Source organism: Apus apus, chromosome 19 (assembly GCF_020740795.1).
Source record: "Apus apus isolate bApuApu2 chromosome 19, bApuApu2.pri.cur, whole genome shotgun sequence".
NCBI classification, from domain to species: Eukaryota; Metazoa; Chordata; class Aves; order Apodiformes; family Apodidae; genus Apus; species Apus apus.
The window spans coordinates 6,729,628-6,972,781 of NC_067300.1; the positions used below are offsets into that span (position 1 = coordinate 6,729,628).

Below are 243,154 nucleotides of genomic sequence, written 5' to 3' on the forward strand. Positions count from 1 at the left end.
GGATACCTCCTGATCCCTTTTAGTACAATAGTACTAAATAGTACTTAAGTACAATAGCCTTTTAGTGCAGCAGCCTGAAAACTTGGTATCTGACCTTAAGGAAGATGCAGATGCAACTGGCATGTATCTCATAGCAGTTGTTGCTGTGTCTAGTGCCCCTGAACTTTGTGCAGAATGATAGAGGAAGGGATGAGTTTTGTGATGTTTCTCTCTCCCCAAAGACTTTCTAATTTTTCTGCATTTTCCTTTACTGGTGGATCTGCCAGTCTGTCCTCTGACTGAAAGCTCTTGTTTTTCTGTTGAAGGCTGCAGGTGACAGGTACAAGTCTTTAGAGGGCAGGAGTGTCCACACCCTTACTAACTGCATTTTGGGTCTGGCTGTTCATGGCTTCTGTGACTCCAGGGGATGAGTTTGGATGTGGACATGCTGTGGCTGGCCACATGAGCCAGGGGCCATGGGTGAGCAGTGCCTTCTCAGTCTGTGTGCATCCTGCTGGTCCTTTTTTAACACCTGATGTGGTGAGCTCCTCCTCTGGGGAGGCTCCAGGATTGTTTTCTATTAAATATTTTACATTTCAATAAATTTTTCAAAACTGATCAGTCATTCAGGAGTGTGTGCATTAGCTTGTCTTTCTCCAGAATCAATTTGGTATAGCTTGAGAGCTGTAGTTGGCTGAAGTTTTCTCGTGTCAGGACACCTGAAATTGTTGCAATGTCCTGTTTTCTCCTCTTCATCCATTGCTCCTCAGCCCATTCAAGCAGGACTTGACCTTCCTCTTCAGCATGTCCTCTGTGCAGAGTTCCTCTATAAGGTCTCCTGGCATTGTTCACAGTGGTGCTCTCAACGTTGCTTCCCTGCAGAATCCCGTGGAGAGGTGAGTCATGCAGTAGCAGTGTCTGGGCGATGATGGGGAGCCCAGCAGGACACTGGTGAAGATCCTCTGGCCAGTTAGAGCCCCAGGCAAAAGGAAAAATTCTTTGCTGTCTTTTCCTGGGAATGAGATCGTTGCTTCTTCGTTCTTCGTTGCTTCTCATCCAGTTCAGCCCGCTGTCCCTGCCGCCTGGAGTAAGCACTAGGTGGCAGCTTCGGATCGTGTTTGTGGCGTTTACCTTCCCCAGCAGCTCCCAGAGCCAAGGCTGGATGCTTGCCACCAGTGCTGCTACCTAAAGACTCGAACATTATGGAGCTCCGTGGCTAAGGACAAGCAAGGACATGGGTAATCAGTTCTGCTGCTGCACAACTCAAACTTCTGCCTGTGCTGCCTCTGTAAAATAGTACTTAACTTCTCGAGGATACTGCTGGAATGCTCCACATGAGACCCAGGAATGGTTATTTTAGAGTTTTATGAGGATTACCTAGAAAGTGCTGCAACAATCTCATCCTCAAGATGACTTTGGGAGATCTGAAAACTAAAGCTGGATGGTGAGATTGATGGTGACACTTTCAGGCCTGTGCCTGAGGCTGGTAGCAGCATTATCCACATCTGCATGGAAGGAATAGTGCAAAAAGGCTAAAAGCTTTAGCAGCCTCTGTGTCTTTTAATTAGAAAAGTACCTCTTTTCCCCCCCACCTCTACCCAATGGCTGTGGCTCATCAGCTGTTTATCCTATTACCATGTGGGGGGATTCAAGGATTTGTGGTGTGAGGCTTCTAGTTATAAGCAGATTGGGGATACACAACCCATGAGATAAAGTAGCTGATGTGTCCCCTTTTGTAAAGCATTTTTGAAGGCTGATGAAGAGGTCTGTATTTAATCCAGTAGATCTCTTTGAATCTCTGTCACTTCAATGTAAATAACTCTGTGTCAGTTAAAGGACAAAGGGGTGAAGAGGCTGTGCTTCACTGCCACCAGAGATATTTGGTATCTGGAAATGGTTCTGCTGAACAAATGCAAAATAATTCTCTGTCTTCAAGCAACCTCTCTGCAGCTGTCCAACAGGTCAGAAAGGGGCTGAGGGGGGGGGGATGTGAGGCTCTTGAAAGTGCTGTTGGTAATGTGGAAATGTGTTGAGGAGAGTTGTGCTCTGGAGGTGGCCAATTTAGAATTGGAACATGGTCATGGGTACCAAGCATGAGCTGTCAGACCTGCAAGGTGAGGCAGTGCCAGGTTCTCATAACACAGATCTTAGGAAGAGGGAGCTGGTGTCTCTGCAGCAGGCTGTGTGGGCTGCACAGCTTAGTTGTTAGATATGGATTTTATTTTTTTCCTTGTTTTTTTTTTCCTTGTTTTTGTTTTTTTTGTCTTTTGTTTTTCCTCTGCATAGCAGTCTTTAAAACTGTAGTCTGTTTCCAGGCTTTTTATATGAACCCTCTCTCCATCGTGAACCTCTTTTTGTTGTTTATTTTCAATAAATGAGGATATTAACAATGAGCTTAAGATGTGGACTGCTTGAGCTTTGTGCTTTCTGGTTCCTCTGGCTCACTGCAGCATTCCTGATACTTTGGCCTTGGGGATGTATGAAATGGGGGGAGAATATGTGACCCATGCAGTTTCTGTGCTCCTGAATACCTGGTTTTAAGCCTGAGAACATGAGCACCAGCTGGTAAGGTTTGGTTGTGGATCTTTATGTGTGGGAGGAACTGTAGGTCCCGGTGTTTTCCTCCCTGGCCACGAGGGGTCATTTATGTTCATTGCAAATTCAACCAAGCCCAGACCTAAATTTTGTAACAAGGCTCAAGCGAGGACATTGCTGGCAGTTCCTGCAATCCCATCAAGCACAGCTTTGGAAGGCAGCAGGTAAGAAGATCCGAGAGTGAGAAGCTTCCTGAGATGTTTCAAAGGTGTCTTAAGAAAGGTACCAGGCCAGCCACTACTTCCTCTTCATCTGGCTGAATCTCTATGACTTTGGGCTCTCACAATAAATGTCAAGAGCTGCCAGTGCTCACCCATCTCAAAAGCAACTGGATGTGCTGCTGGGGCTCATGGTGCCCATATGGAGAGGCTTCAAGCACCACTGTTCAGTCATGACCCACAATATGGCAGGTGACTTTTCCCCATTGCCCAGCAGAGATGAGTGAGGAGTCAAATGGGTTCTGGGGGAGGCTCTGGCATCTCAGGGAGGCTGGGGAGACAGGGCCTCTTTTTCCATAGGCAGCTCTGCATGGGAGTATGGGCAGGCTATATTAAAAATGCCTTTGAAACAAGAAGCGCTCAAGAGGTAAAGGAGGACTCCAACAAAAGCAGAATCCTCTTAAATTATTGAAATATTCTGTGGGATTTTGCTAGGCAACCTCTAAGCAGGAAGGGTGAAAAGGAAGAAACTATGGCTTCTCTGGTTCAAGAACAAAATCATAGTTGAAAGTGGAGTTGGTGAAACCTAATAAGTGTTCATTTTTGTATGGGGAACTAAAATGCCCATGCAGGCATTAAAACAGCTTAGACAGCTCTGATTCCTTTGGTCACCAGTGTCTGGTGATATGGAACCTGTTTACCAGCCAGCTGTTAACACCTGCCTGTGCTGCTTACTCCAGGGTCAATACGTGGCACAGACGTGCTTGAAAGTGGAGCTGGTAAATAGTTCCCTTGGTGGTGAGTGCTGCCTGCAGGAATGAGAACATCACTTGTCTGTAGAAATGATTTTTCTGTTTCTTTGTGGCAGTGTTTGATTTGTGTACTAATATGAAGAACGGCAACTTCTCTCTTTACTCTGAGTAATAACCACTGGGATTTTAAATTTGTACTAATGGGTTATTAATCCAATTACTGCTGCTTATTATGTTACTTCTGTATCATCTGCATGCAGTTTTGCTGTTCAGTTGAGGTGAATGGTTTGAATACAAAGCTTTGAGGAGACCCTGGAAGATACTGAAATCCCACTGAGATTACAGGCAGTCTTGAAATGGTTGTTTCAGGTTCCTGAGGACTGCTGATTAATATGCTAAAGTTTATTGTTTGGTAAGGAGATTGAAGCTTTATGATATTGTTATGGAGGAATCATCACTGCAGCTGTTGGATGGAACAGCCCACGCTTAATTGAAGGTAAACAGAAACATTGTTAACATTTCTATTATGAAATGTATGGGATGTACACAAGCCACATGCAAGGCTCAATTGAAAGAAATACTCTGTATATTTTAAAAATTTATTCTGCATTCACACGATCTCTCTGTCTCTGTCTTCTCTAATAATTTCTGAACCTGTTGGGCGACTTCAAGTGTGTTGTTACCATGAGACAATCACGATCACACAGCACGGCAGGGGAGAGAACATGCAATACCCTTCAGAAAGGAAAAGAAGGGCAGATGTCTTGCTGTGATATTGGGGTGTCACCAGCTGGCCCATCCTGCCTGTGTGTAGCCCCAAATTAACTACAGCACTGCTTTGGGAAACAGGGAGTGCTCTTGGAGCGACTGCTGAGTAGAAAGAGGTGGGGGACCTCCCCAACTTTGCTGCTCTTGATTGCAAAGCATCAGAAGGAATACCTGGCTGTTGAACTGAATGATAAATTCATCTAGTCTGTTAAATAAAAATTAAGTGCATTCCTCTGCATAGATCTCAGGTGAAGCAGGGAGAAGCATATATACAGCCTGTGTTGTCCAGAACACAAGTCCTGGTTCCTTGCAATAACCTTTGTGTATTTTAGTCACGGTCTTCTGAGTATCACAGACCTATGGTAGTCTCCTGGAGTTCACTTCTTCAGCCCTGCCATGGTAGGAGAGATTATCCAGGGTGCTTCAATCAGACCCAGAAGGGAGTAACTTTCAGTAAAAGGTGGTTGGTATTGTGTTTTGTAACAGAATTCTCTCAGGTTGCATAGACAGCTTTGTTTCCTCAGTTTCCTTGGATCTATGGAAGCTGAGCAGGGGGTTCAATCACCACAGTGAAAAGCTGATCTCCATTACTGAGGTAAACCTGGGAAACACTGTTCAGTTCATGGGATGTGACCCTGGCTTTGTCTCAGCAGCATGTACCAGAATTTATCTCTCCTGTGTGTGTGGCACAAGCAGCCTCAGTAGATGCAATTTGAGTCGTTGATGGAGAAATGCCATAGAAATGGTTTGGGATTATTCTCCTGGCTAAGAATTAGGGATGTAGTAGCAGGCTGGCAAAGCAGAGATGGAGGATCCCATAGGGCTGTACAAAGTGCTACATTTCAGATGCTATTGTTGGAAGATGAGAAATACATGTCTGCCAGGGACCTTGAATATGGCATAGGAGGCATGGAGTGTGTTTGGATTTGTCACAAGGGAGAAGTCAGTATAAACAAGCCACTCTGTGTCCAGATGGTTACCCTGAGCAGGAGCCTGCTGCACAAAATTGCATTTGTGTGTTCTCCTGTTGTTCAGTGAGAGCAACCACAGACCTTTGACCAAAACATTCTGACCTCAAGCTGTTGCCTCAGCCCTCTTGTATTCCCAGGTGAACTGGAGAATGTATGAGAAACTAAAGATCTTCTCTAGGTTGGGGAACGTTTGTGCTGCACATCAAAGGGCCTTGCAGCGCGGGCTGAAGAATTTGGGGGTTTAACTTCAAACACCCTTTGTACCAAAGGGTGCACGAAAGTAGATCAATAAAATACTTCTTGTTACATTCACTGGCCTCTGTGGCTGTGTTTGATACCAAGTTCTGCATACGTTCTGACAGCATGAGTAAGAAAGTGAGGTCCTGTGTGCAAACAGGGTGACTGGTCTCTGGGTACTTGAAAGCTGATGTATGTGACACGGTTGAGTCAGAAGGATCTCCTCTTTGCTGTCCATCTCTGCAAGAGATCCAGAGTCCTGAGCCGGCCAAAGGCCTTGAGACACTTGTGCAGGAGGGGCTCTCAGCTGGCTTGAGGTCCAACAAGCTCTCATTGTAAAATCTAGAGGAAAACAGCTTGTGTGGCCCTTGTGAAGGGGTAAGGGAGTTGACAGGAGCTTTCTGGCTCCTTGGCTAGCATTTGCTAGTGATGCTACGCTAGAAAGTCCCTCTTCCCCCGCCACTTCCCCCGTCTTCCCCTTCACCTCGCTCCTCTCGTGGCTCCTCTTGGACTTCTTTCATGGCCCGTCCGTCCGCCTCACCCTCCCCCCAGCCCCCTTCCTGGTGCCCCTGTTTCCCTCACGGCTTCACCCCGGGGACGCCTTTGTGTCCCCCCGCTCTCCCTCCCACCCCCCTTCACCCCCCGCTCTCCTCACGCCTCTCCCACCCCCCGCTCTCCTCCTCGTTCCCCTCACAAGTTTCCCCACCTCCTCAGGGGCTCCGCTCCTGACGGCTCCCGCGGGCAGTGTCCGGGCCGGGCCGGGCGGAGGAGGAGGGGCCGGAAGGGGCTGTGACTGCCCGCCCCGCCGGCCGCGGTTCCGGGATCTCCCTCGCCGCCCGCAGCCGCCCCCCGCCAGGCTGGCTCCGCAGCGCGGGTGCCCCCGCCGGCAGCTCCCGGGGTCCCCTCCGGCCCTTCCTCCCCCCTCCTCCTGCTGCCAGGCCTGGCCAGGCTCTCCCCGGGAGCGCGGCCTCCCGGCCCCGCCGCCCCCCGCCCGGCCCCTTCCGCGGTCGGGCCGGGCTCGACCCCGCTGCCCGCCCGGGCCTTTCCCCGCCGCCGGCCTCTCCCGCGGGGATGCAGCCGGTCCGGTCCTCCCCGCTTGACCTCTTCTGGTTGCTGTTCAGGAACCGACCTCCCGGAGCTCGTCCCCGGCCTCACAGCCCGTCCTCGGCGCCCGGCTCCGTCTGAGGCGGGCAGCAGGCCGGGAGGGCGGCCACCTGCTCCGGCCCGCCGGGCCCAGCGCTCCTTCGACGCCCCCATGGCCTCCCTGGCTCTCTCGGCCTCCGCCGGCGTGAGGGAGAGGTAGCAGCGGGGCGGGCGGCCCCAGGCTGGCGATGGAAGAGGGCGAGGCGTGAGGCTGGAGCGCAGGGACCCCCCGTGGAACCTGCCAGGCCCGGAGCTGCCCCTGCTCGGCCTTGCCAGCTGACATGGTTTCAGCCTACTTGATCCTGCTCGATTTCGGCGATACTTGAAGCCAAATACCTGGCTCTTTGGCCTTTGCTAACTCAATGCTATGCAAAAGAAAAGGAGGAGGAAAAAAAAGAAACCTTGACACTGGTTGCGGTGGGAATGGCTGTTTCTTGCCCTGGGTGAGCCTACATGTGGTTTCTGGCTTGTGAGATGAACTAATTCTCCTTTACCTGGTGGAAGACACACTGCATATGGCAACCTGAAACTTTGGTAATGCTTGGTCGTTACTAAGCAGTTGGAACTTTTACTCAGTGTTTTGTTTTTTTTTTTTGCACCTAAAGGAGCCTTGTTGCTGTCTTCAGAAGCATTGGAGGAATCTGCTCTTGTCTTAATTTTTTGCCTCAAGTGACTTGATCACACAGTGAGTACAACCAACGCACCTACCTAAAATAACATTCTCCTTCAGAGCTCCTTCCTGGCCTGGAAGATCTGGGATCACAGACTTCAAAAACTTCTCATCCTGGGAAAGGCTGCCCATAGTTACTTTATGGGGCAGCAGCCTGGAAAAGTTCTTGGGGACCAAAGGAGGCCAAGTCTGCCTGCCCTGCACTTTATCAAAGGAGCAGGGAAGAAGGAGTCATCACGGCATGGGGGCCCACCCTGTAATGTCTTTGTTGAGCATGGTAAGAGGTTTCTGATGGTATTTATTTTAATTTTTATTTGCCAAGCTAAATGCAATATGAGTTTATTCAAGGGCACGGTGCAGATACAAACTTATTGTACTTCATGGAAGTATTTTCTCTCACTTCTTAGTGTGAATCTTCTTGTTTATGAAGAAAACTTCTTATTTATAATTATTGTGCTTGTTTATTAAGCAAATGCTTGGGTCAGGTTGCTTCCAACCTGGGGAGAGTTTATTGTATGGTTAAGTGTGAAAGACAAGGAAGTAAGTTTTTTGCATTGTACAGGTTTCAATTTTTTGCCTTAGGTGTGTTATGGTTTCCAGTCTGGGAAAGTTTCACATCCATTTCAAGTTGTTTTGTAGCTATAGATCAATCACAGCTGATGGTGATGCTATGGTCAGGGACAAGCATTTGTTAATTATCTTCACAAAGGGGACTCCACTGCTTGAGAAAAAAAACCCCAAACTACTTCTTTTGGAAAGTTTGTGGATACTGCTGTTGTGAAAACTGGTTGGAATGAACCAGTTTCTTGTTAATTTGCTTAGTGCATTTACAGCACTTTTGGGTAGTGGTTTCTCATAGCTGGTTGAGCCTTCATCTCTTGCTGTGATGGATTTAAGTGCTGGAGGCTAGAAGTGACCAAGTTAAGGGTACAACAGCCCTGTCACTTGCTGGTTTTCTGCAGATTAAGAGGGGACTGAGAAACGCAGGGAAGAAGCCAGATGAAAAGCTCAGTAGGACTCAGAGGTAGATTTAGTGAGTATTTCAAATGTTGCTTTTTTTCTTTAAAAATAATAAAAAAAAATGACTGAAGAAGTTGTAAACTGAAGGCATCTCTCTAACAGTGAGACACATCATTGCATCGTTTCACTGAAACGTTTTGGAGTAATCCTTGCTTTTGCACAATGCTTTTAAAATTCTAATATTCTCTGGGAAGACACACTACTGGCTGCTATCTTCAGCTGAAGAGTGGGATTTTGTCAAAGCTTCATCAACAGTGTTGTCGTCTTGAGAAAGTTTTATCTGTGAACAAAACAAAACTGCATCTGTAATCTTCATATCATGAAAATTTGAAATATTTGCTGTGTCTGAGAACACAATCTAGTTACTGGAAAAGTTGTCGTTCAGTTTTGGTTTAGCTGTGCTTTGCTTTCAAGCTTTCTGTGATTCTAGAAGGGCCCAAGAAATCCTGTGCAGTGTTCAGCAAAGACACAGCCAGAGATCCCAGGTGTGTACTGCTGTGTTGAAATACTCTTGTGAATATTTCCCCTACAGTGTTTGTGCACTGAGGAAGTTAAAGGTAGTTAAGGAAAGGTTAGAGAACATAAGAGCTAACCTGGCCCTCTGATGATAAACCTGCTGCTGGGTTTTTCCAAGCCAGCTTTCAGGCTTGTGATAAACCCCCTCTCTCTCCCCTAGTTTGGTTGCTGCTTTTACCACTTTGGACAGAGTTTCAAGGTCAGGTGGGATACAGTGAGAGCACTCACAGCAAGCAGTACAATATTCTAACTACCTTTGGTGTTTTGCTGTAGCAGGAGAACCAGAAACACTCCTTTTTGATCATCTAACAGGAATAGGCAGATGGTAACTTCTTGCCAGTATGACCTGAGGTCAGAAGATCCTAGCACATTTGCAAAGAAAAATAGCATCTATAATGTCCATACACCATATGTCCACAAGAGACCTCAGTGTCTTGATTTCGAAAAGAATAAACTTGAAAGGGGACATCAAGGTCAGGACATCTGTTAAGAGAGCTGCAAACGATCAGCCTCGCTCATCCACATGAGGAATAGTTTCTTTCTTTGAGTGTATGAAATGGTTCCTCAAAGTTCAGACAGTAGAGGCTGTACCACCATTCTCTGTTGTTCAGCTCAGTTGTGAGTTTGGGCTGCTCCTATCCTGAAAAAAAAAAAAAGCCATTTTAAAATATCTGGCAAAATACAGAGGGTACCAAGTTAATTTGAGAAAGTTCTTAATTTCCCTCCAATTTTTTAAAAATGTTTAATTTGTCTTTCAAATATATAGTCTGACATACTTAGTAATTAATGGACAGAACAGCATTTAATGTTTTCAGTCTTTGAATAAGACTGAAATGAGATGGTGCCACAGGCTGTCGTTCATAAAAATAGATGGGCATTTTTTCAGAGCTTACATTTTTGCATGTCTGTCTTTCAGTACTTTAATTACACAGATTTTTTTTGAAATGCCAAACCCTGTATCTGGTTTCTCTGTCACACTGTGGGCACTAGTTTGTCCCAGGAAAATCATGTTTCTTGCTGTTCATAACTAAGAAATGATTAAGGAGAAATTCCAGGGCAGGCTGCTTAAAGCAAACTCCTAGAGATAGTTGAACTCTAAAAGGTACTTGTTTGAGGTTCTTGTATATTAAACCCCATGATAAAACAACAGTGAAGAGAAGCTGGCAGTAGCAGGGCTCTCCTGCTATGAGTGTGTTTCTGTAAAGCTGTTTCATGACCCTGTTTCAGTGGGATCACTACCTGCTAAGTTCTGCTGAGGTTCCTTCAGCATACACGTGGCAGTGATTTTCAGATTGCTCCAGTGGTACTGAGTCTTAGCTGAAAAAGTTGGTGAATATTATCAGACCTTAACAATCTAAGGCTAAATAACTTTCAGGGAAGTGATTCCATTCCTCAGTTGTAACACTCAAAGCAAAGCATGGAGACACTGCTGAAAAGCAAGGAGGCAACTGGCCAGAAACCAGCTCTGCTGGTGGTCAGTGTTCTGTGAGAATAATGCAGAAAGGCTCTAAATTTTGTCATGAGTTGACAATTGAGGAGTGCATTAAGGGGGGAAAAATAATCTATGGGCAAGTTTTGGGCTGCTTTCTTTGTATTGCTGCTTTCTTCACTAAGGGTGTTCTACAAGTTGGGAGTTCATGCTGGTGTGGTTACCCTGGGCAGCTGAGTAGCCCTCAAAGGGATTTTGCAGATTTCATTTTGACACAGATCACTCCATCTCTTAGATTGTTTTTAAGCTTGAAATAGAGAGAAAGTATAAAGGCAGTGTTTGCCTCTTCCCCTGTGCTTTTAGTCAGCTGAGAAATGAGCCTATATCCAACCCGTGGGCAGCAGACTGATAATGGGAAGGACTTGGTCAATGCATTTCAGAGATTCTGTGCTAGTGTGTCTTGTGCCTTTCCAGAACATTCATCTCAGCAAAACTCCAGCTTCTGAAAAGAAAGGCATATTCCCACAGGGCTCAACTCTGATCCAGAGTTGGCCATAGTTAACTGGAGTGATTGGCACACACTACACCTCCTTCTCTGTCTTTTGGGTACGAGTTGCTGTGCTGAATGATGAGCAGGTTCTCGGTAGAATAGTAGCTCCAAGCAAAAACAACACCTGAAGGCTTAACAAATAAATTCTAACCCTTACACCTATGTTGCTGAAGTGAAGGAGCAACGCTGGGGTGACACTTTAGCAAGGTGGTGGATTTGTTCCACAGCTTTGAATTCCATTTACTGCACAATTGCCTGTCATGATGCTTCTTGGTCAGCAGCAGAGCAGTGTTCCATGTAAAAACCTGAGCAGTGGCTTCACTTGTGTGAGCCCAAAGGTTTGAGTTATAGATGCACTCTTTGCTCTGGAAATTGTGATAATGACAAGGGATGAGGACCATCTTCCACAGGCATATTGGTGGGAACCTGAGTGTATTTTTTGCATTAAAAATGCAAATTTATGGTAAATAATATATTGAAATATAGATCTTTCAGCTGATGCTACGGTTTGTGGTATGTATTTGCTGTCATTGGTGCCAGTTTTGCTGTGACAGTCAGAAATAATTGGTTTGGGAGGAAGAAGAAACCTTATGAAGAGGTTTTGAGTATGAGACTTGTTGCTTCTCATTACATATAATGTAACGAGAATACCACTGACAGGTATCAGCCTGGTCTTAGAATTTTTTCAGTGCTTTGTGTTTGAGGCATTCTGCAATGGTAATACAAATGGGGCAAACTGTAAAAGTTGGTAGAAACAGGTATTTTTGTATCTGTGCTACACCTTTGTACTACCAGGGAGTGATAGTTGCTCAGCTTAAAGCTTTAAGTATCTTTAGAATATAGTTAAAAAAGCACTCACACAAGGATGTTCTTTTCATAATCCCTTTGTGGTGGTAAAATGGGGTCTTTCTGATAGCTTCTCTTCCAGCAGATAAGATATAATGAAGCTTAAATGAGCTGTTTACCCTACTATAGAGAGAGATGAACTCCAGGAACTGGATCCATTTTTCCTATATCTTTAGTGCTAAATACAGTTGAAGTCAGCCCTGCTACAGTCTCTTTTGGATCTGAACTTTTTTTCTTACAAGGGTGCTGAAAGTTTTAGTGCTTTAATTAGGAAGTAACTGTACAAAACAGATCCATAGCATAAGTTTGCCGCAGCTGCCAGTTGGAGATATGCCCTGTGAAATTCACTATTAGAAAAAACCCCCAACAAGTACTTTTCCTATATTGTTGATTAAAAATGGATATTTAAGAGTCTTAAGGTTTATTAAAATATCTCGGTTTATGCTGTTAAATTTCATGTTTCAACTGTTTGGATTGTGAAAATGAGTGAGTTACTTTATGATTGATTCCTTCCTCAGGATTTAGTTATTGGCCAGTGTATGTGAGTATATATTACAATATATACTGTTATATAGGTGTTTATTTTGTTATGAAATGCAGAGGATTTTCGTGCCATGTAGGAAAGTGCACCATTCCAAGGAATTTTATTTATGTTTTTGTTGGGTGTAAAATGTTACTAAGAACTTTTTGGCTTTGGAATATGCTTTTATCAACTGGGTTGTCCAGAGCAGATTGTGATCAAGCAGTAATATATGATTTTGCATGCATTGTCCTTTACCCTACAGGTGAGCTCAATATATCTTCTTTATATGCAATATACATTTATTAGATAGTAAATTGCCCATACATGGAAGTCATTTAAATGAAATTCCTCCCATAGTAGACCTCTGTTTCTTTAAACCCAGGTAGTTACAAACCTCACATTTATCTCTTTCCATTGTTCCTCTGGGCATTTTTGTAGTCCCTCCCTGCTTCACCAACTCCAAAACCTGAGACATGGAAGAAATGGCTTTACTCCTGGTTCTGGTTTAGACCATTCACCTGAAATTGTATAATTAGCATGGCCCTGATAAGAGTCCATCATTTAGAGCCTGCTTTCAGTGTCTCAGCTCTATGTTCTAAAATTACAAAACTTTCCTTGTCTTTAGGCTGGAGATTTGGCAGCTCCCAAACTTTAATTTCCATCTCTAATAGAAGAGACTTAACCCCAGCTTTTGAGATGGTTACTTAAGTATCCAGCTTCAATGTGCTGGTTAGTTCTGGTATCTACTGCACACCAAATGCAGATTTGTTTACTGCCTCTGACTATATATCCCTTTTCATCATACAAAGCTCTTGCTAGATTTGTTTCCTGCTCCAATTGTCAAATACAGTAGGTTTTGCTAAGAAGCTCCTCCACAAAACTTGGTCTAGGGTCAAAACACATTAGGAAAGAGACCTAAGACTTGCTAAACTGCTTTTCCACACACTGAGGTGGAAGATGGTGATGATGATGGGAAAAGGCTAATCCTTTTCCTGGGCAAAATCCATTCTGTTTTGTACACTGGCTAATCTTTGATAACTTGCCATGTTTAAGCATTTCATCTCCTTCATGACAAATAGGTAGTGGTTGCTCATATGCCAGACTTTCATTAATAGATTGTGCTTTTTCTGCATTCTTATTTACAAATTTTAATAGGAAGGCTATGTGAGAAGATCAGGACAGGGAGGCAGAAGAAAGCTGCAGTGTATTAGAATAGAGATCATTGCTTGTAAGTGATTATCTCATTGAGCACACACTGCAGCATTTACCAAAAAAACTCACAGTATTTTAAATTGAAGCATTTAAGTATTAAGCTTGAAAGTGAGGAGCTGAGACAGCCCCATTGCAGAGAGTTGGGAATCCTGAGTTTCAGCCCTGGTGCTCTCACTGATGGGCTCTGTGGCACGTGGCAAATTCGAGGGCACAGAAAGGTGAAAATGGCCTTGGAAAGTCTTGTCCTGTTGATTGTCATTTTAGGGTGGGGATGCTGTTGTGTTATGTCTTGGAACAATAGGGTTGTGCTGCCAGCTGTGCTTATAGGAAGTCTGATACAATGAGACAAGGAATAAACGGGTGAGTGTTGTCAGTCCTGGGCAGTTGTGCTGTGTTTACCATGTGGATGCAACTGTATCCAGTCTTGGCAAGGTGTTGGGTAAGGAATGCTGCTAACTGACACCAGGCAGTCAGAATTTGTGGCAGCAGTAGTTAGTCCAGCTCTTACCGTCCAGGTGCTACCAGTGGTGTGTTTAGTAAAGGTTCATACCACGCTGCCTTAAGCCTTGATCCCATTGGAGTATTTTAGCGTCCCCAGACTTCCCAGAACATCACTGCAGCTCCATCAGTGTGCTCAATCCACACTGTAAGGTTTAAAACATCTTGCCGTGGTACTGTGTGGGAGTGGGTGTTCAGCATGTTATGGGTGTCATCTCTCTCAGCTATAAGAAATACTCTGATTGACTGGCATATGTGCAGACTGAAGGAAGCGTATAAAATACTCCTGTCCTTCTGGTATTATTGTTGCAGATGGACCTTGCTTTCCTTTTTATTTTGGGCAGGGGGAGGGGGCTGCCTTCTATCTGCAGTGTCTGTTGATAGCTATATAAAGAGCCCTAGTGTCTTCATCCAGCAGTCTTTTGTCATTTCAGATGTACTGTGCCATTCTTGTGAGAAGTGCTAAGTCTCCTTATAAAAAGGTCTGTTGTGACTCCCAGAAGTCCCTTACTGTAGGAACGTGCAGAGCAGTTTCAGCAGAAGCAAGAGGGACTCTTGTTGCTTTGCTTTATTGACTGTATTATCAGTCAGCTCTTACCCTGCTCGATGCTGGTTGAAGATAAATCTAAACAACCCATAGGGGTTATTAATCTGCTTACCCAAGTGTCCATTTTATGAGTTTCAAGATGAATTTTGGACAAAAAGTGTAATGAGCATCCAGACAATTTTGGTAAGTAAAACCACCTAAGGCAATGTCTTCCTTAGTTCTTAACTTTGTTCTTGCCTTAAATTTGCACATTTAGTGCCAGTTCTGCTCTTAGTTGTTAAGCATAACTTTTTGTGAGATGGCTGAAAGTTGCAGAGCCCTAATGGCAAAATTCAATGTGAATCTGCTAAAATGGTGTGTGATGCTCTGGAAGGAGTCCCTTTCCACACATCTAGTTATGATGGAACAAGTGTGTCCTTGAATACCAGCTTGCTTTAGTTTTTGCCTGAAGTACTTTCTAAAGTTAGTGCAGAAATTAGGTTTAGAGGGTTTTTTGTTCTTTACCAGCATTTCTTCTTGCTGTTACTGGTTAGGTTGTGAAAAGCATGAGCTTGCTTTCCACCAGGTGATTGCTGCTAATTTACCCAGTACGATCATCATTCTTTCATGAGTGAGGAGACTTCCTGAGTTATGTTAGTCATCTCTGTGCACGGTTTTTACCTAATGAATAGAATTTCAGAACAGATTATTAATCATTAAGACTTTGGTTTCATTGTGTGTATTAATGAATCGATATTGCTAGACCTTATCTTCCTTGAGAAGCTTCTTATCCATTACTGCTCCTTTTATAAAGGCATTTTGGTGCATTCATCTTTTATACTGACTTCAGTTCCTCCCCTCTTCCTACCATATCAACTCAGTACTTTCTCGTGCACCTTTTTAGGGCCTGAGTTGTGTCCAATCTCCCTCCCTGTAGACTTATCCTTTCAAATGCTGTCTGATCAGCAGCAAATCCTGTTTGGTTCAGTCTTTCCTTAGAGCTTATAAAATAGTAAAATGCTGAACCTTACTCTGCTGTGGTTTGTGCTCCACATTTGCATCAAAGAGGGAATGGTGGCCTCAGAAACGGGATGGTGTGGGATGAAGACTGTATTATGCATTCTGCTGCCTGTAAGATGCCTGGGGTTTGGGATGCTGAAAGTATAGGATTCCTCCCTTTGCTGACATGCTGTTTATTCCCTGTTTATGTCTTATCACCCTTTGAAGTACAGAGTGACCTGGGCATATTCCCTGTGTTTCCTTTCACACTGACTCTGTACAGGAAGAAATTTCACTTATTCTATGCATCCAGAATCTACCAGCACATACACCAACTCCATCGGGTTTTTGCAGGGACCCCAAGGAGCTGATCAGCTGCCAATCCACAGCTGCTATAACTGATGGCTTTTTCATCACCTTTTTTGAGGGGATGTGTGTTTTCAGAATAAACAATGTTGTTTTTCCAGAGGCTGGATATGTGAATAGTAGTGGGATGAGGACATGGACACTTTACATAGGAAATTGGGCTTTCAGGAAATGTTTGCTATTTCATTTGTATTCAAACTGCCCAATTTCAAAGGCTGCTTTTTATGTGCTGCCTCATTTAGTGTCACTGGTGAAGGGCTGTTCCTGCACTCTCGGTTTTCTCAGTTTCTGGCATGACCACACTGGGTTATCAGCAGTGCTGTCATGCAATGAAATCAACTGGTTTTGCTTGGATTTTTGTGGTATCTTTATTATAACCTTGAGACAATTAAATTGTCATTTGATGTACTGGCCACCAGGTGTCTTCTCTGAAGCTTTTTAGTAACTTGCTCTGGTTAAAACAACCCCCCTGCAGTAAGAAGTGTCATGGAAATGAGCAAAAGCTAATGGCAATGACCAGGGTCAGAAGTGACAACCGTGAATTTCGGAGAGAGTGGCTGTCAAGTCTTTTCAGTTGCTTTTAGAGCCTGAAATCTTTCTGAGCTTGCTGGATGATGAAAAAGAAGTTGGTAGGTGATGTTTACTTTTGCTGTTAATGGGAAAATCTTGCTTTCTCACCCCCTCAAGCTCCATTTCAGCCCATTCTTCATTTTTTAAAAAAACAACAGACATAGTTTTCAGTGCTGTATTCCCTTTTACTTATTTATGTCCTCTGCATTTGTTCTCATTCCTCTACCCCTTATGTTAAGCCACACTGACTTCTAAAAATTATATAATTTATTAATTTTTTAAAAATATTAAACTGTGTGGTCCTCTTAGTATAGAAATTTATTCTGTCAATTCTCTGGTAGCAATGTAAGTGTGTGAGCTTTTCCTAGCAAGGATGCTCAGGGAATAACTGAAAACAATATTCAGCCTGTTACAGCTATTTACCCAGTTGCTGTTGTCTGAATGTCAGAATTTCTGTCACAAAGCTAATTGTGGAGTTAAACTTGTATGAAGTCATAACAACGCTAACAAAAGCAAAGCTGTAATCTAGTCATACTCTATTTTACTCAAATCTCTTTTGGGTGGGAGAATTTTAGAATAATGAAGAAGATTTAGTGCATCTAGCAAAATAGTTTAAGCTATAAATATGTATGCTTGAATGGGTTTTTATTATTTTTATTAGCTCTAAGCTCTCTTCATATCCTCTGTAAATCTGACAACACATAATGTTCGTTTAAAAGGTACATTCTAGTTCAGCCAGAATTACTGGAACAGCTATTAGAGCTATTGTTGTCTGGCTACACCTAATGTTTGCAAATAACTTAGGAAAGCTCAAATGAAAAAAACCCTGAATTAATGCCAAGCTGTTATTTCTTTTAAAATATATTTAACTTGATGGATAAGAAGATGCATTTAAAATTTTCTGCAGTGAAACTTTTACTTATTTTAAGACTATTGATGGATTACACTAAATGTGTTTCCAAATGTGCATCTGTTTAATACAAAATAGATGTCCTTTACTGGAAATTAACTGGAGGGAAGATGAAGCTCTTCCCATCATTTGATACTGTTGATGTTCATATAGAAGCTGTGATTTCTTTGGGTTCTGTGGATTGTCTGCTATGTCTAAACAGTGCCTCCCACACAGAGGTTTGGATGTCAAGGTGCTATCATGTTTTGGGTGTTAAGTAGTAATTATTGGTATGAGGTGATCATGTAAGACAGTGTAAGTGTTGCTCAACCCTTCAGGTTCCATTTCATTAGGAAAAAAAAAATCTGTTGGGGAAACATCAGTCTAATAAGACCTCACTGGAAGAATTCCTGGTGCTTTTTACCTTGCCTCTTGCAGGAGCGTGGGTGTGCAGCGAGGCTGTGTGTGGGGACAGGCACTCTAGTAGATGTGGGGTGTGCTTTGTGTTGCTGCCAAAGTACAACTCACAGATATATTCTAGGAGTTCATTCTGGAACTGCTGCAGCAAGGGAGCTGGAGAGGGTCAAATCCTAAAGGCTATTACTGTGCTAATAACACCTCTTAAATTAAAAGTAGGTAATATTTTGAGCCATGCAAAAGACTGAATTAGAATAATAAAGGTTGGGTCTTTGGAGGCAAATACTAGCTTTAAATGCTCATATGATCATTTTGGTGACTGCAGTTTTGCCTCTGCAAAGCCAAGGCACTGCCTGGCCTTTCAGTGAAGACCTGCTGCAGTGTTGATAAGCAAACCTCCCCTGGGAAGAATTGTGAACTTCTCTGGGCAGTAGTGTGGCTTTGTAATCATGGGTAAAAACATAGGATCTGATGAATGTTAAGTGAAAATAGCAATCAATGCTGCAGTTAGTATCAGATAAGGATGCAAAGAACCATGAAATGTTAACATGAGATGTTTGCATTCCACTCATAGGAATAAGTAGCACAAAGCCAGTGAGGTGTTTTTGTTCTAATTTGCTAATTTAGGTTACTCTCCCTAGAAAAGTGAACGTTACAGTGTATTGGCCATGTTTGCATCATTTAGTCAGGCAGTAAAAACATCAAGGTGAAAGATGCAGACACCAACAGCAGATGCTTTCCAGCTCAGACATCTCCCTCATCTGCAGCATTTCCAAATTAGGAAGTGGTGGGCTTCAGCTGGACTTCAGAACCTGATGATCTGGAGCCCCTGGTATGAGACACATTTCATGGCCACCAGATAGTCTTGAATCAGCCTGTGCTGGGGGTGCCTTATTGCCCTGGTCTTGGTGAGTCACAGCAGCCACAGTGGAGAACTGTCTGCTGGTTGATAAAGGGGGGCTGAAATGGGAAGATGGCTGGTGAGCTGCATCAGGTACCACACGGTATAGTTGTTTAAGAAGTGCTTGATTAGGCTGAAATGTTTTGGCTGTTCTGCCTTTAAATTAAATAGCTCTGTGGATGTCACCAGTTTTGAATTCCAGGATTAGAAGGATGGCAGCTCTTCTCTGGTTATGGGGCTTTCATCTGCTGAAGTCATATTTCAGAAAGTTGATGTGCTGCTTGTGAAATGCTCCCCTAAGGCAAAACAAGCCCTTTGGGGAGGGGGACTGAGGACTGGAGCAAATCAGACAGGCATTTTATGTTTCAATTATTAATATAGTACTTTTTACGATTCTCAAATTGGAATTGCTAGCAGCTGAATTTTAAAAATGCACTACTTCTAAAAATTTTAGAAGTAAAACTAACTCCATGCAAATAAAGGTGCTTTCTTGGGCCTTGGAGACCTCTTTACTAGTCTTACACAATCACACTTGGATTTAAGTTCTCTTTCTCCTTGCTTTGGTGTGTACTGTGACTGCATCCATAGCCAGCTAGCATGGGGTACCCATTTGTGCAGCTTGAGAAGGGAATGAGTTCAGGAGAGCTTTGCAGCCTCCTTTGGAGAGGAAGGTCTTTATGGGAGATGCTTTGAAAAGATAATAGTAGGGTGCATTCCTGACTCATACAGAAATTCTGATTTATTTAAAATGGATACAAATATGCAGTGCAATTAAAAGGTATTATCACAATGCTGCTTAATACAAAGCTGAAGAGATTGATTTAAAGAAGAAATTGACTACAACAAATTGGAAGAGAGTGGCTGGGGCACTTTCCCTTGCTCCCTTTTCCCTTCAAAAAAGTGTTTGTAATACTATAGGCAAAGTGGTATATAAAAAGGAGGGGAAGGAGGTCCAGGGGTGAGTTTTTGCTAAGTTCTGCCAGTGCAGCTAAACCTTGATTCTGTTGCTGTGTGGATGCAGGTCCTGCCCAAACAAAGCCCTATCAGAGCCAGGGATTTTGGTACTGGCAGCTGCCCATATTCATCCCCTTGGATGGTGCAGCACCTCCCGCTCCTCTGCAGTACAAAACTGCCCATCCTGACTCTTGATGTCAGAGGCAAACATGTCCATCTGAGCATCCTGGGTTTGCTGTTGTGGTGAGACCACTGCTTCTTGCCTGGATCACGCCTGGAATGTTGGATGCAAGGTCGGGCTTGAGGAGCTGGCTTGGCCAGGGGTTGGTCTGGGGGTGTTTTGTGAGACACACCAGAAAAAGCAGATAAGGAGGCTGGGGGAGGAGGAGGATGGCAGAAATGTGCAAGGCTTGAGCTTCTCCTGGGCTTCTCTGCCGCTTCCTGCTGTGGGTGTGGTTGTGAGCCAGCCTGAATGACAGAGCTCCTGTGATTTTGAAATGAAGTGTATCACAGATAAACCACCACAAGGACCTTCCTTCCTACTTTCCCTTATGCCACCTACACTTCTCCTCCTACATCTGGATCTTGCACAAGAGTAGAAATGAAAACTCTTGCTATCAAACCAAATAAACAAAATGAACCCAAACCCATCACATGCAGCTTTTTCTTTCTGCCTGGCATCAGCTAGTGTTACATTTGAAAGAACAATCAAGATTAATTTTGTGTTTTTCAATCCTTTCCAGTCAGTGCGAGGATGGTCCTTGGATAAGCAAAATGTATATTTTCACACTGGATAATTGAGGATTGTGTAGGTGGTGATTCCAGAGATGCACCAGCACCAAGGCAGATGAAATGCTGTGGTCTTCCTTTGTTGGAACAGCAGTGCACATCCTGAGTAGTTAACAAGTACCTGCTTGGTTTGTTTCTAAGTCAGGAACCACCTCATTTATCTTCACGTTTTTTATCATCATAAAGCTGCAACTTCTTGTTTTATAACCCCCTGTCCTTTGCAGATTTATGTAGTGGTACCCCCTGAAATGTCACATTCATCTTTGTAGCTGCTCAACTTTTGCCCTCCAGTGTGCTAAAGCTTTTGGCTTTTTTGTTTTAGTTGTTGTTGTTGTTGTTGTTTTTTGTCTTTACCAAATGGTTGCTTTTTCTCTTGGAGGAGCAACTGTCCATCCTCAAATTGGATGCTCGTGCAGGTTGGCTGATTGCTTTGTATTATTTGGACTATGAAAATCCTGCTGCTGAGCTGAAGAAACTGAAATCCTTGTTTAGAAAAGAAAATTGTGATTTCTTACTGCCTACTAGAAAAGCTTTTGGCCTGCACTTGCAGGTGACCTGCCAAGGATTTAAAAAAGAAAAATTGGATTTTATCCTCTTTTTTTCTGGTTTTAAGATGGTCAAAGCTGGCATGAAAAATGGTGGTGTTCTGAGAGGGGCTTTGTCTGCCCTAAGCAGCAAACAAGATCAAACCTAATCTTGTTTTTCTTCTTGGGTTAACTTTTAAGCTCTTTGGTATATTAGCTTGCTATTGAAAATAATATTTCTTTCTTTCTGCCCCTTTATATAAAGGGAAATGGATGCTTTGCCCACTCAGTTTGCTATTTTGACATCTTGGTGTCGTTCTGTGTAGTTGTTCCTTCCTGCTGCACTTTGGGAAGATGGTGCTTAGAGTCTGATGGTGTCCTTTTTAGGGCAGCTCTTCTTGAACTGCTGGTGGCACTTGGATAAATTGACATGTAGACATCCCTGCTCTCCTCTCCTGCCACAGCCTGTAAGTCTTGAGCTATTGCTCAAATTCAAGAATGTTGCAATCTCAGATTGCTGCTGCTTTGGTTAAACATGCAAGTTGTGTAACTTGTGAACAGTCTGATTTCAGGCAGCGCTTTGGCAGCCTCTAACATGCAAAATTCTGCCTCCAACTGTTTAGTTGAAACAAAAATTCAGACCCAGTCCTGGGGAACTTGCTTTTCAGCTTGCTTGATGAGACTGATCACACTGTCCTAGTGGTGGACAGAAGGCTGTTGTGCATGATGATAAAAAGCTTTGTTTTGAAAACCTGTATTTTTCTCTTAGATTGTTGTTACATGGGAAAGATCTTTAATTTCCACTTTGGTCTCACCAGTTGTTGAGGTCTGACCTGGAGCTTGCTGGGAGGCTGGTGGTGTGATTGCAGCACTTTGATGGAGGACAGGCACCCAACTTCCAGCTCAGACACCTTTCTTGTTCAGCCTGCTGATTTTTATTTCTTTTAAAAAGCAGGAGATGAAATTGAAGAAATAATTCACAGGTCCCACCTCTCAGCAATTTCCCTTCTTCCATCAACCCTGACCAAAACAGCAATGGGAAAGAAGAAACATAATTGTAGCAAAATGTTATGTCTCCTTCATACTGTAAACCCTGTATTTTAGGAAAGATTGTATTGCTGGACTCAATAGTCCAGAAACATTGTCCTTCCTTTTTTTCCATGTTGTCCCTTTCCTGCAAATAATATTTTCCTAAGATGCTGTCTGAATTAATGCTTTTTTTTTTTATAAGAATGCTTGTCTTTCTAGTGTTGTAAAATAATCCTTCCAGCTGAGATTGAGTTCATTGTTGAGCATCCACGTTCAAAGAGAACTCCAAGGATTAAGCTCAAAGGCGTGAGGAGACCATCTTGCTTCTGCAGCCCTTTGGGCTTTGAGATTTTTGTTCACAGCACTTGGTATTTTTTATTTTTACTTATGTCTAGGGACATTTTATCATCCTCCTCTTTCCTGTTCCAAGCAATTACCATTTATTTTATCTTCAAGCAGCAGCCTGTGGCAATAAATTTTAGGAAATTCCTTCCCGCCCTTTATTAAGCCCTCCATAATAGCTTCCGCTACTCACTCATACATTCATTAAGAAGAATTAAATGAGTGCTGGCGGCCATTAGCAGAGCATTTAATAACCTCTCCAAGGGAAGGTGCAGCAGATTGGAATAAATGAACAGGACCAAAAACAAATGAAGTAACTTCACAGAATATGCTCAAGTAATTTGTTCTTAAAAACCCGACTTATTTACATGAATGTAGCGCTTTAAAAGGTGCCGGTTTGATACCCCTGGCAGAAGAGTCCCCAGTTGAGAAGATCCTCAGGCAGTGACAGCGAGCACTCGGCTGTGGTGCCTGGTGGAAAGGCTGTGGGCTCTTCAGAGAGAGTAAGGGCATTTTAGCATGTTCTGCCTGCTTCCCCAGCTGCCAGCAGGGCTGGTGGCTGTGCTCGCAGGTCGCGGGGAGGACATCTGTCTTGTAGGAACTGGGCCATAACTAACAGCTCAGCTCATCTGGTATCAGGCACGCAGCAGCTTTGGGATGCTGGAGATGGCTGATCCCTGCCAGGCTGCCTTGTGGGAGAAACTGAGACCTGTTACCTGTAAGCACGTTTCCCCTTCCTCCATCAGCTTTTAACTTCTGTTTTAAAGAATAGTCACTCTCGGCTGACATTTGGTCTATGAAGCCCCCTAAACCGCTTTTCTGAAATACACATATTTAGCAGGTATCATTGCAAGCCATTTGCTGTGGAGATCTCAACCTGTAAAGCACCAGGACTATGGACAGACCTGGAGCTGCACGTTCCAACATGTGGAATGGCTGAAGGGTTTTGCCACTAGTTCTTGTTCTTTCCACTGTGTTCTGTGTGTTAACGTATACGTGCATAGCCTGAGCAACCTGGTCTAGTGGGAGGTGTCCCTGTCCATGGCAGGGGTGTGGGATCTAGATGATCTTTAAGATCTAGTCCAGCCCAAACCATTTGATGATTCTATGATCTGTGCAGACAAAGGAAAGTTGCTGGGACTCACATGGATTAAAGTGCTCTTTAAATAGTTTGTGAGGTTGCTTAGCTGGATCTTGGCTTCCTCATGTCTTGGAAAACAGAGCTTGAAGATGACACCAGCTACTGTTTGACCAGTCTACTCCTGTGCGTAAATTACGATAGCTGGGCACACCAGCTTGGAACAAACACTGTGTATGTTTCAGAATCATAGTGTGTCTCAGCCTTGCTTAGTAGTGCTCAAAGATCTCATCCTGCTATGTTGTTTCATCAGACTTCAAAGCTTCAGACTGTCTTTTACTTGAAAAATAGAAAAAATCAAGTGAATAAACAATGTGAAGATTGTAGAGGAGAAGTTTTGATGGTTGGCAGTTTGTAACGGAAATGATGACAACCTGAATTTCATTTCACCGTTAGCTGTTTTAGAGGTAAAAGTATCGTGATTCAAATGTCATTCAGGTATTGGGGATGACAGATTTTTGTTGAGATTTTGTGGGTTGTTTTTTGTTGTGTTGTTTGGGTTTTTTTTCTCTGTAGTAATTTCAGAGCTCATTTGAAGGGCGCAATGAGTTGAGAACAATGACACAATAATTGCTGTTACTGAACCGAAGATGCAGTTTAAGACTTTTTACCTGGATCACTACATTTGATTGATGTTTTAATTTGGATTTTTGGCAGACGAGAGATAATAAGCATCAGTTTGCAGTTGGAAATATTTGCACTGGAGAATTCATAATTGTTTAATTATGTTCCCCCTTCTTCCTAGTAGAGATACAACTTTTCTGTTTTAAATTCTTCATTAGTTTTTAAGCATCAACAATGCATGATGGAGCAAATCTGCACAAATCATTTCAATATGTGATATGCTGCTAATATACTCAGAATATCTTATTCTAGTCCCTGTGCCAGATAATAACTCAGATAATAGCTTTCAGACACGTAAATAACACTGGAGAGAGGTGGTACAGGCATTTGTTTTCCATGTACAAATGTATATATGAACCTGGTTATTTGCATTGCTTTTTAAGTGGCCTAATCACCTTTTGTCTAAGGGAAAAAGCAGCTGGCAGAAGGAAAGATTTTTGAATGAGCAGATTGGTTTTGAATCTATCTCGTGCTGTGATAAATGGACAACAAAGTGTTACTTAGAGCAGAGATGAGCCTGCAGCTTAGCAGAAGAGCAGGATGAAATCCTGGTGATGAGCTAATGTATTCTTCAGGGGTCACTCCCCTGCTAGTAAATAGCAGCGTTGGTAATTCTTGCTATTTTATTGCAAGTTTGGAGTATTTCCACAGTTGAGCCCTGGATTCTGAAGGCAGGCAGTAAAAGCATTAAACCCAACTGACAAGCAGCCCTCACTCTGTCTCTTTTTTTAATTTCTCCCCACACCACTTTCCTTGTGGTGTGAGTTGGTTGGTACTGGGGCAGATCTTTCTCCGCTTTCAATTACGCTGGAAACTTTCATCCTGGATTTGAGAAACTTAGTTCAAGGGATGATGTAAATTGCAAAATGGCTGCCCTCATGCTAATAACAGCTAAAAATGGTAATAATATCTCTATCAGTTTGAAACAATTCCCCAAGCCTTTCCTCCTCTCCAGTAATACAAGCTCTGACATTTGATCGGGAGCTCAGGCAGCCGCCGAGGCGAGCGGCAGCTTGCTAATGGGTTTCTGATTGTTCTCCTGGTCCATTCTCCTCCTGATGAATGGTGCAGGGTCAGCTCTTGCAGTCTGGGGAACTGATAAAAAACACTTTACCATCATGTCATAACATTTCTCTGGGAGGGGGGGGAAGCAGATTTCCTCTGCCATCCCCATGGCTTGCTATCCCGCTTAATTAGAGAGAGAGAGAGATACAGAGAGGAACAGCCTCCCTGTCTGAAGCTGAAATTAGTTTTACAGCTTATGTGACATCTTTCCTGGGTGGCTGGTGGAATCCCTGGTTGCTCTGGGGAGACTGGAGCAGGCTTTCCTGCTGCTGTTTGGCCCTGCAAATGCCTTAGAGCACCAATGTTACAAAGCTGTAACCCATTGAGAGTTCCCATAGGGAGGTGTGCGTTGGGGAGGACAAAACACCTTTCTATGCCAGACCTCTACATTTCAGGCAAATGTAGCCACGTCTGCCTGGGGTCAAGAATCAGAGTCCCCCTCCAGACGTGTCTTCAATAGGGCTATTATTCAGGGAGCTCTTAAATGGATTGTGACTGTTGGTTTAGTAACTGGGATGCCTATTCTAGGATTTGTGAGTGCTAATGGGGAAATTCAGGATGGTCTTTTTATTTCAGTTGTTACCGCCTTGTAAATAGAATAACATTGTAGAAAACCTCCTTATTATTAAGAATGATTCATTAAAATAGTTTTATCGACTTAAAACCAGCTTTTGCAGCCACTTTACCATCCCTACCAATTTTAACTAGCTCATTCCTTTCCCTTCAAGGGTTGATTCCCTGACCACTACTCTCGGTGAGCTGTGAAAGTGAATTTCAGGCTTTCTAATTAAGATACCTTGAGTTATTTCTGATTTGTCAACATGACTAATGAAAGGGGTTATTCGTTATAGCTCCTTTCACCACTGCGCTCTTGCGTGTGGAGGCATTTTGGGGGCTTTGTGGGTGTAAATCAGCACTGTGCCAAGCCTGCAAACTTTGCTTGCTGGAGTAATGGCACAGCTCAGCCCAGTGAGATCCCCCTCAGGCTGTGCACCCGGGTTCTTTGTTTGCTGGAAAACAATTAATTTAGGCATGGGTTTTGAGGCCGTTGGAAACGGCTGGTGATAAACTGTGTTGCAAGAGACCTACATGATCAACATTAATAATGCCTTGCAACACGTTTTATTCCATGTGCATCTGAGCAATACCTGCTGTGTGGTTTAGCTTGTATTTTAGCAGATATCTTCTTCTCCCCCTCCCAGTTTTAGAAGAAATAATTAATGAATTGTTGGCTTAGCGCTGTTTTGTGGCTTAAAAGTTCAGGCTGAGTGTTTCTTTCCATCACAATCTCATTATATTCCACAGCTACCTCTGTTGGCCTGATTCAGATAAACAGTATTAACTTGTATTAAACTCCAAACCCTTTATGCACAGACTGTGCTGCTGCCTTTCCCTTGCACAGATAGGTTGTGCCAAGGCTGAGCCCTTTCCATGCAGGCAGTTGCCTCTAGGGAGAGCTGATGTACAGTAGAGGTGCTCGGTGGGTATTCAGAAGCAGGATTTATTGGAGTCATTCTTTTCTGAGGGGACCATGGTTTGCTCAGCACATTCTGTCTTTTGGTAGGATCTTGAAATGGTAGGTCCCATAGTTGTGAGAAGTTTTTAAAGCAAGATCTTCATGCTTCTCTGGAAAGAAGGGCAGTTTATCATCTTCCCTTGCTGCTACTCACTTGTTTTGACTGGTATTCTTGCCATCCCCATTTTCCTATTTTCACAATCTTTCTGTGTCTTTGTTTAATCTCTAGTCACTTCAGAAAATGCAAGCTGGCATGATTTCTTGCAAACCTAGTAGGGCCCATGGATCAGTTTCAAAGTTACTGAATCTGGACCTACTGTGTGCTCCTCACAGGAGGGCTTATGTTCAGGTCGTAATATCTGATGGTGTCACATTGCCCAGTCCAGTCCCTGCTGAGATATGCAGCTGGAGCTCTCCTCTCTGCTCTACTGTCTGACTCCTCAATAAAAGCAAGTTGATTATTTTAACTTGAAATAGTTATACCCTTCTCTTGTGGACAGGCTAATACCAGATATCTGCACAGGCTTCCATTATCATTCGTAGTGCAGAAAATGTGAAGAAATGTGCTTGGTTTTTTCCTGTAGATCTATAATGTTTGGTTTAGTAGCTGTTTCAACTACAGCCATTTGGGTTTTTTCATGTTTTGAAAGGATACCAGCAAAATGACATACACAAATGTTTCCAAACTTTCCCCATTACATCGAAAATAGTCACTGTGCCAGAACCATCAGGAATCTTTCTTATCATACATGTTTTTTTTCTTTGATTACAGTCTTGCTGAAAGGCAACGTTTAAGCAAACATTCCTCTTTGTGTTCCTTAGCATGGGCTGTCAGTTTGTTAGACTTCCAGCAGTCCTGTTTATTCACGTGTGCCTTTGGAAGAGCTGGGGCACAGCAGGTCGTTTTCTGCCTTTGTTCACTGCTAAGCAATTAGAAAACAATTTATAGCTTTGTTTCTGCTTTTGAAACCCTTAAGAAAATGATGGCATATCTTTAACCCAAGAACTACAGCACTGAGACCTCTGCATCAGGGAGAAGCTGTTCCTCAGCTGCGTTAGCGCAGCACTGGGGCACTCTGCTGCTGATTGGGCCCTTTGGCTGTTACTTAAAATTAAATGAATAATGAATTTTTCCATTCAACCAGAACTGAGTAAGTGGTAGAAGTGATGTACGTGCTAGATCCTGCCTGGGAGCAGAAGTGTGACTGAAAATCGAATGCAATTCAGACATGCTGGCTGATGTGCTCGGGTACCTGTGAGTATGTGACATTGTTAGTACTTCAGGGTTCATCTGCCCCCCACTAGCAGGTAGTTGCTCTGTCGAACAAGCAATTGAGGTTTTATCCTAACCCAGTAAAACATTTGTGTAGCAATTATGGAATCGGTGCCTAGGTTTGCTTTATTATCTCATAGCATGGTCTTCAGCTGATGAACTTGTTGAAGGTTAATTAAAAAAAGGAACGGCCAACCTACCAACCTTATTGTTAATCTGAGTATGACTGGGCAGAAGTAAGAAGTGCTTTGTGTGCTGAAATTGGTTTATAAGCCTTTTCTAGATTGCCTTCCCTCCGCCTCCTGCTCTGTGCCTGGCATTTTTTTTCCCAGCTTGACATAAATATTTGGCTAAGGCTAAAAGGATGAACAGAATTACATCCCATCAGCAGAATTAGAGGGGGGGGGAAAAAGTTCTTCTGCCAATCACATCATGCGCTGGGTAGAGCAAAAACTTGACTTAATGCATCTTATTGTATTTGGCATATGCTAAGCAGGATGAAGGGACAGTGGGTGCAGGTCATCGCCCACTGTGCTTTTCCCAGGCTTTGGGAGAGTCCTCTCCATCCAGGAGTTCCAGCAAGCTGCGGGCTGGAACGAGCGGCATGTGTTGGTACCCGCTCTGCAATGTGACCTCTGCCACATTCCCTAGGCTCATTCTTGGCATAACTTGGCCTCTCCATCCCCACCCCCTGTCGTGGCTGGTTCATGGTCAGGCTGGAGAACCGTGGTAACCCCAGCAGCTTTGTTGTAGAACAAGACCTGAGGCACACTTCACTGTTTGCTTGAAGGCTAGAGATGGGCTCCGGGTCTGAGCCCAGCATGGCACAACAGGAATGCTGTGATAGGAGGGGCTGGCACAGAGGAGAAGTTCTTGTCCTGTCACTGGTGTGTATCGAGTGTGCTAAACCTGACAGCATTGCTGTCCCAGCAACATAGAGCTCATGGAGCAGGAGAGGTGGAGAACACCTGAAAACTGTGTGGCTGAAGCAATGACTGACATAAAATGTTATTTATGTGGAAGAAAATGGCTGTAAAATACTGTAAATACTAAACCTTCATTTGCTTACCAATCTTTAGACCTGTGCAGCCTTTCCATGTGAAGATGCTTATCCTTGTTAAGGGCAGGGAAACCTCTTCTGAAATAACTTAAACAGAAAAAGAAATCTACAAGGCTGGACTAAGTGTCAGATAATGGCTTATGCATCTTTTCTTGTGACCTTTCGATTACAGCAAAAGGTCTAACAGGCAAATCCTTTTGCTTTGGGTTTTCTTCTAAGGTGTGCTCATCAGCCTGAGAGCAGCTGTTGGGATGAGACATAATTCAGGTTTAATTGGAAATGTCTGTTGGGAGGATAGAGTGAGTTGCACTGAGAGAAAATGAAGTGAATAAACTGTGAAAGTTTAAAAGAAGAAGAAAGTTTAAAGAAGAATAAACTGGGAAATGGAAGCTGATGCAACACTGGTGCAATGGAGGAGCCAAAGGGCATTAGAAGAGCTGAGCTGGAGGATCAGATCTCAGAAGTACAATTGCCTGAATTATTCTGGGATGGAAGAGGAGCCGAGGAACATCAGGGCATGAATTTGAAGAGCTTAGAAGTGAAAAGGGGTGTTTTTTTGGATGACAGATATATAAATGGAGAAGGGCAGGGGGCCTTTTGGGGTGAAGTGACAAGTGGGAAAGTGGTTTGCTGGAGGGCCCTGCAGTTCTTGGAGGATGTACGGAAATCCTCATGCCCCGATGAATGGAAGTGGGTGTTGAATTACTTGCAAAAATGCCTTTTCTCCAAAATATCATTGTTAATCTCTCTTACTGTCAGTGCTGTGTTTAAATAGGAGTTTACAGCCCTTTTGTCATGTGGAAGTTTCAAGGGGTTTTGCTTATGTCACGTGTATTTGCAGTGGTACAAGGGAGGTAAACTGCTCTTCAAGTGGTACATGTCCCTGGTGCTGCTCTGGGAAAACAGAGCCCCACAAATCAAAAGCCCTGCAGCCCATCCAAAAGATACACTCCTGAGCCCTGCTTAGCAGACCAGTTTGTCCTAGGGGAACTGGAGGGGTGGGAAGACCTGAGTGAAACTGAGGCACTGAGGAGTGCAGTAGGTTGTCCTTGGCCGTGTGGGTAGTCCAGATTGGGATGAATTGAAGACAGAGGGCCCTTGTGGATTGTTTAGGATGTTTTGCCCTATAGATTCTAGCCAAAAGGAAAACATCTCCCTTAAGCAAAATATTTAGGCAGACTCTACTTAAACATCCCCTGGAGTTTCCTTTCTTTTCAATTGCATGCTGAAATATGTTTGAAAATGGTTGAAAATGGGAAACTGCACGTTAGCAGCTTTCATTTAGTTTTCTAATTGTGAGCATGTGCATTTGGTGCCTTCAGATTTTCATCTTGCCCTTTCACAGAGTAGCTTCAAACTCTTTATGGAGGGAGGTGCCTTTTCCTAAGAATCTGGGAACATTTGAAATGTTGAGAACAGATTTAGTATCTTTTGATGAGAAGGTTAGCCTGGTGCTCAGAGCAAAATCCTGGGAGCTGTGAAAGTGCAGGGCAATTACACTAGTGGAGCCAACGGACTATCCTCTCTCTCCGGCCTCCAGCAAGTCCTCAGACCTCTTTGCATATCATTCAGCCCAGCTGGAAAACCCAAGTAAGCAGCAGGAACCTTGCTGGAAGCCAGAAGCCTCAACTGACCAAGTTATTCTGGGAAAATAAGTAATGAATTAGAATCAGGTAAACATCATGTAGATTGTATTCTTTTAAATAGAAAATAATTCCGTAGATATCCAAAACGGCTTTCATTTGGCTTCGTTTGAGTGGCTGAAGTGATTGTTCTGTCCTACTTGACAGCAAAGGAAAAAAATTATACATGCAGTTTCCGTTTTCATCAGACTGTTTACAGAGTCTGTAGAAATCAAGTTAATCAATATTTCTATTAGACACAAGCTTGGGCCCCATGCCACAAGCACTCATTTTTAAACCCTTCAATCTTGTATCATTTATGGAGATTGTATTGTCAGAAATAGTGCTGTAAATAATTTATTTTGCTGCCAGTGCTTTTCTAAAGGTCTCTAGGCATGATGCAAGATTCCCTCCAGGAGCTGTAAAGCTTCCAGATCAGTTTGCTATGGCAAAGAGATTTTTTTTGAGAGAGAGAGACAGACAAGTAGGATAGTGGAAATGATTGGTTATTTCAGGGAGTGGCTGAGGGCTGTTTCTTTTGCATCATTATTGTAATCCAGAGTAGAGCAGCTAATAAGTGACATAATTGCCATCTTGTTTTTTCATGGGTTGAGTGGAATGAGTCAAGTTTCTCGGTGCACACACGGATGTCAGTGTCTGAGTTGGTGCCCCTGAGGAGGGGTCTGAGGTGTATCAGCACAGCCAGGACAGAGGGTACCCTACAGATATGCCAGCTGGCTTGGGTGCTGGAAGGGGTCATGGGCCAGCATGTGATTGGAGCTGTCACCCTGTGTTCATCCCTGCTGGGGTGAAGTTATGTTGGGGCTCTAATAGGTAACATGCTTCAGCTTAGCAGAGTGTTAATCAAATTGTGTTGTGCAGCTGCAGCAGAAGTGTGCAGACTCTGGTTTCTGTATTAGATGTTTTCCTCTCTCTCCAGTGATGCTGTTTCTAACTGGGCTGTCAGTTGCAGAAGAAACGTGGCACTGTCTTCTCTTTGTGTTGCTCAGTGCAAATCCTTGATGAGCTGCCTGGGCTCCCTCTTCATCCCCTCAGCCATCCAGACCAATTGCAGCTGGGTCTTGAAGCCTGCATCAGAAGATTGAAATCTGTCAGGTTTCTGTTACTTCTCAGAGACTAGAAACTTTGCTGATTGAATAGAAAATCCTATAGAGGGCCTAAATAAACATCAGCTGTGTACTGGGAGGCTTACAAAAAAGTCACTATTTCCAATTTACTCTTGAAAATCCCAGATCTCTAACGCCATTATATGGATTTCTGGGTGATGAGTAGAGAGTGCAAAGAAAGTTCCATCTAAACTAACTTGGTTTACTCCCCAAACAAATTAGAAGGCAAGTATCTAAAAGGAAAGCAGGATCAGGTAGCCTGAATTATCTCCACAAGCTTCATTTGCTGAAAGTTTAGACCCAGAGAGCTGATTGAGCTTTAGTGATGGTAAATCAAAGCTCTTTCTAAGGCATTGACAGCCAGTTGTCCAGAGATTACTTGGGTATCACGTGCTCTGCTGGTCTATATCCAGCAGAGACTCACAAAGATTGGTTGTTGCTGATGTAAATCTTAGTGATTCCTAGAAATGCCCTTGCCTGTCCTTACCTTTAGTGAAGTGTAGAGAAGTAAACAACTTCAAATGAATTAAGACTAAGAGAAACTCAAGATTTTTTGCTTGGAGGAATAACAAAGAGCACAGCCTGGCTACTGTGGGATTGCAGATGCTGATGTGCAGTTATTGGATGAAATAAACAGATCCTGTACTTCCAACCTGGATCGTGTTGTGCCTGATGGAGCTGAGGAGCGCCTGTCCCCGTGGGCATGATGTTAGAGCCATTTGCTAACAGCTCAGCCAGCCAGACTCCAGCTTGATTAATAGATGAATCCTCAAATGCCTATTTTGGGTAGATGTATGTATTCTTTAAAAATTGCCTTTTTTAGTGCTTTGGGAATACACGAAGTATAATAGTTAAAAATAACTGATATCACTTCATGTCAGGTGTAAAACACTGCATTTTTAGTCAAGTTGCAGATTAAAGTAGGAGGCTGTCTTTCCTCCTTTTTGTTTTAAACAAGCTGCATCCTTTATTGGCCCCTCCTGTCTGCCTCTGTTTAGCCCCCAAGGTGGCTGTTTCCTGTCGTTAGACTTTGTTGTCAGTGATTTTTGTGCTTCAAAGGAAAGGATGAAAAATTGAATTTGAGTTTTTATCCTGAAAAAAACAAACCTCACAATACGTGAAGTTTCCTTCTGAGATAATCTTTTTTTCATGGCTTATTTTGGTTTGGTTACATGATCTATCCTGACATTTGCATCAATGTCCTTAGATGCACAGGGCATCTTGGGACAGTGATCTTTTTGGTGGTGTCACTTGAGCTGATGGTGTATTTGTGGCTCTGCTTTTCCAAACTCCCCAGCGTGATCCCCTGACCCCAGCGCAGCGGTTCGTAGCTCTGCCACTTGGTGACAGTCTTTCAAAATAAAACCATCACTGGTGAAATGAGGGTTTAAATTTAGCGACTAGGGTGTGCTTATCTGCAGCTAATCTCAATATAATTAAGTGTGATGTATAATAATTTATTTGTATGTGAAGCAGAGGTGTAGATACCTAGCTCTCTGATGTCAGTTTGCTCTAAATGCCATGTTACCCATTCCCATTAAATCACACCGTGGACCGTGGTGGGAGGATTTTTTTGTGGACTAATCAAATGCAGTAAATGAGGTCTCCATTGCAGGAGCTTGCTTAGGGGTTTGTCACCAGAGATGACACATACCCACATGTTCACACCTTTATGAGAAGCTCGTTCCAGTGTTTAATTACCCTTGCACTGAAGAAGTTTCTTCTGATATCCAAACTAAACCTCCCCTGGCACAACTTGAACCCATTTCCTCTTGTCCTGTTCTTACTAGGGAGAAGAGGCCAACTCGCACCTCACTCCAGCCTCCATTCAGGTGGTGTAGAGGGTGAGAAGGTCTCCCTTACCGTCCTTGGTCAGGCTTTCTGCAAGCTTTCATCTTCCCATTCTCCTTCCAACCCCCACATTGCCCTTTCTCCCCTCTTCCAGTGGCTAGGCACACAGGTCCTTACTTAAACTTTGAAATCTTCTTTTCACAGCCTAGTTTGAATTTCCTGGTAGTGCTCAGCAGCTATATTCTCTGTACTCACTACAAAAGAATAAGAATAAAAATGATGAGGTAGGTGGTTTTTTTGTTGAAGATAATCCTTGGCCATTACCTAGGTTTCAAATACAGTTCCTAATAAAGGACAGTAGGTACAATTACTCTGTCAGAGACCGATTGCTGTCTGAGTTGTGGAAGTGCTGAGGCCCTGCTTTGTAGGTCTTTTTTGCATTTCTCTTCTGTGATCAAGAAAAGCTGGTGCAAATGTTTGAAGGAATCACTGTAAGATCACAAACGATGGCTTGTAATGTATCTTTTGCTTTGGGGGGCTTGTGTTTTGAGAAGAAAATTACCACCATTTAGTCACCAAAATTACACACATTTAGTTTCCACCTTCCTTCTGTTTACCCCCTGTTTAGCCCTTTCGTTCCACTGAATTTTATCTTCGCTCTGCACTCAACTCTGGTAAAATTCTCCCAGAATGTCAGAGCAGTAGAAAAAAAATAATAAGAAGAATAATTTAAAAAAAATAATAAGAAGAATAATTTTAAAAAAATAGCAGTTTGCTTGTTTTGTGCTTCTGTATGGCAACACTTTGGCTGTTGAAACATTCATGAACCCATGTAGTATTAAGCTGTTCTAGTGGGTTTTGTGCTGCTGTTGCCAGCAGAGCCTTTCTAGCAGATATAGTCCTGGAGCAAAACAGTAATCTCAAGAATCTGGGATCATTTTACTGGGGTTCTGAAATCTAGTGTGCTACAAAATGGGATAATTTGTCTTGTTGTGTTGGGTTCAGTACAGAATTGTGGAGCCACACACAAAAAAGGCAAAGCGCTAGTGCTTTGGTGTTTGGGGGTTTTTTGTGTTGTTTGTTTGTTTAATTTGCAGCTGTATTCCAGGATAATAAGAAAGACAGAATAACTGGTAAGGACTAGCTTTCTTGAGAATAAACCAGTTTAATCATGTTACTGAAGGAAACAGAGAGATTCTGATGTAGGGACTGCTCCTCACCTCTTGCAAGCCTTCCTTTCCAACCTAAACATTACGATGGCAGCTCCCTTGTTTGATTTTGCTAATTGCTTACATTCCCAGGGTGGGAACATTGGTGTTATAGAAAATGTTGTTCCATTTTCAGCATCATGAAACCTCAGGTTTTGATCAGTGTGAGCAGGGAGTGCAGGTACCCACGCACTGGCCGGTTGAGCTGGTTTCTCAGCTGCGTGCTGGAGGGCAGGTGACCAGGAGAAATCTAGGCTTTTGTGAACCACCAGAGCAGTCCCTTTCTGTTTCCATCTTGCTCACTTCCAAACAAAAGGCCATTCCCAACATGAACTCTGAGGGTTTCTTGTATTTTTGCAACCTGAGATGCAGCAGCCCCTCCTTGCAGTGTGCATGTCTGCTGGTCCCTGACCTTGGAGGACAGGAGTCTCTCTAAGCCCGCTTTGTGTCTCTAGCAGCAGTATATGCTCTGTCTGGGCAAAGGATACTGTCTGCACAGCTGCTTCAGCTGCTGCTTTCAGACACCATCAGCTCACAGCTTCTGATTCTTAATGGTTTGGAGAGGACAGAAGCAGGAGGAGAGGCAAAAAATCCTCCATGTTCCCAGTTTTGAATGGCACCAGTGATATAGGTTGTTTTTTATCCTATATGTTTAAGGTAGGGCATAGTTCCCTGCTGTAAATCTTCTGATGCAGAGACTAATATTGAGAAAGAAGATCTTTCTTACTGAAGGTGTAGGATGCTTTAGGGTTACTGAAGTAAGCTCAGAGTTTCCAGCACTATAAAGTGTATTTTTGAGAGCCATGGGTTAGCACTAAGAGCATACTCTGGCCTCTTTCAGTAGGCTGGTGTCTGACTTGTGGTTGTGTAACTAATTAGTTTGGGACACTTGGCACACGACCACTGTCAGAGGACAAATACATTGGATTATGGCTTGATGTGCCAGAGAGCTGAATTTTGACACCATTCCTTTCAGTCTCACTCAAGCTGGTACACTGGAGGAGCAGCCTTTTCAGCTCAAAGCTGGTCTGCGCCAGCTGACCCAACAGAGCGCTCGGTCATGTCAGCGCTGGAGACTCAACCCACTTGGAACCCAGGTCATGAAGGGTAACACCACACCACTATTTCTGTATTCTTCCTCTTTTCTGCATTTCCTGCAATGCTAATAAGCTGTTTGGAAGCAAAGGACATCGGTTTCCAATCAGCAGTGTCGGCGGAGCAGCGCTCGGTCGCTGGCCATGATGACGTTGTTTGGCACCAGCAGCTGCCAGGTGAGTGAAAGTCGATCTGGAGTTGTGGAGTGAGTGGAAATAATGTGGCCCAGGACATGTGTATGTAATTTGTTCAGATGATTCAAGTGAGAGCCATGGCAACTGAGATAAACAGAGGAAAAGATACTGGAAAACCAGCAGCGGCTTCATTTTAATAGCACAGCCTTGGTTCCAGACAGCTCAGATGTTTACTATAAGAGCTCCATCTTCCTGCGTGTCTCTTCCTCCCCGCCACCCCCATCGCTTTGCAGGCACTTAGTCATGAGATTGGATGGCTGCTTGGGTAAAACACTGCAGGCCAAATTCCACAGTTTCTACTGGAGCAAAAAGCCATCGGCTGCCTTCAAATATGGGCTGCAGAATTTCTCTCACTGTTCATACACCCGTGATTCAGAGGACCCCAATAAAAATGCATCCTAATTGAGCTTCTGTGGATAAAATAAGTTTTCAAAAGCGTTAGGGGTTATTTGGCTAAGTGTGATGTCTGAGCTTGGGATGTGCTTTTGCTAGAGATCAAACTATTGGGCAAGCCTGAAGTCTGTGCTGTCTCAAGATAATGTCTGAACTGGAAAGAGTGTGGTAAAGCACACCACTGCTGCTCCTCTGGGTGAAGTTAGAGTAAAGTTGGCTAATCTGTGGCTGTTGAATAACAAACAGCTCTTGAGAAGATTGAGCATGACTTCCATGCCAGGGCTCTATCACGTGCTTGGCAGTGGGGCTGTGCTGGTGTGTGGGCTTCTGGGCAACTGAAACCTCAAACTGCAAGTGGAAACAACCCAGCAAGAGCAGCAGGCGCCTTGTGCTGTGCCGTGGAGAGAGGATTGGGATCGAGGACCTGAGTTCTGTCTCCAAGTAAATGATGCTGATGGCTGTGCTCGCTGACCAGGGTTTTGTAATCTTGCACAGGGCCACAGTTGGGTATGCTTATCCCAAATCCCACCCCACAGGGGAGCTGCTGGTGATTCACCTCTCTGAATCATAATTCCTGACACTTTATTAATCGCTGTCCTTGGTGTGTCCTTGATTCATGGGCTGCAAATCCAGTCTGATTGGAAGAAACAACCTTTCGAGCAGTTTAAAAGCTGGCTAATTTCCTACACCAATACATGAATCCTGCATCAGTGTTCTACCTTTGTGGCTCATTTCTCTGTTACTTGAAGAGTGAACTACCAAGACATGAACATTTAGAAAAAGAAATCTAGTTAACTATAGAAATGTGATAAATATCCAGTAATTGGATTGTGAGAAAAAGCATGTCATGTGTACAGTTTTCAGTTCACAGTTTAAAACTGAGTATATTTATCTGTTTAGAAGATCTGCTCTTTTTGTTGTGAATTGGCAGGATCCTGAGTTCTGTCATTCCAAGATGCTGCAAATACCAATTAAAGAAAATCTAAGTCAAGTTGTTTAAGTATACTTACACTCTACAATACCTTTTTAACATATGGTTCAATATAAAACTCCTAATGTGCATACAGAAAACACTAAGCTGTATGTGTTTGTGCTTTCTTGGAATGACTAAAAATAAGGTTTAAAGCTAAGTTGGAAATTATCCTTTAAGTCATTGTTTTGCAGTAGGGATAGAGCCAGGGCAGTGGGTGCTGAACTCTGTTAACTAACCCTGTAAAGCCCTCCTGCCTTTCTTGGCATGTAAGTGCTCCAGTCCTCAAGCCCACTTGCTGCCTGCTCTCCTGGTGGCTCCAGGCTACCTGCCTGCTCCAGATCCTTGATCTTAGATACTGTGCTGCCTGTCCAACACTGTTACCCTGCAGCATCAGAAAATGAGTGTTCAGAGCTGCCTGTGCATTCCTGGCCTGCTGAGCAAGTCCTGTGGTGCTGCCTTCACTGTGATGCCTGCCTTCAGCCTGCAAGCCAATAGTCAGGAATGCTCTGCTAGCAAAGGATTTTCCCTGTGCTGTGTGCTGCAGAGTCTGAAGTGTGAACGCGTTTGTCTTAAACATTTATCTTACTTAACTTGGCTTGAAGAGAATAAGCAGGCTCTCCAGTAAGGATGCTTTTTTCCTTAAGAAGTGTATTATCTATGTTAGTGCAGATGATAAAACAAGACATTCTCATCTTTCTCTCTTGAATTTTTTTCTCCACTTCATTATTCAGTTTTACATGTTTACGTTGCTTCCGGTTCTCTTGTCACTGTGAAATCTTTCAGAGTGGATAAAAGCTGAAAGCTAGAAGCAGAAACCAAAATTTTTCAGCTGCCTTTGCTATCAAGCAGCAAACATAAGTCAGAAGCCCAGTGTTTGTTTTGCTTTTGTTACCATTCCTGTATGAAAAAATGTACATAAAAGGTCTGTCTGGTGACTTGCAGTGGTTGGGGCAGCGCAAATTGCTGAGTGAAGAGATTCAGAAGAAAGAGATACAAAGTTCAGTCTTGAGTCATGGAAGATGCTTTCTTCAAGTCCTGTGTTTTTACCTGCATCTGTCCTTGTGGTGGCTTCAGGTCTCTATTTCATAGGAGCCCACCCACTGGCACAAGTGCTCAGTGTGAATGTCTCTTAAACGTTCCCTCCTGGAACAGATTTTTGCTTTCTTTGCCTGCCCACCCTTGCTAGAAGGTAGAATTGAGAAACTGGGAACCAGCATGGAGAACTTGAGAGGGATTGTATATTTATGGGTGGTTTGAAAGGATGCAGTTTGAGAGTAGAGGTTTGCCTGAACACTCAGTGGCACAAAAGGAACCATGAGCTGATGGGGAGAAGGGGCTGAGCTGGATGGGTCAGAGGAAGTGGTAGGCCAGCTTTCCTAGGTGCTCAGTCAGGAGCAAAGTATTTTCCACAGGATTTCAGAGTGGAAACTTCAGCTTTTCTAGAAGTATTCCTCAGGATCAGGAGTGTCAGGGATTAATATATTTCCAATAAGGATAGGAACTGAGGCTTGTTCCCTGCAAGGGGGCAATGCCTGTTTGGGAAGAACATCCGATTTATATGGTTCTTTGGTGGCCAGTTTCTGACTGGAAATGTTTGGAGCCTGTTTTGAAGCTGTGCAGAAGAGCATGCTTGCGTCATCCAGAAAATGCAGTGAGTCAGTGGAGTCCTGAGGGAGCTGTAACGGCTCAAACAGAAACTTGGAAAATGAAATGGGGATGGATTTAAAGATACAGCATTTGTGGCTGCTGCTCTGTTCAGAGATGGTCTGTGTTTGTGGAAGGCATCGGTGATGAAGGAGTTCAGCAAGGGCTTTGCTGCTCTAAACACAAGTGGAGCTTAAGAAAAGTGATCCACCAGGGGCAGGGTGTGGAACTCGAAGAGAGTGTTAAGCTAATTCTGCTTGCCATTATACTCAGTATTTTGGTATTCAGGGAATCTCCATGAATTCTTCATTGCTATGTGTGTTTTGGTATGTTAATGAATAACTTATTGGGAGGGACAGGAAGGAAGGTGGGGGGCAGCCCCTCGGTTTGGCCCCTACTCGTCCTTTTCCTCAACGTTTTCAACCGCCTTCAGATTTGGATGGTTTCTACAGCATTACAAGCTATTCTGTTGCTGCAGTGCAGCTGCGGTAGGAGTACTCATGGGCCATCTTGTCTGCCCTGGGAAGACATGGTCCTGTTAAGGAAGCACCTTGTGGTTTGTAGGAAAAGTGCCCGGATCCCAGCTGGATCACAGGGAATGTTAATCACCAGCGCTGGCTGGTGCCACCACCATGGGGGGGTTTCCTGTTCATGGACATTGCTCTTTCTCTTCACATCCACCCACAGCTAGATAAAATGGGTATGGAATGCATCCTTCCTTCAAGCCAAATGTTGATTCACAGGAGGTGGTTTCAGGGATTAGGTTTTTGCTTCTTAAAATGCTTTTGGTTCTTACTGCAGGTGAAATAGCCAAGGTCTCTTGTGGTACTATTGGTGCATTGGTTGTTTTATTTGAAAACTTTCTGTGATGCTGTCACATGCTGTTGTGTTTGGACACCTTAAACCCACAGTTTAGTTAATCTTTATGATGTATTTCTGGGGGGGAAAAAGCATCCATACAGTGGCATTAACAATGAAGTCAAAGATAATGTCTTGTGCTTCATGTATTCCCTTTTGAATCCCTGTTGGTTTTGCTTCAGAATTGAGAGCTTGTTTCCCTTATTTACAAGGCCAACAGACTGAGGCTGTTCCTCCCAGCAGAGGTGGTAGAACACAGCAAAAAAAAAACCTTGATGAATCTCCCCTCTTGCTAGGCTTTTCCTCTGCTGGGACAGCACGTGAAACACAGCTTCAGGTGCTGAACTTGATTGATTTTTATCTGAGCAAGCTACCTGTCCCTTACAGGTAAGGTGATCCCCTGGAGTCATTTTTCTGAAATGAAAAGAACCAGTTTCTGGAGAGCCAAAAATGAAGGAAAAGGAGAAAATCTGGATTTCCCCCTTTGGGTTTTTGAGCAGGGCAGCTCAGGCTCTGGGCTCCCTCAGGAGTCCTGCCAGGGTGATCCTTACTGACCAGGGTGCATTTTGAATGGATGTTCCTGTATGTCCCACCAGCCTGGCATCATCCTGCTCTGCAGAGCTAAATTACAAAAAATCTTCTAGCTCCCATGGTTTGCTGCTGTCTCTCTATCATTAACCTCATTTCCAGCTGTGGATCATTTGAATGAGTGAAGTGGGATCCCTCACTGGGCTGTCACTTGCCCTGAGTTTGCCAATTCACTCTGAATATACCCGTGCCTTAAGTTTGCTTCCATTGGGGTGACCTATGTGTTTTTCTATGTGTATAGGCTATTCTGGCACTTCATTATCAGGAATATAAAAATGTTTTGTGACTGTAATGTGCGTGCACTTCAGTGTTACAGTTTAGCTTTAACTCTCTTGCTTTAGCTGTTATATTCAGACCATGAAAGCTTCATTAGTTAATCCTGATTGAAGAGTGATATGGTACCCAGCAATGCTGATACAAATTGATGAGTCGTTCATATTTTTAGAGTTGAATTTGAATATCTATAAAGTTTGAGTCTTGGGTGAGTAATTGCCTTACAGTTTTGCAGGTTCTGTGAAAGATCATGATTAAATTTTTTACACTTCAGGCCATATTTCAAATCCGTGACCTCATTCACATAAAGCAAAGCTAGTTCATTACATCATAGCTGTGCAATTTGACTTTTGATAGCTGACATTTGCATTTATGTTGGATCCATTAAATATTTGTCTGTTTAAAAAGCTGCCAGGCATTTACATGTTAGCATGTAATTGTTAATTAAAAAAAATAATAAGTTACACATTTGTATTCTTTTGGCCCTCTTGCTGACAGTTTTCCTGAAAACAAATGAATTGTAGTTTTCCTTTCCAGAAAAAATGATTAATGAGTTTCTTGCCTTTGCAGCTGCAATATTTGATTGCAGTCTGACTTCACTAGTGATAACATACGGAAATATTTCTGCAGTTATTTGGATGTTATCAAATCCCCAGCAGGTGACTGAGACCATACTCAGATGTAACTGTTCTCCCTCTGTTGCAGTGAGTGGGATCACTGAGGGCGGGTTCCCCTCCCTGGCACTTTCCCCCCTTTGTATAGTGATTTTAGTTCACAACTTAAGTTGTCTAAGTGTAAACACCGGAAGAGCTGAGTGTCCATGATTTTCGGCCATTCTCTTTGCTTTGAGGCACTGTGGTTCTCATGCTGCTCCCATTAAAGTTAGATTTCAGAGAAGCTGGATGAGACTTAAGAATCCTTTGAGATGCTAAAGGATCAACATACATTTGAAGCAGTACAACGTGTCAGTCCTTTGCAAAGGGCTTCTCTGCAGACTTCATATAAATGTTGAATATTTTAGCTTGTTATTTTTTATCTTTAGCAACAGCCAACCATCTTTGAATCCTACTGAATTTCAGCATTGCTTCCCCTGCTGATACAGGTTAAAACACACCTCTGATCAGTCTGTAACTTTAAATTGCCTTTTTCCCTTCCCTGAACTTCTCCTGTCACAAATCTTTTCACCAGCAAGTCTTGTGAAAGCAGCATCCCGTGTGATTCAGATCAACTGACTGCCTGGCAGCAGGGACTGACGCAGTGCTCCGGAGGACCCTCCCCCGGGGAGCCAGCCAGGAATGATTGCCTAACTCCCCCTCTCCAGGCCACACGTTGTTTGGGAGTAGGATGCTGAACGGGATTGGGAAAACCTTCCTCTGAGCACACAGGAGAGGGTAGCACCAAGATTACTATTAATGTTTTCTTGGCTCTGGAGCTGCAGAGTTAAATTCCTTGCTCAAGCTTACTCCTTTGGTAACACCTCCACGCCACTGATTATTCATACTCAAAACAAAAACAACAACAGGATAACTGCCCAAATTTTGGAAAGCGGCAGTTTTTTGCACATTCAGCCTCAGATGGCGTTTGACCCTTAATACAGATGGTTTCACTTAATGTATTTTGTTTAAACAATCCCTGTTCCTGGAAGTGGTTTCAGAATAGGCTGTTCCTCATTGCTGTTCATGTTTGCTTTTTCTTATGATGTTATAAGAAGCTGGAAGAGAGCAGATCCAGTGAAGGGCAGTAACCAGCGCTAACAGGCATTTGTGGAAGCCTTTGTATTTTCCAGTTAAGGTACCACAACTTTGTTGACTCCTCACAGCTCTGAAGACTGAAGTGATTTGGAGCACTTCTGTTGTTAGGCTGTGGAGCTTATTACATTTGTTACTCCTCTATCTGTGTTAGAGACCTCAGGGAGTCCCAGCACATTTATGTGGAACAGCTTGTATCTGCTTTCCCCTGGTTTTCCCCCATGGAATTAGGCATCTTGGTGCTCCGACCTACAAGCCCCTTCTCTTTCTCTTGGATATAAACGAAGCATTTCTGTGCGAGGAGGAATATGTTATCCTTGGATCTAGCTCCTTTTCATGTCTGTTTTAATTTCTGCATGTGCAGGCTTTTCACAGATTGTGCAGGATGTGTTGTTGATATTGAACACACCCTGGGCGAGCTGTGAAAAGCCTGCATCAAGTTCCACCTCAGGAGTCTTTATATCCTACCCTCTGCCACAGCCACACTGCTGTGAGGCAGCTCCATTGGGTGGAAAGAATGTGAGTGCCCTCGAAATAGAGGCGAAATGTGTTTTATCAACTGGGAGTTGGTGTATCGGGTGTGTCACTCAATGTTTTTCACAGTCATATAGTACCTACTAACAGTGGATCTCAAAACTGGGACCTGGTTTGTAGTTGGCTTGTCCACAAGCCAGGTGGCATGAAAAATCTTGAATATTTGCAAAAAAAGTGGAGGCACAAGTTGGGTAATTGGTTCATCCAGGATTATAGGAGAAATCTAAAGAAGAGCTGGAAATAAACTGCAGCATTTCTACTCCTAGAGCATATGATTAAGTGGAATGATTAATTTTCCCTTAATTTACTTTTTTCCTAAAATTATTTTCATCTTAAAATCCAGACCCTGTTTGAGGGGTCAGCAGTGTAAGAGAAGTGAACCAAGCTTTTATCAGCTCTTTCCAAAACAATAACCTGCTAATCCTCCCGATGGCATCGTGACATCCTTTATTTAACACTTCAGGTACAATTAAAAAATGTAAGATCACACAGTCTGTGGGTTTTTTCCTCTGTCCTTTCCCTTGAGCTTATAAATGGCATGTTGTATGGCTTAAAATCCTTTTGCATTACTTCTTTGGGATCTTTTGTTACCCATGCAATAGGGAGTGATGTGTTGGCTTTATCCCTCCCTTGACTCCAGAGCTGCTGAAGATTTCTAGTCTTGTTTTTTTTTTTCTCCAAACCTTCCTCTGCTTTGAGATTAATTTTAAAATAGGTTCTCCTGGCACCCTGAGGGCAGTGCATGTTGGAGGGAGGGATTAGGGGAACACAGCAGCTCTTTCACCCTGTGAAAATCCCCTGGCCACATTCCAGGTGCCAGACTTGCAAAGATGGGGCTGAACCAAGAGAAAGGGGACCAAGGAAATCAGGATGTGTGGCCTAACAAAAACCAATTGACTTTTGCTTTGCCTTTTCCTGTCTCTTGTAGGTTCAAGACAGTCTTCCTTCTCCTTTACTGGTATGTGTAACCTATGCTGCTGTTGTTTGTTCACTTATTTTGTAGGCTTTATTCTTGCAATAACTTGATAAAAGGTATATAACTTGGCTGGGCAGGTAGAGGAAGTTGCACAGGGAATCTTGAATACCATGGACTAGGGAAGTCTGGGCTTTCTGAACTACAATTCCAGTATCATCCAGTTAAATCCAAATTTTTATATCGGATACCATCTGGTGAAGTCAAATGAGGGAGCGTCAAACAAAATAGTATTCTATCTGGGCAATGTGTGATATTTTCCATTCCTCTTGCAACATGTTGGGAGAGAGATGCAATTTCAGGAAGTGTTGGATAATGTTTGGGGTTTTTTGTTGTTTTTCTTTTGGGGTGGGGGGGAGTGTTGCATGACTTTACCTTCATGGAGAAAGCAAGAACAAGGTAACACTGTAGGAAAGGCTCATCATCTGCAGAAATAGCAAGGAGTGTTCCTGACTTAGCTATTGCTGACATGAGACCTCAGTATGAACTGGAGTTCATTCAGAAATAGGCAAAGCTGTGAATTTAATTATGGGATGGTAGCATCTTTGCCTGGAACTTTGTGGGACACCTGGAGAATCAGGAGAGGCTTACAGAGGAGCTACAGAGGAGCTTCTCACTCCAGAAAGGGTTTCTCACAAAGCTGTGTTGCCAGAGAATGTTGTATCTATTGCAGCATGGTTGCATATCTGGGTGTCTGTCAGCTCTCTAGGAATTTCAGGCATTGCCTTCCCTAGATGCAGCCTGGGGCATGGCCAGTTCCTGGAGGCTGGCTGAAGTACTTCCATTTCAGGTGGAAGCAGGTCTCCCAGCGCCAAAAGCCTCTGTGGTCTGTCTGATAGTGTCTGAATGTTTAATGAAATGCAGCTATATCTGGTCCACTCCTACATATACATTTATTCCTTTTGGATTTGTTTGGAGGTCTCTCAGTGTGAAAGGTTGGTAAGATGAAGCTGTCTATACAACTCAGTACTTGCCAGTACAGATGAGTTTCTCAGTATTTTGAATTAAGAAACAGCTTTCCTGGCCCCTTCATGAGCCAGTACTGTTATTTGTATGAACATGTAGTGAGGAGTCTTTACATTCTTGAGCTGGGTTGCCATGTGGCTGTGTGAGCCCCAGTGCCAACAGAAGGGAGAAGATGGGAAAGGTGGGACTGAGGCACTTGAGATTACCTGACTGAGCACCCTCACTCCATGTCAGCATGATCCCTTCCCAACTAATCTCAGTGTTTGCCCACAGCACTTTCCTTCCTGCCTTCTGCTCCATTTTGCAGATTTTCAGAGCAGTGGCAGGTATTGTACTTAATTATTTTTTGTGTGTGTAATCATTTGTGCAATCTTTGAGATCTGTTTCTCTCCCTGTGAGCAGTGAAGTGACTCGGCTGAGCCTGAAGTGCAAGATGTGGCAGCTCTCAGGTCAGTGTGGAGCAGGGGGGAGCAGCTTACAGGGTACTGACTGTTGCTATTCATTTTTACTTCCACACTTTTCTTTATGTTCTGTCTGGTATGTGGGCAGACAGAATTCACAGTCCTTATTCACGCCAGCAGCTGGAACCTCAGGCCACATGGAATTTATCTGCTGTGTGAATGGTTCTGATTAATGATGGACAGGTAGGGTAAAGAGGGAATGAAGAGAAAGGAACTTTGGATTTCTCCAGATACACGGAGAGTCAGAGTTTCTTCCGATTTCTCTTTTACACTTTTCTTCTTTATCTTCTTGCCTGTTTTGCCTGGAAAGGCAGAAAATGTGGAGATATTCCAGTCTCATGCCATTTTCTAGATCTAAATGCAAATATATTGTACTCTAATCATACCAGGAAACTCATTGCAAAAGGATTTAAGAAACTTTGCCCTGATGAATATGGTATCAGGCTTTTGCTTTTTCTTAATGGTGCAACCTAGAGGGGCTGTTACCTAGCTTAAAAAAAAAAAAAGAAATCAAATTAAAACACTTATTTCAATGTGGTTTTATGTTTGGTAATTGAAAGCAGTGTTTTAAACCCTTGTAAAGGTTTAGCACTAGGTCTAGCACTTGAACTGCATCTGTCTGTGCTCAGCAGTGTGTGAGGAAAATGGAACCCTCTTTTTCTGCATCCTTGCTCCAGCTGGACCAGGATGGAGGTGGACATATACATTTTTACACTTGCCTTTTTTCACAGTGAAATAGCTCATTTCCATGTCAAGTTTGTTCCTGTTGGCCCCAGTCATCACAGGAGAAAATACTGGCCCTGCCTTTATGTTACAGTCCCAGCAGGACTCTTAAAACTTCTTGTATTGTGTCTCGACAAGAAAATAAAATGCTAAACTGCTTGGAGGGAACCATTGCTGCAGGCAGTTCTAATTAACTGGAAGCTTTTCCTTTCTGGGATTATATATTTAATTTAATATACTGGGAATATTAAGCAATTAGTGCTGTGGAGTACCAGGCACTTCACCTGCATATCCAACGGAGGCTGAGAGTAGATACTGAGGGTGGCTAAATACTTCACTGCAGGTTAAGTGATTGTAGAGTCTTTTATATCTCATCTTTTATGCTGATATAGATGCTTTTTAAATTTATATAGTTATAAAAGGCTTCTACTTTCTTAAAATAATATGTACTGTTGAAGAATTAGTGAAGTTTTGAATTCCTGATTGGAAGGTACTGGTTTTGTTTGTTGTTTTTTTTTGTAGTTATTTTGTTTATATATATATATATATACACACACACACACACACACACAGTGTCAGGCACTGTGTATGCTGCAATCCTGTAAATATCTGTGTCCATCCATATTGATAGTGTTCAAAAGCAGAGCTCTGCTGAGGATTAGATCCCTAGAGAAAAGTGATCCTTGCGATTGAATTTATCCACATCTCCTGTTGCTGACTGTGTTACTTGAAATTTTCTGCATTTCAGAAAATATTTTTGTTGAATTCAGTAAGAAACAGCTTAAGTGAACGTCGAGTGGAGCTGAAATAGCTCTGGAAAAGTTCATGGTGCTGTGAGCCCTCCTTTGCCTGACCAGCCTGAAGGCACAGAACCTGACTTCCTACTAGATTTGATGGATTATTTGTTTATTGATGGATTATTATTTGTGTCTGCTGTGCCTGAGTTGTTTTTTTTTTTTTTCCTTTGCTTTTCAAGTACTTTAGTGATTCCTCTACCTGTGGCAGCAGCAAGTGCTGGACACGTTCCTAGAGCTGTGCCCCAAGTTAAACTCCCCCACTTGGGAGCAAAAATGCAGCACAACCGCAGAGCTTGGGTGGAGAGAGCAAGTGGAAGAGCAACATTTCAGCCTTTCCAGTAATATTCAGTCAACAGCTCACGCATAAAAGGTTTTCCATATTGGTCAGAGGGAAGGTGCTCAGTACAGGTCGATGTCCCCAAAATGAGGGTGACAACCAAGGTGTGTGTTTGGAGGCACCGCAGCTGCAGTGGAGACAGCGCTGGGGAAACCTTCATGTTCTCCAGTCCCAGCTGGGTCTCATGCAGCAGTGGTTCAGTAATACTTGTTTTCTTTTCTTCTTCTCTCCTTCCACCCCCTCCTCATGTGTAATTTGATCTCTTAGGCCTGGTCTTCTGCTTTGGCAGATTTTTTCAGCTCTTGAATGCAAGAAATTAACCACTTAGTTACTGTCGAGGGTTGAAACATGTTTTATGGGTCCTGCTGGCTCTTCCTGCAGACTTGCCCAGAATTACCCAAGACAGCTCATGCAATCATCAGCTTTGGGCTCCCTTTTTTAACCTCCTGTTTTAATTTTACGTGTTCATCTGCATTTCCTTGCCTTTTCACTTAAATACGGAAATGCTCCCACTCAAGCTCTGAGTCAGTATTTGGCAAAGAAATGTCTCTAAAATTTATTTTCTGATAACTTTCCAAGTATGTATCTTTTCTGATTGTGTTCTGGCTGTCTAAGCCCTCTGTGCTCTGGCAGAAAATACTGCACTTCGGTAGGATCTAGAAACTGGTGTGATTCTACCTTTCACACAGAAACCCACAACCTTAATAAACTGCCCAGACAATGGAAGCTTAGTAAATATAGTAAATAGGAATTTGTGTGATTTTTCTATCTTTCAGGTAAGCTGCAATTTTTTTCAGATCTGGAAATTGCAAGATGCCTCTTTCCTTGCCTGCAGATGTTTCAAAAAGCTTTTAATGGAGAAGGCCCAAAACTTTTTCAGTGGATTTGTGAAGAGCTGCTTTGGACTTGAATTAAACCTTGCAGGCTTCAAATGCTCATACCCCGGGCAATTCCCTGTGGAGCTCACAAGCCTTCTTCCTTTTTTGCATGAGTATGGTGAAGGCAAACCACCAGAGCAGGAGTTTAGTAGTACCCTCTGCCTTGTTACTACCTCAAAAGGAGGGCTTCTGCCTGTTGCTTGAAAGGAATTTGAAATAGTCGAACATCCCCTTTGTGAAATCCCACCACTTCTCAGCCTGTCTCCTTCACTCATGAAAATTGCAAATAACAAACATCTGTTAAATGAAGGAGGAAAAAACAACAAATGCACATGCTGTATTGCAAAATCTTTTGGTTTTCTGTTGATGTGTACAGTGGACTTTCTGTAACCTGGGTTTGTTTTTTTTTTTAAAAAAAGTTTCTTACTGTGGGAGTGGGTCTTGCTGAGTCCAAGTGCAAGAAGTGTTAATATTTCATTGTATATGCAGATACCTCTCTGTGCTCTTGCCGGGCCATTCACGCTGTGCTGGATGGTTTCTAGAGGAAGGAAAACACTCTTTGCCCTCAGGTGTTAACTAGCCTTTGTTCAAATTCATGTGTGGGTTGTTTTGTTTTTTAATTTACAATAATGCCTATTGTGGACTGGAGATCACAGTAGCAAGAGGCTTTTGTTTTTAACACGCTATTTTAACCAGCTATTGTAAACGTGTCAGCTGAAATTTTGAAGAGTGGAAAGGTAGAAGGCTGGTCTCTAAAAAAAAGTGTTTTGTACGTGAACTGGAAAAGGAAAGGCAGAGATGTCTAAGTAAAAAGCTGGAAGAAAAGACAAAGGTGGAGTGGTTTTGGGGTAGGGCAGTGCCAGAGAAGCTGGGGTGATAGTCCTGCAAGGTCTGGGCAGAGTGGTAAAGGCACTCAAGTGCTCTGGATAAACTTTATTAGTGCCAGTGGTCTTACTGATTCCTGGTGATCACCAAAATAAATGTTAGTCAGAGACCCTTCTTGGTTGCTTTCTTCTTAGGTGTGTGAACAAACTTGGAAGGTTTTAATGGGCTCATGTAGTCATCCCATGTGCTAACAGCAACAAGAACTTTTCTCACCCTCTCGTGGTTATGTGGCAGGTATTACAAATACATCATGAAGGTATTACAAGTACACCACATACAATTACCTTTTTGTGTCATGCTGTCATTGCCAAGGAAGCAGAGAAGGTTGGGATATCCTGGAAGACTAGTTTTCACTTGTCATTTGGAGTAGTTACAAGGTGTCAAGGAACAATTATGGAGACTTAAGAGGTGACTGACTCGAGACAGTTGTTTTAAATCTGAGTTGGCTTTTAATGGGCTGGGTGTGGGATGTGGCAGCTCTAACCCTGGCAACCTGGGACTCACATTCTACCCTGCTTTCCTTGGCACACCACAGTAAAGCTCTCATGGCTTAATGTGCATGACCCACTGAAGTTGTATTCATTGCGAACACTTCAACACCAGACTGTGTGTTGAGCTGCACATGCCAACAAGGTAGAGTTTAGTAGTCCGGATTTTGAAGCTGCTCGTCCTCTCAATCTGATACACACCAGTGTCTTCCCAAAAGTTTTGACACTTTGTCTCTAAGACTGGATGGAGTCGTTTAATGGTGGGTGATCTGAAAACCCAAAGGAAAAATGGAATCTGTCAGACAAAGCTGGACCAGCCCCCAGGAAAACAGGCATTTGCTGTCAGATCAAAGCCCAGCTTTGTTATGGCTCCAAACATCCAGACAGCAGTGCTTTACAATCTGCATTGAGTTAGTCTTTTGACACCTGTGGAGAAATTCTCAGCTGCATTTACAGAAGAGCAAGATAAGGCACAGGTAACCCAAAACTGAAAGCAAGAATCTTCTCTTTTTCTTACTTCTTTGCTTTAACCACTAGTTTGAGCTGGTTCTGTTTCAAATGACATTTTCGATCCCAAAGCAGCTGAACATACCTATAAAAAAATGCCAAGTGTTGGGGCCTTCAAATTCTGTTATCGTCCCATGTTTTGGGAGAGGATTTTAAAATAAAATTGAGCTCTCCTTTTAAATGGGTGACAAGCACTCAAGCTGTTTTTAATGGTATGGCAGCAGAATTCACTCCAGCTGCTAACGTTGTGGGATCCTGCCAAAACTCACTCTCTTCTCATGGAGTCCAGTCCTTTTGCTGCCATTGTCATTTTTGTGTGTGATTGTTCTCTTTTGGAAAAATCTGCCCTCAAGTTTTAGATAGCTTTAAGAGAGTAAAGAGCTGGTCTGCTAGAAGAAGCTCAACATGAAAGCAGTTGGCTAAATAGGTTTATGTTCTTGTATGAGTATAAGCAATAAAGGCTAATGGATACTGGATTGCATTAGCAAGAGTGGAGCCAGCAGGTCGAAGGAAGTGATTATTTCCCTCTTTTTGGCACTGGTGAAGCCACATCTGGAGTAGTGTCCAGCTCCCTCCATCCCCCTGTAGCAGACAATGACAAACGAGGGAGTCTGGTGGGGGCTGGACCAGGTGGGGTGCTGCCCCTGGGGCTGAGGGAGCTGAGCTGCCTTCCCCCTGGGGCTGAGGGAGCTGCTTTCACCTCTTTGACCAAAAACTGCCTCAAGGGTTAGGGTTCAGGGAACCACAACTCCTAGAGCTCCAGGGACACTTGGGCTGGAAATGGCATGCCAAGGGGGTATGGCACTGTACCAACACTGCTCCATACACACCTTCCTTATCTGGGCCACCCATGGTGCTGGGCACCTCAGCCTCAGCTACAGGCTGCTGTTGGGGTTAGGGTTCAGTGAAGGGGTTCCAGTGCTCTGGTAACCACCTAAATGGTGGCTGGAGAGAATCTTCTCAGAGGTGCACAGCAAAAAGAGGAAAAGCAACACTTAACTTGCCTCGAGGGAAATCTGGTTAGATAAAAGAGGATAAAAGATGTTTCATGCTGCCTGGCAGACAGTTAAAATTTAGCTGCAAAGACCTGGAACAACCTGATGCAGATAGATAGATAGATGGATAGATAGATAGATGGATGGATAGATAGATAGATAGATAGATAGATAGATAGATAGATAGATAGATAGATAGATAGATAGATAGATACACACACTCTGAGCAGGAGGTTGAACTGGAGACCTTCCAAGTCTGCTCCCAACCAAAACTGTTTTGTCATTCTGCAACAGTTAAAGGTTGCATCAGTCACTCTGAAGCCCAACAGTCTACATGCTTTTCATGACTGATTTTATTCTAAGATGTCTGCATGTCAAACAAACATGAAAGGGATTAATAGCTGTCAGCCATACGAGTAGCAGAGTGTGTGACACTACCAATATGGCTTTTATTTCTGTATTGCCAGTTGATTTCATGGCATGCTGGAAAGGCAGAGGGTATTTGCTCTGAAGTATTTACAACCTAGTTTGCCATGACACAAAAGAGGAGACGTTGAAGGATGAAGTTTGTAGCAGAGGGGACCACACAAGCTTGTCTGCGTAGAGACATAAAGGGAATGGGTTTGTTTATCTACAGAGGAAGTTATAGCTCTTTGTGTTTAACTCCCCAAGTGGATGCATTTCTCCTATGGTGAAGTTCTCCTGCAAGTGGGTTAATTTAATTTGAGATGAGGCATTCTTCTGCTGGAATAAGAACCCCAGGAGTTCATCAGGAACGTAATCCGCTTTAATTCTGCTGGCGCTCATTGTATTGACCTTCATTGTAAGGGCTGGGTGGTGTTCATGGGGGGCAGCCTTTGTACTGCTGGGAATGCTGTGGGGATTCTGCATTCCTGCAGCTTAGGGAGAAGTGGGATAGGGATGCTCCTCACATGGAAAAGAAGTTGCGTGCAAGATGCCTGGTCTGCTCTGACAGTGTTACTTCATCCCAGTTCCCTAAACATGACACTGGGCCTAAACATGTGATGGCAGAGCTCCTCCTGTGATTTATGTGACCTTTCTCCTCCAAATCTGCTTTTAACTTTTTTTTACTTTTTTTTTCTTTTTTTTTTTTTTATTCCTCAGTGCAGTTCCTTACGAATTCTCTGTTGCAGTCTTGTCTGAAGTTAGCTGGGTGAGGAAAAAGCAGATAGGTGTTGGTTTCTCTTGAAACTCTCGTGCTTCCATAAAATAGAAATCCTCCTCCTGAAGCAGAGGGAAGAAGGAAGAGCATGAGGAGAACTGCATCATTGTCTTCTAATGCATGTACAGTCTGACAGAGGTGGGGGATTGGGTCTGTAGCCTCATCTCTTCTGCAGACTAGCTAGACTGAGGAAGTATTTAAATTATCTTGCTGTTTCCTGGCTTATTAAATGGGGATATATCCATGTTCATCTTTTCTGAGATAAAGTGTGAAACCGTTTTGAACATCACACTGTCCTTGCTGTGATTATTTCTCTGCTAGAAATTATGTGGCTTGTGGTATTAAAAAAAGCAGATGCTGTTGTTGCAGTTCAGTATGGGTTGAGAGACCAAGGTTTTCATTCCAAGCTGTCTTTCACCCCATGGATCAGATGTCTGAAGCAAAGTAATGCTGTAAAAGAATGTTTAAAGAGTCTGAGCAATGTTTGCTGTTTGGGAGGCATGGTCCTCAGATGCTGGAAACGTGCAAAATTTCCCCTAAAGTATTTTGGAGGGCGAAAGAGCACTAACTAGTCAGTAACCTTGCAAAAATAAACTGTTAGATGTGAAGGGAAGTTTTCAGGGGAAAAAAAAAAAATAATAATTTGCTGCTTTGTTGGTCCTGTGTGTGACACACCAAGCACTCCACACCTCGCAGTGGGTTGTGACAGGGTTGTCTCAGCCCGTGTTCCCCAGCTTCTCTGTTTTGCACCCCTGATGAACTTGGCACCCGTGAGCACCCCTTGCTCCAGGCAGCAAAAGCACCTCAAGGTTGAGGAAACAAAAGGGGATTTTTGAGTGGAAAAAAATTAAATTGAATCAACCCCCCAGTTTTCTATCTCACTTACAAAGATTATATATATATATAAATATTAGAATCGTAGAATGCCAGGTTGGAAGGGACCTCAAGGATTATCTGGTCCAACTTTTCTAGGTACTACTGTAGTTTGTATGGCATGGCTCAGCACCCTGAATGTGTATACATGTAACTATATGTAACAGAAGTGGTGGGTGTTTTAGAAAGGAGTCACAATGCTAGGAAGTAATGCATCAAAAAATTATCAAAACTGGAGAGCAGTAATTAACATGTAGCCCTGAGAGACCTGCAAGGGAAATGCCTTTTTTAAATTATTATTATTTTGGTGGAAAAGAAATGCAGGTAGTGGGAGAGTGAAAACTTTTGGCCCCTTGTGTGGGAGGAGCAGTATCCTGTGAGTGTAATTGCATCAGCTGAGATGGGAATCTGTTTGCCTGTCATTATCACAGTGATGCTACCGCCGTGTCTTCCGGGCAGGACCTCCGGCTCCCCAGCAGTTTTAGTGCTGCTTTACGAATGGGCATAGCTCTGGGTTTGCTTCCCCCTGTTATAAGGCTCAGTGTGGAAGCAGTTCCTTTCACACAGTGGGAAGTGACAATCTTTTAGGACTTTCCCTGTCGCCCGCAGCTCTCTGAGCCAACGCAGAGCTCCGCCAAAGCACCGAAGCGGCAGCGTTGTTCCTTAAATCCTGCCTTTCCTCCCTCCCGAACCAAGGGGAAAAGGGGAAACTTGTTGATTTTTCTTTTTTTCCTCCCCCTCTCTCTTTCTCGACGTTGGGAGAGGAGGCAGGCAGAAGGAGGGTTAAGGAACGAGGGCGTTTCTTGCCTGCCTGATGTCATGGAGGGAGGCAGCGGCTGAAGGGGGCCCTTTGTTGGCAGCCCGGCCCAGCCGCCCCTGCCTGCACCCAGCATGCGGGCAGCTGCCCCGAACCACAGGCAGAAGAAGTGACTCTGCCCAACTTGGTTGGCTTTGCTTTTTTACTTCTTTTCTTATTTTTTTTTTTAATTATCCCTTTCCCCCCCTTCCCTGCCTTCCTCTCTCCCGCCAAAAGAGTTGGGAAGGAGGGAAGATGGCTGGAGTTAACTCCCCGGGAGAGGAGATGCGGGGCCCCAGGATTTTCCGCCTCTCCGGCTCGCCCTTGTAATGGTTTTCAGAGTGCTGGATTTCTTTAGACTGGATATTTTGTTTTAGACTTTTCCTGGATATTCCGTTTTAGACTTTTCCTGGGTTTTTGTTTAGACTCTTCCCGGATTTTTATTTTTTTAGACTTTTTTTTTTTTTAAGACTGGATAATTCGACAAGCGCGAGAAGAAGCTGAAAGGGAAAGGGGGAAGGGAAAACAGCCTGAAGCCAAACTCTAACAAATGAAAATGTTGGAGATTTGCTTGAAATTGGTGGGTTGCAAATCGAAGAAGGGGCTTTCCTCCTCCTCCAGCTGCTACCTGGAAGGTGAGTACCCAAAAAGGAGCACGGCTCGACTTCACCACAATCCCAAACACAAATTTTATCCCTTGTTGTGAAGTTGGGACCAGGCTTGGGGAGGGCACAAGTTTAGGCTGGGTTTTTACATGTGGGGATCAGGGAACTGAGCGGTGTCCAGGGCATCCAGCCCCCAGGTGACTTTCATTAACTGCAGGATACAAAGGGAGTGCGACTCTACCATTTATGGTTGTAAAATGTCAAGTGATCTTATTGCTGAGCCCATAAACAAAACTGGGTCTTTAGGCCTTAGCTTTATTTTGTTTTATTTTCACCCAGAGTAGTATCTCCCATATTTTGGACATCAGAGAAGTACAGTAAAACCAACTCCAGGCTTAGGAAGAAAATTTAGATGAGTCCATCAGGAAAATATTTTCAGCGTGCGTTAATGCTTAATCTTAGTTCATGTTGGTTATCCCCTTGTAGGTTTGCTTTCCACAGGCATTGATTTAACTGAATTTTCTCGCATGTTTGCTTTAAAAGGTGATTTTTTGAGCCAAACGTATGGCAATTTGTAGACGTTGAAATGTTAAAACATACGGACCTGACTAGTTCAGACTGAAAGTCTCTGCAACAGAGGCACCATGTTGGGCTGGAGGACTTTGGGCTGAGGTCTTGGTTGGTGTGACCTCGAGCAAGTTCTTCACCCTGGTGTGGCTTCACACCCTACCTGCAGAGCAGCATTAAGGGTCCCCCCCCATATAGCCCTGGCCCCTTTGCTGCACTCACAGGGCTGTGTCCATCCCACTGGGGTGGTCTGGGCTTCTTCAACTTCTTTTGTGTTGCTGGTTGTTGCTTCAGTAAAAATAATCCACATGCCAGGAGGGCTGTGCTAACTCATCAAATCAGAGGCACGAAAGGCAGCAGCTGATTTCCCAGGGCCTATCGCAAGTCGCTGTTGCTCAACTCTCGAATATTCAGTGGAGAAATATGGTCCTTGGAAATTCATAGGTTAGGAATCTCAAAATCTACAAATGGCTCCCTGTGGCAAACCCATTTGAAGAAATTTCGGATTAAGAGTCTGTATTCAGCAGATGCATTTAGTGGGCCTGAGGAGTTTTCTGTTGTCTAAAATCAAAGAACAGTTTCCAGGGGACTTGAAAAAATATTTGTTTAAAGTTTCAGAAACTTAGTGGTGGGTGGATGTGTCTGAATAGTTTTGATCTCTTCTATGCAAATGAATTCTTCTGTGATCTTTTAGGTCTGTAAAACCTCTGTCTGTGTGCCCTTCCTCTGGTGTTGCTCAGGCACAGCAGAGCTCTGTGTTGGGGAGCTCAGAGCTGTGCTGGGCCTCTCCTTTCTGTGCGCTTGCATCTTTCAGCGCTGCCCTGGGAGAACAGGCAGAACATTTGGGGCCTCTTTTCCCTGCAGAAGTGAATGCTAAAGGATGATGTTACAAGGGTGTTACTGGGAATGTTTTTGCAAGTTTTCTCTTTTGTGTGCGTGCTGCAACCACCCCCCTTCCCCAGTTTGCAGTGCAGTTGCATAATGGGATTAGAGCATAGTTTGGCTTGCACCATATAGGCAATATCCAGTTAACAACATGATCGTGGACACAATATTGGAGCATTTCTCCCTTCAGCTTCCCTGAGGCTGTGGTTGTGTGTTTATTTTTTATGATGGGATGGGAAATGAGCATTGAAACAGCCTCTAAATCAACTTCTATCCAAGTAGCTCAGTCTCATTTCTCAGCTCAGCATGGGGCAAAGGCACAGCAAGCATCCAGGCAGCAGTTAAAGGTGAACAACTACAACCTTAATGCTGTGACAGTCAGTTAGGACATAGTCTGGGACCAACTGTCATCGACTGTAGGTCTCTTGGAAAGCAGGGTGAGAAGTGAGAATCTGTACTCATCTGGTGAGAGAAGGGGGGGAAGTAGAAAGAAAAAAAAAAAAAAAAAAGCAGGCTTTTGTGTTACTCCTTTCCAAGGCTGAAGGTTCCCCTGTGGTGTTCCTAGGCAGCTGTCTTATTAAAATTACTGTGATTTTGAAAGCCCTGTTGAGGACTCTTCAAAAGAGTAGTGGCAGTTTGCCCCAAACCCCTGTACTCCGAGTGGAGAAGTGAAAATAAGCTTCCATTATTAGCTTTAAGAAGAGAGTAGATTATTACATCTGGATTTCTTAATTTTGACAGCAACCACTTCAGCCTGCAGTCCTATGAAGGACAGACTGACAGATGGTGAGAAGGGGACAGGCTTGTGTCAAGGGCCACAAACTAGGAACCGTGTGTCCCAGATCCCTAGGAACAACATGTGATGGCCAGTCTGTTCCCACAGCCTCACTGAGGCTTCTGAAAGGATTAAGGAGATGTTGGTGATTTAACTCTGCTCTTGTTATCTTGGTTGTATGGGAAGCTGTTGAGGACAGAGGGGAAAGCTGGAAGTTTCTTTACTGTAGTAGACTATGAAACCTTAAACATAACAGCTTGAAGGATGGAACGTGGGTTAGTTGCAGCCAGGAGGATAGATTAAATTTTACCCAATTCAATTTCTTATTTTGGTTTTCACTGTGTTAACAAAAACATGACAGTGTTTGGTGGAGGAATAGCCTGGGACTGTAACAAAATCAGATCTGTTTGTTGTGATTTTAAACACACTTCTTGAAAATACTGTATTGAGGTTGGATTTGATTTATGACTGATTTAGATTCATGTACATGTCTTTTGACCAAATAATCAGAAATGTTTGGGTTTTTTCATGGTGGTCTTCTGGAAGGCTTTTATGCTCCTAGTTTGCAGGAACAAGGATTGTTTGTGGAGTCCTCTGTGGTGTTGTGGTGGGATGGCAGGTGGTGTATCCCATGGCCAAGCTCTGTACAGGAGGGCTTGCCTACCTGATGAAGAAGTTGAGACCTTTTCTTAAACTCGATCAAAAATAAGTTGAAACTGGTTCTAACAGTTACTGAGATTTCATCTGACCTGGCCTTTTTTTTTTTTTTGCTGTTGTTTCTATTCTTACTCGATCCCATCTTACTTTAAAATGTGAGAGATCTGAATTTCTGTCATCTGCTTTCTCCTTTTTGCCTTTGCCAAAGTGAATATTTCTTCACCCACTTCACACCAAGAAAGGGTAAAGAGTAGAAGGGAAGAGGCAGAGCACGTACTGTTGCCAATCTGATCTGGAAAACAGAACGTGTCCATGTCCCAAATAGGGGTTGAAATAGTCTTGCTGCCTTTTTGGGCTTGCTCTGCAACCAAAAGGCAGAAGCCTTGTTTAAAATCTGTCAGTGTTCTCTGTAAAGTTTAAAAAACTGTTGAGGGGGCACTAATAAAAGTCCTTTGTTTTCAAACTGAAGTGATTTCTGCCCTGCCAGCTGTCAGACTGTCTCTATTTTTTTTAATGTAAGCGTGTCCTGTTACAGTCAGAGTAGATGAGCCTGGGGAGGAGCAGCAGCCTGCAGCCATTGCCCTGTTCCCAGAGAGTTTCTTTTTTTTATGGGGATGTATTAAGCCAGACCCAAATCTGCAGTTCCAGCAACTAATCCTGCCTTGGTGTAGCTGGGGTCAGCAGCTAGGTCTTGGTCAATCTGTTAGGAAGAGCGAGCGCATGAAGATGGCGTTGCTGCCTCCCAGGGAAGAGCCTTCTGTTTGTTTCCTCTCTTCCTTTGCTATTTTCTGCTCCTCACCTCTTCACCTCTCATCTACCATCACTCAGTGGAGTTCTTGCTTTTAAATATGATTCTGGCTTCGTAATGGCTTGCTAGTTATGCGCTTGCTCCAGCTGTTCTTGCCTGTCTCATCCTTATTAAAAAAATCTGGCTGATGGTCCTTGCAACCATTTCCCGTGGGTTATGGTGAGGGAATGCTTATCATTTCATAGGAAGAGCTGCAGTTGTCGTCAGAGCTAAAACTGATCATCCACAGACGTGTTCATTCTTCCCAGAGCAGGCTGGGGCTGCTTAGTAAAATAGGGAAATACAATAGTAAATGTCCATTGTTCTCACTTGGTGCTTTCCCTCCCCAGGGCTGAGAAATGGGCAAACTTCACTACTGCTCTGTAAGTAAGGAAACCAAAACAAAAATTGTAGTTTTCAGAAATACACAAGTGTCACTGAAATTCACTTGGATCTAGATATTTTTCTCTTCCTCTTCCAGAGGTTATAACCTAAGGTCAGGCAGCAGTTTAGTGGCAGATTTAGGAATAAAATGTAGATTTCTGCCATACTCACTATTCCCCTCCATACATCTTCAGCTGTGATTAGCTGGCTGGAGAAAAGTTGTATTTACCATGTTATTAATGGATTATAAATGGAATAAACACAGTGAAGGAACTTGAGTGGAACCTGCATGCTAATACAGGGGTGAACTTTCAAAAAAAACCAACAACCAACCAACTAAACCCCGCAACCAAAAAAACTCCCAATCAAACAAAAAACAACAACAACAAAAACCCCAAGATGATGGAATCATCTCTTGGAGGAGTGGGAAAAGCCACATCATCTGGGGGCTTAGCATTATTGAAGATGAAACGCTGCAGTTGACTGTCAGGGCCTGAGTCTGAAATAAAAGGAGAAACCTTCCTTCTTGTTGGGAACATCTGATATACAGAAATAAATCTGTATTCCATCAGGGATAGGGAATCCATGAAGGCCACTAAGGAAATAGTGGGACAGAGAGGCAGCTGCTCCACCATACGTGCCCAGAGTCAGGAACGTTTGCATGTGTTAAATCTACGTAACTGTTCTGCCATGTGTCATCATTTCTTCCAGGGGAAAAGGAGAGTAGGGGGTGTGTAGGGAAGGGGGAAGCTTTTAGACAGCATGTGCTGTACCTGTGAAGAGATGACTAGATGTGCTCCCTCGCTCTACAAACCGTGTGGAAAAAGGGCCGGCACAGTTTGTGAGATCACAGGATGTTTGTTTTGTGGGGAGACAGGAGGTCTCTTCCTTCCCATCAGGACTGTCCCGCAGTCAGCTGTGGAGGAGCTGAGTGTAAATCTGTGCTTCTGGCTGTTTTCCAGCCATTCCCTGAAATTACTAAGGAAATTTCCTTTTGGTCTAGACCTGCATTGTTCATACCTGAGAACTTAACACAGTCCCTTACAATGATTCATGAGTTCGTAGAAACAGTAATTAGCAGGAGATAGTTATGCGTCTGAAACCTTTTAGTGTGAAAATATTAATATCTCCTGGTAAAAATTTAATTTAATTAAGGGGGAAATAAAGGCATTTTTATGGCTAATGCCTCAAAATAAAAGCTGCCGTTCTCTTATTTCAAAGTCTGCTCCACTTTTAATTAAGAGTCATCATTTAGTTGGTCTTAGTGGAGAACTGAATTACAGCGTTGCCTTGGGACTCCTCCCAGGAATCCAGGTGTCATCCAGAGCATGGGATGATAAAAGTAATAAATCACAGTCTTGCTGGGGTACAGCAGAAGACAAAGTGGATGCGTGGAAGGAATCACAGCACAGAGATAACAGATTGAATTACACTCACTTCCTGCCCCATCGCTGTGCCAGGATACCCTCCTGGAGGTATAGCAGCTGGGATGATTTAATGGGAGGAATGTGGCCCATTGAAGAGCTCAACAGTGCTGTAAAATTAGTTAAAACCAGCAGTATGAGGTGAAGAGACTGTGGTGTGTTGAAAAAGACCCTCTCTGTGTATGAACAGCAATGTCTAATTCCTGCTCCGAAGGACTATAATGTCTGAGCAAATTTCTCAGGGAATAACTCAAAGGGATAAATACTGCTGACAGGAGGCCGTATGTGGCTTCCAGATGGACATGTCCTGGCTTCTCTTGCTTCATGGTTTTGTGTCCTGAGCCTGCTGACAGCCTCCTCTTGACGCCCAGACCTTTAAAAGTGTGTTTTGTCACGGTCTATCAAGCTTCTTCTGCACTCGGGTCACCACAACACTTGCTCTGTACTTTACGCTCTTCGTGGTGGCTAGAGGCCTCATCCTCCTGTTTGTGCTGCCCTTCAACCTTCATTCAATCACCACCTTCTCCACTCCAGTCCTTAACTTGGGGTTCCTACCTTCTGGAAACACCAGGTCTAACCCAGCCCGAGGGCTGGGTTTTGCATCTCCCTCTTGTGCTCTCCTGAGAGGAAGTGTTCACCTCTGTCAGGATGAGCAGAGGGGATTCAACTTGAAGGATACGGGGGACACCAGCCTGTGCACAGCACCCCATATATTCCCTGGGGGGATTTATGTGGTTTTCCAGCTAAGCAAATTCTCATACATTTATCTAACAGCAGGTCCCTGGGTTTGCAGACAGTTATCACTGAGTCAGTGTTTGGAGGAATGTCATCGGGCAAAATCGGCCTTCCTTGACTTCCCCACCGCAGCTCGTGGGTGTTGTCAGTGTTTGACACAGTGTTGTCTCATGGTCTGAACCAAAGCACATACCTTGGCACCCGTGTGCAATGAGTCAGTCCCAGTGTTGCTGCAGCCTGGGCACGAGGGAGGGATTCTTGTGGAGTGCTTGGCTTTCCTCCTGCATCCCATCCGTGGCCGTGCATGAGCCGGAGTTGGAGAGGAGCCTGCCTTGGATTTCCTGCCTTCCTGTTGAATCAGTCCCCTGTGGGGAAGGCATTTTCCTTCCTAACGGAGGTTACAGTCCATCCCACCATGCAGGGTGTGCTGGTTTGTACCATATTTGGGGGAGAGCACCACGGCGTCGCTCCTCGCTGGGGTTGTGTCTCTGCTACTGGCAGCTCTCTGTCTGTTCCAGGTGTTTGCTGCTGGTGTAACTCCTTGGAGTATCTCCAGTCACTGCAGCACCCTGTGTTTGATAAGGAAGCTTAATGGGCTTGACAGGATCAAAGTATTTTCATGGTAAAATGATTCTAGCTTCATTTTCTGAAAGTGGATTTTCTGTTTCTTTTCTCATGGAAGCAAACCCAGGCTGTTGGAATGTGTCCTCCTGCAGGAAACAGGAGGGGGAAGCAAGGATGTCAAGGTGCTTTAGAAAATAACCCAACACACAACCACCTTTTCTGACTGTGGAATTGTTTAGAAAGCAGATTTTTTTAACTTCTGATTCACTATCAAAATGTATCTCCCTGCAGATATGGTTGGGCTGGGAAAACAGGCCCATTCTTGCTGTTTTGCTCTCTGCCCACATGTATGTTATTACCTTTCCCAATGAATGCACTAGTACTTGTGTTCATAAACAATCACAGGTGGGGATCTGACTGACACATGGAGGATGCCAGATTGTCTGTGGGTAAATAGTGGCACTTTCACCACAAAAGCTTAGAAAAGAATTGGATTTGTAATTGTTTGTAGGCTTGGGATTCTGGTTTTGGGTTTTTTTTTCTTAGCATTTCCCCACTGGGAAATGTATTTTGGACCTATCCCAATCCACACTTCCACCTGTTTTCTGGTGTCAATCATATCAGTTCTTCACTGGTGCAGCTTATACTGGATTTCCAGCCCAAACAAGCAATAGTGTTAAAATCATATTTTGATGGGATTTCATCCCCATGGCAGCCCCTTACTAGTGAGTGTTCATGTGGATGGTGACAACTGTGCTGCCAGGTGACCTGATAATGTAGAAAACACTTGGCCTGGGATTTCTCCCTTCAAAACCCTCTGGCATTGGCCTGTGCAGAAGAGGGATTTGGGGGGGGGGGAGTGTGGGGGAGCAGGCAGGGGCTGATGCTGAGGAAAGATCAGTTTTGTGGCACAAGGGGCCAGGTGCTGTAGTGCCGTGTTTCCTGTCCCCAGAGCTGCGGTGGCGCCGTGGGTTCTGTGTGGTGCTGTGACCTTGCTCAATGAACTTACCCAGATGGAAAAATAACCCTTCAAAAAATAACATTTTCACAACTTATTGTCCTGGGCTTGTGCCAGCAAACTGTGGGGCTGCCAGCACAGCTCTGGGGGGCATTTTAGAATGAGGGGCACAGGTACCTGGAGCATTGCTGCCCCAGACTCTTGCATCGTGGTCCAGAGGGGAGGGTTTGCAGGAGCAACTGCAATGAAATTCCCTGATTTACTTGGACTTGCCTGATACTTACTGAATATTTCATATCTAATGTGCTGCAGTGCACAAGAAACTATGACTGTTGTTTGTTTTTTTTTATTCACCTGTGGAGCTCGGGTTTTAGGAATTTATCTTTCTGGAGGTGTCTCAGGGTTCCTAAAAATGCAGAAATCTCATTGTGCAAAGTGTACTTGCTGCTGTGCTCTGGTTTCAAGAGAAGCAGGCAGGAGAGAGGGCAACAAAAAACCCACAGCCTTGTACTCAAATAAGAAGAGAAATTATTAAAAGCACTGTGAAGAACAGAAGTTTGTATCTCATTCTTAAATACCATGTCTTATAAATCTTGCCCTGCCTGGCTCTCTGTGCTGCATGTTCTGGTGATTTCATTTATAGGATAATTAAGGGATTTACCTTTTAAAGGTCTTGAGTTTGTTTTCAAATCTAACCATTCCAACAGTTAAGCATGGGCCAAAGGATTTACAAGCAGCAAACAGCCTACGTGAGCAGCATTTACTGAAGGGAGGGAGAGGGGCTTTCACTCTCCAGCTTGCTGGGAGAGGCAGGAGCTGGAGGCTTGGGGACAACTCTGGAACAAGGGTGCCCTGCCTATGTGGCAGGAGATCTGCATTAAGGAAGTGTCTGTATCTATGTGAAGAACACGTCCTCTGCATGAGGAGCACACATGTCAAGAAACAATGCAAATTAGAAAATCAGAGTGCGTGGGTTAAGCAGATGGCTTTTATCAGCAAAAATGAACCTGCTTTTTCTTTTCTCCCTCTCTCTCTCCCTCCTCCAGAAGCCCTTCAGAGACCGGTAGTGTCAGACTTTGAGCCCCAGGGTCTGAGTGAAGCAGCTCGCTGGAACTCCAAGGAAAACCTTCTGTCCTGTCCTAGTGAAAATGACCCCCATCTCTTTGTTGCACTGTATGATTTTGTGGCGAGTGGGGACAACACTCTCAGCATAACTAAAGGTAAGGTAACTGGGCAGAATGGTACTGGGAGTGTGCGAGAAGTTGTGGAAAGAAAAGTCACTGTGGAATAACTGAGTTATACACTAAACCCTATGGAATTTTTTTTACTGTGGGAATTCTTCTTAAACAAATAGAAATACTTAACAAAGTCATAACCTTTGAAAAGGTTAAAACTGTCTGAACCTTTTGCATTGGGCAAGAAATGGTTTGCAGAAACCAAAGTCTTCATTAGGAGCAAGAATTTGAACAGAGAAATTAAACTAAGCTGATTTTAGAGGCTCTGTCATTTCCATAGCTCTCCAAAACATAGTCCCTGTATGAAAAATGACTGTACAGATACAGTGCTTTCTTACTCAGTCCTTATGTGTACTCCAAGTCACTTCTGTTTACCTTGCTAATTGAAATTATTTTTTATTGTTTATGCACTCCTGTTCTTTCCTAGCCCCATCAAGCCAACTCAATTCAAATAAAATCTGCTGGATTTATTTTTTGAGCTCAAGCAGTGTCAGAGCTGGTGCAGAACTGCACGAGAGCCTAACAAACTCCTGAAGCATGCATGTGACTTTATTTGGCCTTGAGGGGTCCACTGAAGCTTAAAGAAACACACATGCTCCCTGCTCAGTCTGATATCTGTTCTTACAGTGGATTAGTTGAAGATGCTAGCCAGAAGGTGCCTGTCTTTGTCCTCAGCTCCCAGCTTTGCTATGTCTAAATATATTTTCTTCTTGTGTTAAGGTGAAAAGCTCCGTGTCCTGGGCTACAATCATAATGGGGAATGGTGCGAGGCCCAGACGAAGAACGGACAAGGCTGGGTGCCCAGCAACTACATCACCCCAGTGAATAGTTTGGAGAAGCATTCCTGGTATCACGGGCCAGTGTCACGAAACGCTGCCGAGTACCTGCTGAGTAGTGGGATCAATGGCAGCTTCCTTGTGCGAGAGAGCGAGAGCAGTCCAGGACAGAGATCCATTTCCCTGCGATACGAAGGAAGGGTGTACCACTACAGAATAAACACTGCATCCGATGGAAAGGTAAGCTGCAGGCCACCCAAACCATGGAAGAAAACCTTACTGGTCTACCTTGTCCCCTGGCTGCACATGATGAAGTTGTAGGAAGTGAATCAAGCAGTTCTGAACCCTGATCATGAGATTCAACATCTGTGGTTACAATAAACTGTGACTGTCATGGCTGTAACAAAACTGGTTTATTCCTTTAGAAACCTCTGGTGAAGTGTAATGAAGCTCAGTAGTGAAACAGTTTAAGGCAGGAGATACTAGAGTTGCATCAGAGCTGAATGTAATAGATATAATTAATAAGAGATTCTGCCAAATGAATTAATATCCCATATGTTCAAAAGATAATCTTCATGCCTGCCAAATCAGAAAAGGCAGTGCCTGTTGCTAATAATCATGTAAATATTAAGTACAGAATACTTTTTAGCTGTTCTGCAGTATTTTTAATTACTGTTTTGATTTCTCTACAGTATTTCAGCGTGATCATTGGAGACGGGTAGGCACTTTCACTTTTATAAGGGCCCAGTCTCTAGTTTCTTCATTTATTTTTTTTTTCCTAGAGCATTGTGTGCTGTAGCAGTGTTGCAATGCCATGCTTTGTGGATGCTGCAGAGAAGTGTTAGCACAAAAGTGTCATTTTCTGAAGATATTTTGTTTGCATTTCATGGAAGCATTTCTACTGGCATTGGATTTTGGAAAATCTTGTCTTTAACTAGTCTATTTTAAGCAGTGTCTCTCTACCCTGTGCAGTAGTTGAAGTGTGGGCTGGAGTGTGGTTGCTGAGGCTCCTCTTGCCAGCACCTAGTAGATGACAGATTCTGTGCCATTAAAGTACTTCAAAAGAAGAGAATAATTTAAAAAAATCAAGCATAGTACTGGCCCACTGTGGCAAATTTTCCTTTGTCCTGTGAGAGCTTTTTTATTCTTACAGCGATGTTGGCAGCAAAATCTTTAGTATCAGAACATGGAACCACAGTGTTTCTTATTCATCCTACTCATCACTCTAAAACCTCTAAGAAGATAAACAGATTTCATTCAGTAATGAAATACTTTTTGTCTGCTCTAGCATACAGATTGCAATTGAGACAATTCTGACCATATTTAAGGCAATGCATTTCCAAGTTATGGCACTTGGGTTCTTCCTTTTTCCTCCCATGTAGACACACTCTGTGGTCAGAATCAACATTGGGAAATGCTGATGTGCAGCAAACTTGGAAGACTACATGGCACTCTGGAATATTATTCCTCCTCCTGTCTCTGTAGTTGATACTCCTTCCATTCACGTTGTTGCTGGCAGATGAGCAGTGTTCACATGTGAACATTTTGAACCCCAGTCTCCTTCAGTTGATGTGCAAATAAGCATGTGTCCATGATGTGGTAGCATATGTTTGTTCTCCATTTGAGCTGCACAAGGGTTTGCCATATGAAGGCTTTCATCCTAGCAGAGCTGTTTTTTTTTTTAATCCCAAAAAAACAGATCTGCAGAGCTACAGTAATCTGTTCAGGTCTGGTTTAGCCAGGTTAACTGTCCATTTTCCATAAAGTTGCTTGAACTGGTGTTTTTGAGCAACAGTGCAGGTCAGCATGAGGTACCACAGCAGATCTGCAGCTGGTGGCGTCTGGAAATACAGACTTGAGAGACGCAGTGACCAAGGGCTGTGGCTGCAGGGCTTTGGCTGTTCATGCAGGGGCCAGTGAAGAGGTAGCCACAGTCCTCCCTGGTGCCAGTGCAGAAGGGGCAGTTTGCTATGTCCATGCATCACGTGCTGCACGTTGCAGCCTGGTGTGTTAGAACTCATCAGTTTCAATCTGTGTTCACAAGCGGGCAGGGAATTGAGACAGCTCAGTGGCAGATGTGCTGCCTGCTCTGCTGCTGGGCTGGGGGACACCGTGCTCTTCCAGCACCCCGTCCCTGGCTGTCAAAGCTGAGGAGCTAGGAAGAGAAACAGTTCATATCCCTGCTTTTCTGTCTCCAAAATGGACATTTCCTGGAGCAGGTCCCCTACTCTGAGCTGCTTGTGTCTCACTCTATGACCTGCTTCGCAGCAGAGCACAGCTCTGCCAATGGAAAGCTCTTACCTTCAACTCCCTGAGCACCTGGGGCCTTCCCAGCCTGCTGCATCATTAGTCAGCCTGTCCAGGGAATTTAGTATCTGTAAGTGCTGCAGTAAGGATGAGTGGCTTTTGTGGGGTCATATCCTGTGACCAAGAGAAGACACTGTCAGGAGAAAGAGGTATTAGAGGTGTGGAGCCACTGCTGCATGGCGTGGAGGTGTGCTGGGCATCACACAGCCCTGCCAGGCTTTTTCCTGGAGAAAAACGAAGAATCTAGGAAGAAGATCAGGGGTGTGTATGTAGCACCATTCATACTGAATGGTTCAACAATTTTAGAAGGAAAAACAAATTATCAGGGAATTTTTTCTCTATTTCCCTCTATTTAATGGATCATGTTCTTCTGGACCACCTTTGAATGTTTTTGTGTTCGAGGAAGGTATTAAAAGTGACCTTTCTTGATTTGACTGGCACCGTGTGGCTACTCATCTGGTAAACCACTTCCTTGGAACAGAAGACTTGGTTTTCCTAACTTGATAGTACTTGAGGCAAAGCCTCCTGTTGAGTAACCCAACTGAATAAACAGCTTTTTCCAGCCAGTTTGTCAAATCCTGCTATTGTCAGCATTAAGGACCCAGGACACACGTCCTGCTTGAGTCTCTCAGAGCCTCCAGTGGCTGAGCTGTATGCAGTCTCACTCCTCTGTCATGGATCGTCATGGATGTTTTTAATGGATGTTCAGTTTTGTCTTCTGACTGGGGAGGGAGCATCCCATCAGGTTGAGGATCAGTTGGAGGTTAGCATGGGCCAGTTTAACCACCCTTATAAAATATACTAGCCAGGAAAGATCTGGTGGCAGAAGCTGCAGGTGTGTGGCTGTACAAGCAGAGCCCCGTGGGACAGAACCATTGTTAGAGCTTGTCTGATGATGCACAAATATTGCCCAAATAACATCAGCAATGCAGCCAGGAGGCAAACTGTGCAGGTCCCTACATAACCTCACACACCACGGCGGTGCTGAGCCTGCTCCCTCTGGGTGAGCCCAGTTAGCCGCACCAGGCCCTTTTCTTGGGGGCAATTATCCACCAAGCAGCTTGAGCTGAGGCTTGGCATCCAAGACCAGCAGAGAAGGGAGGTTGCATTGAGCAGTCAGTGTGTGCATAACTTGCTGGGCTGCCTCGGCAGTGAGCCCATTCATGGCTGCTCCTTGCTTCATCTTCTTGTGATATATGCTTCACATTCCAGATGAAGATTTAAACACAGCATAACTCTGGTTTCTAGGGGTGCTAATGGGAAGTCAGGCCTTTAGGAGTCAGTGTTGAGATGTAATCACAGAAAGGTCACAAAAACTCTGCCTACAGAATGAGCACATTTAGTGAGTGGAGGAGGCTTTTTAATGTAAATGGAAAACTTCATGTGTGTTAAGGGATGGAATCTTGTCCTCTGGCTTGGACAGGGTGATCCTGTTCTGTTCCCCTTCCTGCTACAGATTTGAAACCTTTGGCCATTTATTTAACTTCTTTCTTCGTCTGTAATAAGATCATATAATGTCTCATGCAACATCTCTAATTTCCATGAGATTTCCAGATCATGAGATGATCATAAAATCAGGCATAATCAAATAATAAAAAGGTAGGTTCCTTCTCCATACTTCTCTAATACTTCAAAATTATCCTGGAGTTCAGCGTAATTTTCTACAGCCATACTTTTATATTTTAGTCCTCAGTGTTCCATGTCAACTGCTCATACCACTGCTAGTACTACAAATTGTTCCCAAATAAGTATGGCTTGTTGGTTGTACTGGCTGGTGACCCAAGCCATGCAGCTGCAGAAGCCTCTCTTATGTTGTCACTTAGTGTTCTCAGATCTGGTTTTAAGGTTATTTCACCTCTTTAGCCATGAAGGGAGTTTGTTTCTGTTGGGTTTTGGTTTTTAATCAGTGTTGAAATAAGATTTGGTCCAGTCACTTTACCAAAAGAATATCCAGCTCATTTTGGTAGAGGGCTGAGAACATGCTCCCCAGGAGCATCCATACAGATATTGCCAATCTTCAGTCCAAATTCTCTTGCAAATGCATCTCTCTTTTCTGTTGGATTTATTGCTGTGGCTTCACAGATGCATTATCTTTTTCCATCCAAAAATTGTCTAGGTGGAAGAAGCAGATTTTGACCTGAAGTCTGGGATTTCTGGATGCCTGGCAGCCCTGTCAGCTTCCTATCCTCCCAAATCCCAGACAGATGGTCCCTGCACAGGCACAGTCTGTTGGGAGTGTGCTCAGCGAGTCGAAAGTGTTGGGGAAGTTTGATTGTAGCTATCAGTGTGCAACATGCCCAGTAGGACCAGTGCATCACACTCATTTCATAGTGGGTGAACTGGACATAAATCTGGGGGACTTCAACACAGTGCTGCTCTTCTGCAAGATTGTCCCTTGCCAGACTTTGGTTCTTTGTGAGAAATGGGGCTCTGTCATCTTCTATGTGCTACATCCAGCACAGGCTGCTGCCCTTTGATACAAAGATTTCTCTCTCTCCTCCAGGTGTTATCAGCATAATATATTTTTTTAATTAAAAGTGTGTGTCACCCTGCCTAACAGAAAGCTGGGGCTTGAGTGTGAAAACTGGAAATACAAAGCTCTGATGGGATGGAGTCTCTTGTCCATTATCTTTGCTAGGCTTTTAGGCTTAAAATGGATCTTCAGTACAAATGCTGAAAAGGTAACGACAAATACAGGTTATTGTGCAGGTCCTCGTTCAGTGACAATGATTTTACTTCTGTGCTATTGACTGATGCCCATCACAAGAGTGGAGCAGACCAGCTGTCCAAAGTCTCTGCAGAAGCTTAGGACAAGAGCAGGGAAGCCACCAGTTTGCTCGTGACGCTTCAAAGAGAATTTAGGAAGGTGAAAATGTCGTAACCCGAACAGGAATAATGGAATCAAGACCCCAAGGCTGACAACCCGCTACTCGCCAGGAAACATCCCACAATCTTTACTGACCAGCCTTTTGAAAAAAAGGACATTTTGAGCAGCACCATGCCAGTCTAATGCTACTTGCAGTCATTCCTTCCATATTTTCAGTGAAGTGTATGGATTTTCTCCTGAATTCATGCATTTCCCATGTGAGTGTTGATTGTTCTCAGGTCTGCTCTCCTGAGAACTACTCCCAGAGCTATTGAAGCTCCTACTACTGCAGCTCAAGTCCAAGTGATGTAACACTGCTTTCACCATTTTTGTAACGTAGTTTCTGCGTGTGAATGCTCTGCTGGGAGTTACTTGAATAAGCTTTCTCTTTGGTCCCTAGCTGTATGTCTCTTCAGAGAGCCGCTTCACCACCTTGGCAGAGTTGGTCCATCACCATTCCACCGTGGCAGATGGGCTCATCACCACTTTGCACTACCCGGCGCCCAAGCGCAACAAGCCCACGATTTACGGCGTGTCTCCCAACTATGACAAGTGGGAGATAGAGAGAACTGACATCACCATGAAACACAAGCTTGGTGGAGGGCAGTATGGAGAGGTGTATGAAGGAGTCTGGAAGAAGTACAACCTCACGGTGGCTGTGAAGACTCTAAAGGTAGGTCCCCCTGAGCATTCCCATTCATCTCCATTGCCCTCAGCCCTGGTTGGACAGTTTGGGTCAGTGATGACCCTTCCTTTGTGTGCTGTAGGCTTGGAGTGGAGTAATTGTTAGGAAGAATTTCTTCATCAAAAGGGTTATCAGGCTGCCCAGGGCAGTGGTGGAGTCACCATTCCTGGAGGGATTTAAGGGTCTATGACATAGTACTGAGGGGTATGTTTAGCTTAGAACTTGTCAGTGCTGGGTTGATGGTTGGGCTCGGTGATCTTGAAGATCTTTTCTAACCAAGGTGATTCTGTGTAATTTTAAAAAGCCTGGTCTTATGGTTTTATGTGATACCTAAAACACTTGTATCTCAACAAAGGAGCACATTAACACCACATTTTTTACTTTAGAGCAGATTAAACCTTAGAAAAGTGAATAGTGCCGTGTTGTCTCACACTCAAGGTGTGGCAAAGGTGAGCTGTTCATGGATGAGTGCACTGGCACAGGCTGGTGTGGCCTCTTTCCCAAAAGACAAAGCTCCCTGTGTACCTGGAAGTCTTAAGCAATTGCTCACAGCTGCATTTTAGCAAAAGATATAAGGGGAGGAAAGTGTATCCAAGTTAAAATATATTAAAATTTGTAAGTGGCTTTAATGAGGAGCTGTATAATCAGTTCAGTTCCTGGCTCTGCTCCCTGATTTCTGTATCTTGGTTTCCTTGTCTCTTGAAATGCAAATAATGCTCTGTGAGTTCATAAGGTCATTGCTTAATTCATTTATGTTTACAAAAGTGTCTTGAGATCCTCTGGCACCATCCACACACATTGCATTTGATTGCTTAATAAGAGTTTATGCTAACTTGACACCACGTTCTCTCTCCTCGAATGGGGATGTGGTTTGGTCTTGCAGAAATAAACAGAACAGGGTTTTTGTTTGTTTATTTTTGTTTTCTGCAATGGAAATTTTGAAGTGGAGAGAACTGTGTAGATGATTTAGCATCAGGGGAAAAACGTTTCCTTGATTTTGGGGGAAATGTTTCTTCCTTACTCTCCTGAGCAGCAGCTACCTCAGTATTTCTGGGTTTCTGTGGTTGCTGAAAGTATGTTCATTTTGGCCTTTTTTGTGCTCTGGAGATTCCTTATGCTGCTCCCCAGTGGAGTAGAGTCCATTTGCACAGGGAGCTGGTGACACCTAGTGTTGTCCCTGCTCGGATCCGGCTCTGGGGACCTCAGGGCATTGCAATGCACCTGAAGGAACCCATGCCTGTTTATCATGAGCAGGAGAAACCAGTTCTTTCCCGAAACATGGTTTTCTGTAACATCTCTATGATCTCTCCTGCTTCTGGTTGCAGTGTGAGGATACTCAGCATCTACAAGTTTCCCAGTTTGCTCCAAACAGTAGTTGTTACTTTCATTCTCTTCTCTGTAAAAGGCATCAACAAAGGCAAATTGTGTGTTATCCCATAAAATCTGTTGGTGCATAAGGGGAAGTTTTAATACAAAACATGGCTGTTTCAAATATATCAAATAAATATTTGATGACATATGACTAGAAGTGATTCATAATGTAGTATGAAGCAGCATGTTCCTCTGGGAAATATAAGAATAACCAAAAAGAGAGCTGAGAAACACTTTAACCTGCAGTTATGCACACTAAACCCATCCTTAAAAGCAAGTTTATAATCCACCTTCCCTAAATCCATCAGTCTACTGCCTGACAGATGGGATTATAGCTCTCTTCAAAGTTTTGGAAAACATTTTAAAATCACATTTATATAGCAGTTCTACTGGGGAAAACAAGCCCTCTGCAGCTTCTGCTCAAACGTTCAAATGACTCACTTTATTTTCCTCTGAGAGAATATTTTTTAAAACTTTATATGACTCTTCTTGTCCCTTCCCTGTCTACTCCAGATACCTCTGTAAGAAAGATAAAGGGGAGGGAAAAGTAAAAGGGAGAGGGAGAGAAAAAAATATGAATAGTTCTGAGTTCTTTTTGAACAGCTTCTCAACACCCGTTTGTTGTTCAGTTTTGTATTGAGTGTCTAAACATAGATCATATCTGGCACAAAACACTGGACCACAAGAGAAGGCAGTGAGAGCAGCACACACTGTTCTTTGGTTGGATTTAACTGGGAACTGCTAGACAATGTCCTGCTGCTTGGATGTTTCCTTTAAAATGTATCCTTGGGAGCTCAGTGAGTTGCACAGGACACACGAGGTTTTGTAGGGGTCTGTTATCATAAGAAAATGTGCTCTGAATTTGTGTTCTTCCACCTGATGTTGATGGAGAGGGCAGGAGGTGGGCAGTGCCTGCAGGGCTGGGAGGGAGCACAGCATTGGCCAAAGCTTGTTCTCCGTGAGGGCCATTTAATGGCTGAACTATTGCAAGCTGGTCATCTCAGCACACTTCTCACTGCACCCTGAGTCTGCATCCACTAGGAATGCCTCTTCTTTTTTTTTTTTTTGTCATTTTCCTTGTTTTTATTTTTTTCCTCAGCAGAGAAGCCTGTTTTAAAGAAGGCAGCGTGCAACCCTGGTGTCCCTTTATGCCATCCTTGGGCCTGTGCTCTGCTAGGAAAATATGCTATAGCCAGAAATGTTTTATTTCCTCCATGGTTTTGTGCAGTGTATAGTGGAAGCTGATTAAGCTTGGCCCTTTGCATGAGATCAGGTTTTCAGAGAGGTCATTGTGACAGTAGTTCTCTGTAAGTGTCCTTCTTATTAATTTGATCACTGAGAGGGAAGAGACTTAAAGCAGTGGAACAGCTCTGCAGAGGAGCAACCTTCCATGCATAGGCTAAATGTATATTTAGGGTAATTTTGCAACCTGGATTATTAACCCAGTTTCCTTTGCCAAGGAAAACAGTTTAAGGTTCTGCTCACAAGGACCTTTGGGCTATTAGTTTTGACAGAATGTGTTCAGCAAATCACAGCTGCCAATCAAGCTAATTGGCAACAAATAGTAAATGATTGAATGAAATTGTTGGAGAAAGGTTCTCATTCTGAGCTGCAAAGTAGGGAGCTGGCTGGATCTTACAGTGGCAGCCCACTGTTATCATTCTCACCAGCAGCAGTAAATCCTTTCCAATCCTTCCTTAAAACACTTCATCCATGTAGCCTGTCAACATTAATCCACCAATGAAAAAGAATATGGATATAGAAAGAAACATTGCTTTGGAATAGATCTGTATTTTTGCACCACTTTGAAATGACCTTCTGGCCCTTTGGGGCATATTTGCTTCAGAAAATATGTCTTTTGAGCAAGATTGTGTCTTCCTTGGCTTTGTGTTGTGCCAAGCAACTTTAGGGCCTTCAACAAATAGGTAGTGACACGTCTGCCCAGAGCAGTTACGTCATGGGTCAGGCTCTAAATGCCAGAATTAAAATCTGTGAAACACTTCAATTATGGAGGAGCTGCCATCAGTCCTGCTTCCCTGTCTGAAAGAGGGAGCATTTCTTGCTCCTGCCAAGTGAAACTTGGGGCCCAAATTTTAGCAGCTTTTCGAGCATTTGGTTCTGGTGTATCCTTCCTTTTATGTTTGTTCTTATTTCTTTTCTGTACTTTTTTATTTCATGTCATCTATTTTTTTTTTTTTTGGGTCTTAGGAACAAGCACATTTTTCCTTTTCAACTCCTGAGTAGTCCTGTGAGAGGCCCTTCACAAAAGAGAGATGGATTTTCTTGCCCCAAAAAGCTCCCTTAGAATAAGAATGATTAAAATATATATTTTTTTAAATCCTGCAAAAAAAACCCCAACAAACCAAACGTTCCTAGCTCCCTGGCATTGTGATGTGGCTACAGGGGAAAATTACCTTGAAAGAACTGTGGCTTATGTTGTCAGTTTGCAGTTCTTTTTGTGCCCTCATACAAAGATCTGTTCCTCCTTTGTGCACGCTGTCCTTGCCAAAGCTTTGCCATTGTTCTGCAGGAGGACACCATGGAGGTGGAAGAATTCTTGAAAGAAGCTGCAGTAATGAAGGAGATCAAGCACCCAAACTTGGTGCAATTATTAGGTAAGTGATAAATACCAAGCAGAGGGATTTGGACTAAACCCTTGTGCAGTGATATGGATGTTAAGGAGCAGATAAGCTGCTTACCATACCAAGGCTTTAAATACAGGCACTTATTGTCTGGCAAAATTCACAATTTGTACCACTAATACATGATTTTTAATGATCTCGTCTCCTTAATGTTTCAGTTGCCAGAGCCTGAAGCAGGAAATTAAACCCCTTTATTAACCAATTCCAAGCAGAATTAATTCTGTCTGTGAGCCCTGTATTTCTACCTTCCGGAGGTATAAATTGCACAGGACAAAACCTGAAGATTCACTGATGTTCTCAAACATTGATTGTAAAGTTTGTTGGTCCCTAGGGGTGTGCACACGGGAACCCCCTTTCTACATCATTACGGAATTCATGACCTATGGGAACCTGTTGGATTATCTGCGCGAGTGTAACCGGCAGGAGGTGAACGCTGTGGTGCTGCTGTACATGGCAACTCAGATCTCCTCAGCCATGGAGTACCTGGAGAAGAAAAACTTCATCCACAGGTAGGAAGGACACTGGGGACCCCTGAATCTCAAGCACAAAACACCCCTTGATTTATTTTCCTGCCTTTCAGATTATCACAGCATTGACTTCGGATGCAGTTGGGATCCTATATTTAACACACTAGTGCATTGTATTTTGACACAGCACATTAACCTGTCTACAGGATGGTCTCCTAATTGCTTTTCTCTCAACGTTTCCCTCTTACCTTTGAAGTAAATGCAGCTGAAAGACATCAGTACTTTTACATTTTGGACAAGGACCTTAAATGTAAATGCTTCCCAAAGTAACAGGCTCTTAATGGACCAGATAAACTACTGCTCTTCCTTGATTCTAACAGCCACTACAAACTGCTGCAGTTGAGCTTGGTGGGTGTGTGCTGGTGCTCACAGCAAAGCCACCCTCTTGGTGCCTTCTTATCCCATGTTCTCTCCTGTTTCTTTCACTCTTTTTCCTGTACTCTGTAGGGATTGGTCCCGCTATTGTCCAGGTTGCATATTAACTTTAATAAGCGTCTCTGCAGTCTTAAAAGAACTCAGAGGCTCTGACCTTTAAGTGTGCTGCAATTATGGCTGGAGCTTTGCATTCTTCATCTGTAGAAATGGCCTCCTAGCAATATAATGACACATCCTACGTGAAGGTTTGAGAGTTGCTGAGCTTTATACAATATGTTCTCTATGCCATAGTGTGACCTTTCCTGCCCAATTAACTGGAATATGAAATTAGCACATGTTTTTTTGTAGAGACAATATGAAGATAGTGTGTAAAGTTCCAGGTGCTCCTCTAAGTCATACGTTGCCTTTGCTGCCTGAAAGGCCTGTTTAAATGCTTCTATCAGTCAATAAAGTGAACAGTGACGCTGCAAATTAAAATTTCCAGCCTTTGATTTGCTCTGTTGAAAGTGTTTCAGCCCTTCAGCCTGTAGGATGTGAACTTTAAACACTGCTTTGTGTGAATCCCATTTCTCTGTTCTCCCATTCACTTAATTTCCTCTTATTTCTGATGACCCATTTATCTAAAATAAATAGTAGCATTTTTCCTTATCAGCCACCCCCATGCCCACCTACCCAATTATTTTAAGAGTGTTGTCACAGTTCCTATCCATGGATTCAGATGCTGGGCTGTGACCTCATTTAATGAATCAGGAAGGAGGAGGAATTTGGTTATGAAGAGAAGCTTTTATTTAGACAGACATTGTAGTAATCAGCATTGATAAGAAGGTATATTCAAAAACACTGTGAAAATTTAATGGACATCTAGTCAGATGTACTTTTAAGATTTATTCTGATTGAGGAGATGCAGCAAAAGAAAAAACAGTGTCTGCCTCATATCCAAAGATCTCACTCAAGCTTTCTGATAGAATCAATTTTTAGTTCAACGTGACATAATCTGGAAAAGTGTTTATAAGAAGCCTAACATTAGGAGAAACATACTTCTGTGCTTTTTTTTTTTAATACTCATGAAGCATTTCTGAGGGTGCTAACAGCATGTACGAGCCTGTGAAGTGGCAAATGCAACGTGCACATCTCTCAGGGTGGAGGCAGCTGAAAAATGTGGAGAAAAAGCTTCATTTGGTTGTTGTCTTTTAAAAAATAAAACCAATAGCAGAGGCTATAAGAGGTTTGAAAAGCCCAAAACATAGTATGAAAAAGTTGTGTTGTAAAATGTGGGGAGGAAGAAGAGCAGAGCTGGGAGTTAAACCTGGGAAAAGGAGTTCAGGAGATCAGCTGGTGCTGGCTGGAGTGACCAAAGTGCTGGAGAGGTGGGCAAGAAGTGAGGCATTGCCACTGGTGTTACTCAGTGCTCATCCTCAGCTATTGATAACTTGAGCACTGACATTTCTTTACATTATTTTTATCCTGAGGGTGGCAGCTTTTATTGAAAGTGAGGGGGCTTCTTGAAGCTTTCACTTCACATTAAAAAAAAAAAAAAAAAAGAAGTTGGAATGACAGTCTTACAAAGCTGGAATGGAAAATCACTTTCCCTCTTACATGTATGCACATAACTACATAATATCTGTGTAATAGTCTGATCAAAATAATCACAGGCAGGCCCAGGTTTCTTTGGGAACAGCAGGTTTCCTTGGTATTGCTAAAAGAGGGAGATGGTAAAGACTTCTCATTGCCTATTTTTGTTCTTGTTTTTAGGGATCTTGCTGCCAGAAACTGCCTTGTAGGGGAGAACCACTTGGTGAAGGTGGCAGACTTTGGCCTGAGCAGGCTAATGACAGGTGACACGTACACTGCCCATGCTGGGGCAAAATTCCCCATCAAGTGGACTGCACCAGAGAGCCTGGCCTACAACAAGTTCTCCATTAAATCTGACGTCTGGGGTAAGAATTTGCATGTACAAATGAATGCAGATTATAGTCTTCCTTCCCAGGGCTGTGAAATGAGGACATTATGAAATATTTCGGGAGCGTGTTCCCTGGTTTGAGCCATATTGTTCTGGGGGTTTGCAGGGTTCAGAAACTAATCTCTGCTAAGTCAGTCTTTGAGTGGAGCACTGAGGGTGCCAACCTGACTTCATTTGAGTTGTTGGCAAGTGTGAAAATAAAGGCTACTGTAGTGTTTATGGAAATGTATAAAATGGGGCATGGAGGTAGTATCAGTACTACTGACTTGATAAGAGCTCTGACACAACTATGAAGTGATATATTGCTATATACCCAGAACTTTCTAACTACTTTGAGGAGGAGAGTGAGAATTTGGTTCATTTTATGTTAAAAAAAATAATTGTGTGTGTATCTGTCTAGTGATAGCTCCAAGCTTGTCTTTCTGCATTTTAAAAGAATAATCTTTGGAATGAGATGAGGAGAAACAGAGGGAAAATTTGATGACAAATGGTTATTGAAGAGCCCTGAGGTGTTGGTGATAAGGGTGTAGACTTAGCTAAATGAAACTACATTCTATCAAATCTGACCACAGAAAATCTAATTGTACTTCTTATCAGCCTTTCTTTGGCTTTTATATCTCTGCTGTAGCTGTTGGTCTCAAAAGTGCCCAGTGACATGAGATAGAAGTTTGTGGGATGTGGACCCAAAGGCACTTGGAAAATGTTATCCCAAGTATCTTCTATATATGCATTTAAAAAAAAAAAAAGGTAGTAGTGAAGCAGTGATGAAGTTTTCTGGAGTTTTGGAGAAACCATGGATGGCTGATGCAAAATGTTTTATAAATGGAGGAGGAAAACCAAAAACATCCTCCCAGGGAGTGGACCAAAGTGTTTCTTCTGCTACGGACTTGTCTGTGGTGGTGTTGGCTGCTGCTGAGTGGCTGCTGCTGTATTGCTGTGGTGGCTGCAGGATCCCTGTTGGATTTACATAGTAGAGTACTGGGGGAGGAAAGATCCAGAAGGAATATTGAGTGTCTTTAATTAGATTGCACATAACCTTGCATATAGTGAGAGCTGGGGCAGTGGATTTTGGATCTGATTGGAGAAAGCTGACCACCCCTCCAGGCTGTGGTTGCTGCTGGGCACACCAGAGTTCAGCTGCTTTCACCTCACTGCCTCAAGACAGCAATCAAAGAAAATTGTGCACAGAAATGTCTAATGTAAATTGCCCTTGGTGGTGTTACCATGTAATGTGATGTGATTTCCTTACTAATGCGGAATTGTAATCGCTTTCTCTTCAGGTTAAGAACAGAATAGGGTGACTGAACTAATTACATGCAGGTTGCTGAACTGGTGTTGAGTGCATTCTGCATGCCTGACTCCTGGGTTAGCTGCCTGACCCTGGTCCTGACCTGCATCCCCACCAACTTCAGGGGCTTGAATGCCTCGCCTGTTTCAAGCCACTTTTTGTACCCTCCCTTTTCCTGTTCAGCTTTCCCTGTGACCTGGATGTCTCACCCTTACCCTGTCTTGTTGGCAACAACTGCTAAAACTTTCCTCTCACAGCTGCCTCCCAGGTTTCCCCTCTGGATCATGCAGCAGCTGAACAAGGGCACCCCAAACCCACTGAGCTATTAAAATGTGCAAGTCCTCTAGGGAGAGGCTGCAGATAAGAGGAACTGTCAAATTCGGGGAGAGACTGCAGTGCAGCACTGAAACAGTTTCAGCTAATCCACTGTGAAGTCTCTTAATTGTGCCTTTAATAGGACTTGAAGGATCTCAAGGCTTTCAGGTTGGAGACAACTGATACATTGGAAATTAGTCTAATTCTACCCTGTCATATCGCAGGAGACTTGTCTGTGCTGACGAAGGGGATTGTTATGCTTCTTTAACATTTAAGCTGCTGCTGAGCATGGGATCTGAGCCACCCACAGCTGGTTTAAGGGTGCAGCACTGTTCACTGACTACTCCCACTGAACATCCTCTTGAATTTAAGATGAAAACAAAGCTTATTGATTTTTTTTTTCCCCCTTTTTCTTCTTTTTTTCTTCTCCACTGCAGCCTTTGGTGTTCTGCTGTGGGAAATTGCGACCTATGGCATGTCCCCTTACCCTGGGATTGACCTGTCTCAAGTCTATGAGCTGTTGGAGAAAGACTATCGTATGGAGCGCCCTGAAGGCTGTCCTGAGAAAGTTTATGAGCTCATGAGAGCATGTAAGTGTTCCTCAGTCCTGTAAATGCTGCTTTTTAGCTCTGCAGAGGTGTAATAAAAGTGTCAGGCTCTGGCCACATGCAGCAAACCTCCTGCCAGGTCCAGTGGAGGTGTGATGCAGGAGATGTAAAAATGTTTCGTTAAAACTGCTTTCTGCAGAGGATGGACACACTGTGAAACCAGCCCTTCTTCTCTACTGGGAGCACATGGGCTTGGGGGAGAGATTTGTTGTTCATCTCAATGTTTTCTTTGTCTCCTTTTTCCTGTCAATTTAAAGAAAGGTTGTGCTCTAAGGATGAAGCAGAAGCTTCATTAGGCTTCTTACAGGACTGACTGTTACTCTTCCACTGTGGCCTTTTGGTAGGTGACTTTGTGTGATTCATTTTTTTCCAGCAGTGCTCAGCACCTGCTGTTACATACTGATATGGAAACCTGATTTATAGGGTGCTGTGTGTCTGCAACCACTTTGGCTCAGTGATCATTGCAGACACCCAGCACCCTTCCTGTCAGGTTTCCATGTCAGTATTTTATCTCACTCATTTTAGGAAAAGGCAACTGCAATAGGTAGCTGCTCCCAGTGCAGTGTACTGAGTGACTGCTGCTGGTGGGCAGTTCTCAGTGGTGGTGTGGTTTCTTTCAGGCTGGCAGTGGAGCCCTTCTGATAGACCTTCCTTTGCTGAGATCCATCAGGCCTTTGAAACGATGTTTCAGGAATCCAGCATATCCGATGGTAGGTCTGAGTCCCTCTTGGACCACCAATTCCAGGGGTGGGGAAAAGGGCCAACCAACTGTATCCTTAACTCTGCGTGTTGCTCATAAGCTGCTTTGCAGTGGACCTCAGTCTTAAGTTATGCTGCCTGGTATAAACAGTATAGAAATCAGAGGTGTATTTACATCTGGCCTTTGTTCTGGGCAAACATCTGATTTTAAAGGGCCAAATGACTGAACAACCTCAAGGAACGTCCAGTTTATGTTGTTTGTTTTTCTTTTGTGCTATTAACTCTGAAGTGTGCAATAGGTGTGTTGTGTTTTTTTTTTTAATCTTTAGTTGATTGTAGTGATTATTTTTCTTCTGTGTGTTGCAGAGGTGGAGAAGGAATTGGGAAAGAAGGGCATGAGGAGTGTAGTGAGCAATTTCCTCCAGGCCCCAGAATTACCAACCAAAACAAGAACATCAAGGAGAGCTGCTGAAAGCAAGGATGCCAACGAGAGCTTGGAGACTGCACATGCTCGAGGTCAGGGAGAATGTGGTAAGTTTTAATTAAAGTTATTATTCCTTCAGGAAATACAGGGGAAAACAAAATGTGTGTTCAGTTCCAGATCTTCACCTAGGCAAAGCTTTTTCTGATAAGAGGTGCCATCTTTTTGTACCAGTACAGTGTTTCTGGGTGAGAGGCTGCTGGATTTGCTTTCCTGGGTTCAGAATGCCTTTTATTATTTTTTTGCAGAGGTAGGCTGTTAATCTTGGGGCCAGATACAGCAGCTGAGAGTGTGAATCCTTAACTGGCTGAGGGATTTGCTCTCTACCTGCTGTTGCTTAGAGAAGCCCTAGGAGTTCTTTGAACTTGATGGCTGCTGCCTGCAGCTCCCTGTAGACCAGAGCCTGAGCACAGAGCTCTCTGATCATATCCTCTCCCCATTCCCTGGGAGGAGCTATCAGTGGGATCTCCCTCTGCATCTGAGTGCTGGGTAATCTGCTGTGTTCAAGCCACTTTACACTACCACACTGCATAATTTAAAGCAGGACGATTGCTCGGGTTTAGCAAGCCCCATAAGGGAGGCTTCTCCACTTCCATCTTGCCAGGCTTGTGCTTGCAGAACTAAAGAGTATTACTCCTGGCAGGTACCAAATGTAATTTCAGCAAGGGACAAAGAGGTATTTACAGAATTGTCTATGAAATTAAACTCTCTTTCAGTCAGTTTCTTCAACAACTTGCCTTCCATTCTGAGGTAATAAAAGCAAGTGTATACAGTGGAGTTGTACCTAGTTCATTTGAAAAATGAAGTAAAACAAAATACTGTGTTTTCTTCCAGCTCCTGCTGAACGTGCCTTCTGTGAGTGTTCATGTGACTAAACTCCCTTGTATAATGTCAAATTCACCTAGCAGGACCTGGTTCAGTAGCAGATGTACGTACATCTGAACAAAGAGGGGGGGAAAAAGAAGGGATGTAAATTCTTCAAAAAAGAAAGTATCAGAGAGTTAGAATGGGAGATTATTTACCATATATAGGAAATAAAATTGCCTCCTACTACAAGCTTTGAAGTAAAATAACTTCATTTAAATACTTAAGGGCTTTCAGACACTCAAGTGCAGCAGGAATAATATGATCTTAACATTATGCTGGAAATTATTTCACTCTTTATTGTGAAAGAAAATATTTCATATTAAAGTTTTATTGCAGTTTCCCTTCAATTGTCAGTGTTTCCATGGCAAGTCCAGCAGTTGGAAGCTGTTCCTCAGTGCAGGCTGCTTGTATTCTCTGCATCTCCTCAGCTCTGCTATGTCTAGACACAGCAAGGCTGTGGCCTCACAAAATGCTGTGAGAGCTCTTCTGGTTGTCCAGGTCCCCATAAGTTGTTGTGTGGGGACATTTTAATTGTACATGGTCCTTTGGAAACGTGCTGTCTTCCCAAGGTGTGCAACACTTTTTCTTCACATTCTCCTTAACCAAAATCCCTTCCTCACCCAAAATGCTACCCATAGCGTGATGATCACTGATGTGTGACTAAGAAGCATCCTTCTTTTCCCCTATAACCCTGCTTCATCTCCCTTCTTTCTGCCTAGTCGAGCTGTGAATGTATCTGCTGCCCTGAGGGCATTGCTCTTTTGAATTAGGATGGCATCCAAGTGCCTGGCCTGGGAATGAGACCCCTTGTCAGTCAAATACAGAGACCTTCAGAACTCTGTATAAATTTATTATAAACCACTATTAATTTTTAAATACCTCTTGTAAGTGGAGAAAGGGTCACCCCATCATTTCCTTCTGGAGCAAAGCTGCTGAAGGAGGCTGTTCCTAGCACTTCCCTCCATTTTTGTACAAAGCTGGCCATCTCCAGGGTGATAGGACCTGAAGTGTTCAGCTGTGGAAGGGCATCTTGATTTCTGCTTGTGAAAAAAGTTATTTCCGTTCCCCACAAAGGGTGACCTCAGGAAAGAGTTTAGGAGTATCAGAATCTAAATGAGCAAGGAGTCTGGGGCTGGAGATGAGTTCCAGGGATGTCTTTCTAATTCAGAGGGTTGGCTGTTCAAAAGATGACAGCAGCACAGGGACTAAAGCAAAGGCCTCTTAATAAATAGTTAATTTCTTCACAGTGTCAAGTGTAAACAAGTCTCCAGATGTGAGAGGGGAATCTGAACATCAGCAGTTTGTGTGTTGTTGTTTAAATGAGAAGCTTACAAGGGAAGTAGTTTGTCAGCAGAGTCCTGTAGAGACCACCTCAGAAATGGATGTATGCAGGATTAGGGACCACGTTCAATCCAGGCCTGAGTGTGGCTGTACTTCTGGTGTGAAATTGTCTCTCTGTACAGAACCTGCACCTTTTGGAGGTGCTGCAGTGGTCTGATCCTGGAAGAAAACAATTATTCTGGCTGTTGAACCAATGCTCAGTAGTCTCTCTTCTTTCCCTTGCAGACCCTCTGGATCATGAACCTGCTATTTCTCCCTTGCTCCCACGAAAGGAGAGGGTGGCCCTGGAGAGCAGTTTGAATGAAGATGAGAAGCTGCTTCCGAAAGACAAAAAACACAACCTCTTCAGTGCCCTGATCAAGAAGAAGAAGAAGACAGCCCCTACCCCTCCGAAACGGAGCAGTTCCTTCAGGGAGATGGACGGCCACGCGGACCGCAGGGCGGGCGGGGAGGAGGAGTGCAGGGATGCTGGGAATGGAGCCTTCATCGCACCCCCCCCGGACACAGCTGACCCCTCCAAGTTTCAGAGCCCAAGCAATGGTGCTGGTGTCACCAACGGGGTCATTGCTGGGAACTCTGGGTTTTTATCTCCCCACTTACGGAAGAAATCCAGCACGATGAGCAGCAGTCGAGGGGTGGCTGGTGAGGAGGAGAGTAGTTCCAACTCCAGCAAGCGTTTCTTAAGGTCCTGCTCAGCTTCCTGTGTGCCCCACGGAGCAAAGGACACAGAGTGGAAATCTGTGACTCTGCCTCGGGATCTGCAGTCCACAGGACGCCAGTTTGATTCCTCTACTCTTGGGGGACACAAAAGTGAAAAGCCAGCACTGCCTCGGAAGCGGGCAAATGAGGCCAAGGCTGACATTGCTGTCAGGGGAACAGTGACCCCTCCTCCACGGCTGCTTAAGAAAAATGAAGAGACCACTGATGATGTGTTCAAAGATGCAGAGTCAAGCCCTGGCTCCAGCCCTCCCACTCTGACACCAAAACTTGGCCGTAGGCAACCTGCTGCCCTTCCTTCCAACGTGCTCCACAAAGATGATGGAGTCAAATCCAGTGCCTTAGGTACCACTGTGACGATGGACCAAGGTTCTGCTGCCAAACCCAACCCTGCTGGGTTTGTGAGTGCCAGCAAGGCAGCTTCTGAGGAGCCACGACTGAGGAGGCTCAAGCAGACCTCAGAGGCAGCAGGGAAGGACAAAGGGAAGTTATCAAAGCTGAAACCAGCCCCTCCGCTTCCGCTGTCTTCCTCCTCCGTTGGCAAGCCTGGGAAAGTGTCTCACAGTCCCAGCCATGAAGCAGCAGCAGATGTGGTGTCTGGGCCAAAATCCAAACAGTTGACTCAGGTTGGAGATGCTGCAAGCAGTGATGCTGTCAAGCCAAACCAGTCAGGGGAAGGTGTGAAAAAGCTGGGGATCCCCTCTGTACCAAAGCCACAGTCCTCTACAAAGCTGCTGCTGAGCACAGCAACCCCAGCTGCCTCCTCCTCATCTGTACCCTCTGCCCCAGGCGGGGATCAGCCATCATCTACAGCCTTCATCCCTCTCATTTCCACCAGGGTCTCTCTGCGGAAGACCAGGCAGCCCCCGGAGAGGATTGCCAGTGGCACCATCACTAAAGGGGTGGTGCTGGAAAGCACCGAGGCCCTGAGGGTTGCCATCAGCAAGAACTCTGAACAAATGGCAAGCCACAGTGCTGTCCTGGAGGCTGGCAAGAACCTCTACACCTTCTGTGTGAGCTACGTGGACTCCATTCAGCAGATGAGGAACAAATTTGCCTTTCGGGAGGCCATCAATAAGCTGGAGAATAACCTAAGGGAGCTTCAGATCTGCCCAGCAACAGCTGGCAGTGGTCCTGCAGCCACCCAGGACTTTAGCAAACTTCTCAGTTCAGTGAAAGAAATCAGTGACATTGTTCAGAGGTAGCAGAAGCCAGGTTAGAAAAAAACAAACAAACAAAACCCACCACCACCAAAAAAAAAAATCACAATGGGCCAAAGCCAACTGTGGAGGGGGTAACGTGTGTGGACTGACAAGGGAGCAGGGGCCTTGAGGTGAGGGCCATGCAAAAGACACAGACTGGGAATGGATGCCCCAGCTCCCATGGGCAGGGCTGTGTTCAAGAGGCACTTCCCAACCTCCTAACTCAGATTCCCTGTGTTCCATATACTCGCAGTCGTCCTTATCTGTGGATTTCTTGCCTTGTGGACTACAAGTCTAAATGCTGATGTCACACCATGCCTTTTTATTAATATTTTATTGTTCTGGACAGACCATTAAGTCTGAAGCCAGGCTGATGGACACTGAGATGCCATCCTCCTCAGGAGGACTTTCTACTGCGTTTTTGTCCCCTCTCTCTGCCCCCTTGTACACAAGGATGAGTGTTTGAATAGCAATATGCCCACTGCCTTCCTTGGGAGAGCTGCAGCATGTGTCCCTGGCCTGAGCCTGACATTTACCTGACATTAATGCAACAGATTTGGCACTTGGGAGGGAAGGAGGGGGGAAATTGTTAATGCAAGTTGTCTTTTTTTTAATGACAGAACACTACAAGTGATGTTACCCAAATTCTTCCTATTATTCCACCTTGCTGCTCTTCATTTCTGTGTTCTCAGCAATTTCTTAATCTTGTTGAGCCCAAATGAATTGCTTGGGTTCCAAATATTACAGACAGCACCCACTCACATGGTGGCCCAGGAGCCTGTTTGCAGATCTCCCTTGGCAGCAGCAAAGGACTGGAGAAGGTCTGAAGAAGGACTCCTGTGATATCCAACACTCATGGGGCTGGTGTTTGGGGGGGAGGGCTGCAGAGCAGGTTGGGGAGCAGTGGCTGGTGCTGAGCAAGGCATCACTCCCTGAAAGACAGGAGGGTGGTAGCAGTGGGGGGAAGCAGCTTGGGATGAGTCCAGAGATACCACTGTGCCTCCAGCAGGTGTTCCAGCTGAGCTTGCCCATCGCATATGGGTGAGAATGGCTGTTTCTGAGCTGAATTTCCAGACTTTTTTGTTCTGTGGGCAGAGATGGGGCCTGTACTCCAGAGACCTGTGTGCTGGGGGGCTGCAGTCCCTCCCTTCCCATTCCAGGGCTGACTGACTCCTCGTGAGGAGCTTGGATGCCAGTACTTTGGGGTTAAAACTATCACTACCTTCATGTGTGGTTTCATCCAGCATCAAACAAGGATCTGTGAAGACTGCAGACACTTCTCTTGGGTGCAGCTCCCAAGGAAAGTGCCACCAAACCCTGACAGCAGGAGTCCTGGGCTTCCTTTCCAAGGTCCTGTGACCTTCCCAACTAATGCAGCACAACTGGGAACTAACTGTGACTTGTGACAATAGTGAAAGAGCAAGGTTTAGGGCTATTAACAGTGCAATTTAACTCCTCTTAACAGTTCCAAACAAGAGAAAAAAGCATTTTCCATGTCCTGTCCCCCTGTAATTCTTGTGGCCCCTCTTGTGTATCTTAAACACTAATTGCCTTCAATTGTATTTTATTCTGTTCTCTTTGGAATTGTTTTTGTGTATGATTTTCTAGTAGTTCACTCGTGTGTGTTCACACCACTTCTCTCCCTCACCAACAGCTGTGACTTTTAACACATGACAAATGTTCAGAAGGAAATACACACATCTGCTTGAGACTGCCTTGAAAAATGTAAGGAAAAAAAACAAAACAAAACAAACAACCCTTGGACTGTCTCTTTCCTGGAGGTACTGTTTTTACTTTGATAACATATTGTGCCACTATATTATACATTTGTATCTTGTTATTACACACTTTTGTAGACTTGTCTTTTTTACAGTGTGTAAATAGCTCTGTCCTTCATCTCTTTGATACTTAAGGGGGTTGTTTCCCCTTTAATTTGGTCGAGTACAGATTGTTTCTGTACCTGACTTTCAATTCTTCCTCCTCTCTTTCTCTGTTTTTCAGTTTTTTGATCTATTTTTTATTCCAGTCTCTCTTGTGTAGTATATTTAAAAATAAATCAATGTTGAGGAAAACTCAGTGTCTGTCTGTTAGCAAGGCTTTTCAAGCCCAGTTACCTCCCCTTAGTCTGTGTATCCAAGAAGAGGAGTTCCCTGTTTAGGTGGTTCCCCAGGATCCTTTGGCACCTTTCCACATCCATCCTTTTGGTTTGGCTCTGAAAATTCAGGAGAGAAAAAAAGAATGAACAGAATAAAGACTGTGTCATTGCCTCTTGTGATGCAGAGACTTTTCTTCAGTGAGACTGAAATCAGAGATTTGGCTTGAAGTTTTCCTTCTTGTTAATTGTTTGCATTCTGTAATTCAGCTGCTGTTGGTTTTTCCTCCTTCTCTGCTAGGAAATGACCTGTGTGTTTCTCTCCTCGGGTGGTTCTGGCTGCTCCCTTCCTCGTTTTGAGTTGTGCCCTGGCTGAGGCACCTGGCTGTGATGCTCTGAGCACAGAGCCAAAGCAAAGAGCTTCCCACTCATCTCCCCCTTGACAGTGGCACCCACAGGGCCAGTGCTCACTTTGCAGGTTTTCTGCCTAAAAATCAGAAAGAATGTTGGGGTTTTTTTCCAAAAACCCTATCTTTATTTTCTGGTTTTGGGCTACCTTTGGCCTTGCCAGCAAACCTTGCGGGAGGAACGTATCCAGGGACTGAGCAGCCTCTAAAATAAGCCACGCCTTGATTAATGGAGATGCTAAAGAGCAAAAAAAGGATGAGAAGGAAACAAAAGCAGATGGAAATATGCCTGAGGTCTGCAGTTGCTCAGTGTTGTTTAAGGATTGTAACCCAGCTCCCCCAGTTTCTGATGGTGAAATCTCAGTCCTGGGCCGTGGGGACAAGGAAGAAGCTTTGTCTTGTGACAGTGATGGCATCAGCCTGCTTTTGAATGTGAGGAAGATGAGCAGGGGAGAGGGGAGGGTGCTATTGGCAGGTGTAAATGCAATTAATGTCTTGCACTTGGCAAGACTCAGGCTACTTTTCAGCCAAGTGGTGGTGTCTGGTGAATGTGCACGCAAAACTTCAAGAGGTTCCTGCTTGTTTTGTGATTATGACCCTTGGCAAGAATTAATGTCCAGACTGCTCTTCATGTACATCTCTAGCATAAAGACTTGCATATGGTGAACAGCTGTGGATTGGAGAAGCTAGACCTGCCCTTAAACATAATCACTCCTGGTTATCTCCATCTCTGCTTGCTTAGGGACCTGTCTGTGCTGTGGGAAGGCAGAGGCTGGTTGACCTGGCTGGGGAAAGCCCTGAGATGTGCAATGTGGGAAGTGAAAGAGAGATGATTAAAGGCTAAACTTAGCTGAGTACAGTAGGAGTTGATTTAACAGATCGATGCATTTAACAGTTTGATCGCTCCAATTTTCAAGGCTATTGAGCTTGAAAGTGAGAGTGTTCTGGGGGAAAAATAGCTGTGTTTGTGTTTTTGTTTTGGTTTTCATGTCTTTGAAATTACAATGTTCACTCTTTCAAGTTTTCCTTTAATGTCATCCTGCCTTTAGTTGAGAAGTTGCTTGTCACAGGTTGTAAAATGTGGTCAGTGGTTTATACTCACTCTGTTTCTCAAAGAAAAAAAGTTATTAAGGGTGGGCTGGAGTGACATCCTGTCTTGTGGAGATGTTGCTGGACCAGTGGCACTCTGGGGTGTGTGGCAGTGCTGCCAGTCCCCAGGGTGATCAGGGGCCAACTGGCAGCCTCTTCTTGTTGGGCATTAATCCTTTCATGATTGAAAAGAGAGGAAAATATGCCTAAGCTCTGTGTCACCTCTGAAAAGAGGGTTCCTGGCATCGTGGCTGCATCTAAAGGTGGGCTGGCTGCAGAGTGGGATGGGCTCCTGGTCCAAGGGTGAGCTCCAGCCTGGGTGGATTGCTGGGAATGATGCTCCTGGATCAACCTGTTTCTCTGGTCAGTCCTGATGCCTTGGCAGTGGAATTTGGTGCCCCTGAAGCCTTGGGGTTAGAAACAACCCTGCAAGTCACTTGACTGTTTAGGCTGGGCTCAAAACCATCCTCTTTGGGAGCTGAATGCTGCTCTGTTTTTTTGATGTTAGATCCAGCTGCTCCAGGGGTGCCTGCTCTGCCAGGACCTCTTTCCTCCCTGCAGGTGAGAAGGATGGCATCACCCCCAGGGCATGGAGCTGCCCATCAAGGAGCCACCAGGCTGAGCCCACCTCTGTCCCACCCTCTGGGTAAGCGCTGTGGGAAGCGCTGGCTTTTACTTCTAAGTAACCTACATAGAGGGTTAATGCACTTCAGTCAGTGCCTCGTTATATGTGTTCTTTTATCATGCTGCTCTGACCCTGTTCCTCTCCTCGACTTAAGAGCAGGGCCCAGGAGCAGGTTTCCTTTCCCTTCCAGCAGCAAATAGTGCCACTTTTCCCTCCATCACGACAAAGCCGGGGAATTACCTCACCCAACGTTACTCCAGAACGTTTTCCCCTTCCTCCCTCCCACCCTTCCCCCCAAATCCAGTGCAGGGTAAAATTGATCAGTGCATATTTATTGATGATTTGAACACTCAAAATAAACGAAAAGACTGGGGGGGGGGGAAGAAAAGATGTTGCCATAGAAACATCAATAAAGCTCCTGTCTGCTGCGTGAGGCGAACGCTGCACCTGCGTCCCCCAGACCGGTGTCTTTGGATGGGATGGGAGCTGAGAAGGATTGGAGCTGCGTTTGGGGTGCCTGGGGTGGAGGTGCTGGTCCCTAGCGTGGTCCCCCCCGGTGCAAGGTGGTTACCACAGCAGAGGTGCAGGGGAAGGAAAATGCCCTTCCTCTCCTTTGCCTGCGCAGCCGGCACTGTCCTTGTGCGAGGGTCAAATCCCGGCACCGTCTGTATCGCTGCAAATCCACATCCCTCCCGTTCTGCCTCCGTGGGGCTGGGACCCACACGGAGCTGCCCAGAGGAGCCTGCTCTTGCTCCTCCATGGTCCTGCCTGTCCCATGGCTGGTGTTTTCCTCCTCACCTCCAGCCTTCCTTCACACACAGCACCTGCTGCGAGAACAGCTCGCGCCAGCCCCAGTACCGCTCTATTAAGTGGTCTGTCTGCTTGATGGATATTACAATACACCTCTTGGAACCTGATTTTTTTTTTTCCTTTTTTTTTTTTCTTTTTTTCTCCTCCCCAGCCAAGTCCTGCCACGGTCTTTGATTTTGAGGTTGCAATTTAGCACTTGCAAATAATTGCCCTGCTTCATTTTTGCGCCTGCGATGAAATATTAGCAGTCGTTAGGTGTCTGACTTGCCGTTAGTGCCTGCGAGCCAGGTAGTTAGACTCTGATTACTAATATCTCTGCCTGCAGTGGCAGGCACAAAAGTGAGTGTTGTTGGCATTGGCAGAGCTAAATCTGCCCAAAGGAGGAGAAGGCAATGGCTGAAGAGGGGCTTGTCCTTCACAGCAGTGGCTGCGCTGGTTTTTGGGGCTAGCAATCAATTCCCCAAGCTGTGCTGTTTGCAGTGGAGGGGACTGGAGAGCAGGAGGACACTGAGCACTGTTAGTGGCCCCAGGTGGGTGCAGGAGTTCTTATTTCAGCCCCTCTGCACCCAAGTTTCTGCAGCTGGGAATTAGGTGGCGATGAGGCCAGGAGGGGGTTAGGAAGGACCAGGCTTTCAGGGTGATGTGACAGGGATGCTGAAGGTCAGTCATCACCATCTCACCCTTGCAAGGACTCTGGTGGCACCTGAGGATGGGTGTCAGGGCATGAGCAGGATGGAGGGACTGAAGCAGGACTGGTGATACCAGGGCTGGTTTCTGTGCTCCCACCAGGGATTTCTAAGGACGAGATTTTACTGAACCCAGCTGTTCTGGCCTGGTTTGCAGGCAGGAGCCAGCTCTTCTAAGTGGCATCTTGACACTAAGCAGAATTTACTGCCAGAAGGACTTTTCTGTAATAGGCAGGAGAGCTCTGAAGAATCTGCTCCTCCCTTACAGCCCTGCCCTGGCTGGTGGCTACAGGCAGTCCCCAGGGGACCGTCACCACCAGGACTACACAGCTGTAGCCCTTCAGCCCACCTACCTCCAGCTTTGGTGCCCATCCCTGCCTGTCCCGGGCTCCCATCCCTGCTCTGAGCCTGCACCCCAGTGCTGCAGACCCAGTGCAGGGCACTGGCACCGTGGTCCAGCAAAGGCTGTGTGTGACCAAGGAAGGGATATGGTGGCTTCTTTTTAAGGCGTCTTCCTCTTCTTCCATTGCACCGGCTGGGAGATCTGTGGCAGGGCTGCAAATGGAGCAAGCACCGTGTCCCCCCTCCCCAAGGCATTCCCAGCAACAACCCCCCTTCTGTCCGAGCAAACCCAGGTGAGATGGACGTGAAGGACGGGACGGAGCAACCCGTGGGAGGTGAGGGGGTCGAGTCCAGGCCTTCATCTCCCGAAGCGGAAGGTAAATCCCCCTTTTTTCCTGTTGTAGCCGTTGAGCTCCTCGGCCAGGTTCCCCAGGGTGCCGCTGCGCTTCTCCCCTCCCACCGGCAGCAGCTTGGAGCCCCCCCGCTGCTGCCCGCTGCCCTCCTTGCCGGAGCCCCGCAGCTCCCGGGCGATCCCCAGCAGCGTGCTCAGCTCCTGGTTCCCTCTCTGCTTGGTTCCTGCCCTCCAGCAGGGACCCGAGTCCTCAGCTGCCGCTGGCCAGCTGGCCTGGAGCAAGGTTCCTTCCCCAGGGTGTCCCACTAGCTCCTGGTGCTCGCTGGGGGGGAAGCAGGTCGCCAGGCTCAGGAGGAAGAGGCAGGACAGCGAGTAGGGTGCTCTCATCTGGGAGAAGCAGAGGAAAGGAAAGGCAGGTCGGTGAACCGCAGAGCACCCTCGGGCAGCGGCTGCAGAAGGGCTGCCCGGGGTAGGACACGTTCCCCGTCCCCGCAAACCAGCCCTGCCACCCCTCAGCCCGTGATTAACCCCCCACCAGCTCCCACTGCCCCTCCTGCACCCTCCAGCCCAGCACCTGGCTGCAGCAGGGGGGTACTGGGGGGCCGGAGCTCCCTCTGCCTCTCCCCTGCCTCCTTCAGAGCTGCTCCCCTTGCTCTTTAGCCATTCTGCACCCAGATTGCAGCCTGGCGGGTGCTCCCCTGGTTCTGCTGGGCGGGGGGTGGCTGTGGGGGCGGATTAGTCGGGAGGGCTGATGGTCTCGGGGCTGCCTGCTCTGCTCGGGCTCTGTGGGGAGGATCAAAGTGCATTCACTGGAGCCGGCCTTGTCTTCCCCGTGCCCAGGTCCTACCTGCAGTGCTGGGCTCATGGGAGTGCCGAGGAAGGTGCTGGACATCCAGCTTTATGGGGCTCAGAGGTGCCCCAGCAGCTGCAGGGTCTGCTGAGCAGGAGGGGGCATGGGCACCTGGGGTGACCTCGAGTGCAGGGAGGGCTGCTCTGCCTCCCCTTCCTCCCGCTGCAAAGGCTCCAAAGTGCAATTAATTTTTAAATTCTTAATTTTTATATATAAAAATATATTTTATTTGCTGCAGGTCTTGCTTTAAAAGCTACTCCTGGTGATGGGGGCCAAGTCGTCCACCCTGTGCACGCAGCGTGGGGTGCTGCTGAGAGTGCTCCTTGCTGCTGCACTGGACCCAGCTGAGCCCAAGCTCCTACCCACCCTCCCCAGCACCCCCCTGCCCCTCGGCTTTGCCTTGGGGTGCTCCCCACTTCATCCCCACCTCGCTGCTCTTCCATGCTCTATCCTTTTGCACCCAGTTGCCCTGCTGTGGAGCCGGGAGCGCATTCCCAGCACCAGCAATGGGTGCTGCTGCGTCCCATTCCGGGTGGGCACCCTGCCCACCGCCCACCTTCGCCTCCTCCCTGGCCGTGCCCATCGAGGCAGGGTGCAGAGCAGGCACACGGGAGAAGACGGACGGACGGAGGGAGGGATGGACAGAAGGCTGCAACTCACCTCTCCGCCTCGGGCGATGTCCCAGCGCCGCCGGCCCCGCTCTGTGCCGCCCCGTGCCCAGACTGAGCTGGCCAGCCCTCCCGCTGCCATTAAATACCCGCCGGCGCTAATTGCCGTGTCACCCCTCGAGCCTCGCAGGGCTGCGGCTGCGGAGCAGAGACTGGGATGCTGGTGGGGAGGGGGCTGGAGGGGGGGCCGGGGGCTGGCCCAGCCGCCACAATGGGAGCGCGGCACCACCGCTGATGAACACATCTCCTTCGTTTGCCACCTCATTTGGAGGAGAGGCTGGATGCCGGGCTGGAGCTGGCCTGGAGTCACCCGCAGCTGGTGGGGATGCTGGTGGGAGGGATGGTCTGGTCCAGGAGCACAAGTGTCCCCCACGCCCTTGGCTCATGGGTGGCTGTTGGGGGTCCCAGAGGTGTGTGTGAGCGTGGTGGGGGCACAGGAACCAGGAGAGACCCCTGCACCCCCAGAACTGCTCAGGGGTTGGCCTGAGGGCTTCCCCCACCGTTGGTCAGTGTATGGTGTCCAACCACTGGCACCCAGATGTTCCCTGCTCAGTCCATCCTGAGCTGGGGCAGGGGGCGGGCAGCAGGGAAGGGACCAGGGGCTCCACTCTGTGCTCTGCTCAGTAGCACAGGGTTGCCTCGGCACTGAGATCTGCCACCGTGAGGTCCCACAGTGCCTGGGTTTGGGCTGGAGCCCTGGGAAACCTCCACTGCCCTGTCCCTGCCCTGCTGGGTCCCCCCAGCCCTCCCTGACTCTTCTGCAGGGGGTTTGGGTGGCCAAATTTGGGCCACTTCCCAGGGATTCTGTGCTGTGAGCCTGGCACGGGTAAAGAGCCATCACAGCAGGAGCTGTGTTAACCCAGTGCTGTTCCTTTCACTGTCACCAGGGCAGGTTCCTTCAGTGATGTCCCCACACTGCTGGCACAGACACCAACACACCAGCTAACGATGAGTTCCTTTTATTAAGGAGTTTATAAAGTCCACATGAACAGCGCTGGACACCACGCACACACCACCTAGACTTCACGGCACTGCTACACACCACGGCCCGGCCCAGGGCTTCATCAGGAAGGTACGTGGCAGGTCCCAACTCCCCCACCAGCCAGCCCTGCCCACCCCTCTCCAGGGAGGTGTCACCACAGAGGGGTTTAGTCTAATCCAGGGCCGTGGAACCATGCGTGCTCCCACGGGAATAATCCTGGGATATCCTGCGTCTCTGCGTGGATTAAACACCATCTCGTGCAAGTCAAAACATGATTAGGGAGTCCTGGGTGACACGGGCAGTTACACAAGGGTGTGCTACCAACAAACTGCACGTACAATGTCCCCCCCCTGGCAGGGAAAAACACTGGTAGGGGGTTCCAGGGAGGGGATGAACCTTCCCACCCGGGGCACATGGTTCCTTCTGTATGCCTTTTTGTCCTGAAGGCAAGGGCTAGAAACCCAGCTACAGCTAATCCACTGGGAATAATGAACAAAAGGTAAAGACAGGCATTGTGCTCTCTGCCTGATATGGGACCCACTCCAGAGGGGTCTGATGGGGCAAAAGAAGCCCCTGGAGATCTGCCGGGGGGCTCCTGCTCTCATGCTGGCTGGGAAATGTCACCTCAAAGCTCCCTCCAATCCCATGGCTCCAGGAAGCCATCCTGGCTGGCTGCTCCAGGCAAGGTGGGTGGGGATGGAGTCGGTGCCTGCGCTAGGAGCTCATCCTCACCCAAGGGCTCCAAGGATTGTCTCTGGCAGAGGGGAAAGCTGAGGTGGTCCTCAGTGCGTCATTTGTCCCCAGTGCATCGTTTGTCCCCGTTTTCCTGGCAGGACAGACAGACAGAGACTTGCCCAGCAGGGAAAAGGGCTCATCCAGCACAGGGTTCAAGGGGGAGAAGGCTTAAAAAAAGAAGCACACAGGGAAGTACAAATCTGCTACAGCCATCAAGATGAGCCTTTGATCTCTCAGTGTCTTAAGCCCCCCTGGAAAGGGAGATGGTGGGATCGTTCCTCCCCTCCTCAGGCAGTCTGTCCATCCAACAGTGTTGCTCAGAGCCAGGGCCCTGCGTGGGGTTCTCTGCTTCCCATTGCTGCTGTAGCACAGGCAGAAAATAATGTAAAGAGTGGTTGAATCCCATCTGTCCCTGTTCCTATGCAGCCTCCTCAGTCTTGGTGTTATTTTTTTTAGACAAAATCCCCCATTTGAGTCTTTCCAGGGAGGCAGAGGAGTCCCATACCCCATGGAAGCTCCTCCTCAGGTTGGCTGGTTCAAGGCATCGCCTGCCACCAGTTATCAGGGCCCTGCAGATGCTAAGCCTCACTTGGGGCTTCTTTTTTGCAAAACCTTAATGGGATTTGAAGAAATGAAAGGCTTTGAATATCTGCAGGTGCTGAGCCAGAGTGTGGCTCATCTGGGTGGAAACGAATGCGAGTCCCTAGGCTGGGAGCGAGCGGAGGGGGCTCGCCGGGGGCACGCAGGCATGCTCTCCAGAGCCAGAGGTTTTGGGAACAGTCACAGCTTTTGGATGGCGAAAGTCTGATGTGAGTCTCTGTAGGTCTGGTGGGAAGGAGGAGCTGTGAAATGCAGGCAGAGCTGTGCTGGGAAGCAAACCTTCCTCACCTCCTCCTCCTCGCCGTGCTCCTCGTTTCCCCAGCACCACCAAAACATCTCTGTGCCATGCTCCCTTCTGGGTGTGTCCTTGCAGCACCCTGCCAGCTTGCTTTAGGATGTCCTGACCCACTGGGAGGCTCCAGAGGCCAGGACAGGGATAATGGGGATGGAGGGGGTTGTGGCTGTCCCTTTCCAGCTGCTTTGCTCTTGCAAGGGAAGAGACAAATGTTTACAGACTCGGAAGGAATAGGTCAGGCATCTGCAGGGGCTGCAACCCCACCCAGCCCTCCCCGTGCCCAGTAGCACCGTGGGGTGAGCTGGAAATGCAGAGCAGCAGCAGCCTAGTCCTGGGGGTGTCTGCAGGGCTTGGGGCACCCCACGGTAAATGTCCTCCAGTTCCTTGGCAGCTCAGCCAGCAGACGTGACCCGAGATGCCCGGGCTGCTGTATCCCTCCTTCCCTCCCTCCCATCAGCTCATTCCTTCCCATCCTGGCTGAATCCCATTGGGCACAGCTCCCCAGATCCCCGTGTCCTGCTGCCCTCTCTCCCACAGCCATGAGCACCACCCGTGGGTCCAGCTTTGGCCACGAGACCCATTTGGTCTGTCGGGGAGCCACAGCAGCAGGAGCAAAGATCTGGTGATTAACCTTCCTCCCCAGGGGTCCCTGGAAGATGGGCCAGCCCTTGGGGAAGATGGCAACTGGGGGGGCTAGGAGGGGGGGGAATGACAGAGCTGCAGGACAGTGGGGAAGGGCAGGGGCTGGGCACAGGGTAGGGGGGTCATGCCATCCAGCTAATTTTCCTCCCGGACAGGCCGGATCTTCATCTCAGTGAACTTGAGGGAGTACTGCCAGCCGGTCCAGGAAGACCACTCAATGCCATCGGCGTAGGAGCTGTGGTGGCCCTTGAGGTACTGCCCGTTGAGGTTGGAGGTGTGGCAGTTGCGGTACCACCAGGCGCCGTGGTAGAAAGCCGCGCAGTTGTTCTCCGAGTGGTCGTTGTCCAGGTCCTTGGTGGTGAACTTCATCCCATTGTGCTTCAGGAAGGAGTCACCTGCCGTGAAAGAAATGCCACGATGGGCCCTTCCTGCACCTCACCCTGCTCTTAGGCTGTCTCCCACAATGGGGGGCTCCCTTGGGCACCCCAATGGGGCTCCTTCAGTGATGTACAGGGCCCTTGGGGTCACCCACTTTCCAAATGCCCAACCTCTACCTCCCTGTGGATACAGGGACGCAGCCAGCACCTCCACCGCTGCTGGAGGAGATATCTCACACCCCACCGAGGGGATTTGGTGGCTGTGGGCTCCCCTTGCCCCCGTGGGTCCGTGTGTGTCCCCACATCCCACCACCCTACCTGCTGTCCCTGAGTAGTCGGCGATGGAGACGGGGTACCCGTCCTCCTCGGGGTCGACAGAGAAGAGCCCCACGCCGAAGCTGCCGTAGCGGGCGAAGGCGGTGCCGTTGTCGAAGTCCTCCAGGTCGATGCGGAGCTCGTAGCTGCCCTGCACTGTCAGCACGTGGATCCGCTTCAGCCCTGAGCAGAGGGAGGGGTGAGTGTGGGACCCCACGGGGAACAGGGTGGCCAGGGCTCCCTGGGGATGGGGTGCAGGGTGGGATGGGCATTGGTTCCCACCTCCGGTCCTTGCCCTGTTGTTGCGGCGTGGCTGAGGGCAGGTGCCCAGCTCGTGAGTAAACAGCCCTGTCACTTCCTTGTGTAGCCCCCTCCCCACCTGCCCAGGCTGCCACTCCTCATGGAGTTGAGGAACACTCACAGAGGTGAGTGCTGGCCAAGGGGAAGAGTCCAGTGCAGAGCCACAAAGTTGATTAAGGGAGTGGAACATCTCCCTGATGAGGAAAGGCTGAGGGAGCTGGGTCTAGATTGGAGAAGAAGACACTGAGGGGCAACCTCATCGATGTTTATAAATACGTTAGGGGTGAGTGTCAGGAGGACAGAGCCAGGCTTTTTTCAGTGATGTCCAGTGATAGGACAAGGGGCAGTGGGTGCAAACTGGAACACAGGAGGTTCCACGTAAACATCAGAAAAAAACTTAGTTCCTGTGAGAGTGACAGAGCCCTGGGCCAGGCTGCCCAGAGAGGCTGTGGAGTCTCCTTCTCTGGAGACATTCAAACCCGCCTGGACACGTTCCTGTGTGATGTGCTCTGGGTGACCCTGCTCTGGCAGGGGGGTTGGACTGGATAATCTTTTGAGGTCCCTCCCAACCCCTGAGATTCTGTGATTCTGTGATTGATTCTGTGTCTCGGGGTCTTTTCCTTTGCAAAGGAAACCCCTGAGCTCCTGAGGGGAGGCCCAGGCTTTGCCAGCCAGCCCAGGAGTGGGCACTGCCAGCCCCACGTACCCAACCAGTGCTCTCCTGTCAGCTTCCCAAAGCCATCCCGGTAGGCTTCCCAGCCGCGGAAAAAGTTCACCGAGCCATCCTCCCGCCGCTGAAACACCTGGGGAGGGACACACGGCAGTGTCAGTTGTGGGGGTACTCACAGCCCATGCTCCCCACCCTGCTGACCCCTCGTTAGACACAGACTAAGCCCTGTTTAACCCAGCAATTACACAGGGATGCTGGTGAGCTGGTCCCTTGGGAAATGCCATAGCAGATGAGTTGGTTCAGATAAAATGCATCACTGGCTTCTCCACCAGGAAAGGGGAGCAGAGCTCAGGAAACCCCCAGTAAGCTCCTGAAGGAAGGTGGCTGGTGCCATGGGAATGGTGGGCACCCTGCACCCGGCTCCAGGCTGTGAGCAGGAAACAGCCTGTGCTCTGCATGTGGGAGTGGAGGTACGGATGGACGGACGGATGGATGGCACGACTCAAGCTCTGTCCCTGCAGCACATACTGTCCAGGTCAGTCCAAACCATCCTGCAGGTTGTGGGACACTCAGTGCTGTGTAAAATCCCAGGTCCCTGTTCTCTCCTCCCGGTTATCAGGCATTCTTCCTGTGATGACCTCATTAGTCACCCCAGGGAAATTAAGTGTGGGATATTGACTGCCCTGACTCCTACTGAGTCCCTAGATCCCAGGCAGATCCCTGAGGCTCAGCACAGCTTTTCTCCTCCAAACTTTTTCCTTTTCCTCTCCCTCCTGCTCACCAGCATGGTGTGCCCTGTGCGCTTCATCCCCTTTCATCCATAGTTTCAGGTCTGACCATTTGAACTTAATTAAGCACCCCTGGATTAATTGCGTTAAACCTGGCTGAGCCAGCCTGCCAATGGCCACCAAATGCCACACTCCCATGGCCATGGTGGGTGCAGGATGGGGCACTCTGATTTAAGAAGCTCTGCCCCATGTGCTGGCAACCAAGGGGCCAGAGCACCCTGGTTTTGGGGCTGGGTTGAACCTCTAGGCCCATTCACCCTGATCTGGGTGTGCTGCTGAGCCAGGAGGCTGCCATCCTTTGCTTCACTGCAGGGATGCTCCTTCACAGCTTCCTGAACGTGCAGGGATTCATCCTGGCGTGCAGAGGAGGTGCAGTTTGTGAGCTTCAGGCTGGTTTGCCCTTCACCAGGCAGGCATTTTTGGGGCCGCGGGTTCCCGGCACAGGCTCCGGCAACGCTCCCCGGCGCGGCTCTGATCCTGCTGTACTTACCTTCTAGAATTAGAGCCTTAATTTTTATCCCAGCGTTGAGCGCTTGAGAAGCTGTGGTTAAGCCTGTTTAAGGGGGGTTTCATCAGGCTTGCAGGGAGAGGGGGATGGCGTGGCTGGACAGGGGCCCGAAGCTGGTTTTCCCCAGCTCCCGTTGGCTCCCGTGCTGCCAGGGCAGCGGAAGCGGCTCCGCTGCTCCTTCTTAATCGGCTTTGACCCGCGATTGTAAACAGGCCAATTGCCTGAGCAGCGCCCAGGGAAGCGTGTGGGACACGTCTCTGTTGGCTGAGCCTCAGCACAGCTCAGTGGTTGCTCAAGGTGCTGGAGGAGCCCTCGGTGCCTGCTGCCCACTGGGCTCAACCCCAGGGAGCTGGAAACCGGGCTGGCGGGTGCTGGAGGTTCTGTGTCCTCCCGGTTCTCCTGCTCCATCCTCATCATCTCTTGTGCACAGTCCCTCCTTGTGCTTCACTCATGCACCCACTGGGTGCAGGCAGGGATGTGGGAGCCTCCTCCTTGCCTCTTGCACTGGGATGCTGCGTGCACCTGCGACCTGCAGGCTCACAGCCCTGCCTTGCTCCTTTTCTCCTCATCAAATATGCATCACCCCCTCTTAAGCAAAAAGGATTTCCTTCCCTTCATCAAAGGCAAGGCTGAAATATTTATCTCCCCCTCTCTCTGCCTCCCCCGGACACGCTGAGCTCACAGGGCAGAGACAGGCTCCTGTGGAGGCGCCAACCCAGAAAAATGGGTTAAAACCAGAGAAAAGTGGGAGCAGCAGCCTGTGCTGCTGCAGTGAGGGAAGGTTCTGCAGGCCCAGTCTCACAGTGTCCCTCTGAGCCCCATCACAGCAAGGAGACCATCTTCAGGCTCTGCCATGGAGAAGACAAACTGGGAGCATCACAGGAATTGGTCTCTGGGAAGTGCCAATCCCATGTGGTCACCTGTGAGCACCTCAGCCAGCCCAGCAGTGCTGCCCATCCTGAGGACCCAGCAGCTCCTGCCTGTCCCCACCAGCAGAAGCATCTGGTCCCTGTTTGTGGCAACACATACATCACATCATTTGGAAACAGCACACGGTTCCTCTGGCTCATCTCACCCGCTGCCTTCAGCTTGTCCCAGCTCATGTGTAAATCCATCAGTGTCTGTTCAAAGCCCCCAGCCCTGCCAGGACCCCTCGGGTGGGTGATGAGCAGCTGGATGAAGCCATCCCTGTGAGCGTTCCCAGCACTGCAGGTGTCCATGAAGCTGGAAGCTGTCACTTAACATCACCATGGCTCTCGTCCTGCTGATGCAGCCTTTTCTTCTGCATCCTTCATCTTTCCCACCACTTCCCAAAACGCGCTGAACACGGAAAATGATGCTGGAGCTGTTGTGGCACCGTTGCTTGTGGAGATGCTGGTGCCAGGGGTGGTTGCTCCACTGGGCAGTGATGGAGGCTCAAGGGCACTGGGAGGAGCAGGGGGTGTTTGCAAAGACTTCTCAGGACCACAGGATGTGAAGAGGCAACTTTTTCAGGCCTCCTGGGAGGCCGAGCCTCCTCTGCCCTCCTTCACCCCATTATTACTCTAATAAAGAGCCAGAGGTGAGTGTAAAAGGGGGGGTGGGGGTCAGGCTGGGCAATGTCACAGCTGCAGCCCAGCAGGGCTGGAAGGCTCAGCTCAGCCCGGGGGGGTCACTGCAATTAAAGCAGGAGCTGAGCAGAGGATGTGGATGCTCCTGTCGGTACTGACCCAGACCTGTGCCACAGCCAGTGGCAAACGTGGTCCTGCAGGCAGGACTGAGCGGGGACACACAAAATGGTCCCAGGGATGTGCTGCCCCGGGCTGGATGTGGCTGCCACGGGGAGAGGTGGTGTTCTGCTGCCTTGCTCAGCCTTCCTGAGGAAGGGGATGGGGAACAACTGGGGTCCTGCCTCTGGCACGGGAACAGGGTGATGCTGCAGGTTTAGAGAGGTGCTGAGCAGCACCCGGGCAGCAATCCTGGCTGGGTTTCTCCCCGACGGGGCATCAGGGCAGCCCCGCTCCCGCGGGTCCCTAAGCCATCCGTGCAGGCTGAGGCTGAGCTCTGCAGCTCCCAGGCTTCCCAGTCAAAATTGATTCAGCTGCTGCCATCGCTTCCACCCACCCACCCACATGCAAATAAGCTCAAATGTCAGGAGCAGTCGCTCCAGAGGAGGAAGTGGGGGAGATTTCCCAACCGAGATGTTCAGCCGTGTCATGGTTGGTCTGGAGCCCAGGTGAGTCCCCACCCTGGGGACCCCATCCATGTCCCCAGCCCAATGGGAGATGGCTGAGACCATCCACCACCACCCTGGGGGGCTGGAGGAATGTTTTGGAGCCTGTGCTGCAGAGCAGCCCAAAGAAATGGGAGTGAGGGTTGAGCACCTTTGTTCTGCTCTGGCTCTGCCCATCTTGGGAATGAATGCTGGGATTTGCCTGCAGGTTTAACTCCTCTTCCCTCGTCCAGACAGGGCAGAGATGTGGTTGTCCCTGGCTGTGATGCTGCAGGCAACATCATGCTGGGCCTGCTGCTGGAGCCCACAATGCTGCTGGGTGTAAAATAATTTCCTTTACCCCCTCACCAGCCCAGCCGGGCCCTCCTGCCTGCAGCAGCTTTAAATAAGCCTCTGAGTGTCTGGCTAATCACCTTGGGCTGCTCTTCAGGCAGTGCTCAAGCAGGACTGGGGCTGGCAGAGGCTGTGCAGACTGTGCATTGGGTTTGCAAGGACCCTCCCCAACTTGGGGAAGAAGTGGGGTCCCCTCTTTTCCCTCTGTGAGCCCCCCAGGAGCTGAGGTCTCCACAGCTGCTCTGTGCCTCAGTTTCCCTGCTGGAGCTGCTGGTACCAAGCTGTGCATGACAGGTCACTCCTGCCTGGGGTGGGCTCTGGGCAGACTGAGGCTGAAGGGTCATCAGCCCCCCGAGGACAGGGGGGCTAAGCTCCCTCCTGGCACTGCTCAAAGCTGCTTAGGGGAATCAGATCATGGGGATTTGTTCTCTGGAGTGCCCAGCTGGAGGGGTGCTGGCCAGCTTGGCTCACCCAGCATGTCCTCAGGGGAGAGGCTGCCTGTCCCCCTGTCCCAGTAAGGCCCCCAGTCCCAGTGAGTCCCTTGCCCCCTCCCCAGAGCCACTTTCCCTGCACTACCAGCACCCTAAGCCATATTCTCCTTTGTAGGAGCTGCTCACACCCAAGGGGCTCCCTGGGCAAGGGGGGTCTCTGGAACTGGGGTTGCCAGCACCAGGTCCCCCCAGCTTCCCCACTCCTGCCCCATTGCTGTGGTTACAGGGCTGTTGCTGCCCCCATGGCAAAGTGAATCAGACAGGGGGGGTAGGAAGAGAGTGAATCAGAGAGGCACTGGAGGTGCCCCAGGCACCCCTGTGTAAGATGAGGTGAAATGGGCTGTGTTTGGGGTCCATCCTGAGCTCCAGCACCGGGACCATTTTCTCCATGGCACAACCACAGCTACACTGTGCCCCAGCTGGGCACCAGCCCTGCTGGGAGAGATGAACTCCAGCCATGGCATCCAACTGCCAGCCTGGAACCACCCTCCAGCTCCAGCCAAGCTCCCCATGCCCGGAGCAGGGCTGCTGGGCTCTGGCACAGGGCTCAGGCCAGAGGCATCAGGCACCTCTGCTGACATTGCCAGCATGGGTGATGGAGACAAGCCTGTTTGCTTGCCCAGGGCACCCTGTGCACAGCCAGACCCCATCAGCATTTATCCCCCCATCCCAGTGACACATCCAAGCAGCAAGGGTGATGTCTCCCGCCCCTGGCATCCTGGCATGGGGACAGCCAGTGGCTGGCAGTGGCATCACCCCGTGGCCCCAGCAGGGTGGCAGCTCACCGTCCAGCCGCCCCCGTCGGTCGTCATGTCGCAGTAGACCTGGAATCCAGAGGGATAGTGCGTGGGGAAGATGGAGTAAATCCCATCCTCTTGCTGTCCACTCACATAGATGTCAAAGCAGTCTCGGGGCCGGGAGCCTGCAGCGTGGCATTGGGATGGGGTGGGATGAGAGGGAAGCTGGTTAATTAATGATCTAATTTAATGTCTTGCCGTTTCTTTCAGGCACTTGGCCTTGCTGCCAGCTCTGGTTGGCAGCTTGGTGCTGCCTTGCTCTTTCCCTCCTCTCTCCCCCAATGCTCCGGGTAAGCAGTGCCTGAGGGGACACAGCCACCGTGGGGACCCCCCCAACAGCCAGCAGGGACAGGCCCCGTGTCCCCATGTGACAGCAAGGGCAGGCAGGGACCCAGCTGGGGAGGAGGGAGCCAGTGCCTGGAGGCAGCTGCAGGCAAAGTGTGGGCATGTGCTGGCAGCCCTGGGACAGCCTCCCTCAGCTTCATCTCACCCAAACGATGAGGAAAGTGACTGTTTATTCCGAGCCCTGTGCAGTGCTGCCCTCCACTCCCAAATGAGTGGGTCTGCAGGGCTATGAAGTGGCTTTTGTGCTGGCTTTGCGGGCTGGTTTCTGCACAACTGGGGGCCACAGGGTGAGAAACACCCCTTCTAGCACACAACTTGGCATCTCCCTTCCACTTCATCTCCTCCATCTCCTTGCCAGACCCCCTGCTGTATTAAATCTCTTCTCCAGGCTGGTTTCCCCCAGCTCAGGTAGTTTTCTCCCTCCCCTCTTTTTAGGCAGAGACCTGCTAAGAGCAGCCCCCAGGCACATCCTTCTCCCTGGGGATGGATGGGAACACGTCTCACCGTTGGAGCAGCCCCGTGGCCGTGCTCCTCTGGCCGGTGCTCGCTGCAGGTCGGCCTTGAGCCGGGGCCTGGCACCACCACGCTCCTTCTGCAGCGTGTCCAGGACGTCGCTGACGGAGCTCACCAGCCGAGCCATGTTGGTCTGGCTCTCCGAGAGCAGCTGTGGGCAGGAGACACGTGGAGGGACATGGAATTGTGGGTGAATATGGTTAAATCCCTCCCGTAACCCAGCACCTTGAGAAACCCTCCAGGAGGATGCTCTGCCTGCTCCCGTGGCTCCCTGCGTGTCTGTGGGCAGCAGCGCTCCCTGTCAGGGTACGGGCTGGTGGGGACCAGCTGGGGACATAAAAGCCACAGCAGATCCCATACAGCACCTCTGATGCTTTTTGGGTTCAGATAGCACCTATTGCCAAGGGGGCTAAGAAGTCCCCCAACTTGGGTGCGTCGGTGCCTCCTCCCCATGGGATAAAGAGCATCTCTGGGCGAGGGATGGATGGCAGAGGCGGCGGGAATAGCCGTGTCCTGAGGCAGCCACCAGCTCTCTGCCATCCCCCGAGGTGACCTGGGCTGGGTGACTGACACGGGGTGGCCACAGCAGAGCAGCAGGACAGGGACAAAAGTGAAGCAGCAGGGATCAAGCAGCTCTGGCCCGAAGGAGATAAGGACCAGGAGAGATGGGCATGGAGCTGAGAATCCAACCATGCCCTGGGTCTTGGTACAACACCCAGCAGATCCCTGGTGTGTCCAGGTAAGCATCACAACACGGCTCATCAGCTGGGAAGTTCTGGGACTGCAAATAAGGGGGGGCTGATTGCTGCATGAGCTGCTCTTGGGGTGGTCCTGTGCTGTGCTGAGCTCTGCTCAAAGCCCCCAGACTGAGCCCAAAGCCAGGAGACCCACAAGAAGGGCAGCTGCACACCCAGCTCACCAGCACCAGGGCAGTTTGGCAGCAAAACACAGGCTGGAGCTGAAGTTGTGCTTCCTAACTTGCAATCCCTAAGCAACCTCCTTAACCCTCAACTCCTTCTGCTGGAGGTTTGCCCTGGCTGCCATCAGCCATGCCCCTAGGGTGGGTTTGTCCCCAAGGAACACCGTGTGTGGCACTTCCAGCCCCAGCTCACCTGGATGAGCCTGCCCTGCTCTCCCTGCAGGGTGCTGAGCTCCTGCCCCATGGCGCTGTGCCCTTTCTTGAGGCTGTCGCAGTCAGCCCGCAGCTGCACAGCATGTGTCAGCAGCTTGGCCACCTCATCTGCCACGGTGACCAGCAGGGCCTTCTGCTGGCTCCTGGTGGCCTTGGCCTCGGCGTCGTGGTCGGTGACGGCGCGCAGCAGGGAGGTCTGCAGCCCCTCCAGGCGCCCCAGGGTCCCCGTCCCGTCGGGGCAGTTGGGGTCGATGAAGATGTTGATGCGGGAGCTGTCGGCTTTCTCGATGGTGACCAGAGCGTTGGCTTCCTCAGGGTTGGTGCTGATGACCGGGGGTGACTCGGTGACCGGCGTGTGGTAGTGGTTCATGAAGAGGATGGCCCCCGTCACCGTCACCGCCAGGAGCACGGCCACCGAGAGCAGGACGGTGCACAGGATGTACCCACAGCTCATCCTCTGCGGACAGAGAGGCAGACACTGTCGGGGACCCTTCGTCTGAGAGGTGGGTTCAAACCCTCATGGACTTTGGGGAGTCCAGCAAGGGGGGGAGGTGATGTTGGACACAAGGGTGATGGCAAAGGAGGAGACACAGGGACCCTGGGGAGCCCCTGCCAGGGACACTGGAAGCCACGAGTGAGGTCTTGGTGAGCAAAGCAGCTGAACCCGCTGGGGAGCTGGAGGTATGAAATGATCAAGAGAGGGAAGGCTGCTGGGTCCTGCCAGCATCACGGGTTTTATTGAGGGTGGGTGTACTCAGCTGGAGCAGCCCTGGCTCCCCAGGAGGTGCGTGTGGGGCTCCCTGGGCACAAATACAGGGAGAAAAAGGGAAAACACACCCCTTGTGGCCCCCCCCACCCCGAGCAGGGATGGTGGGGGAAGCAAGGAGGGAAGGCAGGGGGTGTCCCCAGCAGCAGGGAGGGAGGCTGAGGGTCAATGCTGGGGTCACACTGCCCTGAGCACCTTGAGGACTGCACCAGTTACCCTGTCCCCATCTCCTTTGCACCCTCACTGCCTGCTGGAGGGGCGTAGAGCTGCTCCCAAACCCTTGGACCTGTCCCAGAGCCTCCTAGCAAGGGGGAGTCCCTGTGAGAAAGGTCTCTGACCCCCTCCGCCCCCCTCTGAAAGCTTCACTGCTGCAGGGACCCATCGGCTCAGCCATGGGAGCTGCTCTCTGCACACCAAGAACCTTTTCTCCAAGAGCCTTTTCTGCTGGCAAAGCGTGAAGAGAGAGCGAGCTGCCACCTTGTCCCATCAGCCCCCGTCCCCCCGGGCCACCTCCTCTTCTCATTACACCTGCAGGGCAGAGGCTGTGATTTTCCCCTGACCCCAGCCACGGCTGTCACAAGGAATTGCAAGGCTGCCAGAAAACTGCAGATTCAGAGAGACAAAGACTATTTTCCCCAGAAACGAGGGGAAAATTGCTGCATCTGCAAAGATTTTCCAGGCCCTGTCCCCTCCTGTGCACATCTATCTGGAGTGACACCTTCCTTCAAGCACCCTTCGTTGCATTCATGTTCCTGCACCATTTGCATTAAGGTGACCCTGGCTGGGGTGGGACTGGCCAACCAGGGTCTAGGGGGGCTGTGGGTGCCCCATCAGCCACAGGGGATGTTCCAGGTGTCGTTGTTTCTTCCCAGCCCACAGAGTGAGGCTGGAGGAACAAATGGTGCTGGGCTGAATGAGAAGCCACCCCCCAGGGAGCTCCATCAGAGGCAGCCCCAGGCTCAGCGCCTCAGTGTGCATTAAAAGGAGATGTCAAAGGCAATAATGGGAGCTCTGGAAAGCAGAGGATCAAGGAGTTTGCCCTGTGTTTGTAGACAAGGAACCCTGCCTCCGAGGCACCTGGGAGCAGCAGGATGGTGGCAGGCAGAGGTGGGAGATGCCCATTGCTGACACCCTCACGTGGACACCCAGGACCCAGGCTCGACCTGACCCCTTGGCACCCGGTGAGCACGGAAGTGACAGGAGGGATGGCTGCCGACCAGAGGCCAAGCCCAAGTGGTTTGGGATCTGTTGGGGAGCAGGGACCTTGTCTCCGTGGCTGTCCTGGCCATTGCAGCACCTTCAGCTCCAGGGCTCTGCACCATCCCACCCCTGCATGCTGCTGCTCACCACTGTGCTGATGTCCCCAGCTTGAAATGTGCCTGCCAGGACACTCAGATGGGCTGTGACATCTGAGGGACCCGTCTGAGCGTCAAGGGTTTCAGGAGCAGAGCTGACAGCCCGTGCTCCACTCCTGCAGCCACACAAATCCCAACCAGGCTCTAAGGCACCAAAATCCTGCATCTGCAACCTGGGAGCTGCATCCAGCCCTTTTCCAGCCTTTGAGACCCTTCATTGCTCCCCTCTGGGGCAGGAACCGGGGGCAGAGCCCCCTCACAGGTGACCCCATCTGCTTGCGACCTGAGATGCCGTGGTGGCAGCTTCACGAGTCCCACGGCATTTTGCTGGCAGGTTGTGTTACCTGGCAACCTGCAGTGGGGAGAGGAGGGAAATGCTCAGCCAGCAGCACCAGCAACACTCCAAACTAGGGTGTGGGACCCCCTTAATTCCCCCAGTACAGCAGCCCTGCAGTTTCTTGCCCTGCAGACACCTCTGCCACAAGCTCCTGCCCACCATGACCATGGCCCTCATGGCTCTGTGGTTTCTGCCCTTCACTGCACAGCTTAAGGCTTCTGGATTTTCTTGCCAAGGCTTTCAGGCAGCCACAGGACATCTCCTTGCTGCCCATGTGGCAGCTGCCCTGGTTCTTAATGTTCCCCTAGGGACATCCATCAGGCTGGAGGTCCCAATGCCTCCAAATCATTCCTTCCTAGGGAGAATAGAAGCTGCAAGGCTGAGAGGTGCTTGGGATGAGCAGAGCTTCACTTGCAAACCTGCTCTGGAGCTGGATATGGAGCTTGGGAAGGAGCCCCAGGCAGGACCCATGGCACTGTTGCTTTGCCAGTGCCAAGCTGAGCTGGGCTCTCCATGCCCTGCACTGGCTCAGGAACATCTCTGTCCTTAGCCACTGTGCCCCACGGGAGCCAGGTGCTCCAGCCACACCAAGTGTCTCCCAGCTTCCTCAGCCAGACCAACAGGCACTGGGCATGGGAGACAGCAGCTCCAGCATTGCCAGGAGTGAAGAACATGAGCCAGCTCGTGCTCAGAGGTGGGCTTGGCCCCTGGGGAGCATGGATGGGGAGCAGTGGCTGAAGACGCTGAGCTCTGCTGTGGGAGATGCTCTTTGAGGGGGAGATGCCCTTTGCTCCTGCCAAAGCTGCTGCTCTTTGCCAGCTCACCAGGCAAGCTCTGGGCTATGGGGTGTAGGACAGCAGTCACTGCAGCCCTGGGTGCTCTGCCTCCAAGCCCTGCCCTCTGTCAGGCATGAACCAGGACTCTGGTTGTGCTTCTGAGGCAGGGGGACACTGTGGTTTGCTTCGCCCAGGCTCAGCTGCTGGGGCAAAACTCTAATCCAGGTAACCCCACTTTACTGCTGGGGTCCACCAGCCCTGAAGGACCCTCAGGACAGCAGGGACCAGTCCTGTCCCCCCTTCAAGCCTCATTGCTCACTCCAGAGCTGCTCAGGCAGCTCAGTTTGCATCCCAGTCGTTCTGCCTCTGTCCCTCTCCACCCTCCCTGCCTGCTCAGCTCTGCTGGGGCTCAGTGTGTGCGGGGCTGCAGCCCCTGTCCCTGCTCGCCCTGGGGCAGGGGCTGCACCCCAACCCCTCCCCTCCTGCACCCTGCTGCTGCTCCCGGAGCCTAACGCTGCACTTTGCTCGCTCCCCGCAGGCTGATGAACTGAATCCCACTCCTGTTACAGCTCTCCTCCTTCATCCAAAGCCTGCCTGAGACTGCTCCTGCAGCGCGGCTCGGGGAAAAGAAGGCTGGAGAGCGCAGCGGAGCCGGTGGGTGAGCGCACACAGGCGGGCTGGGATGGGTTTTCACTGAAGCTTACTGGGAGCCCAGCGCCGGCTGCACCGCACACTCTGTGCCTCCTTTGCAACCCCCCGCGTCAACCAGCGGCTCCAGGCTGTGTTGTCCAGCCCCATACGGGGCTGTGGGGCTGGAGCCATCCTGCCATGGGGGTGATAAAGCCAACTGGGTAGTGCAGCCCAGCTCCAGCTGGATCACGCTGCTTGGACCCCAGCGTGGAGGTGCCGGGTGCCAGCTCTGCTGGGAAGGGGAGAGGAGAGTGAGGTTCCTCTCTCGGGGTGGGGAGGAGGTATGGGGCCTCCTGTGCAATCTTGGGTTGTGCAGCCCCTCTCCAGTGAGGCAAGGAAGCTGTTCCAGCACGGATGAGCTGACCGAGGGGAAGAGGGCTGGGAGAAGGGTGTGCAGGAGGGAGAAGTCAGGCAGAAATCCCTTTCCTGCATCTCTGCAGGTGAAAGGGGGACAGGGAAGCAGCAGACCTGGGGAGATGAGTGGGACCCATGGCAAGTAGGTCTCACCACTGGGGCCGGCTGCTGCCCCCCATCCTTGCCCAGCCCTGGGGTGCAGAGGGAGAAGATGGGCACTGCCAGCTCTTGGCTCACGAGCTCCAAGGCTTTCTCCCTGCTGGCCCCAGGCACACTCGCCCATACTCCAGACCCCTTCCCACCCAGAGTGCCAGCAGGGCACCCACATGCCCTGGCCATGCAGCCATGCCTGCTCTAGCACACTTGGTGACCCGAGGCTGGGCAGGTGGCCACTGCCTGTGTGCTGGGCTGGAGGAGCTGGCACACGTGTAGCAGGTTGTGCAAACAGGCTCTGGCACGTGCTGGTCACCCGCACCTCGCTGCAGGCTCTGCCACTGTGCCCCGCCACAACGGCCCCTAAAAGCAATGGGCGGGGGGGGTTCCTGGGGGATAAGAGAGGGCCAGGCAGCCAGGAGTCCCCCAGCCAAGAGCGCTGGCTCTGGCTGCAGCAGGAGCCAAGGTACAGAATCCCCGGTACAGGGTTATTGAAGCAGTTAACGTGCAGTGGTTCCTCAGAGCCGTGTGTGGCAGCCCCGGAGCATCTCGCGCTGCCCGGCCGAGGGGCAACCCCGGCGCTGGAGGGTGAGGGGACACTGGCTGCAAGTGAATGAACTCGGTAATTGAGAGGGGGGGGGTGAGAGGAGGCAGCCCGGGGGGCTCCGCAGGGGTAGGGACCCCGGGGGTGCAGCTAACTCCGCCGGGCTGCGCTGGGAGAAAAGCTCGCCGGAGGGAGGACGCGGGGTGGGCTTCGGTGGGACCCTTGACCGGCGCCTGCCCCGCTGCTCCCCGTTGCCCCTCGGCCGCCCACCGCCCGGTACCTGCGATTTCTCCTGCTGCCCGTCCTCAAGTTGCGAGGCTCCTCCCATGGTTTTCCAGCGCTCGTTCCCCATCGCGCCGCAACTTCCAGCCCAAGTGGCCAGACCTGCCCGCCCCCAGACCCCCACCCCGGCAGCGCAGCCCCCGGCCCGCCCGACTGGCCGCGGCGGGAGAACGGGCGGCGGCGGCGGCGGAGGAGGAGGAGGAAGAGGAGGAGGGAGGAAGAGGAGGGAGGGAGGACATGGGCACGGACACGGGGGTGGATCTTCTGTCCCGCCCGCCCCGCTCCCCTCGCCCGCTTGCCCCTGACACGGGGGCTCTTCCCGCTGTCCTCCCGCCCCCGGCTGTGCCCGCCCTCCTGGGGTCTTCCCGCTCCGGGAACACTGCCCGGACATGCCCTAGGGATTCTCTCCGGCACCCCCAGCACTGCCCTGCGCCCCCCCACGGCCGCACCAGAGGCTCCGGAGTCACTCCGGATCCGAGTTGCCCCCCCTTCTGCCTCGCAGCTGCCCAGATGTGGAAGCACAGCTGGAGGAGCGGCAGCAGGTAAGGCAGGGGTTCATGCCTGCGGGTCCAGGGGTGTTACCGGGGACTGGGGGCAGCGAGGGGGATGGGGGTGCCCCGGGGACCCTCTCACCTCCTTTCCAAGGTCCAGCCCCCCATGCTGACAGGGCTCAGTCCCACCAGTGGGCAGGAATGGGCGTGTGGGGGGGGTGTCATTGCCATCACCCCCCAAACCTTTGTGCCCATGGGTAGCCAAAGTGCTGATGTCTCTCAGTAACACCCAGCACACGGTGGGGAAGCTGGTGCTGGCTGAGGGGGGGGGGAGACAGCAGCTAGACTCTCCCCTGGCACACGGGGTCGCACCGATGCCTGCTGAAGCATCATTTGCCCAAATCCCAGCGTTCCCAGCCCAAAGCAGCGCTGCGGGCCCGGGGTGCCACCAGCCGCCCCCGCACGAGTCCCTCCCCGGCCTGATTTACCGCCACCTTCCCGGGCCTGGATGTGGTTTTCTTTACTGTGGATGTGGTTTTCTTTACCGTACCTTTGCGGCACCTCCCTTAAATCTTTTATGTGCCTGTTGTCTGACCTGCGGGCAGGAGCGTTGCTAAGAGGTTCAGAGGAAAATCGTGAGAGCAGCGATGGCTCAGCACGGCCTTAATCCGGCCGGGGGGAGGCTGAGTTACCTCTCAATGCCGATAACCCCCCCCAGCAAACCCCCCCAGGGAGGTTCCTGCAGTCTCCCTGCAGACTTCTGGGGATGTCCCCTGGGCGGGCAGTGCAGCAGGGCTGGGGTTTGCTCCAACCCCTCCTGGGTGTCTGTCCTTGGGGCTCATCCCTGATTTTGGACCCCCCAGCAGGCCCCGGTGGCTTTGCTGGGGTGGGGACTGCAAACTTATAGCAGCAGCCGAGTCACAGGGATGTGCAGTGTCCAGGGGTCCAGGCAGCTCCTCCCCAGGACACAGAGGTAGGTTTGGGAAGAGTGGGGTGCATGCTGGGCTGTCAAACGGTGCCAAAGGGCTGCTGGTGATGGGGGGGGACATGCACACAGGCACCAGCTTGACTGGTTGGTACCCTGGTGTGCGTCTCTGTGTGTCTGTGTGTTGTCTCCCAGCCAGGTGCAAGCCCAGCCTTTGGCTTCAGCCATGTGTGGATTTACCAGGTGATGCTGATGGCCAGCAGCCCAGCTCCTTCCCCACTGATGGTTTTCAAGGACTTTCCTTCACAGCGGAGACCGTCCAACTCATTCCACCAGTGAGTTCCACCAGGCCCACTCAGCCCCTGTGCTGCCCAGCTGCTCAGGTAACAGGAGGCTGCAAGTGCCCGGGAGGCTGTTTGAGCTGAACTCCAAACAATAAAAACTTATCATTAAAAAGAAATGTATCTTGGCTTCCTGTGGCCTGGCAGCGCAGGGAGGAGTGATTCAGTGGCTTGTCAGCCCTGGGTGTTAGGCACGCTGAGCTGCACAACTGGACACTCTCCAAGTCCAGCAACTCATTTTCTGCAGATGGAGCCGGGACCGTGCAGCGGGCTGACGTTTAATTTGCAATCCAACATACCTTGACATAACCCACAGCTGAATCCCAGAGGCTGGTGTGGGATAGGAGGGATGCTTGGGAGCCTGCAGGGCAGGGGTGTGCAAGCAGGGCTGGGGTTACCCTGTGCCCTGACACTTGTGTGCCCTTGAGGGTACAGGGTCCCAGGGGCTTCCAGTGCTATTCCCAGTGTTCAGTCTGGTTTGTGGCTCTCTGAGCCATGGCAATTCAGTGGGGAGAGGGATGGAGGGTGCCTGCCCAGGAAGGGGACTGTGGGTTTGGGAGCCTGAGTGATGCTTATGGTGAGCCCTGCTTGTACATACCCCTCAGGTGGGCCACTGGGGACACTGACCTGGCTTGTCACTGGTGTGCACCAAACTGTGTCACCTTCTGTTACCCATCACAGGGTCTGGCTGGAGCTGGAGAACATTGGAAAGGGATGTCTCCAGCAAGCTGAGCCTCATGGTTCCAGCCCTGCCACACCTGTTGTCCCCAGAGCTGGGGATCTGGCCCCACGGGCTGTGCTGGGAGGGATGGGGTGCTCGGGGTGCACCCAAGGATGGAGCACACACTGCGGTCGGGCTCCGTTGGGCACAGGACACCCCATGGGTTGACAGCAGCTTGCCTGGGTGGGGAAGGGGGTTCTGCCAGCAGCCTGGCCCAGATCGATAGGCAGAGGGAGGGGATGATTCATGTATCAGGCTGTGGCTGGAGGGCAAAACCAGGAGAGATGTTTGATGTGAGGATGCCGGCAGATCGCTGCGGCAGCCAAGTCCTGCCGGGAGCTGCGGCTCCTGGTGGAGTTTCCCCTCCACAGGCTGGCTCTGCCGATGCTGCTCCAGGGTCTTGGCTTGGCCTGGGGGCAGAAAACAACTGAAGCAAGGTAGGATCAGATCATGCACTAAAATGAGTAATTTCTAATAGATTTCAAATACTATCTTCTATTCTGTGGTCCGTGATGGTGAGCAGATGTACAGAGGTGGTGGTGGGCAGAAGTTGGGCTTGGGCTGGCTCCATATCCCCTCTGGGGATGGGACCCTCTGGGCAGCAGGACAGCAGAAGACAGGGCTTGATGCTACTCACCCTCCTGGTTGTGTTAAGTCAGCAGGTGGTTTATGTCCCCACGATATCACAGAGCCAGAGCCAGCAAGGGGACTGATGTCCCACGGGTCCAATCCTGCAAGTTTCCAGCCCCGGGCAAAGAGGCCGTGCAGGGTGGAACCGCTCATTTACTGCCCAAGACACGGTGTGATACTGGGGATGGGGGAAACACTAAAGAGGGTGGGGAGAGTTTGATGGACTGACCTCTCCCGAAGGAGCAGCGTGTGCTTTTCTTGGCAGGGTGCCACTGGAGGCAGAGAAGCCGTGGCTGCGCACACGCGGCGTCAGACATCATCATCGTATGAATAATGAAAGGGCAGCTCCTTCAAAGCCCCGCGCCCCGCGCCGCATGCAGAGCAGCTGCGTGAGCCTCATCCCAAGCAGCTGCCGGGAGAGCGCGGCGACGTCCAGCCCGCCCTCTGCTGGGACACTGACCTGAGGTGACAAAAAAAGATGTCAGGTCACCTTCCCCCCCCCCCTCCCCGATTGTTCTCCCTGATGTAAGTTTGGCTGTGGGAGGGGTAGCAAGCCCTGCCCACCCCCCCAGCTCCTATCCCTGTCACTACCCTGGGCAGATGCTCCTGTTCCCTCATCCCAACAGGGAAGTGCTGTTCTGGATGCTGGGAAAAGAGGCTCTCTGGGAAGGGCAGAGCACTCTGTCCATCATTTAGAGACACTGCTTGCTCTGCCAGGGCCATTTCTTTCCACGGAAGGAATCGATAGCTCAGACAAGGAGACAAACTAGCAGCAAAGAGGGCTTGGGCTGCAGCCAAAAGTGGGTCCCTGGCAGCAGCTCCCGGGGAATCTCTTCTGCCCATTCCTCTGCAACAACTTTGGGCTTCCAAAAAGCCTTCTTTAACCACCCCCACTTTTGTCCAGAGCATCCCCCAGTCTGGCCACTCTTTGTGAAGATTTCAGCAGGAGCAGACCAGGGGCTGAGCACCTCCACCTCTCTTCTCTCTGCCAAACCCCCTCCTCCACCTTTTGCCCCACTCAGGTGGCCAGAGCCAGGAGGGTTTTGCAATGGATGCCCCAATACAGGGTGAAGGAGTCAAACCCCCTGTGCTGGGTGGAGGTGGAGCTCCCATGCCCACCCCATGTCGCCCCTGCACCCACCCCACCCCATTCCCATGTACTATTCCTGACACCACATGTTTCAGTGCCCCTGGGATGGGGGGATCCTGCTGTGCCCCCCTCAGCCTTTCCTTCCTAGCCCTTTCTCAGGCTTTTTTTTTTTTTCCATTCTTTTCTTTTGTTTTCTGCCTCCAAACACAACAAAACCCCCAAATCCTCCACAACTGAGAAATCTCTTTTTGTTCCTCTTTTCCCTTTGCTTTCTGCCACAGCAGAGTATCGATCGGAACTGATGCTCTGTAATCCAAGGTTTCTGTGAAAAGTTGGCATCTTGGAGTCCCTGGAGGGGACAGATCCTGCCTCCGTGTGGGTCTTGATCCTCTGACAGGCTCAGGGTGCAGTGGGAGGGTTGCATTCCCCCCATCCCATCCCATCCCACCCCATCACATCCCATCCCATCCCATCTCATCCCATCCCATCCCATCCATCCCTGCAAAGCCAGGGACTAAATGCTTGGAGGAAGGGATGATGCTGGGTGGGAAAAAGGCTCTGGTTTGGAACAGAGTCAGGTCAGATCCTGCTGGGTTGAATGCCCAGAGCACTAGGTATCTGAGGGAGAAGGAGAGAGTGGCAGAGGGGACATCAGAGCCGATGAGGGGGTCTGGCTGGGGGGCTCAGTGGGGGCTTGGCAGAGGGGAGCAATTTAGCTTCCAAGGAAGACTGCAGGGAGCTGGGACTGACCCCAGCTGCAAGGAACTCATGGAGGGGGGGGAGAGACAGGCACCTCTGCAGAGTAGGACCCTGGCTGCAGACCCCTCAGACCCCTCCCAAGCCCTGCTCAGTGCTTGCAGCCCCCCCACCCCCGACCTCCCCACCCAGCTTCACGGTGCTGCTGCTGCTCCATCTATTCTTAATGATGGCAAATGGGCCGGAGCTCCGGGAAGAGAGGGGGAAAAAAGCAAAAAAAAAAAGCCAAAAAACCCTCCAAAAAACACAGACAAGATTTTAATTTAAAAGCTTTTCCCGCATGAGGAGCAGCAGCCCGGGCCATCTGGAGGAGCATATGCAGGTGAGCAGGAGGTGGCAATGTCTCCCCCAGCTCCCTTGCTATCAGTAGCTTCTCAAAAAGGCTTTTGGCTGGTAAAAACTACCCCCCGAGGGCAGCTGGGCACCCCGATCCCGGCCCCAGCCTGGGAAAGCCCCAGCTTTCCCTCCTGAGCCACCAGGACCTCTCTGTTTAATGGATACATTTGCAGGAAAAGTGATTATGGATCCCAACGCAGACGGCAATTGCTGCCGAGTTTATTGCAAGAGATTAATCCCGGGGTTTAATTGAAACGGCAGGAGGGGAAAGCACCAGTCTGGGGCTGGGAGGAGGAGGGTCAGCCCTGCTCAGCTGTACCCGCAGCCCACCGCAAACCCCTGGCAATCAGTGAAACCCAGATGAGCAGATTTCCTCCTCAGAGGGCTCTTGCATCGGCTGAGCAGCACGCGCAGCATCCTGAAGCCCCAAGTCTCCTAGCAACTCTCTGCCCACTCATTAACCCCTTCCCCGGAGCATCCCCCCCCCCCGCCACAGCCCATCCCGGTGCTTCCGAGGCATCGCTGCTCCGCTGGGCACCAGCAGGGATTTTTATTCAGCAAATCAATCTGCAACCAGACCCGCAGGATGCTGTGGGGCTCGGCCAGGAGAGGGAGCCGAGCCGGGCTGGTGAGTCAAGACCTGGAGTTTTTTATTCCGGGTGACACCAAGAAATCCTCAGGTTTATGTCTTGATGGCAGAGGTTGGGTTTCTAAATGTCACAGTAGTTTGGAAGGTTTCACCCTCCTGACTTGCTGGGAAAAGGTCAGGGAAAGCCCAAATCAGCCTCAGGAGAGGCAGAGCACAAGCCAGACACTTCTTCCCATTTCAGTATTAAATCAATTTTACCGCTGCTTTGGGAAGTAAATGAGGCACTAAAGTCACTCTCCTACCCCCCCTGCAAATGAAAAAGTCCTTAAAAGTGTAAGATGCCAGCAGGACATGGTGTGATGCCCAGGCCTAGGTTGGAGGGTGTGGAGCTGCTCCATGATCTCTGTTACTTGGGTTCAGATTTCCACATATTTCCCTGGCTTTTGCTTTTAGAGGTCAACAGGCTTGAAACAAGGATTGGAAAAAATAGTGGTTTGTTGGTTGAAAAATAACAGTTGACATGAAACAAATAAACAAACAAACAAAAACCCATAACAAAACAAAAAACCAAAACCAAAAAACAAACCCAGTCTTTTTTTTTGTCTTTTTTTTTTTTGTCTTTTTTTTTTCCAAACTGTCTTAATATTTATGGGCTGGGAAATATGTCCAAAGATCACGTGCCACAGAGAAGGATAAATCACTTCTCTTACTTTTATATGCTTTGTTGGGCTCTATCTGAAATGTAGTCATAAAATTATCAAATTGAAATTTTAAATGGGGAGGGGAGAGGGAAAGGAGGGGGAGGGGGGCGGGTATCTGGAGGGTTTGTTGCTGCTTCTATCCTCTTATTGCCAAATAAAATACAATTAAAGCAACACTTTAGATGCCAGCCAGCATAGCTAACATTGGTTTTCTGATGGCACTTTTCCTGTCAGCCAATGAAAATAAATGATGCAGGATTACCAGCGAGCATCCAGGCTTCGTGGCTGGAGGGGGATAAGGAGCAGCAGGCATCTGAGTATGAAACAGAGGGATTTTAGTCCAGCTCTAAGTGGAATTCAGGGAAGTTACCCGCAGAGCTCTGCTGCCGCCTGGAGCCACACTTCGCCTTTGCTGCCCTCCCAGTGCTTCCAGTTCCCACCAGTCCCTGGCACAGCCCCTGTTTTTTTTGTGGGGAGGGGGTGTGTGACAAATTCTCTCCCTTTAGGGTGGCCAGAGTGGGTCTGGTCCCCCGTGGGGCTCAATTCTGTGCCAGCAGCTCAGCTCCTGACTGCACCAAAATCCCCGTGGTAATTGGATGAGGGCACCGGTTTTCCTGAGGAATATTAAATCAGACCCAGGGCGACACGCTTGGGAATATAAAGACACGGTAGATCCCATTATGAGTTGGGGTGTGTGTGCGTGGTTATTTCTCCTGCTTTAAAGTCAAAGGTATCACAACAACTTTTTGTTTGTCACAGAGCCCATTGGACCATCTCTCGATGGGAGGGAGAGGAAGGGGAGGAGGTTGTTGCTGTGGAGGGGCTGAGCACTTGCAGCTCATCACAGCCATGGGCTCTCAGGTGGCTTTAGAAAAGCAGCTTTGCTTCCAAAGCCCCCTGAGAGCCCATGGCTGTGATGAGCTGCAGCTGCTTTTCCATGCCTGTGATGAGCTGCAAGTTCTCAGCACCTCTCAGGAAAGAGCCCAGAGAGTGATTGCCACCACAGACTGTTGTGGGAGCACTGATGAAGGTGACCCAGCATTGCAAAGGTCCTGGAGGTTTTGTGGGTTGGTGTCACCATCTCCAGCTTGCTCCCATCTCCCTGTGGGACCAGTATAGGGAGTCACTTAGGAAGTGAGGGGGCTCAGAGCCTTCCCAATTATTGGTTTAGCTGGGGCTGCAGTTAGGGTGACCATCTGGTGGCATCTGCTGCTGCTCAGCTGTCACCCACCCTCCTGGGGGGATGGATGGGGTACCCAGGGCATGTGCCCAGCAGAGGGTTAGGGGCAGCCATGCCAAGCACACCCCATGGCTCTTGAACCGTGGTGGGGACAGATGGGTGGAGGGATGGACAGATGGATCAACATCTCCCCACCCACAGCAGGGAGGCAGGGGAGGACAGACAGACTGATGAGCCAATGAGGTGGCCTCAGGTGATGCTAACAAGCCCATTAAGGGGCTTTATCAAGGGGCTGGTGGGAAGGCTGCCAGTTTTCTCTGAGATGTTGCTTTTGGGCTGGGAGAGCCTAAGCTCCTGCTCATTAATTAGAAAGACTTTGAGGAGGTTTGTACTGGTTGGTCTCACTTGTGAGCAGCCCTAATATGATGAGTGATTAGGGACTCGAGTTTTTTAGCAGGTGTCATTAAGCTACTGATGAGCTCGGGCAGGGAAAGGGCCTTTTTGGCTGTGCCTGAAACCTACTGGTCCTGTGCTGACCCAGCTCTTCCTCCTATAATGGTCCTTGACCTCCTGAGCACTGAGGAGATGGGTGAAGCATGTGTCCTGGGGACAATGATGGCTCGGCTGTCACCCTGTGGCTTTGAGCTGGATGAGATCTGATGTTCTTCAGCTCATCTGTGAGGTGATGAGCTTGTGGTCATGGATGAATGAAGATAGGATGTCCCTATTTTCAGTGTCTGCCAGGTATGGAGAAAATTTGGGGATGATTAGCTCTAAAAATGTGGCTTCCAGGCTCCTTGCACACTGGGGAGAGGACAGTGATGGCTGCCCTGGATATTGCTCCAGTAGCATTTTGTCTCCAGAGTTTGTTCCCTGCTTATGAATTGTCCTCACTTGTCTGAGCACTGATGGTGAAGACCTCTTGCTCAGGGGACATCCTCTCGAGGGGCAACATCCTTGTCCCAGCCTCCTATCACCCTCCTGAAGCCCCCAAGGGCTGGGACAAGGCAGGGAGCCAAGGCTGCTGGATTTTTTTCTGCTCCCCCTCATCTTCTCCTGCCTGCCTTGGCAAAACCTCCCGCAGCTCGGCAGCATCCTGCCCCGCCGCCGTCTGCTTGGCACCACTGGTGCTGTATTTACAGCAGTGTTAATTAAATACTTTCTGCAATCAGTGCTGCACATGACCCCGCTCCCCGAGCCGGGGCTGGGCTGTAATGTGCCATCACCGAGCGAGAACATGACTGCAGCCATCCTGGGGAATCTCTAATAGAGATTTACTCATCCCACGCTTCCCATTTCTCTGTTTCGTGACATTTTGCAAAGTTCAGGTTTACAAAATAAGCCGACGTGCAGCAGAGATGCTCCAGGCGTTATTTACGCTGCACGGGTCGTGTCGCACTCCAGGGGGTCTTCACCCCGTGGTGAGGAGAACTGAGGGTTGGGGGGGGAGGTTGGAGGGGAGCAGGTGCCCTCTCCTGGGTTGGCCCCCTCTGCCCAAGGGGCTGCTGCTTTTGGGGAGGATCACCCCATGAGCCTGCCACAAAGCCCTCAGTGCTGGAGATCTCTGCGGCTGGCAGAGGGGCTGGGTGCTGTGGCTGTGCCCTTTGTCATGCTGATGGGATCGTGTGGCTGAACCTGCCTCCAGCTCCTGCTGCAGTCCCGGGGGGAGGGATGAGGCGGGGGCAGGTACAGCCCCTGCCCCTAGAGGCCGAGCAGGGCACAAAGGTGGAGCTGCTGCCATTCCAGGGCGTTAATTTGGGATGCTCAGCAGCTTTGCTTTTAAAAATAAGCCTGGACTAAAAGCTGGGGGGGGGTTGGGTGCAGAGGCAGCAGGTGCCAGCAGGATCCCCTCAGTGTGTGATAGCTTCCCAGGGCCTTGGCTACAGGGAGAAAAACCCACTTTGGCAAATCACTGGTGCCAGGAGTTGCCTGCCCCGGGAGGGTGAGGTAGTGTGTGTGCCAAAACCTGGGGAGCAGGGAGGTGGGGTCCATCCCACTGGGGTGCAGCCAGCCCAGGGGCTTTTGCCTCCTGGCAGGGACATGCTCTGGCACAACGTGGTGCCTGATTCCTCTCTGACCTGTTCCTGTTCAACCCTTTCCCAGCTTGTTGTGGGCTTTGGTGGTGGGATTGGGGGCAAGCCACCAAGCTGGGTGACCAAACCTCCCTCTTCTGCTCTTCCTCAGGATGGAGCTGTCCAGCAGAGGCTTCATCTTACCCAGTGCTACAGCAAGGGCAGCTCATCCCGTCTGGGTTCAGCTGGAAACGAAGTGTGTGCACACCTCACAGTGCTGGCCCAGGGTGCAGCCAGAGCTGGGGGCACCAACCCAACTCCCATCTTCATCCTCATGGGTGGTGGAGGCAGGTAAGTGGGTGGTAGCACCTGGTCCCATGCCCTGTCAAAACCTGGCCATGCTGCTGGTTTGGATCTGGGCTGTGGGAAATGGGGGCAGTGGGCTCTGGCACACCTCGCTCCCACCCCACGCCTGCCTTGTCAGGTCTGATCAGGAGGAGGATCAGTCGGCCCTTTCACTCTCTCTCCAGATTTAATTAACGGGCCTTTCATCTCTACCCTGAAGGAATCTGCTATCTTCTGTCTTCTTAATTAATGTTCATTAAGCAAATCAGAATAACGTTTTCTCCTCACCGCCTCCACAGCTCTTAACCCTTGTGGGGTGCCAGGTCCATACTGGGGCAAGAGAAGACTCCTGGGCTGTGATGACAGGTTGGGATGTCATCACAGCCTTGGTGACCGTGTCTCCACTGAAACCTCTCTGGGTACGGAGGACTTCAGGTGAGGCTGGGCTCTGCTATACCAAATTCCAGCTCTGATCACTTTTGTGGACACCCTTGTTCAAGCTCCTCCATGTCCCTGGAAGATCAGGGGTTTCCCATAACCATCTTGCAGCCTCAGTAGTAAAGGAAAATCAAAACACCTGGAAAAACTCCTCCCTGCAGAATGCAAATCCCCTTAAAGCTGGTGCTGGAGATGTGCAGGGCAGTTATTGAACTGAAAACCCTTCTCTTTCTCCCCGGAGGTCGACAGTGGGTTTGCCACTGGCCGCTGGCTCCCAGGCAGCTGATCACAGCTCCTTGGTGCTGGGAAATCCACCTTTCCCAGCGGAGCTGGCTCAGGCTGTCAGAGTCCGGGTCAATATATGGTAATGGGGCTTTGAAACGGCGCTGCTGCGGGAGGCGCTGCCGGGGACTCTGATTCACAGTTTCCCTCCGGTGCTTTCTCCCCGCGGCTCGTACAGGGAGGGAGAATAAAATAACTAAGAGTAGAAAGGAAGGGGAGGAAGGGATCTTAAATAATAAATGAGGGCTAAGTTTCCAGGGCTCCTGCGGGCAGCTCAGCTGAGCAGTGTGGAGGGCAGAGGCAGTGTTCCCCCCTGCACCCCCTTTTGCAAACATATGCCTGTGGAGTTGGGGGCAGGATCTGCCCAGGGGCACAGCACCAGGCCAGCCCACCATTCTGATCATTGCTGTCACCCTCCTGTCCCCATGGGTGAAAACTGGAGGGTGTCACAGTCCTGAGAGGGATCCCCTCTAGCGCAGACTATAATTAGCATCACCTGAGAAGCTGCTAATGAGGGCTGGTGATGATCTGGTTTTGCCACCCCATGGAGACACCTCCAAGGGGATGTGCCCTCAGCCTGGTCCAGGGGATGGGGCTGCCCCATGGCAGCAGTCAGGGATGGGACCCTCCAGCCATGGGAGTGCAGGTGTGGAAGCATTGGGGCCTGTCACAGACCTGTGACCCAGCCAGGTTGGCATGAGTGGGGGAGCAGTGGGATCCCCATAAATCAGTATAGGGGGAGAAGAGCATGCTGGGCTTTCTCCAAAGCCTTTCCCTCACCCCTCTCTTGATTTTGGGGCTGCAAGAAAAGTGGTGACCCCCACCAATTTAAGAGAAAATCCAGCTGTGGGGAATGTATGACCATGAGCTCATCCCCAGGGCTGAGATATGGAGGAGCTCAGCTCCATCCGTGCAGCCGAAGGTGCACCCCCCATCCCCAAAGCAACGGGACCGTGGTGCATCCCATCGGGGGAGTCTCGTCCTGCCCACCCCCTCGGCCTGGGCTCCAGGGTGGCACGGGATGAAGCCCAAACCCTGCAACCTGGTCTCAAGACACGCAGCTTTCGACATTCCCAGCAGCTTCCACAAGATGGACCTCGGAGCGAGAGGAGGTGCCGGGCAGGGGAACCCATCCCATCCCCTGTCCCATCCCATCCCGTCCCGCCTGCTCCCGCCGTGCCAGCCGGAGGAGGCTCAGAGTCCGGCCAGGCGAGCCCTGCCATGGCACGGCCCCCCGGGCTCTGCCTGCTGGCCTTGCTGGGGCTGGGGCTGGGGGCGGGGGGCTCCCCTGCCTGCTGGGACCCCCGGGGGCAGCCCCGCCGCTGCATGCCCGTCTTCGAGAACGCCGCTTTCGGCCGGGCAGCCCAGGCCACCAACACCTGCGGTTCACCCCCCGAGGACTATTGCCTGCAGATGGGTGCCCGCCACGCCAGCACCCTGTGCCACCGCTGCGATGCCACCGACCCCCGGCTCCACCACAACGCCTCCTTCCTCACCGACTTCCACAGCCAGGAGGAGAGCACCTGGTGGCAGAGCCAGTCCATGGCCTTTGGCATCCAGTACCCCAACTCTGTCAACATCACCCTCCACCTGGGTAAGTTCTGGTGAGGGGCACCGGCAGCGGGTGCATGGAGACCCGGGTGCGTGGTTTGGGGGGGGGGGGGACGCTGGGTGCTCCTTTAGCTCTTGGTTAAAGACAGGACCCTCCTCAGGGCTTTTAGGGAGTGCAAAGAGGGAGAGCCCCTCTGCAAAGTCATTGGGGAGGGTCTGCCCCATCCATCAGCCCAGAACTGGTCCCTTGTGGGGTGAGGATGCCAGTGGCAGTGCTCATCTGTGCCACTTCTGTGCCTCGGGTGCCTGCTGTTCCACTCCTCCAGGGCTGCTTTTTACCCATTATGCAAGTTTGTGGAGCAAGATGTGGTGGGGAGGGAGGCACAGGACCCCCTGGAAGAGCCTTGCTACTGGGGTGAGCACTGAGCCGTGGTGTTTCACCCCTGTGCCTGCTGAGGATGCCCATTACTTTTTGGGGGGACAGAGCCCTTCACACACCGTGCAGCCCTGGTGGGTTTCTCCAGCTGGGATCCAACCTTCTACATTTTTAATACCGTGCAAGCTGCCTGCTTGGAGAGTACTTAAACCCACGGGGCATGCCTGGCATTTTAAAAAGGTTTTTTAATTTTTTCCTGCCATCTAAACTATCCTGGCTATTGACCAGCACTGTAAAATCTTCATTCCCTGCCGTCTCCTGCCATCTGCATGCCAGGGGAGGTTAGTGGAGGGGCTGCAGCTGGAACTGGTGAGGGGACACACTGGTGTGGCACTGAGCTGGGACGGTGGAAGGTCTGTGGGTGCCCCAGCAAGGGTGTGGGGGCTGCCTGGCTTGGTGGAGGTCGCAGCTTTCCCAGCCTCCTGCAAGCAGAACATCTGGTCCTCATCCCTCCGCCAGGGTTGGGTTTCCTGCTGGGCATGAGAAGAGATGCTGGAGGAGTCTGCTAGTCCTGCTCCTGGCTCCTGCTAGTCCTGCTCCTGGCTCCTGCCAGCTCTGTGGTGGGGATCTTGCTGGCCCCTTGCCCATCTAGAGCAGGCTGTCAAACCACCCCAAATTCCTTTGTGTTTGACCTGGAGCCTAGACAACCCAAATGCAACCTCCACAGCTGAACAAGAGACCACAAGTTCCTGTGCTAGCCAGTGCCCCCTCCACTGCACGTGACTTCCAACTGGGATTTTCTTCTCAGCATCCAGCACTGGAAGCTGGTGGCCACCTCAGGGGTGGCTAAGTCAGTTTGTGGCCACCAGTCTGGACTTGGCACTTGGATATGTGTGGGCTTGCACAACCCAACCTCCCCATACCTTGGGACTTGCTTCCCAGTCTCTGCCTTTCTCCTGGCTTTTCCAGGCTCCTCTGCAGACCATGTTGCAGCTGCACTTGGGTTTCCAGTGGATTCCTGTCTAGTCTCTGTGATTGCCTTGCTGTGTCTGTCTCCTATAGTGCTACACCAAGCTCATCTTCAGTCCTAGTGCCCTTTAATGGGCTGGGCCCCATTCTTGTCCCAGCTGCAAGACCTTTCTATTGGTACCTTCATGATTTCACTTGGGTTATGAAGGAAAAGCCCAACCAGCCCCTGCAGCCCCACGGGACACGGCCCAGGATGAGTTCTTGCTTGTGAGCTCCACTGAGTAATTGGTTTTTCAAACCCACCTAGCATGTCCCTGCCAGCCTGTTAATCTTGCTCAGCCCCAAGTCAGACATCTTGTAGGTTCTGCAGCGTGGTTACCTGGGGAGCTTATTAAATAAGATATCAAATGAGTTGGACAAGACCTGTGTTTACCTGCATGCTGTTGATTGGCATTAATTAGATTATCCCCCTTTAAATCTGGTTTCTCTGTGAGGTTTCAGCTGTGCTATTACAGTGGGTTGGACTTGGAGCAGATCAATAGTCCCAAGTGCCCGTGGCCATTGCATTTACCCTGTCAGGGAGGAACCCAAAATATTCACAGCTTGCAAAGGCAGCAGGCACCTCAGGTAGCTCTCTGAATTAGGGGTATCTGACTCTGATTTTCCTGTGGGATAGAGTGAGCTCCTGGAGCTGAGGTGTCTGTAGGGGAGAGGGGGAGGCAGAGGTGGCTGGGAACATGTAGGTGACATGACTGTCCTACACGTTCCTCTCTAAACTCCTCTGCCTGGAGCCCCCAGCATGGTATGAGTTGCAGTTTGATCTCTGCAGGAGATGGGTGAACATGTTCTTTGGAGGACACCAGAGCTGGAAAAGCATTCCAGGGGTCCTGGTGCCACCACCCCCACCCTCAGCCACCTGTGCAGCCTCCTGGTGTCCCCACCTCACTGCACGCCCGGCCTGGGGACATGTCACACCTTCCTGAGCAGGAAAGAGGAGACAACCAGTCTGGGTTATTTGCTGTTTTGGTTTGGTTTTGTTTTCCTCTAAGTAGAATTTGGCTGATGAAAAATGCCTGTCTGGGAAAAGCACGTGCTCCCTCGGGATGATTCCCCAGGGCAGCAAGTCTCCTACATCCCAACTGGAGGCACCACTCAGCCCACCCCCCAGTCCAGCCCACCCTGTTTATTGACCTAGCACTGGGCTCCCTTCCTCTCCCAGAGGAAACTGTTCCAGGAGGTGATGGCCCTGACCTTGCTCTTTTGGTAGAGGTCCCTCCGGGACCCTGCTGTCTGGGAACGGGCGCCTCCAGCGTCGCCAACCCGGAGAGATCCCAGAAGGAACTTGGGGGGGTGAAGCACAGGGTAGTGCAGTGGCAGCCTGTAGAAGTGCCCTTCTTGGCCTCCATCACCTCTGTGTGGGCTGTGAGTGGGTCTGTCCCCCACCCCAGGCCCTTGGCCGGGTGCTCCCTGCATCCCTGATGGGAGACAGCTGCTGTTCCCAGCGCCGGTAGCCCGGCTGCCTCAGCTCCCCCGCAGCAGAGTCGCAGCACACATGCGACAGTATTCATATGGGCCTAATTAAAGGCTTGTTTTCCTAGTCCCGGAATAACCCCTCTAACATTCCCAACTCATTATCTTTTCAAATAAAGCCAAAACCTTGCAGCTAATTGTTTTGTGCTGTAAGGAGCGGTGCTGTTATGGAGCAATCCAGTCTTTGAGCTGGTCCTTCATCTCTGGCAATTAAGCGGTTCTGATGTTCACTTTGGTGTTTTCTTTCCCCCTTTTTTGCTAATTCTTTCAAGCACTTTCAGAGCTGTGTCAGCTGCCCGGGGGATTGGCGGCCTCTCTTTGTCTTCCTGCCAGCAGAGACGGCAGCGATGCTGGGTCCCAGCACACAGCTCCCTGGGAAGAGACTGGGCTTGGCCCTTTCTATCTGCCCATCCCTGTGGTCCTGCTGCCCCAGGGATGCTCCTCAGTGCCGTGGGCCTGACTCTTCTGCCCTGGCTGCTGGTTTGAGCTTGGTTTTGCAGCAGCTCCTTCTCCATCCAGCCCTTCCAAGTGCATCCATGGAAGGGATGGGTGGCTGTGGTGGGGTGAGAGCCCACGTGAGGCTGGACGGGGTTTGGGCTGCAGCAAGGAGGAGCTGGGTAAGGGCAGCTGGGTGGTGGTTTCTGCTTTGCACAAAGAAGCCCCTTCTTTTAGCTGTGCTGGGAGAGGTGGGATGTCAGCAGCCACGCCGGATGGGCTGCTGGGACATCAGCCCCGGCACGAGCCGTGGTGGCCATCAGGCAAGGGTGATGGTGTGGTGTGGATCCATTCCCAGGCAAAGCCTACGAGATCACCTACGTGAGGCTGAAGTTCCACACCAGCCGCCCCGAGAGCTTCGCCATCTACAAGCGCAGCTGCCCCGAGGGGCCCTGGGTGCCCTTCCAGTTCTACAGCGCGTCCTGCGAGAAGACCTACGGGCGGCGGCAGCGGCAGTACCTGCGGCCGGGGGAGGACGAGCAAGTGGCCTTCTGCACTGATGAGTTCAGCGACATCTCCCCGCTCAGCGGGGGCAACGTGGCCTTCTCCACCCTGGAGGGACGGCCCAGCGCCTACAATTTTGATGGGAGCCCCGCGCTGCAGGTGCTGTCACAGGGCAGGAGGGGGGCGGGAGGATGGTCCCTCCCAGGGTTGGGTGCATGAAGGCAGCCACCCAGGGGAATAGTGCCTGTGGTGCCCTGCACACCCATAGGAGAGGGTACAGGGTGGTGAGCTGGTGGCCCAGATCCTTCACCAAGGATCCTTCCCCTGTGTCTCCTGCAGGAGTGGGTGACTGTCACTGACCTGCTCATCTCCTTGAACCGGCTCAACACGTTTGGGGATGACATCTTCAAGGACCCCAAGGTGCTGCAGTCATACTATTATGCCATCTCTGACTTCTCTGTTGGTGGCAGGTGAGGTGCAGCCAGAATGGGGGGAGGGCACCAGGAGGGAGACATTTCCAGGGTTGGGGCAGGTACTCCCCCCATGGTCTTGTTTGAATTGTGGTTTTGGGGCAAACTGCTCAGATGTGGCTTCCTCCACCTGCAAACTGGGGCTGGCGGTGCAGAGATGGGTGATGAACCCTTTGAGCTGTGCATGAGGGAGGTCTTTTCCCCACAAGCCCCCTCTGTTTGCCACCAGCTGTATTTGTTTTGCCACCCATGGCTTTTAGTGGCAGTGGGATTCTTGTTGCTCCTCCTGTGACCCTGCTTGGGACAGTAAAAGAGGGTTCACAGGGTGCCAGCAGAGAGATGTCTGAAAGCTGGTGAAGGAGCTTGGAGTCTGCATGGTCACAGCCTGAGCAGCTGCTGGTGGGATGGAGGACTGATGTGGGACAGAGACATTGGTGGCACCTGCTCAGTGCTCCCCAAGGGTTGCACAACAGGTACCCGTGAGAAATCCTCCATCCTGGTGAGAGCTGCCTCTGCTGAGCAGCAGGGTCAGGACTGCTCCCAGCCAGCCAGCAGCCCCCATCGCTCTCACCCCACCCCTCAGGCCCTGCAGCTGCAGTTGGTTGCCACCTCACATGGGCCACCCTCAGAGTGTCACCTCCCAGCTGGCCGGGCCAGGAGCGCCTCAGGGACGTGGTGGGTGGCCTTGACACCGGCACAGCCCGAGATGCTTTCTGCCCCACAGCCACCCCAGGAGAGCTGGCTTGACAGCGGGACCACATGCTGCACAGCTCAGGATCACCTTGCTGTCAGCTGCTGGTGCTCAGGGGGCTCATCCCCGCACTGGGGGTCTCACTGCAGGTGCAAATGCAACGGTCACGCCAGCGAGTGCGCCCCGGACGAGGCCGGGCAGCTGGTCTGCGTGTGCCAGCACCACACGGCCGGCACCGACTGCCAGCATTGCCAGCCCTTCTACCAGGACCGGCCCTGGGCCCGCGGCACCGCCGAGGCTGCCAACGAGTGTCTCCGTGAGTACCCCCCGGGCTGGCTCCGTGGGTGCCCCCCGGGCTGGCTCCGTGAGTGCTCCCCGGGCTGGCTCGGTGGGTGCCCCCCGGGCTGGCTCCGTGCTCACGCTGTGCGGCCGGGGCTGCGCTGCTGCTGCATCGGCTTGTCCCTCAGCTCCTGCGGGAAGAAGGTGCCTGCTCCATTTTGCAAAGCTGCTCTGGGCAGGGAGGGAGGATTTGCACCTCAGGCCCCCCCCCCCCTTCACAGCATCACCCCAAGGACATCTCCTTACCGTGCACAGAGTTGCACCCACCTCTGCTGCCAACGACAGAGGCGTTGCTGAAACTTCACGCTGCTGAGCTAAGCAGCCCCTCTGGCCCATCCAGCTCCCCCCCCGGACATTGCGACCCTGTCGCCCCCGGGTGCCAACCACCCCCCCCGTCTCCCTCCCCTCCTCCAGCTTGCAACTGCAGCGGCCGCTCGGAGGAGTGCTTCTACGACCGGGAGCTGTACCGCCGCAGCGGGCACGGCGGCCACTGCCGCAACTGCCGGGACAACACGGCCGGGCCCCACTGCGAGCGCTGCCGGCAGAACCACTATCGCTGGGAGCCGCGGGCAGCCTGCCAGCCCTGCCACTGCCACCCCGCAGGTGCGTGGGGCTCTCCCCAGCCGGGCTCTGCTGCAAAAACCCCTGCCCTAGGCGGGCTGGGCTAGGAGGGATGGTTTTTGGTCGGTTGTCCCTTGCCTGGCGTGTCCCCGAATGGGGTTGAGCCTCAGGTCTGGCCGGGGTCCCTGCAGGCTCCCTGCAGCCCCAGTGTGACAACTCGGGGACCTGCCTCTGCAAAGCCAACGTGACGGGCTGGAAGTGTGAGCGCTGCAAGGAAGGCTACCACAGCCTCAGCGAGGGGGGCTGCAGGTGAGGAGAAGCCCAGCCCCAGGCAGGAGCAGTGGGATGGCACCAGGGCTCCTCTCACCCCCTCATCTCACCCCATCCAGACCCTGCACCTGTGACCCTGCAGGCAGCGTGGGCACCTGTGACCCCAACACGGGGCATTGCACCTGCAAGGAGAGGGTGGAGGGACACCTGTGCAACAGGTAAGCACCATGGGATGGGGCTGGAACATCCCAAACCCTCTCCAAGCTGGTGCCAATGCCAGGGCTTGGTGGCCGATGCAAGGCAGGCATCTTCCCTCCTGTGGGGCATTGCTGCTTCCCAAGCCCCTACACACCACCCATCACATGGGCTTTGCAATTCCTGGGGGATTGCTGCCTGCACAGGCCCTGGCTGGCTGGTGAGGCCACGGGGCTGCATCCCTCTGGACCGCTGAGACTGGGCTCCCTCAGACCTGCCACCAGCATCCCCCTGGGATGCTGCTGTGGCCCCCATGGCTCTGCCAGCCCCATGCCATGTACCCCTGTTTCCTCCCCATGCCCAGGTGCCAGCCAGGCTGGTTTAACCTACAGCCTCACAACCCTGCTGGCTGCACCAGCTGCTTCTGCTACGGCCACTCCACTGCCTGCACGGCTGCAGGTGGCTACGAGGTGACACACATCAGCTCTGACTTCAGTCAAGGTACCAACCTCCTAGCTCTCGGTGAAATGGAGGGCAGAGCTGTGCCAACTCCAGCCACAAAAATTCAGCAGTTTGGGAAATCTGGGACTGAGCATCCCCCTTTGGGGCTGACTGGTGGTGATGGCTGAGGGTGATTTCTCTGACTTGCTTCTGTTTTGCTGTTAAACTTCTGCTTTTGCCCCCAGCTCTGTGGGGATGAGGTCCCTCCATACCAACCTGCTTCTGGGGCTGTGCTTGGCTCAGGGAGGGCTGCAGGGCCAGGCACAGCCATCTCACCACACCAGGGACTGCAGAAGCCCTAACAAGCAGCTCAGAAAGATAAAACCAAAAAGAACAGAGGCTGGTGGGAACTTTCCCCTTTACTCTCTCCTCTCCCTTTCCTCGGCTGGAATGAGGCAGGGCAGACAGGGCCCCGGGGAGCGGGTTGGGGTGCTCCAACCCAGCTACAGTCGGGGCTGTGCTCGGCAGGGCTGGATGTGTGCGGGATGCTCGGGGAAACCCTGCCATCTGCCGCACAGCCCGACGTGTGCAGCCCCGGCTGCGGGCTCCCACCACGGTCCCCGCCCACCAGGACCCCCCGTCCGTGTCCCACCGAGGTACAGGCACCCATGGCGGGCAGCCCGGCCCCCTGCCTTGCCTCTACCCCAGCGGGGGGCACACGCCAGCCGGCAGATGGATGCTGATGTGCCTGCCGGTTTATCCTGATTGCCTTTAAACGGCGCTGCAAAGCCCCTGTGCTGCTGTTTGTCTTCCGTGGCCTTGAAACGGAGCCAGGCTTTAAAGCGAGTCTTTTCCACCCTTCACGCAGCCAGTTTGGGGCTGATCCTTTAGGAAGGGGTTTGGCAGAGCCCTGGGCTGTGTTGCAAAAGCCTCAGCACAGCCACCCACCTCCCTACAGCCCTGCTCCCCAAAAGCTCTGATCCACAGCTGAGCTGGATCAACTTGGGAGTTTCCTGTGCTGGGTGAAAGGGTCCCAGTTTGGGATCATTTGATAACCGAGCTGGGGAGGGATTTCCAAGTATTCATCCTGCAGGTGTCTGGGGCTGCAAGAAATAACTGACCCTGGGGATGGGGGCAGGGGGAGGCAGTGGAGCTTATTTCCAAAGGAAATCAATTTAATGCAATTACACCCTGTCTCTCCCTGGGCTTCCTGTGTTCTCCAGCCCATGGTAATGTTGGAACCATAGCATATACAGGGGGGCAAAAGTTTAAAGATAATAATTTCCTCCATATCTAAGAAAATAAACAGATGGGGGAGCAAGCAGGGCCTCTCTCCAGCAATGAGAGTGCAGAGCTGGAGCAGAGCAGGGTCTTAAAAAGTGCCAGCCCCTTAAAAAGACCCTGGAGAGTCTGAGGAGGAGGGACAGACCCCTCAAAAGCAGCACCCTGGTGGTGCAAGCTGGTGGGGACTCGTTGCTCCTTTCTCCTGTGCACTGCCACCGTGTGCTGTCAGCAGGGCTGGAGGGCTGGGCTGCCACAGCGCCGGGCACCGGGGACCTGCCCCTGCGCTGGGCTGGTGGGGAGATCGTCACCGAGCGGCACGGGGAGGAGCCGGTGGATTTTCTGGCACCAGGTATTGTGTGTGCCAGGTTCCTGGGGTCCTGCTCTGCCGTGGGAGGACCCCCAGTGTTCTCATGGGACATCCCATCCCTCTAAGCTGGTGCATGAGGCACTGGACTTCCATCCCGGAGCTGAATGTGTTTTGATAACACAAGGCAGTGGGGGGGACCAGGGTGGTGGGCTGGGACCCCGGGGGGGCAGGGTGGAGCTGGCCCTACTCTAGGAGAGTGACCATGGCTCCTGGTGATGCTGGTGGGAATAGGACCATGCAGAGGTACATCTATGTCCTACAGATTCAGCTTCTCTTTCCCCTCACAGAGAAGTTTCTGCAGAACCAGCGTCTCAGTTACGGGCAGCTCCTGTCCTTGCTGCTGGGAGTGGAAGGGAATGGGATGGGGAAGGAGACTGGGGTGCCCCTGCTCCATGTGCAGCTGGTGCTGGAGGGTGAGGGGATGGAGATCACCATGTCCAGCAGCGAGAGCCATCCCCAGCATGGAAAGCAGGCTGTCACCTTCAGGTACCCATCACGGCATTCTGGGGAGCCTTGGCTGGGTTTGAGACACAGCGTGTCTGACCTTCCCTGAGCTGCCAGGGTTCAGCCCCACTCGCTCCCTTCAGGGATTTAACTGTGCCCCCATAACTGCACCCAGCCAAGCTGTCCTGTGGTGGGTGACTGTTAGGCTGGCCCTGTCCTACATCCCCTGCTCCTTCTCCAACAGGCTGCACGAGGCAGAGGAGGGTGCTGAGCCTTTGTTGTCAGCCTTCAGCTTCCAGCGCCTGCTCTCCAACCTGACTGCCCTCCGCCTCCGCGTGAGCCATGGCCCTGTGCCAGGTGGGTGGCTCATGCAATGTCCCCATGGGGACCAAGCTGGGCTGGGGACATCAGGGCAGCATCAGGCTCTCAGGGATAAGAGGGTTTCCTGGGGTAGGGGCTGGCTTCTCTCTGTAAACAACCCTGGGCTCTTTTAGGAGGAATTTTCTGCAAGGGTCTCCTGTGCCTGTTTGGAGCATTTCCAGGCAAGATGGAGAGAGCAGGGCAACGCACCATCCCACCCTCACGCTGCTCTCCCCTTTTGCAGGCAGGCTGTCCCTGAGCCAGGTCCAGCTCATGTCGGCTCGCCCCGGGCTGGGCTTGCAGGCAGGCTGGGTGGAGGAGTGCACGTGTCCCCTGGGCTACACCGGGCAGTTCTGCCAGTCCTGTGCACCTGGCTTCAAGAGGGAGATCCCCTTTGGCAGCCCATTCAGCAGCTGTGTACCCTGCACCTGCAACCAGCACGGGGACTGTCACCCCCTCACAGGTGTGTACCCCCCAGGCCCTTTACTCATCCCGTCACTGCGTGCACAGGTGACAAATCTCCATCTTTGCTTGTTTCTGAGGGATGAAGGAAACCATCCGTGAGGTTGTGGTACCCAGAACTTGGAAGCTGGATTGCTTGGCTGGTCATAGGGACTGGGCTCGTAACTGCAGACACAGAGATAATTAGTGAACTGCAAGAACTGTGGTAATTTATTATATGAGGGGCATCTTTCATAGTACTTTATGACTTGAAAGGAGGAGAAAGGCAGGGTGCTGGTCCTCAGAGGAGTGGGGAGGCAGGATTGAGGCAGAGGGTTTTGCCACAATGGGTCTTGCAGGCTGCATCCCTGCCAGAGTTTTAGGGGAGGGCTGGGCACAGCCCTGGTGCCTGCAAACTGAGGTGAACCTGAGCAGAGAAACAGGTAAAAGAACAGGAAAATACAGCAGTGCCCAGCTTGTGAGAAGGCACCAGAGGATCCAGCTCTCGTGCTGCCAGCCCAAGGCCTGCTCTGCCTCCAGGTCCAGCTCAGTGGTGCATGACTACAGCAGAGACTGTGGCTTGAAGGGAAGAAAAAGCAAAACCCAAGTTTTCAGGGCAGTGTGGCTGTGTCTGGGGTGGTTCACAGGGTGTTGTCTCTCCCCTCTCCTGCCAGGCAATGTGTCTAGATGGTTTTTGTTGGGGACAGGGGGCAGGACTGCAAATCCAACCCCTGCCCTGGAGCTTGAGGCAGCTGTATGAATCCAGCAGCAGCCTGGCTGTCAGCCCGGGGAAAGGCAGGGCAGAGCCATGCGGGGCTGCTGAGCTGCTGCCTCGCTCTCCACCCGGGCCTGCAGAAAGCAGCAGCTCTGATGGGTGCTGAGAAGAGTTCGGAAATGAGATGGTGCTTTGGGTACCCAGACGGAGCCCCTGGGACTCCTTGCTGCTGGCTTCCCTCAGGGAGGAGTGACAATCGTGTACGGCAGGGATGGAAAGGGCTGGAAGTGGCATTTTGCTCAGCAAGTGCCCCTGCCCTGCCAGCGGGAGCACAGCAGCAGCCCTGCAGACTCACCCTCATCTCACGGAGCCGGGGCTGGGGCCCCCGACCACACAATCCCCAGGGCTGGGGCCAGGCTTTTGATCTACCAGTCCAAGCCAGCCCACATGTTTCCTTTCATTTATTTTTCCACTCCTTCACGCTACTCGCTTTTCCTTTCTTTTCCATCATCCGGCTTTGCCTGGATGTGGGGAAAATGGAAAAATACCCATTCCCTCCTGCACAACCTGCCTGGTATGACCCAACCCCACTAATCAAGGGGCAAAAATCCTCCTCCTCCTCCTGGCTCCTTCTTTCTCTCCAGTCAAGCAGAGCATCTGCCTGGAGGTGGGGGGGGGACTCCCTGAGCATCCTTCCTCCTCCCAGCTGATTTTGGAAGACCGTGACTCACCGGCTGGGCTCGCCAGGAGACGCTGTCTCCCCGCTGGGTGCCGGGTGGCTGTTTGTGTTTTCCATGACAAGCTAGAAACGAGGGGCCTCGTGGCTGGGCTATGTGTTGTCCATTATCGCAGGCGCCAACGGACTCGGTGCACGTCGGCGGTGCTGCCTGCCCGTGCCAGCCCTGCCTTGTCCCTGCGCCACTGGGGAGCACGGGGCTGGTACTGGGACCCCAACACCCTCTCCCAATCCTTCTCCCTTAAGCAAGGATGAAGAAGGGAGGGGAAATGTTCTGAGTCCTGGTTGGGGATGTGCAATCTCAGCCTGATCCTTGGCAGAGTTGTGCATCCCTCTCAGTACCCGCAGTGTTCCACACTTGGCTCCTCATCCCTCCTGCAGTTCCTGCTGTTACTCGGGGCTGGGTTTTTGCAGATCCTCAGCTCCACTCTCCTCCTTGCAGGGCACTGCCAGTGCTTGCACAACACAGAAGGTCCTTCCTGCGAGCGCTGCAGCCCCGGGTTTTATGGCAACCCCTTCATAGGACACTTTGATGACTGCAAGCCATGTCCCTGTCCCGACCACTCGCCCTGCACTGAGATGCCCAGCAGTGGGGAGGTGGTCTGCACCCACTGCCCCCCAGGGCAGAGAGGTGAGGCTGGGTGTGGGTGGGCGAGGGGGCTGCGGGCAGTGCCAGCACAGCCAGACCCTTCCCAACTTTTCATCTTCCCCAGGAAAACGCTGTGAGCTGTGCGACGATGGGTTTTTCGGGGACCCCCTGGGGCAGAGGGGTCCCGTGCGCCCCTGCGTCCCCTGCCAGTGTCACGGGAACGTGGATCCCAACGCCGTGGGGAACTGTGACCCCGTGTCCGGCCGATGCCTGCGCTGCCTGTACAACACCACAGGAGAGCACTGTGAGAGGTGTCAGCCGGGCTTCTATGGGGATGCCATGGCTCCTGACCTTGCTGGGAAGTGTGCAGGTAACTACAAGCCCCATGGACTGGCCCTGCTCCTCCAGTTCCCACGGTGGCCAAAGCAGTGGAGGAAGAGGATGGCAAGGGGATGCCCAGTGTGTTCAGAGGCTGAGGGATGATCTGGGTTGGCCCCAAATGCTCATAAATGGCCTTTGGTCCCTTCCTCCACTGCCATCCTTCCCTGGAGATACCTCGGTCTGCAAGGGCTCAGCCTCTCCAAGCCCTGTTTGATGGGGGGACGTGGCCCTCCATGTTGTGGAGGTGCCCCATTCCCACTGTCCCATCTGCCAGCCCCATGTTGGGATGTAAGCAGCATTTTGTCTCCTGTAGCTTGTGATTGCAACCCCGATGGCTCAGCCCCAGGGCTGGATGGCTGTGATCCCAGCACAGGCCAGTGCCACTGCCTCCCACACGTGACGGGCAGAGCCTGTGGGCTCTGCCAGCCTGGCTACTACAACCTGCGACCTGCCGTGGGGTGCAAGAGGTACACGGGGGCAGAGAGAGGGGCTGGGAGGGGACAGCGGTTGCTCTGCTCTTTGCACACACGGCTCACTCACCACCCTCTCCACCCCTTGGTGACAGCTGCCAGTGCCACCCCACGGGGTCACGGGAGAGCGTGTGTGATGCAGTGACAGGGCAGTGCTCCTGCCAGCCGGGCGTCACGGGGAAGCAATGCGACCGGTGCCAACACGGCTTCTTCGGCTTCTCTGCCCGGGGCTGCCGAGGTAACAGGGAGGGGACAGCACCTTGGTCCCAAAACCAGGGCTGGCAGCTGCCACCTGACAACTTTCTGCCTCCCTTGTAGCCTGCAACTGCTCCCCGCTGGGGTCCCTCACCCCGCAGTGCCATGAGAACAGCACCTGCCTCTGCCACCCCGGCTTCACGGGCTACAAGTGTGACCGGTGCCAAGCCAACTTCTTCCTGGACCCCCCGAGCTCCCGCTGCCAGCAGTGTCCTGCCTGCTATGGGCTGGTGAAGGATGAGGTACAGCCCATGCTCTCCAAGGTGGGTGCAGCACCTCAGCCTCTGCGCTGCCTCACTGTCCCCCTTGTGTCCCCCCACATCTTGCCTGCAGGCTGAGCAGCTGAAGAACAGGCTGCAGGAGATGGAGGAATGGCTGCAGAAACCAGGCTGTGATGCCCACCTGAGCCAGCCCACTATGCTGGGAGATGCACCCCGGGGAGATGGGCTGCCCAGCCCTCACCTCCTGCAAGGTACTGGGGACAGCCCTTCTCTCCACCATGGGGGGAGCCCCATGTCACCCCCTGGAGACCTTCTGCTCCCACAGCATGCTGTGACATGTCGAGTGGGTGCAAGGAGGTCTCAGGTCAGCACTGGGCTCAGCACAGGTGATGGGGTGACTGGGAGGGGCAGGAGAGCTGGGGGGACCATGCCTTTTTGTGTAGATTGGGGCACCATGGGGATGCTTGTGCCCATGAGGTTTTGAAGCTGATGATGGGCATTACTGGGGGCTGAGCACATGGGGAGCTCTTTGGGTGCTGCAACCCTGGGTCCCTCCTGAGCACCAAGGAGGGACTGCCTTCCTCTTTCATTAGTAGGTAGAGACTCAGTGTTTGGGCAAGGAGCAGCCCCACAGGCAAGCAGGGAGCCCTGAGCACGTCTGTGGGCAACAAGCAGCTGCTTGTGCTGCCTGCAGGTGCCCGGGCTGCCCTCTTGGTGCAGGTGGGGCAGCTGGCAGGGGCACTGGCCACTGCCCAGGGCCATCTCAGCAATGCCAGCTGGGCCACCGGCTGCTCCAGTCATGGACCCCCCAAGACCTGTGTCCTGCTGTCGGAGATCAGGGCCCTGCTGCAGTCAACACAGCAGGAGATACTGGATGCTGCAGACACTCTGACTACCATGGTGAGGGCTTCCACCAGCCCTGGGCTCCTGGTGGGGGCTGGTGGCCATGCTGGGGGGGCAGTGGGATGTCCAGGACTGGTGGGGTGGGATGTGACCAACACTGTGGATGAGTGAGAAAGCCATGTGGGTGAGGATCTATTTCCTTTGCTTGCTCCTGTTTTCCAGCCTCCTCCAGCCCCTGGGGAGGTTCTCATTGATACTGGGCTGTTGGGATCTGGGAGTCCTTGCTCCCCACCAGAATCTCACTGGTGCTGTTTGTGTTTCAAGGAGATTCCCCAGGAAATCCCTCAGCAGCCCACGAACTGGAGCCGCCGGGCGCTGGAGGCACGGGTGCTGGCTGAGAGGTGTGAATTCCAGCCTGATCCCAGCATGTTCAGGCAGAGGAGTCTGCCTGCCCAGCTAGGCTGGGAGCAGGCAGGAATCCTGCCCAGGATGGCTGCTCCTGGCCCAGGAGGCTGGTCCTAATATCATCTCTCTGAGTGTCCTTGTCCCTGCAGCCACAGAGATGCTGCAGCGCAGGTGGAGGCGGTGGTGGGGCGAGCACTGCGTGCATCCAACAGCAGCTCCCAGCTCCTGCAGAGCCTGCTGGAGGGGAATGCGACGTGGGAGGTGCAGCGTGAGCTGGAGGCTGGGTGAGGGGCTGGCAGAAACGGTGGGCTGGCAGCAAGTGGGGGCGACAGGGCACTGCAGCCCCCTGTTTCCGGCCAGGTCCCTGTCACGGGACTCAGATGTGGTGGTTTTGCCCAACAGGGACATGACCGAGTCCCGTCAAACTCCTTGGACCACAGTGTTGCAAAGCAGGGAGGCAGGGTGCCCTGTGCTGCGGGACTTTCAGTCCCTTTTCCCCAGAGCTTCCACCTACACCCGTGTCTAGGGCCAGATCCCTGGAGCTGTCATCTCCATCTTTTAAGGGTCTGGAGGTCCCCGGGTGACTGCAAGTGTCCTGTCCACGTAGGTACGAGGAAATCCAGCGGGCGCGGGAGGAGCTGGGCGCTGGCGCGGCAGAGGTGGCAGCAGAGGCCAGGAGAGCTTTCTCCGCTGTGCAGCGGGCAAACGCCGACATGGCCGAGAAACTCCTGCAGGTGGCTGCGCTGGGGCAGGTGAGCAGTGTCCGAGCTATACAGCTCCTGCTCGCACCCCCCTCTTTACCTGCCCTGCCTCCCGGGTTGGGAGATGCTCTCATGGAGCCTTTGGCATCCCCGACCCCGCAGCAGGCGCTGCCGGCACAGGCTGCAGCCCTGGCACAGGACCTGGCAGCGCTGGAGCAGGCAGCAAAGGTGCAGGAGCCATCGGCTGGTCGGGCCATCGAGGCGTCCCGCAGGCTGGCAGCAGGACTGCAGCGGCAGCTGCAGAGGACTCGCAGCTTCCAGCAGGTGATTGCTGCTCAATTGAGTGGGTGTCCCTGCAAAGTAAGTGATGGGGGGGACTCCTTGTTCTAGCTGGAGCTGTGGGCATGCTGGGAGCATCTCTCTCCTGCCTCCACCCAGGGCTCAGAGGGGTGGGTGAGCCTCATCCCAGCTGCTCCAGTGACTGGAGGGATCATGCCTGCAGCCAGAAGGTTCTGGGAGACATCTCCCCTTGGGCTCCCAGATCTCCCAAGGAGCTTGCTTGCCAAGCTGGAGTGGGCTGGGACCCAAATTTCCTATCTGGGTGCAGCTCTTCTCCCCTCACTCCTGCTTTCCTCTCCCCAGCTGCAGGACCGGGCTGGCTCTGCCCACAGCACAGCCACCTCTGCTGTCTCACATGGAAAAGCCATGCTCTCCAACACAGAGTCCCTCCTGGCCAGCTTGGAAGGTAAAATGCACCAGCATTTCTGGTCACAGCTCAGCTCTCCCCATTCTGGCTCTGGATGCCAAGGGGAGAAAGAGACAGTTTGGTGGCAGCTGGGTTGTCCCCACAGGTATGAGGAAGGTGCTGGGACATCGGAAGGGTCAGGCTGCCCTGAGCAGGAGGATGACACATGTGCGGGAGAGGGCAATGGTGGAGGCCCAGAGAAGGATTAAACAGGCGGAGAAGACGTTGGGAAACTCCTTGTCCATCTCCACCACGGCCCGGAGGATGGCTGGGGAGGCTGAGCAAGTCTCTGGGGAGAGTGCCAAGGTCTGAGCAGAGGGGCTGTGGGGCATGGCTGGGCTGGCAGCCATCAGGGGCAGAGAGCTCCCAAATACAAACTCTGCTGTAGCTCCAGCACAGCCCATCCTTGTCTGCATGCAGACCAGGGGGATGCACCTGGCCAGAGTTCCAGCCCAGGAGCCATCCGAGGTCCTCCTACATGTCCCCAGGTGACTGTCCCCATCTCTATCCCTTTGCAGAGGGCACAGACTGTGCTGCAGGAGAGCAAGAAGGCCCGCAAGCACACCAGGCAGCTCACCATGCGTGCCAATGAGACCCAGAGGGAGCTCTCCCAGCAGGAGCGTATGGCTGAGAAGCTCAGGGAGGACCTGGAGGAAGCACGTAAGGTGAGTCAGGTCCCCTAGGGCAGGTTGTGTCCTTCAAAGCCTGGAAATGGCTTCGCCCACAGCCCAAAGCATAGGGAGTAACCTGGCTTCTGGGCTCCAGTGGATGGGGAATGCCTTGGAGACTGGGATCCCTTCCCATCTCCCATCCAGTCAAGGGTCAACAGTGTCCCTGATCTGGGTGTCTGTCTGTTTTGGAAGGTGGGGACAGAAGTGAGTGAGGTGGCAAAAAGCCTCCAGGAAGCCCGGGGCTCACTGATCGCAGACATTGAGACCTTGAACGACCTGCTGAGCAGCCTAGGTGAGACCCGGGGTGGGAGTGGGGTGCAGGCCCCCAGGGAAGGGCCAGGTGCCAGGGCCCAGGGCTCTCCTTCTTGCTCGTGCTGAGTCTCCTGCTTGGTGGCCATCCGGGCTGAGCTGGGAGCCCTTTGGGTGTGATTGCTCTGGATCACAGCAAAGCTTCTTGAGGACTCAAGGAAAGCCCTTGTGCAGAATGAATTGGGGCTTGCTGAATGTGTGTGCTTATGCCTGGTGTGGGGACACTGATCTCCCTTGGCATCTCCAGGAGCAGGGCTGGGTCAAGGGCTCAGTCCCTTTGGAGCTGAGAGAGGTGCTGGGCTGGGTTTACTCCTTGCTGTGGATGGTTTTGCTCCAGCTCACCCCTGCTTTAATCATCTGGGTACATTTCTGAGCACCACAGGACTCCTGCATCTGAGAAGTCTTGCAAAGGGGTAGAAATCATCACCCACCTGTAAGAGAGAGACATGCCCAGGCTCTCCCTGCAGCCACACTCCTGTTAGCTTCTCTGTCATCAGCTGGGAAGCTGCAATGCCTCCATGCCCCGCCACACCCACGTTTGTCTGGTGCTGAGGGTCTGAGCTCCCGGAGCATGTCCAGAGCCTCTCCAGCTCGGCTCTCTGCTTCTCATCCATGTCCTCTCCCCTTGCCCAGGCAACCTGGAGCAGGTCCCGCAGGCAGAGGCGGTGCTGAGCGCCGGGCGGCTGCAGCTGGAGCGGCTGTGGCTGCGCCTGGGAGCGCCGGGAGCCCTGGCTGGGCAGCTCAGCCTGCTGCAGCAGGAGGCTGCCCGGCAACGGGAGAAGATCCAAGAGTTTGAGAGCGACTTGGCCGAGATCCGGGCTGACAAGAAAAACCTGGAGGACATTGTGCGGAGCCTCCCTGAGAGCTGCTCGAAGTGACGGTGACGGGTCCCCGGCCACTGCCCCATCAGCTGCGTGCCACCCTGCACAGGGAACAGCAGAGCGAAGGACCCCCTGCCTTCACCAGTATTGATCTCTCCTGCTGCTCTTCACACTGCCCACGATCTCACACCCCAGGTCCTTATCTGCACCAGTTCAGGCTCTGTGTCATGACTACAGCCACCAGCTCTGTCCTCAGGGCAGGGGGACTACCAGCTACCAGGGACCACCAACGCTTCTGTATGGGAGAAAAAGGCATCACAGGGCTGGTTTTTCACCACGGAGTGAATGAAGAATGGTCACAGATCTCCTTCATGCTAGACACATCCCTCCATCCTTCCTGTGCCCGGAGCACTGGGGAGGGACAGCTTATCAAGTATGTAAAGTACCAGAGCTGTAACACCCAGCAGTTCTTCCTGCCCCAGGAATTAGAGGCTTTTGGATGCACGCTGGAAGCCAGTCCTGCTGCAGAGCACCCTGAACTCACCTGCTGTGGTCACAGAGGTACAAAGATGACTTGCAGAGAGTTGCTCACCAGAGGACATGCAGCTTGCCTGCTCCCTGGGGGAATGGGGCTCACAGTAGGGAGGGCTAAATTGGGAGCAAGCAGAAGCAAAGCTGAACCCTTCACCAGCTCCTGTCAGGCAAGTGGGGCACCCTCTGCTTGCTGCAGGGTAAGAGCAGCTCTGCTCTACTCAGCCAGGGTAGCACAAGGTTGCCACTGCCCACAGCTCTAGTCTTTCTGTCCTGTCCCAGCTCTGCTTGTCTTGCTGGATGTCACTAGGTCTGGCTCTACACCAGCCCAATTGCTGGCAGTCCCAGGGGTGGCAAGTGGGAGCTGCTTCACCCCCCAGACCCACATCAGCACTCACACACCCTGCCCACTGGAGAGGAGCTGGCTGGTGGCACCCGGCTGGCTGCACAGGGAGCAGCTGGACATGGCCAGCTCCTGCCAGTGTCACTCCCACTGGGTGGCAGAGGTCGGTGGCTGTTTTGCCTTTAAAGGAAAGGCATGTGTGTTCGCCCCGTGCTCCTGGGCTGGTCCATGGGGCCACGCAGGCACCAGAGCCAGGCCCTTGTTCAGCCCACCCTGTGCTGGCTGAGCCATGGCTCCAGGGAGCAGTTGAAGTCACTCTAGTAAGACCAGGAACAAGTCCCCAGGCTGGAGCCCTCTTCACTTTTTAACCTGTTTTACCTGTGCTCTTCTGCTCACAGTCCTGGAAATCAGGTTTGCTGAAGTCTTGTGTCAGGCTAGATGTAAAACTGTTGCCACAGGCACTAGATCCCCTCACAGTTGTCTCCAGTGGGTCCAATGTTCTGGAAGGACCACAGGGTTTTCCAACCATGACCAAACCCATCTCTCCCCTTATTCTGCACAAAAGCTGCCCAAGCAGTGGGGTGTCAGAATTATGATGCTGCAGGAGGGTAATGGCAGGAGCTCCCTTCTTGCTGCCCAAGGACAGCTCTGCAAAAGCAAAACCCTGTACCAGCAAGAGCACAGTGTGATTTGGCTCAGCCGAGAGGCAGGGAGCCACAGCCACTCACTGTCTCCCTGGGAATACAATTATATGTCTCCAATCAACACACAAATTTGCTGCTGTTACTGAAATGCCAAGCCTTGTGCATGCTGCTGAAGATGTGAGCCATCTTCCCTCCTGCTCTCCCTGGAATTCTGTTTTTTTTAGCTGGTGCCACCCACCTAGAGCTGTATCCATTAAAAATTCTTAATATAACACATAGCTGCCCATCTGCCTGAGTGCACGGCAGCAGGAGGGGCACACACTGTACCTGCACTTGCTGCTTTCTCAAAGAGCAGGGTAGGTGCACCCAGGGTTGAAATGTGGTTGGGCTCTGGGGTGGTCTGGCACAACTGTTTGACACTTTTAAAAAACACTTTAGTAGAGGTCTTCAAAGAAAGGTGTCTAGCTGAGATTGCAGGGGGGGTGAGGGGGCTGAGTGCAACCACCAATGTCAGATCTGCAACAGCTCAGTCATGTCTGTCCTGAGGTAGGTGCCTTTTCCTGCTGTTTGTGCTCCAGGGCTTATCCAGCACCCACTTGCAAGTTGTGCTATATCCCCTCCAAACAGCACCTTGCAAACCTGCCACTTCCCTGGGCAGCCTATCCCAGTGCCTGACAACCCTTTCAGTAAAGATTTTTTCCTAATATCCAACCTAGACCTCCCCTGGCACAACTTAAGGCCATTTCTTCTTGTTCTGTTGCTTCTTACCTGGGAGAAGAGACCAACCTCCCCTTGCTTCAACCTCCTTTCATGTAGTTGCAGAGAGCAACAAGCTCTCTTCTCAGCCTGCTTTTCTCCAGGCTGAACACCCCCGGTTCCCTCACCCACTCGTCTTAAGACCTGTTCTCCAGCCCCTCCTTCCTTGCCCTTCTCTGCCTCTCAACATCTCTTTTTCCCACCCAAAAAAACTGAACGCAGGCTTCGAGGTGCAGCCTCACCGGTGCTGGGGACACGATCCCTGCTCTCGTCCTACCCCTATCCATCCTATTCCCCACACAAGCCGGGATGCTGCTGGAATTCCAGTTCTCCAGCGGGAGCGGCTGCATCCCGCGGCGATCCCTGCAGGAGAAGCCCGGAGCGGGGCGGGCGCTGCCGAGGGGGAGGTTCCCGGCCGGGAAGGGGTTAAGGGCGGGGGCGGAGGGTCCGTCCCGCCCGGCCCGGCCCGGCCCGGCGCTACTTAAGGCGGCGGCAGGAGCGGGGCGGGCGGCTGGGATGGCGGCTCCGCGCCGGCCGAGCGGCGGGGGGCTGCGGCGGGCCCCCCAGGACGGGCGGCTGGAGGAGATCAACAAGGTGGGGCCGAGCCCACCCCTGCGGGGAGCGGGCGGAGGGCTCGGAGGGGCGGGAGGAGGGCGGCGGGACCGGGGCTGACCCGCAGCCCGGAGGGGACGGGGGGGGAGCTGCCCCCCGCTTTGCTTTTGTCCCCCTCGGGGGGGGCAGGCGGTGGCTCGGGGGGGGTCGTTGCTCCCCGTCCATCTCCGCCCCGGGTGTTGGGGCTCTTCCCTTACCAGCCCGTGGCCGGTGGATGCTCAGGCTGCCACGAAAAGTTCCTTTGGGACCGTGCTCCAGCGGGAATAGGAGCTGTTGTTCTCCCAGAGGGTTTCAACCGCCCTTCGGCTCTATCGAGCACTTTGATTTCTCCTCCCAGGAGTGAGAAGTGTTTGCTGCTCGGACGAGTCGACTCAAGCCTTTCTAGTTTTAATCGTGCTAGATGAATGGGGAGCCCAGGGTGGTTGGATGTCCCACAAGCCTTGGGCAGGGGGAACGGCAGCTCCTGGATTAGTGCAGAGTGTGTTGGGCCACATGCCCTTTATGCCAGGGTCAGGCAAGGTCCTTTCTCCAGAGCTTTGGGCTCTTGCCCCTTTCCTTGCTTGGCATGGCCTGCAGGGCAGCTCTGCTGGCATCCTTCCCAGGCAAGAGTAGTTATGAGGGTGAAAAGAAGGTTTTAACCTTCAGACGATCAACGATGGGATTTCAGGGGTCATCTCTAGGTGGGTTTTGGTGGTCGCTTGCTGACAGAGCCAGCAGCAGCTTTGTCCTGTAGGCAGAGAAATCAAGACAAGAGCCTGGAAGTGATGGTGGGCTTGCCTTGCCCTCCTTGCATTCCCTGGGTTGTGAAGTGTACCAATACATTCTTCCAGGCAGGGGTGAGACAGTGGAGGTGAAGCTCGTGTAGGTCACTGGAGAGGGAACGATGTGATTAGAAACCAGGAGGTGCTGAGGAGGAAGAGCAGAGTAAGAGGTGCTGTGGCATAAGGGATAGAATAAAAGCACTTGGCTTGAAAAGGAGCCTTTGAAACCTGGTGTTGGAAGGCAGGCACGACGTGTCCTTTTCCAAGGGGGTTTGTAGGTGGGCCTCAAGAGGCCCCCAAAGCCAAGGCAGTGACTGACGCTTGGGCTGGGGAGGAAGGGAGCGTGTTGCACCTGCTGCTGCTGTTTCTGCTGCTGCAGAGCTGGTCTCCAGCATTGCTCAGGCACAGGGTGGGTGCAGGACCCCCCAGCTGGTAGGAGAGCTGTAGGATTGAGACTGGGGTGTCATGCTGCCACACGGGCACAGGCTCTTACCACTTCCCTAAGCAGCCATCGCTTCTGGCAGGCTTCTTCTCCGGGTGAGGTCTGGGTGACAAAAATGAAACAAGCTACATAACTTCCCACTGACGGAGCTGGGAGCTGCTTGTTTCACGTCCTTGCTGCTCCGCCTGTTGGCTCAGAGCCAGGAGAGGGGGTTTCAGCATCTAGAAACCAAGCTGCAGGTAGTGGCAGCCCCCGGATCCTGAGCAGCCCTTGCACTGTAGTGGCTCCGGGCAGCAAACCCTGCACTGCTGTGCTCTGCTGGCTCTGCCAGCTCTGCGTGGGGGCAGTGGGGGTGTTTGATGTGAGCAGGCATGCAGCGAAGCAGCTCACACCTCCCTCTGAAACTGAGCTGATGCAAAAACCTGGGCTGATATTGTGGCTGGAGCCAGGGAGGGGGTTTCCCAAGATCTGAAGAGCCCCAGGGCTGCAAAACAGCAAAGTGCTCCTGATAAAACCTATCAAGCCAAGTTCCTATCAGGCTTAATCTCATTGTCTCATCCTAACACTTAGCTCCCTCCCAGCCCTGTTTTCCTGGCTGTTTTCTACCCCAGAGCTCTCTCTGGGAGAAGGGTCTTTGGCAGGCAGTGGACTCCGTGCACGTGTGCTGCTTGACAGCCCAGTCCTATTGCTGAATTCTCTCTTCCAGCTGGAAATGCTCCTCTGGGATCCCCTCTTGGCTGTTCCCCCTCTTCCTGGGGAACGACAATCACATTGTTCAGCCTCGTGCATCCAGGTGGCAAGTCTAATCCAGCACAGATTAGTTTCAACCTAGTTTTACCCTCTAATGCGCCGCAGCGAAGGAATTCAGCGTGCTGGGGAGCAGGTGCCTGCTTCTCCCAGCCAGGGGAGGCAGGAGCATCCCTCAGCCCCTTCCCAGCCCCAGCAGGCAGGGTGGCTGGCATCAAGCACTTAAATGGCCCAGTGAGAGCTTGGCCTTCTGCTTGGAGATGCCTTTTTGGAGAGGGAGGGAGGATCTTGCTTTCCTCAGGCTGCCTTGCAGGTGGCTGGGACCTTGTGAGGATGAATTGATTGGCTTAGTAAAGTGTCTCTGCCCAAGAAAGGCTGTTCAGGGCAGGAGCTGGTGGGGAGAGGCTGGGGCTTATTTTTAAGCAGTTCCTATTCATAGAATATGCCCCTTAAAATGGGAGCTGTACCAAAGGGCTCTAAGAGGAACTTCAGCCTGAGAATGAGTCACTGGCCCTGGGGACTGAATTCCTGTGTGCTATTGTGAGTATTTGCCTTATCACAGGGGCAGCCCAGCTCGAATACAATGAGGAGGGTGGAATGCCTTTGAAATACGCTCTCCTGTTGCTTCCTCCTTTCTGGAGCAGAGCTGTGATGCCAGTGGGCTGTCCAGTTACCCTGCAGTTGAACTGCAAGGGGTCCTAGGTGTGTGCAGTGTCACATATCCTCCTCTCATCCTATGCTGCCAGGGGCTGTTGGACCCCTGGGCTCGTGTCCCTCAGCTGTCCTGGATGGATGTTGCATTCCCTTCAGCCTTCACCAGTTCTGTGCTGCTTCTTGCTCCTGGAGAAGCCCTGAGCTCTGTTCTCACAACCCCTGTCCTGGTAGGTACAAGCTGTCTGCTGCTGCTGCAGGGCAGGAATGGAGCTGTGATCTGGTGGCCAGGGGATGTTCTGGTCCTGTTTTGGTTCTCAGTGATGTTTGGCAAGCTCCTTCTGCTGAGGCTGTTCAGCAGTGGCAGTAGGTAACATGACTCTGCTCTCTGATGATTTCTGCTGCTGGCTGAGCCCAGGTCTCAAAGCTGAATTGGGCCCTTTGTGTTGGGCTGGCAAATGATACCCCTGGGTAGAAATAACTGAGATAAATGAAACTGAATTACCAAAGGAGAGTGAAAGAAGGAACTGGGAAGATTGCTTTTCACCACAGCTCTCAATTTGAGTTGGTGACCTTGGTGATAAGGGAAGTCTGTGTCACTCTGGTTTAGTGTGCATGGTCTCTGGTGTCCCATCTGAGGTGGGAAGAGGGGATGAAAGTCACTTTTGTCCTAGTGGGCTTCCTACAGAACCTCAGTTCAGCTGCACAGAAAGGTCTTCCAAAGCAGTGCTGAACTGGCAGCGAGGGATGGAGGCATTTGGACTCATTGGACAGGGCCAGGCTCCCCTGTCTCATTGAGGAAGTGACTCCAGGTGTGTGGGCTGGAGGGGCCCAGAGCACGTGCTGCAGGGTTAGGCTGGCAGGCAGTGACTGAGTGTGGAAGGCTGGTTGTGTTCCTGGCTTGGGGCTCCAATGCTTCCAGAGCTGACCCAGCAGCCAGAGTGGCACAGCTCATCCCACCTGGGGACAGCTGGGATCCATCTTCCTTCAGGAAGAAATGAGAACATGCTCTGGAGGCTGGAGAGCACTTGGGTTAGTGATGGCTGGACCTCCTGCAGACCTGATGCAGATGGGGTTTCTTTTGGGGTGGGGGAATGTCTCATAAATCACAAAGGATGCTGCCCCATGCTGGACATCCTAGCTTCTTGGGAACCCACTCCTGTCTTCCTTGTGATCACGGATAACAGGGGTGAGGAGCACATGCCCAGAGTAGGGAACAGCCTCAGCCCTCTATCCACTTGAGCCCCTGGAGGGGTTTTTATCCTGGACAGGAGGTGCATAAGCTGTGCAGATGTTAATGATTTCTGCACTGAAGAATGTGGTGTTGTTGCTGAACACAGAGTCACTGAGCTGTGCTGGGCTGGCTGGAGCAGGCGGTGTGGGAGGGCAGGGACAGGAGCAAGACCCTGCTGCTCCCAGCTGGGGGGTGTTGCTGGCAGGGCATTGTCATAGAGCTGGCTGGGCAAGCTGTGGTCTGTTCTCTCGAGTACCTGAAGGTTTCTGAGGTGAGGCTGGGGACAAGTGACCAGAACTGACCCAGGATTTCCTCTCCAGCCTGAGCAGCATAGGAGGAAAACTGGATAGGCAGTTTGAGCGAGCGAGAGCCTGCTCCTTCCCCTAAAATACCTGCTCTCTCTTGGTGCATGATGTTCTGCAAACTTTGCCTGTTCTATTTGCTAGAGCTCAAAATCTCTGAGATCAGAGTGTTTTTGCAAGGCATAAGAGCCCTTGTTGGAAACAAGTGCTTCATCCCATGCTGTGTGTGCTTAAACAGAGATGAGGGAACCTGAAACCTTGGGTGAGCAAGAAGAGGGGGTTTCATGTGGTTAATCCAAAAGCACATGGGGTCCAGTCTCCCCTCAAGCTGTTGGTGGGATGTCTGAGATACCAGAGGCTTTCCCCTTGCACTGCAGTGTTAATGACAAGGTGTGGAGGGATTCAACTGCTTTCCAAGCCTCCTTGAACTGTTGCTCAGATGTGGCTCTCTGGGAATTGCGTAGGTCTTCTGGGCAATGCTGCATTTGTGCATGCCCTCTAGGGTGTTTTCCTTTATCTCTTTTAACCTAGGGATATCCTTTTTTTTTTTTCTGTTTTAGGAATTTCTCTGTGACCCAAAGTTCAGTGATGAAGAAGATCTGGAGGAGAAGTTGGCAGTGTTCAAAGGTGAGAACTGGAGGGTTTCTGTGTCCTGTTTCAGCCTATTTGCTCTGAATAGATTTCCCTCAGCACTTGGATCTTACCAGCCTGAGATTGTCTGCCAAATGCAAGTGACTGAGCTGGGGTGGATGCCTCCCCCTTGCTTGTGAGACTTGGGGAAACTCCCTGGAGAGGTGCTTTTCCCACATGAGCCTTTGTGCTTCCCCCACTTGCAGGGCAGGGACATGTCACCATGCAGACATCCTGCCTGGCGGCTGCAAAACCTGCTGCGTGGGCAAAACCCTGGGGAGCAGCAAAGGAGGATGGTTTCTGTCTAGATACCTAGTTAAGCTAGTTGGTATCATGGATGATGCAGTAGCTGGACTCTTTTTTAGAGTGAGTAGGAGGACCTCTTCCCACAGAGCAGAGATTTCAGCTGTTTCCAAAAGGTGTTGTGGCCCTTCTCTCCCCAAAAGTTCCTTCAGTCTTATCTGGTCCTTCCTGAGTCCCTTGGTACCAGAAGCAATAGCAGCAATGTGTCTAGTTCTGGCCAAAGCCTCTCTAACTTCAGCGGGTCAGCTGAGCTTGGTCCATTGGCTGGGATAGGGGTTAGAGAAAAAAGCCTGGAGTCCTCTGGAGCTTGTCCCCAAAGTGGTTACAGTACAAGGTGTGTCTGGGCTGTTCTGGGTGCATCCACTTTCTTTCCAAGCAGTGGCTGGAGGCAGTTGAGCAAACATGCCTTCTGTGTCACAGTGTCCTCAAGGTTTGTCCTCAGCCTGGCTGTAACCAACTGAAGCCTGACTTTGCTTCCACTTCAGACATTGCTGTTTCCCTTTGAGGTTTGGCTTTGCAATCCAGCATGGAAGCATCTGGCTGGAGTTTTGTGATCCCTTCCCCTGCTGGGGACAGAGGAGCCTCCTGTGCTCCCCATCCTTCTTCTGTTGCCTTTTGTGTGGCTTTGGCTTTTGGCTGCAGACCCGCATTATTTTTCCTGTCACAATTGGGGCTCTTCAAACATTGCAACTGCAGGTCACAGGCACAGAATTCCCTGTAACAAGAGCCCTTGGCATCTCCTCCTGCTGCCTCGTGAGTTTGCCTCCGTGGCCTGTCCCACTCTCCAGTGCCTCCTCCAACAATCAACTCATTGTGTGATGGGGTGGGGGGAGTGTTTTTCCTCTACCATCCTTCCCCCTGCCCTCCCCAGCCAGGCCTGGGGAGCCCCCGTGCAGTGTTTGTGTGAGGGGAGGGACCAGGCGTGGTTTTGCCCCACCAAATCCCTGCAGCTGGGGTGGGAGGGAAAGATGAATGTGTGAGCCAAGGCTCAGAGCAGGGTGGTGTGAAGCTGCCTCTGTTCTCGGCGTGTTTGGCCAAGTGTCAGCTGAGAAGAAAAGAAAACATGTGCTGGGCACAGCCATGGAGGAGCAGGGTTTGTGTCCCTGAGCACATGCTGGGGTGTCTGACCCCTGCCCTGGGACACTGCAGTTCATTTGCACAAGGTCACTGTGGTGGGGCAGAGCGTGGGGAGAGCCAGCTCCACATCACACGTCGCTTTGGTCCCTGGGCACGTGTGACTGCCCCGATGCCATCTAGGATCGGTTGCTTAATGCTTGAAGGGAGACATTTATTCCTGCCTGAAGCATGAAGAGCTTTGTTTTGTACATGGCACTCCCTGGGGTTTGTCCTGGTCCGTTTGTGACAGTCGTAATCCACCAGCTGAGACCCAGGTGGAGATCTGCTCAGCCATTCCTCTGCCCAGAGCTGCCCATCAGGCCAGCTAACCCAGCTCTGTCCTTCAGAAACACAGGTCCTGAGAAAGCTCCAACGTGTGAAACCCCCTCTTCCCTTTGGCTCCTTAAATTAGCCTGCCACCTCATGCTCATCAGCTTGCTGGTGTCCCTGGAGCAGAGGCAAAAAGTCTTTTTCCCTTGGGGGAAAGGAGCAGCCTGGGAGCTCTCACTTAATTTGAGTCCCCCGTGGCTGTTCTGGGGAAGTGAGTGCTAACTGCAGGGATTTCTCCAGCTCAGCCTGGAGGGATGGTGGCAGCAGGCATCTTGCTCTTCTCATTTAGCAGAACTGAGATGATGGGGGAGCCCCCTGCAGTGCTTGGAGCTGTATGATCTGCGAGACAGACAAATCCTTGCCTGAAGAGCTTAAAGCCTAAATGGGGAACAGCTAGGAAGAGGAGGGGGGGGGGTAGGAAGCACAGGTGTGCCACTCCAAAAGTCAGAAGCAGCACAAAACCAAAATCAGTGCTTTTTCTCTTCTGGCATGCCAGCTTTTATCCCACAAAGCTCACCAGACCTTCTTGAGCAGGCTCTGCCTTTCTCTGAGGATGCAGGAGTTGCCCCATTCAGCAATGTTTGGCTGCAGGCTGGAAGGGCAGTCAGCCTGCTCTGGCCAGAACTGCTCCTAAGCGTGTTCTTGGCTTGGCCCTTGAGCATCTCTGCTGGCAGGTGCTGCCCTGGGAGGGCAGTGCAGCGTTGGGAGGCCTGCAGGGTTTGTCCCTTGCTATTGCAGGCAACGACGTCATTTAAATCCCCCTCCTAATCCGATCAAGCTTCATCTGGGGAGTGCTCAGGGGTTTGTTTTCCTTGCTACTCCTTCTGGGAGGCTGTTCCAGAGCTTTGTTTTTCTGGCTGGAAACCTTCTGACACACTTGATGGCTAGCTGATACCTTGTTCTCATGCCAGTGTTTTCCTTCAGCTTAAATGAAAACCACAATTAAAGAGCACTTAATTTGAGAGCTCTGGCATTGAGATGAGGGTACTGAACCCAGGTCTTGAGATGATCTCCCTCTCTGAACTGTTTGCATTCAGCAGTGTATCAATCTTTTCCCCAAATCTTCTGTTCCATGGCTCTGAACAGGCAATGCTCCAAAGCCCTGCACAGCCCCTGCTCTAGTGCCCTGCTAATTTGCTTCTGTGTCTCTTCCAGAGAAGTACATGGAGTTTGACCTGAACAACCAAGGCGAGATTGGTGAGTGTCTTGGGGATGCTGGTGCTGGGCTGGAAGAGCAGCAGCCTGCTGAAGTGGTGTCTGCTGCTTTCCTCTGCACTCCTGTTGCTGAGGAGGAAAACCTGTGGGTTTGTCCCATGTCCAGCCTTGCTTGGATCTTAATTGCCAGACAGAGGCATCCTTGGCTCTCCAGCCCCTGCTTCTCAGCTTCCCCAGTCTCTCCTTGCCTGCTTGAAGATCTACACTCTTTTCAGTCTTGTTCTCTTCCTGAGCCTCTGCTTAACTTTTCCACTTCTTTTCTTCTCTCTTTCTCCCCACTGAGGCTGCCTTCTTGATCCTCAGCATTTCCAGAGCCAGGAAGCTGCTGGGCTTGGACAATCCTGGGCTTTGCCTGGCCTGAAGTAGAAGTTGTGTCAAGCCATAGTGCAGAGGAGCTCTTTGTTTTGCTGGGAAGGGAGTGAAGTGAAGCAGAGGACTTGGGTGTGAGTCTGGCTCAGCTGAGCAGCCCTGGTTTGGGCCCAGAAAGCACTGATTATGTAAAGATCCAGCCTTCTGCAGGCCTGGAGCTGATGCTGCAGTGTAATCACTTGCATGCTGCACCCTTCCAGGAGGCTGCTGCCTTGCTCCCCTCCTCCTGGAGCTGAAGTAAAGCCTGTGGGGAGCTGGAGGAGGCCTGACTCATGCTGTGCTGCTGTTTCCTGGAGGGAGGGGGCCACAGGTCCCAGCAGGGCAGCAAAGCAACGGGAGGAAATGTCCTGTGGCGATGGGCAGAGGCACCTGCTCCCTGCAGCCTGGTTGTCTCTGGCTTTAACCCCAGCATTGTTTCCCTCCTCCTCATCCTTGTGATTCTTGGCACTATGCTTTGAGCTAAAAAACAGTGTCCCCACGTGTCTCTGGAGCACTTGGAGAGTTGTCCCTCTTCTGCATGCGTGCTGCTTTTATCTTGAGCTGCACGAATGGGCAGTGATGCTCTGTGCTGGGCAGTGCTGGAAGGCTGCTCTTGGCTTTCAGCAGTAGCTTAGTGCTTTCAGCCCCAGAGCCTGCAGCTGAGGTGATTTGAGGTGGGAACTCATGCCTGTGTCCCTGAGGGCTGGTCTGTGCTCAGTGTGGTCACTTTGACAGCACCAATTGCTTTGCTCTTGCAGATTTGATGTCAGTCAAAAGGATGATGGAGAAGATGGGTGCTCCAAAGACCCACCTAGAACTCAAGAAGATGATCTCTGAGGTGACCGGAGGGGTTAGTGAGACCATCTCTTACCAGGACTTTGTCAACGTGATGCTTGGGAAACGCTCTGCTGTGCTTAAACTGTGAGTGTCCCTGGGAGGGAGTGGGGGAGACACAGGATCTGAGCTCAGTGTTGGGGAGCTGGGAAGCAGAAGCTGCTCTGCCTGCTGGAGCTAGAGCTGTGCATGTTCAGTGCTCCTGGAGGGGAAATGAGGACCTTTGTGAAGGGGGAGTTTGCAGAGAGACAGGAGAGGTGCACGGGCTGAGCGGGGGTGAGTGCTCACAGCAGAGCTGCCTGCTGTGCCCTAGCACAGCCCTCCCTGTGCTCTGTGCAGAGCCAATCTCCCCCTTTCCCAGGGCTGTGCAGACACTCAGCACTCGCGGACTTTTCCTGTCTCTTCCCTGGGGCTCCTGCTGGATTTGGGGACACAGGCCCCTCCTGTGAGTGTGGCAGGACTTGGTGAATAACGATACTGCCAATGCCAGCAGCCTTGGCTCCTGTTTCCTGCAGGGTTGTCCCTCCCTGCCTGATTCTGGAGAGACAGGAGGTGGGAGACAGCTTGAAACAGCTGGCTTGTGCTGGGAGAGGTTTTCATGCAGTACAGGCTGCCAGCACCAGCCTCCCACGGCCCCCTCTGCCCTCTTGAAAGGGCTCTGAAAGTCCTGCTGTAACAAATGGCTTCCGAACACTTGCTTGGCTCCCTCTCCACCCTGTTGAAGCCTGGCTTGTCCTTTCAGAGCCACAGAGGCTGGCCCTGCTTTTGTCTCTGTAACCACCATGAATAGGAGCTGCTGCTCTCCATCCCCCTTGCCCCTTTCTGAAGGCAGCTTTAAAAGTGCAGTCAAGGCAGGTTGGGAGGAAGGATCTTGCTCCCACCTCTCCCAGGGTCCCTCTTAGCCTGTATGTGCTTGCTGGTGATAATTCTGTCCTCTCCCCACTGAGTGCCCTGTGTCAGTGTGTTGGAATGCTCCTTTTCCAAGCACATGCAGACTTCTGACACCCCTGCTCCTCCTTTCTTCCTCCACAGAAGCAGGCTGAGCCTGCCAGCCTGTCCCGTATCTTCCATCTTTCCTCCCAACTGCAGCAGCTCTCACAGATGGGTCCCTTCTTCTGCTCACAGACACCCCATTGTCTGTTGGGCTCTGTTTAGAGCAGGAGCAGAAATGTAAAACTCGTCCCAAGAGCAGTGCAGTCCTTTGATCCAGCGTGGCAGCTGGCATTCCCAGCCTAGCTGCAGTCCTCAGGGAGGAAGGCAGACAGTGCTAGTGGTTGCAAAATGCTTGGGATTCTTTTAGCCAGTGCCTTGCTCCTTGTCTCTGCCCTCTTTCCTGGCTGGGGATGCTGTTGCTTGCTTGGTGTTGGCTTTTGGATGCTCTGCTGTGTTAGGTACAAGGTGGGCCAGGGACAATATTTGCTTTTATGCATCAAGGGAACTTGGTGTGCAGTGTGTGACCAGGGGATTTTGGAAGTGGCTAAATAAAATGTGCTAAGCCTCTGGGCTCTGAGAGGAAAACTAGCAGAGGCTTTGGGAACCCACTCCTGGAACCTGCTGGAAAAGCAGAGTGGTGTGCCAGGCTGGCAGCACTGCCCTCTGGCTTTCCCTCCTCTGGTAATTACCAATACCCTTTGCATAGAAGGCAGATCCCGTTTTTCAGCAGATAATCCCACCCCCACTGATGAGTGAAGATGCACCTGCTTTTTTTCTTTTTTTTTTTTCATTGGTACTATCTGTTTTGTTTTGCAGGGTCATGATGTTTGAAGGAAAAGCCAATGAAAGCAATCCAAGACCTTCTGGTCCACCTCCTGAGAGAGACATAGCCAGCCTCCCTTGAAGAGGACAGGCTGAAGAATTGGCACTGTTTGCTTTGGTCTGTAACAGAGGTTACTTGTGCTTTGTTACTCTTTGCTGTGGACAGTCCTAGTTTTCAACTAACCTGCCTTAGAGGATCAGCAAGGGAAGCTGGAGACCCCCCAGCTCACGTCTTTCTGCTGCATCTCTTAGCCAACCTGATTTGTTAGAAGCTGTAGCACCAAGTGTAACGTGAGACCCCTCAAAAAGAAAAAAAAAATAATCCTGTGATCTCAGTCTTTGCCCTTCCTGCATTTCTCCAACAAGGAGCTACTTTCTTCCCTCCCCTGTAGGGGTTCAGAGCTGTGCTTGTCATGGCAGGTCCCTAAGGGGCTTTCCTGCCAGGCATCAAGTGCTTCTCTGGCAAAGCCCCCAACAGCAGCTTCATGGGTGCTAAGAAAGAAGTGCCTTCTCTGCTGCATCCTGTGCTTCCTGGCTGTGGACGAGTCCTTCCCCTCCTGACCTTAGCAAAACACAAGCTGGGCTCCCGCTGCTGCAGCCTGGGGTGAATGTGGGCAGGGGCACGGACAGAGGGGTCTGCCTGCAGGGAGGTGGGCATGGCTGCTGCCAGGAGAGCTTCTCTCTGCTCTGTGGGTCCGTCCTGCACTCGGATCCCAGTGGAGGATGATGGAAGCTACCTTTGGGGCCCCCTTCCTGGTAAATCTCTGCTTGGATCCGATCAGGAGCGCAGCCTCCGAGCAGGTGGCTGTGTGTCCTGCCCATCCAGTGCAGAAACAAGCTGCTGTTGGGCCTTTGCAGCCCCTCAGGAAGGCTTGGGGAGGGGGGAAATTAAACCCCCAGGTGAAAGGAAGCTGAGTGACTAAACCCTGGGCCCTGCCAGAGCAGCTGCAGGTGAGGATCTGTCCCCGCAGAGCAGCTGCTCCATCCCTCTGGTTTTTGCAGACCTCCCTCCCTGTGCTTCAGCTGGGTCTCCTGGGGTTCGTTTGTACCTTTTCCTGAAGGATCAGCCCTTGAGTCTGCAAAACAGGAATGGCTGCAAGCCTGGAGTGGGAGCTGGGACTGAGCTGCCCACACGCTGGTGGCTGCAGTGGCTCTGCCTCTCGACACACTTTCTGGAATTCAGGCATTTGCTCTTTTGCCCTTTCCTCACTCTTTTCTTAAATGTTTTTAACTATTTTTTTTAATCATGGTTTAATGATTTTTTTTTTAAAGAAGGAAATGCAGACGATTAACTCTTGTTAGGCTGATTGTTCCTGCCAAAGGCTGCACTTTTAAATAAATAAAACCCAACACGTTCTCACTACTGTTTGCATGAAAACCAAAACTGTAATGGAGAAGAATATTCTGAGCAAAAGCAGTACTAGTCTACTTCAAGGACTGAAAATAAATCTTCTGAAGCTACACAGTGTGTCAGTGCATTTAGTTTAGCTCCTCTGCAGCTCAGGCCATAAGATGGGTTACAGATTAAGGGAGCTGATTTTCAAGTCTGTTAATATAAACCCTTGAAGACCCTGGCGATAGGTTTGGGCTATCTTGATCTGATCTTTATCTGTAATAACTGACTGAATGCTGTGGAGTTTGTGTTAAAGAATGCAGAGGCCACCTCCTGAAAGCTGTCTGGTTTTTTTTTTTCTGCTTACTGAAAGAAAGCAGGTGGTGGTGCTTGTTTTAAGGAATAGCTTGTATATCAAGAGCAGACACTTGTAATGTTTCTCTTGAAAGAGTAATTTTTTTTTATCCTCTCTGCTCTTGAAGCAATTGCCTGAGGTTCTTGTCTGATATGAGCTCTCAAAATGAAGAACCAGGCTTCCTGGGGGAATGACAGGATACACTTTTTTTCCATGTGTTCCTCAAAAGGGCAGAATTGCCCTCAGCTGAGAGCCCTGTGTCTGCTTTCTGCTGCCTTTTAGCCTCTGGGGATGCACCTGCTGTTCTGGGCTGTGTGTGTTAAAGTTGTTGTTCAGTTAGAAAATAAAGGGAGCATATGACACGAGGGAAATGTGGCTGTGGTTTGCTGCAGTTCAGGTCACTGCCCAAAGCTATTGCTGCTTTTTGTCTCTGTGGAAATCCTCGTTCTTCTGGTCCTGGAAAAATCAAGCACAACTTGCTAGGGCTGGAAAGAAGCCTTTCTCAACATGTCCTTGTCCCCACGGGGCTAAGTGCTGAGGTGATGCACCCCCTTTGCTGGCACTGAGTGGGGGCTGAACCCCCTGAACTTGAGGCAGGAGGGAGCAAAGAAGGAAACCCAGGTTTCCAGCCCAGGACCAGCAGGGTCAGTCCCCTCAGGGGCTCCAGGGGCAGCCCCGTGATGCTGGATCATGTCATGACTGGGGCAGGTGCCACTTCAGAAGGCAATTTAAAAATCACAAAGTCGTTTTGGATGGAAAAGACCTGTAAGATCAAGTCCAGCTGTTAACCCAAGTCCATCAATAAACCATGTCCCCAAGCACCACATCTTTTAAATACCTGCAGGGATGGGGAGGGTGTGTCACTCCCTGCTGGGGCTGCCAGGTAGGAAATCCTGCACTGTTTTCTCTGACCATGCATTTGAAGGTCAAAACGTTTTAACTTTTGCAACTCTGGAGTGTTTTTCATGTAAAGGAAGATCATAATGGTGGTGTTCTCGGTGGGGGAGGCAGGCTGGTGGCGGGTTTTAAATTGCCTTCTATCTGTCTGTATGATTTTGGTGGAGGTGGGAATTGTACACAAGTGACCTGGTTTCTGTGAACACTTTCCTTTGGGGATGACTTTGAAATACGACAAGAGAGACTGTAAATCCATATTCTACAGGTGATTATGATAAAAAGACGTTTCATTTCCACAGGGAGGAGTAAGAAACAGTCAAACCCACTGCAGGCTGCAGTTCAGAGTGCCCATCCATCTTCATGGACAAACACTTCATCCCACCCTGGCTGCTTATTCTGTGCACAAGAGCTATCGAGCTTCTCTTTGATGCTATGAGAACGTGGCCAGATTGCTCCTCCACAAGGTTTATTCCCAGAGAAGCCAAAATAGAGCATTTTCAGGCTAAATTTCTTGTCACTTTTGGCAGCCAGGGAGACTTGTTCAGGACAAAACTCGGGTCTTTCCCCTGCAAACCTTTCCCTTGATTACAAAATAATATAGTTATTAAAGAAATGGCTGTGCTTCGGTTACTTTTTTCCTAAGATGAGCAATAATTTACAATTTTCTCCCACAAACACGTAAGATCTAAGCACTTTATTCTTCATTTCTTAAGGGCTTCAGAGAAACTTGGCTCGTGGAGCTGGTTGTTTGTGAAAAAAAACCCCGACACACCAGGTGTCTTGAGACGTTCTCCCTGATAGGGAGCGCACGCAATAGCGTGCCAACCGAAACCAGCTGTTAAAGACGATTTTAAACGTGTTTATTAAGCGTTTTTATCCCCGGGAGGACTCCGGCCATAAACTGCCATAGGCGCACCATAGAGAGCTGTGGCGAGAGCGGCTTAGCCGGAAGCGGAAGTGAGCGCAGTGGCGGCGGGCGCGCGAGAGCTTCCTGTCCGTGCGGAGCGCGGCGGGACCGCGGGCCTCGGGGCTGCCGGTGTCGCCATGGGGGACGATATGGACGTGATCCCGGAGCGGGAGATGAAGGTGAGGGGTGGGAGGAGAGCAGAGGGACGGCGAGGGCTCAGCTCGCCGCGCTGGGCGGTTGGTTGGGGCGGTGGGGGAGCTGGCAGGGCGGTTTGGCTCGGGCTGGCGGCGTTGGGGGGGCGGGGGGGGCTGACAGGGCCTGGTGGGTGGTGGGCTCGGGTCGTGAGGGGAACGGGGCTCGGGGAGGGCTTGGCCTGGGCTGTGGGGGGATAATAGGTGATGGGAGGGGCTTGGTTTGGGCCGTGGGGCTGACAGGCAGGTGTGGGGAGGTAATGGCCTTTGGGGGAGGCCTGGCGGGGTTTGTGAAGCGCCTGGGGGCTGCTTAGCAGGGTCTGGTGGCAGCCTGTGGGGTGAAAGAAGTAGCGGCTGCATCGCCGGTGAGGGAGGAGGGGCAGAACGTGAGAGTTGGAGGAAGCTTTTCTGGGGAAAGGAGGGGTGTGTTTCCGAGTCCTGCCAGCCCGCCTGGTGCTGGGGGTCCCCTGCTTTTGGGGACAACGAGTGTGGCTGTCTGCGGTGGGACAGCGTCAGTGGGAGCCTTGCTGTGTGGTGCCAGCCCAACACTGTGCCTCCCAGAGTGTTGCTGTGAGCCTTTATAAGCAGGGAGACGGGGGGGATGGATTCCTGAAACCCACTTGGATCTTTGTGCTTTCTGCTCAGGCACCTTCAAAGAGTTTGTTTTGTAGAAGTCCCCGAGTTCTTGCAGCCTTCTCAGGTTGCAGGAATGTACTTGCTCAGGGCTTTGGCAGTAATTTGGGAATAAAACTTAGATGCTTGGTTAAGTTACTGGTGTTAGATCTGGTGCTCCATTCCACAGCTGGCACCTTGGAAAGAGAGACTCATTCCTAAGGGGAGCCTCAGGTTTTGCATGGTGATGGTGCAGCTGCTGTTTCTTGATGCAGTTTGTGTTTCTGGAGTTTTTTATCTCTCACTTGGCTTTTCTCTTCCTCCTTTCACAAAAGGACAATGTCAATTATGAGAAAAATCAATGCAAAAAATGTCTGATTATACAAATTAATTAACGGGGGTGGCTGGAAGGAATAACTGTGTCTGTTGTGTGTGTCATAAATTACAGCAGCAAACAAAGATGCATCCAAGCAGGTGTGCACTCTGTAGCTTTGTGGCAACAAGTTCTGTTCCATCCTGCTGTGTCTCTGCTTTGTTTCCTTCTATTTCTTTTTTCTTGTGTATCCATTGGCTGGGTTTGGTATGTTCCTGTGAAGGTGAAATGTCCTGGACAGGTTCAGCTCCTGCAGGTTTTATGAACACAGGCTGGAAGAGAGATTCAGCCAATGGAAAGGATGTGGAGGGAGCTCAGTCCGTCTTAGGTGGGACAGAAATTGTGAGAGGGTGGGTGTGGACTTGGCTTTGGCAGGTGTTCTGCAGCTTTCCTGGAGAGGATTTTAAACTTCCTGTCTTAAGAGGAATGGAGATAAACTGTTCCTCTTGTCCAGCATGTGTACAGCTGCCTCCCAACTCTCTTACAACAGGATTTCCAGTTCAGAGCCCTGAAGAAGGTTCGTATCTTTGATGCTCCAGATGAGCTTCCCAAGGAGCGCTCCAGTCTCCTGGCAGTGTCCAACAAATATGGGCTGGTCTTTGCTGGGGGAGGAACCAGCCTGCAGATCTTTCACTCCAGAAATCTGCTCATGCAAAACCAACTGGGAGAAGATCCCAATAAAATTGGTAAGGCACCTTTTGCATCTCATGGTCTTTGCAGAGGCAGCTCTTAGGGGTGGTTGTGGTGTGGAGCTTCTGGTGCACTCCTTGTCGTGCTCCTTTGTGCATTTGAAATTACCACTTGGGTGGGAAGGCAGGAGCAATGCTTGCTGTGCCTCCAGCTGGAATGAGGTCCAGCTGTTGGGAACACATCACCAAGATACTCTGTGCCAGCTCCTCTCCTAGTGTCACTCAGGATGGGTCACCTGTGTTCAGTGAAGTTGCCTTTTCCTCATGGAGAATGTTCCCCTGTCCCTGCAGCCACAGTCTCAGTAGCTAGTCCTTGAGCTGTGAACCTGAGTGTTCATCAGGGATGTGTGAGGAGGGGGTCAGAGTCTCCCACTCTGAACAACTGCCCCACAAGGGAGGAAGCCATCAGTGTTCCACCACCTGAGTGCAAAATGGTTTCTGCTCCCCTGTGGTCCTTACTGACTGTACCACCTGAGGACTTTACGTGCATATGCAAGTAAAACCAAAAATCTGTCCTCTGATTTTTTTTCCCCCCAGCTTACTGAGGAAGGAAAGTGGAATTTTCACTGAACAGGAATTTGGCAGCTCGTGAGACTTTCTGGGCTGAGCTGGAGGGGTTTCCTGGCCCTTGGTTTATCTACCCATGAGCTTTGAGAGCTGCTGTCAGTAGGACTGGGTGATTCTTGCATTAACCTGTTCTCACATGGTTGCTTTGCAACTCCTTGTTATTTCAATTTGTCCCCTTCATTCTACCTTCCTTTCTTTCTGTGTTTGAAGTGGAGAATGTTCAGAGCACCTTGGTTCCCATGAAGTTTCCTGTGCAGCACCTGGCTCTGAGCTGTGATAACCTCACCCTGTCTGTCTGCATGAGCTCCAGCGAGATCGGCTCCTTCGTTGCCTTTTTTGACATCCGTACCTTCTTAAATCAGGTAAAGCCCCTGCCCAGTGGGTTGGGTTCCAAGTTACCGCAGGAAGAGAGACAAACCACTTTGGATTGTGACTTTAGGAGGACCTGGTTTTGTTCTCAGCCTCAACTGCCTCATGTATTTATCTTTCTTAAAAGGCAAAACAGCAGAAACGTGCATTTGCTTATCACAAGCTGGCCAAGGACTCTGGAAGTGCAGCGATGGTCAATGACCTGAAGTGGAACCCTGCTAGTCCTGCCATGGTGGCCATCTGCCTGTCTGATGGCAGCATCTCTGTCCTGCAGGTCACTGACTCTGTGAAGGTCTATGCTACCCTGCCTGCCTCGGTGGCTGTGACATCTGGTGAGTGCACAGAACCTCAGATACTGGAGAACAGAAGCAGATTGCTGGGTGTAAAAAGGCTGTTTGTCTGGGGAAGAGGTTTCTTTTTTAAAAAAAAAAAAGCAATCTTTGCAAAAAAGGGAAGGATTTAAACTCCCTGAGACTTGAAAATTGTGTTGCAATGGAACTGCTCTTCCCCAGCTGGCTGGGGGAGCTGCACTTGGTGAATTAGAGGCAGCTGTGCCCACTTGTGGTTTGTGCTGTCTGTTTTTTCCAAGGCACTATGCAAGTAAGAGTCATTACCTGCTGCTATTTGATCTGTGCAGTCCTGCTTTTTGTGGGACTGGATGACTCCCTGTTTGTTTCACTCAGATTCATGGCTTTTTTTTTTTTCCAGGGGAAAAAAGTTGTGGTTTTAATGTATTGGTCCTGCTTTTTTGGGGCCTTGTAACTTCAGTTTCTTAGTGCTAACAAAACTACCTTTTTTTTTTTTCCCTTAGTGTGTTGGAGCCCAAAGGGAAAACAACTGGCTGTGGGGAGGCAAAATGGCACTGTGGTGCAGTATCTGCCCGTGAGTATTGTTGCTAGGAAGGTCTCAGGTCTGATCACCAGTTTGCAATCTTTTTCTTTGCATCACAAGTGGAATTTAATCAGCTGGCACATGGGATGAGCCCTGTGAAGTTCAAGTGTATTAGACCAATACTGGGCTTAGTTGAAGCTTTGCACCTGCCACTGAAAATACCACATGATGGGTATTAAAGAGTGGGGGAGCTGCTCTAAACCAATTCTCTAGGCTTTCAGCAAAACTTGCAGTTAGCTTTGTTAGTTGGATTTTTCCTTATATTTTTCTGCTGTGTTTGCAGAATCTGCAGGAGAAGAAAGTGATCCCTTGTCCTCCCTTTTATGACTCGGACAATCCTGTTAAAGGTACATCTTTTTCTTGCTTTTTAACTTGTTTTCTCTTTTAATATGTTTTTCCTCATTCCTCCTCGTGTTGCTTTTAGTTTTAGCAGCTGTGTACTGCACTGGTTGTGTAATTACAGGGTGATTTTTATTTAGTATTTGGAAAAAAAATAATAATTACATGCTTTATTATAAAGTTGAAAAATTACCAGTTGGTCAGAGTCCTTGTCTATTTCTAGAGTGTTTTAAATATGCATTTTTAAAGCTATTTTTTCCTCACCAATGTGATAGACAGGACTGTCACAAGTAATCTTCCTTTAGCATGAAGATTCCTGAATATAAATCTCATTCTCAAATTTTTGTGAGGTTCACTTTATCATTTTGAATCTTCAGTGCAATGTCAGAGCAGTAAGTTGACAAAAACAAAAGTACTTCATTTGGATATGCCCAAACTTCATCCATATTTGGAAATGCTCCTGTTATCTGGCCTGTGATATTGACGAGCAAATCTACACTTTGTTTTGGTTTGTGTTTGAAATTTTTGGGGTCAGATTATTTTCCCCCTAATGATACTGAAGTTCTGCAGGCAGATCATTGATGATCTTTCTCTTGGTAGTTTGGAAGTTAGTCATTCCCTGTTTGCTTCTGATTTGCTTTAGTGTGCTGTGCACAGCTAAAATCAAGATACAAGGAAGCACCATTCTGAGTGTTTCTGGCTGAGGAATTTGTTCCCTTCTCTTTCAGTTTTGGATGTGCTGTGGATTGGCACATATGTCTTCACTATTGTCTATGCAGCAGCTGATGGGACACTGGAAACCCCTCCAGAGGTGGTTATTGCCATACTACCTGTAAGTGCCAGCAAGTCACAACAACAGAAGTGTTTGTTGCTTGTTTTTTTACTTACGTGTTACAATGACAAGTTGCTTTTGTTATTTGTGTTGGCATCATGTAGAATTCAGGTTTGGTACCTCTGTAAATCATGGTCTTGAGGGGAATTGAGTGAAGGAAGTAGCAGCCACTTGAAAATCAATATGTGACATGTTCTCTGCTGAGATCAAATTATGAGCTGAAGGCTTTTAGCCTCTGAAGAAAACCTTACCTGATATAGTCTTGACTTTTTGGTTTTTTTGCTTTGTTTTTTTAGGTTAGGGGGATATTTAGGCCTGATGATGTATTTATTATCAGGTTATTTGTTGTTAGGGGGCTGTGAAATCTAAACTCCTTGGTAACCTCTACTTTTGTCCCTTTATCTTTTGGAGAAGGGTTTTGGTTTGTTTGCTTTGGTTTTGGTTTCTCAGGTGGTCTCAGGATTCCTGGCAATATGTGGCAATGATTACTGTACCCTGATGCAGTCATATTTCTGGGACATGACTTGATTTGTGCATTGGAAGGTAAATTACCAATGTTGGTTTTACAGAAGAAGGAAGAGAAGCGACCAGAGAAGTTTGTGAATTTCATGGAGCCTTGCTATGGGAGCTGCACAGAGAGACAGCATCACTACTTCCTCAACTATGTTGAGGAATGGTGAGTGGCAGGAATCATGGCAAAGTTTTTCCCTTCTTGTGAAGCACTGAGTGGTCAGTGCTTCTCAGTGTGTTGAGTTCCTCACTTTTGTAAACTGGATAATACCTGGATATGGGGAAAATGGATAAAAGGCAAAGCTTGACCTTTTAACCTCTCTTAATTGTGTACCTGTGTGAAGAAGCTGCTCCTAACTGATTTGGACTGACATTATTTATGATGATATGGTGGCTGTCAGATCATTAGTTGGGAAAGGTTCTCAACCCCTGATGATTAATTTTAAAGAAAAAAAATGTTCTACAATGGTGTAGTAAATCATGTTTCCTTCATCTTGGGAAGAAAAGTCAGTTTCATGTTGTTATAAATGTATTCCTGGTCATGAATTTGTATAGATTACAATGAATTGTGGAGCTGGGGACCTTGCTGTGAATTGTCATGTTGATTTTAACCTATTTGTGTCCATGCTTACAGGGATTTAGTTCTGGCAGCTTCAGCAGCTTCCACAGAAGTCAGCATTCTTGCCAGGCAAGGGGATCAGGTAATATTTTTGTTCCTGTTGCATTTTTGCATGTGTACTTCCTCTTCCTCAAAAGATCTAAGCAAGACTAACCTATGTAAGACCTGAAATGCAGTATATTTTTAAAAAAAACACCCCAAAACCAAACAAAAAAACTTTAATTTTACATCTGAGTTGTACAGAATCAAAAGCTAACTATAATTCCTACATGAACAAAAGATATAAAGACACAAAAGAGAGAGGAGAAAGCAGTAACAAAATTCTGTGAATCAAGTACCAGAAGTCTATTTTTCATTATTCACTTGGCAGTCTCAAAATTTGGTCAGGCTCATTAAAATCAAGTGATTTATGTGAGGTCACCAGTTGAAGTTAAACATGGAAACTGACTTCAGCTCTGACATGCAGTGATGTGTGAGAAGTCCCACACAAACCTGTTAAGGGCCCTTATACTTCTGGCATTTGTTAATCTTGCTAGTTTAAGATGCTCTAGGGTTTTTTGTAGTCTTTTAACAGTAGTGAGCTAGAGTTCTGAGGAAGGCTGATGACAGGAAAGCTGCAGTCAAAATAATAATCTTCCTTTTTGCAGAACTGGGAATCGTGGGTTTTGGAGGACTCCAGCAGGGCAGAACTTCCAGTGACAGATAAGAGTGATGACACTCTACCTGTTGGTGTGGCTGTGGACTACACCAGCAACATGCCTATCCCCATCAGTAAGTGTCAGCCTTTCATCTGGAATAGTGCAATAACAGCAAGATGGTCTTTGAGGGGCAGCCTGGTGCTCAGGGGTCTAGGAAATGGTTCTGAAAGGGAGACTGACATGGAGAATCCATCCTGCCTTTCCATAAAAGCCCACAGTACATGTGGGCTTGGTTCTGTGGAGGGATTCAAATGGCAGTGCAAGGTACAGTTCTTCCTCAAAGCTTTCAGTGGCCTGGGGTACTGCACTAACAGACATGGCAAGGAAAGGACCTGAGTGGTGTCTGTGTTTCACAGAGCTGGGATGTAATAGTGAGTTTAAAGGAGTCCTGTTCTGACACTGGGACCTTCAGGCTGCCTGGGAGGTTTTCTTTGGACTGGTAGGTTATGTCATTTTGCAGAACTCTTTGATATATGAAGCACATTTACATGAATCTAAAGGGAAAGTGGGTTAGTTTCAAAGCCAGAAAAAGCAAAGATCATGGAGGTGAATGCATAGGTTTTAGTTCTGCATTAACACACAGGGCCTGTACTGACTGAATCCTGCTGTGCTCTACATCTAGCCAGTGGTTATTGCTGTACCTTCTGTGCTGCCTGAAGGCTCTTCAAAGTACCTTGTCAGAGCTTGAAGCTGAAGGTACATCTGAGCAATTGTGCTGTACCTTAGTGAATTCTGAATAGTCTCCCTTGAAGCCCGGAGACAGATGGAAGTAAAGATGCCCTCAGGCAGAGGGGAAGGTGTTGCAGTCAGGAGTTCCTGAGGAGCACAGGAGGGTGCCGATTAACTGAGAACTTCACTTGAGTGAAAACCTGCAGTAGGAAATTGAGGTCATACTTTATCCTTGAATGCAAAATTGAATTTGAAGTGTTTTCGCTGTTAATCTATACAGTAATTGGATTAAGGAATCTGTGACAGGTCTTTTAAAAAGTCAGGTTGTGCTGCCTTAGAGTTTTGGGAAAGTTTTTTTGGAGAGGCTTTTTACTGACATGTTCTCTGTGTTCTCACAGAGTGCAATCAGTGTTGTTCTGGCTGCACATTAATTGGCTTTGCAGTTCACTGTAAGTTTGGATTGCAGAAAATCCTCTCACTTGCCTTGGAGCTTGTTCCCATGTGGAAACTGCCTTTCCCAAACATGCTTTTCCTGAAGAACCAATAGGTAGAGACACATGGCCATCCACTGCACTGCTCAACAACCAAAGGACTGTGATTTTAGCACACTTTTCCTGCTTCCTAGATTTGTTGGGATTTTTTGTTTAATTAAGCACAGATAAATGATTACAGAATTTTTTTTTTAGAAATACAGAGAGTGGTTTGGGGCCTTTAACTGTGCTGAGGATATTTCAACTGAAGCAGACTCTAGGCTCAAGGCTGCAGCTGCACCAAATGCAAGTGTTTTGTATCAGGTTCAGATCATCAGGATATTTGTTTGATGTTGGCTTTCTTTAAAGTGGAAAAGCTTCCTATCTAGCAATTCTCTTTTGTGCTTTGTGTATGTCAATATAAATGAAGTGACAGGACCCAATGGAGTATGGGGATTGCTGGAAGGCACAGGGGGTTCAAGGAAGGAGCAGCATATAGGTGGGGAAAAAAAGGACTACTTCAAAATATGAAAAGGCTTGGAACAGAAATTCGTGGTTGAAAGTTGGGCTTTGTCATTCAGGAGATGGCATTTGGTTGTCAAAATAACCCTTCATCTATGAATTTATAAAACATGAAGTCAGGAGTAGGAAGGAATAAAGAAGGCTGAAAAAAGACCTGTGTATTCATGGAGAAGCAAAGGAACAAAGATGTAAGTGAAAGCAATAAGGGAGACACATAAGAAATGTGCTAAGCAAGTCACATGAAGGTGCCAGTAGAAACAGAACAGGAAACTCTGGCTGCAGGACTTATATATGTGGTCTCCTACAGGTGAGGAAAAGACCCTACCTCCAGCTCCAGTCCTGCTCTTGCTCTCCACGGATGGTGTGCTCTGCCCCTTCTACATGATCAACCAGAACCCAGGGGTCAGATCCCTTATTGTGACCCCAGAGCCATTGCTGATAGTGGGGGAGAAAGTTCCAAAGTCAGCAGGTAAGTGCTCCAGTGGGTGAGGGCCACACTTGGATCTGTGTCATCTTCATCTGTCAGTTTGGTATTCACATGGATGGGGCCACAGAAAATACTGTTTTTTTCTTTTCGGTGATAATGAGGAGCAGTTCTTGGATGTGTTGTGCTCCCAGGGCTCTTCTGTCTTTTTCATATCAGTGTGAAATTATCTAGTCCAGTTCTTTCTGTGGGATCTCAAGCACTTTGCAGACTGTGCACTTGGACTCTCCTGTGCAGTCAACCTTTGGGGAACAGAGCCAAAGCAATTCTAGGAGGCACTTTGCCTGGGTTTGGGTGTATGCCTGGAACTGCAGCAGTGACTGCAGTCTGTGCCTGGGGACAAGGACCAAGCACTGTGCAGACCCTCTGCATGCTGCAGAGGTGATGGTTTTCTGTTGGGTATTTTGCCATGGGAGGCCACGATGTGAACTAAGGCTTTTGGCTGCAGCAAAAGCTTAATGAAACAATAGCTTTCTGCAACGCTGAAAACTGTGTTAGCAGTTGAAGAGTAGTAGTTTTATCTGAGTTCTACATGTGCTGCCATATGTAGTGTGAGGAAAGCAGTTCCCTGTGCTGGGGCAGGCAGGTGAGCTGGTTGTTGTTGCTGTCTGCATGCATGTAATAATAATTGCAAACCCATGGTTTTCTTCCCTAAGCCCAAATTAGTTTCTCCTTCCCCAAACAGAGTGCTTCTGTTTGGCAGCCTGCCTCTCTGCAGCACTGGCTGGCTTGTGTGCTGACAGCCTGGCTTATTTGGGATGGCAGGAACCTCATCAGAATCAGTGAAGGAAGGTGAAGCCTATTCACAGGAAATTTCAGACAACATTAATTTAGACAGACTGTCATATTGATCATGGCTTGGACTTAGTTTCTGTATCACTTCCTGGGTTTGGGGACTGGAAACCCAGCTCTGCCATCTCTCTTCCTCACTGTTCTGTCTGTCCAGTGAGCAAGATAATGCTGAACTGTCCCTATAAAAAACATTTGGCCTTGCAATACCTTCTGCCATCAGTCAGTGCAGCTGAATGAGTTTCTTCCTTCCCCGTTTGTCTTTGCAGGAAGTACAGCCACGACTCCAACCACTCCCCCAACTTCTTTAAAGCCTGACCCGGTACCAGGTGTTGCTCCTCCTGCGCCTGCCTCAAGCCAGCCTCCTGCAGGGGGTGGAGCAGCTGCTTTTTCCTTTGTAACTCCAACAGTGAAGATGCCTGGCACTACCAGCAGTGATCCTCCACCTTACCCCTTTGCCACTGACACCTCCAAGCAAGCCCAGGCTCCCAGTCTGACTGCAGCAACAACGTTCTCTTTCTCCTCTTCTCCTAAGGCACCCATGACTCCTGCTCCTTCTGTAGGCACTGCTACAGCCACTGCCACCTCCTTTTCATTTGGAGCCATGAACTTTAAACCAGCTGTAGACAGCTCACCTGGGTCATCACCCTCCACAACACCTGCTACACAAAAGTCATCTTTCGCCCCTTCAGCTTCTTCAGTCAAAGTGAACCTCAATGAGAAGTAAATAGATACAACAGTGAATGCAGTGGTTGGATAGTTGTTAAATTGCTTGTTAAATGGACAGTGTGTGGTAGTTCTGGCTTTTTGCCCTGACAGCTGTTCCCCAAGCTCCCAACAAAGCACTGAGGAAGCCTCTCTTTATCCAAGACATAGCCATCTTGGCTGTGAAAACCCTCAGTGCTTCTCATGCTAGAGGTTATGTCCCTGGCCAAAATACTAGTCAGGGGACAGTGCCAAAAATTAGACCAATAATTTGCCAAATTGCCAGAGACTTGGTTTTTTCATGTCTTTGCTTTGTAGACATCAAGTTTTAATTCCATGCCTTGGTTTGATGCAAATTGATTAAAGACTGTTGGGGAGGACTGGGATTTGAAATCCAGTATGCCTAGGACTGGTTTAGTGTGGTAGTGATAGCACAGGTTTCTGTGACTGTTGAAGGTTCTTTACCCTGACCTAAAGAGTAATTTGCAGAGCTGAGAGGAACCTGTATCCACAGCTGATGGATTTTCTACTTCTGTGTTCAGTGGAAAGGATGCCAGACCTTTTGGTTTTGTTCTTAAACAGATGCTTGGCCCCTGAACACAGGATCTGAATTCTTCCAAGCCTGTTTGTGCCAACTGGAAGAAAACTAATATTGATTAGAAACTATGTAAAATGGAGTTCAGTGATGAATGTTCTCAGATTTCATGTACCCACTCTTCCCTTCAACTCCTGAGAGACTTTCTCTCTCTTGTTTTTAGAAAGAATGGTTTAAAACACAGAGCTCTGTTAATTGGAGCTGCTTTCTGTGGAGAGCAATTTCCATATAAATGCATCTTAAGAAATTTGTGATGGTTCAAATGATTATTTTTTAATTAGGAAAAATCTTTACTACACCAGGATCTGATGACAGTTCTTACGGCTTTTTAAATTTGATACTTTGTGTATATGGCAAATTATATGCTTGTGAATTGGCTGAACACTTAATTTGGCTGCCTTGAGGACCTGAGTTTGCAGATGAGTGGAAGTTCATACCCTCTTCCAGAATTTCTGGTTTGAGTCTTGCTGCAGGGATGGCACTCAGCTCAGGTCTGCTGTAGCTGGTGCTTTGGTTCATAGTGATGAGGTGCATTTTGAAACAGGGTGGTACTTCTTGCTGACATTTGGCTTTTGCTCACTGGGTGGGTCTATGGTAGCAATCTTTGTGGTATTCAGAAATTACCCTGATGGCTCCTTCCCACTGTCTCCAGAAGCTACACTTGTAACTTTGTACCTGGAGCTTGAGTGGTTGCTGACGCCAGAGGATGTTAATGCATTAGAACTTAGTGCTTCATTTTGGATGGAAGGAAACAGCCAGGACCAGTTCAGAGCCGAAAGGTGTTCTGCTTTCTCTTGCAGGTTCACAGCTGTAGACACCTCTTCTCCCACTAGCAGCACTGCTCAATGCACTTCCCCAATGTTTTCCTTCTCATCCACTTCAAAACCTGGTTCTGGAGGTCCCCTGAGCCAGCCCACACCCCTCGCAGCCTCTCCTCCCACACCACTGAAGCCTTCAACCCCTGTGCCCGCCACAGGTAGGAATCTGCTGCAAATTATTGGGAATAATGCACTACAAAGAATGCTCTAAAAGTTTTAGGACATATTGAGCTTCATTTGGCTTCTTTCTTCTCCCTTCTTATGTTTCCTGCTGTGTTTCCTGGTGCAGCAGATCTCCTGATTTGCACACTAATGATGTGACAGACTTAGTACTGAAGCTGAGAAGTTTATCCATTTGTGCACTTTGTTCCCCAGAGAGCCATATGTGAAATGAATATATTCAGCTGCTTCAGTTCATCCAGAAGTTCTGGCATTTTCAGTGCTCTGCAGCACAGCTCTGATTATGAATGTTTCTGGGCAATCACAGAGATTATGCCCTGTCCTGCATCTGGAGTGGCTAGAGCTCAAAATGGTTAAAGGCACATTTGAATTAGATAGCATTCAGTTGTTAGCAGAATAATATTCCATCTGTCAAATGATTGTGTGACTGAGGGTCTTGAGGTCCTTCAGGAGTGGGGCAGCCAGATAATTAGAGTGACAGTTGTGACCCTCAGTAGAGAAGTTGAGTGGGAGTGAAACAGCACCTTAGGAAAGTGTGTTCTTGCACAGGGGCTTGTCCCATTATTGCTTTTGGATTTGACAGCAATGATGATGGTTGTGTCTGAGCACAACCTGTTTTCTCAAGCTTTGTATAAGTTCATAAATTAATGTTCCTCTCTTTAAATTCCAGTGGCACGTCCTGCTCAAAATATACCTTCAACTTCTTTACTGCAGAAGACAGCCAAAATCACCCCTTCTGCAGCAAAGCCAGGCTCTACTCAGGTAATGGGAATGTGAGTAGATTCTTTAGAGGATGGATGTATTTACATGGCCTGTGAATTGCTTAGAATTCATTGGACTGGATGACTGTTCCTAGGTCAAAGAATTAGTTAACTTTTGACATTAAAATAGTAGCAAATCAGTAGGACTGAAACTCTGGTCTCTGCCTATCTTTAAAGAGGTGTTTGATATGTGTTGTCATGATCAGCTTTGTAGAAACTGATTTCTTGTGTTGTTACAGAAATAGGGTTTCACAGCTTTCCTAGCTAATAAGCAGTCAAGAGGTGCCGTGACTGTTTATTGAGACACCAAGTTTGTTGGATATTAAAATCAAAGCAGTAAAACAGAGCAACACATAAATAAATTCCTTTGCTTTCAGGAAGCTTTAGCCATGTTATCTCCAGCCAGTCTGCAATCCTACTTCAAACGTGCACACACCAGTCATAGTTTTCTGTGGAACTTAAGGCAGTTGTCTCCCTGGTGACTGGTGTCTGAATGGAGTTTCTAACAGCAGGCTCTTTTGATATTCTAAGCTCCCTGTTGCTAAGGATATATCCCTAATATTGGTTTTGGGGTTGGATTTTTGTTTTTTTCAGGGCAAATCTGCACTCTCCAGCACAGCTTTAGAGAAACCAGCTCACCAGTGGAAGGATTCAGACCCTGTCATAGCAGGAATCAGAGAGGAGGTGAGATCTTTTCTTCATTTTGGAAGCTGTGAGACCACTGTATAGGTACACAGGCACTTATTTTCAGTTCACCTGTGTTCTGATGGTGTCTGTCAGTAGTTCAGGAATCAGAATGGTATTTTTTTTCCCAAGATAATCAGGCTGGTTTGTAACTGCTGTTTGTATCCTATTCAGTCATCTTTAGTTTCAGTCACTGTGCTGGAAAACTTGAGTATTCTTTCCTGTTAATGTTCAAGAAGAATTTCCTGCTTTGGCTGCAAAGCAACAGTTGTTTATGGTGTAGTAGAAACATTATCCAAGAGCTGTGAGACTTGTTCCAGACCCTGCTATGTGTTAGTGGCTGCACTTTCTTCTGCTTGACTTTGTAGATTGCACATTTTCAAAAGGAGATGGAAGAGCTGAAGGCCCGGACTTCCAAAGCCTGTTTCCAAGTGGGTACTCCCGAGGAGATGAAGATGTTGCAAAGTGAGTCAGATGATCTTCACACCTTCCTCTTGGAAATTAAAGAGACAACAGAGGTGAGCAGAGAATCTCCAAGCTGTTTAACTCCTCGGCAATGAATGTTCCTACTTACCATGCTATAGCTGAGCTGATGTAGATGGAACATCTGACTCTGCTGCTTTAATTTGGGGTGACATCTGCATTTATGATTTCAGGCAGACAATTGCAGAAACCCCTGTGCTAGAGATGGCAATGAAAAAATGTTACTTTGAACCTTGTCCCATCTGTTTTATTTCTTTTTGCAGTCACTTCATGGAGATATTAGTATTCTGAAGACAACCTTGCTGGAGGGATTTGCAGGGGTAGAAGAGGCCAGAGAACAGAACGAACGGAATCACAGCTCGGGGTATTTACACTTGCTGTATAAGAAACCTTTGGATCCCAAGAGTGAAGCACAGCTTCAGGTATGAAGCGTGTCAGCCAACTTCTAATCAGGAGTTTTAAATAAAATTGAGGCTCGGTGTGCAAGTTACCAGTATTTTCTGCCTTAGGTGTTTGCTGTTTCAACATAGTGTACTAACAGTGTGATGAGTTTTGTTTTCCAGGAGTTTGCAAGATATACTGCAAATCCTTTCCTAACACTCCTCTGTTGCCATTTGCAGTGAAGGGAAGTAGTTCACTTGAGATCCAAGTCTATTCCAAGCTTAGAATGTGGCTCTTGACATCCTGTTCCTTCTCAGCCTGTAGTGTTTGCTCAGGCATTTAAGTTATAAGAACCTTTTTTTTTTTCCCCTCACCACTCTGTAGAAGAGTTCTTGGAATTATTTTTATCTTCAGCAAGTGCCTTATGGAACAAGTTGATGATTTATTATGACTTCCAGAATTGTGTGGTTAATTTCATGGATGGCAGAGCAAAAAGCTAAATGATATTCTAAAAGCTGGGACACAGAGGGAAATAACCAGCAGTATATAAAGAGGCTTTCAAAAACATGAAAGAAACTAGGGGTGAAGCACTCTTTGTTACTGCTCTGGTGATGAGAGAGCTATTTAACCCTGAGCAAAATAGAGTGAATGTGCCCTACAAATGATACTTGCTGCACTGATAAGTTCCCCTTGAGAAGTTTAACTAGGAGGCTGAAGACATAAATGAATGTCATCTTTCTTACAGTAGATACCAAGAGCACACACACAGAATTACTAGAAATCAGCTGACATAAATTAGTTTCTTTAGGCCTGGTCTCTGATCTTCGCGTGGATTCACAGTCTTAATTGTACATCTGCTTTGATGTTCATTGTGTCTCTGTGACTTCAGAGATGATAATCTTGAAATGCTTGTTTCACTAGTCTAGAGAGAGGATCAGGAGGAAAGAATAACAGAGTGGGAAACAAGTGGAAGTGGATTGGGATGTAAGGAGAGAGCTTTCAGGTCAACTTTCTGAAAGTTTATGAGAAGACAACTGTAGTCTGACTGCCTCTTAAATTGTGTTCAGTCTATATCATCCCCCTTCTCCTGGGTGAGAACTCACTTGGTCAGCTCTTTCAATGAAGTATTAAAATGAAATTAATTCCTTGCCATACTGTGAAAGTTGTGAGCATTTGTGAATGCTTTTGTGAATCAGTCTGTGAGTGCTGGTATCCTAGGGCCACGTGTGCAGTCTGCAAAGCTCTGGTTGGTGGATGTTTCAGTATTGTAAAATAGCAGCAAATTACTCCTCTTCTGAAAATGGGGTTTGAAGTAAGGGGTTTTTTTGTATAATGTCTGATGTTTGTAAAACCTTTTCTGTAAAGACCTGGCAATGTTTTGCAAACTTTATGGAAAGTATTATTTCAAGTTGAGAGCTGGGATAAATTATCTAAGGCCTGTGGATACCCTCTTAATAATTAGATTTTCACTGTATTGGGTTCTGTTGTTCTGATTAAACTGAAACGTGGGAAAGTGCTGCATGGTGTAGACTGAAGGAGCACAAAGGGTCTTCAGCTTCTTCACCTGAAATTGAGATCAATTTTTGAAGCAAATGAAAAGCTGATTTTATCCTGCATGGTAGGAAATTCGACGCTTGCACCAGTATGTGAAGTTTGCTGTTCAGGATGTGAATGATGTCCTGGATTTGGAGTGGGATCAACATCTGGAACAGAAGAGAAAACAGAAGTAAGTCACTGACACTGAAATACAGAACAACTGCAAGGAATGGGGGAGTGGAACAGGCTTTTGTCTCTAAATCAACAGCTTTTTTCTATCAGTTTAATCTTTTTCAAGTGGTTTTAGGAATAAAGCTTGACTCAGAGGCCTGGTGGGAGCTGTAGGTTCAGACTGTTTTGCCTTCATACATGTTACAAGCTTGCTGCATCTCTGTGTGCAGTGTAAATATTGCTTATAAAAGTAAAATAAGCTTTGTGGAATCCAAATGCATCTATTGGTGGTAGCTTATGAAACCTTTCTAATAAAATATCTGGAAGTAAATGAGCTAAATGAATAAACTTGCAGTGTATCCAACGGAGAAATATGCATCTGAGGTAAACTGAACTGCTTTGATGTTCAAACCAAACCATGTTTGACCTCATGGAGTTTAAGTAGCTAGAATCACTAAGCTACTTAGTGCAGATCTATAAGAATGGTCCTTATTCCTGTCCCTTGATCTGATGTCTTAAGGCGTTTGATAGTTCCTGAGCGAGAGACCTTGTTCAACACCCTGGCTAATAACAGGGAAATAATCAATCAGCAGAGGAAGAGACTAAATCAGCTCGTGAACAGCCTGCAGCAGCTCCAACTGTATAATCAGACATCCCAGTGGAGTGTTCCCAGTGACACATCTCTCAGTGCTGAAAGGTATGTGAAGCATGAGTTCCTCTCTTGTCCCCAGCAGTGTGCAAGGGTGCATCCTACAAAGAACACTGATTTGTGGATGTGGTATGGGAGGGCAGGATGTCCTCAACATTATGCAAAGTTGTACTAAACCAAGTAATACAGAAGCTCATTAGTTATGTTTTGTGACACTGATGCTTATCAGAAATTTCCCCTAAAAGTTACTTTTTTTAAAATAGTAAACAGGGTAATAGAAGCTCCAGGCTGAGGTGCTGCTGGTTGTCTGAGTTCAGGGGAAGAAGTGAATGGCTCTCAAAGTTTCCAGATTAAAGATGTGTTTGTTCAAATAGGGCAGTAGTGAAAGGAGCCAGTTGTCCTTCTAGATAAGCTAATGGTTCTAGTGGCTTCTTTGGCTCCCTTTTGTTCCTGATTTGGTTGGTTTCTTTCTGCTGATCATGATTTTTCACTGCTCTGCCTTGTCCTAGTTTTGATAGTGACCTTGAAAGTCTGCGCAATGCCTTGATGAAAACTACCTTGGAATCACATGCCAAACCTCTGCCTAAAGTACCTGGTAATTTATTCTTTCCTCCTGGCATTCACACCATCGTTGTGAATGGCTTTTTTTTTTTTTTGACTTGCAGTTTGATTATAGACTAATAACTGTCTTTGTTTTTTCAGCTAAATTATCCCCCGTGAAACAGGCACAGTTGAGGAATTTTCTAGCTAAGAGGAAAACTCCACCAGTTAGATCTACTGCTCCAGGTAAATCTTTAGTTTCCATGGAGGTCTGAAGTGCTTTTGGGGTGACTTACCTGCTGTGGGAATCAGTCCTGAAGTTAGATTTTGACTCCTCAGCTCCTGCTTCTCATTTTCTGTTGCCCCATCTACTCTCAGTAAGAATTTCCTTCAGTTACAATCTTGTTGAAGGCTGCATTTCCTGGCAGTTGAGAAGTCAGGTCCTATCAGTGCAGGCTTGAAACCAGCTAGTGGAAGAGCATCCTAAAATAGGGTGTCTCTGTCTTGGCTGTTAGGCTGGATTCTTCCCTCAGCTTGACACACACACGTGATTTTATTTGATGTTGCAGCAAGTTTGTCCCGATCTGCCTTCTTGTCCACAAGATATTATGAAGATTTGGATGAAGTCAGTTCAACATCCTCAGTTTCCCAGTCACTGGAGAATGAGGACTCACAGGCAGTGGACCAGGAAGAAGAGGTTGCTCCAGTCCAAGTCCCACGTCATGCTCCTGTGGTCCGTACTCCCTCTGTCCAGCCCGGTTTGGTGGCTCAGTCTCCACCCTTTGGGAAGCAGCACATCACCCTGGGTACTTTGTGTGAGTAGTTTTTGCAGTGTTTCTCCTGTTCTGCACGTGTTCTTGTCACTACCTTTAACAGCTGTATCCATTGCCAGTGCTTCTGGTCCTGCATAAATGAGATTGCAGCAAACAGATGTACATTGCCAGCTTTCCAGAAGCAGTTGCCAGAGTGGCCTTGGAACCTCGTGAACTTCAGCTTAAAGTGCAAAACTACCTTGACTCATTGACTGTGTTTTCAGATAGCCTGTTTCTTTTAGATAGTACTGACCACAGGTAGCACTGTTTCCCTTAATAATTTGCTTGAAATGCATGCTATTATTTCTTAAAGTGATGCCCAAAGACCAGGAAACTGAAGTACTACTGCATTTGGTTAGTTTGGCCAAGGTTAGGAGTTCTGAGCCCAGTGAGTCACAGGAAGAGCTGTATTTGCATACACTCCATTTTCCTTGTACGAGAGGGTTTCTTTTCCATCTCTGTAGCCAGAGAGAAAGTAAGGTGTCAGCAGAAGTGTCTGTAGCAGCAAACTGAAAGTCATCTAATGCATTGAAATGGCAGCTATTGAGACTTGCTTGCCAAATTCATTGGGCTGCACAGAAACTGCCAGGAACAGATTGTGTTGATTGTTTAAAAGGCCTGCGTGTCAGTCTTGTCAGAAGGAAGCTGTGTGCTTACAGGAACTGTAGTTCAGCAAAGGCTTTCATGTCTCCCTGATTTGTAGAGCTAGAGTGAACTTGTAATATTTTTTTGTTTTTCAGTGCCTATGTCTTCAAACAGAATCATACCACAGGGGGCAGACAGCACAATGCTTGCAACAAAGACTGTGAAACACGGGGCCCCTGCTCCCACTGTCACCGTTCCAGCACCACAAGCAGCTGCTGCTGCAGCTCTGAGGAGGCAGATGGCTAACCAGTCCCCAGGTAATAGGATGGCTGATGGCACGAGTGACCTCTGGGCAGCTGAATGTGGCTTTCACAGGAATTTAGTGCTCTCAGAGGAGAAGATCATCAAGCAAAATGTGACACAGATCTGTGTTTGTTGCACCTCTGAGCTATCCAGTGTTTGTCTTGCTTCTCCTAAGCTAGCTGCACAAAACGCCTGACAAACTCCCACCTCGGGTTTCTTTGTATCCCTTCTCATCTGTGCAGTGGCAGAAATGTCAGTGACTCAGGAGATCCTGGAATGGCAATTGATCTGTGTGCAAGAAACTGTTGGAGAACAGGGAAGGGTGTCACTGGCCTGTATTCATTGGCATTCATTGTTAGCTATGAAGTTAAAGCTCTGAATTGTCAAACAATTTTAATATTGAGAAGTTAAAGATGAACTGTTGAGTTAAGCCTTGTAAGGAGATGTTGACAACTCTCCTGAATTGTCAGGAGACAGGTTCCCCAAATTAAATTTTGCTTGCATGGTTTTAGCCATTTCTCTGTGCTTCCTCAGCACTGCAGTGTCAGTCCAGAAAAGAAAGAGAATTCAGCTACTGGTAGAAGAATTGGATCAGCTTATGTTCCTTGTCCAAGGAAAATGTAAGTGCAGAAAGAGGATCAGTAACAGGAACTCTGGCAGAGGTGTAACTACACAGGTAATTTTTGTCACCCTGAAATGATACAATGTAGGTGAGGGAAAGTTTATAAGAATAATTAGATTTGGTCAGCTGACAAGGAAAAATGTAACATCTAGAAAGCTGTCCACTACTTTGGTGTCTGTATTGGAGGCTGAGATACCAAACGTTTTGGGCCAGAAACACCACAGGCCTTCTAGAAACATGGATTTCTTCTGGAGTTGCACCCAGGCACTATACTGAATGAAGTGCTTCATATGGAGATGATCTTTACCTTTTTTCCTTTTGTGTTTTTTTTGTTATTCCCTCCCCTTAAAGCTGTGAGCACCTCCTTGACTGAGTCAACTCTGAAGAACGTTCCTCAGGTGGTGAATGTGCGAGAGCTCAAGACTGGTGCATTGACTCCAGCTGTCTCTGCAGTAATAGGGTGAGTGGATGGATGCTCCTCTTCTTTTTAGTAATCTTTGGTAGTACTTGCAATGGAGCACATCTGCCAGGGGGGAGCAGTAGTAGTATTATCTTACATCGTTTGACTGTATAAGACCTGGAGTGGATGCATTTAGAGAAGAGTACTGGGTCTGTGGAATGAAAGGATGAAATACTTTCTTTCCAGGTCATTCAAGGATTTGCTAATGGCTTGTCCTGAACAAACCATGAGACTGGTATTAACCTCCTTCTCCATTAGTCTGTGAAATGCGTTTTAGTGCATCCTCTTCTTTTGGGGTTCAGTGGTTTCATTGCTAATATGTACTTTGCATCTGGTACCTTTCCAGTCACTACCTCTCTTCTTCCTCTTTCTGTGGGGAACTGCACCCCTCTGTTACTGGAGTGGGGTCTGTAGCCTTAAGCTGTCCAGATGTTACTCCTTCTACTTGGTCATCTGTTACAGAGGAAACCTCTGGAGTTATTCCTCATCTGTCTGTTCCCAGATTCACCCCCTGAGGGAGAGACAACTGTGCTCTGGCTTTATCTGGAAACTTGGCTCATATTTTTTGACATCAGAATTTTGACTGAAGGGTTTGTGTGTCAAGAGGGGCTGATCTCTTATGAAAAATACAGAACTGCAAGACTGTGTTCCTCATGAGGAAATGATGAATGTTGTCTTCTGGTATTTAGCCTTGGATTTATTAAGATTTCTCATGAGTTAGCTGTAACACTTGGCTTTCCTATTTCTCTGCCTCCTACAGACAACAGCCAGCTCAGCTCATTCCAGAGATTTCTGTCTTATCACCAGGCTCTGTCACCAGCCACAGAACTAGTCCTTTTCCCTGTCATCATAATGACCTTGAAACTGTCCTTCCTTGAAGTTCCTACTCTTGCTTAAGACCAAGATAATGAATGCATGGTCATTTTTGGGCTGGGGAGGCAAGGGCACTACTGAAAAATATGAGGAAAGTTGGACTTACTGCATAAAGCAGGATAAACTCCCCATGTACATCTGATAATAAGTCCTCATGGAGCTGCAAGTGCTTTATCCATGTAACTGGGGGCTGTAGATGCAGCTCCTAGAACTTCTGCCTTTCATACATGTGTGTACTCCCCACTGTCAAAGAAAAAAGGTGAAATTCCTTTGATGCAGCTTTTCAAAAAGGGAACAGAGTCTTACAGGGCTGCTACTCAGCTGCTGACCTTGACATTTACTGCATGGTTTCTTCTGCTTTTTAATTGGGAAATAGTTGGGGAACTTCATACTATTTTATTTTCTCCAAAAATTTATTAACTTAAAATTTATCAAGTCTTCTGGAAGTAAAATTTGCAAACAGCTGTGCTTGGGAAATCTTGCTTAAAGCAGGGTTGTGAGCAGGAAGGGTTGTCCATCCTTTGTTTCACTAGAACTGTGAAATAAGTAAAGAATACTGGCTGCACATAGACAAAGACATGAGCAAGCAATATGGTTCTGAGATTGGTTTTCACTTGAACTGTAGTTAAAGACCTGTCTTACTTTCAAGTAGTTTTAAACTGGCAGTATTGATTGATCTCTCTAATTTATAGAGCACCAGCTAGCTTGATATCTTGAAGGCTTTTTAGTCTTATTTTATAGCTGACCTCATAAAAATGTACTTTCCAAAAATTCTACCCAAATGAACCATGCCTGCCTGTCAGATTCAGCACTAAAAGGAAGAGCATCCACCCAGCAAAGTTAATTCATTGGTCTTTGCTACTTCAGACATCCTGGCTCTCTCCTGCTGCCACAGCACACTCTTCAGGCTGTTAAGCAGTAATGATTTTCAGCTGGTATCAGTTGTTCAGTGGCCTGTGGCTGGGTGTGCTGGTGGTCCCAAGCCAGTTACTCATACCTAGCTTTCAGTGCAACAAAAGCCCTCTTTCCACAACTGAAGTGAAAACCATCATTTTCAGAGCTGTGGGTCAAGTGATCTTAAGACTTTTTTGAGGAGAAGGTCGCTTTTGAGGAGAAGGTCCCACCCTATCATGAATCTCACAGACCTTCCATTGTTTTCTTCTTTTTTCAGGGTTCCTATGAACTGGAAATTTACAACTTCCCCTTCCCAATACAGATTCTTTCCAGTGCTAATCTGGAATATTCCTTCTTTGCTTGACTTTTGCTCTGGGCAGAGAGCAAATCCAGGCCATGCAATGTAGAGAGAGAAAGCTGGCCTTTGCCAGCAAGAGAATGCAATTAGTGTTGAATTTAAGCTTCTGAGAGCTGCTGGTATTGGCCATTTAAGCTGCTGAACCTGGTGAGCCACAAACCTGAGGAGATCCTAAAACTGGAGGGTTGTTCCCAGGTTATGGTGACTTGGTGTGCTAATGGCCATGTAGGTAGGATGCCTCCCCCCAGAAGCAGCTGCTGTGCTGCAGCAGTTGTCTGTGGGCTCTGACATACAGTTAGTTTCATGGTCAAAAAATTCCTAAACCTATAATATAGAATATAGGTTAATTTTACCACAGTTCTTGTCATGGCTTCTTTAATGTTTATACTACATTTCAAAGCCATGAAGTCCTTCCCCCCTCCAGCTTTGTCTCTTGCTCAGAATTTGAGTGTTTCATGTAAGTGTCTGAGCTCCACACTATAAAGGAAGCTTCTTAAACTTGTTATCCACTAGGCATAAAATTGTAATCTCCTTACCTGCTGACTTTTCATCAACTCCCTGTACAATAGAAAGGCCTGACTCTTGAGAGAGAGGAGTGTGTGAAGACTTGATCGTTTAAGTCTAGAGCTTTAAACACATTTGCAGAGTTCCTTTGTTAAATGTGGCTGATTCATTTAAGAGGTTTATTCCCTAATCAGATTTGTTCATTTGGAGTTGTGTGTGGAATCCTGAATAACTGTGGATGTGCAAGACTTCTGGAAGCTGTGCTTTTTGAGAGGCAAGGAAATCTTCTCTTAGACTAGTCATTCATGTAACATTTCAATTTTTCTTTTTCCAGATCATCTGTACCTCACTCTGCAGCCCAGGCAGTCCACCAAGTTTTAGCAACTGTTGCTACTAATCAAGCTAAACAGGTATCTTGATACAGACCCCTTTCCTCATTAAATACTGTACCTGGGCATGCTCAGCACACTTTAGAGGTTTAGTTGTTGGTGAATAGGTCATCTAAAAATACCTTTTCACAGCTTGTCCTGCATTCTTGGCAAACCATTTATTTATCTGTGACCTCGACAGTGTGAGGCCAGGCCTGTCTTTGTTATGTCTTGCCTTTCCTCTCTTTTGAAGACTTGCAGCATTAAGTGTTGCAACTAATAACAAAATGTAGTAGCTAAATACACCTAAATTTCACCCTCCCAAAAAGTGCCTGGCAAACAAGGGAGAGAGTATTTACCTACCCTGTTACTCCAATGAAAATATTTCTCATTGGTCAACAAGCTGCTAGGCTTTATGTCCATACATCAAAAACCACACAGCAGTCTTTGTCCTCTGGAATCACTGAGCTGTTGCCCATACAGGTTTACTGGCCTCTGCAAGAGACATGTTAAAGAAGTTGAATATTGACCCTGTATTTAAGTGTCAAGACACTTAAGTGGGCCCATGATTGAAGGCAATTCCAAGTGTTTCAACTACCTCTGGCAGTTTGTTCTTAAGGCATTGCATGACTGTGATAACACCAGAGCAGGGTCAAAAGGACCTGTGTTAATGGGCAGACTGCACTGACCTGAAGTGTTTTTTGTTTTTAGACACCTCTAACAAGCTCTCACAAGGGACAGACTCCACCTTCCTCTGTGTGTGCACCCTGTCCAGTGGCATCTACAGCTGGTCCAACATCATCTGGCAACAAAATCTCAGGTAAGTTGTCTTTGGAGGAGCTGGAAATAAGACCTGGGTGTCTCTTGCCACTTGTCAGGGTGCATGATCCAGAAAATGAAGACACTGATGAAAAAATATCTGCCCCAGTGAGAAGCTGCTGTGCCAGTCTTGAGGGAGAGAATTTGAAAGTACAGAAGAGCAAGAGAGGGGTTTTGTGTACAGCCCTACCTTTGGTCTGTGTGCCTGCATCCCAAGTTCGGTGGTACAATTCCCAGGGCAAAGTGGATTCTGAATGTATAAATAACCCTTAACCAAAATCTGCTGTGGTTTGACAGCAAATCAAGAGCAGACATCTTTGCTGGTTCATTTTTAAAACAAAAAGTTGTTGTGTTTTTGCGGGGAAGTGATTGCATCCTGAGGGAACAGGAATAGTTTTTCGATACTCTGGTGTCTGACTGGAGTATTTCTCTCGAGGGGCTGCAGCACCCCAGGGCTACCTGAGCTGCCTTGAAATGAGCTGCTCAGGTACTGGGGCTGTTGAGCCCTGGGCTGTATGACCCATTTCAAAGCCAGTTTAGATACTGTGGTCTGTTGCATGTAGCTTGGAAGCTTCTAAGGAAAGGATTGCTCAGTTTGCATCATTCAGTGCAAACAGGGGAACACTTAGGGAAGGAAGGAATTGATTTTTAATGTATATTAGATAATAATGTTTGCATTGGACATGGTTTTATAAGCCTCTTGCATAAATGTCTGAAATCCATCTCTGTTGCTTTTCTGCCTCTAATCCATGGATGTAGGTTGCCTCTTAGCCAGGGGTAAGAAGCAGTAAAAATAGCTAGGAATCATACTTGACTTTGCAAATGCTTATTAAATTTTGGTTTATTGAAAATGTCAGCTCCTGAACTTGATAGCACTTTCTTTTTATTTCAAACCTGTTTTGATAGGTTAATGAGAGATTTTACCAAGGATTTCTTGGTTATTTTTTTGTTGTTTTTATTGTCAGTAGTGATACCTGTCTTTGCTTTAATCAGATATGTTATTGCCTTAGATCTTTGAAATAATTTTTGTGTTCTCTGATGTTGTGGCAGTAGCAGGAGTGTTTCTGTGCCCAAATACCAGACCTGGCATAAGGGGCTAAAAAGCTTTGTTTCCAACTGATAATATTGCAGACTCTGTGTGTGCAAACTATGCCTTTTATTCCTGATAGTTGTATGACCATGTATTTTATTTCTTACTTGTAATGCTATTTCTTGTAACTTACAGGACAAGGAGCAGTAAAAACAGTTACTGCTGTGACTTCTTCTACAGTGACTTCAGTACCAGCAACAACTGCACAGCTTAACAAAGCATTATTCTCCTTTTCTTCTGTGGGGTCTGTATAAATGTTAACATTTCTTTGTAGTCAATGTTAAGTGTGAGTGTATTGGCTGTTACAGCAAGTGTTCTCTACAAGCTGCATAGAACTGTAAAACAGCAACTGCAAATGGTAGATTGGGAGGGCAAGGGTTGTACCAGAGTTCCTGGAAAACCTTCTTTTTTGTGGAAACCTGCCTGAGTGAGGTCTGAAGGTCTGTGAGAATTTGACACAATAGCTTGTTCCTTTGAGATATTTCATTCTGTGACTAACCAAGAGTAAATAATGACTGGCTTTCTTGTCAGGTTTATCTCCAGTGGGCTGTTGTACTAATCATACACTGTGAGCACTGGTATTTCTCATCATCAAGTGATAATTTGAGATGAGAGCAATGTGACTGTAGTTAAAGCAGCAACTCATGGTCTGATGTAGTAGGTTTGCTGTCTTTGAGTGCACATCACCACTTCTCAGAGAAGAACGTTTATGTTGTATGTTGGGGTTAAGGAAGAAGAAAAAGAGGCAGACCATAGCTAGTTTTAAACTTGGCCCTTTGTTTAGTGAACAAAAAGCAGTAGCAGGAAAATCACCCCTAGCAAGTTGTGCAGAGGCATGTGAAGATAAATGTTGGTTTTCCAGCAGCAGGAGAAGGGACTGAACACTGGCAGCTTCTGCTCCCAGAGAAGGAGAAAGAACCTGAACAGGGACTTATGAGACTGGCCACCTCTGCAGATGGATTACAAAGAGTCATGTTGGGTTTTCTAACATAGGCATACACAGCCAGGTTTCAAATGCTGGCAGAGGTTTGAGACACAGAAGTGCTTGGATTCACAGTTAGGACTTGAAATTTGTGCAGATGGTTAAACCTGCTGAATTACTTATTTATTGGCTTGTTTTGGCTTGAGAAGTAGCCTATCCATGAAAGTGACTAAGGAGTCCCCATGCCATCTGGTGATTTCTGTTACATGACAGTAACACACAGCAAGGCATGTTGTGAACATACAGTTACTCTTAAATCTCTCCTATGGAGTGTCTTTGAGGGATGACAGAAACACTTCTTTGATCCTCTCTTATGTTTGAGGGAGAGGGAGGGCACCTTAGACATGATTGTTTGAAATTTTGCATGTTTATCTAATACTCAAGTGAATTTGTCTTAGAAGTGGGTGACATTAAGCATTTCAAAACACACACATGCTTTCAAATGGCTCAGTCTTAACCATTTCTCTGCAATTTTGTGTAGTGGATGCTACCCAGATGGCATGCTGTGTTCTTCAAAAGGCTAAAACAGTCCTTCTGAGAGATTGAAATTGAGATTCAAAAAGCAAACAAACCCTGCTGCAGTGCAGGCTCCCAGGCTGCAGTGCCTCAGTCTATAAATCACTGCTGTTGTCAGTGATGTCTTAGTTTCACAGGCTGACTTGTGTATCAGCAGCTGGTCTTTGACAATTGGAGAAAGCTTAAAGACCCTCAGGGAAGGAAGGTCTCTGGAGAACCCCAGTCCTCATTATGAAAGATCACAGTGTTTTTGCAAGTCAGAATATTTTTAGTGTGAAATAGGCATGGAACCTTTAATTTCTGTCTTGCTGAGTGATATGCTTTTTGATGGGTGGGAGTATCCAGCTATTCCCTTTTGTACATGCACTGTCTCTTACCTTTCAGCTCTTTTAAATCACCAGTCACCACTCTGGCTTCTGCTCTTGCTGGTCTCCCAAAAGTTGTCAGGATTTGGTGCTTGGTGTTCAGCTGCTGAGTTGAATGGGGAATAAATACACAGCAGAAAGGAAAGAATATGGGAAGATGAGGGGTGGTCAGAAGAACTTTGAACATTGACTCTTTTTAACCCTCCAGAAGTTTTGTCAGAGGGGAAACAAGAGGAGCCCAGTCTGTCTGTATCCTTCTCTGCCTGCTTAGTTGTTGGAGAAACCTCTTGTGCCTGACTTTTTGGGCAAGTCTGTACCGGAAATCCGAGTCTCGAAGTTGTGTTAATCATGGGGTTGGAAGTCTCAACACTCTGAGCTAAGTGTCATTCTTTCCCTTTCTCCTCTTTCCTCCTAGGTCTGGCTTTAATTTTGGTGTTGTCACATCAGCTGCTTCATCACCAACACCGCCCAGCCTGGCTTCCTCGCAAGGTTAGTTTGGAAGAGTGTGCAAACAGTATCTATTCTCTGCTAAGACAACATTCACTCTCTCTAATTCATGTGGTTCTTGGTTTATGTTGTAGTTCTATTACTAAAATTGCAGTAGGTGCAATAACATTATATATGTGTCTGCTGAATTATGCCCTCTAATGCACAGAAAGCAAGGCCACCTGCCTTTCAGTTAAGAGGAAGCAAAATATCTGCTGCCAAGAGCACCTAGGGGATGTTAGTTTATGAAAATGCTAATATCTGTAGTCATCTCCTCTGCTGCCTTTAATCTGTAGATTTAAAGTTGCCAAGGTGGTTTGACATAGCTGTCATTAAATGGAACATGCTTGGGAATGCTTGGGATGGCTTTGTGTTGCTTCTGAAATTGACAGTATGTAGACAGGCTTTCCATTTTGTAGGTAGACCATATTTGCCCCATCTGGAATTGACATACCTGATGTTTTCTGCCTTTAATTTCAGTCTTGCAAAAGAGATTTTGTGGTCAAAAACTCACTTCTAATGTTACTGGTTGCTCTAGTAAAAGCTTCCACCTCTTCTTGCAAATCTTGGCTTGCTGATATCCTTAGTCCATCATAGCAGGTCCATCTCTCCATCAGGCAGAGAGAACTAATTTGGCTTAAAACTTGTCAACTTAAAAGCTTAAGTAAATAACAGTGATTAAAGAAGGAGAGAATGCAGGAGACACCTGTAAACCACATCACTGTGTGAGGGCAGTCACCTCACTGTGCTTTGAAATGGTAGGAGCAGCTTTATCTCTGTTAGCTGGTGATGGAAGAAGAACAGAGAAATTTCAGTGCCTTAGGAGGAAACAAATGCTACATTACTCAGTGTCAGTTACTAATATACTTAAATATACTTAATATACTTACAGGGTAAAACATAAGGATAATACTTACCAGCTGTACTAAGAAGCTTTTGCTCTTTGTTACTTGATCTTCACGCACATTTCCTGCACCTTGTCCAAGTCCAAATCAACCCATAGTCCAAACACCAATGTCTTCAAGTCAGAATTTGTCTGCTTGGTGTTCAGAAATTAAATGACAATACATCAAATAAAACTAGTCCAGTCTCCCTTAGAACTTCAGCAGTTTCACACTGTTGCACAGCAGTGTATCTTAGAAGTGGAGCTGCTTCGGCAATTACATTGGAGAGTTTTTTTCTGGTCTTTGAAAGCAGAAATCAGGCTGCATAGAAGCTGGTCAGTGGTCTATAAATAGTTGAATTTGTAAAGAAAAATTGGATTCTGAGACATTAATTTAGACAGTTCTGTAGTGAATGTCAGGAACTGTTTAGCTGAATCAAGTAAGAAGGGGTTACCTGTAGTAATCAGGTCTTTTGTTTTTATCAAACTGTTGAAAAAGAGACAGGAGCCAAAGGATGAAACTGTCTGTTCTCAAAGAGAAGGGTGGTTATGTGGAGACTATGGGAGGAAAGTGTTTGTCACTGCGACCCTGTCCATAAGGGCTTCAGATGTCACTCTTGTCTCCAGAAAGCACATGGAAGTGGCAATAACCAGCTAGTCAGAGGCCTTACAGTTTTGAGGCAAGAGCACTGGCTAACAATCTGGGATGCACTAAAGCATGATTTTATTGTAAGGATGAAAAATGAGCTTTGCATACTGTAACTCAGTTTGTAACTCCTGTCTCTTTCACTGACAGCCCCTGCTAAAGAGTCCACCCAGACCGAGGCATTTTCATTTGCTGGGGGTTCTAAATTTGGAGTAGCCCCTGAGAGCTCCTTTGCTTTTGGGTCCCTCAAGCCAGGAAGTGCCTCAGGAGCCTTAGCAGGAAGTAGCTCCTTGGCAGATGGCACCCAGTCAAACAAACCTGCTGCAACAACATCTTCTGCTCCCTCCACAGCCTCTGGCAAGTTGGATATCCCTCCATCTAAACCAGGAGATCACTTGTTTCAGAGCAACCTAGCTGGTGAAACTCTTGGGAGCTTCTCAGGACTGCGAGTTGGTCAAGTAGATGATAATGCCAAGACCACCACTAAAGCACCATCTACCAGTGCTGCAGGAGCACAGTCAAATAAAGTATCTACGATACCTTCTGGCTTTACTTTTGGTGCTTCCTTGTCATTAGGAAAGGCTGGAGAAGCTGCTTCAACAGCAGTCACGTCGGCTGGCACAGCATCCCCCTCCAGCAGCACTGCTGCCACAGGCAGCCTCTTTGGCAGTGTCCAGATCACCAGCACAGGGTCTTCTGGAGTATTCAACCTTGGAGGCTCTAGTGGCAACAAACCCACCTTTTCATTCGGCATTCAGCAAGCAAACAGTGTGAGCACATCCACCTCTACCCCTTCTACTCTCTCTGCTTCCACGTCCCTCTCATTTGGAAGTTTCTTGAGTTTATCACAAACTGCTGTCCCTGCTGCAACTGCTGCAACGTCTGGTAAGGGTACAGGGGATGCCAAATTACCATCTGTGTCAGAAAAAATGACTGAAAATGAAGCTGTAGCAGCTGGGTCTTCACCTCAAACGGCACCGTCACCACAGATACAGCTTTCAGAGGCCACTAAAGAGGCCACTTTACCCCAGGCCACAGCTGGGGACACTGTCTCTGCAGGCACCACAGCTGCACCTCCCCCTGAGGCTGCTCCTGCCTCCACAAGTGATTCGAAGGCGTCGGTGCCTCCTGCCATCTCTGCTCCTGCTCCCCCAGATCAGAATGTCTTGGCGACAACCTCTGCAGCAAACGTTGCCTCTCCTGCTGAAGCCACAAGCGTGTTGGCTGCTACCTCTGATGTTGCTACATGTGTTCAGAGCCCAGCTGTTGGTACCTCTGTGTTTGCCCCCACTTCTACAGGGTCCTCAGTGTTCTCTCAGCCTCCAAGTTCCAGCACTTCTGGCTCAGCATTTAGCCAGCCTGCTGGTGATACAACTGCCACTCCTTCCACACCCCCAGTTTTTGGACAACTACCCACAGGTACCACAGCATCCTCTCCATTTGGGCAACTCACCACCAGTACCTTGTCCACTGCCACCACTACCACACAGGCAGCCAGCTCAGGTTTTGGTACCTCTGCTTTTGGCACCACCACTACTGGGGGCTTTGGCCAGCCAGCCTTTGGACAAGCACCAACCTTTGGGCAACCAGCGAGCAGCTCTTCAGGTGGTTTTACCTTTAGCCAGTCTGGATTTGGGACAATGCCAGCCTTTGGCCAGCCAGCAGCTTCCACAGCCACCTCCAGCAGTGGCAATGTTTTTGGAGCACCAGCTAGCACCAACAGTGCCAGCTCCTTCTCCTTTGGACAGCCATCTGCCAGCACGGGAGGTGGGTTGTTTGGACAAAGCAGCCCTCCAGTGTTTGGGCAGAGCACTGGCTTTGGGCAAGGAGGATCTGTCTTTGGTATCTCTGCCACTGCCACCACCACAGCATCGTCTGCTGGGTTCAGCTTCTGCCAGGCTTCAGGTAAGAGCAAACTGCAGGAGATATGATAGCCCATTACTGCTGTCTGGAAAGCAAGATGAGTTTAATGACTTTCCCCCCCTTACTACAGTGCTTGATGGTTTTTGGTTTGTTGTTTTGTTGGATTTTTCAATCAGTAAGAACAGTAGCTCCACTGTGTGTGTGTGGGAGCTAATGTTGGACACTAAAGAAGCTTTTGCTCTGCTTTGCTTTCAATCCAAGCCTACCTTCATTTTATACTTACAGCTCAACCTTGACTTAATTTTTAGTTCTTCCTGTTACACAATAAGTGGGTTGGGTTCAGCATATAGTGTAAAAGATTTTGAAACAGTGTGTCAGAGAATCATAGAATCACGAACTGGTTTGGGTTGGAATGGACCTTGAAGATCATCTAGCTCCAACCCCACCCTGCCATGGGCAGGGACACCTCCCACTAGACCGGGTTGCTCCAAGCCCCATCCAACCTGCCCTTGAGCACTTCCAGTGATGGGGCATCCATAACTTCCTTGGTCAACCTGTGCCAGTGTCTCACCACCCTCACAGGAAAGAGTTTCTTCCTCATGTTCTAACCTAAATCATTGTAATTTGTGACACTGAAGTGGCAAAGCAGCTCTGAGGCCACAATCAAGGCAGTGAATACAGATGCAGCCCTTCCTTCTGTGGATCTGTGGTACAGCACTGTGTCATGATCTGTGATGGCAAGCATGTTAAGCCCTCAAAGTGATGGGTTAGCAAGGAACTAATCTGTTAAATCCACTTTTGCATTTGGAGACATCTCAAAATTAAAAATAGTGGTAACATGACCATCAGCTACCTGTCTACACAGTTAAATTGAGTACTTGCATGGGCCAAACACCTTCTTTGTCAGTCTGCTTTTGTTCTCCATGTTGCTACAGTATATTGTTGGGTTTTTTCCAAAGCTTTTTCTGTACAATCTTCAGAGAGTTCCTAGGGAAAAGTGAAAAGTACATTGTAATAATAGAGAACGTGTCTTTCTAAGGAAGAAAAACTAATTAGGCTCATTTAATTAAAAATTATGGCACTGTAGGCAAACTGCTTGCTCATTTTAACTACAGTAACAGAGAACAGTTAAATTGGAGAAAGTGAACTCTGAGAAAGGTGTTCCTAAATATAGAAATGCAAGTTTTAATACAGAATGTGCATTTAAGGGAACTAGGAAATGGAATGGAGAGTTCTTTTTTTTTAATCAAAATATTTCATTGTCTATATGGGGGAATCTTGAGGTAACAAAGCTCAGATCCTTCTTACATGAGGGAAATCAGAAAGCTACAGTGCTTGTTCATGACTTGCAGCATAATTATAGCAACATTAACAGAAATACAATTCTTACATTGTTAGCAACAAATCCCACAAGTGAAAAAGCCTCTTATTTTCTGTTTGGTTTAAGTTGGGCAAAAAGCAAAGGAGAATGACTTTCAAATACACTTTGAATGGAATTTATTATTTCTGTATTGGCACATACTTAAAATTTGTCCAACCTAGATGGTAACACCATTGGTATTCCTGTGTTTTGGCATGGGAGACCTGTCCTTTCCCTGCTTCTGGACTAGTGTCACCTCCTTAAATTGTCTTTTAGCCTAGAAGTAGTGCTGGTGGCTTATTTTCCTTTCTTTTCTTGGCAGGTTTTGGTTCTAGTAACACAGGTTCTGTGTTTGGGCAAGCAGCTAATACTGGAGGCACTGTCTTTGGCCAGGCAAGTATTTATTGCTTTTGTAGAATGAAGGGACTGTTTCACAGAGTAGACTTGTTCAGGGTTCCCTGTCTATTTCTGATATATAGGGGAAAAAAGAAAAAAAAGATGAAATTTTATAGGCTCAGTAAAAAGAGTCCCAGTCTGTACTGAAGATATTTGCTATTTTATTTGGTATCAAAGCAGCATCTGCTGAATCATCTCCAAAGGGTGTGGAGAGACAAAGGTTTTTATCACATGCAAGATAAGATAGAGATGTGGTAACTCACCTGCCTTTATTCCATGCTGAGTGGAAAGTGGACAGTGTAGGGCAAGTTTCAAAGGCTTTATTCTGTACCACAGGCAAGGTTTGAGACAAATAAGATTTCATGGCATGATGTGTTGGAAGATAATTGCCTGTTGGTTCATCAGCCCCTTTGTACATTCAAAGGAGTAGGCCAGACAGAAAAGTCAGCCCTGGGGGCATGTGCTGTTTTGACTTTGCTTAAATCCCCCTTTTTGTGTTCTAGCAGCCATCTTCTTCCAGTGGAGCCTTGTTTGGAACTGGAAGTGGTGGGAGAAGTGGAGGCTTCTTCAGTGGCCTGGGAGGAAAGCCAAGTCAGGATGCAGCCAATAAGAATCCCTTCAGTTCCTCCAGTGGAGGATTTGGATCTGCAGCTTCCCAGAGTAAGTGAACAAAACAAGAATACAAAATGTGCTGTGATTTCCATCTGCTTTTGTGATCCCATCTGCTTTTCTGCCATTAGTTGTCTTTGAGTAAATTCTGTGCTAACATGAAAGGCTTCTAGTGGGTAATGGAGACAGTGTGAGTGATGTGTAATCCATTGTTTGTCTTTTAGGTTTATGGAAAACAAGTAGGGAAGCCATTGAAACAAACAAGCAGATGCAAGAAGTGTAAAGGATGTCTATATTCTGTTGGGAATTCTTGGCACAATGCTGCTTTAAAATTGAATACTCTAAATTCTTGTCACTGATTTTCTGCTTCCAACTTGGTTGGAAGTTAGAAAGCTTTAATTATTTCTCATCTGCCCTAACACCATCAACATTGTTAACAAGCTCATCCTCAAGAGAAACAAGAAGTGTGTGATGGATAGCAGTTTCCTCAGCTTTGTCCAAAAATGGCTGGTTTTATGGACCACATGCAAGATAATTTCCCAAAATTTGCTATAATATGTGGATAAGCTCTCAGTCATTTTTCATGTCTAGGAGGAGATGTGAGTTTTTTCAGTCACATGGATGTAATAAAGAAAAATAAATCTGCTTAGTGGTTGGTTTGTGGATTTAGTCTGTTTTGATGAGAAAGAAGAATTATAAAGTTCCTTCTATCAGTTTTTATCTAGATTTGGTAGATGGGTGAGGGTCTCACAGGTGAACTCTTAGAAGCACTGTGAGTAGATGACAGGAATTGTTAAAGCCCTCCTTGGGAGGAACAAGGGGAAACTCAGCTTCTCATTGCAGAGTGTTCTTTTTGATGTGTTCATTTTGTGCTTGGGTTTGGGGAAGCAAAAGGAGTTTCCCTTTCTCCTGATGCAGTTAATGAAGCGTAACACAGAATATTGTCTATTATGAGCTTCATTAGTGTCCTTTATCTCCCCAGATTCTTCTAGCTTATTTGGAAACAGTGGAGCAAAGACCTTTGGATTTGGCAGCTCATCTTTTGGAGAGCAGAAGCCCACAGGAACTTTCAGCTCGGGTGGTGGAAGTGTGGCATCTCAAGGCTTTGGGTTCTCCAGTCCAACCAAAGCAGGTACTTTGTTAACCCCCCCATTATGAACACCCACACTTATCCAGGAGGTATTTTATCAGTCTGACCTGTCATCATCACTGTCCTCTGTGGTTGAGCTGTTGATCTCTGGCAGTTAATTGAATCAAACACTGGAAATTTCACAAAACCTCTTTTCTTTTTACTGTCACCTGCCCAAAGGAATATCCTCAAAAGCAGTGGTGACTGTGATAAGTTCATTAGAACTGTATGGCAAGGTGTTAATTTTGTCAATGGCTGGACAAAAATGGAGGTCCAAAGGGTGAGGCAGAGCAAAGCTTTTCTCCTCTGTCCTCAGGCAGTTCTTACAGTGAGCACTGATGGACAGGTGTTCTGCTCCAAGAGTGTGTCCTGAAGTTTCATCACTGGGGGCAGCAGGGAAAGCTTGGTTGTCTTTGTTGTCTGGAGCCAATGGTGCTCAAGAACTTCCTCAGAGAAGCACTCTCTGCTATGACTGTAGCTGTGCTCTCAGGTTAGTGAAGTGGCTGAGAGCATAATGATGGTGTTACCTGATCCAGCAGCCATTTGTGAGCTGTCTCTCAAGTATTGCATTCTGCTCCATAGTGGGCTGAGTGGCATACCTCCCATCTGTTAGTTTTACTAGAGGAGGAGAAGGGCATTGCTGAGGGAAGTCTTTCTTTCATTCACCCAATGACTCTATCTTTGCTTTTGATTATTTGGGTTTCAAAATTCTTAGTGAGATTTTCAAGAGGTTCCTGCAGAAGGCACATCCACTCACACAGAGCCTCTCAGATCCTTCCCTCCTCTGGTTATATTTGCCACATGCTGAAATGAATGGTGCATCTTCCTCTCCCAGCTGCACTGAAAGTGTTTGATTTAAATCCCCTTTGTCCTCTTTCCACTACTTGCAAGTTTCACTTTCCTTTCTCCATTATTTGTTACTATGTGTTGCAGAAGAGGGTACTGGGCAAAGCTTCAGCCCCTGTGGTAAATACTGCAACTTCCTAGAGGTAGAGGTAGCAAGATACCTGATCTATGTTTAAATAATTCAGGCCTAGCTTTTATTTTTCCAGACCTTTTGTGTTTACAGCCAAACAGTATCTGTTTCCTTGCCATGGACTGGAATTTCAGCCAGGGTATTACAACATGTGGTCGTATCCCAGTCCTCAGCCCTAGTGAAACAAAAGAGCAGGTGTCCTTCACTTTCCACAGTGTCAATCATAAACAGGCCAGAAATATCAGCAGGTGAACTCAGAATAAAATAGTCTGGGTAGAAGTCCATTTAGAGCTGCAGAAGGTGGCTAAACCCCAAACAGAAATTGCCAGGAGCAGAGTTCAGTTCTTGATTCCCTGCAGGAATGGTGCAGTTCCATTGACCTGGCCTTTAATTATTGCATCTTAGTTTCCACCACTCAAGCCAGGACTAGAAGACACCCTGCCTCCTGAATCTTTTTGCATCACTGGAGCACCTCAGTACCAAACTTGCTGTCTACTCTGTGATCTTAAGATCTTATCTTAAGAGATGGGGGAGACTTGCCCATTGCACTGGGGAGTTCTTCCTGTGGAAGCAGTTGCATGTATTGAGTTCTGTCCTCTGGACACGTGTTTGTCCTCCCAGAGCTTTAGATGAGAAGCCAGGGTAGAACAGTGCAGCCAGACCCAGCAGCAGATGTTCATGAAGGTGCCCTTTACTGGAGACTCTTCATTCTGCATTGTCCTCTGCAGTTTATTTGGACATAACTTCTTTAAATGGTGATGAGCAGAGCTTTGCTTTAAAACTGACTGCAGGAGCTCAGCTTTTTCGGGAAAGAAGAGCTAGTTTTATGGTGAAGGATGGATGTGTGTCTTTTATAATAATAAAAGTATCAGTCTATCACCTGTTGGATGTATTTTTACTGTAACTTTGTTTTGGTACATGCCTGCTGTCTCACAATTAAGATGCCTATTATTATTATTTTTTTTAATCTAAAGTAGAGATTCCTTCACAGTGTGCAGACATGGATGATGTCTCACCACCTTTTAGTACATCTTTGGGGACTGAGTTGATTTTGTGCTCAGATGTTCAAGAGACCCAGAATGTGGTTTCCTCCTGGGTAGCCTCTTAATTTGCTCGCAGTTTTCGTGCAGGCACTCAGACACTTTTCTTATCCATGTCTTTAGTAACAAAATGCTCTGCAGTTTGGAAGCTGTATGACAGCTAATTTCATAAATAATAGTGTGTCCATGTGGTGAGAGTAACTGCCCCAGGATGGAGATGATAAATTTGGGAATCTAGTTTCTGGTTTTTTCGCTTTATTGTTAACGTGATGTTCTTGTCCCTTTTTTGTTGTTTTTTTTTTTTTTTGCCTCTGTTTTGCTCAGGTGGCTTCGGTGCTGCTCCAGTGTTTGGCAGCCCTCCCACTTTTGGGGGATCCCCTGGGTTTGGAGGGGTGCCAGCATTCGGTTCAGCCCCAACCTTTTCAAGCCCTCTGGGCTCAACGGGAGGCAAAGTGTTCGGCGAGGGGACAGCGGCAGCCAGCGCTGGAGGATTTGGGTAAGCTCTCCAGGGCCTGGGCAAGCAAATATTCTGGCATGACACATACTATTGTACTTAGTTACCTCTGCTTAATGTAAAGAATATTATTCTGTGATTGATTGCCAAGGTCTAAGTGTCCTTGGTTTGCTGTTTGTTTGCTTTTTTGAAAGGCATAAACCAGACTTTAACCCCAAAGGAAATAACGAGCAAGATCTCATTTTAATGCTGAAACTGCTGTGTTGGATCTTCAGCTTTAGATACGGGGGGAGGAAATGTGAGTCATCTTGCAAGTGTCCAAGGGAATGAGTTCAAATCTAGGCCTACAAACTATGCCTAGCAAAGAAAATAATAAATATCATTATCTGTGACTCTGTCTAGCCACCTTATCCACTCATGAGATTTGGGCTAGAGATACTAATGAGAATTCAGTCTGCATTCTCATTTCTGGGGGTGGGAGGAAGCACTTGTAACAGCCTGTGCTCCCAGGGAGATTTGTGTTTATCCCACACTGATTGTTTTCACCTGTTTCTTTACCCCTTAAGCCTATGCTTGGCTCCAGAGCAGACAGCACTTTATTCCTTGTTTTCTTCAGCAAATACAGAATTTCAGACCCTGCAGAGCAGCTTCTGCAATAGGCAGCAAATGCACTTCTTCAACATACAATTATATGCAGACTAAATAGACCCAATTAAAAAAAATAGTGATAAAAACTTGCAGTGAAGAGAGGAAACTGGATGTCTTCCCAATCTTAGTGTTTGTATATTTCACAAATGTTTATCTTTAATTTCATGAGGAACTGCCTTTACTTAAGGCACACTAGAACATCCAGAAGTTAATAATTCCTCATGAGCTTAGGCAGATATACCAGGGCACCCTTGGGCTGTGGTAGACTTTAACTGGGTGGTTCTGCTACACCCTGAACTCTGGTGCAGCAAGTTGGACAATCCCTTTGAAAAGGTTAAAAAGAAGAGGCAGCTTAATTAAACCCCTGCAAAGGAGGATGTGTTTGTAGGGACAACTTAGCTTCAACTTCACTGGTATTTTGTTCAGTTCCAACTTTGAGCTATTGTGCTGCAGGATTTTGTCCTGAAACTGGATGCATTGGGTGACAATGTTGGAAGCTTAAAGATAAAAATGGATTCAGAACAAGGAGCATGGTGATGCAAACAGAGGTCTTGCACCAGCAGCCTGCAGGCTCAAGAAAGACAACTCAGTGGCTTAAGTGAGAAGTTTTGAGGATTTCTTCCCTATTGGAAAGGTGCAGATTCACTCTGGTATTTTCAGAGCTGCCTGAGGAATTTGATTCTGATTTTTAAAACTGCAAAAGAGAGTGTCTTAAAATTCCCAGGCAGCTTTACAAAACTCCAGCTTTTGCCACAAAATGTTGAGAGAGAGTTTAATTTTGCGGTATAATGTAGCACCTGTGCAGGGCTTCTTTTCTGCCTTTCTCTTGAAGTAAAGCTTTAAAAATCCCAAATCCAGAAAAGCTGTGTTGGTATTAGCTTAGAGTTCCTGAGAACACCCTGCTAGCTTAAATTCATGTGATTCATTGCTGCTTCAGTTCTGAAAAATCTGCATCGCTCAATAAATGACTTCAGTATCAAAAATAGAAACCACCACACTTCAAAGTCTGCAATTCAGACTGTTTGTGAGCAAATAATGTTTTGCTTTCATAAACTAACCTCAAATGCCTCTTGGTTCTGTTTTGTGTAGGAGCTTTACAAAAGACCTGGAAATCTGGGCAAAATAGGTTTGATTAAATTGCTGCCAGGCAGTGACTGCATCTCATGCCTTTTGTATGTTTAAAAAAAAAAGAAGAATTGTGCATAGTGAAACTGTTTCTCTACTCCTACTGTGCTCAGCATTTTCAGCAGGTGTGTTCTTCTAGTTGCAACTGAAAGAAACAGTTTGAACCACAGGTTTCCTTGTCACTATTTCACCTCCACTTCCTTTCACTGGGGAGAGATGTTTTGTGCTGTTTAGTGGCACAGTCCTGAGGAGGTGGAGCACTGTAAAATCCTCTGCTCAAATGCATCCCTCCCCATCTGGCTTCTGTTACAAAAAAACTACAAAACCTGTTCTGCCCTTGCTGAGAAAACCACATTTGTGGCTCTGAGCTGAAGTTGTCTGCAAGGTGCATGGGTCAAGAGCCAAACCAGGGGCACGGGGGGTGGTTGGCAGGGCCAGGGATGCAAAGTCACTGAAGTGCCTGTTGGATCTAGAGCCATACATGGAGGCAGTGTGTGCAGTTGGCTGTGTCTGGGACAGGAGAGGTGATGTCCTTTACCAAGTGAATTGCTTGTCACACTGCTACAAGGGTTGTCTGTTATTTGGAGAGATATGGTTTGATGTGGTGGTTTTGTTTTGTTTTAAAGTCTTCTAGATCTGGATGGATGGAGAGGTGGGTTAATGTGCTGTCAGTTCGTATTGTAAGTCAGAAGTGACAGGAGCTGGTGTGAGGCTCAGCCTGGCAGAGCTGCCACACCATTTGACTTGGTCAGCTGAGGGAAGGGCTGACACTGGTAGCATTGAGCACTTGCTGAGCTGCCTATTTGAAAGTTTTGTGTCTGCATTTTGCTCAGTGTAATTTAGAGAAACATTTGTCTTTTGAGTGCAATTTTTGCTTTCAGAATTGGGAAGAGTGATTGGGGGCAGAGAATATGGTCTCATTAGTGTCGTGCTGATAGCTCGGCAGGGCCTGGCTGGACAGAGTGGGTGGAGAAAGGAGACCAATTTCCATATATAAAAGTGTTTCTTGTTTCACTCCCCAAAAGCAATTAGGGAAATAATTCAAAGGTGGTGTGGAGAAGTGCCAGGTAGGTGCAGATCTTCTGCAAAGCACTGGAACTGTGTGTAGTTCAGAATGGGCTGGGGAGAGAAAGGAATTGAGGAATCCATGGGCAGTGAGCAAGTTACCATTTGAAGGCTGGGAGTCTGGGTGCCATGCCTGGGCTCTACTTTGTGCTCTGGCTGTGAGCAGCTCACACCCACTCTTGTTTGCTGCCCTGTTTGTGAAACAAAATGATGCTGTACTTCTGAGCTTAGAGTGAGAACTACACAGAGGGATGAATTGTCATATCCCATTTGATGGCTGGAGTTGGCATTTCCAAGCACTTGAGAATGTACCCTGTGTATGCAAGAACATATTTGCCTTTCTGTCTGATGTACTTTAAGAATATAGCCTGAACAGACATTTGTATATAAAATAGTCTTTCCCAAACCAAGAAATTTTGTTTCCAGAATGAACAATTATAATTATTCCTATTGGGTCGTCTTGCTCTTTTGATGTATCCTTGTTTAAGGAGTGCCCTGTTCTCATGGTAAGTATGGGGAGAATCTTACTTGGTGTAGGTAGAGAAGATGCTTGCAGACACAAACTTTCTCTTCACACTGCAGGTTTGGTGGTACCAGTAACAACACAGCATCGTTTGGCACCCTAGCAAATCAAAACACCCCGACGTTCGGATCGCTGTCACAACAGGGTACTGGGTTTGGCACACAAAGCAGTGGATTCTCAGCTTTTGGGACAGGTGGAGGAGGTAGGAGAAGCTCAAATATAATAGCCCCTGTGTCTTGACTTTTCCCTGGAACTTGGGTGTGACTCCTCAGCTTCCAGTTAAAACCCTGCCTGGTCCTGGTCCTGCTATAGGGAAGGCATCATGTAACAGAGAACTGAGCTGCAGGGTGGGGTGTAGCACCTTCTCACACTTTATCTCCTAATTCCATCAAAGATTTGCTGTGGCATGTCAATAAATCACTCTTCTTCACGCTTCATCAGATCACTGCTTTTCACACCTTTTGGGGGAACTGTTCTTCCTTCTCAAAGGACAACATTGAGCAACAGTGAATGTCAGTACCACATGTGTGGGTACCTGTGTGTAGGTCCTTGGTGTCGAAGCATCACACACTGCAAAGCTGAACTCAAACACCAGCAGCCAAGTTTTTAGCTGATATAATTCAGTGGAAGCTGCAGTGATTTACACAGGGTTGAGAACAGAACCTGTGAAAGAGGGTATGTATGTTCAGTGGTGGTCTGCCTGCCACCCCTGCCTTGCATCAAGCACCAACTCCCTCTGTTTTCACGGAGAGGTGGATAAACCGGGCACACTGTGTGCACTTGTTACTAATGAATGGACGTAGCTGATTAGCAGTGAAAGCAAAACCCTCTTAGCAATTGAGGCAAGTCACTTTTCTTCTAGATGGAGATTTGACTTTCATTGTTTGCCCATCACTCTTTCCCTGGCCTAAGGCAGGGAAGGAATGTTTTTCAATCTGTGTGTGGGAGGGGACGTTTACTGCAAATCTTGTGCATTCATTTTACCTTTTAACAATTATTTCTCTAATCTTGCATTTCTTGCAGGGTTTGGTTTTGGATCATCTAACACGTAAGTACCGTTGGGTGTCTTAACTCATTAAAAATACAAACAACAGAAGTAGAATAGGATAGTTGAATGGTTTATAAGAGCAAGCTTTGAACATAGCAGTAATGTACTAGTTCTGATTTCTTTTTTAGTGGCAAAAAGCTCAAAGTCTAAGCTTTGAATGTGTGTGTTCCAGTGAGGTTAATCTTTCCTATCAGAGAGAATTCTCAGTTGGTTCATGCTCACACACTGTGTGTGCTCAAGCTGTGTGTGTGAATCTAGTATCTACTCCATTAGTCAGGTTGAAACAAGGAATGAAATAAATTGGTACTTGTCTGGCTGAATTGAGGTGCTGATTGACAGTTAAAGAACAGGACTAAGATCTGAGGTTAACTCTGTCATCGACTCTGCCACTGGCTTGCTGGGTTACTTCTAGCAAGTTTCTCTTACTTTGGGTCCCTGTCAGGTAGAGAAAGGAGATGTATCTGCAGGTGGTAGCTCTAGAATAACCACCATTATATCTAATTAGTGTGTGTTGGTGTGGTCTCAGGTAAAAGATGCTGGAAATACCAACGTGTTCCCATAGCAAGTTTCTGATATGAGGGAGACTGAAAGTTAGAGAGATCTGCTGAGTTAAAACTACCTGAGGGAGACTGGCACTCACTGCTGTGTTGGTTTTTTTACCTTGCTCCACAGATCTTCCTCTGGATTTAGTGGATGGAGAAGCTAAGAACATCCTGACCTCTCCCACAGAACTGTGCTGTAGCTCCTGTGTTCCTGAGTCACCTACATGATCAATATCCAACCAGCTTTTCTTTTAAATACAAGTTCTCAGACTTTTTTTTTTAAGAAAAATATTTTGCTTATTTTTATGCAACACTTCTTCTCGCTCTATATTAAACTATTTTATCTGCCTTGATATTATTTGTGTCAGAAGGGTTTATCTCCCTGGATCTAGAAGAAATAGATGGATGTTGTGGTTACCAGCCCTGTACTGGACTCAGCTTTCTGTTGTTCATCCCTTGCCTAGGCAAGAGTGTAGCTCACATGGGTTCTTGATATAAATCAGCAGTTTTCATTGAAGAGAATGACTGACTATCCTGGGCTCTTGAGACGGGGCTGAAGTTTGCCCTGCTGATTTTAAGCATAGGATGGGGCACCTGCTCATCTCACTGAAATACTCAAACTTGAGTCATGTGTGAGCCAGGGACTTAGTGGAGAAGTAGGAAATGATGTGAGAAGGAACTGGTAGCATGCAGAACCTGTTCCCATGGCAGTCACATTCAGCAAGGAGGTGGGAAGTAAAAACTCTCCTATTTTTACCTTTCTATAAATTTACAGAACTCAGAAAAAGAAACTCAGGTTCTAGGGAAAACTTCTGGCCCTTTCATTCAAAGTGTGACCTCCATCCAGAGGCATTAGTGATTCTGCAGCTTGTGGCCTTGACTGTTGGATTCTACTGTCAGCTACAGTTTTCCCAACCTGTGTGAGATTGTGCTTTTTCCCTGTAGCTTTTAGCTCTGGTCAATAACATTTGTGAAACTCTCATCTGTTTATACTTGAACATACTGAGCAAATGTTGTAAAGAATGCCCTGAAGGCATTCAGCACAAGCACTTTTCCTGTTTGATGCATCTGACCTCCACAAAACCTCTAAATGATGTGACGGGGTTTTGTTGCCCTGTGAAAAATGCATTGGAAATAACAGCTTATTTATTAGTTGGATACATGCAGATTGGATGTGTTTCTCTTATTGCTCCTGTTGGGGCTTTCTGGGATACTTCTGCTTTTTCTGTTTTCAGCAGAAACATTCTAACTTTTTTTTAATACCACCCTAAGGTGACAAGTACCACTTTCTAGTTTGCTCAGCAGGTGGGCATGTGGTCACTTCTGGAGTTGTAAATAGTTGGTACCCATTTGTTTTCCCCTTCAGTGTTTTAAACTAAATACTTAAATCTATCAACAGTTCCTGAAGAAACTGCTTTTTCCAAGAAAACCTAAAACTGGGACCTCCTGTCCCCGTTGTGGAAAGTGTCCTTCTCTTCTCTGCACCTGGGGGTGACATTAGGTTCCTTTTAAAGAGGAAGAGCATGGATATACAGGGAGGGAGGCTTATTTTTAGACATGGAGAGGCTTTGTGAGGCTGGAAGTCTTTAATGTATGCCCTGGGTTTCTGAACCCTGGCTTGCTGCTGCGTTAGACTGTGCTGTTCTGTGCTATTGTCAGGGGCTGGTTTGTAGCCTCCCTTCCCCTCCAACAGGAGGGGGCAGGAGACAAGGATCCTGCAGTGCTGGAGGGGAGGAAAAAACTTGCTGAAATTTGCTGGTTTGGAAATGGGAGAAAAAAGTTGAAGATGGGTTGAAGTCTGTCCTCCCAGCATGTTCTTGACTATACAACGTTTCTTCAGGCCTAGAGGTGATCCTGCAGTTCTGCTTTCCTTCCTCAGTTCTGCTTTCTTTCCTCTTTATAAATAGCAGCTGGCCCAAACCATTGACCTTACATTCTTTGCATGCATCTCCCCTCACTCTGGCATGTGACACCTCCTAGCAAGGCCCTATCAGCTGTGCTCCCCCAGATAGCTGACAAACTTCTTGCTATGGAGAAGATTGCCTCAGGAAGCATGTGGTGTTGGCATGCTGAGCCATTTAAAGTTTCTTTTTTGGAATGATGGGAGCAGTTGGGGTTGTCCCTGCTATGCTGCTTGGTACCTGTTCAACTCCTTCACCCAAGTGAAGGGCTAGAAGAGCTACTCCAGATCCTCACTGAACATGCATTTTCATGCAGTGCTTCCAAAATCATGGATGAAAACCCAACCCCCTGAACTATCTGCCCTTGGAAAAAGGGTGCTGCTCTTGGTTTCCATAGTAGCTGCTGGAGGAGCTCAGCAGTGCAGAGAGGCTGATGGTGACCACAAGCCTACAGGAATATGCACAACATGTAGCAAAGTTGACTTTGAAAAATCTGCATTTTTATTAGATGACTCAAGGACTTGGCAAAAGCCTGTGTGGCTGGCTTGGTGGTTGCCAGAAACTCTTACCGTCTGTCATCTGTGTTAGGTGGCCTGTGATCTTGTGGCCTCTGTCCAGTTTTTTGTGGACAGATGCCCACCAAATAGTACAGCTACCAGCACAGAAAGCCCCTGATTTGGCAGACCTGGTAAAAAAGCCAAGGACTAGCTGGGCTTGGAGCCTTTGTTTAGTAAGTTGTGTTGTTTGTGCTGGTTAGTCCTCAAATAACTAAGAACAGCTGTCCAGGACTACTCTGAAGGATCATTTTATCTGTGCTGTAGTGGTTGGTGCCTTTTTTTTCCCCCCCCTGCTGTTTCAGGATGAGAAATTTCCCCAGGCTTTGATCCAAGGTGGATTCTTAATTATTCCTAATGAAAGAACATGCTTATTTTTCCTTCCCCTGAGACAAAGTTGTGGGCTGGAGGCAGTGGGAAGCCAAGTGCTGGTGATGTCCCACTATGGTAGAGATGGTGGTGCTACAGACCTGGTGGGCAGAGGGGACCCTGAGGCACAGGGAGGATCTTCCCCACGCTGTGCAGAGACCAGACCAAGGATTTCTACTTCCTTGAAGGCTAAAGAGCCTTTTTCTGGGAAAGAGGCCAAGTGCATCTTCATCACAAAGAGGCACAAAAAGAAAAAAAAAACTATTGCATCTCCTGTTTTAAAGGTTTTTACTGTATAATAAGAAGTGCTGCAGAATGTGTGTCTCGCAGGGCACCCGTGTTCTTGGGCTCTGCTGCTCTGCCTGATCTCCTGGGAGGGAAGGTCATTGTGTCCCCATCCCTGGCAGTCTTGGCCCTCCTGCCTGGTGGTGGTGGCACCTGGAGAGGTGACCAGGAGACAAATGGCAGTGGTGTCCCTCTGCTGTCCAACCAAGGAGGGATCACACGGCTGATGTTCATGCTGGGCCTCATCTTGCCTCATTCCTCATGGCTGCCTCCCTGCTCAGACAGTGCCAGGGGCAGAGCTGAGGTGCTGCTGACCCAAACCTGGAGATGCTCCATGGGAGGAATCAGATGGGCCTGATGTGACCACCCTGCTCTGGGCAGGCTCATTAGCCTCAACTATGAGCTGCTGTGGTGTATTTGTGTGCATGTGGTGAGTCCTGGGGATGGGTAAGATCCCTGACAGAGATGGAGGTTGGAAAAGTGCTGCTGAACTCCTCAGCCCCTCTCTCCAGCTGCTGGGAGCAAGGAGGGAAGTGGAAAGGTGAAGGCAGGTGGTGGCACAGGAACCAGGAGCACAATCTAGGACAGCATTCATCTCTGCCCCTTGCCAGCAGCTGTGGGTGGAGCTGCTTCCCTTCACCCCAGCAGCCCTTGTGTGTGTCCCTGCTGCTGCTGGCCCAGAGGATGAAGTGACATTTTATTTATCCCTTCTTAGTTTTCATCTGTCCTGCCCTTGTGCGTTGCCTTCAGCATTGCTTCCCAAGAAAGACAATCCTGCAGAGGCTTTGGTGTGAGCATGTCTGGTAGGACCCAGGGTGTTTTGTTCCCACATAAATGTCTCGTTGGGCCCCAGGGGCTGGGCAGAGGCAGCCACAGCTCTGGGGAATGAGTGGCCCTTGGTCAGCAGCAAGATGAGTTTGTCCTTTCTCCTTCTTGCAGCAGTGAGGCCCCGGGGTCTTGCAGCCATTGAGAAAAGACCAACTCTTTCTCACCGAGGGGTGGGCTCAGATGTGGCAGCAAGTTTTCCAGCCTCTGCCCTTCTGTCTCTGCTCCTGATGGCCCCGTGGTTACACTCAGCACATTCCCTGCCCTGCACCATCCCCACCTTGTTTCTCTGCAACTTCCAGCAGGTCACAAAGCTCCTCTACAACCATCTCTCTGACTCCTGCTGTAGAGCCAGGACTTCTCCCTACGTGCCTTTACTGCCCCTGGACACACTGTGCTGCCAGTGCCCTTCCCTGCACACCAGAGAAAAATGAAGCTGTGTGTTGCCAGTGGGCATGTTGCTCCATCACAGGCTGTTGCTGGGCACCTGCAGGCACAGACAAGGCTCTGGCCTGGGGCTGCAGTCCCTCCAGGTCGCAGTGTCCCATTCCAGCACTGGACAGGACAGGTGACCCCTGTTCCCCACCTTCTGGAGCAGGGAGCTGGAGTCACCCTCAGGTCCCTGCTCCTCTGCAGTTCTGCTCTGCAGGAGCTTCCCCTCTTCAGATGTGCTGTGCTTAAATGGTGTCAGAACAGCTTCTGCATCTGAGGGTGACAGGAGCTGTTATCTGTTTTGAGGGGGAAATGTGGGACAGCCCTGGTGTTGTGAATCATGGTAGGGTCAGACTTGGCTCTCCTGTGTCTGGGCTTGATGCCAGGGCTCTGTACCCAGTACGTTTGTGGGGACCAGTTCTCAAAGGTGTTACTAAAGGCAGCCTTGGAGCTCTTGATGCAGATTTTTTTTTAGGAGCCCTGTTATAATTCTGTGTGTGCAACACGTGACACAGTGTTGCTAATTTATTTTTTTTTTTAAATAAGGCTCCTCAGTGCATTGCTAAAAATATTTTGCTTTTAAAGCCTGAAAACCTAAAGGAATAAAAATTTGGTGCTTGCAGCTGCTTTACATGAAGAGCTTAACAAGATGTGAGGCAGAAGAAATGGGGAACGAAACCTGATTTGCATCCGCAGAGGGAAGTTCCCAGAAAAAGTTTCGAGCAGGGACTGTTGGAGGCCAGGGGGTGTTTCTTCAAACAAAGGAACTGCTGCCTCACTCTGCTCAAAAATGAGGTGAGAAAAATCACAAAGTCAAGCAGCAAAACCTCTAGAAAGGTGAAGTTTGATTTGTAGCCTCAGCACTGCAATAGGGGATTGATGCTGGTGTTACCTGAAGCACCAGAAGTAGGTTCCACCATCACCCAGGCTCTGCTGGCCTCAGCAGCCAAAGTCCTTCCCACTGTCCTGATCCTTCTCAGGGGGGTTTCCAAAGTCTGTGCAGACAACAAGTGACCAGGTGATTTTGGCTTTTTCAGGGTGTCACCCAAACCAGCTGTGTGGGTTGGCTGGTGTCCCCTCTGCAGCCTCCCCTCCCTCCAAAACCAGGACATCTAAATTTAACCTGCTATCAACAGATGAGGCTGGAAACTTTCCAGTGGGGTAAGGAATCCCACTCTGAACCTGTCCTCTCCTCTGCTTGGGCTCCATCCATGCACATTCCTCCCCTCTGGCCGTGACCTCCTGTATGTTCCATTCCTCCCCTTCCCCTGCAGCACTTGGGTTTGGGTCACTGCTGTGTGTCAGTGGAGGGTCCCAAAATGACAACGTGGCTGTTGGTGTTTTATGTGGGCAGCTCAGTGGCTTGTGGATGATGGTACCAGGTCTCCCCACTGCCCAGCAGCAGTGGGCAAAAGGCTCTTGACCTGCAAAGGTTGGCTACAACCTTTAAGGGGCTTAAACAGGCTTCTGCCAGGCTCTTGTTTGCTCCAGGGAGATGTGGGTGTGAGGAGCCCCTTGTTGGGGGATGCCCAGGTAAGGATCCAGCCCCTGTGCTCAGGGCACACACTGGGAAAGCCCCAATTGTGGTGCAGCTCTCCCAGCCTGGCCAGGTAGGAGGGATCTGGGATGCTGGGGGCAGCTGATGCAGCAGTGGGATCTCCAGACAAGCAACAGGACAAGAGGAAATGGCCTCAAGTTGCACCAGGGGAGGTTTAGATTAGAAGAATCTTCTTCACTGAGAAGGTAATTAAACACTGGCACAGGCTGCCCAGGGGGGTGGTTGAATCACCATCCCTGGAGATGTTTAGAAGATGTGGTGCTGAGGATCACGGTTTAGCATTGGGCTTGGTAGATTTAGGTTATGGTTAGTAGATTTAGGTTATGGTTGGACTCTATGATCTTAAAGTTTGATACTTTTCTGATCAGGGTGATTCTGTGATTCTGAGCAAGTGTTTCCTCTGCTGCTTTTTGGAGAAGCCTTCATACTTGTTGGCAGGCTGGAACAGAGATCAGCAAAAGAGCAAACAAAACCACAACCAGTGACAAACCTGCACCTGCCTTTGGGCACAGCTGGTGGGGAGGGAGCCTGTGGTGGGACTGGCTGTGGCAGGAGGAGCTGGAGGTGCCAGGGTTGTGCCCTGTGGATTGAGGGGTTAGCACAGGAGCTGTGCTGGCTGCTTGGACAGGCATCTCCTGCTTCTGGAAAAGAATTCCAGCAGTTTTCCTCACTGGAAAGCAAACAGAACCTAAACTTGAAACTTGCAAAATTATTTACAGGATGAGTAATGAAAGGAACAGGGAGCAGCATGTGAAAACAAATCAATTGCAGCAGCTCTTAACCTCTTGTTTGTCCACGTCTTGAGAGCAAGGGCTGCTCTCTCTGCCCGAGGTACTGGAGCCTGGTGCCTTCCTCCAGATGTGGTATTTCCAGCAAACATCTGAGCAGGCTCTTGCTAAACAAGCAAACAGGGTCAGGAAACCAAACTGTGAGGAAGCTGCTGCCTGCGCCAGCCGGGGCGGCTCTGTCCTCCTGTCACAAGATGCGCAGCAGCCTGGTCATGAAAAATGCAGGATGTCGGCTGGTATTTTTAACCAGAAACCTCCACGCTCTCTCTGCTGCAGCGTAAGAGCTGAAACGGAGAGAAAAGGCACTCGTGGCAACTGGGGTGTTTATGGCCACCCTGAAACGTGCAGAGGAGGAGGAGCCGCTTGTTCAAAAACAGCCGCCGCCCAAACGACTCCAGGCAGAGGTGTTCAAAAACTTCACTTTATTTCTCTGTCTGTTATAAAAGCAGGGTTTTGTTGTTGTTATTATTTTTTTACATCTCTGTAAGTGTCCAGACTCGGTACACCTTGGTTTTTGTTTTCACAGTATCTCTGCAAGACCGAGGACGATTCTTATTGCTGGGGCAGGAGCTGGGGCAGGAGGGATGGAGGTGCCCAGGCTGGGGGAGCCCTCACCCCTCCCTCGCCACTGGACCCAGCCTTGCTTCCCATGTCAGCCCAACAGGTCCACCCACCCCTCCCGAGGCTGCTTTATAAACTCCAAGGGGCTGCCTCAAACTTGTCTGGGTGTCAAGGGTAGGAAAGGAGAACCCCAAGGTCCCTGGTGCTGCTCAGCGTGTCGGCTGCCAGCCCTGCTGCTGGTGGGGGGTGAGGGGCTTGGCCAGGACTTGCCCTGCTGCTCCCCACCCTGGACCACTGTTGGGCTGTGACAAGGATGGTCAGGCTGTGCTCTGACCTCCTCTGCTGATTTGGGGCTGTAAAGAGCTGAGCATCACTGAGGGGAGAGGTGAGGATCCCATGCCAGTGTCCCATCCCCTTCCCAGCACATCCCTTGTGCAGTCCTGCTTCTGCAAAAAGCTGCTAGAGAAGGAGCTTTATTTCCCTCTGCCTGTTACTCAGTGGAGGATGCCCTGGGTCCCCAGACATCTAAGTCCCCTTTGGGACCCTGTCAATCCCCATTCCAACCATATGGCATTTCCCAGCCCTGTCAACAGTGATGTCTGTAGCACCTGTTACTTCCAGCCACCCTTCCCTTTGTTTTCGCTCCGTCCCCATCAGTTCTGGAATGAAGCAGCATTGGAAAAAAACAAACCATCATTTTTAATCACAAAGCATGAAATCTTCAAAGAGGCAGCATCACTTCTCTGTGCTGTGTCTGGTGGTGCAAATGGAGGTGGAGGGGCACGTTTCAACCCAGGCACGGGATAAAGGCATTCTTTGGGAAGGGAGAAGTCCATGCAAAGCCAACCCCCATCTGAGATCTGCATGTCTTACTGACTGCTCAGCTGGGTCTGCTCAGTGCAACAGGACAAACTAGTCAGGAGGTCACTATCAGATTGCATGGGTGCATCCAGTTCACCAGGTAGAGGGAGTAGGGGGAACCAGATTGACTTAATGCACTGGGGGACTAAGTCCAACACAAAGCTAAGTGGAAAAGGGTGTAGGTGTTCCCTGAATGTGGTTTTTGGTGACTGAGAAGAAATCTTTCCTTGGAATTCCTTTGTGCAGCTTATTAAGACAACTGGGTCCGATTCCTTCGGCCCATGCTGCCATCAGTGAGAAGTGGAAGTACTCAGCACCTGGAGACAAAGTGAGTACCAGACATAAATACCCCTTCTGCTCCCACCCGAGGGACTGCCCAGAAGTGCATCTAAGCAGCAGGTGAGGTGTGTGCAAGAGCTATCAGCTATTCACCCACAGCTCCCATTTTGTCCTCTTCTGCATGTATTGCCTAGGAGAAAATCCAGCCAGGTCCCAAAGGGCTGTGCCAGCAGAGCTACAGTCAGGATTTGAATCCGTGTCAGAAAATGGATTTTAATACAGAGAGTGACTGTGCAAGTCAAAGTCTCCCCAGCTTCATCCTTTATAGTCCCAAAGCCTTGATTTAGGCAACCTTTGGCTCGTGGATTGGGGTTTGATCCAGTCCATTTCTTTGCAAGCTGCTTGGAAGGCTGGACTTCCTCCCTCAAAGCCCATTGGAGAGAGCATCTCTGAGGAGCAGTGCAGGAGGAGGTTCCTCTGGGGATGGGGGGATGGCTGCAGGGACCCGGGATCCTTGTTTGCTGGTTTGAGACTGTCACAGGGTGGGCAGGCTTATCTTCTGGGGGTGTGTTCCCCAGGCAGGGCGTGATGGTGAACCTGTGGATGGTGTGGCTTTGAAGAAGTGAGAAAGGAGAATCTCTTGCTGGTAATGTTCTCTGTGGAAGGTGAGGATGGCAATAGCAGCTAATTGGTGCCTCTCCCAGGAGAGAGCCTTTTGAGCAGCGTGTGTGGGGTTGTGGGACCTGTTCAGAGACCTGTTCAGACCAGCTCAGCAGGGCCAGGCTTGCATCTGGCACACTGAGCTCTCCTCAGACCTTGCTCTGGAGGCAAATTGTTAATAAGAGGAAGAAAAAGTCATTGAGGGGAAGGAGCTGCAGAGGGAAGGGGAAGTGATCTGCCTCGGGCCACGTGCTGGAGCAAGAGCAGATGCTCTGCTCCCCAGACTGTGCCCTGTCCTCCAGATGCCACCTCCACTGCAGAACTTCCCCTGCCTCCAAACCATGCCCACCACCCCCCTCAAATGACTTCTCCAGGCTGCCTTCCTCTGCAGAAGTGTGTCTGGTTAACTCTGAGGCCATCTGGACAAGGTCCTTGTTAAAACCTCTAGGTTCCACCTCCCTCTCCAAATGCACCTCCTTCCTTCCTGGAGGATCTACACCCTGGGCTCAGGTGTTGCCCTGCTTGCACTTTCTCACACGTTACCCTTTGCTACATAGATGTTTGTGCCACAACCACAGGTACAGCATCACCCATGGTCCTGTCTGTGCCCCGTTCCTGACACTCATGTAGATCACAAGGTCATTTGGAAGAAATTTATGGACTAACCCCAATGTCATTTGTTACCACAGGAAGAAGAGTTTGTCAGAGCTTTTGCTTCTGGTGTTTGCTTGGAATGGGTGCCTGTTATTTTCAGACGTGGCTGTTCCTGAATTATGGATATTGCTGGGTAGACTCGGTAGATAAGATCTGCCCTCGCATCTCCAATGACTTCAGAAGGATCCTTTTTATATCCTGCTCTCCTTTCAGCACCATCACTTGGATTTCATGGGGAAAAGGGGCAGCAGGGTCACCCAACACCAGCCAGGACACGAGCCATGGGCTCTTACACCACGAGGAGGTGAGACCATGGGCTAGTGGGGCAAACAGCTGCATGCCCCAAACGGAACATCCCCATCTCCATTGAAGGTGACTCCCAGGGCCATTCTGGCTGTGAGATTACCCCCTTTTGTGATGCCAACAGGAGACTGAGCTTCTGCCAAGCAGGGAGATGGCCTGGTAGCTCCCACTCAAGAGACATCCTACAGCAGGCTTGTTATTTGCATTGCTTTGAAACTGAGATTAATTCCAAGCTTCCTTGTTCCAGGTTTTACAACCAGGAAGATCATTCTTCTTTTTTTAACCCCACTTCTTCCCATTTCATGCCCTTTTCATCCAGCAGCCTGTGACGTGCTGACAATCTATTCCTTGTTCCAAAACTTTCTCCCAGAACTTCCGTAGAAAGGACATTCTGCCTGGTTGGTGGTTTTGTTGGTGTTGGTTGGTTTTGTTTTGTTTTGTTTGTTTGTTTTCAAACGTAGCTTTAAGGCAAAAGTTTGGCAATGCAAAGCAAAGTCTACATAAGGCCGCATGACTTGGATTTGCAACTCAGAACCTGACAGCTCAAAAGAAAAAAAACAAAAACAACAAAATTCCTGATCTTAAATAGTCAACTTTTTGCTCCAAGAACTTGTTTTGTTCTCAATGGGGAAAAAAAAAAAAAAAAGGAAAAAAAAAAAGACTCTTTAGATCCCAAAGAAAATGTTCTTATTGTTCTGGACAAGCTAATGAGACTGAAGTTCAAAGAGTAACTAAAGTAGGGAAGAAAAAAAAAGAAAGAGCTCTAGGGGTAGACATCAGTGTTGGTTTTTTTCCCTTAGGAATCCAGTGATGAGACAGACCCCAGTCAGAGGTCTCCTCTTTAGCTTTAGCACAGTGAAATCCGTCCCAATGGGAGAAGGTAGAATGGTTGCATTTGTTGAATGAGTAAAAAGTGCATTTTGATTTTGCTCAGATTACACATGTATATTCTAACACCTAAGTGATTGTTTTGCTTTGTTGGTTGGGGTTTGTGGTTGTTGGTTGTTTTTTTTTTGATCTCCCTTTCGGTGCCGGGACGCCAGGTTTGGATTATCGGTGTTTCGGTGGTATCACCACAAGTGGTGGTCCATCCTTTGGCCTCCACATGAGTACCTGAGCATCGTTGGCATTGGGTTTGACAAGGGCACTGGGTGGTATTGGCTCATTCTTGCTAAGGACCTGGGGCTGCTCTTGAGCAGAGGGCTCCTGCAGCTTGGCACGCTGCCCCAAGGGCCTGCTGGGGTTCACCTCGATGCCCAGCCTCATGCGCCACTTGATAGTCTGCAAGGTCACCATCTCGCTGGTGGCCGTGTTGGTGGCCACCAGCCAGGTGGTGAAGCTTTGATCCCGGTGGATGCTCGTGAGTTTGGCCACGTTGCTCTCGCTGACGGGCACGGCCCACGTCACGCTGGGGTAGAAGTTGTCGTTCATGCTGATGCTGAACTTGGACTCCTTCTTGGTGGGACCCACGATGGTGCAGGTTTCTGTCGTGTTTCCATACCAGGGATAGTTCACTCCATCTGAGTCACTGATGGCCTGGATTTTACCATCCAGTAGATCTGGAAGCTCCCAACTTGACCTGCCATAATCAACAAGTTATGGATAATGCATTAATTAGTTAGTTGAGAAACATGCAGGAGTCCAAGGAAGGAAAGGAAGGAGCTGTGAACACATCCCCCGTTTAGCTTTTGCTGGCATTTGTGGCTTTCGTGCCATCCTGCTGAAAGAGCTCATCCCTGCCACTAAAACTGTGTCTGCACATTTCCAGAGCATGAAAGTCTCTCCTGTTAAACACCATTGAGGAACCACCACCCTGCAGGGCCAGGGCTTCCCTTGCAGGGACTGGTGGCTACCTGGAGTGCTTGAAAATATGTTGGTATTTAAACAAGGCTGCAAAGGGTAGGTGCTCAGGAAAGCTCCAGCCTTGGAGGAAATGCAGTGGTGCAGGTGTCCTCCTGCAGCTCTTTGGCAGGGCTGAACACCAGGACTCCTCCAGCTCCATGTTTGGGATCTAGTGCCAGTGGGAGCAGGGCTCAGGGCTGGGTTTCTTCTTCTCACTAGTACCAAATCTCCCATGTTGGCAGAAGAATGGGTGAGATGAGTGCTGGTCCTGGGGGGGGGAGGTGACAGGAGAGCCCACTGAAATGCTGGAAGTCAGAACAAGGACTCAGCTGGACCCTGAAGCTTCTCACCATCCCTTTCTCTTCTTTCTTTTCAGTCCCAACCTGCCAACACTTGGCTTTCTCTCTGGATCAGCCCATCCCTCCCTGCTGCCTGCCTGGTGCTGGACGTGTCACCCACCCTGCTCTGGTGCAGAGGCCACTCAACAGCTCCAGGCTGGGGATGGAGTCACCAGCACCAGAGGAACCACCTCAGCCAGCTCTGTGTGCTGTTCCTGCCAGGCTGACACACAGGGCAGCCTTTCCAGCAAGAGAGTGAGTGGAAACAGTCCCCAGGCACCTCCTAGTGCTGATACACTGATGATTTTTCATTTATTTTGTTTATTTCTATTAACTTCCAATTGAATTTTTAAGATCAGATTTGCCAGTAGAAGCAAACTACTGTAAATGCCTCAGGAAAAATAAAAAGGGTGAAGTATTTGCAGAGTCAAGGCACTAAGGTCCTATAAGCACAGCCCGTGTGCTCAGCAGGTGCCAGGTATTTTAAGGACATTCTTTTCAAAGCCAGGCTGGGAGAGGTGGCTCCGATTTACCCTCTCCCAGCAGTTCCCAGCCTGGCATTTGCACTTGATCCCCCCTGCCATGGGGCTGGAGTGCTGGGCTGGGCACCAGCTCCCTGCTGTGCCCTGGGACACGGTTGATCTTGGGAGGGGGACACTGGGGACACGCTGAGGCTCGGCAGGGTGACAGCCCAAGCCTTTAATAAGTCCAGGGCTGTGGCTTAAAATAGCCCCTTGTGTGTGTGGGGGGGATGTGTCAGGCAGTGCTTCAGGACCAGTTCCTCCTCCTCTCCACTGGCCAGGACTCATGTGGCTGTCCATACGGCTGTTCTGATTGTCAATTAGTTAATGACTGTGAGGTGCCTCCATGTTTGTAACTGCTGGGTCGTTCAGCAGTTGGCTGTAAATGTCTGGCTGTTGCTAGAGGGTCCTGTGGGGGTTTTAAGGATCACATAGCTATATATCTATACGTTTCTTTTTCATGCGAGCAGAGGGGGGTCCTGGCTAAAATCCCTCCTGTGGCCTGGCAGGAGTCAGGTGAAGGGCTGCACTGGGTGGGAGGTGGCTGGTTTGCAGGTTGGATGGCCTGGCAGGAACCTGGGAGGTGAACTGCAGGGCAGGGTATGGGCTGCAGGGATGCTCAGGGGGGCTGCAGGGATGCTCGGGGGGGCTGCAGGGATGCTCAGGGGGGCTGCAGGGATGCTCGGGGGGCTGCAGGGATGCTCTGGAGGATACTGGGATGCTCAGGGGGGCTGCAGGGATGCCGTGAGCAGCAGGACCAGGGGTTAGCAGCTGCGGGGGTTACACAAGTGTGATGTCTCCCCGCGCAGATCGCCGGGGGCTGCAGCAATCCCCTCCCCTCCTCTCCTCCCGAGCGCGCAGCCAGCAGGCAGAGGGAGTCCTTGCCCTAGAAGAAAATTTGTGGCGAAGGCAGCCAAAAGGAGATCCCTGAGCATTCCTGCCAGGACCCCCGGCCACCGGAGAGATGTGTCTACGCTCTGCTCTCTGAATCGGAGACATCCCAGCTCACCATGCCCCCCCCCATGCTCTGCAGGGAGGGCTGAGAAGGGAGAAGCTCCAGGGATGCTGGATGAGCCGAGGTCGAGCTCTGCAGCCCCTCACCTCCTCCCCGTGCACAGCCCAGCTCGGAAACACCATCTGGGAGCCCCTTCCTCTCCCTTTCAGCAGATGGTTTAGGATTACTTTGTATTCAGACGGTGGCTGGTGTCAGCTCGGCTGTCACCAGGGGATGAGATGTGACAATTTCCTGGAGGTCTGCTCTGTGACTGCTGCGCCAGGAAGGTGCAGCCACAGCATCTCTGCAGGTGTGGAGGTGCCAAACCAGGACCTGAAGTGCTGCGAGGGGCTAATAACACCCCCCCCCTGCCTGGACTGATCCAGGCTATTCAGATCAGAGGCTGGTGAGCAAATGGCAGGAGGATCAAGCAGAGGAAACTGCAGGTTGATCAAGATCTGCTTTGTCCCCACCTTCATTCCCAGCAGACGTATCTGACCCCAGACTACTGCAGAATTGCAGGACCTTCTTGGGATTTGCCTGGGGTTCAAATGAGAGGAAGAAGGTGGAGCTGTACCATGGCAGGTCACTGGAGGCAGGATGCTGCCTGCAGAGCCTGAGAAACCCCACCACAAAGCACAAAGCGTTCGTGAGCAGGGTGGCTCAGAAGTGCTTCAGAAGAGGCGTGGGCAGCAAATGGGGAAGAAGAAACTGGCCTGTGTGTCTTTGTGGAGCATGCTGTGCGTAATTCTAGCGAGCGTGGTTAACCCTGGGGTTTCTAAACCATCACACTTCATCCCTGCAGCTTAGTAATGAGGAGAAAAATGAGGCCTTATGATGATCCCATGACTGGAGCAAAAGCGGAGGCTGCAAGATGGTTGCTGCTAGTGGTTGCCCCTCTCCTGCTGCTTCAACAAAGCCTGAGTGCCAGCCAGGTTAGGAGCCTCTGCTTGCACAGTGTGTCGGTGTTAAATAATGTGCCAGCAACTGCCCTTTTGGGTTATTTTGGAAAGAAGGCTGTGGAATGATCCGTGGCTGCATCAGCATCTTCCTGTGGTGGTGTCGAGCCAAGGAAAGACCTGAAAGTGCCCAGTAAACACTTTGCTGACAATAGCAGGGAAGTGGCATGAAAAGAAACCAACCTATCTTGTTTCACAGCTTCACTATAGCTGATCAGCTCTAAAATCAGTAGATTCTGGCCTGTAACACTGACAAGCCTGTTTCTACCACTTCTGAAACCTTCAGAGTCAGGATAGGCATCACCAGGGACTGGAGCTGCCAACAAACCTCTCCTAACAAATGTCTCCTTGCTTCCGGGAGAAGGAACTTTGAGCTATTTCTTGTGGCACAACCGCAACTCTGCTGCTGCCAACCAAGCAGCTTTATGTAGGTTTTAGCTTCCAAGTTCTCATTCTGATACATTTCTTCCTCTTCTGTCACACGAAATGAAGCCCCCAGCTTATCCTGAACCCTCCAGATGGCTGCCCCACAGCACAAACCCAGGCAATCCCTGCAGTGGCCTGGGAAGTGACAGCAAATCCACAGCAACCTCCAGCCCTGCACATCCAGGGTATGTTCCCTTAACCTTTTCAGACAGACATGGGGCACTATTGCATCCTCAGCTCCAGTTCCTTAAAGCCAGCTCCTAATTAGTCAGAGGCCAGATGGACTTGCATAACCTGGTGCTTTCCAACACCTTCCCTTTCCAGCAGCTCTCTGTGAGAGAAACCCTGCTCAGACACAGGTAGTGCTGGGTGCAGGTACCAGTGCAGGGTGTGGGGGCAGTGAAAAGCCTTCTCCAGCATTTTACATCCCTGCTCCCACCTCCCTCCATCCCAGCACCTGTGCTGGTGACTGGCTGCAAGAGAGAAAACCTGATCTTCAGAGCTGCTTAATTTTAAATTGTCTTTTACAGTGTCTCTCTCACCTACTCCAGCAGGTCAAGCAATTCAAGCCAGGGTTACACAGAAGAACAGGAAGGAAATTTAAGATGTTGTTCCCCAGCTGCTGGAGGCACACTGCTGTGGTCCTGCTTCCCCCACCCTCCAGCTGCCTGTTCCTGCCTTGTTTGAACAGGCAGTGGTGGTTGGTTCATGGACTAGAACTAGCAGGAAACTGGCATTGAGGAAGAAGGACAAATTTCTGCTGGTTTAGCTGAGCAGGCTCAAGCAGACTGGACAACCTGTTGACCTGGGCTGAGGTGTGCTCAGAGCACAGGTAAGGGCCAGGGGCCAGGAAGGGCAGTGAAGCCTTTTCCTCTGAACCCCTGGGGTTCATCTCAGTAAATTCCCATGGTGAACTGACCTACCTTCACTCCCCATGGAAAACATGACCTTTTTTTCTTTGGTAAATCTGTTTTTGATTGCATTTCCTCTCCTGAGGACTGGGGGTTTATTCTCTTGACAAGTCCATTTCTCTAGTTCATTGTGTCTCTGCTGCAGGGCATGGAAGATTTAATCTCACATGAAAGAGATGCCCAGTAATGTAAAGTGATGATGTAATGCTGCCCAGATGCCCCATTGGCTCCTCCTGGGGAGGAATTTCTACCTGAAACTTCTCCAGATCCTTGGCTGATCATATGCAAACTCAAAGGTATTTATCTCTCTGTTTTGCATATCTCCACCTGTGCTGCTTCTTGCACATCTCCATGGAGATGAAGAAACAAGGCTGGATGATGCCATCCCAGTGTTGCCTGGCCAGCTAACATGGGTCCCACCAGGTGCTGCACAACCTGGTGCAGAAACCAGCACCCACCCCAGGAGTTGCCTGCAAGGACCTGGTCCAGCATGTCCAGCACAGGCCAGAGCTCTGCAGCCTGATCCTGATGCCTCCCACTGCACAGCAGCATCCTTCCCTAAGGATACAGGGTAAAACCATGCTCAGGGGAACAGTAATTCCAGCCATGGGGCCAAGTGGGAGTGTGCCCCAGTTCTGCACAGAGGGGGGGAGGCAGAGAGCACATCCTCATGGCTGGAGGTTTTCACATTCCCAGCAGCATCCACTGACTCACACATAGAATAATACCAGCATTCACGTGTTAGCTGAGCTTTCATGATTTCCCTTTACATTGAAAAATGCTGCATCCAGCCCCCAAATTGTCAGTGCCACTTTAAACACGTGTGTCTGAATTATCCTCTCTGCAGCTCACATCCCTTCAGGAGCGTTATGCACAGCTCCATCTGCTCCAGTATTTCTCAGCTGTTTCTATCCTCAGCTTATCCACAGCTAACAACTTCGGGGCATAAAAGTGAAAAAAAAAACAACTAATCCAAAGCCTGCTGTAAGTACTGATGCCCTGGTTGACCGACTGATTTGTTATTAGTTGGAGTTTTCTGTTTGGCCACAGGGACAAAAAAAAAACAAAACAACCAACCAAACTATGTTGCAGCAGTGTCTTCACCATGGAAAGTTGGGACATGAATCAATGCAGCTCCCTGGAGGTCAGTGGGATGATGGTGAGTTACACCAGGGACTGGCCTGTGTCCCTTCAGACAGGTCTGTGTCCTTTCTCTCTCTAGATAAAGGTCTTCCAAGAACATCTTTCAATAGCATTAAAAAAAGGCCTTTCCTCCCAAACACCTTTATTTATAGCTTTCAGATGGTGATAGCTGTACTGCAAGAGAGTGGAGGAGCAGACCAATTCCTGCTTAGGTTTTTCTTTTTTTTAAACATCAGTTAAATATCAATGAACCTCAGAGGGAAAAAATCTTTGTTTCCATGATTTTCTGGCTGGTAGCTCTCCTGCAGAGCTGCAGTGTTCAAGTCAGGCTACCCTTTGACAGCACTTAGCTTGTAGATACAACTTTTTTTGCCTCCAAGCATTCCAGCAAGGGAAGACTGTACCAAATGCTCTTTTTAAACACAGGGAAGCTCAGATGCAGAGGAAGAAAATGATGTGTGGAGGTTTGCAGCACTGGCAGAGCAGCTTTCTGCCTCTTTATTTTGGTGGGTATGAGCTGCATTTATGTACAGTGGACTTTTCTTTTGCAGCTGGTCACCAAAGACAGGATTTCTAAACGAGCCCAAGAATTACACATGCAAATCCCAAAGGCCTGGAATTGGGAACATCTGAGCAACAAATTGTCCTTGCTAAAGATACGATGTTGGAGCCAAAAAGCCTGCAGATTTCGGGCCTGTTGTGAGTACTTTAAAAATCAAGATAAGCTGCTCTGCTCCCTCTCTGTGCCTCGCTCCGGGGGGTTTGCCAGGTGCCAGTTTGCTTCTTAAGGCACTTTCTGCTTGAGCAGAGAGGGGACGTGGGGACAGAAGGGGGGAACAGTCTGTCCCTTGTGGCTGCTCCTTGGTGTGCCCTTCCCTCTGGTCCACATCTTACCAGGCGTGTTTGCTGTGATGTCTGAGATGCTGAACCCGTGTCCTTATCTGGGCTCCCAGGCAGGAGGGAGGGAGGGAGGGCTGGGATGTGCGTGCAGATGTTCAGGCCTCCAGGAAGACGCTGCCTTAAGTCACTTTGTCCCGCTTTCCATGTTCCCATCCTCCTCATTCCCCCCCCCCCCCTCTTTTTTTTAAAGCCACCTAGAATGACCTTTGTGGGGCTGTGCTGGCATCCCCCTGACACAGGGCACTTGGGATGAGCAGGGCTGCTGAGACCTTGACCTTCCTGTCCTTCCTCCCTTGCCCCCAGAGACCAGGCAGCATCAGCACCTCCAGCCACCAAACCATCTGCCAGCACCAGGCTCTGTGGTCAGGTTTTGTGCCTGTGGCTGGACAGACAGATATCTGCTGCACCACGAGGCTGCACCTGGTGCTGCTCAGCACCATGAGTTGCAGAAGTGATGCTCTGGGCAGGCAGTTGGGGATCAGGTGCTGCTGCTGATTCAACCATGGGCCAAAGCCTGCAACAACGTTGGGTGGAGAAACTGGTGGGGGGACTGGGGAGGGATGACTTTTCACTGTAGGGAGGTGACATTTTAATTTGACTCATTCCTGTCTCACTATGACTGTCTGACCAGTAACGCTGAGGTTTTTGGTGTGCCAACAGCCCCCAGATTCCCCCTCCCTTACATATATATCTATATATTCCCACTCTTACATTACCCTAACGGAAGGTAATGTGACATTTTCACCCTGCTCCAAGGTGATGCAAAGGGTTTAACCACCAGTGGGTTAAACCCAGGGTTAAATCCATCTTGTTCTTTCCCCGTGGGCTGCCTGCTACTGTGGGCAAAGCAAGCAGGATTCCTCCTGTGACATTAAACATGCTCCCAGTAGCTGGTGGGCTACTGAGCTCCCAGCCATGGCTCCCTGCAGCAGCAGCACAGCACGCTGGGGACAGCAATGTGCCACAAGTGTCACCCTTTGCCTTTCCCTGGGGCTGGCCAATACACAGTTTTATCCCAAAAGGGATGGGGAGGGATGCAGGTGAGAGGAGCTGGCTGTCAGGGGTACCCCTCGTGTGAAATGCCTGTCAAAACAGGGCTGGCTGCTGTGGCAGGGCTGGCCTGGGATCTCCAGTGCTGCTCAGAAGCTGTTGTGAAACACAGTGTTGGGTCCCTACCAGAACTAGTGGGTTTTGGTTAGGGCTTGAGCACATTCCCATTAGGAGAGGAGAACACCCACTGCTTTAAGAGGGCAGGGACAAGCTCTCCTGTCTTTTAAACATACAAGAAAGTCCTGTTCAGTTGCAGAAGAGCTGGGTTTTAAAATCAAACCAACTGGGTCATAATTTTTTGGCTTAACCCAGTATTTCCCAACCAGGCCCCGGACCTCCTAACTCTCTTTCCCGCAAGGCAAACGCACCCGCACGCGCTCTGGGAAGTACTTACATGCCCTGATCCCCGTAGTGATTGTAAAATTCCATGTGGCTGCAAGCCTGGATCCAGCCCACGATCCAGGTCTCCTTCTTGGGAATAGGGGGCACCAAGACCTGGGCAGAGGCTCGGAAGTGAGGGGTCCGGTAGCGCAGGACCACGCTGGAGGACTCGTCGATGCTGGTGGGAATGGGATCGATGGAGGCTTTGACTTCAATCACTGAAATACTTTCCCGGAAAACTTTGGATTTGCAGCTGATACTCTGAATACAGCCCATGGCATACCCTGAATACAGCCCGCAGCTCCGAGGGTACTCCAGCAATCCTGGGGAATATTAGGCATTGAAATTATCTGGTGCTAGATCAATTACAGATCTTCTTGGTTTGTAAGCTCAAAACTGATATCCATAGGATAGAAAATTCATCATGTAAAGCCTTAATTTGAGTATCTGTCTTAAGTACTGCTCCTATTTTGACGTTAGCTGCACTTCAGAAGCAAAAAAAAAAGGGGCTTTTTTTTTTTTCTCTCTCTCTCTCCCCCTTTTAATGACCCGTTAAATCTCTCGCTCAGTCTTTGGGTTAAAGAAAAAAAAAAAAGCTCTCTGGAGTTCAATAAATAACAGTGGTGTTCTTAGCTGATATATTTAGTCCTTCCTTTCCTCAGATGGGGTCTGTCATTCAGCTCCAACCATGGGACCAGCCGGTATTTCCCTTTATTCTTTGGATGAAAAGCAGAATGTTGATAGACACATCTATATAAATAATGAAATAGTTTTTTAGCCCCAGCTTGTCACAACCGGTGTGGATTTCCACTTCCTGACTTGCAGTTGTTCATAACTTCCTTTCGCACAAAATTACAATCGGAACAGAAAGAAACGAGGGGTGGAGAAAATGTCCCCCAAAATAATTATATATATATATATAATATATATATATTAAAAAAAAAAAAAGTAGCCAAAATCTCCGATGGTTGGAGGCTCTGCTGCCAGGGCTGCGGGCTTGGTTGGTGGTGGGTTTTTGGTGGGTTTGGTTTTTTTTTTTTGTCCTCTCTCTTTCCTTAGAAATAGCCGAGTCCATGGAGGCTCCCCCGGCGGGGCAGCGGCTCCCGGGGCTGCGCAGGGGCGGGAGGCGGCGGCAACCGGAGCCTCCGCCGGGGCCGCGCCGCTCCGCGCCCGCTCAGCGCCGCGGAACCGCCGCCCCTGCCATCCCAGCGCCACGCACCGGCCCGGGGGGCGCCGGCCCCGCCGCTCCCCTTCCTCCTCCTCCTCCTCCTCCTCCTTCCTCCTCCTCCTCGGCGAGCGGGTTTCCCTCCGCTGGGGTGTCCGACCTTCCTCTGCCGCCGGCTGCGGGTCACCCTGCGGGGCTCGTGGGCGGGCGGCGGGGGCTGCCCCGCACACGCCTGGGCCCCGCGGTGTTGCGGGTGTCACAGCATCCCGCACCCAGCCCCGGCCGCCGCGCACCGCGCCGGGCTCCCCTTGAGTGCGGGGGCGAGGTGCGGGGGGGAAGGGAAGGAAGGGGGGGGTGAGGGGGGGGGGGGAGGCTCCTTCTCTCGCTGGGTGTTTTGGTTTGGTTTTTTTTTTCTCTCTTTTTCTCTGCCTCTCCTTCGCCTCCTCGCTAGATGCCCGGGGAGCCCAGAGCAGCAGGGTCGGTGCCTCCGCCTCCCGGCAGCCACAACCTTCCTCTCTCGCAACACATTCGCGCAGCCGGGGCCGCTCCCCGGGTGTCAGCCCGGCCGCTGGGGCCGGGGGGTGCGGGGGGGCTCCCGCTCCGCTCGCCGCAGCAGCAGCAGCAGCAGCATCCGAAAGGCAACCGGGTCAAACTTTGCAGAAACTCGCTCCTCGCTTCGCTCTGACCCCCGGGCGCTGCCTCCGGCTGCCCGGGCAGGGACCCCCCATGACAGCGGGTCCGGGCAGGGGCTCAGCCCCCCCGGCCCTGCCTCCCTCCCTCGCCCGCTCCCATCCCTCCCCCTGGATTTCGCTTTCAAGCTGCAGCTGTTGAAGCAAAAAACCTCCTTTGCAAAACCAGCATTTCCTCCCACATGTCCGTGAATTGTGGGTAATGTAGTTTGTCGGTTTGTGGTGCTGCTGGTGGTTTGGTTTCTCTTTTTTTTTTCTTTTTGCGAAACGTCTTTTTTTCCTTCTATTTATTTTATTTTATTTTTTTAGTTTCACTGCAGTGTTATTTTCTCTAGGTTTTTCAGATTAAGATTTTCTTCTCCCGGCTGGAGCTTGGGTAGCAGATTTGATTAAAGGGGTGGGTCTCCCTCCTTGCAAACCCTGTAGCCCTAGGCTGGATGGGCTGGGGTTTAAGCAAGTAGAAATGCAAAGCTCTCCAGAGCAGCCAAGGGACTCAGGAGTAGCTGGAATAGAGTGAGAAGTGTCTGTGGCCTGTGGGAAAGGTGTAACAGTTGTAAACTTCTCTTACAGGCAGGTTTAGGGGTACAGCTGCTGGCTGGTCCTGCTGAGCATCATTCCTCTGAGGATCTGGATTTGGAGAGCTGAGCACCACGGTGAGTTGTGTGTATCCAGCTTCTGAGCAATAGCTGCTGTGCAGTGAGTGTTCCACAGAGCTCTGGGTGTGTGTCCTCCCTGACTAGGAGGAAAACAAATTCTAAATAGGAAACCTGGGGCACTGAGAGGTAAAAATTGCTTTCCAGTGCAGCAGCACAGAGCTAAGGCAATGCCTTTTAGGCCTTCCCACCCTGCACTCCCAGCAGGCCTGATGAGCTCCTGCAGTGCCTGGTGTTTTTCAACACCCTGCACTTGCTCTCTGCCCTGCAGCAGGAGGGAGAGACCGGAGCTACTGGGTGATCCTGACAAGTGAATGCCACAGAAAAGGGAAGGCAGATCTGCTCCATTCCACCCTCTTGGCAAAGGTTGGGAAAAAAACACAGTATATTGTTATGTTTTGCTTCCGCGCGTTTCTCAAAGCACTGGCTAAGTATTTATTTTAAACTTCCTGCTCTCTGTGAAGGGCACAATTACAGTCACTAGCCCTGCAACAGACAGAGAAACTAAGAACACGTTCAAGTTCCAAGCAAGCAACTTACTATCACGTAGTACAAGAAAAACGAAATGAGCATCTCCAAATGAAATATCCAGTTGCTTCAGCAGCCTCCAGAAGGTGCTGAAATCCCTTGACATTTCCAAGGCACTTTCACACTTTTCAAACAAGCTTGTCACAGTTTCTCAGAGCATTATGGATCTGGTGAAACTGCATATTGTGAGACTCATTTCACTGAAGCTTCAGCCAGGTCTCGCTTCAACTTGGCTCTCTCTGGTGTTCTGGTCAACTAGGAAATTGCATTATCTCATTCTAATTAAATCAGCTTTTCATCTTCAGCTGGAGTTTTCTTTGGGTTTTGGTCGTGCCTGTTTCCATGGCTGTGCTGTCAGTGATCAGAGCATTAGCACACTCCACCCCAGCATGGCTGCACAGAACTGTTCCTGTGCCCAAGAGCATGGTGCTCACTGGTGGGGTGGCTGGAGATGTGAGGCCAAGCTGTGACAAGAGAGAATCAGGAGTGTCTGGTGATGCCATGTGTTTCCTTTTGCTGCTCATTTGATGCCCTTGCCCGTGCCTTGTAACACAGCCATGCTCTGTTCCTGGGCCCTCATGTCCTTCCAGATGTTTCCCAGGTTTACAGAATGACAGGATCTCCCCTTCACCACCTCAGCAGCAGCAAGTAAAACCAGCTATGCTGTGCTGTGCTGATGGGCCTGGCTGCATGAAAATACTGCAAAATATTGTCTTTTATTTGGGCCAAGCTTTCTTATCTGTCCACTAGAAGAATTCCACCCCGGAATGCCACAGGTTTGCTTGTCAGCACTTTGTCTGCAAGTGCTGCTGCTCAGCCAGCTGCTGCAGGGGGCTGGGGGCACCAAAGCTGCCAGAGAATTGCACAGAAGGGGACATGACTGTCCCTTCCATGCCACCCATGTCTCCAGCGTGGTCTGCATGGCTGTGCTGGCCACTGACACCCTGCACGGCTGTGGCTACGGGGGGCATTGTGGCCAGCAGCCCCCAGCCCCAGGGTCTGCAGCACCCCATGCAGGGAGGGTGGGCAGGCAGGAGGGGGCTCAGCCGGGCGAGCGGACGTGGTGCGTGCAACGTGCAGGATTTCTCTGTCTGGGTTTGTCTGGGCATTCTCTGAGGCACCCAGTGACCCGTATGGATTGGGTGTCAGGCCTGGAATAGCCCTGCTGGACCAGGGAGCCTGTCTACAGGTTTAGCAGGGTTATTTATAACCCCCTGGGTTTGTGGCTGTTCTGTGAGCTGAGCATGTCTCTCTGACTGTGTCCCCTCCTCCATGGGTGCAGCAGGACAGTGCTCAGCACGGTCCCAGCACAGGGACAGGGGACCTTTCCTCCTTCAGCTCAGTTTCTCCAGCTGGGATCAGCAGTGGCAGCCAGCCTGGCTGCAGGAGAGACCAAATTGTTTCCTGCTGCATGTTTGACAGGGGTTTGCTACCCCTGCACCCATCCCATGCTGCCCTTCCTCCTCCATCCCTTCCTGCTGAGGACTGTGCAAGGCTGGATTCCCACTGGAGCAGCTCTCTCTGTAAGGCAGAGAAATTCCCCCCCAACGGCGTTAGCAGAAGAGCCAGGCACCAGATTCAATTAACTCCCAAGGCTTCCAAGGTATTTTTTTCCTGCAGTGACAGCTCCAGAGGAACATGCTCGGTAATAGCTCAGCATCCTTGGCCAGGAGAGATGAGTTTCCCTGTTTCTGCAGGCTCCTGGCCAATTTAACCCTCTGCTCCCCAGTGCTTGCAAGGGAGCCCCCCCCAGCAGCAGGAGAAGCAAGGAGGCCATGCAGTGGGGGGTGATGGCTACAGCCAAGTGAAAGCAGTGACACCAGTTATCTCCCAGTGATGGCAGGTGGGCTGTGATCTTCCACATGCCTCGGAGGCAGGCAGCAGGATGAGGGCAGGCAGATAGGGACGGGGTGCTGACTTCCCTGAGAGCCTGAGAATGCTGGTGATGGGACAGGAGCTGGGGGGTGTCAGTGACGTGGCAGCGTCTCTGCCTGCTCCTGGGGCTGCTGCAGCCCCAAATGGTCCCTGAGCAGAACGGTCCTGTGGCTTTTGGGCTGGGAAAGGGTGGCTGAGGAGGGGAACAAGATCTTCCTCTGGGTAAGATCATCATCGCAGGCAAGGGGCGGGCTCCTGGGAGGTGGGATTCAGAAGGAAATTGAGCTGTATTATTTTCCTGTGGTTCATAACAGGGGGAAATAATGAGCAGAGCCCAGAGGTGAGGGCTCCTCAGGACCTCTGGCACTTGCTTGGCCCAGCATTGCCCTCACCTCTGGGCAGCCTGCCAGCCGGGCACAGGCTGGATGCATAGTTCATCAAGAGGATTTTGAGAACTAGGGATAAAAAGCGTGAAGAAAGTGCACATATTTTCTTAGTATCTTAGAAAGCCAAGAAACACCTTTCATTCAGCACTTGAGCCCCCCGGTGCATTTTGGACAAGACTTTTAAAGATACCCAGCTGCCTGATTCCCAGGGGATAGACCTGTGCAAGTACTGACCTCTGCAACTGCACATTGTGTAGGCAAATGTCACTGGCCCCAAGAGACGTGCCTGTTCTGCTCCTCGGTGCAATATTCATTTTCTCCACTTCTCTGCCCACAGGGGATTTCCAGCCTGTTTGCTTAGGAGTAATCCTGTTCCTTGAGTGTGTGGGCAGTGTGGAGCTGTGACAGGGAAGGTAAGTCAGGGATGGCAGCTGGGGTGGCTCTGGCTCAGGTGGTTGCTGCAGTGGGCAGCTGTCCTTCAGGCAGGAGGAGCTGAGATGGTTGGACTCGGTGATCTCAGAGGTCTTTTCCAACCGTGACAATTCTGTGAGATGGGCTGTCTCTCCCAGTGGTGCTTGAGGCTGAGATCCACGCAGCTGTGGTTCAAGGACTGTAGCAAGATCATTCAGACCTGTAAACTGGAGCTGCGAGCGCGGCCAGGATGTTCTCAGGGGTCACCCACGCTGGTGGGAGATGTCTCAGGGGGGTTCCCCCCAGCTGCAGCGGGGAGCTGGCAGGCTGTGCATGGACAAAGTGATGGAGCACAAGGTGCCATGGCAGGAGGGAGAGCAGGTCATTCCTGTCCTCTGCAGGAGGACACCACAGGGCCTGAAATGAGCCCGCAGCATCCAGCCCATGCTGTGGGAAACCTTCCTCCTCCCCACCCTGCCATGCCCCGCTCCCCTGGGGCCGGTACCTGTGCTGCTGGTGGCATCTGCAGCTCTGGGACATGGACACCTCCTGTCACCTGCTCAGCGTGGGATCCGTGATGCTGGATGACACGGCAGGAAGGCGGTATCAAGGCCAGGCTCGGCGCTGGGGGCAGGGGGATGGGAACTCATTAGCGGTGTCGCTTTTAATCAGGAGGCAGGTGCTGCTTCTCCTTGGGTCTGGGGACGAGGTGAGTGATGGACGTGGCTGCAGCCTGAGCGGGGAGAGGGGCTGGGGTGGTGGTGTTGGGAAGGTATCCGTGCCAGGGAGAGGAAGGTGGTGTTTAGGGTGTCCTCGCAGGGGGTGAGATGTTGGCAGGACAGATAAATTGAGAAGCTACCTAGGGAAAGCCCCTTATGGGGTGAAGCCCCTGAGTGATGCCCAGTCTCGGAGCTCACAAAGCCCCAGGAGGCACAGCCCACCCTAAGGGCAATGCTGGTGGCTCTGGGGAGGGGGGAGATGTTGTGATCTCCTCCAGCTCTGACTCTCGGATATTGAAATGTGAATTGCAGTAGAAAAAAACTACATTTCCCAGTTTCCCTTGCAGCCCAGGGGAATAAGCAATTGGAAGATTTAAATAGACCAGGCCAGAAACAACCAACCTTTGGCATGAAGCTTCTCCCTCCTCTTCTTCCAATCTATTGGCTGCTTAACCTTTTTCCCTGGCACTGGAGTGGCTGCCAAGCCTGGCATTAATTTTCTTTCCAAGCTTGCTAGGCCCACGAAGTAAACAGCCATGTGCATTCCTTACTCTATATTTAACAGCTGCAGCCTGTGCTGGGGGCAACAGCAACCGAGGGGAACCTTTGTAGCTTCCCAAATTCACAGCTCGTGAGGGTGGGAGTGGGGGAAGCTTTCTGCAGGGAGAAGAGGGATTTCTCTCCTTCCCGGTGTTTGCAGAGCAGGTTGCACTAGAGACTGCAATGCCAGCATCCCAGCCACGGTCCAGAGCAAGAGACAGGAACAATGTCCTCAACAGGGCCGAGTTCCTCTCCCTGAATCAGCCCTTGAAGGGGAACCAGGAGAGCAGGAGCTCTGGCAGAAAGCAGAGCAGCCAGGCCGGGGCTGCAGGTCCCCAGACCAGCAACCCCAAGGAGCGGAGGCAGTCGCAGCAGCTGCCCGAAGAGGACTGCATGCAGCTCAACCCTTCCTTCAAGGGGATCGCCTTCAACTCCCTGCTGGCCATCGATATCTGCATGTCCAAGAGGCTGGGAGTCTGTGCCAACACGGCCTCCTCCTGGGGTGGTGCCCGCTCCATGATCAACCTCCTGGGGATAACGGGGCACGGGATCCCCTGGATTGCGGGTACCCTCATCTGCCTGGTGAAGAGCAGCACGCTGGCAGGCCAGGAGGTCCTCATGAACCTGCTGCTAGGTGAGTGGCAAACCTTCCTTCCTGTCGGGAAAGCCCAGCCCTTGGTCACAAGGGACAGTGGTACCAAGACTCCTCCTCTGGCTGCTCCCAGCCACGGATGTGGGCAGGAAGCGGGGAGTGACCTTTAGGGTGAATGCTGCACTTACCAGCCATCCTGGTCCTGGGTACCATGGGTGGTGGATGTAGCAAAAGTTGTCTTAAGGGGGATGGAGTAATCCTGGTAGCTGGTGACACCCACGGAGCAGGAGCAGGTCCCTGGTCTTGTGTGGGGCAAGGTTGTGTGATCAAGCCAAGGAAGTGTCTGTGATGTGCAGGTGGATACCAGCAGTAAGGTCTTTTATTTGATCTATGGTCATCTGCTGTGGTGGTTTGATAGGAGGGGAAAGCAGAAAGATTTTAGTCTTTGATACCTGGATCGATTCCTTGAGAAGAAATGCTTTCCATCCCCTTGCTGCCTCCTGGAACAGGCCCTGGCTCCATGGCTCAGCCACCGCGTGATAGAGTCCTGTCTCCTTCCCTGCCATGGCTTGATCTCACATCCTCCTTCCCATGAGGACCTTTCTTGCTGCTGTCCCCATTTCCATGTGCTAATTTGACCCAGAGGCCATACAGACAGGCTGGGATCTTTCTGTCTCTCCTGCCAGTCCTTTCCTGTGCAGTGGTCAGTGTCCTTGTTTCTGGAGGCTGGGATGTTTTGAAGGAGTTGCCTTCTCAGTTGAGCAGGGCCCATCCTGCCCAGGTGGAGTCATGTCCCACCAGGGACCAGGCTGAGCCCTAGGTGTGACTTGCCTTAGATCCTGACCCCAACCCACCATGTCCACCTGAGGACCTTGCTTTCCTTTTTCTTCTACCTTGGGCACGGGGACCTGTTACTGTATGTTCCTTTTTGACTAATTAGCAGCTCACCTGGCTGGGATCAGCCTGAGCGTTAAAAACCAGCGGTTAGAGCTCCTGCTTTGGGTTGGGACGAGAAATCAAAAACATTGGATTTAGGCCTTTGCTTCTCAGGGAGCCTTTTGAGAGGACAGAGGGACATTTTATTGCAGAGGCACCTCAGGAAAGGGACGTCCTGTCTGCAGGTGCCAACTGCAACGTGATGTGGGCTTTTCAACGTGGCCCAGGGTTGTTTTTTCCACAAGCTCATCCATTGCTGAGGGCAAAGGTTGCACTGAACGAGCTTGAAAAGCACAGTGGTAGCTGCCTTTTCTCACCTCTGCCTCTGAAAGAGACTGTCCTCGTGCTGTGACATCCCATGAAGGGAGGCCGTGGTGGGGAAGAAGCCAGAATAGATCGGCGTGATGCAGAGCCAGCCAACGTCAGCAGTTCTTCCAGGAGCTCCTCGGGGCACCAGATCAACCTCACACTGTTTAAAAGGGCACAAGGATGAAACAGGAGGTGACTAACATCAACCAGCACAGCTTCCAGGTGCCTCTTGACCCAAGCCTGAAAAACGACCTCTTTGAATCCAAAATATTTGAGATTTTTATAAAGAGCTAATGCCACCTTCAGCTCAGAAACAAGAAAGGTTTTCTTGCACTTCTGTTGCCATCTGAGGAGGCCAAAGGCAAAGCCACCTTCAGGTCATGTTGGAACTTTTACTACCTGGTGGTTGCTGGGGGTGCTCGGCCCTGCACCACTGCCTGCACCTCCAGGTCTCCTGAGCCCAAGTGTCCTGCCTGGGGAGAACTCAAGGGGTTGCTGATATCTTGCTTCCCTGCCTAGATGCACTGCTCTCACCCTTCTTCTCTGCCTGCCAAGAAAGAAAGTAGTTAAATAGTGTGAAGGTCTAGTTCACAATGTGACTTGTCAGCTCCATAGGTCTGGCAGCTTCCAAAGAGCTCCACTTTGTCCTCCAAGTAGACAACACTGACCGGTGGGACTGAACAAGGTGCCCTGAGCCTCTCTTGTGAGAGCTTGCTCAGCAGGACTTGTTCCCACAGAGCAGATCTCTGCTTGTGAGATCTTCCCTTGTGAGCAGGACTCACATTCCCACAGAGCAGGTCTCTGCTGGGAATGTGGCCTTGGTTTGATATTTAAGATTGCAGTCAGGAACTCGAATATCCAAGTAGCTGCTGCTGTAACAGCTGCATTGCTGATGGAGGAGGGAGCCTGGCTGGGGTGCAGGGGGCTGGTGCACCTAGACAGATCCCATGAGAACTGGGGTCTTGTGCAGACAGGAAGGGCATGGCACAGTTGCTGCATCTGGCATCCTTGGTCCCTCTTGCTGCTGGATTCCTGTGGTTCAGAACCATCAGGATGTGGTGTAAAGTCCTCCTGGATAGGGACAGGTCAAAGGGAAAGGAACCTGCTAGTGCTTCCCTCGTCTCCTGGAAAGAGGAAGCAGGGAAGTTGGGGTTGTCTACAGTACCCCTTCCTTCCCTCCCCTGGCTCTCCTCCCTTCCCCCCCCAGCTTGCTGAGACTTTGATCCATCAAGCAGCATTTCTGATGCAGTCTCTGGGCAGGGAGCCAGCCCATCATAGAGCACTTGTTTAGGATTTGCAATCAGGTTTTCAAGGCAAGGAGACAGGAGACTGCTGAAATGGGACCAGGAACCTGGCAGAAGCACCACTGCAGATGGAGGGGGGGGCACTTGTGCCCAAGGAGCTCTTGGCAGGAGCTTTGCCAACAGACACAGGAGCATTTCAGGTGAGGGGGCCTGACCCTGGGATGCTCCATCCATCCTGAGTGCAGATGTTGATTAGCAACCCCAAGCCATGTTCTCCCTCCATGTTTATCATCTGTGATGGAATTTATTGATTCTCCTCATCGTAATCTCTTCCAGCAAATGCCAAACAGCCAGAGGAGCACACTCACAGCCTGTTACTGAAAAGATGGAAGAAATCAGATATCTGTGCCCACTGTAAAAATTCCTCTGCCAGAATGTGCTTTCAGGAAGACTCTCTCAGCATTTCCAGCCCTGGCTGTTGAGGAGCCAGGAAGAAATTCTGCACAACCCCCCCCTCCCCCCCATCCAAATGAGAGGAGAATCATAACTTGGGAAACCCTCCCAACTTTAGAGTTAATTTTATTCATCTGCTGCTGTTGGAACTTTCAGGACTGTTCAAGGTTTTCTCTGCAATCACAAGGAATGAAAATGAAAACTAAGATGCTTAGGAAACCATTTGAACTCTGCAATTTGGGCTTTTGGGGGGAAAACAGATATAAAACTGTCACTAAAATTCCCGGGTCTGCTCCAGAACCAGAGAGAAAATCCGTTAAACCCTGGGGGACGCAGTCCCTCAGTTTCTGGTTCTGATCCATCTGGTGAGGATATGACTCCAAATTTAGTGATTCATTGACTGCAAAGCCAGCAAAGAACATTTGGATCATTGATCTTACCCACGGCAAAATACAGGCTGTAGCACATCCCTTAATTTATTCCTGTTCAATTTGTTAAGGGAAAAAACCCAAACACTCAATTTGATGTACAATTAGAAGGGAGGGTGAACTTGTCAAAACCATTTCTATATTACTGCAGTGGTAGATATTCTCATCAGCCCTGTGCTTTTAGATTGACTCTCCTCTTCCCTCCATTCCACTCACTCACCCTTGTCTCTTCAGCTCTTTTAGCCAACATCTCTTCTGCCTTTCAATATTTTGAATAGTCCTCAAGTCATTTCTTCATCTCCTGTTTATTAAGCTGAACGGGTTGATCTCATGAGACTGATGGTTTTTCAGGTTCAGGCACCTTCTTGGTGTGGTGGGGATGGAATATGATCATCTACCCCAACTGGTTGCTGTGGTGAAGTCCACCTATTGTGTTTAGAGCTAAGTCACCACCGTGTGTAGTAATCTGCAGTCCAGCCATGTGCCTTTGCTGTCAGGGGATACCTGCTTGCTTAACCCCTGCACATAAAATATTTATTTGTGCTTGGTTTGAAATACCAACCATTAACCAGTTCTGGTTTGGTCATGGTTTCCTAAAACAGGGATTTAGAGGAAGAGAAAGCAAGCCCTGGTCTTCTGTTTGCCTGTTGTGTCCCCTGTGTCCAGCTGCTGTCTCTGTGACACAGGTCCCAGTCCTCACGCATCACCAGCTGGCTCTGCATCCTGCTTCTGAGGGGTGGGCTGGTTCTTTGGGGCTGTCACTAAGCATTTATGGCCAGCAAGTAAAGCAGGGCCATGGGGTGGGGATATAGCGTTGGGAGCAGCATGGCAGGAGAAGGGTGGGTGGCTTGACACAGGAGGAGAAGAGGAGGGGTGCCCAGGGTCACTTCTGCACTCCTGAAGGTCAGCAGGAAGGCAGTTCTTGCTCTCTCCAGCCTTGTCCCTGAGTACTGACCTAGCTTTAGTCTGACTGGGAACCAAGCCATGATATTCTGAGGCACAGTCCCCTGCAGAGCTGTGACTTTATCCCAAGCCATATATACATTTATTTTAAATATATATATTTATTTATAAATACATATATATGGCCAAGACTCTGCAGTCCCACCCTGGCAGCTTCCCAGCAAGACCAAACTGGGAGGAAAGTGGTGGGTTAGGAAGGAAAGGGAGCAAGAAGTGCCTCCACCAGGCCCCTTGAGCCCCACTGACCCTGCTCTGACAATAAGGAGGTGCTTCAAGTGTTGTCATGTGGTCTGGGTGACAAAAATCCAGATAGTACAGCTGGTAAAGGTCACCAAGATGATGAAATGCCTGCACTCCCGGGCAGCACAGAGGCGCTTGTCCCATTGAGCCTCAGAGCTCTGCAGCCCAGACCCAGCAGAGAGGCTGGGGAGTTGCAGGGCAGATGGATCAGGCCGTGGCTAAGCTGAGAGCCCCAGGGGTCATTTGGGCTCAGACATGTCTATTTTCCCCCTTTTGTTTTCCCACTGTGAGGCTGGGGATCTTCTGAGCTAGACGGGGCAGATGAGGTTTCGGCAGGGGAGGGGAGAGCAGCTGGGGAGCTGCATCCTGCATCCCCTCCTTGGAAAAACTGGTACCTGGAGGAGGTACAGACCCTGTCCCACTCCCCTCTCAGCCCTGGCAGTGACCACTGAGATCTCAGCACATCTGCCCAGCGTGGTGGAAATGTTTAAATGTCAAGTAACCCAGCATGAGTGACCCATGGTGGGTGCCAGGGAGAGGGACCAGCACAGATGCCCTTTCCCTGCATCCAGCATCTAGACACAGGGCCAGCCTGGCATGAAATATCCATCTTCATCACATCAGGCTGCTAATCTGCCTCTTGTTGTCCAGGATACGGTGTTAAAGGCCCTGGACCTTTGGTGGGTGCTGTCCTCAGCCTTCAGCCCCCTGCAGCTGATGAGCTCAGGCATCTCTGAGCAGCCAGCGATGCCCGGCTCTCCCAGCTTCCCTGCCCCTCCCCTTCCCTGCCTGCTTCCTCGGTAGCAAATGTGCACTGCAGGGCAGGCTGGCGACTCTGCAGTGTCCCTTCGGATAAAGGACACTCAGTGACAGGCTGGGACCCACTTGGCTGTGGCTGGAGCAGGCGGGGAGGGGGGGGTGTGTGTATTTCCAGGGATCTCCGAAGGGTGTCGATCAGATCCGTGGTCTGATCAGCCCCTTGGAACTGGTCAGTACGGAGGAGCTGAGGTCCTGTCTGGCTGTTGGGTGCTGAGGATGCTGTGAGCCCTGCAGCCAGCCCTGTGCAGCCCCTGGGGAAGCTGCAGCAAGCAGAGACCCAGCCCTCACGCAGAGTGAGCAGGAGAAATGTTCCAGAGCCTGAATGCAGAGTGAAAGAGAAATGAAGTGCGAGGGTTGTTAAATGGGAAGAGGGGGAAGAAACAGGAGAAATGAGTCATCCTTATGTCTGTCACTCTGGGAACAGCTTCCCAGTGCCCTTGCCTAGAGCTCAAAGGGGACAGTAGCTGTTTCACTTGGGCAGAGCCAGCCTTGCTGGAGAAGCTGAGCCAGGCTCTGGCCTGAAGGGAGATCCCGAGAAATGGGTGAGTGTGTTTGCATCTAACACGGAGTGACTGGTGCAGTGGTTGGGAAGAGGAAGGTGGAGAAGTGTTGGGCAGAGAGATGAGTCGCTGCGAGGAGCAGCGGGGCCCGTTGGGTATCCTGCTCTGCACCAGGCTGGGTGCAGGGTGGGGGTGGGAGAGAGGAATCAGATTAATTGTCTCTTTTTCTTCCACTGGGAAGAAATCTCCATGTTTTCACTTGGAACACAGTTCTGGTCTCGCCCTCCAGTCCTGTCTGTACAGAAATGACAGACATACGTGATCCGAGCCTCATGCACCGTGAGGTGTGATGGTCAGAGGCCCTCTGAGCACCACAGAATCAGCCCCAAGTTGGGTTTTTTAAAATTATTTGCCTTATTGAAGGCAGCAGGGTGTAAACACAAACCTAAGTAGTGCTCAGCCCAAGCAAGGAGCCCAACATCTGTGGGCTGGGAGATGCTCCTGGTCAGCAGCCCAAGGCAGTTTTCTTCCCCTGGCTCATCCTATACGATGTCATGGGGCTCGTGTGTGTTGCAGCAGGTGATTCTGGGGTGCACTGATGTTACCTGCACCTCTGCCACAGCCTACAGGGGTTTTACAAGCTGCTGGAGCCCTTCTGGGAGGCAGCTGAGCCACCCTGAGAGCTGCTCAGCTCACTTTCCCCAGCAGCACAAGCTCCTCTCTGCTCTCCCCCTCTCGCCCGTGTCTCCTCCCCAGGCTGTGCAGACCCTGCTCGGGAATTGATGCCAAGAGACAAATTGCCCAGTTCCCAAGGGCACAGGATTTCCAAGGGGAGAACTCTAGGCAGCCTGTGTTCACACTCAGGGCTGTTTCTAATCATCTAGCATGTAGCAGGTCTATTTTTAGTTGTTGTTTGTTTTTTTTTAATGAATTGCACAAAGCTACTTTCCACCATTTTTTCCCACCTCTACTTACCCCACTCGGCTGCTTCTTCAGCCAAAAAATAACCTCCCCCCAAAACACTGGAGCATCTGACTCATTGGGTCTTCAGTGTGTTGTGCCATCTGTGCCTTTTTTTGGTCAGTTCTTACACCTAATAGTGCCACATTTGGGGAAGAAAATGGAGGAGTTCACTTCCAGAGGAGTGAAGCTCTTCCAGCTGCCACTGACTCCACCAGAGAGAGGGTGAAGAGACTTTTGAAACCTGCCTCTTTCATTAATGTCAACTAGTCAAGCCTACAAACAGCTCATTTTCCAGGTCAGGGAGTCTAATGCCTGCAGGAGATTTGGGAAGTTCCATTCAGAAGCAGTAGGATGGGGCATGTGAGTAAAATAAAAAAAAAAAAAAAAGAAGGAAGGAAAAAAAATGTATTAATTCTCACTGTGGAGCAAAAGGAGCTGTTTCCTGGGAATGGTGATACTTGTCTAGGGTTCAGTTTTGAGTGGGGCTGGGTGATCTGGGAAGCATGGGACCTTCAAAGCCAGCCTTGGTCTTTGATGTGGCCTGGGTAGCTGTGGTGAGGAGCACATGTCATCTCAGTGGGGTTGGTGTGGTCTCCAGCACAGGGGCACCTGGGTCAGAGCAGGCTGCAGGCTCTGAAGCCCAGACAATGAGTTGTTGCCAGCTTATTACTGCTTTAAAGGGGTGCTAGGGCTGGGCAGAGGGGGTGTCCCATGCACATCTGCTCCCACGCTTGGGGCCTCCTGAGCTCACGAATGGGCTCACTCTTCGTTCCTGGGCGTTTACCTCCACCTTCTCCTCTCCCCGTGTGCTCAGCTCTGGCACTGGGAGGTTGAGTCCAGCTTGTGGCTCCTTTTCTGATCCCAATCTCCCAGGCTGGGCTGCAGAGAGCTGCCTTGTCTCATCCCAGCAGCCCCATGGCCGTGAAGTCATGTGAATTGTGGCTGCAGGAGCAGATGAGGCCAAGGGCTTTTTTTTTTCGGCTTTCTCCCTCTTTTCCTCCCCCCCTGCTTTGCCCCCAGCACTGCACCCAGGTTGTTTGCCAGCTGCGTTTTTTGATAACATGTTTACAGAAGCATCTCAGCTGGAATCTGCCTCCATCTCTGGAGACACTGGAGGCTCCGACCTGGGGCAGGCGATGTCCCCTCTGTGCTCTCCCCCTCCCCAGCCTCTTGCAGCCCCCTGCTCCATAAGGCACAGCAGCAGGGATGGCACCTCGGGCGCTGGGGCAGCAAGGACCTTATGGTGACAGGGGACATCCCAGCTGTTTCTCCTTCCCTTAAACAGCAGGGCTGGGGGTTGGCTGTGGCCGTGCTCCAGGTTCTCACGCCCTGCTCGCCTCTCCCCTCACCCCCCCACTCTTAATGGGCTCCTACCCTTTGGTGGTCAGAGCAAGGCAGATAATTGTTTTCCTGTTCTTATTAATAGATATGAAATGCCTGCCCAGGGGGCTCACTTTCAGCTCATTTACTGTGCATCTGATGCCAGATGTTGGCTATTTACAATACCAAGGTGATCTCTGATTCTAAAATTATCGCAGGCAGAGGAGACTTGCTCTTTGGCTTTGTGCTTGAAGGAAGTTTCAGGTGCTACTTGAGCTTTTTGTGACCAGGTGGTTTTGCAGGAGAAATCTGAAGGTTTGTTTCCCTCAAAGGGGAAATTTTGGATCTTTTTTCAGAAAAAAAAAAATGTGAAAGGAGCAATGGGCAAGGGCTAAACCTTCATTTACTCTTGTAAATCCAGTCCTACCTGGATTTTAAATCCAAGGCTGCCTGTGTTGTAAATCCAATGTGTGGATCTGGGGGGTCTGGGGGAAAGGCATGGTTAAAAAAATATATAAAAAATGCTTAACATTAATATTTCCTACTGCTCACATCTGGGCCCTGGGTCTGGTGGCACTGCCAGCTCTGCCATGCCTCTGACAGCCCTGTCTGTTGTGCCAGTGCAGGCTGGTAAATCAGCTGCAGGCTCCTTTCTGTGGTCTCTCCTGGGGCTCTGTTTCCTCCAGCCTTCAGTTGTTCTGGCCTGCAGGATTTGCATGTCTCTGCATCAGAGGGACAGGGGAAGGGACAGACCCAAGGTGCTGGTTTGCAGGTGGCTGCAAAGCCAAAGGGCTTGGGATGCAACCAGTCTGGTAGCCAGCAGGCTGCCTTTCCCAGTTCAGAAACACCCACCTGCAGCTGGACCCGCCAAGGGATGCCCAGGGGAAAATTAACCCCTTGGCTGAGCCCAGCTGAGGAGGGAGGATTTGGTTTGCATTGAGCTGAAACAGAAAAAGGGGTGTGTGTGTGAGAGAGAGAGGGGAAGCCACCGAGCCGCAGTCCGAGCGGGTATGTAGGTCAAGGAATTTGCAAGGGAATAAGGTCCGGAGCGGAGCTGCTGAGCGACGGCACCGTCTGTGTCTGCTCCTGAAGGATGGGCTGTTGTTGGCAGGGCTGTTGTTGGCAGCGCTGCTGCTGCTGCTGATTCACTCTGGCAGCGCCGGCAGCAGCAGGACAGGGCAGAGCTGAGCGTGGCTCCCCGGGGCTTGGCAGGAGCTTCTGGGGGGACCCCGAGCTGGGTGAGGGCGGGGGGACCCCCCTGTGCCCCGGGGGGGCTGGGGCAGGGCAGGCTGCTGGGGCTGGCTGATAAGGAAGTCGTTTCATGGAAGGAACAGAAAGCGCAGGGGGAAGTGACAGAAAAAGCACCAGGGATCTTTGGGGTTTTGTTGGTTGGTTGGTTGGGTTTTTTTCTCTTTCTTTCTTTCAACAGCAAATGAACCCCCGGGTTTGATGCTGTCATGCCCTCAGATCTTGAAATGTGGGCAAACGAGGCTTTCTGTGCATCACTTGATGGAAATCAAACCTAGCAGTACTGAAGGCCCATTTTATTCATCTTCTGAATGAAAGAATTATTAAAGCAGCTCTTTGGCTTTTTTCTCCATGCTCTGAATACCTCCAGGAGCACAACATGCCCTGACATCACCTTTGGCCAGGAAAAAAAAAAATATATATATCTTGTAAGTGCAAAATAGTGGTGGGCAATGATGAACATCACACGTCACTGAAGCACCTGATGTTTGTGCTGCTGATCTCCGGGTGGGTTTGGTGGGCAGTGGTCTGTGGTGGGTGTGTTGAACTCTGTGGGAGACACTGGGGATCCTTTGGGGTGCCCAGAGTGGCTCCTGAGTCCTGGCTGGGCTCCTCAGCAATCTGATAAGCTGCTGACTTCAGCAGGAGCAGCTTGGGTGAGTCTTCTCTTGGCAGCGCTGGTGCAACATCTCTGAAATGAAGGCACGAGTCTGGGCTCCTGAGATTGCATTCCCAGAGCTTTGGCTCTCTCCCAGCTCCTGTCCAGGGTGAGATGGGACCAATGGGCAATGCAGCTCTGAAAATCACCTCCCACACCTTTTCCTCTGCTCCATCTCTTTTCCACAGCTCTGAGAGCTCAGGAGTGGCTCAAGCAGGACCTAGTGGGCAGGAGGTCCAGGGAGGTCCTGCTATCCACCATCCCCACACAAGATGCCCTGCAGATGGGGAAGCAAAATAGCCCTCCTCTAAGGAGACAGGTTGGCCAGGATAAAGACCAGCTCCTTCCCAAGATGTTCCGTCTCATTTCCCATCCCCACTGCTGCACTCTATCCATCCTTCTGAAACCGTGTCAGCTCTCAAGGAGTGGTCTTTATCTGGGCCCAGGAACCAGGCCCCTCATGTTCCTGCTGAAGGAGCAGGTTGTGCTCGTGATGGTACATATATTTCCTTGTCATTGCTGCAAGGAGCTGAAATTAGCACTGTGACTAATTAGGAGGACTGGGAAAAAGCAGATGAGGGGATTAAAGCAAAATAAAATCAATGCTAGGAAATAGAAATGACAGGAGCTGTCGGCTGGGGAAAAGGGGTGGGATGAAGGGGAGGATGATGAAGAGAAGTGCTGATGGGTTCATTCCTGAAGCAGATAGGGAAAAAAGGCAATTTGGTGTTGACACCTGTGTTAGAAACCCTTTTTCTTAATTGCATGGCTTTCCCCTTAGCTCGTTGTCTCTTAACACTCTTTTCTTAGTGAAATCTCCCAGTGTGGTCTGGTCCTGCTGGCTGGGTCTGGGCAGGAAGGCAGTGGTGGACTTGGGAGAGGACAAGGGATGACACTAGAAAGTGCTGTGGGGCACCTCTCCATCCACCAAATGCTCAGTTACCCCAGCACAGAGCCACTCCAGGCCAGGCTACATGAGTTTTCTAAAGCATGGGGTGGAGGACAGAAAGAGAGACACTCAGCTCGGTGGTTTGAGAGCCAAAAGAGTTTTAATTTTAGCTTTGCCAGTTTCTTTCTTCCTCCCCACACTTGCCCCTGTGGATTCGGTTTCTTATCTGGGAAATGGTCATAATGGTACTTGCCTTCTCCACAGGTGAACTGGGAGGGTTAATTCACATTTGGATGGTGATCTGAGGATGAGGAGGGTTGCATGCAGCTGAACCACGGATGCCTGGCTGGAACTGCACCCAAGCCTTTATTTAAAGACAGCAGCAACCCTTGACATTCTGCCTTGAAAACTGTCCTCAACTCTGCTCCTGTCTCTGACCTTTCCCTCCCTGTCTCTCCTTTTGTAGCCCTGCTCCTGGACATCGTGATTGTGGCTGGTTTGCAGAAGCTGGCCAAGAGGAAGGGCCCATACGACGTCAACCCTGGCTTGTTGGACTACCTGACCATGGACACCTACGCCTTTCCAGCCGGGCACGCCAGCCGAGCAGCCATGCTCTCCAAGTTCTTCCTCAACCACCTGGTCTTGGCCATCCCTCTCCGGATCCTGCTGGTCCTCTGGGCCCTCTGTGTGGGCTTTTCCCGCGTCATGATCGGACGGCACCACATCACAGATGTCCTGTCTGGCTTTGTTTTTGGCTACTTACAGTTCAGGCTGGTGGAGTTGATATGGATGTCTTCTAACACGTGTCAGATGCTGATATCCATCTGGTGAACAGGAGGGACGTGAAGCCTTTCCCCTGGAAACTAGCAGATACTTAAAGAGTCTCCCTCCCAGTCTTTTCTACATGTTTGTTGGAAGCAGTTGTAACTTCCATGAGTAGTTGCCATTTTTTAAAATGTTGCTTCCCCACCTGAAATTGAGGTTTTAGCAATTGAGGGCCATACCTGTGTTGTGGCCATATTCTCAGACTGTGTTCGGACAGCAACCTAACGAAGCTTTATGGTGAGAGGAAGGAGCTATATGTCTGCCTAGGTTGGGTGGTTCACATCAGCACCTCGATGTGTCCTCAGCACGGGCAGCACCTGGGAGCTTCCCCAGAGCACCTTTGGTAACTTTTTTTTTGAGGCTAAATGATTTTGGCCACAGTGCTTTTTCTTTTTGTAAGCCCAGCAGTTGCGTCTTGCCCAAGGTCACGGCACTGCTGGCGCTTCAGAGATAATAAATGATCACAAAATTCCTGCCCTGTTTGGTTCTTCTCATGAGGGAAGGGACAAAAGCCAGTTCAGTGTTGGCTTTGAGATGCATGTTCAACTTGGAGCAGGTCTTGCTGATGAGGGGGAACAAGTGATCACTGAAGTGGTTTGCTCTGGGTGGGGTGGGCCTCAGTGGGTGCTCAGGATGCTGAAGGTGACATGCTGGAGCTGGCCTTTCACCTGCAGTTCAAAAATCTGATCTCTGAGGGTCCGTGAGGGGGGGGGGGGCTGGTCTGGGAAGGACAAACACAAGCTGCCAGTTTCCATCCTAGGAGGGAGTAATTAAATAGGCAATGTGCTGGATGGTGGTGACTTTGCAAAGCAGGTCTAGATGCAAAGAGTCTTTTTCCATCTCACCACGGCCCTGATTTTATATTTCTGCCAAAGGATGCTGCAGATGGGAGTTTCCAAGGTGAGTCTTTTACAGCACTGACTGCTTCCTGGTACCCCAGCAGTGCTGGGGAGCTGGAGGGCAGGAGGCAGCCCTGCCTGTACCCCTGCCTCTGCCCAGCCTGCAGCCTCGTCCCAGAGGGAAGTGCTGACTGTCTCTGTGCCTCACCTCATGTGAAATGAAGAGGGTGCCTCTGACCTTCCTTGATTGCACAGCTGAGTTAATTGATGCCTGTGAACCAGTCTGAGATTTCCAAATACAGATTGTGGTGCCCAGAGGTGATGTCATTACCTTCCCTTACTGACAAGTGTCCACCTTGAAACCTGTCTGATCTTTGCCCAGGTGATGCCATGCTCAGTGCAGTGTCTCTGAAACCAACCACCCCTCACAACTAAGAAAATCCCATGTTTTGCACAGAACCTTTCAGTTCTCTGTGGTTTCTCTGTCTTTAGAAGCGAGTTTGTTATTTGGCAGGTGATGGACATTACCAGACTCAGCACCTTCCCTGGTTGGATGCATCCTGCAGAATGAAGGTATCCCAGCATTCCTGTCCTCCTGTCCAGCCCAAGTGAGCAAAATGCACCTGCCTTGCAAAGCCATGGAACAACCAGCCAGGTCTTGTGCTCTCATCTCTCCCTGCACACTGGGCAGCCTGTTCCTACAGGGGCTGCTGGTGAGAAGAAGACTCTCAGCTAATGACTGTTGCAAGCTGCTAACATTTGTTGCTCTTTGATAATGAATATGAAAAGAAGCTAAACAGAAAATCTATCCCTGGCACTCGTCTCCAGCTGGGATGTCAGTGCCGAGCCCTGGGAGCTGCTGACTTCCTGTGCTCCAACTCCAGGCTGGAGCAGAAGTGCGTGGTAAGGAGACCACCATGTCCTTTAAAGAGGAGCCTCCCACAGGGTTCTTGGGGATGAGCTGTGGGAGGGTCCCTTGGGAAGGGCTGTCACGGAGTGTGTTCAGGGAAGGGGAAAGCTCAGGGTCTTACTGGTTGTCCCCCAGGCTGGCAGGTTGGTGCAGCAGCAGGGGGTGGTGGGAGCTAAGCAGGGAGCAGTGCTGTGGGTGGGAGCAGAGACGTGCTGCTGGGCTTGGCCTCCAGCAGGGTTTTTCTTTGCCAACCTCCTTCTCCAACAAAGGCTTGTCTGAAGAAGTGAGATGTGGTGTTTTTTTTCTTTCTTCCAGGCATTTTACACTTGGCAGAGCCTATCCTCACCCCTGGGAAGGATGGAGGCACGTTGCTGCAGCTCTGATGGCATGTGTATGCACCTGTGTGGCTGGAGATGGTGGGTACCTGAGGAGGCAGGGAGAAGGACAGGACTTTGCCCTGACTGCTTGGTGGAAGACTCTCACTTTGTAGCTTTAGGTTTTAATGAACCTTTGCAAACAGGCTGGATGCATCAACAGCCATGTCCCTGGGTTCAGGTCTCTTGGCACTTGTGTTTTGTCTTCTCCTGGCATATCCAGGATGGTGTTGGAGGAGTCACTCCTGGTCTGTGCTGCTGTAGTCAGGAGAGTGTGGCCTGGAGAAGCTGCCATGGTGGGTAACATCAGCTGAGCCAGTCTCATCCCAGCACAAAAGCAAGGCAGGAGGGCAGGGAGAGGTGAGTTGGGGTGACTCACCAGGGGAAGCTGGGATTCCCAGGACAGGGCTGGTTCCCACAGAAGGTTTCTCCTGGGAGCCTCTCCCCTCAGCACCCCGCAGCTGGTTCCCCTTCGCTCCCCTAGTACTTCAGTGCCCGGAGCTGGGGTGCTGGCTGCAGGGAGGGTTTGGGGAGAGCCTCACAAGGTGAACACAGATCTGGGTGCAGAGGCACCAGGAAGGGCCTGGCAGAGCTTTGCTTTGGCTGTGCCCAGCCCTCCCAGCACACAGCATCCCTCTCCCAGCCGCCTGCCAGTGCCCAGGGTACCGCTCACAATTACCCAGCATCACTGCGATGAAAACCAGCTTCTGTCTCTATAGCAACAGTGAGGGATGGAGGTGCCAGCCTGTGTCCTGTGTCCCTACCCATCTCTGTCACCCAACAAGCAGAACAGGCTGTGGCTGGGTTAACTGTTATCCCCCATGGGAAGGCAGGAGAGCCCCAGCCCAGCTGCCCTGGGGATGCAGCCACGTGGGCTGGGGCCACATGGAAAGTGGTGACAGGATGACCTGGCTCTTCTACTGACAAGGTACAACCTGGAGGGACCGTCCTCAGCTTTCAGTCTGAGTAACACCATCCTGTCCATCCTGCTGCAGGCTCTGCTGGGGCACCAGGAGGGATTCATCCCTCTGCTCTGCACTCACTGACATCCAGGGCCAAATCCTGAGTGTTTTGGTTCAGAGGCAAGGAGGCCACAGCAGCACAAGAGAAAGGACGACCTCCCTGGGCTTTGGGCTTTTGATCTGTGCAGATGCCATCTGCCTTCCAGGCCTCACTCTTGCTTGCAAGGAGGAGTGTGGATGCAGTGTGCTTGTCCCTAAAGCCCTGCAGCCTGAGGAGGGTTTTCTCCCTCCTCTGAGGTGTTAGCGGGATGGGGCTGGGTCTCAGCCCTGGCAATGGTGCAGACCCATGGGTTCCTGTGTGATGTGCTGGAGGCATCACCCAGATGTGCTCTCCACTGGCCTCACATCTAGTGGTGGCTGTAAGAAACAGCAGTGGGTCTTGCAGGTGCATGTGAGCAGTAAGCCAGCAGCTGAGGCAAGTAATTTTTGTGTTCCTTTCTCCACTCCCCTGGAGCTTGTACTGATGCTCACACAGATGTTTGGCCCCAGCTGTCCTGGGTGAGCCTGGGCAGGATGCTGGGGCTGCTCTGTGCAGATGTCCACCATGGACATGTGGCTGTGAGCCAAATGGTTTGAGATCCTTCAGGATTGCCTAGGAATGAGAGTGTTTTCCTTGAACCTTCAGACCCCTAAACTGAGCCATGGAGGTCCCAGCACAAAGCTCAGGAAGGAGTGCTCCTTCCCAAGCCAGGACACCTCTCCATCCCCATGACTAGGGCATCTTCTGCCTTTCTCTTTATCTATAAGATGAATTTAAAAAAGGTCCCAGAGTGCAGCAAGTGCCACACATGGGTTTGGGGGCTGCTGCCACCAGTGCTGAGTGTGCCTTGCAGCCAGGAGAGTCCCAGGCTGCAGTGGCAGTGATTTCATCTGTGATTGTGCTGCGTACAGTGAAAGGCCCCTCCTCCCCTGCCCTAATGCTGATTGCAAAAAGAGATTTAAAAAAAAAAGGGTGCCAGGGCAACCAGCAAATCTGGATTATATCTTTGGGCATATGTGGGAATCACAGCTGGAGTGTTTATTCCCTCCCTTCCCAGCCTTAGCTGATGTTTTATTCCAACAAGATGTTTTGTGCATTTGTAGCTGGGGCTGTGCTAAAATGAACATGGGAAAAATCACTTCCCACATGAGGTTTGTGCTGCTGTCCCTGCTGTGGGGCTACCAGGGGCATCCTCTCTGCTGTCTCCCAGAAAGGGGTGACTTGGGTCCCCATGTCCCCCCAGGATGAGGCAGGAGGGAAGCGCAGGAGCTGGCTGGCACCCAGAGAGCAGGTCAGCAGATTTGAGAGGGGATTAGGAAGGCAGTTATACAAGGTTTCCCTGTGGTAGCCCAGGTGTGGCTCTGCTTCACCTAGAGCTGGGTTTTCTTGGACAAACACATCCCTTTTCTTCACTCCGGAGAGTTTCCAGTGGGGGTGAAGGGACCCATTGGCTTAACTGGCTCCCAGCAGCTCAGTGCAGCTGGGACAGCCCCAACCCTGCTCCCTGCAGGACCAAGTCACACAAGACACTGGCTCCCAGCAGCCACAAACTCCTTTCTGGGGCTCGAAGGTTTCTCCTCGGTTGGGAAGAATCATCTGTGTGATTTTCAGTGAAGTTTTTGTATTAAAGTGATAATTAACCATGCTGTTTCCAGGTTAAAAGTTGAATATATTGGGCAAAGCTGAAAGAAGTGAGAAGGTTCCTCCCTTTCACAGGTATGCGCTCCAGAGGGTGCTGTCAGAACAGGTGATGATGCAGATGGAAGATGCTTGAACTCAGCTGATGCCACTTCCATGTGTTTGGCCATCCCAAATGTAGACGTGGCTGGTTCTTGCCTCAGCATGGTGGGGTGCAGGCCTGGACGTGGACAGGTGGGAGCAGATGACCAAAGAGATGTTCGTCTTTAGTGTTGATCCAAAAGTCCTTGGCTGATGAGCCTATGTCTGAATACAGTGCTTAATTCAAGGGGTGCTGTGGGCTCTGCCCCCTTAGGAGGGCAGGGAGGTTGTTTTGTTCCCCACCCCACGGGGACTCAGAGACACCAAAGATCTCTGCATTCGTTCCCCGGGTTGCAAGAGTCCAAGCGGATTAAAGGTCCCTCGGCTGATCACATTTATTTCATTATTTGAGTGAAATCCCTTGTAAATACCACCTCCCTCCCTTTTCTTTTTATAAAAATAGAAGGCAGGGAAGAATTGGAGATTGAGGAAAAGTTAATCTCAGGAATCACTTGAAAACCATTAACCTCTCCCAGCCCGAGCGAGGCTGAGCAGGGCCCGAGCCCCGCTGCACTGGGGAGATACTGAAAGCAGGATTTCCCCCAGAAAATCCCTGCTTCTTAGCAGGGGAGGCCTCTCCAGCTGGATGGTATTACAATCGCTGTGTTCACAGCTTGGCCATGATGAACTGCTAATTGTGGTGCTGGAACAAACTGGCTCAGGCTCTGGACGAGCAGGGTCACGTCTCGGCAGCTGGGACGTCCTGCGGCAAATGCTGCTGGCCCTGGCACCCCGGGCACGGGGCCATTGGAAATGCTGATGCTCATCCCCTTACCCTGTGGTTACTCTGAGCCTCTCCAGAGGATGGCGATGGGTCTGGGGACCTGGCATTGCACAAGGATCTCTTCCAGTTGAAGTGTTTCTTGCATATTTCTAACAGGTGAGGCTGGCTTCATCTCCCCAGAAACCAGCCTGTCCTTGCAGAGTCCCCATCCCTCCAATACACCCACACCCATGGGACCCTCTCTGACTTTCTCACTTCTCCAAGGACCAGCAGCCTTGTGCCAGACCATCAGCACTGGAAAAATCAGACCTGCAGAGATTAATTAAAATAAGAGCCATGGGAAGAGCTGCTGAGAGCTACAATGATGGATGTTTGTGAACCACTTGCCCAAAGCACTTTGGTGATGTTTGCTTCCAGCCAAGGAGCTGTGCAATAGCTGAATACACTTGATACTGAAGGAATCAGCCTTTGACATCTGGGTGCAGGTCCAGTGTGAGGAGCTTTGAAGCACCCAGCTCTGATGCCCTCTCCCTGATGGGATTTGCACCTTGGAGCTGCAAGTGGTTTGTCATGGTTTGCTTCTCCTGGCTGTGAGGGAGCTCTTATTGGCTTTAAATTCTAAACCTAAAGATGTGTATTGATAGCATGGTAATGCATAG

General features: G+C 49.2%; 8 protein-coding genes across 16 annotated transcripts in view; 6 read left to right on the forward strand and 2 right to left on the reverse strand.

Moving 5' to 3' along the window:
- EXOSC2 (exosome component 2) overlaps positions 1-597 on the forward strand; it is a 4,347-nt gene extending 3,750 nt beyond the window's left edge. The window contains exon 9 of the mRNA XM_051636756.1: positions 1-597. This exon is cut by the window's left edge and continues 218 nt beyond it. The gene's annotated coding sequence lies outside the window, so the exon portion shown is untranslated.
- Positions 598-6,297: 5,700 nt separating this feature from the next.
- ABL1 (ABL proto-oncogene 1, non-receptor tyrosine kinase) lies at positions 6,298-86,434 on the forward strand. Of its 2 annotated transcripts, none has more exons than XM_051636674.1 (11): positions 6,298-7,550; positions 63,147-63,320; positions 64,056-64,351; positions 69,685-69,957; positions 73,871-73,955; positions 74,314-74,491; positions 76,637-76,821; positions 78,885-79,037; positions 79,676-79,765; positions 80,121-80,285; positions 82,669-86,434. In XM_051636674.1, the coding sequence occupies exons 1-11, from the start codon at positions 7,415-7,417 to the stop codon at positions 84,363-84,365; spliced, it is 3,432 nt and encodes a 1,143-aa protein (XP_051492634.1). In that variant the 5' UTR covers positions 6,298-7,414; the 3' UTR covers positions 84,366-86,434. The 2 variants fall into 2 exon arrangements, with proteins under 2 accessions (XP_051492634.1, XP_051492635.1); XM_051636675.1 differs by lacking the exon at positions 6,298-7,550 and adding an exon at positions 53,751-54,394.
- A 4,327-nt stretch (positions 86,435-90,761) lies between these two features.
- On the reverse strand, positions 90,762-109,718 carry FIBCD1 (fibrinogen C domain containing 1). 2 transcript variants are annotated; one of them, XM_051636887.1, is made up of 7 exons: positions 109,574-109,718; positions 104,299-104,775; positions 103,178-103,337; positions 102,317-102,453; positions 97,236-97,332; positions 96,233-96,412; positions 93,171-95,932 (listed from the first exon to the last, which is right to left on the reverse strand). In XM_051636887.1, the coding sequence occupies exons 1-7, from the start codon at positions 109,643-109,645 to the stop codon at positions 95,673-95,675; spliced, it is 1,383 nt and encodes a 460-aa protein (XP_051492847.1). In that variant the 5' UTR covers positions 109,646-109,718; the 3' UTR covers positions 93,171-95,672. The 2 variants fall into 2 exon arrangements, with proteins under 2 accessions (XP_051492850.1, XP_051492847.1); XM_051636890.1 differs by lacking the exons at positions 93,171-95,932; positions 96,233-96,412; positions 97,236-97,332 and adding an exon at positions 90,762-91,152 and having other exon boundaries at positions 109,574-109,676.
- Positions 109,719-121,633: 11,915 nt separating this feature from the next.
- On the forward strand, positions 121,634-141,337 carry LAMC3 (laminin subunit gamma 3). The gene is made up of 28 exons (XM_051636891.1): positions 121,634-122,006; positions 125,632-125,936; positions 126,117-126,247; positions 127,088-127,254; positions 127,692-127,880; positions 128,030-128,147; positions 128,228-128,326; positions 128,668-128,804; positions 130,261-130,377; positions 130,683-130,881; positions 131,084-131,196; positions 131,444-131,662; positions 133,534-133,722; positions 133,805-134,050; positions 134,375-134,528; positions 134,627-134,769; positions 134,850-135,028; positions 135,120-135,258; positions 135,702-135,907; positions 136,175-136,251; positions 136,405-136,539; positions 136,863-137,007; positions 137,119-137,280; positions 137,599-137,701; positions 137,808-138,007; positions 138,220-138,366; positions 138,565-138,664; positions 139,315-141,337. Exons 1-28 carry the CDS (start codon positions 121,634-121,636, stop codon positions 139,557-139,559), a joined length of 4,737 nt encoding a protein of 1,578 aa, XP_051492851.1. The 3' UTR covers positions 139,560-141,337.
- Positions 141,338-142,279: 942 nt separating this feature from the next.
- On the forward strand, positions 142,280-154,519 carry AIF1L (allograft inflammatory factor 1 like). Its single transcript, XM_051636587.1, has 5 exons — positions 142,280-142,370; positions 147,086-147,152; positions 150,060-150,101; positions 151,226-151,388; positions 153,051-154,519. The coding sequence occupies exons 1-5, from the start codon at positions 142,293-142,295 to the stop codon at positions 153,136-153,138; spliced, it is 438 nt and encodes a 145-aa protein (XP_051492547.1). The 5' UTR covers positions 142,280-142,292; the 3' UTR covers positions 153,139-154,519.
- A 2,115-nt stretch (positions 154,520-156,634) lies between these two features.
- On the forward strand, positions 156,635-198,372 carry NUP214 (nucleoporin 214). 3 transcript variants are annotated; one of them, XM_051636584.1, is made up of 36 exons: positions 156,635-156,727; positions 158,215-158,410; positions 159,191-159,342; positions 159,477-159,681; positions 160,161-160,231; positions 160,524-160,587; positions 161,308-161,411; positions 161,981-162,087; positions 162,556-162,622; positions 163,188-163,311; positions 165,207-165,368; positions 166,442-166,895; positions 168,273-168,448; positions 169,141-169,232; positions 169,826-169,915; positions 170,284-170,433; positions 170,662-170,820; positions 172,402-172,505; positions 173,007-173,183; positions 173,645-173,730; positions 173,838-173,921; positions 174,245-174,490; positions 175,228-175,389; positions 176,349-176,457; positions 179,421-179,496; positions 180,166-180,274; positions 181,499-181,607; positions 183,642-183,715; positions 185,392-187,146; positions 188,787-188,857; positions 189,364-189,520; positions 190,452-190,601; positions 192,939-193,110; positions 196,489-196,631; positions 197,453-197,477; positions 198,150-198,372. In XM_051636584.1, the coding sequence occupies exons 1-36, from the start codon at positions 156,686-156,688 to the stop codon at positions 198,181-198,183; spliced, it is 6,258 nt and encodes a 2,085-aa protein (XP_051492544.1). In that variant the 5' UTR covers positions 156,635-156,685; the 3' UTR covers positions 198,184-198,372. The 3 variants fall into 3 exon arrangements, with proteins under 3 accessions (XP_051492544.1, XP_051492545.1, XP_051492546.1); XM_051636585.1 differs by having other exon boundaries at positions 189,367-189,520; XM_051636586.1 differs by having other exon boundaries at positions 159,624-159,681.
- A 9,541-nt stretch (positions 198,373-207,913) lies between these two features.
- Positions 207,914-218,431, reverse strand: FAM78A (family with sequence similarity 78 member A). Its single transcript, XM_051636770.1, has 2 exons — positions 217,528-218,431; positions 207,914-209,628 (listed from the first exon to the last, which is right to left on the reverse strand). The coding sequence occupies exons 1-2, from the start codon at positions 217,788-217,790 to the stop codon at positions 209,100-209,102; spliced, it is 792 nt and encodes a 263-aa protein (XP_051492730.1). The 5' UTR covers positions 217,791-218,431; the 3' UTR covers positions 207,914-209,099.
- Positions 218,432-218,859: 428 nt separating this feature from the next.
- Positions 218,860-237,340, forward strand: PLPP7 (phospholipid phosphatase 7 (inactive)). 5 transcript variants are annotated; one of them, XM_051636766.1, is made up of 5 exons: positions 218,860-219,004; positions 219,939-220,021; positions 223,148-223,223; positions 224,641-225,114; positions 236,509-237,340. In XM_051636766.1, the coding sequence occupies exons 4-5, from the start codon at positions 224,664-224,666 to the stop codon at positions 236,871-236,873; spliced, it is 816 nt and encodes a 271-aa protein (XP_051492726.1). In that variant the 5' UTR covers positions 218,860-219,004; positions 219,939-220,021; positions 223,148-223,223; positions 224,641-224,663; the 3' UTR covers positions 236,874-237,340. The 5 variants fall into 5 exon arrangements, with proteins under 5 accessions (XP_051492726.1, XP_051492725.1, XP_051492727.1 ...); XM_051636765.1 differs by lacking the exon at positions 218,860-219,004 and adding an exon at positions 219,697-219,765; XM_051636767.1 differs by lacking the exons at positions 218,860-219,004; positions 219,939-220,021 and adding an exon at positions 221,910-222,152.
- Positions 237,341-243,154: the final 5,814 nt, after the last annotated feature.

Coding starts and splice junctions, on each gene's coding strand:
- FAM78A (XM_051636770.1), bottom strand. CDS start 217,790: ATGGGCTGTATTCAGAGTATCAGCTGCAAATCCAAAGTTTTCCGGGAA. Junction 209,629..217,527: donor CACTACGGGGATCAGGGCAT/GTAAGTACTTCC, acceptor TGATTATGGCAG/GTCAAGTTGGGAGCTTCCAG.
- ABL1 (XM_051636674.1), top strand. CDS start 7,415: ATGGGGCAGCAGCCTGGAAAAGTTCTTGGGGACCAAAGGAGGCCAAGT. Junction 69,958..73,870: donor TGGCTGTGAAGACTCTAAAG/GTAGGTCCCCCT, acceptor ATTGTTCTGCAG/GAGGACACCATGGAGGTGGA. Junction 76,822..78,884: donor CATTAAATCTGACGTCTGGG/GTAAGAATTTGC, acceptor TCTCCACTGCAG/CCTTTGGTGTTCTGCTGTGG.
- NUP214 (XM_051636584.1), top strand. CDS start 156,686: ATGGGGGACGATATGGACGTGATCCCGGAGCGGGAGATGAAG. Junction 170,434..170,661: donor AAATTAAAGAGACAACAGAG/GTGAGCAGAGAA, acceptor TTCTTTTTGCAG/TCACTTCATGGAGATATTAG. Junction 173,731..173,837: donor ACCTCTGCCTAAAGTACCTG/GTAATTTATTCT, acceptor TTGTTTTTTCAG/CTAAATTATCCCCCGTGAAA.
- FIBCD1 (XM_051636887.1), bottom strand. CDS start 109,645: ATGGGGAACGAGCGCTGGAAAACCATGGGAGGAGCCTCGCAACTTGAG. Junction 96,413..97,235: donor GACAGGAGAGCACTGGTTGG/GTACGTGGGGCT, acceptor CCCTCTGCTCAG/GGCTGAAGCGGATCCACGTG. Junction 95,933..96,232: donor CGACTACTCAGGGACAGCAG/GTAGGGTGGTGG, acceptor CTTTCACGGCAG/GTGACTCCTTCCTGAAGCAC.
- PLPP7 (XM_051636766.1), top strand. CDS start 224,664: ATGCCAGCATCCCAGCCACGGTCCAGAGCAAGAGACAGGAACAATGTC. Junction 225,115..236,508: donor CCTCATGAACCTGCTGCTAG/GTGAGTGGCAAA, acceptor CTCCTTTTGTAG/CCCTGCTCCTGGACATCGTG.
- LAMC3 (XM_051636891.1), top strand. CDS start 121,634: ATGGCACGGCCCCCCGGGCTCTGCCTGCTGGCCTTGCTGGGGCTGGGG. Junction 130,378..130,682: donor GGTGGATTTTCTGGCACCAG/GTATTGTGTGTG, acceptor TTCCCCTCACAG/AGAAGTTTCTGCAGAACCAG. Junction 133,723..133,804: donor CTGCCCCCCAGGGCAGAGAG/GTGAGGCTGGGT, acceptor CATCTTCCCCAG/GAAAACGCTGTGAGCTGTGC.
- AIF1L (XM_051636587.1), top strand. CDS start 142,293: ATGGCGGCTCCGCGCCGGCCGAGCGGCGGGGGGCTGCGGCGGGCCCCC. Junction 142,371..147,085: donor GGCTGGAGGAGATCAACAAG/GTGGGGCCGAGC, acceptor TTTCTGTTTTAG/GAATTTCTCTGTGACCCAAA. Junction 147,153..150,059: donor GAAGTTGGCAGTGTTCAAAG/GTGAGAACTGGA, acceptor TGTCTCTTCCAG/AGAAGTACATGGAGTTTGAC.